The 288,358-nt window shown below is 33.9% G+C and overlaps 2 protein-coding genes across 2 annotated transcripts; both read left to right on the forward strand.

Moving 5' to 3' along the window:
* The first annotated feature begins 7,074 nt into the window (after positions 1-7,074).
* On the forward strand, positions 7,075-148,840 carry LOC129223984 (uncharacterized). The gene is made up of 7 exons (XM_054858376.1): positions 7,075-7,277; positions 64,155-64,226; positions 73,902-73,970; positions 116,932-117,033; positions 126,871-127,027; positions 134,044-134,198; positions 146,233-148,840. The coding sequence occupies exons 1-7, from the start codon at positions 7,176-7,178 to the stop codon at positions 148,570-148,572; spliced, it is 2,997 nt and encodes a 998-aa protein (XP_054714351.1). The 5' UTR covers positions 7,075-7,175; the 3' UTR covers positions 148,573-148,840.
* An 8,125-nt stretch (positions 148,841-156,965) lies between these two features.
* LOC129224350 (arginine/serine-rich protein PNISR-like) lies at positions 156,966-227,895 on the forward strand. Its single transcript, XM_054858793.1, has 12 exons — positions 156,966-157,144; positions 157,243-157,341; positions 162,648-162,896; positions 165,747-165,979; positions 172,168-172,248; positions 174,192-174,330; positions 182,593-182,786; positions 183,232-183,363; positions 184,320-184,422; positions 193,796-193,852; positions 201,067-201,264; positions 225,199-227,895. The coding sequence occupies exons 2-12, from the start codon at positions 157,269-157,271 to the stop codon at positions 226,074-226,076; spliced, it is 2,337 nt and encodes a 778-aa protein (XP_054714768.1). The 5' UTR covers positions 156,966-157,144; positions 157,243-157,268; the 3' UTR covers positions 226,077-227,895.
* The last annotated feature ends 60,463 nt before the right edge of the window (positions 227,896-288,358 follow it).

Raw genomic sequence — 288,358 nt, forward strand, 5'->3', positions numbered from 1 at the left:
TTAGGAAAAAAGAGAGGACAAAAATTTTCACAGTAAAGTTTTTTGGTCAAAAATGTCGTTGTTTTTCAACTTTAATAAGAATGTAACTACCTCCCCCCCACCCCCAAAGCTTGTTGATTCAAAAAAATAAAAAAGTTATGATTTTCTGCATTGTAAATTTTAGGAAACTATATCATTTTCATTGTGTCAGTTAGAGGGCCTCCGGATGAAGTTGCGCCTGGGGCCTCAAAATCGCATGATCCGCCACTGTGTATGTGTGTAAAGGCGCTCACGCGTTGGCGAGTGTGTATGAGCATGCGTGTGAAGGACATGGACGCCACCACCCAGCAGAAGTGGATTCCGGGGGACAGTGCTCAGGAACAGAGCAGCCCTGCCGCCGCCGCGCCGGTGGGCGGTGGTGCTGCTGGTCCAAGCTGAAAAATAATCCCAACGTCAAGGACTGTCAAATGAGAACAATAAGCAATCGTGATTGCTCAAAAAAAAAAAAAATAAATAAATAAATAATTTGAATTTTTGGCATCTTGAATTCAAATTATGTTTTTCGCAATCACGAGCGTGTGTGTTTGTGTAGGCGCATGTGTGTGGGTGCGTGGGTGCGTAAGTGTATGTATGCATGTGTGTGAGTGAGTGTTGTGTACGTGCGTGTGCGTGTAGGTGTTCGTGTGTGTGTGTGTAGGCGTTCGTGTGTGTGTAGGCGTTCGTGTGTGTGTGTGTAGGCGTTCGTGTGTGTGTGTAGGCGTTCGTGTGTGTGTAGGCGTTCGTGTGTGTGTGTAGGCGTTCGTGTGTGTGGGACATGGACGCCACCGCCCAGCAAAAGTGGATTTCGGGGGACAGTGCTCAGGATCAGCCGCGCCGCCGCCGGTGGACGGTGGTACTGCAGGCCTGGTCCAAGTTGAAAAAGGCACGGACGCCAAAAATGGTCAAGTGAGAACAATAAGCAATCGTGATTGCTCAAAAAAAAAAAAAAAAAAAAAAACTGTTTTTCCGTTACACATGAAATTGCTCTGAACTAAAAGGCATTATTTTCTCCATTGTAATTAAAATAGCAGGGCTGTGGACATTACCGAACGCTGTGGATCGCTGTGAAATAAAATCCCAACAAAACATAAATGTGAAGAGGAGCCAAGTTCGATCAAAATGAGACCCTGGTTAGACGGTATCACCGATAAAATAGTTCAGATCTGAACGGGTACCAAGTTTCATAGCTGTTCCCCAAGGAAGTCCCATGTTTTTCAATTCATTCAGAAAACATTTTTTTTATTATCTTTGATTCCGGATTTTAAACTTGCGGCAGGTTTTGGTCGTCAAATTTAAATCCGGGATCAAAGAAAGTAAAAAATAGTTTTCAAAATGAATTGAAGAACACGGGGCAGTCCAATTTCCATGAGGAACTGCTATGGAACTTGTTATCCGTTGAGATCAAAATATTGTCGGTGACACTGTCTACCGAGAACCTCATTTCGATCGAACTTGGCTACTTTTCACATTGATGTTTTGCTTGGATATCATTAAGTATTGAAAGTTAAATCATAGTAATGTTCTTCTTTAGAATTAAATGTAAAAGCACGTGCAAATACAACTTCCATCGCCCCTGCTTCTACGATGCACTGGTTTCTTTTCATTAGTAATTTCGAAGGTATTTAGATAACTGGGGGTTTGGCGCTATCGTCAATTATGGGCTATAATTGTTTGCTTCTGTCACTATCAGCAAGGCCATGGCCGAAGTATATTAGCCCTTGGTCTTTGGCGTCCACAAATTTGGCGACAATTGGGAAAATTGCTAAGACTCCTAGTTTTTAAACTCTTCCCGCAATTGCTACATTGTCTGTGGGAATTATCATAAAGTAGATCGTAAAATATGCAGAATTGGCGAAAACATTTCCCCATTGCTTATAATTCCTTGGCGTCAAGTTTGTGGACCTTTAAGAAATTAAAATGAAGCGAAGCTAAAAGACGTAACCATGGCAATGCGAAACAAAACATCAGTAATTTTAATGGAAATTTATTCGAACTTTATTTTTAACGGCTTGTAACTTTTGTTCCTTTGGAGATAGGTTATTTTTTCGACCATAGGTCGGGATATTTCTGCAGTAAAAAGTGTCGCTTTTTCCAACGGTGTCAAAAAGAAAACTGTGGGACAATTCCTTCACTTTTTATTGATAGATTCAATGAAGAAAGTAATGCCTAAATTTCAGCTAAGCCTAAAAAAGTTCGAGCTAAAAACGCAAATTACTCACGCCGTAATTTAGAGCATTGAAACAAATTGTTTAGAACGCGGAAAATTCTACCCTTTTCAACGATACATAACAGTAATATGTGCAAGTAATTTTTCACCCCTTTAATAGCCAATAATATGCAATTTACGTGAAATTTGGGCCTAAATTGGAATAAAAAAAGAACTATTTATCGGATTTTTTTCGAATTATAGCCTATGTTACTCAGTAAGAAAGCACCTTTCATATAGTGAAGGATTTTTTCAAATAGGTGCAGTGGTTCCAGAGATTACCTCGAATATATAAACACACAAAAATCCGTCCTCTCTCTTTATAATATCAGTATAGATTTTTTTTCTCCCGTACTTGATGGTTTGTTCCTTCAGCCATACTCAAAGGATAAAAAGCGTCCTCAGATATTTAGTGTAAAAAACTAACTACCCATCTAGAACAAATGTGAAATCCCGCTGCAACATCCCCCATATGGAAAAGAATAAAACAATCGAAAGGATATCATTTTAAAAAAAATGATAAAGGTAAAAACAGTTCTCTAAATAAGTGAAAATCACTCATCCTTCCCAACCCCTCCCGATGTAAAATAAACACATTTTTTTCAACTAAAATGATTAAACACTCTTTAAAAACGATTTAAAAAAATTATTTGCAATTTGAAATATTTCGCCAAATAAACAAAAAAATACAATAAATTACATTAACAGTAGCTTTAAAATGTAAACAAATGATCACGCAACTCTATTGTTTATAGCCAAAGTCGCCAAGCCACCATTTCTTATGATGCCATTGTTAAAATTAAAGCTATGGTACACACCTATTAACCAACTTTGGTTAAATGTTTCCTGAATTTATGATAACTTAGTACGTATCTCTATTCTCATACATTTTATTTCGCAATGACAAATATCACCATACATTTTCAAAGCTAATTTCGTCCTAATTAATGTCAGTGTAAAGAGTATTTGGTAATAAGAAGCGGATTTACAATGCTTTATTGAGAGAAACGTTATTTTCCCATGAGACTCATTTTGAAATTAAGAAAAAAAAAAGTGGAGTGTGACATGAGAAGATATTCTTTCAGGCAAGATTATTGTCCGGAAAAAGATATGATAAATTTTCATGGAACTAACAATATTTTAAGTGCTTGCAAAAGTACGCATCTCCTTTAGACATTTAATAAACCACTTTCTTAAAAGCAGGTAAAAATCTTGTTCTTGATATTCCACAAAAACACGAGTTTGAAATTTCATGCTAAGAATAAAAGATGAAAATATTTTTCGAGCGAATTTTCTTCTAGCCGAGCTGTTGCCATATCACTCTTGATTTCTGTCGATGCCGGTATTGAAGCCACAGCTGCGGTACATACCTACTTTGGCCAAATGCTCCCAGAACTTATGATTCCTTGGATGGTAAGTGTGTGGCATAGTATGCACACAAGGGGGCTTAGATCCATAGTCCGAACTGGTGGTTCGAAACATGGGATTCATTCTAAACAGAATGTCATTGGATCCGCCATCTGCAGACGTCTTTTGAACGTATTTCCGAATTACACCATCGCTAGCGGTGAAAACACAGTTTCCGTAATTCCATTTTGAAGGATAATCGAATCGAAACGGAAGATTCTTGGTCTTGTAAACGTCAGATGTTCTGGCTTCGTCGCCTCTTTCCGTTGCACCAAATCGCCTCTCGTAATCAGTGGTATTCTTAGTACAGCATTCCATGATGGTAGTCGACATCGAGTCAGCAGCAAGAACAAATCTTTTTACACTATACGCAAAAACAGCTCTTTCGGCTCTGCCAAAATTTAGTTGCTTTATTGCGAAATTGCAAAAGAAACGTCCAGTCGTGAAAAGATATCGTCTAAGTTTTTTTCCTCTATTATGAAAATGAGGCGCATTGCTGTTGCCAAGGGAACGATCTCATACATTTTTCCCGATAGTGCGTACAGCAGTATCGCGTGCGGAACTGGTGAAACGACATCCAATCGAGAAAAAAAAAGTGGATCATCATCAAATGAAAAGAGAAAAGGAACTTTTTTCAAATATGTGTTGCATGTTTTATTGTATAATTAATTCTCTTACCTAAAGAAAGATAGTTGAATATTTTATTGAAGTTTGATAACATTTAAAATACTTTGATTGGAGAACACGACCATTGATGTGTTCTAGCAAGGCTGAACTCGATAACCGTTTCTATCGAGAAGACGTCATCAATGTAAGCCTTGGTAATAATAACTGTATTTTAACAATGCCCCCTTAATTCGTATAAAGGGGGCGTTGGTTATAATGGGATTGTTTCCACCAGTCAAAAGTGCTACTTTTGGTTACTGAAGTTGATAGCATGAGCAAAAAAAGAATTAAAAAAAATTAGTTTGAATTTTGACCTCTTGAATTCAAATTATGTTTTTCGCAATCACAAGTGTGTGTGTATGTAGGCGTGTGTGTTTATGTGTGTGTGAGGGGGTATGTGTGTAAGCATATGTGTTTGTGTCTGTGCAGGCATGAGTGTGTGGGTAGTTGTGTGTAGGTATGTGTGTATGTGTAGGTGTATGTATGTGTGTGTATGTGTTTTTTGTCTGTGTTGGTGCGTGTATGTATGCGTGTAAGTGTAGGATATTGACGCAACCTGGAGATGGCTTTCGCTAGAGGAGCAGCATCGTGAGGCAGCCGGTCGACGGTGATGCAGCAGAGGGTGCTGGTGGGAAAATAAAATCATAGGACATCAAAACAGTCAAATAAAAGCAATGTGATTGCTCAAAAAATTAAATAATTCATTTGAATTTTGACCTCTTGAATTCAAATTATGTTTTTCGCAATCACGAGTGTGTGTGTGTGTGTGTGTGTGTAGGCGTGTGTGTGTGGGGAAGGTATGTGTGCTTGTGTGTAGGGGCGTATGTGTATGTGTGTGTAGGCATATGTGTTTATGTCTGTGTGCAGGTATGAGTATTTGGGTAGTTGTGTGTATGAGTGTGTGTGTGGGGGGGGGGGAATGTGTATGTGTGTGTAGGCATATGTGTTTGTGTCTGTGTGCAAGCATGAGTGTGTGGGTAGTTGTGTGTAGGTGTGTGTGTATGTGTAGGTGTCTGTATGTATGCGTGTGTATGTGTTTGAGTGTGTGTATCTGTTTGTGTGTATGTGTTTGTGTATGTGCGTAGGCGTACGTATGTGCGTGTATGTTTTTGTGTGTGTGTGTACGTGCGTGTATGTATGCTTGTAAGTGTAGGACATTGACGCAACCTATAGACGGTTTTCGCTAGAAGAGCAGCATCGTGAGGCGGTGGTGCTGCAGAGGGTGCTGGCGGGAAAATAAAATGATAGGACCTCAAAACTGTCAAGTGAGAACAATAAGCAATAGTAATTGCTCAAAAAAAAGTGAAGCATGGAAAATCTTTTATTTTCAAAATGTTTAATTTTTTTTAATTTAGTTTTTTTTTTAAATGTCTGATTTTTCAAATAAGGCGTGATCTTTATGACGTCCCAAGTGATGAATTTCGGCGCGCACTTTACTGGCACGCTGAATGTTTACATTTGCTGTCTACCACGTTTCCAGGTTATGATAATTTAAAAGCGAATTAAATATTGCGCTCTACCCTTGCAATCAACCATTTCGTTGCCAGTACATGTGAGTAAAGAAGCAAATTAAATATTGCGTTCAGTGAATGGCATTTCATCACTTGTGATGTCATGTGCAGAAGCGTAAAGAATGAGAATCTGCGCACCGATTAAAATATTTTTTCAAAGATATTAAACTTTGTCGAATTACTTTTTTAAAAAAATGGTCAAATTCTATGTTTTTAAGCATGCTCTTTCAGAAAAAAAAAAAAAAAAACTTAATTTGAATTTTGACATCTGGAATTCAAATTATGTTTTTCGCAATCACGAATGTGTGGGTAGTTGTGTGTTTGCGTGTGGGTGGGTGAGGGAGGTATGTGTATGTGTGTGTAGGCATGTGTGTTTGTGTCTGTGTGCAGGCATGAGTGTGTGGGTAGTGGTGTGTGTGTGCATGTGTTTGTTTGTGTGTATGTGCAGGTGTGTGTATGTATGTGCGAGTGTGTATGTGTGTATGTATGTGCGAGTGTGTATGTGTGTATGTAGGTGCTTGTGTGTGTAGGATATGGACGCAACCTGGAGATGTTTTCTCTGGAGGAGCAGCATCAGGAGAGGCCGGCCGACAGTGGTGCTGCAGAGGGAGACGGGGGGGGGGGGAATAAAATCATAGGAATTCAAAACCGTCAAGTGAGAACAATAAGCAATGTGATCGCTTAAAAAATACTTTCAAAAATTCGGAAACGACTCTTCGATGTACACGTAATATAAGGGTGATTTTCTCAGCACGTTAACTTTTGCCAGTGACAAGTATGAAAAACTCATCTCATGATTAGTCGGCAGTTATTAATTTTTATATAAAGATAAGACATTTAAGTACACAAATCAGTGATCGGCAACGAAAAAAAATCAAAACTAAAATTTAACGATAGTTTTAAATTTAAATTGCATAGAAAATGTCAACAGTGTTCCCGAACTTAAAAGCTGCGAAAACTCATGAAGATTTTTTTTACTTTTGTTTAATTAATAAATAATGAAAAAGAACACACAACATATCATTTGAAATATTGTTCCATAAAATGCACTTTTAAAAGTCTATCTTTGCTACAATATGAATTTCTTCTTAATCTCTGACATTAGACTCTTCTCTGCGAAAAAAAAGAGAACATCCTCTCTGATACTTTAAGTTCTTTTTTCCTGCTTCATCATCACCGTAAATATGCTTTTTTTTTTCTTTCTTTTTCTTTTTCCTCCATGCGGTTTGCTAACATTCACTTCCACTCCAACTTCACTGTGAAGCAGACGACTTTTATTCCACGGACGAATGATTCTTTGAAATAGCGGATTCTCGACGAGGTGAATGGTTCCAATACATTTCAGATTATTTACCTGATAAAGAGCAATGAAAGAAAGACCATTTGGACTTATTTGTATTGCATTAAACATTTTTTTCTGGAATTGTTTCTTAGCTCTCGGAGAAGAGCGAGATGAACGAGAAAGGCAGGTGAGTGAAAATGATACATTTTTGAAAGAAAAATCTTTTGGGGAGAAACAAAATTCAATGTTTTCTTTGCAAAGATATAACTTGTTCGCATTATATTTCATGTTAACCTACGATTGGGAATAATTGTATGGAACTTTAACATGTTTAGATGTTTTATTTAATTTTTGCAAAACAGTTTTATTTATTTCGAACTCGTAATATTTGCCATCTACAATACTGGTACTCTTTTTTTTTTTTTTTTTTTCACTTTCCTTTTATCGAATCTGTTTAGGGGCTTAAACCACGATGAAAAATTTGAAATGTCCCTTCAGAAAGGAAAATTTATTCTGTGCTTGGCCCTTAGAGCTCTTAATGTCTAAAATTATTATTTCAACCAAAATATTCTTTTTTTTTTTTAATGCTATGAAGAAAATTCTTTCGTTGTGAAATAAATCATATTTTTGTCTTTGCATTCCGTCCTTTACTAGTAAATTTGCCTTTTTTTTACGAATTAGATTCAATAATACAATTATCTCACATTTGAAAACATCGTCTCTTGGAAATGTTTGCCTGGAATTTTGTGGTTGAGGATAGGCCCGTCATTTCAAAATTTGGCGGGGGGAGGGGGGCGAAGGGTTTGTGTTCACTACATTTTATAGGGAAAAATGCAGTAAAATACGTTCAAAAATTCCCCATTTCATCATGTTTCTAAACCTCAGGGGTGAGGGCCACCCGATTTCCCAATGACAGGCCTGGTTGAGGAAAAGTTCGCCATTGTCAACATATCATGCAGCATGAAGCAAAGGGATGTACGTAGCAAAATTTTAAATTTTCAGGTAATCAGTATAAATGGTAGGTGTACCTCTCTCTGTCTTGGGGAAAGCAATACCAGTAGCCCTGGTAGTTGCCGTTATACAGCATGATATAGAAAAACTTTTTAATTAAAACCTACCTAGACCTTAACGCGTTTTACTCAAAATTTTAAAATGTTTACTTACATCCCTTTGCTTCTCACTACTTCGTATGATGTTTCTAAATTATCTATGTCAACTTTGCATTTTTTTTTTCACTTTTAAGTAGTATAATAGTAACTAAAACACTATAAAAATGTTAAAATTGTGCAACTAGCGACAAAAAGTTACAAGCTTTTGTCGGATGTCTTTCTATCCATAAAATTATTTTTTTTACATTGAAAAAGTTTTTTTTTTTTTTTTTTTTCAAGCAGAACAAATAACCGTTCTGCTATTAATTTTACGATATCTGCAATTTAAATTTTTTCTGAAGTCTTGTTACTTTTTGGTTAATTTGACGCTGTTATAACTTTTTTTCCTGTTTGTAATATTTTAATGTTGTCATGAAGTTTTTTATTTATAGCACTGAGGCGAACATTTTATGTGTAGATTAATAATTAACACTGTTTTGCACGAATAAAAATGCTCCCAGTAAATACAAATGTAGTTAGGAACTATTCGTAATTTGAAACGATACATACTACAGTAGAACCCCGCTAATCTGGACTAATAGGAATCGGCACCGAATAATAAAAAACTCGAATTACCCGAAATTCCGACAAGAAAAAGATGCATGATAAAACAAAATTAAGTTATAAGTTTTCAGTACTTTGAATCCATTGACTCAAAAGTAATAAAAAGAATGACAGCAGCACGGAACTCCTCAAGGACGATGTCCAGGCTAAAAATAACCATATCTGAAGACGAGGTAGCCGCCGAAGGCGGCTGGAATTACTTAATCATCGAGGATATCATCACATCTTCAAATAAACCGAACACATTTATTCTCCCTAAAATATCATTGAAATGTAAATTGAATTTAAAAAGAAGTGTTTTTGTAAAAATATTTTTGTTAAATGTGAATGTGGTCCTTGAACTATTACCTTAAATTTTCCTAAATGCATAAAATTATGCATGCTGCATAAGTTTTTTTTTAATTTTTTTTTTTTAATTCAAAATGTTTTAAGTAATCTGATTCAATATAATTTCAGGCAACAAAATCTGTTCGGAGCAGCAGGTATCTGATTAGCAGTGCTCTATAATTATTCATGTTATTTAACTTCAGTTATATTCTATGTGGTTACGTTATGCACTCTATATTATTCTAACTAGCTCTCTCTATATCCACACGGCTCTGCTCGTGCTATAAAGTTAAATAAAAAAGCTTTAAGAGCAATGTAAATTTACATTTCCACTCCGTAATAAAAAGAAAGATTCTGTTTCATTAATTAAAAATGAGCACATATGATTTTGTCTAAGCTCCAAACATATTCCATAAAGTAATTTGAAAAATCGTGATATAATGACAACATTTGTCCGTCAAAACTCGCTCTTCCAAAGAAATTAGCATCAAATTTAAATACGATTAGAATCATTCGAAATCACCATAGAAATGCGTCTAAAGTTAAATAATAAGATAATAACTTGTAACTTTCTCACACGAAAAAAACTGTAGTAAAAAAAGCAAAGAAATAAAAATATCACTGAACTTAAATTTTTCGTTTAAAACTATTAATGAAAAAAAAAAAAAAAAAAACTATCAATAAAAAAAAAAAAAATTAAGCACTCTATTTGTAAATGCAAAATAATAATAATAATAATAACAATAATAATAATAATTATTATTATTATTATAATTAATTCGATTGAATGATTTTTGGTCGTTTCCAAAATTTTAAAAGTATTTTTTTTCTGAAAGAGCATGCTTAAAAACATAGGATCTGACCATTTTTTAAACAATTTGTTTATGTTTAATATTTAAAAAAAAAATACTTAAGTCGGTCCGGTTTCATTGTTTACGCTTCTGCCGATGACATCACAAATGATGAAATGCCATTCATTCACTGTTGCCATTCACAGAGCAAAATATTTAATTCGCATCTTTACTCACATGTATTGGCAACGATATGGTTGATAGCAAGCGTAGAGCGCAAAACATTTAATTCGCTTCTTGATTATCATAAAGTGGAAACGCAGTAGAAAAATGCGCGAAAGTGAAATAACGTCACAAAGACCACGCCTTGTTTTTAAAAATCGGACGTTTTAAAAAATTAATTCAAAAATAGCTGTTGAGAAAATAAAAGTATTTTCTGGGTTTCATGTTATGTTTTTTGCTTATTCTATCGATTTCAGTGACTAAAAGTAGTACATTTGACTGAAGGAAACAACCCCATTTCATTGGATCATCAACCAATTGCAAAGGGAGTAAGTAGATTTTGAAATTGGCCAGCGGGATCACAATGAGCAATTTTGATTGCTGAATCAGAATGAAGTGAAAATTACCCTACCCAAAGAATATAGAATTTTATTGAAATACTAGCAAAAATACCCGGCGTTAACTGGGTCAGTAATAATTGAGAAACAATCGCTACTTTCATTCGTTTTCTGTTTTAACTAAAAGAACTCAAAACACGCCGTGTTGACGTGATTAATAATCAAGCTTCTTCCTTACTTATAAAAGTAAAATAGCAATTAAAGAAAAAAATAGTATTCATTTAGAAACGAAAGCACGACATTTAAGCATATCAAAATTTGATAAATTTCCAAAATATGAAATTTCACTTGTTTAAAAAGATTTATCAGTTAATATTTCTTTTCTTTTCTTTTCTTTTTCTTTTTTTTTTGAACATAGTCTAAAACTTTTTCTATATGGCTATTGAAATACAAACGATTTTTAAAAAATGTAGCCACCAGTAATCCGTTAATCAGGTCAGCGTAATCCCTAAAAAGGCAAACAGTATTTATTCACTTTTATCTAATAAGACATAATATGCTTCAGGGATGAATTCGTACATTTTGCCAGAAGTGACTGCCAATGAGAAATAGTTGAATCCTGAATGGGGCTGTTTCCTTCAGTCAAAAGTAAAGATGAAAACAGTCGGAAAAAAATCGGAAAATTTCCGAAAAAAACGGAAAAAAAAACCGTTTTTTTTCCAAAGGAGTAAATTTTCACTTCGGAAAAATTGAAAAAAAAAATGAATTTTTTCAACTTTTCAGAGTTTAAATTGAAATTTTCAGCAAAAAGTGATTAGAAATGTTTCCCACTTAAATTCTGATGCAATTTCCTCCCCCCCCCAGTTTCATGTTAAAAAACTGTCTAACCTTAATGCAAGTTTTTGTATGATAATATAATTTGCATATAGATCAAAAAACGTTTAATAATACTTTTTTTGCAAAAAAGCTTAAACCAATAATCTTAGTGAAGAATTTATTTTCCTTCTTTATGAAACAAACAAGCATAACATCAACCACAAAACTATGTTTCTACTGACTGTGCGAATCAAATGTACAGGGTGCGGCAAAAAAAAAAAAAAAAAAAAAGCCGGGCAAGCAATTTTCCATGAAACTTTATTAAAAATGAATAAATTAACAAAACACAAAAATAATAATATGAGTAGACCTTTAGCAATCAATAAATTTAATTGGTTTCAAACTAGCAGCCTTTTGCAGTAATACAGAGATGCAACTGCTTATTGAATTTTTCATTCAAGGGCCACAAGTCCTTTAATCAATCCTATTCCCTATAAAGCAATTGGTTTAGAGAATTCAAACTTACATGTAGTTTAGGGTAGACGTTCGACTCCTAAATAGGCCATACAGTGTAATAAATGGGTTTTAGGTCTGGCGAGTTGAGCGTCCACTCAAAAGATAATTTCATGTCAAAAAAAAAAAAAAATTGTGAGGTCATAAAGACCACGCCTTGTTTGAAGAATCGGACATTTTAAAAAGTTAATTAAAAAATAACTGTTGGGAAAATGAAAATATTTTCTGAGTCCATGTTATTTTTTTTTTTTTGCTTATTCTATCAATTTTAGTGACAAAAAGTACTACTTTTGACTGAAGGAAACAACCCCATTACGTGAAAGAAAGTAATATCACGTTGTCAGCATGTGAGCCGCAAAAAGCTTTATATGTGTTTGAGAACGAAGAGAATAGAGCATGTAGCATTATAATAGTATTTAGCATTGAAAATCACTAAGAGTTACCGAAAGTTTATGCGTCAAAATTAATTAAAACGAATTATAACTGAGATTCGGTTCGGACAAATTAGTTTTTGAATTCAAGTAGTGCAAATAGAAGATATAAATCCATGTCTCTAAAAGTTGTAATTTTGCATGCATTTCGGGCTATCCTTTAAGGTTTTTTATTCATACTAAAACTGAAATGAAAAACATCTGCAAAGGAATTCATTTAACTACATTTAGTATTCAGAACTCCAGCGCTCGAATACGCTACCTTGCGGTGATTTATAAAACTGCGAATGCAACTAAAACATTGCCACGTTGCGCTCCACGTGTATCTGTTGACGTAAACGCGGTCAGTTTGTTCTGAGTAACGCATTCAACATGTCTAAGAACGCCTCCAACAACAGAAATTAATTCGTCCCTTAGTAGTATTCTCGAGCTTCTCAAAATAATGTTAGTTTTCCTTATTTCTTTCAAAAAAGTATTAAATGGTGGAAGCGTAAACAAGAAAACTCTGGATTAACAAAATTGGATAACGTTATACCAGGTAAAATTTTTCATTGTTTTGTATGAATTTGTAAGAATATGAGTTTTTTTTAATCTTAAATTAATTTAACTAATCATATTTTACAGCAGCATTTAGTTGGAATGGACAGTATGCAAAATATTTTCTTGAATTTATTATCGTAGAACAAAATGAAAAATGTTTAACCGAGAAAGAATTTACTTTATTCCTTTTATTCTCAGCTGAAAGGTTTCGCCAAATTTGTTTAGGGTTATAGTTTTGGAATTGTGCGAGCAAAGTAGCCTTGGCGAGATTTCGCGTTTTTAGTTAAACCATTTTTAATTTTTATCATGAGTGGAATAAAATGATAGTAAGATTACAGAATTCGATAAGTAAAAAGAAATAATGGTCAATCAACTGAAAAGAAAACTACCACCATATATAAACTGTGAGTACACATTTTATTTATTTTGTTCTGAGTGAATTTGAATAAATATCAGTTTTTCAATTCGATGAAAAAAAAAACGAACTTAACAACATTGACTGGACACTTTTCCTTAACCTAATTCCACATAAATGATTTAAATGACCTTTGTTACTACAGTATCCTACTGAAATAGAAAGTATGCAAATAAATTTTCTTGAAAATATTTATCGCAGAACAGATTGAAAAATCCAGAAAGAACGTTAAGAATTTGAACAATAAAAAATAAAAGTTCGCCAAAAATCTGTTTATAGGGTTATGGTTTTAAAATTGTGTGAAAGAATAATGTATCTTGACAAGATTTCGCATATCAGGTAAATCATTTCCATGACGAATGAATTAAATGCATGATTTCATTGGATATCCAATCATATAGTCATAGAAATAAATTATCTAGTGTTAAACGTTACTCTTGACAGTCTGCCACGTACAGTGGCTCCCAAAAGTCTTCGTACACCTACGACTTTCAACGAAATAGGCCCCAAATCAGTGGTTAGAATTAATATTTCGGGATAGGTATTTATTTATAAGATCTATGATCAATTTTTAACAAAACTGCATGAAAAGTTTTTAAAAAATATTAAAACTTAATTTTTAAAAAATCTAAAACCGAAAGGAGCCGGAAATTTTATCTCACAAAAGTCTTCGTACACTTTATAAAATGTCTATATATTATTGAATAATCTAACTTTTGATTAAGTTAGTAATTAGTAGAATATCATACAGTATTCATAACACCTTTTAAACGTCTGGGAATAGATTTCATTCTTTTTCTTTCTTTTTTTAGCGTAATTTCTGAGTAAGTGTTCTACCAAACTTCGAGTATTACTATTTCTAGCTCTATTTTCGTTTTAAAGCCCTATTTTCGTAATCTAACCTCCAGATATCTCCAAATACGTTACATTAAGTTACAATCTGGAGATTGAGGGGGTATTTTCTAAACTTTAGGACAATTTTTGAGGCACTAGACGCAAACGTTGAAAACCGTGTGCTTCTTATCGTTATCTTGATAAAAAAAAACAAAGTTGTTTCCAATAACCAAATTTTTGGCTAAGAGTTCAAAATTGGTTTTTAAAATATTTAAAGGAACAGCATGATTCATTATTTCATCAAAAAACTACAAACTACCAAGTCCTGATGCTGATATGCACCCTCACACTAAAACACCTTCACCGTCCTGATTAACTGATCCAACTAAGTTCTTAAGATTAAGTTCCTAATTTTTTCTTCTACTTACAGTTATACAACAATTTAACCAAAAATGTTGAATTAATTTTTATCTGCAAGTAAGACATGATTCTAAACTGTTTTTAGCTTATTTATCATTGATTTTGGGACGAAAAGCTCAAGCTTTCTGTTTTTCGCACGACCAGGAAAATTTCTGCGGGAAGAGGTCCCATTTAATTCAGCTAATCAAAGAACTTGGTGAACAATTTTAGGTGAAAATTAAATGTAAAATGTTTCATTTAACTCTGCAGAAACTTTTAGAGTACTCAAATGTGTATTTTTCATAATTATTTTAACTTTAAATCTACGATCACGTTTTGTCAACTTTGCCGGTTGACCTTTTCTTACCTTATTTTCGATCCGATTCCTTTCTGTAAAGCATTTTATCAAGCACTTTACTATATAAACAAATAAATTAACTAATTTAGAGACATTTCAAACCAATTTACCACTACTGTGGGAAAAAAAATTCAAATTTTCCATGGCATTTGCGGTTTTTTACGAATACTAGCCATTTTTCAGTAATAAGCAATATATTAAGGAATAAATAAACAAAAAATTAAAGCCAAATGACTAATAAGGGTCTACACAATGCAAAAATATTAATAAAACGGCTTATGATAATTTTAATCATGAATTTATTCGAAAATATATGAGTGCACGATGACTTATGTGGCGTGTTATTTCTCTGTCTCTTCGTTTTCTGATCCATTTCAAAAAGAAGATCCGTCAATATTTTGAAAAAAATCAATGGGTTATATTTAGAATGACATAGGAATGATGTGAAAAAATATTGGACTTTATATTCGAATTCAGTTTGGAGTTATTTTGATTTTACTAAAAAATGTCAAAGTGTACGAACACTTTTGAGAGCCACTGTTTGTGCACTATGTGACAAAAATGTCAACAAATGCCGGAAATGTCACAAAACTGAACCTAATATGTACTAATGTATAGAAAAAACGGTACAAAATGAAAATGCCGTTCGAAGCGAACCAAAAATTTATGAATTCCGAATTCAACATCGTGAAAATGGCTGCTTCAGAACAACTTACTGTGTGTTCTGCATTAATTGTTTACTTTCGTAATACTTTTTGGTTTCTAATTTCTTTCTACATGGGTCAGAATAACCAAAAGACTTTGAAAAATCTTTTCAAATGAATAAAGCGAAAAAATCATACATAACAACAAAAATCACAACACTTTAAGCATTTTCTTCGTTACCACATGCGTTTGTTTTAGTTTTTAATTCCGCCATTAGACAGTGACTGCAGTGCCCCCTATAGTTCGTTGGAGTTGCGAATATTCGCAACTCCAACGGAGTTTCGAATTTTTAAAAGAATAGGCAAAATTTGTCAATGAAGAGGAAACTCAGCAAGGGGACTTTAGTTTGACACCGCCGCGGAGAATCAAAGAAAACTGTTCTATAAAAACAAGATTAGTCCATGAAAACCAGGAATGCAAATTAATATTTTTCGGCATAACCGTTGGAACTGGAAGACTTAATAAATTCAACACGAAAATATATCAACAGGCAGACTGGCTTTTGCGAAGTTTTTTTTTTACTTTGGAACTGCCGGGACTTTACTTAGTGGTTCAAAAACTGACTATACCACATTTAAACTACAGTAAAACCTGCTAAGTTGATCACCCTTGTAAGTTGACCACCTGTCTAAGTTGATTGCTTTTTTCAGGCACGGAATTAGCCCTTATCATATAAATCAACCTTTGTAAGTTGACCACCTGTTTAAGTTGACCACTAAAGTAGCGCACCGCAAGTGATCAACTTACACAAGTTTCACTGTACTTTGAATATCTCCTCCAGAAAGACTCCGTATGTTCCAGAAGAAAAAACTTGCAATTGGGAGAACTTCTTGAACAAAGTGTCTCATAATGAAAACTAACATTATTTTGAGGAGCTTGAAAATACCATGGGACAAAACACGTTCTGTTGCTGAAAGCAATCCAAAAACACATCGAATGCGTTAATAAATACTCATAACAAACTGCCTATGTTCGCGTCAACAGATACACGTGGAATGCAATGTGGCCATGTTTTAGTTTTTTCGGCAGTTTTGTAAATCACCGCAAGGTAGCGTATTCGAGCGCTGGAGTTGCGAATACCTCTCAGATTAGTATACAAAAGTAAAAGGAAATTTATTTTTAATTTTGAAGAACGTTAGTTTTATCGATTTTTTAAAGACCAAATTTCAAAAGTGTGAAATGAAAACATGCAAGTCTCATGGAACCCCTGAGGGAGCTCCGTGGAACCCTGGGGTTCCGCGGAACACAATTTAAGAAATGCTGATCTATATGATGATCCCCTTCACTCCTCAGGACTTCTCTTCATGCTTTTAAAATTAATGGCGATATCCCTATAATTTTATTGCACGACTTTAATTTGCCTAATCTAAGCAATAAGGGGAATTCGACCCCAATTAAAACCACTGAAGAAAATTATGATTTTGAGTATTGTTCTTACAACATCAGCAGTAAACCAGTTGGCTCATATTCATTGCATCCCTATGGTCCCTGCATATTTACTTTTCCAATTAAAGTGATTGAATTTCGAATAAAAATTTCTTCTGCCATCACCATCATCAAATCTAAAGTACTACTACGGTGCATACGGGAAGATTGTATTGTTCAGTGGTAGTTATATGCTGGTCTCTTGATCCACAAATGAGTTAAATCATTTCGTTTCAAATCTTACAAAAAACGAACAAAAAATGTTGCTGACTGTTAAATTTTAAATTAAAAAGTTGCAGCATAATATTTTTAAAAGATAGATTGCTTTTTTTTTTTTTACCCGAACAAGACGGACGGGCCGCTATAGTTAATATTTCGTCAAATATTCCTATGAGTATCTTATTATTTTGGAAACAAAAGTTCCTGCATAGCTTTAATATTTAAGGACATGCATTAAAAAAATCTCTAGTATATTTACTTAGTTGCGTCACTCGGCTTTGCACGGTCTGCCTCGAAAATAAAAGTTATGTCAAATGACCCGTGTTCAACAATCAGACTTGAACAAAAAAAAAAAAAAAAAAAAAAATCTGTGAAATTTCCCGACAGATCGCGGGAAAATGAACCAAAAAGGAATAATTTTAAATCCCCCGATTCAGGAAAAGCCTCAAAACAAAACAAGAACTTTAGTTGTTCACAGTCGAGAAAAAAGGGCAACAGATATCACTTCTCAATTATTTTATTCCCGCTAGTTAAAACTGCGCTCGTGGCAGACGATAAATTACCGATTTATCGTCTTCCACGAGCTCAAAAGATATTTGCTGATTATTGACGAGCTCAATGATGTTCCTTTACTTAAAAGGTGGTTTTGAAATCCAAAGGAAGTAAATCAACTTCAGGAGCATATTTCGTATGCTTTCGAATGAGACTGAAAGCAAGACAATGGCATAATTATTTCGGGTCGAAAGAGCCATTTAATGCCATTTTCGGGTCATAAAATTAAAATTCGAACAATTCAGTCCTTTCTTGGCGTTCGAAAACCTTCCTACTTTCCTTCTTGGGTGTTCAAGCACCTCCCTGCCAAATTTGGTCGAGATCGGACGTAAACTCTGGATTTGTATAAGGAACATACATACATACACACATATCAACATATATTTTCTTTGTTTTATTCATATAGATGGAATATTTAAAAACTCCCACATGTTTTAAAATTGCAATTTGCAATTGAAATGAAGTTTTCCTTGTCTTATAATTTCAGAGGTTTAGTCGGAATGAAAGTTTTATTTTTGTTAAATTAACCATCATACGAGTATTTATAAGCTCTCATCCGAACCGTTCAAATTCTTCAACAGTCTTGTTTTCTTAAAGCAAGACGCGCAAATCTCATTCATTAAATAATTCTGATAAACATTGCTTGCCCGTCTCATCTTACTAATAAAACAGAACGTCCCTCTTTTGCATTGAAATGTAAGCTTTGCGCTCGAAGAAAGTTCCTCAAAGGCACTTTACATCTTTTTCGGGCGCGTGAGTCGCTTAATAGCTTGTAAAGCGACCCTTCTTTTTCAAGTTCATTAATCGAGCCCTGATGTAATCCAATCTCTTTCTGTCTGATTATACGGAAGTCTCGCGGAAGATCTCCCGGACGAACCTGTTCGCAGATCTCCTCTGACGGTTGGCGAGCCATTATCGCATTTCTCGAGAAATTGTTTTGATGAAGTCAAAGTAATTAAGAATGGTTGCACTCCTTGCGGTTTAGATTGTCATTTCAATTAAAATTTCCAAAAATTGAATCTGCCCGCCGCTGTAATTGGAACATGGATGCAATGTGTCAAGCTAATTTGTTTCGCACGCCACATAGTTGGAATTTTTCTGCTTAACATCTTGCTTGCGCAGCGTCTGTTTCGTTTTTTTCCAACTGAATAACTATGAAGTTTACATGAAATGCTTTAATGTTCGATTTTTTTTCTTTTTTTGTTTTTTAAATTTAACTTTAAATGTATTCTATGCATATAAAATAAATTTAAATCACCAAAATGAGGGAAATATGGCAGAAAAACTATCTAATATGTTTCAGAAAGGGTATTTGTGGCTGCTTTAATCACAGGCGTTACAAATACGGTGAAGACTTAGATTTTGAAATATTATTTTCAATTTGCTACACTAGTTCTTTGTTAAGTAATGTGAAAAGTATTTTTTTTTTTTTTACATTTTTTTTAATGTTTAAAATGAACAATTCTATGTAATTTTGTCACAAAAAAGATTTTTTTTTTCCATAATAAACGATAAGTCTGCAAGTCTGCAAATTTAAAGATTCGCTTTCCTTGTTATCGATGTTATCTGGATTATTCACATTTCCTTTGGTCCCAGCTTGTCCGGAAAATGAGGTTGTATTGTTCCAAAAAACATTCTAAACAGAATTCAGTACTTTTCTATTTGCGAAAGGAGTCAATTTTCAGCATAGGGTTACATGTGGGGAAGAAAAATTCCCAAGCAGTATCTATATTCATTTTTAATTCTGTGCTTTCTACTTAATAAAGGAACTAAGCAAACAGTTAGCAATTTTCTCCTCTCAGCTTCTACTCAGATCGTTTCGTTCCGACTTCTCTTTTCGTAAAAACAAACTGCCAAAATCAAGAATAATCGCGCGTTCGTTAGCGTTCGTCGTCTCTCAGACTTCACCACTCCTACAAAACAAACAACGCGCCTATCAAGCGAATAGCAACCGACTCAAAATAAACATTTCACTATACTCCCAGCTCTGCTCTGATTCGGCGTCGGTTGGTAACCAAAAAATACATCATTCACAAAAAATCGTTTCGGACGAAAGCTGAACCATTAAAATGATTGTTTATTGGGTGTTTTTTCGACTTAACACATAATTATCTACATTTAATGAAGTTGGTGATTGGGGTTAAGTAAATTTTGTGAAATTGACACGTCACCAGGTCGTAAGTTTTCAAAGGAAAAAGAGGATAACTTCTTTTTTTTTTTTTATTATTATTATAATTGACGACACTCTTGCATTTTAAAAAATAAAATGTACTGCTGGAGCGTTTCCGAATTTTTTCCACCTTCGCAAACCAGTAAAGTTAGAGAAAACATTTTGCGGGAAGGTGATTTTTATACAAATAAATAAGTAAAATGCAATAAAAAATAACAAAATGTTAAAAAGCTACGGTGATTTTGACACAAAATAAGTAAAGAAATAAATAAAAAATATCAAAAAGCTACAAAAAAAAAAAAAAATAAATAAATAAATAAATAAATAAAAAAAAAAAAAAAAACAGTACCATTTCTATTATCATTTTTACAACTATATTTAAAAGAAAAGAAAAGCAATTTTTGTTTTGTTTTTTATAAGCAAGTGAAACTTTGAAAATTATGACAGAACAAAAATAGAAATCACAGAAAATCAAAATTCTCAAATCTGACATGAATAATGTCGAGACCCCATTTGGGGTCCCCGCCCCACTAGGAAACCCCTCCCCTAAATGAAGCGAACTATACTATTAGGTTCAGTGAAAGTAAAACCGATCTCCTTATCACTCTAAGAATTATTTTACTAGGAGATGTTTTTCAGAAATTTATGTATCAGCCACTAATAGGTTGTGAATGGGCCGAGATGGGGACACGAAATGGGAAAGAAGTGACATGATGGGCGGAAAGCTTTCTATCCTTTGAATAACGAGGATGCAATAAACATCACTTCATTTTACTTCTCTAAGAAGAGTATTTTGCAGCTCGTGGGTTGATTTGAGTGCTGAGAATCAATGGTTATAGGCGGCGCCGTGCTTCTGCAGCAAAGTTAAGCTGTTCGGGTGTTGGCGTGACGAGGCAATATGGAAATTGTCGTGACAAACATTTTTGAGCTAGTTTTCTTACCTTCAACCGTAATCAGATACTTTCTTTGATGGATGAGAAGTTGGCCTGAATTCATTGCTGTGTTTATGAAACTATTGGGCTAAAGTTAGATGATTTGCTGTGAAAAAAAGAACTTTTATGTATTAAGCCAGGGTTCCCAAACTGGGTGCCGCAACACTCTGGGGGGCCGTAGGAGGAGGTGAGGGATTCCACGCGGCGTCCTATCAGTTTATATGGGTCATTCTCCAGAAAACGTAACTTTTGAACGCAAATATTTTTCAATTTCGAAACCTTTTTCCTTCTTTTTTTTTTCTTCATTCTTACTTGAAAGTGTTATCTACTAGAAGTAACCATAAACAATAGCCCAGCTAAGTGCCAATTATCCAATTATTTTACCCATAAAAAAAAAAAATAATACCTCGTTCACGAAAATTTAAAAAAAAAAAAAAAAGGCAAAAATCTTTTAATATTTAAAAATCGAGGCCAATTTAATGTCAAAGTAGTAATTTTGTTAATTGTGCAAACAATCAGCTATTTTAATGATAAGTGGGAAGATAATATTAAGCTCTCTTAATTAAAGTACGGCTTGATTAGTAGTTTCAAATGTATGTTAAAAATAGTATTTAGTAAATTTGAAGAGATACTGGCAATTTATAATTTTGATAGACTGCCTATTATTGATGTATTTCCCCTCCATCATTTATTTTCCCCTCAGAAATAATGACATTGATAAGGTCTGTCACGGAGGTGAAATTCATGGAGGTGAGGAATTTTCCATTAATATAGACTTAATAGATACATTTTTCAGGGAATTTTTTTTTCTTCGTTGCTACAATCTGCACATGTTAAGCATATGAAAACATGTTCACTTCGTTTTTGCATTAATTTACATCTCTGAAATTCAAGTTCACGGAGGTGAGAAGTCAGAATAATCACATTAAGTTTTAAAGTAAAATCTATCTTCATGTCTTTCGAAAAAAAAAAAAAAAAACTTCAACTATGGTTGAAAATAAACAAGGGGGCTCCCTTGTATCATGGAAAATAAAATTTGATGTCATTACTGCCAAGTGTTAATGAGGGATGGCATTTTGTGTTTAGGTAACGGAGGTCAGAATTTATTGTGTAACATGACTCCTTGTCCTGCTAAAACGAACTAAAACACAATGTTAAAAAATAAATATTCTTAAGCAATTAGTATTTGAGACACTTGTGAAAGGAATAATAAATAAATAAGTATATACTTTTTATTAAACACGTTATTAAGCAACATAAACAGTCACACAAGGTGTGCGGCATGCCACTGAGATGAGAATTCATATGTTTTGAACCAAAAAAATACTAAAATAAAAATTATTATTAAAATTTTTTTGGCAGGTTTAAATAGATATGTATGTTTGATGAAATTAAAATCATTGTTAAATGAATTGTTCCTAAACGTTTTTACTGTAAAAGTCGTGTGAAAGAAAAGTTTTTTGAAGAATGAGAGAATGACACACACAGATGTGCTCACATATGGCACTCCTGGGGGCACAGACTGCGCCATTGAAATTTTTAGGAGGTGTTCTTTTGAGGGTATTTTTCTCTTTGGGGGGGAGGGGGGAGGGTAGTCTCTTGCTCAAAAGGAGGTCTTCGCGACATTTAAAGGGGGTGCGCCACGAACAGGAAAATTTTCAGAACCCCTGTATTAAGCAACGGAATTGTTGTGTGATTGAATAATAAGGTTTGAATAAATAAATGCAAAATATTTTCATGCATTTTTCATCATAATGTTGAGGTGCTTAACTGAAATGAAAATTAGTATTTAAAACTTGTACTTTTTCAAGATTATTTGCCCCAAGAAGTAATACATTTTGTTTCAACAATTCAAGGAATAAGTTACATTTAGATGGCCGAGGAAAAAAAATCAATTACTTCCACCTTTTCTACGTGCGTAAAAATTTGCAAAAGCGCTTTAAAGCAAAAGTAAGATCAAAAGATAACGCATCAACAGGAAAACTGGCATTCACTAGCAGAGAAAATACAAAAGCGAAAATTTAATAAACTAAACGCAAATATATTTTGTGTACACGACCATGATTATACGTAATGCCCTCTTCTTATTTGTATTGTTCTACGGGTTATTTACCATAATGAGATGATTTGAGCAAAGCCATTCCAATTTCGTTTAGTTCATATTCCAATCCAAATATTCTAATTTATCACTCAGATTTCGAAAAAAACTTATATCGTTATGTAGTTTTTTACAAGCTTTTACGCGTTATAAAATTTGGAAAAATGCATAAACTCGTTCGTCATGTAAAAGGTAACAAACACTCATACATTGTCTTTTATGAATGTGGATAAATTGAGAAAATTTTTTTAATCGTTATATTTTTTTATGATGTTAACTTATTTTATACCAGCTATTTTGCCCGACGTTGCACGGTCTACCTCAAAAATAAAAGTTGTGTCAAGTGACGCATTTTCAGCAAACAGGCAAAAAGAAAAAAAAAAAAAAAATCCCGTCAATGCGTAGAAAAAAGCAATGTCTGACTTAAAATTTAAATTTAGACCTCTTTGTGTTTAATGATTTATGTTCCGAAAGTTTCAGAAACTATTTAAATACTTAGACTAAATGTAATTCTAAAACTAACGTACATCAAATTAACAGAGTTTTGCCAAAGGTTTTGTGTTCCACAAAACCTTTTAAAACTGGCAGAAAGCGCAGTCGATGTTTGAAGAGAAAAATAAAAGCTCGATCCATTAGCGAAAAAAAAAAAAAAAAAAAAAACGGTTTTCACTCATTTTTCCCCAAATAACTATAATTATGAAACAGACGATATTTTATAACGAAAGATTTTTTAAGAAATCACGATTGCTAATTATTTTCAATTGACCGTCCTTGATTTTTCTTTCCTTTCTCAATCCCACCGTCCTCTGCAGGCAAGGCTCCTCCGGTCCTGAGCACTGTCCCCCGGAATCCGCTTCTCCTAGTCGGGGCGTCCATGTCCTACACACACGCACGCTTACACACATATGCACTCACACACATGCAGTCACACACACACATACACGTCAATGTGCATACACACAGGTCTACGCACACAAGAAGCCTACACATACACAACTATACACACGTAACCACCCAAGAGAGGGGCAGGCTTGGAAATACAGGAGCCGTTTCTAGAAACAATCATTCCAATGAGTAGGGTCCTGTCGCAACTCGTGATTGCGAAAAACATAATTTGAATGCAAAATTTCAGAGTCCAAATTAATTTTCTATTTTTTTTCCTTCTTTTATTTAAAAAATTTCTTCATGCTTGTTTTTTGTTACATTTCTTCACGAAAACATCGCCTGATACGTATCAGAAATTCAACTTCATTTAATTTCAATTCCGTGACCTGAAACCGAAGACGAACTTTAAAAATGAAGATAACCTTATTTAAGAATATGAAATCAACTTGAAAGAAAGAATTAGGGTGTGCTCTAGTTATCCCTCAAACTTCGGGTAAAGTTCATATTGTGTAGCTTTTTAAGGGCATTGACATGCTGCAAAAATCAAACAAATATAACTTTCTTTCGATGAAATACTCGCAAATGAATGATTTTCTATAAAATTGGAATAGAAATCTTTTTTTTTTTTTTTTGATGAAAGGTACCCAGTGTTCTAATCTGCACCCCTGACAACGTGTATATGAAAGTTCATGGTGATCGGTTGAGTAGTTAAGGCGTGAAAGAATTACAAACAAAGTCACTTTCGCATCAGAAAAAACATTTTTAAAAAGGGACACGTCGTGTTCAACTTATCGCCCGCCCCTTTAGTGAAAATTCGAAGTAAAAGTAAGCATTTCTCAAAAACCGTACATAGCTATCAACCAACTGGGTGCTGTATTTTTTTTCTTTAATAGTGACGCATTAAGTATTAGATTAACTTAATTAAAAAGCACTGTGTAAAGCGCAGGCGCCTAATTTCTTTCTGTTCATTCAGCTTCTTTTGCATTCCGACGCGAAGCGGAGGAGATACTGATTTTCTTTTCTTTAGCATTCATATAAAGATAACTCTTTGAGATAGGAGAAGGGTTATTCCCAATGACTAACCCACTAACCATTAAATGACGCGTTGGGGAAAATTTACTTACGTCATAATTAATGGTTGTGTATTACGTTTGCAATGCTGAACGACCAAACCGAAAAAGAAATTCCCGCAAATTCTCTTCCCTATCTATTTAATTTGAATATTTTTTCCTTACAGCAAGCAATTAATTCCTTTAAAAAAATAAAAAAGGGCTCCTAAACGTCTCAAAGTATTACATTGTTGCAGGGTTTTTTTTTTTTTTAATCGTGTATAGTTGGAGCTTCGAAATATAATCCTCCTTTAATTAGCGCTTATCGCTGATAGAAATGCGAACTCTTTTGACTCAACCGTTCGCTACTAAACTCACGTCGGCCAGTAGTTGGGGAGTGACAAAAAATTCGAATTGAATTTTGGCGGAACGCTGGAAATCATTTTAATCCATTCCGTATGGATCTGGAATGAACATGCTAAGTTTCCCCCTCTTGCTTAGCCGCAGCTTCAGCCGCTGCGTCCTAATTAGTGACAAGAAACATCTGTTTTTCATTAACATAACAATATCTCAAAAAACATTGCACACAATGACGCTACATTTAAAAAAAACTAAACTCGTAGAGCTTGAAATTCCAACCAAAGTGAGACTTACAATGTATATTGTTCTTAAATACTAAGTTAATAATTAAATTTCAAAGTTATGCTGAAATCACTAATCAAGCACGTGAAGTCAGAACGAACCTTTCCTACTCCCTGGCTCTCCCTGAGATCCCCGTGGAATAGAAAGCTGTGAAACTAAAAACAGCTACACAACTACACGGTCCCCAAATTCAAGTACTAGATGTTGTTGAAAACTATTTTTTTCATTATAATGTAACAAAACAAAAACAAGAAAAATAAAAAGAAAGAAAGAAAGAAAAGGGGGAATTTGATTTTGAGGGACATAATTTGAATTAGAAAATTATTATGTTCAATGTAAAAAAAAATTCTAGTTCATTTTTCTTGCAAAAAAATAAACTTTTTGATTAAACAAAAAAATGTTAGTTGTCCCAAGTTAGAGACTTTAATTAAAAAATTTCGTTCCGACAGAAAAACAATCTGCTGCACTCTTATGCGCAGTATTCTCCTTATAAGTACGTGAAATATGCCAGCTGATTAAGAATTATGTATTACACAAATATGGCCCCATTACTATCAAACTACAGTTAAGTCTGTTACCCTAAAAGATATGCAACTCAGAATGTAAACGTACGTAAGTAAATCCTGCATATTTGACATGGACTACGACTCCATGTGCTTAGATTAGGGTTATTATTGTTTTGATACACTCCTTCATACTGCCCAAAACATTGTAGAGATGATATTGATGATTTTATTATGAAATAATGAATCAATATAAAAACAAAAATATATTTTTCATTGAATGATTTTTTTCTTTATTTTCCTTTTCCCCACGTTTAGCGTTATGATATCTGAAATAAGATGCGTTACCGTTTCACATGCTTTCAAAGAAAAACTGATCCACAGTATCCTTAATGTAGATGAACAAAACGTTTTCTCGAGAAGTTCAGAAGCTGCTTTTATTGTGTTTATAGCTAACTGTATTTTATTAACGAGTAAGAAGCATTGTGATTGTAAATGGCTAAAATTTGCATTTTCTTCTGCAAATGAGGGCAGAAATAATTTTCCAACTGCAGTTAACTTAATTTTTGTATTGTTTCTTGTTAATTATTATTTCCATGTTCTTAAATAAATCACAATAAAATAAATCCAAATTCAGGTTTGCTTCTAACTCTTGATTCATTCATTACATCTGTTCTCATTTTATTATGTACTAGTGGCACCCGCACGGCTTCACCCGTAATAGAAAAATTAAAGGTCTTTTGGTTCGCTTGTATATTTACAAATAATGTATGGTGAATTTTCTCGCCAATTGGCTTGTACCGACGTTACAGTTCCACGTTAGGATAATTTCGTATCTCGCCAATTGGCTTGTGCCCATGTTACGGTTCCACGTTATGATAATTTCGTAATTTATGAATTTTTTTTTCTTAAAATTGGAATAAAAAAAGAACCACATCGAATTTTTGAAAAATCGCTTCGAGGTGCACACCCCCATGCTGCATACTAACTTTGTTCCAATTTTCATGAAAATCGGCCGGACGGTTTAGGCGCTATGCGCGTCACAGACATCCTACAAACATCCTTCAGACATCCAGACATCCTCCGGACAGAGAGACTTTCTGCTTTATTATTCGTAACTAGTGGAACCCGCACGGCTTTGCCCGTAATAGAAAAATAAAAAGGTCTTTTGGTTCGCCTGTATATTTACAAATAATGTATGGTGAATTTTCTCCCCAATTGGCTTGTACCCACGTTACAGTTCCACGTTATGATAATTTCGTATTTTATCATAGTTTTTTTCTTAAAATTGGAATAGAAAAAGAACCACATCGAATTTTCGAAAAATCGCTTCGAAGTGCACACCCCCATGCTACAAACTAACTTTGTGCCAAATTTCATGAAAATCGGCCCAACGGTCTAGGCGCTATGCGCGTCACAGACATCCTACAGACATCCTCCGGACAGAGAGACTTTCAGCTTTATTATTAGTAACTAGTGGCACCCGCACGGCTTCGCCCGTAATAGAAAAATTAAAGGTCTTTTGGTTCGCTTGTATATATTTACAAATAATGTATGGTGAATTTTCTCGACAATTGGCTTGTACCGACGTTACAGTTCCACGTTATGATAATTTCGTATCTCACCCATTGGCTTGCGCCCATGGTACGATTCCACGTTATGATAATTTCGTAATTTATGATAGTTTTTTTTTCTTAAAATTTGAATAAAAAAAAAACCACATCGAATTTTCGAAAAATCGCTTCGAGGTGCACATCCCCATGCTACATACTAACTTTGTGCCAAATTTCATGAAAATCGGCCGAACGGTTTAGGCGCTATGCGCGTCACAGACATCCTACAGATATCCTACAGACATCCTGCGGACAGAGAGACTTTCTGCTTTATTATTAGTAAAGAAGATTGAATGATTTTTTTCTTTATTTTCCTTTTCCCCACGTTTAGCGTTATGATATCTGAAATAAGATGCGTTACCGTTTCACATGCTTTCAAAGAAAAACTGATCCACAGTATCCTTAATGTAGATGAACAAAACGTTTTCTCGAGAAGTTCAGAAGCTGCTTTTATTGTGTTTATAGCTAACTGCATTTTATTAACGAGTAAGAAGCATTGTGATTGTAAATGGCTAAAATTTGCATTTTCTTCTGCAAATGAGGGCAGAAATAATTTTCAAACTGCAGTTTACTTAATTTTTGTACTGTTTCTTGTTAATTATTATTTCCATGTTCTTAAATAAATCACAATAAAATAAATCCAAATTCAGGTTTGCTTCTAACTCTTGATTCATTCATTACATCTGTTCTCATTTTATTATGTACTGGTGGCACCCGCACGGCTTCGCCCGTAATAGAAAAATTAAAGGTTTTTTGGTTCGCTTGTATATTTACAAATAATGTATGGTGAATTTTCTCGCCAATTGGCTTGTACCGACGTTACAGTTCCACGTTAGGATAATTTCGTATCTCGCCAATTGGCTTGTGCCCATGTAACGGTTCCACGTTATGATAATTTCGTAATTTACTCGTCGAACTTATGATAATTTTGTTCTTGGAATTGGAATAGAAAAAGAACAAAATTGAATTTTCGAAAAATCGCTTCGAGGTGCACACCCCCATGCTACAAACTAACTTTGTGCCAAATTTCATGAAAATCGGTCGAACGGTCTAGGCGCTATGCGCGTCACAGACATCCTGCAGATATCCAGACATCCTCCGGACAGAGAGACTTTCAGCTTTATTATTAGTAAAGATTACAGTTCTTTTGGTTCGCTTGTATATTTACAAATAATGTATGGTGAATTTTCTCGCCAATTGGCCTGTACCGACGTTACGGTTCCACGCTATGATAATTTCGTATCTCGCCAATTGGCTTGTGCCCATGTTACGGTTCCACGTTATGATGATTTCGTAATTTATGATAGTTTTTTTCTTAAAATTGGAATAAAAAAAGAACCACATCGAATTTTCGAAAAATCGCTTCGAGGTGCACACCCCCATGCTACATACTAACTTTGTGCCAAATTTCATGAAAATCGGCCGAACGGTTTAGGCGCTATGCGCGTCACAGACATCCTACAGATATCCTACAGACATCCTACACACATCCTCCGGACAGAGAGACTTTCTGCTTTATTATTAGTAACTAGTGGTACCCGCACGGCTTCGCCCGTAATACAAAAATTAAAGGTCTTTTGGTTCGCCTGTATATTTACAAATAATGTATGGTGAATCTTCTCGCCAATTGGCTTGTACCGACGTTACAGTTCCACGTTATGATAATTTCGTATCTCGCCCATTGGCTTGTGCCCATGTTACGGTTCCACGTTACGATAATTTCGTAATTTATGATAGTTTTTTTTTTCTTAAAATTGGAATAAAAAAAGAACCACATCGAATTTTCGAAAAATCGCTTCGAGGTGCACACCCCCATGCTACATACTAACTTTGTGCCAAATTTCATGAAAATCGGCCGAACGGTTTAGGCGCTATGTGCGTCACAGACATCCTACAGACATCCAGAGAGACATCCAGAGAGACATCCAGAGAGACATCCTACAGACATCCTCCGGACAGAGAGACTTTCTGCTTTATTATTAGTAAAGAAGAAGAAAACTAAGTTAGTGGATGCCTATAAATGTGATCTCACACCTCTATTTCGCCATATCCCCCCCCCCCCCCCGTCACAAAATACCACACTTCACCTTAACTCCTTCCCTTGTCACATGACACGCCACATTATATTAATATTTTGAAATAAAAATGTGTTGTTCCACTTCTTGTTACCCCCTCCTTCTCCCTTGTGACAAACTGTCACAATTTCATGAACCCTTCCTCAAAGCGTGACGTCATTTGTGGATGACCTCTTAGAGAAAAATACTAAACACCATAAAGTAAATTAGTAAATGAAAACATAAAAAAAATTACAACCAAATGAATATAAAAGTTATAAGTAGTGCTTTAAAGAAGCAAAAATATATATAACTTGAAAATAAAAAGAGTACAGATAAAGTTTTTTTTCTTACCTGTTTGAAGTCGTATAAAGTAACTGACTTTGATGGAGATCTATTGTTCATGTTTATCACATATTCAGTCTATAAGAAGTAAAAATAAGCTCAGAATTCTCAAATTAGCAAACATAAAAACTGTGATGAAGTATTTTTTACACTTTTTAGGTATGTATAATTTTTAATCTCAATTTCAAACGTCAGTTATATTTGTCATCCTTTCTTAATGGCAGCTGGAAAGCCGTCACATGTACAGTGTAGGTGTGTGGTGAATTAATGCATTTCATAAAATTAAGTTGATAGTAGTCGTTTGAATCACATTTTATTTTGAGGTAAGCAAAAAAAATTTAACACCTAAAACATTTTTCCCGATTATAGGTAATACGAAACGGTAAAATAACTTGATTACACGCTCTTACTCTTTGTGTACGTTCATATATTTATAAAAATAATTAGAAAAATGTTTCATGAAATATTTAAAACATTTCTTTTTATGAGTAAAAATACGAACAACGTGTGTACATGTACAAATAAAATCAATTAAAAGGAATTAAAAAGCTGCAAACAGTTGTTTTGAGGTTATAAAAACAAGCTCCTTAATCAGTGCACAAAAGAAAAAATGACTCACAAAGTCTAACGATGGACAAGTGCTAGTTGTCCGTCGTCGGACTTTGTGTGAAATTTTTTCCTTCATGCACTGATGAAGGGGTTTGTTTTTATAATCTCGAAATAGTTGTTTGCAGAGTTTTTTAACTCCTTTTTAATTGATTTTATTTATACATTAGGGTGGCTCAAAAAAACTTTTTTTCAGCTAGAGTCCCGGACACCCCCTATTTTTTTTAAACTTACTAATAGTATTATGTTGTAAAAGTTTTCGCTTTTTACTAAAATTTTAGGAGGGTGCTCAATGTCCCCTCAATTTAACATTATCCGTAGCATAGAAAATGTCACAAAATTAGAAACATTTCATTTCTCCAGCTGTTGTATTGTAAATAATTCCTTTATTGCAATGTATATGCATATTACTAGTGTATATTATAATATGTCGCATTATTTTTTCAGTTAAATGTATTTTTTAACCCCCCTCTCCATACTGATCTTGTTTGAAGGTTGGGGGGTGCGGGGAGCACCCTCTTTCAGTTGAAAAAGGAAGCTAAAATTCTTCCAGTATATTGCTATCCACAAGTCTAAAAATATTGAGGGGTGTCCTGATATCTAGGAGAAACTTTTTTTTACATGTATGTTTGAACCTCCTTATTGTACATGTACGTTGTTCGTATTTTTACTCATTTCATTGTACTAAGTTTTCGACTGCTTCTTTTATATTTCTTTTTATGTTACTACTAGTGATACCCGCACGGTTTTGCCCGTAATAGAAAAATTAAAAGATCTTTTGGTTCGCCTGTATGTTTACAAATAATGGATGATGAATTTCTCGCCAAGTTTATACATTCATTTGCTTGCTCATGTTACAGTTCCACGTTATGATAATTTCGTAATTTATTCGTCCACGTTGTGATAATTTGCTCGGTAAAATTTTCTTAAAATTGGAATATAAAAAGAACAAAATCGAATTTTGGAAAAATCGGTTAGATATGCACACCCCCATGCTACAAACTAATTTTGTACCAAATTTCATGAAAATCGGCCGAACGGTCTAGACGCTATGCACGTCAGAGATCCAGACAGAGAGAGAGATCCAGACAGAGAGACTTTCAGCTTTATTATTAGTAAAAACTCAATAAAAAATCATTAGATATAAATAATACTTTCATTAAAAAATCATTAAAAATAATACATTCATCAAAAAAAAAGAGAAAAAAAAATCATTAGATATAAATAATATAATACTTTGTAATCTTGTAAGCGTTCAAAGTTTCAGAGTGTATACTTGCCCCTGAAAATATTAAATGTCTCCCTAGCCATCCTAATTGTTTTGAATGTAATATTTCCACGTTTCTCTCTATATTTGGAAGCATAACAGCAATTATGAACCCAAATAATTCTTAATGCAGTTGATTTTTAGCTCTCCATGTTCCTCATTTTGCATATTTTCACATTCATTTTAATTCCTTCTTAATACGTAAAATTCCAAACAAATAAATTACTCTCATCTATACTTTGAGACTCATTTTCATTAGTACAACTAACATACAGTGACTCCCAAAAGTGTTCGTACACCTAGAAATTTTGTAATAAAACGGGAATAACGCGAAACTGAATTCGAATATGAAGTCTAATTTTTTTTTCACATCATTCCTATGCCATTTTAAATAAAACTCAATAGTTTTTTTTTTTAAACATTGCCTGATTTTATTTTTGAAATTTGTCAAAAAACGAAAAAACAGAGAAAAAATACGCCACAAAAGTCATCGTACACTGAAATATTTTCGAATAAATTCATGATTAATATTATCACATGTCGTTTTGGTATTAGTTTTGAAATGTGTTGACACTGTCATTTAGCTTCAATTTTTAGTTTGTTTATTCATAACTAGTGGTACCCGCACGGCTTTGCCCGTAATAGAAAAATTAAAAGGTCTTTTGGTTCGCCTGTATATTTACAAATAATGTGTGGTGAATTTTCTCGCCAATTGGCTTGTACCCATGTTACGGTTCCACGTTATTATAATTTCGTATCTCGCCAATGTGCTTGTGCCCATGTTACGGTTCCACGTTATGATAATTTCGTAATTTACTTGTCCATCTTTTGATACTTTTGTTCTTAAAATTGGAATAGGAAAAGAACCACATCGAATTTTTGAAAAATCGCTTTGAGGTGCACACTCCCATGCTACAAACTAACTTTGTGCCAAATTTCATGAAAATCGGCCGAACGGTCTAGGCGCTATGCGCGTCACAGAGATACTGACAGACAGAGAGACTTTCAGCTTTATTATTAGTAAAGATGTTCTTCTTATTATTTAAAAATCGCTGGTATGCGTAAAAAACAACAAACTTCAATTGAAATTTGATTCTTTTTCCTCACAGTAGCTGTAAATTGGTTTGAAATGTCTCTAAATTAGTTAATTTATACCATTCTATTGTGAAGTGCTTGATAAAATGCCTTAAAGCAGCGTTTCCAACCTTTTTTGTCTTGCGAATCCCTTCCAAAATCTGTACGAGTTTGGATCAGTGATAATTCTTTGAGTTTTAGCCCGCTTCGAATAAAATCTTAATGGAAGGGCTGTGAAACAAAAAATTTTAAAGTTTGGCTCAAATGTTATGTCTGACAATCTCAGTCTTCAGCATTTAATTTCCTTCTGCATTTATCTCTACATGCTGAAATTCATTTTTCCCATAGAAACTTCGTTCAAAACATGTAATAAAAATTTAAATGTAATTTTCTGTCACAAAAGTACATTTATTTGTAACAAAAAATCGGTCAATTAAAAAATGATCTTTAAATATCTTTTAGAGAAAGTATCTCATATTAATTAATTTATCTTTTTTTTCTTCAAGTAAAATCTAGTTGTTTGATAAGGATAAACTCTGAGCATTAAGCGTTTGAGTACTCAAATATTTTCTTTTCCTTATACTAAAATGCGGAATAAAGTCCGTAGTTATTTTTTATTACATTTTATTTTTGAAAAATAATAGAATCGTATGCAATCAACTCTAATTATTATTACATAAACGGCAAGTTTTCCCAACAAAAATATTTTTATGCTCACATATTACAAGAAAGTTTTTCTGAGCAAATTTCTTGAGTTCATTTTTCGTATAGAGCTCAAACTTTCATATTTTAATTCCGTAAATCTTTCTGAGACGTACCTCACTATAGCAACAAACAGCAGCGCCATTGCATTTTTTGTATCACTCGCATTTTCGGCGAAGCACAGGCAGGGACTGATGTACGGCAGGGCATTCGGGGCCCAGGCCCGGGGCACCAAAGGAAAGCGGGCACCAAATTTCTGTCACCATTTTTTTTTAATATTTTTTATGAAAGCATATTAGCCAATTGTTGTGGAGAACGATCATTTTCGCTATTGAAGAGAATTAAGTGTCCTTTGCGTACTCTCATTTCTGATGGTAAATTATCTTTATTATCTCTGTTGTCAATAGAAGGAAGTTCGACCTAAAACATGATTATGAGGACATTATAGATGAATTTACTACGAGAAAACAAAGGAGAAAATATATAAAAAATCATTGATGCGCAGAAAGCACATTATGATTTACCTTAACCATTTATATCATAGTTTTTCCATCTGCATGTGTAAAAGAATTTTTAACATGAAAACCGTAAATTTATTTTAGATTTATATTAAATGATTTCTTTGCAAAACATCTTAATTATTAATTTTTTTCGTATGAAATCGGTATTTTAAAGTTTCCTCTCTATCAAAATAATATCCAACACTTACCATCATATTTTTTGTGTGGGGGGCACCATATTTGTCAATGCACGGGGCACCCAGGTGTGTAAATTGGTCCCTGAGCACAGGAGAAGCACGATAGCTCTTCGTCGCACTCAAATTGTAAAGAAACTAATCATAAAAAACAAAGTAAACATGTTTCAAACACATTTTTCCCTCAAGTTCAATCGAATTTTCCAATCTAATAGAGAAAACTTAAGCATTCACATGATTTCATCTAAATACATTGCGATATAAAGTTGAATTTTTTCGGTAGGAGCTCAATTCTATCATGCTCAACGAAAACGGTGGAAACCCGTGCCTTGTAATGAATGATAGATTTAATTCTTTAAATTTATAAAGTAGAATGTCAGCAAGTTTCTAACATCCTTGTATCCAAATAGTATCGAATTAGCAAGAGTCAAATGTATGAATGTCAGAAAACGCTTAAACTTCAGACTTCATCTCAAACAAACTTGTTAAATTTCCGCCATTACCCTATTATTTTCGCGAACCACCTTTGAATCTCTCGCGAACCCCCGGGGGTAGTTTGGAATTTTTTGATGAAATAACGAATTACGCTGTTCATTTAAGTATTTCAACAAACAATTTTAAACTATTTGCCCAAAATTGGTTATCTTCAGCAATTTTGTTTTGTTTATCAAGATAACGATAAGAAGCACTCGGTTTTCAACGTTTGCGTCTGTTGCCTCAAAAATTGTCCTTAAGCTTAGAAATATCTCCTCAATCGCCAGATATGATATTAATTTAACATATTTAGAGATGTCTGGAGGCTAGATCAAGCAAATACGGCTTTGAAACGAAAAAAGAGCTAGAAACACTAAGACTCGAAGTGTGGTTGAACACTTACTCAAAAATTGCAAAAAAAAAAAAAAAAAAAAAAAAAAACATTGAAATCTGTTCGCAGACTTTCAAATGCTGTGGTGGATGTTGAATGATATTCTACTAAATAATAACTTAATAAAAAAATAGATTATTCAATAATATGTAGACATTTTTAAAGTACGAAGACTTTTGTGTGATAAAATTTCCGATACTTTTTGGTTTTTGACAGTGGCTAATCCGAGGGGGGGGGGGGGGGGCTATGAGGCTGCAGCCGCCCCCAGACTAGAACTGAATTCTTTTTCTATTAGCCTTTCTTTTATTGTGTATGTATCTTAATGTAAAATAATAAAATATATAATTTCCCATATCCATCCTATCTTTATCATTTTGTTCGTTTTCCCTCAGGTTTATACACGAATTTACTATAGTAATGGAGATACTTGTTTTCCGAAATTTCCTTTCGAATTTCTGGTTTTCTTACTTACATTTAGTGTACTTGCATTTTTGCCATGGACAATATTTTTCATAATCAACAAGAATTGTTATTTTTGCCTTCAAATTGTTTAGAAATAATGTCTAAAAATTTTATTTTTTTTAAATTTAATTTAATTTTATTTTATTTTATTTATTTTTATTTTTACTGACATTTAAATTTCAAAATTTTACCACTAAATACCAAATTTTAGGTAATTTCAACTGTGAATCAGAAAATTTCATTAGCCATTGACACCTCCTGAAAAATAATTTTTTTTTTCAAACGACTTCGTTTACACCAATGAACTTTTGGTGATGTCAAGGAGACATACATTTTTAATGATCTCAGCCGCCCCCAGAACTAAATCCTGAATTCGCCACTAGTTTTTGATTAAAAAAAAACTAAGTTTTAATATATTATTAAAATTTTTCATATAGTTTTGTTTAAAATAGATAATAGATCTTACAATTAAATACCTATTTCGAAATATTAATTTTAACCAATGGATGGGTAGTCTAGTAAACGAAAGCGAAAATAAGGGTGCTAAAAACAAAAAAACCGGTGGTGGGGGGGGGGAGCTTTCAGCGCCACCTAGAACTTTAGGTGTGTTTTTTCAGTTTTCGTCTTATATCTCAAAAACTATTTACTTGCAGACAAAATTGTTATTTAATGAATTAAAGAGCGTAAAATTATCTTTAAAATGTTTTTTTTTATTGTAGCTAAAATAGTTTTTGAGATATTAAATTTCAAAATTTGTGAATTTTTGAAAAACTCACCATTTTTTCGCATTTTTCTATTTTTGGAGCTTCCTCAGGAATTGATTTGGTGTGATTTCTTTCTCTTTTCAGTCTGAAGTAGTGAATGTCGTTATGGTGATTTGATTTCTTGAAACTGGAAAGCAGGTGAGGGTACTTTAAGTCTTCGGTGGTAGGGAAGGAGCTCGCACTAGCATTTTGAAATTAAAGTGCGTGTTTTCAATTTTTGTCTTATGTCTCAAAAACTATTTACTTGCAAACAAAATTGTTATTTGATGAATCAAAGAACTCAAAATTATCTTTAAACAGCTTTTTTTTTTTACTTTTATTGTATCTATAATAGTTGACGAGAAATTAAATTTCAAAGTTAGTGAATTTTCGGAAAACTGACCATTTTTTCGCTCATTTTTATTTTTGGAGCCCTTTGAGGATTTGGTTGATGCGTGATTCTTTCCTCTTTTCGGTCTAAAGTAGTGCGGGTTATTAGAAAGATTTTATTTTTTCAAATTAGAAGGCAGGTGGGGGAGGAAAGAGGCGAGTAATACAGAAAGACAAAAATGTATGCAGGTGGTTTTTTTTTTTTTTTTTTTTTTGTTTTTTTTTTTGTTTTTGTTTTTCCTTCCACCATAGCCCAGCAAACGAAGACTCAAAATGAGGGTAAAAAATAAACCATAAAGCTGACGCATCAAAGTTTAACTCACATAGCCTCAAAAGATAAATATGCATTTATTCTGTAACACCATTTGTTTCTTATTGGTGCAATACTGACAGGTAAGGTATACCAGTCCTCTAAACTGAATTCAGCAAAATTTTCGAAATTGGTGTATTGTTTCAAGTATGGGCACTTGACTAACGAATTTTGCATTTCTGAACTTATTTTCCCTTAAATTTTTAAAAGTTCTTCATTTTAGGCTTTATATGCCTGATTTTTTTCAAGCTTTTCTGCTATGGTTGGAAAATTGCTTCAAGTTTCTACTTTTATTAATTTTTCGTACTTTTCGATACTTGCTTTTTGTTCTAAATAAAATAGAAAAATAATTAATTTTTTGAAGTCTAGATCATTTACTTTTTCAGTTGATGTAATAATTTCTAACGAAACATTTTTTTTTAATTTTAAAACTAATTATTGTTTATTTAATTTATTTATATAATTATTTGTAATATGTGTATTTCTTCAAAACATTGATTGGGGCACTTTGCTCTCAGATTTCGTTAACCGCATCTCATATAATGCCATGTCTCAGATTATACATCAAGTATTTTATAAATTAGTTAAATTTAAAAGGTTATTTTCTTCAAGAAAAGCGAAACAGCAAACCTTGAACAGAAAAATCTTCTAATTCAATTTATGTCACTCAAAATCAATCATTTTCCCATAAGGCCATCTGGGCGTGATTCCCCGAAGTATGCAAACTTTTGAGTAACTCTATTTCCCAAAATCTGTTTTTTTTTGGGGGGAGGGGTGGGAGGAGGAGTAATTGCATTTGAGAAAAAATAATTTTCTTTCTGCTTGAATAAGTTCATCATGTATGTTGAGTTTCATTTTCAATCAGTTATATACAGTGGTGTTCCCATAGGGTATATACGGCGTATGCTTCACATGCCGTATACTCTCAAGTATTTTTTAGGCATAATAGCGTGTACCCTCAAGCAGGGCCGCGCCAAGCCTCATCGGCGCCGTCATGCAAATGTCTTTTGAGCGCCTTTATGCAGTGGCGTTCAAGTAAAATATAGTTATCTCCCGGCAACCCCCTCCACCTTTTTACAGTTTAGTTTTTTTTTTTTTTTTTTTACCACTTTATGACGCAAAACTAATAATTATATTTAAAAAAAAGAGCAGAAATGTCAAATTTTTCAGAACGTTATTATTATTTTTTTTTTACTTTGTATATCTGTTTATGAAACATTATTTAGCACAAGCAGTAACTTTTAGTTTATGTATTCATTGTTTAGGCATTAGTAAATCAATTGTTTTACTTAAACAAGTCATACTTGTTTAATGAAATTACTACCAAGTGTTTGTGACATCTCGAAATACTTTGGGGTAAATAATGTAAGTCTAATTAATGTCTAAGTGTTTCTTCGGAAAAAGTTATTGCGTACAACATTCATCAAAATTTTAATAAAAATGAGAGTTAAGTTGTTGGATTTACATTAATTACCACTGATCTGCTCTTTAAACCAGCCCTAGCAAAATTTTGTACCTCCCCCTCCCTCTTTTTTCCTCTCCTTTTTTTTATTTACTGCTATTTAAAAGTCCTATGGCTTCGGGTTGTCGTTCCCCCCCCCCCTTTTCAGTACCAATCGCCGCCTCTGTCTTTTGAGGTCGGGCTTTGTAGACAATTGTAATTAGAAAAAATACGTTTGGCATTTAATTTATTAAAAAGAAAAACAATCTGTAAATTTTCAATTTTGAAACATAGTTTACGTTTTTACTGTATATCTCGAAGTTATTTCGAGTATGGGCGGATGCAAGGGATTTGCGATTGAAATTGACTTTTAGAATCTGACTTTCTCTTGGAAACCTTGCATTGAGCTGCCGTTAAAAAAGAGATTGCCAGTTAAGGTTAATGAAAGCATTTTCCCCCAACTATAAAAAAAAAAAAAACCTTGGAATGTGATAGAAATAATTATTGCCGTTGCTAGTATGCAGCTTAAATTTCTAATGTTTAATATACTCCCTTGAAAGCAAGATGTCTATTTATGGACTTCATATTAATCAATATTTAGTTTGTTTCTGAAGAAAATGTTTCAAAACATAAAAAATTGTGAAAAACTCACTTTACCGAGATAGTGGGCTTTTTCAAGTGTGCCTGCCCGAAAAAACCGGGCGATTTTTTTCAGGCTGCACCCGGTGTGACAAACCCTGCCTCTGATAGGCTAATATGTTTTTGGAAAAAGAAAATATTTTAAATATCAAAGTTATATATAACCACGCTCTAAATATCTAATTGATGATAATTACTCAAAGTGTTATGTCTATCAAAACATGATAACAGAGAACTGAAAAAATTTCTAAATTTTATTTCCCCTTTAATCCTTAAAATCTGAAATCAAAATCATTTCCAGTAAAATCAAAACTTCTCAAATACGGAACCATTACAAAATTATTGAATTTAAGATCCAAAACAAATACATAATCTCTCCAAAGTTTTTCTTTTTCATTAAGTTACTGTACAAATAGTTAAGAGATAAAAGGGGGAAAGAGAATCGAATAATTATGGTCAACTCGTTACTTTCGGAACTAAAAAATTAAACTAAAACATTGTCCACAATATATAAATATTACGCATTTTATAGTAATATGCAAATGTGCTTACCGTATTTTTTTTTATGTATGATAATATGAAGCAGTGGAATTACAACGAATTAAAAATCACAAAAGGAATATGATTGCATAAATGATTATAATACAAGATATTCACCGCAAGAACCAAAATGGGGATAAGCAAATTTCTTGCTCCTCGTATGCTCAACCATGTGTAATATAGGCGTACTGAAATACCATTCACGACTCCACACTTAAAAGAAAAATGCTAACGTATGCACTAGTAAAATACAATTTTTTTCAGTCTAAAAGATAGCGCTTTTGAATAGCATTTTAGTCACAAAACAAGTCAAAAATTTTTCCTTTTAGATTATCTACGAAACGAATTAATTGTTTTAATGAGCAGTATAGTTTCACTGCCTCCATAAGATATAATGAAGAATTTCATTTCACTGTTTGCTTAAGAGTTTCTTTTCCCTTCATTTGAAGCATTTTTGATCGATTGAATTCGGCGCCTTTTTGGCTCTGGCGCTGCCGTGCTTTGCACGACTTTGCACATAGGGACGGCGCGACCCTGCCCTCAAGCTTCAAAAATTTTCATATAATGATATATTACGTATATGATCGCATACACATATTGTGCGTAATGGATTACTGGGAGTATATACCCTCAAAAAATAGATGGGAACATCCCTGGTTGCATATTTTTTAAAGAGTTTCTCGGAAATCCGGAGCACAGAAGTGCAGGGGTAAGTTTTGCTTACAGGAGCTGGCGGGCTGATACTCTTCCTGCTCAGCTTGCGTTTTATTTTGTGCTCTTAAAAGATTTTTCATTAAATTCTTCAATTTCTAGTTTCCTCTACTAGGTCAATGTCTGTGACATTTTTCACTGGAAACTACAACAGATATCAAAACATGCATCACCCAAGAACGGAGGGGTGCAAGGGAGAGAGAGAGAGAGAGAGATCGATGTGGTCGGCGGCCGCTAAATTTAACTCAGTTTGAAAGAAACTTCAATCAATGAATGCATCCCCGAGTGGAATTTCTCTCTCGCAAATGACATGAATCACTCTCTTCGTAAGAAGTCCATTATGCAATCATTTCTTTCCCAAAATTAGAAAGACGACGGGAACGAGGAGCGTTCTCGGCTCGTGGGTGAGTCACGCTCTTCGATGACCACACACGACGGCACCGGCGACCTCACGTCTGTCTGCTGGTCTCTTTCAAGTCACGGTCGATTATTAATAATTTAACCAGTTGGAGAACATAGTTCAGTAATACGCATATTGGCTTGATCCCTCATGATAATGCAAAGTTGGTGTCTTTCTTACATTATTTTATCAGTTTTGACGTAACTTAACAGGGGCGCAGCGAACTTAAATTTTTGGGAGGGCGGAAATTCTCAACTTGCCGAATGGAACTCCAAGTTTTGCCGAATGATGATAATTTTACCTACTAGAGTTCCAAATTTTGCCGAATCGTCAGACAGAAATTTGCCGAGTAAGGAAACGTTTGGGAGGATACAGTGACCCCACGCTGGGGCATTTTGAATATTCTACAACTGCCTATTGAAAAATTTTGAGTTCCTAACAGTTCCAACAAAAAAGACTAATCCCATCATTAAGTTTTTGTTAAGTTTTTTGTTTTTATTTTCGCTATTGTATTGAATTTATACATAAAATAAATCAATTTTTGTAACTTTAGCGGGGATGTCCATAATCCCCAAAGGCAATGGTGCGCCCCCCCCCCCTAATACCAAATACTACGATGATACCCCCAAAATGAGAGTCCTCAAAAGCAGAAAAATACACCTAAAAACCATGGAAGTAGGAATAGCCTATAGTACGTAGGAATAGTACTCCTACCTCAATGCTAAAAACAGGTACACTAAAACAATTTCATTGTCGTGTTCTGCCCCGTAGCTGAGGTTTCCATATATCCCGTTTTGAACGGGATAGTCACGTTTTTAGGTCGAAACACTAAATACCTAAACCAAAAGTTGTAGGTGCAGCTATTTCAGCAATTTCATACCAATAAAGTAAATAATGCATAATAATTCAATATACAGTAGAACCTCTCAATAAAGAACACTAAAGGGGATCAGGCAACTTGTCCCTTAAATAGAGGTTTCCTTTACTCGGTGGTAGATAAATTGATGCATGTTGTGTACTTAATTCACTATAATGTTATAATAAACGTAAGCTAATAGCATTTAAGATTAAAAACTGAAAATGTTTCATATGTGCTGAACTAAAATCTTCAAACTGGAAAAAAGGAAAATTTTATCAAACAAAGTTTTGTAACTGATTTTCATTAATTGCAATTTTGAATTAATGTGGTAGTTTTACATGGATTTGTTTGATGTCATGTAATTTACAATGCACAAACAGTGTGATCACAGTTCAAGTTTTCCATAGAAAGCTTGTCATGGCCGGCACACTATCTGTCGGGTCTGAGCCCATATAAAGAAATTACTGAAAGGGAAAAGCATGAATGTAGGTCTCAGCAAAAAATTTAGAATACTTATTTGCTTTATTTGCATGTTAATGTAAAGATAAACGTTTAGCAGTTAATTTTTTGACAAAAAGTAAACCTTGAATGCCAATAATTTCGACATTTCTTATCCATGTATGCATAATTTTTTTATAATTTTTCTCTGTGACTGTACCTTAAATAGATCGTCCCTTAATGAGAAGTACATACATGGAAGTCCATATTCAAAGGGATTGGGACCAGAAAAAGTGTCCCTTTAATATAACTGCCCCTTAAAGGAGGCACTACTGGATTTCATATTTGCTAGGGCGAAATGGAAAAGAATAAGAGGCTATAGAAAGGGTATTTTTGCGAAGTTACTAATTCGCTTTTTTTTTTTTTTTTTTTTTGACGTTTTTGATTTTACAAAATAAAAAATAATACTTGATAAATTTCGTTCATTTCTTCATTTCTAACTAGTGGCACCCGCACGGCTTCGCCCGTAATAGAAAAATTAAAGGTCTTTTGGTTCGCTTGTATATTTACAAATAATGTATGGTGAATTTTCTCGCCAATTGGCTTGTACCGACGTTACGGTTCCACGTTATGATAATTTCGTATCTCGCCAATTGGCTTGTGCCCATGTTACGGTTCCACGTTATGATGATTTCGTAATTTATGATAGTTTTTTTCTCAAAATTGGAATAAAAAAAGAAACACATCGAATTTTCGAAAAATTGCTTCGAGGTGCACACCCCCATGCTACATACTAACTTTGTGCCAAATTTCATGAAAATCGGCCGAACGGTTTAGGCGCTATGCGCGTCACAGACATCCTACAGATATCCTACAGACATCCAGACATCCTCCGGACAGAGAGACTTTCTGCTTTATTATTAGTAAGGATTTATTAGAATATTAAATACTCGTAAGTGACGTGAGTGAAGTTACTTCGTTATAGTGATAGGTTTTCCTTGTGAGACTTGTATCAATGTGAGATTTTATGCTTTTTTAAACAAATGTTAGTAGTTTATTATTTTCCTTTTGTGCGTTTAGCCACTGTTTTTCCATTTTTTTTTTAAATTTAATGAAGTTACCAAAATGATTCGCAGCACGTGAAATAAAGATCTTTTAAGAAGGATGAATATTTTACATGTGCACATTTTGGAAAATAAAAATAAAAATAACTAAATTAAAGGTACGAAATTTTAAACCACTGATTAATGAACAGGGCTGCAGTGTCGGAGGTAAAATAACCAACTCCGGCTATTATTCTAATTTTCATGAATTTTAGAGTCTTCGACTCCGACTCCGACTCCGATTCCTTTTCCCCAAAATCCGGCTGACTCCGTATCTCTGAAAGTTTAAAAACTTCGACTTTCGACTCTCTCCGCAGCCGCAGATTAAGAAACACTTCAACCAGTGGGAGAAGTTCGATAGTGGAAAAAGTTAGCAATCGAGGAATTACCGCCAGTTTTCAAAGTCAAAAATAGTAATTTTCTTACCAAAATACCAAAACTGGTTTTAAACAAATAATAAAAATCAGCTTAAAATTTTTATGTTTCTGATATTACTTTTCTAATGAAAGTACTGCTTTTGATTCTGGCAAATATTACTTTCAACAAGATGTTAATGTCTTAAATGAAAATTTTGATTTGAGATGCAAACTTTAACGCTCTGATACGATTACTTTGAGCTAGCATTGATTAAAATTTAAACTGAAATTTCTCATTGGCGCTGCTCCCCTCCAGCTTACATATAAACAAATAAATGAAAAAAATTTAAAAAGCAGGATCTTCGCTTTACATAAAAAATAATGATAAAAAAATGAGGGAAAGGAGGGAGAGAGAGGGAACTGTGAGGAAAAAATCGTTTAGGCTCAGAACTTCTAGTTGAAGAACAGCTATTACACGCTCCCATATAGAGATGTAGTTGGATGAATTATGGCTTTCTGAGACTCCATTAAAGGGCAATATTAATGGACGCTGCAGTCGATCAGTTACCTGCGGAGGATTAGATCTGATCAACACCACCAGCAGGGGTTATGATTCATTGGGTTCGTCTTCAGACAGGGTCAGACGTGAGATCTCGATTTTCTCCACCCCTCTTTCCTACCTCCAAGTTCTTGAATCGTCGCAACTGTTCGACGTTGCTTCTAATAGACACACGAACCGAGTCACGATTCATTCTTCGGGAACCGAAGTCAAACGAATGATCTGTCACTGGAGCTCAAGGTGCAAAATATTTATCAAACTGGAAAATCGCCCGTCGAGGTATGACGGGTGAAAATTGCTTCCACATTTGAACAAAGCAATTGACTGTTTGGTGATATTTTCGTAGTTGAAATTTTAACCAACTCCAGTGGATATAGATCATTGTTAACCGCTTTTTCGTTTCCTCAGTCTCCAAAAATGAGTCTTATCAGCAAAATAGTTACGTTACCGGATCCAGTTCAGCCTTGTCAAAATAAAGTATTCTCTGCATGTCAAACATTGCCAAAAATATTATTAAATTATAAAATCTTATTGAATTTTTGATGTTTCAACAATGAAATAATGCCATCACGCATGTTGTGGCGCGAGTTTCATTGCTGATAATGTCAGAACGTTACTCGATCAGTAATTTGGCTGCAAGCATGAGAATGCCTTGAAAATGTATTTCGTATTTTACGGTCTTGAGTGCATGGCCCACATACGGTTTGACCACTGGATAAATGGAAAGGCAAACTTCCGGTTTAGAGGCGGAAATGGACGCATCTATTAGTTTTCAGGGATGCCAGCTATTGCAAATGTATGTTAGCCTCTAAATTAAGCGGAGTTACATTCAAATGAGAAGAACACGTGCATCAAATTTTTTACTCATCCCCCCCCCCCCCCCATTCAACTAGACTTGTCTTAACTGAACGTTTGCCAATTCCATATAATCCGTGGTCAAATTGTATAAGGAAGTATTATTGGGTCAAAAATGAAAGCGTGTATTTCTGAGAAATTTTATGCACAGCGATCGCAAGAGAATCGTGTTACAACTTAAGGCTTTAAGGCTGGTGTTATTTCCTCTTTGGTAGCTTGTAAAGAAATTCCAGAAATAAATTCATTCACTAATCAACATCAAAACAGATATTGAGCGTAACTTTGAGATATGTAGGTTAACTTTGCGCCTCTGCGAATAACTATGTATATTTGACTTGGGGGAAAAAAAAGACTATAAGACCCAGTGCTGCATTCAAGTTATTAGCTCTTTATTTTGCAAAAAAATAAATAAATAAAGTTTGTAATGCTGTACACAGCTAATTGCATTTTTCAATTATTCTGAAGTTACTAATCGGAAACTGTTTTTGAAGTAGTTGAAAATACTCTTCTTACATTTCAATATTCAATATAATTTTATAATTGACTGAAATCTTGTGATGTCGTCAGTCAAAATTTGCCGAGCAAAAAAAAAAAAAAAAAAAGAGATCACACTGACCTCTCGTGACTTCCTCTCGGGACGCCCCTAGCTATTTTTGTCTATTCGCATCACTTGAATCAAGCATTCAGATTACAGATCAGTAAAAGAAAATGCATGCTAGAAAGTGAACGATGCTTCCTCGCGGTCGTAATATATAGATTGTCGTAAAGGTGACAAATCTTTCGCTTCTAAGAAGGTTTAAAAGTGTTTTCGTTTGGGAGAGAATGCAATGGGAAGCTATGATCCCCAAAGGAGGCGAGCCGGCGAGAGAACTTTGGGAACGAACCGCTGAAAACTTCACCCTGAATTCTGAATATTCCCCTGAATATTTCAGTAATAATTTTACTGTAAATTAAAATGAATAATAGAAATGCACGAAAGTTTCCAAGATAAAATACTAATGGAAGGGCTAAATAAGACAGCAAAATCGAACACATTATTTTAGAAAAAATATCTCTTGCATTGGAAGAGTAGAAAAGAGGCGAACAAAGTTAAGTGCTGTGCATGGATAAGGAAAGAGGAAATTGAAACTAAGGAATTTTAATGTTCTTTGAATTTCGACATAAACTCTAAATGAGTCATGTAAAAAAAAACCCCTCAATTCAAAATTACTCCAGATATATAATTTCAAAAACGAAAAAGCTACGCAGGAAGTATTTATATTGGAAGATAAAACGGTTTTATTTCTTTATGAGACGCTAAAAAAATGAATGAGCTTTTAACATTTCTTTGCTCTTACGAGCACTTTGTAAGCGAGCTAGTCTGACCGAAGCGCTGATGCAAGTACTGGACGCCTCCAAGATTCTCCAAGTGTTTCAAGATCTTGGCAAAAAAGTAATAAGCTATTGGTGTAATCCTTTAAATGATGGGATGGCACTGAAAAGAAGAAAATAAAGTGATATTTCTCATAAAAAATGTATTCTGTCGTAAAAAAAGCCAATTTGCTTTTTATGCGACGCATGTAACCTCCGCCATTAGGTTTGAGCTTATAGGATTGATAGGCAATCCCATAATGCAAGTGGATAAGAAGCTTTTGTGAATACGATATCCCGAAGATGAGACTCGCCTTCTTGAGGCTTGTTTTTTTGCAATTAGGATGGATGAAAAAGAAAAAAGTGTGTCAATTGTGTTACAAAAACGCATGGCAACAAAAATATATATATATATATATATATATATATATATATATATATATATATATATATATATATATATATATATATATATATATATATATATATATATATATATATATATATATATATATATATATATATATATATATATATATATACGAGGATGATCTATATCTATATCATACATTTTTGAGGCACATAGTTGGCCATTTTCTGGTTAACAGAGCTCAAATATGATTCATATTCTGAAAAAGATCATCAACTGAGAAAAGTTGCACTTTTTTCTTGAAACAAAATGTGTATAAACTCGTAATCCATCTGAAAGTTAACAAAAATTTTTGAGAAAAATCCCCTCCCCCTCCCTTAAAAAAAAGAAGAATTTTAAAACAAATCCAATATGAACAAAAATATACTCAAAACAGCACATTCAGCATCAGTACAATCAAATAGTAGGGGAAATGTATGGCAAAGTGAAATAGTTAAGATAATTTACCGTTTTAAAAATAAACAAATTGAAAAAAAAAAAACCTGTATTGGAACATTATTTTTTATTTTTGGTAGTAAATTGGTACCTTCAAAAGAAGTGAAAGATTTTCACTTTTTTCTTTATGCAGCAACAGGACAGTTAAAACTTTTTTTTAATAAAGTATCCTTTCTATTTTATTATCAAAAATATTTTTGTTCACATGAATAAGGAAATAAATGAATAAATAAGTAGATTCTGAGACAATGAACGAATAAATAAACGGTTCATTAAATCCAGGAAGCATGTAAACGAAATCAACTATTTCACTTTACAATATTCACTTTGCCGCATACACTTCACTGATTGTACAACACATGTTCAAACACATTAATAACTCCCAAACACTTCACCTACGAAATTTCGCGAACTTTTAAGGTAAGATCAATGTGAAGGTTTTTTTTCATTGCATGAAAAAAAAAATTAAAAACATGTTATAAACTTTTAAATAAGTGTATTGTGGTCAAGTATACATATGGTTCTTTATATTACATATTTTTAAAGTTGTCTAAGAATATTTTTTTATTTGTGATTTTTTGACTGAGTTTCTTATTACCCCTGTCTTTTATTACACCCGGCCTCCTCTACATTTTATTTCAACTGTACAATTTTCCTGTCATTAATTAAAAGACTTTGAACTTGGAGCCAATTTTACTGTGGGTAAATCAGTTTTTAACCCTGATTTGATGAAAAATTTCCTTTCATACTATGTCGCAATTCGCGATCTTATCCCAATCTAGATTTTCATTTGGAATAAGTACTTTTAGTTTAGTTGGTCACTTTACGCCAGAAAATGCTACATACAGCTGCTATCCATAAAAACTGATGATCCACAAGCCACTGTAACCAAATATAAAAAATATATATAAACTGTTTCTAGACACGTTTTCTTCGAAATAAAATTTAGATGCGTGATTTAAAAAAACATATAAAACTATTTGAAGTGTAAAAAAGAATATAAGTAAATAAAATAAAATAAGACGGTCAAGCAATAGTTTTGCTTAAAAAAAAAAAAAAAAAAGCCTTACTTCCACTTACATAGTGCTTTTGAATTTGTTTTTAGCCAAGTGTGATTGAAATGAGCCAAAGTGGCTAATATCAGCCAAGCCTGGCAACCCTAAGCAAGTTTACAATTTTAAAGCGAGAAGAGACAAATTTTCATTGTTATGGTTGCAAATCGTCTGCCTGATGTATCAATTCACAGTTTCTTTCAAGGCTTAATTAATTAGACTTTATATTAAAAAACTGTTTTTTGTAAAAAAAATCGCGTTTTTACAGAAAAAAAAACACTGACGTAGATGAACTTAGAATGCTAAACTACAATTAAATCCAAAATTTCATCCAAATCGTTAGAGCCGTTTTCGAGATACAAAATATAAATATATATATACCCACAAGAATTGCTCGTTTAAAGATATTAGATAGATAGTTATTTTAAGTTACTTTACAAATATATAAGCCCTGTAAAAAAAACTAGTATTCTCGGAAATTTCTGGGTGGAACACAAAGTGCAGCCACCTACTTAAGGTGGGTTCTGGATTGTTAATGCAATTAAATATACTTACATTTCAAGCAAAGAGCTGTATAAAGCACATTTATTGCAAAAAAATTTTTTTATCTGGGATCTAAAAGAAGAAATACTGCAATGTGCAAATTAAGCTATGAACATAGGTTTTTGGTTAATGTTACGTAACTCTGTGACTAATGCTCAAACTAAAAACTGTAAAGGAATGTAAATATTTTCAAAGACACATGAAAAAAGTATTAAGAGGAAGCATGTAAAACATTTTTGAATAAAAATTTTGACCATTTGGACTTTTATAAAAATATTTGAAAATGGATCATTTTTTACCTTTTTTTCAAATTTTGATGCCAATGCGCGATCTGAATACATAAATATTAATTTTTGAAATTATTTTTCTCATGTTTAGGACGGCAATGCACAACATTTTTTGATATTAGAAGTTGCTTCTAGAAAATATCCTTTTTTTCGGCCCACTCTACTGGATAGACCTTAACTGTGCCAAAGTAGAAATTTGTATTTCCTCCGAATTTCACGAAGATAAGTGTTTTCTAATAGCCTGATACGAATCTCATAATTTCTATGTGTTTGCAACTGTTAAAACGTGTTTGATATGCTTGATATCTGCCGCTGAAAGCACAGTCGGGCGGCAACGAGTTTACGCTTCTGAAAGATACAAGGCGCCGACCCAAGTTGCCAAATGTACCGCTTTGCCTTTTGACAGCAGTAGAGATAACGAATGCTTTCCAAGTGTATCCTGTCCATGAAAGGGAAAAAGCGTAGAAGGAACAGAATGTATTCCTCTCTCTTTCTCTCTTGTAACATCTTTGGACCCACTGCATTTTGTTGTGAATGCCGTGGTATATTAAAGTTTTAAACTGGAATAATTATCAAATGTCATAGGATTGAAATTTAAAAAATGTTGAATTAATAAACTACACAAAATAAAAACAGGATCTAATGGATGGCATTAATGGGGAAAATGGATGACAAAACAACTTAAAGTAAGGCCCCTATAGTGGAGGAGCTGACGCATCCCCATTTTGGAGCAAACTTGATCCAGTGCTTCGCATCGACAGCATTGCTGCTGATGTTTACATTTCTTTAGCATATGTTAAATTGAGTCAAATTGGTGTTCGTTCGACTGTTAATTGTGAAAACAGCTCCACAAAAAAGGATTTCAGCTCTTCAGATTTCCAGCAGATGCAGAAAGAAAAAAGAAATGGATAATTAATAGCCGACGAAGTGACTGGCAGCCTGGAAATGGAGCTCGCTTGTGTGAGGTTAATATCGATTTATTTCTCATGATTTTACTACCATTACGTTATAAACGCTCTGTAATCTTTTCTGACATGTTGCAGTGTTCTACGGAATGTCTTTTATTCTGTAGTTCCCTGTTGTGCGATAAGTACGCTTGCTCTTGTACGTCGGCCTCTCCAGTTATAGGGGTTCTACCTCACACTTCATACTACACTGTCCCCCATACCTACCACATTTGTGGTTTAACCGGTTGAATGGAACTCTTAAGACAGCTCTTAATTTTTTAACCAGACCCGATCAGAAGCTTTGGTCCAAAACGCCCAGAGGTTTTGGTTCACCTAAAGGAGTTTGTGACGACGAAGTATTTAACTTTTCCCGGTCATCATTAATGAACACGGAGGATCTTCGATCAGGTTGGGGTCGAACCCGAGACCCTTCGGATGCGAGTCTGACGCCCAACTGATCAGGCCACCACGGCCTCTGGATGACAAGACAAGTGGTGTACAAAAAAGCTCGTTATAAGTCAACGGACACGAGGTAGAGATATAGTTTGGCTCTAATGAGTTAGTTCGTGGCCTTGACAATACTTACCTCATTTTTGGGAGCTTCTATCAAAAGGGAAGAGTTATTAACGCGGAGCTGAGTGGGAATACTTTCTCAAAACTACTGCGAAAGCAATCCTTCTCAACTCAGCTCCAATCACTCTTCCTTATCACCTTAAAAAGAGGTAAACGTTGTCAAGATCACAAGCGACTATAGGAATGAATTGTTGGACACGGTTGGCAGGTATTCGTAAGAGACATGAAAATAACAAATTAGAAAACTAAAGCACAAGACCTTGTTTTGGAGTAAAAGTATTACGGATACCACAGTCCAGCATGGCTTGCAGTACCGGAAGTATAAAAAGACCAGAATGTATCCAAAAATAGGCTTGCTGCGTCTGATCTCCGAGTAGCGTTGGATCCTAATGCACTTATTCCAGTTCTGCAAAATTTATTTTAGAATACATTGGTAATTCCGTGGGACAATTAGGCACAAGGCGTTATTAATGGTAATGCAAAATGATGTACCTAAAAATTAAAATAAAACAACTAAAATGTTGCCTTTTGATTGCCACATGTTTGAAGCTTCGTCAAACTATGATTGAGCGAATTGCTTCCGCAAAGAGTAAAATACGTTTCGAATCCATCCGCAAGATAAAACGTCTTAAATTTTAATAATTTGAGATACATGATTCTGATAATGCTACATTTTCAAAAAAAAAAAAAAAAAAAAGAACACAATTTTCCCCTTAACCTTCTTAATTTATCAGAGACTACAAAACATTTGCTTGTCCATTTGAGACAATCAGTCTAGTACAATTCATGACTATACTGAACTTAAGCCCAGATCCTGAAACCGTGTTTTATTTATTTGTCTCTTTATTTAGTTTTCCACAAATATTAGTTAAAATTTGAAAGTAAGTACCAGTCGGTTAAACGTATAACAGCTTTTGTTTTTTATGAACTTCTGTTCAAAAAAAAAAGGAAATTTTATTAGTAAAATCTTGTACCCCTTCAGATTTAGTGACCAGTGCCATGGGCGAGGAGTTCTTGTGATATCAGCGTCTTGCTCTGCTCTGCATAAAAGTACAATACTTTGAACAATTCAACAAACTAGTTGCATTCTAAAATGTGCAATCGGAGCTCTGTTCTTTTCAAAAGATTCGGCTACATAATGCAATGCAGTCGTCATGCAGATAGCCTGTGACAGTTTCCAGACGGTGGAATAACGTTCGGGCTCAGACAATCTTGAAAACCATTTGTGCTGGATCTTTCTATCAGGGTATAACATATACGACGGTTTTTAACGCAACCTTGAATGAAAAAAAAAAGTTTATCAAAGAAAATAATTTTGATAACTCGAGGTTTAAAAGAAACTGCATCTCTTGGTCTAAGATAATCGTATGCATAAAGTAAATGATTTATGTTTTCTCGACTTGAGTGCTAGAGGGCTCGTCAACTTTGAACTATCGCTTTCCAACATTAGGAAATTTATTTTCATCTGTGCTGTTAAAAAATTAAAATATAAGATTAAGAAATAGTTTTATTTATTATGTGATTTATTGCATAAGCTTAGCTCGGTGAAAGGAGTATATGTTAAGTACTGGGGCTTCCAAACTGTGTACCGCGGCAATCTGGTCTGCCAGAGTAATAGGTGAGGGGTGCCTCAAGGTGTCTATGGTAACAATTTTATGCATTGTATGTAAGAGATCTAGACTAGGGTGCCGTAAAAAAATTCTAACTTTTCAAACAATGCCGCGATTCGGAAAACTTTGGAAATACTTGTGTTAGGAGATTCATCTTGATCAATCAAGGAATAAGAAAATATTAGTGCTTTAGAAACTAAATCTCTTCAAACGTTATCAGTATAACAAGCCATGTAAAATTAAAAATTAAAAAAAAAAAACCGACTGAGTCGCAATTGTAGAATCAAGAGGGAAAATCGACGATCCTTTTAAAAGCCTTATACTATTAAAAATCAATTTCAATTACTTTATTTGCTAACAAATATAAACTGGCAACCAGATAAAAATTTTCAATCACTGCGTTTAATTTCCTTGTCGGCCAACAATGAATTCGGTGATCAATCGCGTGAATAAAGGCCTAGCCGTTATTGAAATCTGCTTTAAAAAAAAAAACGTTGTAAGTCGAATTCTACGTAACATGCAAGTTCCAAACACATTCTATCAAACGAGGAAAAACATTCTTTTTATTTTGGTATTAAAATATAAATATTTTAAATATGTTTTCACTGCAAAAATAACGAAAGACCTTTTAGAGGTTTTTAATTAATATCTTCGTTAATTAATGTCGTCCAAAGACGCAACCGAGCTAAGAACACTCTCGATCAACTCTCCTTACGAACATTTTTTTTTTTTTTTTTTCGAAATTGGTCCACATCCGTTTAGACACTAGAGTGCCACAGACGCACAAACACACGGATACACAGACACATCTAACTTATAACCCCCTTCCTTTGTGAGTTGGGGGTTGAAAATGTAAACTGAAGATACTTTCATCACTATCAGAATACACATCAATTTACAAAGTCATTTTACTGTATAAACTCTAACGATTTTGTTCTTTTCAATTTTGTAGCGATGTTTTAAATTTTTTGTCTTACATATTTTTTATATTTCTTTTTAATGATTTTTTTAATAAGCTGTAAAGAGGCACATCTAAAAGCAAACTTTTTTTCTAGTAATTTTTCCATGATAAGAGAGTTTTAGAAATACTGTTTTATTTTCAACTGACTTCCAGGCTGGTCTTTCATCTCTCTCTCTTTTTATGCTTTTTCATTTGTACGCATATCCTTGGAGAATTTTTATAGAAGATTAAAATTCAAGTAAAAACATCTCAATTTTATAATTTCACACAGATGTTCTAAAATCCAAAGACAGCATCATTTTGAGTATGTATCATTCAAGGAATATAAATAAGGGAACAATATGAAAAGAGGTCATTCTTGCTTCGCTACAATTGTACACTACTCTAGTTCCATGCTAATGGACTTCCTAGGGGTTTCCGTTAAGTTACCTATGGATTTCTAACTACAAGTTGTAAATCTCTATCTGACAAATCTTAAAATTATAATTTTAAAATTAAAAACTCTACTCAGCTTTAGGTCGTAAGTCACCGTGCCACGGTGGTTAATTTAAGCGAATATTGCAGTTTAAACAACAATTAGTTTTTGTAAAATTTGTGCGTGATTGAAACTGTAGTATCAGCAACACTAAATGAATGAAAGCTTAAATTCTTCATTACTAGGAAAGAATTATAGGTCTATAATTTTATAATCTTAGGTGGTTTGATTTTGTTTTATGAAAGCCATATCTGTTTCCGACTTCTTATTTTAGTTGAGAAAGAACAATGCTTTTAGGGAGTAGGGATTAAGTTGTTTTTCCTTCAGAATTAAGAGATCCGCTCAAGTTTTGTTGGGAACTAACAGGCAATGGAGCGTTTTAGTGCCAGTAGTGAGGTGGTTTCATGGCTACGACTTTAAAAAAATTTCTCGCTAAAAAATCTTGTCCGTAACAATATTTTTTCCGCTTTTTAATTTTTGCAGACGAAGTAGTGTAGTTTAGTTTACTAAAAGCATCAGATGTTTATGCTTTTTCACTTCCAAGTGCAAAAGTATGTCCCATAATGTTAGTCCTACTTCACAGTACAACAATATTAAAAATTGTATTGTTTAAATACACTTCACTATTACTTACTAATTACAATTGTGCTCACATTTCCACATTTCACATTTCATTTTATCTCTTTTTTTTTTTTACGAAAAGTGCTAGAACTCTTTATTAAGAACTTATTTTTAACAAGAGATGGCCCTATAGTCTTCAGAACTTACTTCCGAACGTAAAAAATCTAAGTTCCGCCTAATATGGGAAATTCCACATAAAAAATAAGTATACTTGAGTTGAGCTCCCGTTAGCTCCCGTACAAAATAAAAATACCTATTTACTACCAACAACGCCTGTAGAAGTTCATGAGTAAGGAAAGGCGAAAATTGAGGACTCATACTTCAGAACGTGATTTCAAAAAACAAATCTGACTTCGCAAACTGTAAATCCATCTGTGGCCACAGAAAGGAATCAGGAAGAGATTTGACGGACACAATGTATTTAAGAACGGTGCTCGGCGAGGGAAAGAAACGCGTGGGCACCAGTAATCCATCACACGAAACGGAAACACTTCATCTGCGTAAACAAGCATTGCACAGATTGATTTGCAAAGCCCACTTCTCGCTGCTAATACCATGAAGAAAAAAAAAGAGGGAGACAGAACTCGAGAGCGAGTTTGTTTTTCTCTGACGACCAAACGGTACGACCTTAAGGCTCACGGATTCAGACGAATTTCTAGATATAGGTCCCTTCCCACTAAATGTGAGCCCAGGTAAAGCGGTTTGATTGCATAGGTCCTAGTTCGGCTGAAACGAGGGTCCAAAGTTTCTAGTTTGGTCCTAGAAACGCAATGCGTTTCCATTGGAAGTTCAACGGCATGACGCTCGTTCTCCCAACACATTTGACATCTTTTGTTAGTACGAGTGGAAGGGGGAAACGCCTATTTATTAATGGGCAGCATTTAAGTTACTTATAAAGTCGAAAAAATCTTGTATTTTCGTTTTTTTTTACGTGCCATGTCCAATAAATCAGAGCTTTTTCTCTTCTCCCATTTTTTGCTTATCATTGTTGAATATCTTTGATAACAGACGATAAATATCCAGCTAAAGTGTTTTTTTATTCGCAACTCCAACGAACACTGTAGCCACTTTCTAATGGCGGACGAAAAAGGTAAAACAAACGCACTTGGTAACGAAGAAAATGCTAATAAGTGTAGTAAATTTTGTTCGTATGCATGATTTTTTTTTTCGCTTTATTCTTTTTAAATTAATTTTCAAAGTCTTGTTGATATTCTGGCCCACGTAGAAAGAAATGAGAATTCAAGAAGCATTACTAAACGTCAAATATTATTGCAAACTACGTAGTTCGTAGTTCTAAGCAGCCATTTCCACGATGTTGAATTCGATATTTATTATTTCTTGATGAAACTAAATAATAATTGTGGCCTGACAAGAATAACAATTAATGCTAGAAAATTTAATATGACATTGCGAATAATTATCAAAAGAAAATGACACTTCTTTGCCTTGCTTGGCTAGCGCTTATTGTTTTGCATTTTTAGCTGAGTTATTTCTCTCGAATTCCCGAATCGGTTAATTTAAAATTTTTCTGTTTCGATGTTTCTAATTTCTGAGTTATGATTTAATTATGTCATGCTATGCAAATCATCAACGAAATTCTCAAGGATACATGGTGGTAGTTTTGTTTTCAGTTGATCTACCATTATTTCTTTTTACTTGTCGAATTCTGTTTATCTTTCTACCATTTTATTCCACTCATGATAAAAATTAAAAATGGTTTAACCAACATGCGGAATCTCGCCAACGCTACTTTGCTCGCACAATACTAAAACTATAACCCTAAACAAATTTGACGAAACCTTTCAGCTGAGAATAAAAGCAATAAAGTAAATTCTTTCTCGGTTAAAAATTTTTCATTTCGTTCTGCGATAATATATTCAAGAAAATATTTTGCATACTGTCCATTCCAACTAAATGCTGCTGTAAAATATGGTTAGTTAAATTAATTTAAGATTAGAAAAAACCATATTCTTACAAATTCACACAAAACAATAAAAATTTTTACCTGGTACAATGTTATCCAAGTTTGTTGATCCAGAGTTTTCGTGTGTTTAGACTTTCACCATTTCTCAATCAACTCACGTTTTAGAAGGAAATAAGGAAAACTAACATTATTTTGAGAAGCTCGAGAATACTGCTAAAAGCGACGAAACAATTTCTGCAGCTGAAAGCTATCTAAGACACATCGATTGCGTTAATAAATACTCAGAACAAACTGCCTGTGTTCACGTCAACAGACACACGTGGAACGCAATGTGGCAATGTTTTAGTTTTTTCGGCAGTTTTGTAAATCACCGCAAGGTAGCGTATTCGAGCGCTGGAGTTTCGAATTCGCAACTCCAACGAACTATAGGGGGCACTGCAGCCACTGTCTAATGGCGGACGAAAAAGGTAAAACAAACGCACGCCGTAGCGTAGAAAATTCTTTTAAGTCTAGTAAATTTTGTTTGTACGCACGATTTTTTCGCTTTATTCTTTTAAGATTAATTTTCAAAGTCTTGTGGATATTCTGGCCCACGTGAAAAGAAATGAGAATTCAAGAAGCAATACTAAGTGTCAAAAATTATTGCAAATTACGTAGTTCGTAGTTCTAAGCAGCCATTTCCTCGATATTGAATTGATATTTATCAAATCTTGATAAAACTAAATAATAATTGTAGCCTGACATGAATAACAATTAATGCTAGATAATTTGATTATATGACATTACGAATTATTATCAAAAGAAGATGATACTTCTTTGCCTTGCTTGGCTAGCGCTAATTGTTTTGCATTTGTAGCTGAGTTATTTTAGTCAAATTCCCGAATCAGTCAATTTAAAATTTTTCTGTTTCGAATGTTTCTAATTTCTGAGTTATGATTTATTTATGTCATGCTATGCAAATCATCAACAAAATTCTCACGGATATATGGTGGTAGTTTTCTTTTCAATTGATCTACCGTTATTTCTTTTTACTTATCGAATTCTGCAATCTTTCTACCATTTTATTCCACTCATGATAAAAAATAAAAATGGTTTAACTAGCATGCGGAATCTCGCCAAGGGAACTTAGCTCGCACAATACTAAAACTATAACCATAAACAAATTTGGCGAAACCTTTCAGCTGAGAATAAAAGCAATAAAATAAATTCTTTCTCGGTTAAACATTTTTCATTTCGTTCTACAATAATATGTTCAAGAAAATATTTTGTATACTGTCCATTCCAACTAAATGCTGCTGTAAAATATGGATAGTTAAATTAATTTAAGATTTAGGGGGGAAAAAACCATATTCATACAAATTCACACAAAACAATAAAAAATTTTAGCTAGTATAACGTTATCCAAGTTTGTTAATCCAGAGTTTTCTTGTGTTTACACTTTCACCATTTAACAATCAACTCGATTTTTAGAAGGAAATAATGAAAACTAAAATTATTTTGAGAAGCTCGAAAATACTATTAATTGGACGTAACAATTTCTGTAACTGAAAGCAATCTAAGACATGTCGAATGCGTTAATAAATACTCAGAACAAACTGTTTTTTCGGCAGTTTTGTAAATCACCGCAAGGTAGCGTATTCGAGCGCTAGAGTTGCGAATTAGCTAACGATAAATACTTTTTACTAGCAGACGATTAATATTAAAACGGAAATAATTACTTTCATTTGCAAACGATAGCTATTATCCTGTTACCATGTTATTTTGGCATTCAAGTTTTTTAAATTAAAAGTAGTGCCAATTTAAATTGGAGAACAATTTATTAAAAATTAGTATACAATATAATTATTTCAAAAGTAAGTGCATGCTAATGACTCATACTGCAATACAATAGCAGAAAAATAGGTAAAAACGGTAATTCTAAAGGAAACTTCATTGCATTTCTGGAACCAAATTATCAACTTTAGACCCCCGTTGCAGCCAATCTAGAGTCTATGCAGTCAAACCGCTTAACCTGGATTCATTCCTCGTAGGAATGGATCAATATATCTAGAATTATGTCCAAATCCATGATCCTCAAGGTCGAGCCGTTTGGTAGTAACATCATCGCAGCATTCATGTCTTTCTTCCCAGTTTGTGACACCATTGTTGCCCTTCCCCCCAAGTTCAATGACGCGAATTCCCCCCCCCCTTCTTCTTTTCCTCAACCCTCTTTCCCTTTTTTTATTTTTAGCTCTCCTTTTTTTAATTAATTAATTTCAAAAAAAAATTTATTTATTTATTTATTTTTAATTAATATTATTATTGTAATTATTTTATTAGAAAAGTTCTGTGCTACACCAATGACAGATATATACACACACAGGCACACAAATTAAATAAATAACTTAAATAAAATATAAATAGAATAAAATAAAACAGAAAAAAAGTTTTAATTAAAAATAAATCAGTAAAGATATTTAAAAAAATAAATGAAAAATTTCAAAACTCCTGTTTAAAAATGTAGATGGCGCAACTTACGCCATAATCCCCCCTGTGGGCACCCCTGTGTGACATATTTTTTTGGATAGCAAATACTGTGACTATTTTTTTTTTTTTTTAATGAAACTTTTTATGCGATTGCTTTGAAATTCTGATCGGTAAGCTTTTGTGCGACGGAAGTGACGTAGCTGTTTGTGCGATCAAAACTCGCACATGCGCTCTTCTCGCTTTCTTTCTTTCTCGTTGTCCGTTTGTTCAGGCGGCATGGCGATCACTGAGTATAGCTGTTGGTTATCAACGGAGCATCCCTTGAAACACGTAAGTATAACCAACGCATTTTAGCCTCCACGCAGCGTTGGTCTTTATAAAAACTGAAAAATGAGGCGTCAAAGCAACAGCTAGGTAACTTACCATTACAAAATGAACTTTTGGAGACAATTTAAAAGGTAGGAGAGGTTGGATATTTTTGATTGGTAGAGCTACTGAGATTCTTCTTGTAGTAGAAAGAATACAGAGAGTTTAGATGAAAGTGATGATTATGTGACAGAGAGAAAGAGAAATGAGTTGAAGAGCAATTAACGATTAAGCTTCACTGGATAAAGAAACCAGAAAAGATGAAGTAATTAAATATTTGGAAAATCAAGAAAGGAGATTTGGATCATGCATTCTGTAAAATGGGCAAAACAAAATATGTACTACAAGATAGGTGAAGTCAATCTGTAATAGAGAGTGCAATGTAATATATTCGAAAAGTTAAAAATAATGTTTCTGGGGCTACTTTTATCCATAGATGTATATAAAAGTAGAATGAATGAGAAAATTACACTGAAATAGTTGAATTCAAATTCTATGCATTCTCCCACAGTTGGCTGCGAGTCTAAGAAACTCAGCTCTATTTCTTTTTTACATTCACAAGTTTTAAGGCATATTGTCACGATTTTTCATTCCATATATTTTTTTTTGAATCTATTTCATGTAACTGCTTCTTTTTTTTCTTTTTAATTAATAAAGTGTCACATCTTTATATTAGGGTTTCAGCTACCTTCCTAATTTCATTAATTTTATCGTTTGAGTTATCTTAAAATCAAAATTATTAATAAAACTAATTGGTTTCAAGCAGAAAATATTCTCTGAAGCTCAGAGATACAGTGTTACATTCATGCCTAATTCAATACAAAGGTAAATACATAATGAAAATCAAGGGTCGCACTTGGCCACCAAGGGGGGAAGTACGACCCTTGGATACGGTAATAAAGACTTTTTGGCCTATATCCACCAGTACACTTACAAAGATTATTTACAGCGAAAAACGGAAAGTATTTTTATTTGTTATCAATCTTAAATGATGGAACTTTAGTCTAGAAATTTTGTATTTAGATGAAGTTTTGCTGCTTAAATTCATCTATGTGGGCGCTTTTTCCTGGGGGAAAAGAAAAAAAAAAAACGTAACCTTACACAAAAAACCCCTTTTTTAATGTTAAGTTTGCTTGAGTGAAGTCCTGAAAAAAAAATATGAATAAAGCTGACCACAGACGATTTGTAACTATGATAACGAAAGTTTTGCTCCCTAAATAGATATTAAAAACAACCGTTGTCATGGTGATCTGTAAAACCAGAGCAACATCATCATCAACTTTGGTCAAGTGAGGATATCAAGCAATTCGTAATTGCTCAAAAAAAGAGGACAAAAAAAAAAAAAAAAAAAAAAAAAAAAAAACTGGCATTTCATCTTTCTTTCGTCAAGGACGGATGCAAGAGAGGGGAGATGGGACGATCGCCCCCTCCTTGAGTCGAGATGCAAGAATTCTCCTTCGGTATACTTTTGGTATTGAAGTTCCAAAAACGTAATTTTAGACGATTTTCAATTATGTTACAAAAAAGAGGGCTCTCTTTGGAAAATTTTTCCGAATCGTTCTTAAAAACGAACTTGAGGCATATCTCTTAACACTTAAGTGATAGGGATCGAACTTTTGTGCAGGAAGTTTTCGAAATTCCAAAAGCTCAAATTTTAGACGATCTTATATAACATTAGATTGAGTTCGGGAGACTCTCCTCTGGAAAGTTTTTTTGATTTGAAGTCAAAAAAAAAAAAAAAAAAGCAACTATAGGACACCGATGACATTTAGGTAAAAGATGGGATTCACTCATCTGGAATTTTGCAGAAATAGCAATTAAAAAAAAAAAAACGTAGTTTGAGACGATCTTCCATGATGTTAGAAGGTGGACGTTTGGAAATTTGTAAAAGGGTAAGTATCTGAAATCAATTGCCTCATCCTTGAATATTTTCTGGATCCGTCCTTGTCTTTCGAGCATTCTTCATTTATTCAATCCATGTATGGATTTTCGACGTTATTATTCGACATTCGAAGGCATACCACAGTGCCGCCCGTGAATTATCGTACGAAGTCGAAACCAGTCATAATATTTTAGCAGCACTTTCCACGGAGCCATTCTTCCTTTTCCCTCACAGTTCCTTTATGTGACTTCTACTCTTCTCTGAATAAAAAATCTGTATTCTAAGGTTTTGAAATAGCTATATGAGGACGCACCTCGAATTTTTAACTCTGAAATCGCCTTCCTTTATTAGAATCACAAAAAATGCTTCGCCTTCGGCTTAATAAACCCACCGCTCATTGCCCTAAGATCACCGTTTGTCTTTCCCTTTTATTCAAACAATCCTCCCTCGCTAAACAAAGATTGACTTAACCTAAAATAATACATACAAGAAAAAGTGCCATAAACTCAAAAAAATGCGTTACGGAGCAATTTCGCTTTTAAGATTTATTGTTATTCTTTTTGTAACGTTCTCTGGTGTTTGAACCTTTTACGAAAAAGAACAAATGAGGCATTCAGGCAAGTATGTATAAATAGTGTTGAGCTTCACACCAATTAGACAAAACAAGCTCCTTTCTGTATAGTGGGTAACTGTTTTTCTGAGGTTCGGGATGCTCAATATTTTCTCTTAATTACCCAGCAATCAGCAATCACGTAAAGTACTGCATTTACGACACATTTTTATTAAAGTAGTGCATCTGATGCTTCATTTTTAACCCCCGACACACAAAGGAAGGGGGTTATAAGTTTGACGTGTCTGTGTATCTGTCTGTGGCACTCTAGCGCCTAAACGGATGGACCAATTTTGAAAAAAAAATGTTCGAAAGGAAAGTTGATGGAGAGTGTTCTTAGCTAGGTTGCATTTTTGGATGACATTGATTAACAAAGATATTAATTAAAAAAACTTCTAAAAGGTTTTTCGCGATTTTTGCAGTGAAAACACATTCAAAAATTTAAAAATTTAGTACCAAAATAAAGAGTTTTTTTTTCTGCGTCAGATAGAATGTATTTAGAACTTCCATGTTATATATAATTCGATTTACAACGTTTTTTAAAGCAGATTTTAATAACGGCTAAGCCTTTATTCAAGCGATTGTTAACCGAATTCATTGTTGGCCGAGAAGGAAATAAAACGCAATGATTTAAAATTTTATCTGTTGCCAGTTTCAATTTAATAACAAGTAAAATACTTGACATTGATATAAGGCTTTAAAAAGGATTTTCAATTTCCCCTCTTGATTCTACAGTTGCAATTCAGTCGGTTATTTTTTTTAAATTTTTAATTTTATTCGTCTTGTATTTCCTGGATCAATAACATCAAGATATCAAATCAGGCCCGTCATTTGAGGCATCAGCGTGATGCATCAACCCCCCCCCCCTTTTCCAGGATTCTGGAAACATAACATCATCGCGCATTTTCGTACGTGTTTTGTTATTTTTTTCTTATAAAATGAATTGAGTGTATGCCTTTTGCAGCTAGCCCCTGGGAGAACTTATAACTGATTGCCCTGTGTCACACGCAGGATGAGATTTTCATGCTGTTTAAGAATTATATTTTTAACCCCCGACACACAAAGGAAGGGGGTTATAAGTTTGACGTGTCTGTGTGTCTGTCTGTGGCACTCTAGCGCGTAAACGGATGGACCGATTTTGTAAAACTTTTTTTTTTTGTTCGAAAGGAGAGGTGATCGAGAGTGTTCTTAGCTAGGTTGCGACTTTGGATGACATTAATTAATGATGATATTAATTAAAAACCTCTAAAACGTTTTCCGCGATTTTTGCAGTGAAAACATGGTTAAAATTTTTTAAATTTTTTACCAAAATAAAGTGAATTTTTTCCGTGTCTGATAGAATGTGTTTGGAACTTCCATGTTTCATAGAATTCGCATTATAACGTTTTTTAAAGCAGACTTTAATAACGGCTAAGCCTTTATTCACGCGACTGATAACCGAATTCATTGTTGGCCGACAAGGATATTGAAAGCAACGATTTAAAATTTTTTATCTGTTCCCAGTTTCTAATTGTCAACAAATAAAATACTAGAAATTGATTTTTAATAGTACAAGGCTTTTAAAAGGATTTTCAATTTTCAATCTTGATTCTACAGATGCGACTCAGTCGGTGGATTTTAAAATTTTTAATTTTATCGCTGCTTGTCAATAAGTTATATTAGTTTTTAACCCCCGACACATAAAGGAAGGATGCTACAAGTTTGACGTGTCTGTGTATATGTGTGTCTGTCTGCGGCACTTTAGCGCCTAAACGGATGGATCGATTTAAAAAAAAAAAAAAAAAATTCGGAAGGAAAGTTGATTGAGAGTGTTCTTAGCTAGTTTGCATCTTTCGATGAAATTAATTAACGAAGATATTAATTAAAAACCTAAATTTTAATTTTACTCCTTATCCGAATGAATGTTAAGTTTTTTTTTCAGCACGACCGTGTGCATATGTACCTAAGAACAGATGGACAAAGAAAATATCGTTGGTATGAACGCCCGAAATATCCATTTCGACGATCTCCGAGTTAATACGAGTTTTTTCGTGACGTCTGTATACTGTGCGTACGTAACTCGCATAACTAAAAAATGGTATGTCGTAGAAACTTGAAATTTTGTATGTAGACTCTTTGTTGGGTGTAGTTGTTCACCTCCCCTTTCGGTTGCATTCGGATGTTCCAAACTGTGTCTTTTTCACCGTTTCAGGGGAAAATCAGTGTTAATTTCAATGCAAACTCAAGTGATGTTATAATTTGGCGAACATTTGGCGATATATCGCCAAGTTTTGTCGCCAATGTGGCGATTATTTATTTATTTTTTAATCTGATTTCAATTTCACGTTATTGGCGATATTTCGAGTGTTATCTATTGAATCACTTAAAAATTGTCGATGTTGGAAAAAATAATCTCTGTAAAACACTTTTTTTGCATCGGTTCGTGACAAGCTAGGGGTGAAAATATTAAAGTGTTACCTTGCTTACTCCAAGGCACTGTTATCATTGAATTGGCATAAAAGGAAGTCATGTGGGGCACACATCATCCCTTTTTAGTAGTATATTTTCTGTAGAAAACTATATATTACTCTCGCTCCTTACTGTCTCTTCTTATTTGAGATTTTGAAAATGTCATTTTATTCTTTTTATAGACGTTCGTCGTTCGCTACAAAAATGGAGATCAAACCATTCCGGTGACAGTAGTCCTTGATTATAAGAAACAGGTGAGTTGAATTTTTAATTTTAATCTATTTATTTCAGATAGCGCGGCTTCAGTTTGTAAACAGTTCATAACAAAGACGTGGAAAAACATTACCAGCAAATGTTTGGCATGCACGTAGCATGCTAATATTCGAACTGTATTTCTATAACATGAACTAAGGCTGTTTGTTAATTACGGTACAGACATCAAGGGTTGCACTTTGATAACAATTCATTTCTTTAGGTACTTTTCTACACTTAAGAAAAAAAAGATAATAGTAACATGTATTTCAAATGGTGTTGTCCTTACGTAAGCAAGATTTTTGTTTCTTACGTTATAGATCTTGTGTTCAAAATAACACGGAGCTAAATACTGTCTGACCATCGTTTTGATGGAAAGGCTAATATCCGGTTTATAGGCGGAAATGGACGTATCTATTAGTTTATAGAAATGTTAGTTGGTTTGTTTCAGATGTGCACTTTTGCCTCTCCATTATTTAGCCTTAGTTTTGTAAAAATGAAAATTTGCTCACAGCAACATTTTTAAAATCTAAAGTATATTCGATGTATATTCTCACGGCAAAAATTAATTGATTTATTTATTCACAACTAAGTTTTGAGCTTACCATTTTGCTTTTACGTTACTGAACGAAATGAAAACATTTTATTGTCTTTTTGTTGTTTCCATGGTAACTATTTTTGTTTCCTCTTATTTATTTTTGAGAATGAAATAAATGAGTAAGGCACTAGTGACATTATAAAACGCGTGCATCAAAATCTCATCGTTATTTTCCCTTCTCCCCTGCTAGATTCATTCAGATGGAATCGTCTTTACTTGGCAGATTGCCGAATTACATACAATCCGTGGTCAAACAGTATTTTCCTCTTTTCTTTTTCTTTTTTTTATTTTAAGAAGAGATGATTATATTTCTTGGATAAGTAGAAAACAATTTAGCAAAGCATCTGATCAATAACCTACACATACTTCATTATGGTGCGAAAACCGGAATAAATATTTAAAGTCAGCTTTGTGTTGATCGTTTATTTTTTATTTCCAAATGTCAAAGTTTTTTATTAGAATAAAGCGTAGTAATAAGGATGCAAATCTTAATTGTAAATGCAAAAGCAAGCTGATGCATTTACAGTTAAGAGTGCAATGAATGTATGAAATGATTGAAATGAAAGATTGTAAAATGATGTAAAACGTATCCCAACAAAACATAAATGTGAAATTGAAGCCAAGTTCGGTTGAAATGAGGTGCGGGAAAAACGATGTCACCGACAAAAAAGGTTCAGATCTAAACAGTTACCAAGTTCCATAGCAGTTCTTCATAGAAGTTGGATTTTCCCATGTTCTTCAATTTATTTAGAAAACAATTTTTTACTTGCTTTGAAAATGAATTTTAAACTTGCGGCAAGTTTTAGTCATCACTATTTTTTTCCCCCAAACTTGCCAAGTTTTAAATCCAATATCAAAAAAAGTAAAAAATTGTTTTCTAAATAAATTGAAGAACATGGGAAAATCCAACTTCTATGAGGAACTGCTATGGAACTTGGTAACTGTTTAGATCTGAACCTTTTTTGTCGGTGACACCGTCTTTCCCGCACCTCATTTTAACCGAACTTGGCTTCAATTTCACATTTATGTTTTGTTGGGATATCATTACTTTTTGAAAAGTTTAATCAAAGGTTGTGTTCTAATTTAGACCGTTATAAATGCAAAATCGTAATTACAAGTATATGATTTCCTTTTTTATCCCAGCTGTTACGGTGCACTGGTTCGCGGTTTCTTTTCATTAGAAGTTATGAAGATATTTTGATAACTGTTGATTTGGCGCGATCGCCAATTTTGGCAATAATGAACTGTTTTTCCATTTATCAGCAAGGCCAACGTACATTAGCTCCTGGTCTTTGACTTCCTCAAATTTATCGACAATTAGGAAAATTGCTAAGACTCATCTCAAAATCTGTCTAAAGTTTCTTTATTGTTCGGGGGCATTATCATAACGTAGATCGTAAAATATGCAGAATTTGCGAAAATATTTCTCAATTGTTGAAATTATTGCTGTCATTTTTGCTCTTCCTGTAAAAGTTTGCATTTAATTGAGATCTTAACTTTTTATAAAATTTTAAAGCCGGTTATTTTTGATTTTAAAGACTTAACTCTAGATTTGCAATTTTAATTATTTGATGGTTCATTTTTCATTTTAGCGGAACTTAAAGTATTGTTTCAAGCCCCATTTTGGTTAGAAATTTAATTGTTAATTTAAAACTTCAACAACCTTGTTTTGACAACATTTGACGAGCCCATTTGTTTTGATTTATTTGGCGAAATATTTTGCAATCGCGCGGTGAAGTGATTACGCCTTGATGCTCATAAAAAATATCGCAGTTTTTTGCTATTTTAATGTAGTTTTTTGACTTTTTAGATTTTTCCTTTTACATATGGGGGATATTTCGATAATTGGGAATCTGGCGATCTTTCTTTATTGGCGTCAATTTTTGGCTCCAGCATCTGCGCGAGAGGTATTTTTCTTTGCATATAAAAACAAAGATATCGGAAACATCTATTCACATAGGGTTACTATAAGTTAGCAGGGTTACCAAAATAAAATTATTTGCACCAAAAATGAGACGACCGCGCCAGATTCCCAATTATCGAAATATCCCCTACATATGCATGAATATCTATCTTTATGGCAAATTTCAAGTATGTGAGACACTTGGAAGTTCGTAAACATTTTGATGAGTGAGTGAGTGAGTCAGTGTAAAAAATGACACTTTTCGGATAGTAATAATTCCATAACTATAAGAGGTACATTAATGAAATTTAGGATTATAGGTCTGCTAGGCAGCTCTATTAGACATACAAAATTTCAAGCACGTAGATTTAATAGTTTTTGAGAAATGAGGGAGTCAAAAGTAGCTTGAAATGGTTTGTGTAAGATACACACTGGCAGATGTGTCGCCTGATTTCCGAACTTGGCTGACACATTGCCGTGTGTCTAAATTTGAAAGTTGTGTCTAAGTCGTGGCAAAGATTTTTAACACCGTAGGCAAAAGGTAACAGTGGTACTTTTCTTCTCTGCTCAATCGCTCGTCAAAGAAATTTATTATTTTTTAAATGATTCGTAGTGTATAACAAATTCTGAATTCGTACTACCTTTTCATGTGTAACAGGAGCCTTCTCAAGGAAATACTGAATTGACCATCTTCCGTTACATCTTTATCAGTCACCGACAGACTTGTACTGTTAAAGATTCAGATATACAGCCGAACTCGCTTACATTGAAAGCGAAGAGACCACGGTATTTGCTCGTTAAACCAAGTGCTCGTAAAAAGCAGGTTCGCAGACAAATCATAAATACGTATTCATACATGTACTTGCTTTTTCTGTTGTTTTTTTTAATTTTTTTTACGGAAAATTCCGGAAGAAGTCTGTTGATTTTCTTTGAAATGTCTTATTGTATCATTCTTGTATCATTGTTTTTCAAGAAATATACTCAAAGTCTGAAAAACATAGTCATTTCCACTAAGGCTTCGAAAAACGTTTGACTTTTTTCTGCAAGTAAAAAGTCACTGAATATGTTGAGAGTCGTTCAACTTCAAAGTCTTCACATTTCTTGTCACTTTCATTAGTTTTTTCATCTGCATTTCTTTGAATCTGAACTAGTGGTAACATTAATCATCACCAAATCCATACTTTTTAAATGCTTCTTTAGTCTCAAATTAAAAAAAAATCTTCTATCATCACTTGTTTACAGAATTTTTGATTCTTCACTAACTTCCTGCTGACTTTGCAGGAATTTTTTTAAGAAAGAATAAGTTGAACAAGAAATAAATGGAAATTAAAAAAAATAATAATAATAAATCTTCTATCATCACATGTTTACAGAATTTTTGATTCATCACTAACTTCCTGTTGATTTTGCAGGAATTTTTCCAAGAAAGAATAAGTTGAACAAGAAATTAATGGAAATTCTATGAATCACAAAAATATTGCTCCTTAAAAGCGAGTTATGCTCCATTGATTTATCACAGTATCAACCAAATGTTTCCGATTTCTTCGATAAATCCGAGTTCTTGTTAAATCATGGCTGGTTACAAGCGAGTTTGACTGTATTTTCAGTAACAATTTTTCTACAGAACTTGTGTAAACGTCTAAAGCTATGCATGTAAAAATAGGGAAGTATAGAAACTAGTATGTTGTGGCCATCACGAAACTTTCTTCTATATTTTTCGTTTTCTTTTTTTTTTCTGATCCCTCCCCATGCTTGACGGGGAAGCAATATTCCCAACAAACACAAAATGACACATGCAAAAACTTGACGACCATCCCAATGTCTGAATTATTGCAAAAGCAAAGCAAAGAGCGAAAATTGAAAGTTATTTTAAAAGCCTTGCTTGAATTAATTACAAATATTTTATTTGTTAGCAAACATAAGATGGCAACAGTTAAAAATTTTAAATCATTGAGATAATATTTCCGATCATTTCCATACAATTAAAATCACGAGAAATAAGCAGACGATAATCTATTACGATTTATCCTTCTTATTGTTGCATTAATAAAGCTATTTTTATTCGCTAAAAAATAATGATAATAAAAATAAATCAGCACCTCTTGGCGCGATTGGCGCCAAAATTGAACCAAAGCCTGTTTACATATGGATTCACATGTATTCCAAATTTCAACCAGAACGTAGCATTACTTCTTGAGATAGGGGACTCACAATGGAAAAAAAGAACGGGCGATTGCGCTACCCCCTTTTTAGCTGTTGACACCAAAATAAAATCAGCTTTTATACCCACTAAAAGCTACTTGCCGATAAATTTTTCTTTCATTCCGTTCATTATTTCTTGAGATACATCAGTCACAATTGACGACAAAAAACGCTCAACCCCCGGTTTGAGTTATTGACACCAAAATTGAATCAGCACCTGTTCCTGTTACTGGCAACATATGGACCAAATTTTGTTCGATTCCGCCAGTTACTTCCTGAGGAATAGCAATCACGCGTAACTCAAAAAACGTCCCATTGCTCCACCCCCCCCTTGGAGGAATTCGCGCCAAAAACCAATGGGCACAAGTTCACATAGGGGCACATATGCGTACCCAATTTCGTTCGATTTCATGCGGTAGTTTTTGCTGTAGAGCGGCCAGAAAAAACTGGTCACACACAGACGTGACACACACACACACACACACACACACACACACACACACACACATTTTCCAAAAATAGTCGAAATGGACTCAGCACACCTCAAAACGTTCGAATCCGTCAAAATTCGAAATTCGAAAATTTGCACGAATCCAATACTTTCTTCTATATATTAGATATAGAAGAAAGTAAAAATTGAACAACCAATGAAGGATTTTCTGTGCCTATAATTTTAGTGATTTTTCTCCCGAGTAGACAATGGATTTTATGATAATACTAGCTTTTGCCCGCGGCTTCGCTCACGTTGATGTAGTTTTTACTTTCTTCTATATCTAATATATAGAAGAAAGTATTGGATTCGTGCAAATTTTCGAATTTCGAATTTTGACGGATTCGAACGTTTTGAGGTGTACTGAGTCCATTTCGACTATTTTTGGAAAATGTCTGTCTGTCTGTGTGTGTGTCACGTCTGTGTGTGACCTGTTTTTTGTGGCCGCTCTACAGCAAAAACTACCGCATGAAATCGAACGAAATTTGGTACACATATGTGCCGCTATGTGAACTTGTGCCCATTGGTTTTTGGCGCGAATTCCTCCAAGGGGGGTGGAGCAATGGGACGCTTTTTGAGTTACGCGTGCTTGCTATTCCTCAGGAAGTAACTGGCGGAATCAAACAAAATTTGGTCCATATGTTGCTATTAACAGGAACAGGTGCTGATTCAATTTTGGTGTCAATAACTCAAACGGGGGTTGAGCTATAGAACGTTTTTTGTCGTCAATTGTGACTGCTGCATCTCAAGAAATAATTAACGGAATGAAAGAAAAATTTATTGGCAAGTAGCCCTTAGTGGGTATAAGAGCTGATTTTATTTTGGTGTCAACAGCTAAAAAGGGGGTAGCGCAATCACCCGTTCTTTTTTTTCCATTGTGAGTGACCTATCTCAAGAAGTAATGCTACGTTCTATTTGAAATTTGGAATATATGTGAATCCATATGTAAACAGGCTTCGGTTCAATTTTGACGCCAATCGCTCCAAGAGGTGTTGATTTTTATTTATTTATTTATTTATTTTTTTTTTTGCGAATAAAAATAGCTTTATTAATGCAACAATAAGAAAGATAAATCGTAATAGAGTGTCGTCTGCGTATTTCTCGTGATTTTAATTGTATGGAAATGATCGGAAATATTATCTCAATGATTTAAAATTTTTAACTGTTGCCATCTTATGTTTGTTAACAAATAAAATATTTGTAATTAATTCAATGAAGGCTTTTAAAATAACTTTCAATTTTCGCTGTTTGCTTTGCTTTTGCAATAATTCAGACATTGGGATGGTCGTCAAGTTTTTGCATGTGTAATTTTGTTTTTGTTGGGAATATTGCTTCCTCGTCAAGCATGGGGAGGGATCAGAAGAAAAAAAAAATATATATATAGAGAAGAAAGTTTCGTGATGGCCACAACATACTAGTTTTCAATTGATTTAAGTTAATAGTCATTACAGGCAGAGGTCAAATAGTTACCAAAAAATTGTTTGTCTCTAGTTTCGCCGACATTTTAAATTGTCTGCCACCTTAATTGTATCAAAAGGTATGATTAAAACTGAAAATTAGGGGAAGGGGAGTAAATGAAATGTCGGCAAAACTGAGAAGACACCCAAAAATCACAAAAAATAAATCACGAAAACGTTCAGGAGTTGTAAAGAAGTCAGTTTGGGTAATTCCCAAAAAATCCAATTCGAGTGAGGTCAACTATTCTTAAATAAAGTGAAACAGTTCCCTTATAATCCCGATCTCCATCAAATGCATAATATCCAGCGCTACACCAGCAATCTAAATTATTGTATAATGTATAACTTCTTACCGTAGAAATCGTCCCGAAATAGGGTCAACAATGATGCTACCCGAAATGTTTCCAATAAACAGTAAAAATTTGGCAATTGTTTGAAATTGTGTGCAAAGACAAAGTAATGGAAGTTTTTGCGCTGTTTATGAATTTGCGAATTAGTCGGCGAATTATTTTACGTGTTAACAAATTTAAAAAATGAAATATTAAAGAAATGGCGATATTTGGTTACATGATGAAAACCGAGAAACACAGTACTGCGTAGTCTTTAACTTCAAAAACAGCGACAGTTGAAAAAAATGCCAAATGCCTTAGCTATTGAAATGATTCCACAAAAAAAGTTTGGCTAGATTTCAGCTGATCGATTAAATACCCAGTCAATACAAATAAATAAATTAAAAAAAAAAAAAAAAGACATTAATTGCCTCAAAGTTGCATTAAAATGGAAAAATATCAGCCAAATCCATGTATTATTTGCCAATCTTGTGCAAAAATCTTACTTCAAGATTTGACTTGAGAAAAGCCTTGAACAGTCACGAAAAACAAAGATAGTCAACAGTACAATAGTCGCTATCGACAGTGAGTTGAGATGATACACTAAATATTGTATTGGAGTTAAGGAAAGCCTTCGAACATGGAACTAAAACGCTCATAACTCGTTTTTCATTCTACTTAGAAGTTTCGAACAGGTGCCATCTTCAGCAGAAAAATCAGAGCTTTCGATGGACATATAATGTTAATATGTGCAAGTATTTTTTCATCCCCATATTGGAGAATTTATACGAAAATTGTGTTTTATTGCCCCCCTAAGGGGGTTTTGCCCCCCTTAATGGGACGAAAACTACCCTATGTGTTATTCTGATGCATAAGCTATATTATTGTAAAGTTTCATCAAAATCCATTCAGTAGTTTTTGCGTGAAAGATATAACAAACATCCATACATCCATGCAGACAAACTTTCGCATATATAATAGTAGTAAGATTTTACTGTACGTAGTGCGCTTGCATGTTACTTTCTATGATGAAAATAAGTAAAGTTGTTTATGGGCAAAATTGTTCTTCTTTACTAATAATAAAGCTGAAAGTCTGTCCGGAGGATGTCTGTGACGAATATAGCGCCGATTTTCATGAAATTTGGCACAAAGTTAGTTTGTAGCATGAGGGTGTGTACCTCGAAGCGATTTTTCGAAAATTCGATGTGGTTCTTTTTCTATTCAAATTTCAAGAACAAAAATATCATAAGATGGACGAGTAAATTACGAAATTATCATAACGTGGAACCGTAACTTGGGCACAAGCCAATTGGCGAGATACGAAATTGTCATAACTTGGAACCGTAACATGAGTACTAGCCAATTAGCGAGAAAATTCACCATACATTATTTGTAAATATACAGTCGAACCAAAAGACCTTTTAATTATTCTATTACGTGCAAAGCCGTGCGGGTACCACTAGTAGTAACATAAAAAGAAATATAAAAGAAGCAGTCGAAAGCTTAGTACAATGAAATGAGTAAAAATACGAACAACGTACACGTGCAATAAGGTGGTTCACACATACATGTAAAAAAAAGTTTCTCCTAGATACCAGGACACCCCTCAATATTTTTAGACTTGTCGATAGCAATATACTGGAAGAATTTTAGCTTCCTTTTTCAACTGAAAGAGGGTGCTCACCCCCCCCCCCCGAACCTTCAAAAATCATCAGTATGGAGAGGGGGGGGGGTTAATAAATACATTTAGCTAAAAAAATAATGCTACACATTATATACACACTAATAATATGCATATACATTGCAATAAAGGAACTATTTACAATTCAACAGCTGGAGAAATAAAATGTTTCTAATTTTGTGGATAGTGTTAAATTGAGGAGTCATTGAGCACCCTCCTAAAATTTGAGTAAGAAGCTAAAACTTTTACAGCATAATACTATTAGTAAGTCTAAAAAAAATAGGGGGTGTCCTAGACTCTAGCTGAAAAAAAGTTTTTTGGAACCAACCTAATGTATAAATAAAATCAATTAAAAAAAAGTTAAAAAACTCTGCAAACAACTATTTCGAGATTATAAAAACAAACCCCTTCATCAGCCCATGAAGAAAAAAATTTCACACAAAGTTCGACGACGGACAAGTACTCCATCGTTAGACTTTGTGAGCCATTTTTTCTTTTATGCACTGATTAAGGAGCTTGTTTTTATAACCTCAAAACAACTGTTTGCAGCTTTTTAATTCTTTTTAATTGATTTTATTTGTACATGTACACACGTTGTTCGTATTTTTACTCATAAAAAGAAATGTTTTATATATTTCATGATACATTTTTCTAATTATTTTTATAAATATAAACGTACACAAACAGTAAGAGCGTGTAACCAAGTTATTTTACCGTTTCGTATTACCTATAATCGGAAAAAATGTATTAGGTGTTAAATTTTTTGGCTTACCTCAAAATAAAATGTGATTCAAACGACTACCATCAACTTAATTTTATGAAATGTATTAATTCACCTCACACCTACACTGTACATGTGACGGCTTTCCAGCTGCCATTAAGAAAGGATGACAAATATAACTAACGTTTGAAATTGAGATTAAAAATTATACATACCTAAAAAGTGTAAAAAATACTACATCACAGTTTTTATGTTTGCTAATTTGAAAATTCTGAGCTTATTTTTATTTCTTATAGACTGAATATGTGATAAACATGAACAATAGATCTCCAGCAAAGTCAGTCACTTTATATGACTTCAAACAGGTAAGAAAAAACTTTATCTGTACCTTTTTTATTTTCAAGTTATATACATTAATCAAGTAATAAAATATTGATCTTGCGTTTCTAATTCATTGGCCCATGAGTGTATTTGCTTAACTCTGCACTAAAGTCATCTCTTCGAAATTTATCAGATAATTAATGGGTTAGTCGTTATTAAATTGCTAAGTTTCCTATTTAAATTGTAATTCAAGACGAGATACTTTACTTTATTATTTGTTCAAGGCAATTGTTCATTGAAAAAAAAAAAAAAAAATTTCTTGTACTGATAATACATGTTATACACAGTGCATCCAATAGAAAAGGTGATTGATTTTAAATAAGGTACAAGACATAAATTTTTTCTAGTTTACAAGATGATTTATTCAAAACATACACCTTGAGAGTCAATACAATGCTGGAAGCGATCGTGAAATTTTTTGAAACTCTTCAAAACCCATCTTTTGGAATTGCCCCCAATGTCGCCGTCGTAGCTGCCTGAATATCTGAAACTGTGGCAAAATGTTTGCCTTTCATTGCTAATTTCAATTTGGGGAACAACCAGAAATCCGCTGGAGCCAAATCAGGGGAATAAGGAGGGTGATCAAGCACCACAATACTTTTTTTTGGCCAGGAAGTTACGTACCATCAAGCTTTTGTGTACTGGCGCATTGTCATGCAAAAAAAAAAAACATGTCCCTTGGTTTTGGTATTCAGGTCTAACTCGATGAATTCTCGCCCATAAACGCTTCAAAACACTAAAGTAGTAAGCAGCATTAACTGATTCACCTTCTCTCGTGAATTCCTTATGGATCCCTTCGAATCAAAGAAAACTGTGAGGAGAGTCTTGATTCGGCTTTTTTCCATGCGCACTTTTTTTGGTTTTGCGTCTTCTGGGCTCTTCCACTCCGCGCTCTGACGTTTTGTGAGTGGTTCATACTTGAAACACCAGGTTTCATCACCAGTTACAATGTTTGCCATGAAATTTGGATCCCTAGTGGCCGCTTGTTGCATGTCTCTGCAGTGTTCCACTCTGCATTGTTTTTGGTCGTCAATCAATGTGTGCGGTACAAATCGAGCACAGACTTTCCTTTTTCCTAAATTTTCAGTTAAAATGAGATGGACAGTGGATTTAGGTATGCCAGTAACCTCTTCGATGAGTCGAGTAGAGACACAACGATCATTTCGTAGGATTTCCGCCACTTTTTCAATGTTCTCATCATTTCGAACTGTTACTGAATGACCTGGTCTTGGATCATCTTCTAAGCTGTAGCTGTCTCTACCATCACGAAATCTTGAATACCACTTAAAAACATTCTTACGACTCAGTACTTCACTACCATAAACAGTTTTCACCAATTCAAATGTTTCTGTGGCACTTTTAACCAATTTAAAACAGAATTTAATGTTAACGCGCTGCTCCATTTTTTTTCTACCGAGGCCAAGCGACTTCTTCTAGAATTTGCGTTATCACGTTTCAAACGATGTTGCCAACGCTTTGAAATTAATCCAGATAATAATTGAAATGTACGTGCATTTAATGCAATCATTTTTTCATAGATAGCGCTAATAGTTCCGCAAATATTAAATCAGTCACCTTTTCTATTGGACACACTGTGTATCTTGCTCAGTTTATCTTTCAAACCGTCAGCTTTACACAGTGCTTTTCGAAGATATGTTTACATTTACATAAAAAAAATCTTCGTAGGTTTGTTTATGTTCATATAAATAACTAATATTAATAATTCTCTTAAAAATAGGTATTTTACAGGCATAAATCCTTAAGCGCGTACTATAACTTTACTTTATTTTGTTTTGTTATTTTTTTATATTTATTTATTTTATTTTGTATTATACAACTTATTTATTTATTATATTCTACTTTATTTATTTATTTTTAAATTTATTTATTCTACTTTATTTCATTTATTTACTTTTATTTGTTTGTGTATTTAATTTTTGCTCATTTAAAGATTGAATGCAAAAAGAGACTTTTTTTTGCTACTGATAATTTGTTATGAAGTGATACTTTACTTCATGCATATACACTAGAGCAATAGTCATTTTGTTTTAACGCAATGAATCAGCACGGATAATTACATTATTATTATGCAATTAAAGCAATTGTAAGGATTAAGAAAAACAACTTCCAACTTTTCATAATTACAGGCTGTCAAGTTCTTCAAGATCAAATGAAAGAAAACTGCATTTGTGTGTGTTATGGAAAGTGTCGTCTGCGGAACACTCGCGTGAATGAATCTTCACTTTATTTAGATACCAAGTTTGGCAGCGGCGGATGTCAGACGATAAGAAGAAAGAGAGAAAACACGGAAAGAAAAAAAAAAGAGGGTGGGACACATTCAAATTGAAAAAAGAAAAAGCGCAGCATAAATGAAGAGTATTCGAGATGAATCAGAGGTTAGCTCGTATCTTAATTTGCGTCCACAACCCTTGGAAGTTTTAGATCCGTTTCCTGTTTCCGTGTTCAATGTGAAGAACAGGAAAATACGCATCTTTTCTTCTTATGAAGACCTGTAGAGATCATAGTTAAAAAACTGGAAAAATTTAATTATTTTCAGTTACTGATAGTTTTAACCGCATCTTATCAGTAACTATTTGTCAAGAGTGTCGAAACCATGTACTGAGATATAAGTAAAACAAGCAATGGGACAAAGTAAATCGAAGTACAAATAAAAGTCATAAAAAGGGTTAAAAACTCAACAAACAATGGGGTTGTTTCCTTCAGTCATAAGTAGGGGAACGTGGGGCAAAGTGAAATGGTGAAATAGTTACACCGCTTTTAGCGCCACTTGCCTAGTAATATTTTAACTGTGTAGGCTATTCTAGTCAAGAAAAATTCAAATCTGAAAATCAAAACACGTAATAACACAAGCAATTTCCAAAAATGGATAATCAAATTGTAACATTTTGTTGTAAGTCAAAAATTATTGTGATATTATCAAAGAATAAAGTTCTTCTTGTTAACATTTTAAACATTGATTGGGACCTTCTAATATTTGGTGCAGTATTTATTTAACTAGTATTTAGCGTATTTGTATTTTTAATATTTTTCACAATTAGTCGAGTGCATGCGGGACATAGTGAAATAGTTTATTTCGTTTACATATTCAATCATTTACTAAATCACTTACGCATTCATTTATTAAATAATTTATGGCAATTTTTTAAACTTAATAATTCATGTATTAATTCATTCATTCGCTTATTTTCTTATACATTCAATATTTTATTTACTCATTAACTTTTTCTCGTGTATTATTAACTTATTTATTTATTAGTTAATTGGTTCATTCTCTGTTCATTTATTTACTTATCCTTTTATTTGTTCTTTAATTTCTTCAAAAATATTTTTTAATATTTCATTTGAAAAAAATTTTTTGAAGGCCCAATTTTATTGCGAAAAACAAAAAATAATGTTTCAATGCTAGTGTTATCTTGAAATACAATGTTCTTTCTTTATGTACTATAAATTTAAAAACAAATTTTCAATTTGTTCACTTTGAAAAAGCTAAGTCATCTTAAGCATTTCACTTTGCCCCACATTCTCCTACTACTTTTAGTCACTGAAATTGATAGAATAAGCAAATAATAATAATAATAATAATAATAATAATAATAACATAGAGCCAGAAAAAACATTTATTTTCATAGTAGCTATTTTTATTTAATTTTTTTAAATCCGATTTTGGGAAAATAAAGTCATTATCCAGTAATATTAATAGCAATCATAATGATAACTTTGATTGAAGACTTTTCTGAAGCATACATGAAATTCATTGGTATTATTGCACTATAATATTTTTATGTTCATCTAATGCGCTCTGCGTTGGTGGCATCAGTGAATGGCATTTCATTCCTGGTGAAGTCTTGCGCAGAAGCGTAAAAATGAAAATGAATCTGCTCACTGATTAAAATATTTTTTTTAAATGCTAAACTTCGTCAATTTAAAAAAAAATGGTTAAAACCTATGTTTTTAAGCATGCTCTTTCAGAAAAAACATACTTTTAAAATTTCGGAAACAACCCAATTCTTTCAGAGCTACCTGAATAAGACTCTTTCTCCATGCATAAAAGATAGGCTCACGAAAACCCAAGCAAAAACCAAGTGAACCACGCATTGATCACTTAGCCTGTGTTTGTGTTTTCTGCAAATCTCTTTTATGCATTGACGAAGAACCTTGTTTTGTTCGCCTTGGAATAGCTGTTTGCTGAACTTTTCCCGCTTTTATTTACCGTGTCTCCTTAATACTCATATCTCTAACTTAGCTTGGATATTTTTTAAACCAGAGTTAGTTCCCGACAATGTATACGAAAGAGCGATACTATGTTTTGTACTAATAATCAGCTGAAGTCATACAACAAATACAAAATGCGGCATACCAACCTGCCATACTTGTAGAGGGCGCTGTGTGAGTTGTGGTGGGTAGTAGAGGGAAGAGGGAAGTGTTGTGGAGGAGCATATTTGTAATGGTGGTCTTTTTTTAGTATTACTCAATCAAGAATACGCGTTTGGTTCCTTGGCCAACATGAATTTGCTCGGCTAAAAAAACTATTCACGTAATAAAAATCAATGTGCAGAATTTCCTTACATTTCTACAAGGAAATTGCTTGATAGGTGCATGTTTAAGTGCAAAACGCTTTGGACATTTTTGAATGAACGCTGTCACACGAGTCAGCTGGGATTAAAAATTCTGTGTGCCGTTGACATTCACGCCTCAATAGTGGCATATGAAAGACTGGATGTCACAAAGGGGGATTGCATTAAGTCTGAAAAAGACGATGATCTCGAAGGCTCCTAATAGGAAATAAGAAAAAGAAGTTTAATTTTTTTCGTGCAATAGTTTCTCTGTTAGGAGAAACACATTTCAGAATTTGTATGGGAGAGCAACAGACTTCTCGTCCCTTTTGGAATTCTTCGTAGTTCTTTCCTACTAGAGACATTGCCATTCCTCACGCACACCGTCTCTGAGGTGTTCTTGTGAGGTGTTAAGACAAATGAAAGGAGCAACAGATCCCGAGGTGAGGTGAAAAACGGTTATGAATGCTTCTGTGGGCCCACCCTCGAACCAAGAACCCCGCAGTGTTTCATAAATAACTCTGAAAGGTTTAGGAGAACCCAATCACTTCGCCTCATTGTGTGTGCACACCGTGGGTGGGTGACATCGAATTACGGTTTGCTTGCCTTGCCTACGTCTTCATTCTGTCTTCAGAATGTTAAAACCGATAGGTTTGTGAAATCCACACATTTCTTCCGATGCGGTGGTCTCCAAGTTCTTCTGCTCTAATATCAGTTTCGTAATTGTCTTCAGGACTCGAAATACACATCCGCAGTGTAGTTTGTAGGTTCAATTTCGAAATTACTTTTCCTGAAAGCTTTCGTTGATGTTCTCCTACACTTGTGTGAGAAGTTAGGGCAGTAGCGAACATAAACTCAGGTGCGCCCCTTCAAGATTTATGATTGCGCCCTGTCTCAAAATTACTTAAAAATTAATAATTTTAGGGGAAGTAAGGATGCAGTGAGACATGAAAGTTCAATTACATTTTTTTTAATTTAAAAACACAGAAATCAATTTCTTTTAAATTATACATTATTTGTCACAGTAAGAGGTATTATAAAGGAAGAACAAGAGGAACTACGAATTTACATCAGGGGAAAAAAGAAAATGAAGGGCAATTTTGTCTCACTGTTCCTTAAGTGGGATGAGTGAGACGCATATTTTTTGAATTGGCAAACTTAAAAAGTATCTAAACTTACCTTGAAAAATATAAATGATAGTAGCTGTTTGGTTTTGGTATGAATTATTGTCTTTGGCAGGGTAAATTTCATGTCGTCTTGACAAACAGTATTCGAGCAGGCACTTCGCCACGCCTCCTCGAACGCAGAATTTCATTTTACGCATGAGTGATTGTAAGCAATTCACGCGCTTCTAAAAGAGACAACCAGACAGCCTTAACTTGGGCGTGCATTTTAATGTGCAAAAAAGTCTTAGTGTTCTTTACATCACGTGCTTTACTTGTCTGTTGTCATTTTTGTTATACTTACAGTTTAAAAACTGCTGCTTGTACAGCAAAATGCTATGATCCGAATATACCTCCTGCCGAAAACAGCGAAATAGAATCATTGGATACCACGTGACGAGGGAGGAGTCAAGTGCCTTCTCGTGGAAAACGGACAATAACTGACATCTACTGAGCATTTGTTTGTGACTGAGATAGAATGAGTTGATGATTCTGCATTAACAAATTGGCTTAAAGTGTCATCTTATGATGTAGCGTTTGATAAAGATAGAATCGTTTTACTGCCTCTTCTATAATTAGTAAAACAGCTTTTTTCCTCTCTGTTTCAGAAAACATCCAAAATGACTTTTTTTTTTAGGTATGTTGAAATTTTTAAATGCGAATAAATGTTATTACAAATACCATATTGCTATGAAACAACAATAAAAAATAATTTAAATACAATAGAATTGGTACGAAATGGAAAGATTTCTGTGATATTATGTAACTATAAAGGTCATAATTCCATTCAAGCATCCTTATTTTGTTGGTGCAGGAATTCCGAAGTCATTTTACTATTACTTACCTCAACAAGCTAGTTGTAATTAAATTTAATTCAATGCATAATTTCTCCACTTTTAATCTAAAAGTGCCTCGGGAGCAGTGAGCGATGTATTAATGGTGTATCGCTGTTCCCTTATTGCAAAGTATAAACTCTACAGCTTTCGTTCTCAGAAAAAGAAAATTAACAACTTCATTCTACTACTATTAAAATGAACGTTAGTTAATAGGATAATGTAAGATTAATAACACCAGTCTGTAAAGTTTAACAGCTTAGAAACAGTGCAGCAATCATTGGAGATATTTTACTTCAATGGGTTCAAGCTATGATGACAAAATTATTTTTCTTACATGGTACTTGAAAGCAATTTTTTTTTTCTATAATATTGTTCACAGTATGTCGACTTGACTTTTCAAAAGTTTTACAAAGCTGAAAATATTCAAACAGAAAATAAATTGCTGCTGTCCCGCTGTTTCACTGTACCCACTCCTCCCCTATAATATGAAGACAAAATACTGTAGTAAAGAGCTATTCGAGTATTTATGATCATTAATTGTAGGTGTAACCGTTTTTCTAAGGTGAATATAACATTTTTTTATTTGCACAATTGAGCTAAATCTAAGTCAAAATCCTAAAACAGTTCTTTCAAAGTATTTGAACCAAGAAGAGAAAGTCAAGTTTTCAGAAAACTACGTATTATTTCTTATAAAAAAAGGAATATTACTGACGAGAATACAGAACATAAATGAACATCGACAGCAAGGGCGCCCCGGTGGGAGGTCACTGGTGATCACAAAGACCTTCTGAAAATTTCCTTATTCAACCGACAAATTTTGTCTGACGATTCGGCAAATTGTCATTATTCGGCAAAATTATCATCAATCGATGAAATTTGGAGTTCCATTCGGTAAAATTTAGAGTTCCAATAGGCGAAATTATGATGATTCGGCAAAATTTGGAGTTCCATTCGGCGAAATTTGGAGCTCCATTCGGCAAATTGAGAATTTGAGTTCAAATTTTTACTCTAAAATTTAAGTTCAGGGTGCCACTGATCTACAGCTAATTTCTCGTTTGATTTTGATTGACATGTTTAAACATATGGAAAGTGCAATTCAAAAAAGAAAGCAGTTCAATCAAAGAGCTTTCAAAGACTCTTTCTGTATAGATATAGGTATGATTGATACACGTAGACACGATACCGTTCGAACTAGAGGTGCGACATCGATGGCAAAACATCGATGTTTCAGAACATCGATGTTGGAAATTAAAACATCGATTGTATTGATACATCGACCAAAAAACATCGATGTTTCCGAACATTGATGTTTTAAAACATCGATCTTTTTGTCAATATTTAACATATATTTTTTAATATACTACACTACAAACTTAGATGATAATCTCTAACAAATGTTTCTTGATGGATCAGGGAATTATTTTGGCATTACGTCTAATTTAAGCAATACAAAAGAATACGAACTCCACGAATATATTGAAACTACTGAACCGCAAATCATGAATACAATTAAAAAGGAATATTTTCGCAATATCTTGGTACTATAATAAGACAAAAAATGATAATAAGACATGCAACAATTAATACAAACTAGTTAAATCTGCGGAAAAATATATCATACCACTTCCAGTCAGTTGTATGATGAGAAAGAGTTGTGCAAATTATATTAGAAGTACAAAATTAATTCTGACAATTATTATTAAGAGCAAGAAATATGTTTTGTATTGTTAGTGCTATGTAATTAAATACAAATTGTGAGTAATTGAGGGACGGCTTGTTGGGGGTAGACGCAGTGGCGGATACAAGTGAGGGGATCAAGGGGGTCCTAACACCCATACCCCCCCCCCCAACCCGCAATAGTATTTGAATGTTTGCTCGAAAAAAATAAAAAAACTTGATCGAAACCGTAAGAAGTGTATACAAGGAGAGGGGTGGGGGGGGGGCATGGGGATCATGACCCCTCCTCCCATCAAAATCTGCTACAATACTTTGTAATCTGATAAAGATAAATAAATACCTTTGTGCTGAACAGTAAAGTAAGACAAAACAACGTTAGAAGAAGCACAGATTTTTAAATTACAGCAGACACGTGTTTCGGCGTTACAGGGAACGCCTTTTTCAATGCAAAAAATAATGAGCTTATGGATGAAAAGACATCCGACAAAAGCCAAGAGCAGATAAGCATGCAGCTTAAAAGCTAAAAACAGCGGATTAGCCAAACACCAATGACAAAGTTATAAACCGATCAGGAACCAATAGGAATGCAAGCAAAGGCCAAGAGCTTTCTCTTAGGTACAAACCCAGAAAGAAAGAATTCAATTGGACAAAGATTAAGCCGAAGCTTAAACAAAAAGAAAAGAAATTGTCAGTAACCGTGAACCGCAAGAAAGGAAAAACTGAATGGAAAACCATGAAATAAAATAAACAGAAACAAAAAATATTCGAAAAAAGGAAAAATAAAGATAAATAGAAGAAAATTGGGGGGGGGGGGTGTCAATCAAGACAAAAAGGTAAAAATAAACAAAGGAAGATAACTTAGTTAACGATCTTAGTGCAGTTCCATATTTTTCTAACATTTGGCTCCCATATCTTTAATACTGTCCTTCCCCCCCCCCCTTTTTTTTCCCCATTCATTTTTATCGATCTTCCTTTGTTTATTTTTACCTTTTTGTCTTGATTGACCCCCCCCCCCAATTTTCTTCTATTTATCTTTATTTTTCCTTTTTTTCGAATATTTTTTGTTTCTGTTTATTTTATTTCATGGTTTTCCATTCAGCTTTTCCTTTCTTGCGGTTCACGGTTACTGTCAATTTCTTTTCTTTTTGTTTAAGCTTCGGCTTAATCTTTGTCCAATTGAATTCTTTCTTTCTGGGTTCGTACCTAAGAGAAAGCTCTTGGCCTTTGCTTGCATTCCTATTGGTTCCTGATCGATTTATAACTTTGTCATTGGTGTTTGGCTAATATCCGCTGTTTTTATCTTTTAAGCTGCATGCTTATCTGCTCTTGGCTTTTGTCGGATGTCTTTTCATCCATAAGCTCATTATTTTTTTGCATTGAAAAAGGCGTTCCCTGTAACGCCGAAACACGTGTCTGCTGTGATTTACAAATTTGTGCTTCTTCTAACGTTGTTTTGTCTTACTTTACTTTGTAATCTGTTTAAGGTTCATTGCATTTGAGTACTGAAAATGACTGCTCGAAAAAAGAAAAAAAAAAGCCGAACCGAAACCATAATAAGAAATAGTAAATAGTTCTCGAATTTTGTTTTGGAGGGGGAGGGGTATAAACTGTCACTTTCCTATTTATGGCATGTGTATTTAAAATATGTATGCAGTAAAAATAGCTTTTCTTGAGACAGTTAGTTTGCGGCGCTGGGTTCAGGAGCCAGTATAATGAAAAGTAACAAAGAAGTGTCTGACGCCCGTTTGCTTTTTATAAGCAACAAATTTTTGTTTCAGTTTTTGAAATATTTTTAAAAGTAAATACTTGAAATACTACTTTTTTTAATTGTTTATAAAATTTATTCGTTAGGTTTTTGTCCTATTAGGTGCCATATTCCTGACCGATGTGGTATTTTTTAAACACCTAAGCAGTTTCAGAAATTTTTCATACCAAAAAACGATAAGTTTATTCATAAAGGATGGTGGAGGGTCACTCTTTAGCATGAACACCCTAAAATGTTAGTCTGTATCCGCCCCTGGATAGACGATAAGTAACCCCCCAATATTTGGTGTTTAAGCACATTTCTCTTTTCTCTGACTATTCCACCAGGCAGAGAAAAAACTCTTTCCGATGAAACAAAAGTCTCCATCACTGTCAAATACTTCGACACAACTTTTAACAGTTCTGAATTTTTACAGTTATAATGTTCACCGTAGTAATATATAGGATTATCCTTTAGTTTAAGAATTGGAGCTTTAGAATCGACTGTAAATTCTGGCAACAGACTACCAGTGTCGAGTTCTTCCAATAGCTTTAATCTCTTCCTCACCCTCCAGTTATCTTTTATACCATCTTATAGTGATCTTCCCAAAAATCATCCTTTACACAGAAAAATCAATCTTTTTAAATGTGCGCAAATAAATGAATATTTTGGAGCAATTCCATAAGTAAACTTAATTACCTAGTGAGAAAATTGGAGTAAATTTTACTATAATTTTCAATTATAATACAAAAACATCAATATCGAAAAAACATCGAAACCAAAACATCGATGTTCCGAAAACATCGAAAGTAAAACATCGATGTTAAAAACATCGATGTTTCCAAAACATCGACATCGATGTCCAGTGTTGCCAGATTGGGGGAATTTTCCCATGGGCGGATTTATGGGGGGGCAGGGGGGGCAATGCCCCCCTAGTTTTGGGAAGACTATGAAAAAACAACACATCTTCCAAAAAATTTTTTAAAAAAATATTTTTTTCTTTTTTCAATAGTTCAGAAAGGCAGGGGTGGATTTATAGGGGGGCATAGGGGGTAGTGCTCCCCTAGTTTTGGGACGACTTTATGTAGTAACAACACATCTTCCAAAATCTTAAAATAAAAAAATCATGACTTTTTTGATTAGTTCAATGAAAATGAAGAGAAAAGCGAATGTCCTTTTCTGATGGAAGAAAAAAGGAAAAAAAAAAAAAAACGAACATTAAATACAAATTGTGCAGCTGTCCCTGGGGTGCTGAAAATGTGTCTAAATTCACTATTTTGGACTGAAAACCATTTGGGCAAGTATATGAATGAAAATATAGGCTAAGCGAGCTATACATTAAGCTGCAACACTTATAATAATTGACGATTATTTTAACAAATTATCACCTAAAGCAAAGGGGGAAAAACTCCCCCCCCCCCATTAGCGCTAACAGAACGATCTACTCGTTATGATTTGTGTCCACATTTAAAGTATATTTGTGCATAAGATTTATGTTCTTAGTAAATTAATTGGCCTTTTGAGAAATTCTATAAAACATAGTTTTTTTTCCTTCTCTCTCTCTCTCTCTCTTTAAAAAGGTAGAGAGAGAGAAAATAAATACTATCGCAAACTGAATAAATTTCAGTTATCTGAGTATTCTGGTTAAATGAATCTTTTTACTTAGAGGGAGAGTACAATTTTACTTACTTCATAAATACTGTTTAAAAAGAAATGTAAGTCATAATCATCTAAGTCTAAGTGAGTCAGTCCTTGTCATTATTGAAAACTAAATAATTGAGTCATCAAAAATTTTGGAAAAATTTACTGAAATTTTATTCAAGTCTATAAAAACCTAACAAAGATTTGTAAAATCGTAAAAATCCTTAAACCGTAAAAACTGACGAATTTTCGTAAAAATTACAAAAAATCAAGCAAAAATCTGCAGGTAAGAGTGAACTACAAACAGGGCCGAATTTGCCTATAAGATAAACAAACTATTGCTCAGGGCCCTTGCTTTGAAGTGGGTCCCTAACTCGCAAAAAAAATTCATGATTCGTTCCTTAAAAAATGGAAATTGCTTGAAAAAACTAATTTCATTTTAAACCTTGAAAACCTTAAATATTTGGAAACCTTAAATTTTCTAACAAATGGTAGAGGGGGAGAAATGCCAAAATATGTCAAATTCAGCTCCTTGCCACATCCTGTATTAAAAATGTAAAAATCATGGTTCTCCCGTTTGTAACATATTATTTGAAATAAATTTTTGTGATCACATGTTTCATATTTTGCTATTTATTTAATCCCGAACGCAGTATTTTGGAAATTTTTTTGTATTGATTGCTTTAATATTACTTCTTCTGTATATTGTCTATCTGTTTAGCATGGAAAAAAAATGCACACTCTTTCTATTTCTTTTCGTTCTCTGCCCCACTTGCAACTGAAGAAAAGTTGTTGTCATGAGAAATCTACGGTTTCTTTTTTCTTTTAAATTTAAAATAGCTATTTCTTACAAAGTTAGAACAGGACTGTAAAAATTTACAATCAAGTACAAAAATATCAGAGACTGGAAAGTACAAATGAAGTGCGTTAAATAATTTTATTTAGTCTAGAGTCCTTGAAAATAATTAGATAAGTCTTTGAAAATCCTAAGCAAAGTGGGCTCCAATTACTTCTACGCCACATTGTTAATCTTTTTAGCCAGGAAAAAAAAAATGATACACTACCTCTATTCCTTTTGGTTTTCTGCACTACTTATAAGTAAAAAATGATGTTGTAATGAGAAATCTATAGTGCACTTTTTCTTTCAAACTTAAAATGGCTGTTTCTTACCAAGTTTGAACAATACTGTACAACTGTATTATCTAGTTAACAATTTCTATGTCTGTCCAATTAACCTTTATAAGGCTTCAAAATGCAGAATTTTATATCCATTTTACAAAATTTCCTTCGAAGGAGAAACCCCCGACCCCCTAACATTAGAGATATTCTATTTCCCACATGAAAGGGAACCCTGCATCACTCTCGATACCAGCTCCCTCTCTTCAGGTCAATTCAAAAAGGACAGCATGAAAACACACATTAATGAAAACAACACACAAAAAAGTAAAGCATGGACTTATGCATCACAGGAAACAGACAAAAACATATGAGTGGGGGGCAATAAAGTGTTGCTCAAAAAAAAAAAAAAAATCCTGCCCCCTCCCCCCCCCCCCCAGAAACTCAGTCATAAATCCGCCTATGAATTTTCCCCATTTTTGGGAAATCTGGTTCTATCTGGGGAAATTTTGGGGAAATGAGTTTTGAGGGGAATTCTTTGAGGAAAAATTTTTCTCTTGGGGAAAACCTGGGGGGAAAAAAACCTCAGGAGAAAAAAAATTTACATTTAAATTCACGTCTTGACATCTGGTAGTTATATTGTTTGTATCAAACAGCGTTGGTTTAGCTTTGCTCAACTTTATGGAATTCGCATTTCGCATTATGTGGAATATTATGCTACGGAATTCGCATTAATAGTTCTGCGTAAGTAACTAGTTGATACGTGAAACAGGCAAAAATAAGTCTGATGAAGTCACTTGAATAAATGTATACAAAACTCATAGTTTAAATGTACATACAGAAGCAGAGTAGTAAATGCGAGTAGAAAAATTTGGCTATTTCTTATCTCTCGATCAGGCGCTTGTATTATGTGACTAGTGGCACCCGCACGGCATTGCCCATAGCAGAAAATTAAAAGGTATTTTGGTTCCCCTGTATATTTACAAATAATGCATGATGAATTTCTCGAAAATTGGCTTGCCATCTTTACGATTTCACATTATGATAACTTGGTAATTTAGTCGTCTATCTTATGATAATTTTGTTTGCGTGTTCTTAAAATTGGAACAGAAAAAGAACAAAATCAAATTTTTGAAAAATCGCTTGGAATTGCACACCCCCAAGCTACAAATTAACAATGCCAAATTTTATGAAAATTGGCTAAACGGTCTAGACGCTATGCGCGTCACAGACATCCAGACAGGCAGAGATCCAGATATCCAGACAGAGAGACTTTCAGCTTTATTATTAGTAAAGATAAAAAAAGATAAAGAAAAAAAAAGCGAAAATGGGAAGAAAAAAAAAGTTGGGGAATTTTATAAGAAAATTTGGCTATTTGGGGAAAAAAATTTTTTTAAAGAGACAAAAATATCAGAGGAAGTCCATTCATTTTATGAAAATATTAGTGGAAAAATAATTTTTGAATTTGGGGAATTTTGATAGAAAACATCGCCTTTTGGGGAAAAGTTGGAAGGGAATTGGGGAAAGGAAAATTTCTCGTTTTCAGAATGACAAGGGAAATGGACGAGGACAGATTTATGGAATGCACTTAGATGTACACTGAGTCGCATGACCCCAGACTCCGCCGTAAATCAAGTATCGAGGTGAAATAGGACAAGCCGGTAGCAAATCCGTCTGCAGAAAGAAAATGATTTTTTTCTTTTTTTAAAGCAATGCGCGGAAAACATCATCTTAATCGAAAAAGAGGGGACGGAGAAGATAACATTACGATACATCGATGCCCATTACTGCGGATTATAATGGATATCTTGTTATTCTAGCCCACTGTCATAACCAAACAGGAGTTAGCTATTTTTGATACGACTGAATGCAGTGAAACTAGGCCTCAGTATTATGTTAAGGATATTTGTGCTCAAGAAATGTTATCCCTCTTTCGGCCTTTTCATCATTGAATTTGCATCGTGTCGATGAACGAAACAATCATTGAAGGAGTCAACTCCAATTTAAAAGTTTAATGTTTTGATAGCGCATGTAACATAACTCTAATTTTTGTATATTTGACACTGAGACTGAATACCAGGAAAGCAGGTCTGTGTATTATACTTCCGTAGGCATATTATACTTCCGTAGGCAGGTAAACGGGAGTATCTGCAGAAATGAGTTTTCGAGATATTTGAAGAAACGCGTTTTAGATTCAATACTAATAATAGGGAAATGCTGGAATTAGCCGTTTTTCTTTGCGATTTTTTCCCATCGGAAACCAAATAAGCAACCTTGAATGAGGGGATTGCAATACCGGACCAAAAATTCAATACCGGTATTCGGTATTTTTAAAACGTGAAACCGAAATAACCGGTATTCGAAAGTTCTCAAAAAGTGCTTCAAAGCTTATTGTTTCGTTGCCGCATTTCATAATTTTGTGCAAAAATTGTATTATTTACGTAAACGTATTGGAAAAAAAATATAAAATGAAGGAAAAAATGTCATTATAAAAAATCAATAATAGTAAAAAACATAATGCATCTATTGAATTGTTTCTAATTCTGGATCATGCTTTTCCTCTATGCAAATTTTCAAGGCCCTACATAAATTCTAAATATTATCTTGCCAAGTATAAAACCAAATATCGAGACAGGACATCAAATCAATACTGGCGACAACAAATTACCGTTTCTTATCTACTAACAAGAAAAAGTTTTGTAAAAATTTTGTACAATTGAGATAAATATTTAAAATACATATATATATATATATATATATATATATATATATATATATATATATATATATATATATATATATATATATATATATATATATATATATATATATATATATATATATATATATAAATGTTACAAATCCTGTAAATAGTAATTATTGTAGTAACGTAACCTGTAAATAGTTTCCCGTAATGAATATACAACCCCTTTTCATATGGCTAAAGTATACGACCCCCCTATTTCCTTTTTGTTCATTGATAAAATTTGATAACGGTCTACTATTTTCCAGAAGCGTGTGGAATATTTGAGAGATTTCTTTTCGGTGTGTATATAAACCTTTACGCTGGATAAAGAGGAGAGTTTCGATTGAGATTTCGAACTGAGAGCGTATTTGCTCTGTTTATTGCGAGGCATTTCGCTGTGTTGTTTTCGTATTTGGAAGTAAATACGTGTGTAAACGTTGAGTTTACGGTGTTGTGTGATAATTGCTTAATCGCTGATGAATATATATATATATATATATATATATATATATATATATATATATATATATATATATATATATATATATATATATATATATATATATATCATAAAGTATTACTGCAACTGAGAGCCGTAATAAATTGTTCATAGGACAAATGCATTCAAAATTACACTTGAAATTAACTTTCACAAAAGGGAAAGTGAGTGATCAGGGAAATGAAAGAAATAAAAACATTTTGTACAGAAGCGCACGAAAAGGCGATTCAGCTCGCCATCTAGTAATGACAATATCATTTTGCAATCTTTCTTCCACAACTTTTGTTTAATGATATTCTATTAGTTCGTGCTTTTGATATACGCGTATTTTTTTTCAATGAATTTTCTAAATTTTATGTTTTAACTGAGGAAATTTTAGACATTGCGGTTTTATGAAGCAGTTAATGGAGTCAAAATTGGTATATTCAGTTGTTGCTCAGTTTGTGTTTTTTAACCGTTAAAAAAATATTTTTGAATCCAAGTCGGTTGTGCAAACTTGCAACAGACACGGGGCACGTTTACGCATATTTAATTTGACAACTAAAGTGGTTCTGTTAGTGTTTTGAACATAATGTCTTACCATCGTTAAAATAAAGCAAATTTATTACAGACTGAATAGTGCATAAAGTAAAGCTGAACGGGCATGAAGTAATATGCAAGTAATGGTAATAGTAATTGTAAGATATAAGATACGAATTTGTATTGTAACCCACTTAAAAATTAAATGATTATTTTCAAGACTAAACAGCCTGAAAATACAAAAAAAATTTAAGATAGTTCGGAGCGAAAAAAAAGCGTCCGGGCACGTTTAGAATTAAGACACAGTAAGAACGTGCGTAAAGATGCGCGTGAACTTGCCCCGCGGATTTATTTTTAACGTGCAAAAAATTTTAATAACATTTCAGTTCATACAAATACGATTCTCAAAAAAGAATAAAATTCTGCTAATTTTTATATATTTGCTCTTTTTTAACTAAGTATTATTTATTCACAATAAGCTTCAAAACGTTCAACTCGAAATTTACTCGATTTGGTAGAAAACGGATTATTCTTTCCGCAAGCTCGACTGATGCTCAAAAACTTGTGAGGATATTTGCTAGGGAGCAGCATTATTATAGTATGACTTTTGGCTCTCCAGTTATAATTCGTTTTGAAAAAAGGGCACTGCGTAAACGTGCCCCGGTCTACCCTACCGAATATACCGGTATTTTACCTCGGCAAATGCCGGTATTACGAATTTGCAAAATTGCTCGAAATACCAGTATTCGGTATACCGGTATTGCAATCACTACTTGTACGATAAAGCTAACGTAGTATAGATGACAAAAAAAAAAAAAAAAAAAAAGAAAAATTAATTTGAATTTTGACATCTTGAATTCAAATTATGTTTTTCGCAATCACGAGTGTGTGTATGTACGCATGTGTGTTTGTGCGTGGGGGGGCATGTGTGTTTGTGTATGTGTGCTGGCATAAGTGTGTGGGTATTTGTGTGTATGAATTTGTGTGGAGGGTATGTGTATGTGTGTGTAGGCATATGTGTTTGTGTGCAGGCATAAATGTGTTTGTAGTTGTGTGTGTGTATGTGTAGGTGTCTGTATGTATGCGTGTGTGTATGCGTTTGTGTTTATGTAGGTGTATGTGTGTGTAGGTGTATGTGTGAATGTGTATGTGTGTAGTTGTGTATGTATGCGCGTGTGTGTAGGACATGGATGCAACCTGGAGACGGCTTTCGCTATAGGAGCAACATCGTGAGGAGCCGGTAGACGGTGAGGATGCGGAGAGTGGCGGTGGGAAAATAAAATGATAGGACATCAAAACAGCCAAATGAGAGCAAAAGCAATCGTGATTGCTCAAAAAAAAGAAGGGAAATATATGCATGCAGACATTTCCCTTTACCTGTTCGCAGCATTTACTAACGATACTCTGAGCACAAGATATGCAATTATTAGAGATGAGTCCGGGCCCGAAGTGGTCTCAGGCTCAGGAACTTCAAATAGGTCTTGGGCTAATGGGAAGGTATTCATTCGTCAATCTCTGTACAAAGTAAATGACCTACTTTTTCTAATGGCCAGATTGCTATAGTTTTGAATGAGTTTGAGGAGAAATATATGTCTTTATCTCACACTCATCGCTCTCTGCTCTTAACCATCCTCTTCGGCTATTTCATCATTGAATTTGCACCATGTCAACGAAAGAAATAGCTTTATTGAAGGAATAAACTCAAATTTAGGAAGGTTTTTTTTAAATGTTTGTTTTAATGGTGCTGCGTTAGGCGCCTTTGCCTTTTGCAAACCTAGTGTGATCCCTTGATATGTCATCCAGTCTTGAAGTGACACCATCAGAAGTGCCCGTTCCCCCTCTAAATATCACAAAGCCATCCCCCAGAGCAAAAGCCCTTCCCCAAATGAAAATCTATCCCTCAAACCCCACTCCCCTCTAAAAATTTCAATCGCGTAGTTTGCGCCATGACAATGACCCCTGGTCAACATTAAGGAGCTGATATCAATGGCACATAATTTTGACGCTATTTTCCACCAGATGAAGGCACCTGGGCTCTCTTCCATTTGAAACTGCACTAGGGATTTAATTTTGCTGAGGGTATTCAAAACCAAAAGGATTCCGAAGGGATCTTATACATGCCGCATATTCAGACATTTATTTATTTAAATCCCACCTATCACCACCGTACCTACTAATCATGCGTGCTGACGATTTTCTGCATTTCGAAATTCTACCGACTGGCCACCGTGAGTCAGAATCCGAAACGAAATCATGGAAGGCCAACGGCTTACCCCCACGCCACCCAGCGGAAATACTTAAGAAGAAGAACTTTTGAATGTACACACACGATAATTTCGATTAGTGCGTGTATTTAATACTGAATACAGTGAAATCAGGATTGATCTTTGTGTTAATGATAGATATGTTGCCAATTCAATCCTGAAAACATACGTTTAGAATTTAAACACCATTTCACTTTCATTTTTACTTTCTTCTATATCTTATATATTGAAGAAAGTATTGGATTCGTGCAAATTTTCGAATTTCGAATTTTGACGGATTCGAACGTTTTGAGGTGTGCTGAGTTTATTTCGACTATTTTTGGAAAATGTCTGTCTATCTGTGTGTGTGTGTGTGTGTATGTGTGTGTGTGTGTGTACGTGTGTCACGTCTGTGTGTGACCAGTTTTTGTGGCCGCTCTACAGCAAAAATTACCGCATGAAATTGAACGAAATTTGGTACACATATGTGCCCCTATGTGAACTTGTGCCCATTGGTTTTTGGCGCGAATACCTCCAAGGGGGATGGAGCAATGGGACGTTTTTTTTTTGAGTTACGCGTTCTTGCTATTCCTCAGGAAGTAACTGGCGGAATCAAACAAAATTTGGTCCATATGTTGTCCCTAACAGGAGCAGGTGCTGATTCAATTTTGGTGTCAATAGCTCAAACGGGGGTTGAGTTATGAACGTTTTTTGTCGTCAATTGTGACTGCTGTATCTCAAGAAATAACGAACGGAATCAAACAAAAATTTTTTGACAAGTAGCCCTTAGTGTGTATAAGAGCTGATTTTATTTTGGTGTCAACAGCTAAAAAGGGGTTAGCGCAATCGTCCGTTCTTTTTTTCCATTGTGAGTGCCCTATCTCAAGAAGTAATGCTACGTTCTGGTTGAAATTTGGAATATATGTGAATCCATATGTAAACAGGCTTCGGTTCAATTTTGACGCCAATCGCTCCAAGAGGTGTTGATTTTTTTTTTTTTTTTTTTTTTTTTTTTTTGTTTTTGTTGGTTTTTTTTTTTTTTTTTTTTTTTTTTTTTTTGCGAATAAAAATAGTTTTATTAATGCAACAATAAGAAAGATAAATCGTAATAGATTCTCGTCTGCGTATTTCTCGTGATTTTAATTGTATGGAAATGATCGGAAATATTATCTCAATGATTTAAAATTTTTTACTGTTGCCATCTTATGTTTGTTAATAAATAAAATATTTGTAATTAATTCAAGTAAGGCTTTTAAAGTAACTTTCAATTTTCGCTCTTTGTTTTGTTTTTACAATTCGGAACTCCAGCGCTCGAATACGCTACCTTGCGGTGATTTACAAAATTGCAAATGAAACTAAAACATGGCCACGTTGCGTTCCACGTGTGTCTGTTGACGTAAACACAGGCAGTTTGTTCTGAGCATTTATTAACGCAATCGATGTGTCTTAGTTTGCTTTCAGCTACAGAAATTAATTCGTCCCTTAGTAGTATTCTCGAGCTTCTCAAAATAATGTTAGTTTTCATTATTTCCTTAATAATTGGTGAAAGCGAAAATTCTGGATTAACAAACTTAGATAACGTTATACAAGGTAAAAAAATTTATTGTTTTGTATGAATTTGTAAGAATATGGGTTTTTTTTTAATCTTAAATTAATTAAACTTACCATATTTTACAGCAGTATTTAGTTGGAATGGACGGTATGCAAAATATTTTCTTGAATATATTATCGTAGAACAAAATGAATAACCGAGAAAGAATTTACTTTATTCCTTTTATTCTCAGCTGAAAGGTTTCGCCAAATTTGTTTAGGGTTATAGTTTTAGTATAGTGCGAGCAAAGTAGCCTTGGCGAGATTTCGCGTTTTTAGTTAAACCATTTTTAATTTTTATCATGAGTGGAATAAAATGGTAGTAAGATTACAGAATTCCATAAGTGAAAAGAAATAATGATCAATCAACTGAAAAGAAAACTACCACCATATATCCGTGAGAATTTTGTTGATGATTTGCATAACATGACACAATTAAATCGTAACTCAGAAATTAGAAAAATCGAAACAGAAAAATTTTAAATTAACCGATTCGGGAATTCTGAGGTAGCTGAAGTTATAAGCTATAAGTTATAAGTATGAAGTCGGGTAGCTGAGTTATTTCGAGAGAAATAACTCAGCTACAAATGGAAAACAATATTCGCTAGCCAAGCAAGGCAAAAAGGTATCTTCTTTCGATAACAATTTGTAATGTCATATTGAATTTTCTAGCATTAATTGTTATTCTTGTCAGGCCACAATTATTATTTAGTTTAATCAAGAATTGATAAATATAGAATTCAACATCGTGGAAATAGCTGCTTTGAACTACGAACTACGTAGTTTGCATTAATCTTTGACGTTTAGTAATGCTTCTTGAATTCTCATTTCTTTCTACGTGGGCCAGAATATCCACAAGACTTTGAAAATTAATTTAAAAAGAATAAAGAGAAAAAATCATACGTTACGAACAAAAATCACAACACTTTTAGCATTTTCTTCGTTACCATGTGCGTTTGTTTTAGTTTTTAAGTCCGCCCCATTAGACAGTGACTTCAGTGCCCCCTATAGTTCGTTGGAGTTGCGAATAATTCAGACATTGGGATGGTCGTCAAGTTTTTGCATGTGTAATTTTGTTTTTGTTAGGAATATTGCTTCCTCGTCAAGCATGGGGAGGGATCAGAAAAAGGAAAAATATAGAAGAAAGTTTCGTGATAGCCACAACATACTAGTTTTTATCGGGATTGTGTGTTATCAAAGAAATGTTTGCCGTAGTTTTTGTCATGTGTATTGAAAAACAATAAAATAAATGCATAACAACAATCCGCTGTGTTCTGCTTATTGCGACACTTTTGCCAAACTGTCAAATTTTTTGCAGTATTTCGGTGTGAATTTTCACCCACACCCTTGGCGTAGACCAGCGGTTTCCAACCTTTTCCCCCTTGTGAACCCCTTCCAAACTCCGAAAGATGTTGGCGAACCCCTTGGATACTAGCTAATAAGTAACAAGCAAAAAAAATCGCACACACACATACACAAATAGACAATAAAATTTGGGAGATTTTTTTTTTTAGTTTGATGCTGCTCCATAGTTTATAAAAGGAACGAAAACATAATTGCAAAATATAGAATTACAAAAATTGCTACGAACTGAAATGATTGCTAAAAAATGAATGCAAAACAAATTCACCAAAAGGGATTATTCTGTGTTGAGCTTCAATCAGCTATATGAAAAGAAAATTGAGAATGGGATATTTGTGGAACAAAGAGGCTCAAAAAAAAAGTTTGACTGAAATTTTTCTGACACAAGGGTACACATTTATCTCTATTATCAATAAATCAGAAGTCAATTAAAGAATAATCTCTAAAATACCTTTCAGGGATCAGTCTCATGTTAACTAAATTAACTTTTGTCTTACAGTAAAATGAGAAAGATCTCTAGGTTTAAGTCTTCTTGAAAAGGACTACGAGCCTAGCTGTTTGATAAAGATATATTGCGTGCATTAATCGTTCGATTGCTGAAGAATTTTCTTGTAATTATGCTATAAGTGCGGAGTGAAATACGTATATTGAAAAATATACAGAAGTGTCTATTTTCAATAAACGCATTTACTCTAACTTTTACACAAAAGGTAATTTTTAACAAAACAAATATTTTTAAGCTCAATTACTACAGGATAAATTTTCTACACAAATTTTATAAATTCCTTATTTACGTATAGTGCAAATTAAGTTGCATGGTTACATTCCGTTGATTTTTTTTTAATTTTTACTGCGTAAACTTCACATTGCTAAACTTTTACCCGCGGAAATTTTCTATAGTAATTAATTTTTTATACTTCTTGTGGTATTTTTTAAGTTGCTAACCATTCTTCCCCTTCATTGACAATAAAGCTCCAAGTAAATGGTAATCTATGTAGTGTGAGAATTATAGCAACAAACAACAGTGTGATCTCACTTCTATGAATTTTTGACTCAACACAAGAGAAGAGCGATAGCTATTTGTCGAACTCAAATGGTCAAGAAAGTAAACATCAAAATATTTTAGACGTTCGCATATGCCCCATGTAATGTTTTCATCATTTTTATCAATCTTTCTGATCAAAAGCTTCTGAGGAAACAAACGCTTTCAAATTCTTCCATCTGAAGACATTGTTTTCAGAAGTAGAGCTTTTTCAGCATGGCTTCAGGGGTATCATTCCCAATGGAAACTCGAAAACCGGCACTTCGCAATGGCAGACTAAGTTATTTAAATGTAAAATATGTTAGGAAGTGTGCAAATATTTTCATGTTAAGAGTATCAAATGTGCGAGAGACGAATGAAAAAGGAGCAAAATTTGCTTGAAACCGCTTGAACATGAAACTTCATCAGAAACAGGTATGTTAAAACTCCGCCATTATAATATTTTTTTCGCGAACCCCCTGAAACCCTCTTGTGAACCCAGGCCTATATTTACGTACAAGCTAAGCAAGCTGTAGCTTAAGGCTCCCGCTTTGTTAGGAGCCCCCAACTCCCGGAAATTAGCATGATAAGTTCCAAAAAAAAAACTTGAAAAAATAAATTTTATTTTCTAGTGCGTGAAGACCTTGAAAATTTGGAAAAGTGTGGCTACAAACCACAAATGGGAGGGGGTAGGGAGAAGAAATGCCAATATATGTTAAATTCAGCTCCTTGATACATCCTGCACCAAAAATGTAAAAACCATGGTTCTCACGTTTCTGAAACATGTTACAAATTTTTGTGACTCACATGTTTCATATCCTGCTATTTATATGATTCCTAATGCATTTTGGAAATTCTTTTGTTATTGCTTGCTTTTAGCTTACTTCTGCATATTGTCAATCTGTTTAACACGGGGAGAAAAATACACTACAACTATTCCTTTTCGTTTCCTGCCCCACTTGAAACTGAAGAAAAGTTGTTGTCATGAGAAATCTATAGATTAATTTTCTTTTAAATTTAAAATAGCTGTTTCTTACAAAGTTAGAACAGGACTGTAAAAATTTACAATCAACTACTAAAATATCAGAGACAGGGAAGTACAAATGGAGTGCGTTAAATATTTTTAATTGTTCTTGAGTCCTTGAAAATAATTAGATAAGTCTTTGAAAATCCTAAGCAAAGTGGGCTTCAATTTTATTTCTTATCAAGTGTATAAACTATGAATTGTTCAAATGGGCAAATGTTACAATCTTGTTATCTATTTTCTAAAACTGAACACCATTTCTTTTAAAGCATTTTTTACTATTGATCATCTTTTATATAATTCATTGTTGTATTTATCAGTGGGTTTGAAGAGTGATTAAAAACTAATCGTACCGAAAGCCAATGTGAGCAAGTGACAATGCCGCGCAATGACCGTTTCACTTCCCGCGCTCTTTCTCTCTGTCAACTCTCAACTGCTGTCATTGGTTGTCGAATTAAAAACCAATTTTTATGTGTATTATCTTAATTTTTGAAAGAGTAGGGTCTGGTGGGGTAAAGTGGTCATAAAATCGTAGGTTTTCAACTTACGTGGATAATAAATACAATAAATTCTTTAAATACTTCAATTTTTTTTGTTATTATTTTACATTGCATTATTAAAGAACACGTACATTGAATTTCAGGAAAAAAAATATTGATTTAAGTAGTTTTATAACATTTTCATTTTCCTTTGTATTTATGACCACTTTACCCCATGGGGTGGGGGAAAGTGGTCATAGCATGGGGTAAAGTGGTCATAGTTAAAAACAGCTACAAAACTGTTACAAATAACCCTATTATTTGTATATTTTGGTTGTTTTTATAGTTACAAGTACATGTACGAGTATATGCGGGTATGCACGAGTATATACGTGTCGTTTAAACAAGAGTAAACATGTTCATATATGAATAAATACATGTATACATGAGATATAAGCATGCATGTGCCTACTGAAGTATATTCGCGTATACACGAGCGTATAAGCATGTATACGTGATTGCCTACAGGAGTGTATACGTGTCTACACGAGTATATACGAGTCACGTGTATATGCGAGTATATACGCCCAAAACGAACATCATTTGCGTGTTTGCACATGTATCTCGAGTATATATGTGCATACCTGAGTTTCTGAGTATATATGTGTATAGTCGACGCATATACGCATATATAAGTGTACATAGATACTCTACTGGCCATTAAAATTGCTACACCAAGAAGAAATTGCCAGAATGAAGCTAAATTTTACATACGTGATAATAAAATTGACATTAGAAAGTGATTACAAAATTAAAGCAAATTGATCATTTATGGTTGGAAAAATCTCGAATAAATGGAGGTTTAAGTACCCTGTAAAGCCACCTCTAGCTGTGAATGTACGATGTACTTGAAGCGAAACAATCGGGCATTGAGACATAACAGTCTCCTACGATATCCTGCGTCATCTCGTACCACAGTTGCTGTAAACGTGCCACTAATTCGATCAAACTCATACGTGTTAGCACTCACGACGGGGCTCCCAGGAAATATTTTTTAACATTACAATGCTCGGTCAAACACAGCAAGGGTGTAAAGGGATTTCCTCTTCCGCATTATCACTTTCTCTGGTCTGCGTGATGCTCTGGTCTGCGATTTGTGACTTGTCACAAATTGAGCATATCTGGGATCACTTGAGACGGTAAATTGGACAGCCTGTTTATTTGATCAAATTAGTGGCGCGTTTACAGCAACTGTGGTATGAGAAGACGTAAGACATCGTACGAAACTGCTGTACCTCAATGCTCGACCGTATCGGTTCTTAAATTCCAACTAGAGGTGGCGCAACAGGGTACTTAAACCTCCATTCATGTGAGATTTTTCCAGTAATAAATGATCATTTTGCTTTCATTTTGTAATCGTTTTCTAGTGTCAATGTTGCCATCACGTGTGCAAAATTTTATTTCATTCAGATTATTCCTTCTTGATGTAGCAATTTTAACGGCCAGTAGTGTACTTACAGATGGGGGACAAAATAATATGAACACCTGTGAAATAAGGAAAAATCTTTATTAATAGGGATTTGGACCACCCTTTGATCGAAGAACAGATTGAATGTGACGGGGGATAGATGCATAAAGGTCATGGACAACATTTAAAGGAATATTAAGCCATTCCTCCTGCAGAATGGTCTCTAATTCCGAAAGTCCGGATGGAGGTGGAAATCGGGAACAAAGTTTGGACTCTAAATATCCCCATAAATGTTCAATAATATTTAAGTCCGGAGACTGAGGGGGCCAGGCGAGATGTTCAACTTCACTGTCATGCTCTTCGAACCATTCTTGGACACATCTGGCAGTGTGTATGGGGGCGTTGTCGTCTTGAAAGAGCGGTCGCTCTCCAGGGAACACAGTCTGGACAAACGGATGGACATGATCCTCTAGAATGCTCAGATAGTGATTAGATTTGACACTCCCATGCAGAATAACAAGTGGCCCAAGACCACGCCAAGATATCGCACTCCATACCATAATTGAGTCACCCCCATGCTTCACAGTCGGCAAGAGGCATTCAGGATTAAAGGCTTCTGAGGGCGTTCGCCAGACATAAACGCGCCCGGTAGTCTGAAATAGGGTAAATAATGATTCATCTGACCATATTACCTGTTGCCACATCTGTGGGGACCAAACTTTGTGGTCTCTGCACCATTGGCGTCGCTTGAAAGCATTAGTTGCTGTCGCCAAGGGTTTTTGAATTGCCACTCTGCCATAAATGTTCGCAGCATGAAGTTCCCTTTTGACAGTTTTTGTTGAAACGGGGTCCTGGAGATGGCTGTTCATTTCAGATGTTATTTCGGATAAGGATTGCTTGCGCTCTCGGGCTACTATGCGCTTCAAAGCTCTTCTATCCCTATCAGCAAGCTTTGACTTTCGGCCACTGTGGTGCTTTGAAGACGTCGTCTTACCTTCTTTCGTGTATGCTGTCATAACCTCTGACACCGTACCTCTTGCACACCCCAAAAGCTTTGCTGTTTCCGTAACCGATGCTCCACTTAAACGCGTCCCAACAATCATTCCTCTTTGGAACTCTGTAAGGTCTGACATCTCAACTTATTACAGAAATTTAGAACCAAGCACGCAACATTTGTGACTACTGTTGAGACACTGATAGGTTCCTCCTCACGCTCACCAGGTGGCAGACTTCTGTTGCAGGTGGCGTGGCTGTACTATAGGTGTGAAATACGGCATACTTTTTCATAGGTGTTCATATTATTTTGTCCCCCATCTGTACATACATATACGGGTATACACGAGTTAATTCGTGGATATATCCAGTGCGTGTTTGGTACGTGCCTACTCACGCATATATATATATATATATATATATATATATATATATATATATATATATATATATATATATATATATATATATATATATATGTGTGGAAGCAAGAGTATATACGTATGCTTACGTGTAAACACGATTATATACTTGTTAGACGTATATACGTACATTTACGTGTAAACATCAGTACATGTATCCACGTATATCTACGAGTATATCCGCTAATATACATGTATGCTTACATAGTGAATCCAAGATCTTGGGCAAAATCTAAGTGATGTGAAAGGGGAGGATAAGAAGCAAAGAATCGTAAGGAACTTATGGTCGTTGACGCGCTACATGCACACAAAGCCAGAAATCGATGGAATGAAAACAGGTCACAAATTAGTTACACAAAGATGATTTTACCCGACATTTTAGTTCTTAAGAAATATTTAGACAGTTGTTAAAAAGTAAGGCCTGTAGCAGCTCTAATACACGCATTGCAACAAAGGCGCAGCGACTGATGAAAGTTTTTCAAGAGTCTCGTAATTGCAACAGAGTGATCACGACGCATGTATTACAGATGCCGGCCGCAAGTTTCATCAATGACTTAAAACTTTCATAAGTCGTTGTGTAAAATTGTCTTTTTTTTGTAATAAATTTGTGACCTGTTTTGCATTCATTAGTTTCTGGCTTTGCGTGCATGTAGCGCGTCAGCGTTTAGTTTGTGGCCATATGTTTCTTAAGATTCTTACTTCTTATCCTCCTCTCTAACACCTTTTAAAAATTTGCCCAAGAGTTTAAACTCACCCTGCATGCATGTATATCATATGCTAGTATGTAAGTGTCAGCTCGAGCATGTACGTGTATATACGTCGTGTCTACCTGAGTATATAAGTGTTCGTATATGTACGAGTATAAGCGGGTATATACGTGTATAGTCGAATGTATATCTGTATAGATAAAAAATACTAGGAGATACCCAAATACGTGTTTATTGGTGCATTTATGTGAATACGTATATATACGTGCCTACAGGAGTATATGTGTATGCATGTGCATATACTCATATATTTAACCTTGTTTACTGTAAAAACAATACATATTAAGTGAAATTAATATTTAATTGATACCTGCCTTATACTTAAAGATTAAGTGATTTTAAAAGAACAATATTCGTTAAACCTAATATTATGACCACTTTACCCCATCTTACTAAAATTGTTCTAAAAAATTATTCAAAAGAGATTCAGCTAACTGCTAATGAGTATGAGTTCTTGAGACATGTAGGAAGCTTCCTGTGCAGTCAATCTGTTCATAATTCAAACAAACAAAATTTCCCAAGGAAGTTAAAAAAGGTGTTTATATTTTTAAAAAATTCATAATCACTCAAAATATTTTTTTTTACCAAATAAAATTTTGTATTCAAAATGTAGTTTCTAACTGCACTACTCTAAAATAAAATTTTCACATTCATTCGAACATTTATTTTTAAGGTATAACCATTTATTTGAATTATGACCACTTTACCCCATTGACCACTTTCCCCCACCAGACCCTATATAACTTTAAAAAAGTTTTGTTTGTCTATTTCTGTCCTGATTTTTTCTAGTTCTAACTACATCTTATAAGGCTTCAATATGCAGAATTTTATATCTATTTTTCAAAACTTCCTCCGGGGAAACCTCCGGACCCCCTACAGTTGGGAATATTCTATACTCCACTGAAAGGGAAGTCCTATCTTAATACCATTCTCTCTCTTAAGGTCAATTCAAACAAGACATAAGGGAAAACACATTAAAACACGATAAACTATGTAAAATGTATAACTGTATGTATCAGAGGAAAGTGACAAACATAGTAAGGGGGGGGGACATAAAAAAATGCCTTTTACACCACTTAGAGAAACGTTGTTCAAACTACAAAAGGGACATCCAGAGTAAGTGTGAGTTAACTATTCACCGAAGTCACCGAGTCACCGAATCAGAAGGCGTATCTAAGTCCATCGTATCTAAGACTTCGCATATAGCTCGAGAAGTTACGGAAACATTATTTTCTTGGAACTGATATTAAGCTCCGTAAAATGTAAACCAAACCTGTTGCTTTCGTTTGCTCCAAATCCTTTAGCGGAGCTTATGGCACGAATTACCTGGTGCAGATTTTTCATTTTGTCAGATCACTCTATTATCCACTCTTGAAAGGTAATTTGACTTCTGAAACACGTAGGCTGCTTGAAATTACGTAGCCTTATGGGCTCGACCAAAAAAAGAAAAAAAAACTAAATTAGATAAAACCCAATAAAGATAAGCGAGAGCAGACAACTTTAATGGCGCCATCATCTCCTTCTAGCCGTGGGCAACGCTAAGTGCTTAATTTCTCTTCCACCAATAACCGCGCCATCTGTTTTGCATGAAACATTGATTTCTTTCTTCCACTTTTTCAGTTTCATAAAAAGAAAACTGAATGTTTAATCTTAATAGGGGAAATAAAAAGAATTTTTTTTTTAAATTTTGAAACGTATGAGGGTCATTGCAAAGCATTTCTCATTAATAGCATTACTTTTTTTACATATTTGATTTCTCTCGTCATTTCATGCATTTTTTTGTTGTCACTCCCTTTTAAAACCATCGTTTCTAGATTCTTCACTGCATTTCTGCTGACGCACAAAATGAGCCAAGTAACTCGATTCTTGTTAATGTTGGTTTTAATGTCAATTTACAAAATACTACTAAACAAAGTAATGAAGTTTCTGGTAATATATTAAGGAAAGACTACTTAGTAATGGAATGAAAGAGGAAGCAAGAAACTCCAGTGAGGCTGTCCGAGCTAAGAATAAATTTCTGAGAGCTAAGCGCAATTTTATTGTTAAATGGATAATTTTGGATAATGTGCCTGACGAAAGAATAGTCCCTCTGACATTTTGTCTTATCCGATGGTTCTTTCTCAACCGAAGGTACACGTACCCTAAGGAATACGCGAGAATCTATAAAGAATATACGCAATAAACTACCAAAACAAACTTATGAAAAATTATAATGGTAATGCCACAATTTAATTATGACAAAAGTTTGAGTAATATCGTCAGATCCAATATTTCAACAAGAGCGTTGTAGCAATTTGTTAATTAACTTCTTGGACTGGCAATGAAATACAACACAATTAAAATCTCAAAAAATCGAAGTACGTTCTGGTATTCACGACATAGAGTTTACTTATACGAAAAGAGTCATTTGGAGTCGGTTGTATGTATGCTTTGAAACTGATAACAGCTTCTGTACTTAGTTGAGGTACTCATCGTTCTGTACCCGTCACTACCCCTTTTGTTTTGATATGTTTCGATATTAGTTTGTTTTGGGACTTTGTTAATAAATTTATTTTTAATTTTTACCGCCTGACTTCATTGCCCACTTGAAGCCACTTTCGTTTTCAATATCTATTTCTCACGCTTTCGTTAGAAACCATCATAAATTGATTTGTACATTTAAAAACCGTTGCGAAATTTAAAGTCATGTTTTCAACTCCTTCATCATCAACAACACTGACATGTCAGCCCTTTGTGGGAACTGACCTTCTACAGAAGCCTTTTCCTTCCCGTTCTTCTGCCAGAATTTGACTTCTAGCTCTTTATTTTCAAAATGGCAAAATCTTCGTCTTGAGAGTCCCTCCATCCTTTCTTAAGTCTTACTCTCACTTTACCACAAACAGGGAGTTGCATTATAGATCTTCAGGGCTGTTATCTGTAAGAGGCGATCTGCCTATCTTATTCTACTTAGCTTTATAAATTTAATAACACCCTACTCTTTAGAAATTTTATAGAGTTCAAAGTTTTCCGTTTCCGCAAAACATTGTTTAACACTCCTTCACAAAAAAGAATTTACAATCAACAGAGCTCCGGAATTTTCAATGGGGTTGTTTCCTTTCAGTCAAAAGTAGTACTTTTTGCCACTGCAAAAAAAAAAAAAAAAAAAAAAAAAAAAAAAAAAACATGCACACAGAAAATACTTTTATTTTCCCAACAGTTACTTTTTAATTAATTTTTTAAAATGTCCGATTTTTCAAACAGGGCGTGATCTTGATGACGCCACAAATGATGCTCTTTTGGCGCATCTTTCTACCACGTTTCCACGTTATGATAATCAAGAAGCGAATTAAAATTGCTCTCTACGCTTGCTATCAACCATATCGTTGCCAATACATGTGAGTAAAGATGCGAATTAAATATTTTGGTCTGAGAATGGCAACACTGAATGGCGTTTCATCATTTGTGATGTCATCGGACAGAAACGTAAACTATGAAAGCGCACCGATTTAAGCATTTTTTAAAAATATTAAACTTAAACAAATTATTTAAAAAATGGTCAGATCCTATGTTTTTAAGTATGCTCTTTCAGAAAAAAATATTTTTAAAATTTTGGAAACGACCCCATTGTGGCAGTGAGAAGCAAAGGGATGTAAGAGGCAAAATTAAAAGTTTGAAGATAACGTGTGAAGATAGTAGGGTAACCTCTCCTCTGTCTTGAGGCAAGAGATAGTACTAGTAGCCCTATTAGGTGCTACTGTACTGTACAGCATGATTTAGAAAAAAATTCAATAAAAGCCTACCTAGGACGTTATCTTTATACACGATTTACTCAAAACTAGAAAAAGTCCGCTCTCTCATCCCTTTGCTTCTCACTGATTCAATCGATATAAATAAAACAAAGAAAATATTTATATGTGTGTATGTTCCCTATATAAATCGCCAGTTTTTGTCGAATCTCGACCAAATTTGGCAGGGAGATACTTGGGCACCCGAGAAGGAACTTAGGGGTGCTTTCAAACTCCAAAAAAGAACCGAACCGTTCGAATTTTAATTTTAAGGCCCGAAAATGGCATTAAATGACTCTTTCTATCCGAAATAATTATCCAATCCGTTCAAATTTAGCGTCATTCGAAAGCCCGCGAAAAATACCATAGAGTCCATTCACTTTCTTCCAATGCCAAAGGGGAAAAAAGGCTGTAAAATCACAGGGGAAAATTTAAAAAGCACTTTTAAGCCTAATGGAACTTTATTTTCATATCGGAAAACTATCGTTTATGCGATCTCATTTTAAATTAGCGTTGAGAAGGTTGCCACTTTTTTTTTTTTTTCTCGGCTAGGACTAAATAAAATTTTGTTTTTGTTTTGAGGCAAAAATTTCCCCTTGTGATTATTATTTTGAGATTTATCTTCTTTCCTTTCTTTTAAAGTTAAGATTTTAGTTGTATTTATGGAGGGTTGCGTTTAATTTATTCGTGAAATTTTGATTTACAGTTTTCTTTCTTTAAGAATGATTATTTTGACAGGAAATTTTACAGTATTTTTTTGTCTCTGATTGAAGCCCGATTGTTGAACATGTGTCACTTGACATAACTTTTATTTTCGATTTAAACTGTGCAAAGCCAGGCTAGTTCACTACAAAAAGTCAAAATGCTCGATATATTAACAGCCATTCGAAAGCAACGCGCTATTTCGGTGGTCTCGACGAGTTCGAATTAACGAGACTCCACTACTCACTTGACATGGGATGCAGCGGAAGATCTTCCTCTACCTACCGCAATTTCTTCCGCTTTAGGTGGGAGGGCGGGTCACCTAACGAATAAATGCAAAGGGCAGGAAAAGGTACGTAATTTGTATAGCGGCGTATGATTGGAATTTCGAGCCTCGTATAAGAACATTCGCTTGGGCGCGCCGGGATGGTTGATTCAAAAGAATGCGGCAGTCATCTGTTGATGGCCCCGGTTTTTTCTTTTCATTTCTTTCTTTTACCCACTCAATTTATCATTGCTGCAAGCGAGGAAAAAGAGGAATATTGCACCACAATAGTTGTTGAAAAAAAGTCAATTTAAGTCACAAAAATGAGTATAACTTGAAGCTGTATCCAGGAGAGAAGAATGGTTTACAAATTATTTAGTTTAATAAAACTACAACTAAAATTATAAATAAATTTTATCTTCACGAAGGATTTCATGAGCTCAAAAAGTTCAGTGTTTCTTTTACCAACTAGAAACTCACACGTCAAGGTATAACGGGTTAAAATTGCTTCTCCATTTGAACGAAGCAATTGCCTGTTTGGTGATAGTTTGTTAGTTGAAATTTAACCCATGCTCCAGTGGATTAATAATAAGCTCCAGCAGATAGCGTTAATTGTTGACCACTTTTTCGTTTCTTCATTCTCCCAAAATGACAGTCTTACCAGTAAAGCAGTTAAGTTACCGGATCCAGTTCAGCCTTGTCAAAATAAAGCATTTCCTTGCCTGTCAAACATTGCCAAAAAATATTATCAAATTATAAATAACTTACTGAATTTTTGGTGTCTTTCAATTTATCTTCGACAATGAAACAATGCCGTCACGTATGCTATGCCGCGAGTTTCACTGTTGTTGACGTCAGAGCGTTACTCGATCGGTGACCTTGGCTATTATATATATGAGGATAAATAACTTACTGAGTTTTTGTTGCTTCAACAATGATATAATGCCGTCACGTATGCTATGGCACGAGTTTCATTGTTGATGGCATTAGAGCGTTACTCTATCAGTGATTTTGGCAATTATATATATGAAGATGCTGCCTCAACTATTACTACTTCCACTAATAATATTTTTTTCTGATGATGTTGAAGAGGATGATGGGGACAACGATGATGGCTATAACCAATAAAATCGAGCCCGGTTATTGGAATATTGGTTAAAGAATTTCCCGCTTTATATAATAAATTCACATTGTACCAAATCACCTGTAATTTGTTACTTTGATCCCGGATAATGCAATATCCCGCTTATTAGAACATTTTCTTTTTCGTGGCAAATTGTGTAGTCCGTTAAGCAGGCTGTATTGTACCAATAAATTTTCATAATCCTGGCTCACAGCAGAAACTGAAACAGATTTAACCTTTTGCATTTGACTTTCCACGATATTCTTTAGATTTCATGATTCTCGTTGCATTCCGACTTTCAGCAGAGTAGTGTCAAAAGGAATTGACATCTTTAGCACCAATTCAATGTAGGATTTTAAGTATTCCATTTGACTGTAAAAAGTTTAGTTTCATTTCTGAGCAGAAAACCTCCCATGCAGAGACGCCCCAAAGAGAGGTAACCGTAACTTTCCAAAAATTGCCTTGTTCGGAAATACTGTCTAACCATTCGGAAAATTAAATATTTCTGCCTTCCAAAAATTTAAGTTCGGGACGTCCCTGTTTCCATGAACTTAGGTTGCCACTTATAGTAGCTTCTTTTAATAAACTTATTAACGGTTGAGTGTTCATAATTGATTAACTAATTGACATGAACCTTATCATGAAGCCCCTTTGATGCGTCATACCAATGGGGTTTTTTTTATTAATGTTTATGAAGAGGAAACTTCTTAGGCACATTGGGCATCAGAATGGCTAAAGCGCTGGACTGCGGACTCGGAAATAGCGAGTTCGAACCTCATATTCGAATATTCATTTATTCCTCTTTTCAACCGACTTCAGAAAAGGAGGTTATGATTTCGTCTAGCGACTTTTTATGTATGTTTTCGTATTACTATAAGAATACTTGACAGAATTGAAAAATTCTTTTTTTGTTTGGATGAGTATACTTTGCAGATGGTCCCGTGTTAATTTTGTCTGGATCTGATGAGGGGTTCCGGAGAAATCTAAGAAACTTTAAATTTCATACGTTGTGGCTACGTAGACCAGCTTTCGTCGGCTGGGCGAAACGTCACAGGTCACGTGGTTTTGGCTTGAACGGGGCATTTTATCAACGGAGGAATATTGTCATGAACAATATTTAATTCTCACACATCGGGATATTTGGTTTTCACGGCCCCGTCTGTTAATTTTAATCATAGCCTTTCTAATGTATTCACTCATGTAGTAAACCAGTATATTAAATGGATTTTGCTTCAAAAATAGTTGAATTAATTAATTTATTATAAAAAAAAAATTTCTAATAAATAACTTCATTAGTCATTAAAGTTTTTTTTTTTTTAATATTTCCGTTTTTAGTGTTCAATTCAAGGGGAATTGAAGACAAAAATCTCCCCCCCCCCCCACCGACCACTTCCGACGATTAAATTTATACTCCTTAATAAATATATCGTAACTGGTGTCCGATTTTTTGAAGTTTGACAAGTATTCTAGATTTAATGTTTCAAGAAGCCGTTAGTTTAATTTACAGTTATGGCAATGCTACTAAACAGACTTCGTTAGAATTTTTTTATGTACTATGCTACCCGATTCCTAGAAGACGACTGTACCGATTAGGAAAATTCTTTTTCTGTTTGAAACGGTACATTTCTCCCGGTCGTCTAATGATCTTCAAGTCCGGGTATAAGATGATCCTAGAGAAATCGAGGTGCCATTTGAAATTTCATCCTCGCGCTTTGTTTATAAATTCATAGCGTTTCACTTAGTGAACAGATTTTTATGTTTTTTCGTTTAATGGATAGGAGTGATCTAACTTAGGTCCCAAACCTTTGCTTCACCACCTTTGTTCTTTAGAAAAAAGTAATGGACAAAAAACAGTAAACTTCATTTAATTTCAATATTAAACGATTAAATATAAAATCCATTGTTAAAGAAAGTGACTCCCATAAAACAAAGGTGCTTTCTTTATTCAGTTTAAAAGAAAGTACCATAAATTAATAATATTAATCAGAGGTGCCCCTTAAGGGTGAGGGGAGGTGTTTTGAAGGGTATTCTTCCATTTTAGGGGGCCTCTTGCTTTGGAGGCGTACCCCCCCCCCTAAATATCTCCCCTGTATTAATCATTAGTAGTCATATCGCAAATTTTGAATGAAGACTCCTCTGCAGCAAACCTGGAAATTCATTTAGTATCATTGCTCTAGTAGTATTTTCATCTTCATATATACAAAATCACAGTAGATACTCTGTTTCTAGTGTTGATCTATAACGGGGCCAAGTAAAGAGAAATGTGACTTTTTTCACGAGTTACGTGACATGTATTATTGTGAAACATAAAATAGTTAGGAAAGTCATTGATATTTAAATGGTTCTAATTAAATTAGTGCACAAATAAATCCTGGAGAGGAACAAAGATCAGTTTTTAGTGCCAATCGTATAAAATGTTATGCGCATTCAGATTTTTTTCTTTTCTAAACCGACTTCAAAAAAGACGTTTTCAATTTGTCGGAATCTTTTTATGTATGTCCCTCGTAAACTCAAACACGCATTGACCAATTCGAAAAATTAGTTTTTTTTTTTCGTTTGAAAAGTTATATTCTTCCCAGGTGATCCCATGGCCATCAGGTCAGTATCTGCAAATGGGATCCTTGAAAAATCAAGAAAACTCTTCAAATCCTTTGGGCAAATTTAAAGCGATTTCTGTTGTTTTTTAGTGACTCGTGATTTTTTTTTTCGGAAAGCATACTTTGATAAAGTCAAACTGATGATGAAGACAGTTTTCTTTGTAAATAATGGCGCATTTGAAAAAAACCTTTCTTCACACAGTCTTCGGAAGTTTCCGAGACGCTGTGCTTTATTTCTTTCTCTATTTTACTCATCTTAGCTGTTTACAGACTCCTGTGCTCGACGGTTTCTCACTCGAGATGTACGTAAGGAATGTACCACATACTCTATCCTACGTACTTATTTTATATTTACACCACTAAAAAGCGAAAAATAAATTATTTTCAAATAAAAAAAAGAACCGACTTCAAAAAATACCTAGGAACTAAAAAGGAAAAAATAACTGATTACACTTACGTAGGATTTCGTACTCAAACGTATAAATCAAATTTATTTTACAATTCCAATACAAAAATCAACTAAACATCCAATTATAAAATAAACACTGATTTTTGAGCAATCACGATTGCTTATTGTTCTCACTTGACAGTCCTTGATGTTCCGGTTCCTTTTTCAACTTGGACCAGGGCTGCAGCACCACCGTCCACCGGCGGCGGCGCGGCTGGTCCTGAGCACTGTCCCCCGGAATCCATTTTTGCTGGGCGGTGGCGTCCATGTCCTACACACGCATGCTCATACACAGTCTCCTACGCGCGCACGCCTTTACACACATACACACGCCTACGTGCACACACGTAAGCCTACACACACACGCACACAACTATATACACGTAAGCACCCAGGAGGAGGGACATGCTTGGGCGGGGGAGCCATTTCTAGAAACAATAACTCTAACCAGTAGAGTCTTGTCGCAACTCGTGATTGCGAAAAACATAATTTGAATTCAAAGTTTCGGAATTCAAATTAGAGTTTTTTTTTAATTACTATACGATGAATTATTTTAATACCTAACTAATTATGTACGATCTCTTAATTTTTAACAAATAACCATTTGATAATAACCATTTGAAGTCAGAGCGTCAGAGCCTTCCATGAACGGGGCGGCATTTCAGCATTTCGTTTGGGGGGTCGAGTTTTTTGCATTGAGAAGGAATAGATGAAGAGAGTGCAACCCTACTATCCCGATACAGCAAGCAACAGTACCATGTGACATGGGGAGCAATTTCGAGTTGACCGTAACCGCTAAAGAAGTTTTCTTTAGCTGAAGCCATGCATGATAACAACCTTTAGCTGTAGAAGGGAAAAATTAGATTTATAGTAATAGTGCAGTATTCTAGCACTGTAAACTGAGGAAAAGCTACACCAGGAGGTCCAGTAACTTTTCTTTAGCATGTACGAATGTTTTTTACTTCTAAATAAAGAAAACATAACATTTATATGCATTCAACGAGTACATATTCCACAGTTGTCTGTAATTTTTAAATTTTTGTACTTATTTTATCTATAAAAGTTATAAAACATTGTATATCTTGAGTGTAAATAACATTTTAGTTCCATAAAAACTTTTTACTTAACTAGTAATTATTTTAACGGCTCTTAAGCATTCTGTGTACATTTGCTTTGTTGGCGAGTATCTTCTCGCCAAGCTCCTGTGAACAGCAGATGCGCAAGAATAAAGATCTGCTATTTTTATGCTTCAATTTAAATACTAGTATGCCTGCGTATGAAATCATTTCATCATATGAATCCATTAATTTTCAGTCAATAACAGAACACTTTAAACTATTTGTACATGCCCGTCATTTCAGGGAATAAACATCAAAATACATGAAACATTATATTTTAAAATCCGGAAAGAAGTGTGGAGAAGGTGTTTGAATGATAGGCCTGTATTTGTATCAGTTATTTATTTATTTATTTATTATTATGCAGTAAAGGAGTTGGAGCCAGAGTTGCTCTGATTTGTAGTCCCGACTTCATAATAAGCGCCGTCGCGTCGTCTGAAAAAAATTTAATGCCAAAAGAGCGATTGCGTGCCAAAACGCGACAACTTCCCAGCCAAACAAGTCACCTGACCTGGGAAACATTGGGTCCCAAGCTTATTTCACTGAGACATTTGCTATGGCTCCCTCCATTAGTATTCCTTCTCAATGGTTTTTTGAGTATGAATTTCCTCAGTACGGTATAAAATACATATTGGTTAACAGGAAGTGATAATAAAATGGTTTTAATGTTAAGAACAATAAAGCAATATTGAAGTTGAGACACAAATGTTATCTACTATAAAATGACTGACCTGATTGAAATAGTCAAAAAAGAATGGAATCAAGAAAGTTAGATTAAAAAACACATTTCCTTCAAATTCCGCTCTTTAAAGTAACAAAGAAAACTTTTTAAATTGGGCTAGTATTTATTTAGCGTCATTAAAAAGTATAATCGCAATTCACAAAACAATTCCTCTTCTCTCATGCTATAAATTTTACTTATAAGTGTAATATTTTCTTTTTCGCTTTCTATAACAGATCTACATAATATTGAACACACCAATGATAAATATATCTCATCAAATCCTGTCTCAATTTCTTGAGAAACTGAACTGATCATTTTATTCAAAATAGTGATTTAATATTTTGACTAAAACTTCGTGTGGTTTTGTCACCTCTTCTTCGTTGGCATGCAGTAAAAACTGTTATGGAAAGTTCTGTCAAAGTTTTACACTTTGTTCAAAGGCTCAAGCATGCATTAGTGCGAAAATTACTAAGAGTTTCAAATGTCAATCCAAGAATTAAGGTTAGAGGATTGAAATTTTTGTGATAGAGTGTAGCATTGTTCAAAAAACGCTCCGCAGTATAAATAAAGTTTAAAATGACATCAGATTTCCTATCACTGAAAAGGTCGCTTTCCAGTCATTCTTCCAGGGGGCTTTTATAGATTTAACTCTTGAATACCATCGTGTGTCACTCAGACATTGTCGAGTAAAGAGCCTCAAGATATATTTGTTGATGTATTTTGTGACGTGGGATGTTTTTCGTAAAGAGCAAATCTTTACGAAGAGTTTCTAAGAAAGCATATAATGCATCGAGTTGCTAAAATGCTTCTAGTACAAGGAATCAATGAACACCTATTAGCTAAACATTAAGTTATAATATGAGCATAAAAATTTATGTAAAATGACATGGAGTTTACTCGTAAAAATTGCGCAGTCTAAACACTACGGACATCTCATAGAAGATGCACTATCATAACATAGAGTACACAATTTTGAAATATTTAACCCATATGAAGAGATTACTTCTTAAGTTAAGGCTAGCAATTATTCTCCATATGTTTTTTCTGTTCTTAAAATGCAAGCAAATAATTTTCTAAGTTATCTAAATTGAATTTAGCCTTTTTTTTATTATTCTTAGTGAAAAATTTGGGGGTGCAACTGCCCCCTCTCGCTCCCCCTATTTGCCGCCCCTGTACCTAACATAATTGACAACCCACCAAATCCTGAGTTAAACACTAATTTAATTAAACGCGAAAGTCTTTAAAACTAAACATACTCAGGTACGTTAGGTAGTAGTTTATAGGAGGCCCGACTTCAAATGGTTATTAAAAATTAAGAGATCGTATATAATTAGTTAGGTTTTAAAATAATTCATCGTATAGTAATTAAAATCAGTGTTTATTTAATAATTGGGTATTTAGTTGATTTTTGTACTGGAATCGTAAAATGAATTTGTTTTATACGTTTGGGTAGGAAATCGTACGTAAAAGTGTAATCAGTTATTTTTTGCTTTTTAGTTCGTAGGTATTTTTTGAAGTCTGTTCTTTTTTAATCTGAAAAAAATACTTTCTCAGGTTCTTCTCAAAGTTTGTGGGAAATTTCGAGATATGTAATTGCCATTTACATTTCACCGGTTGAGTCTTTTAGCGCAATAGAAGAATTAATTGTATGAAAACTTATTTATTAATTCGAAAGACGCTTCTCCAACTTCAAGATAAAATTGGGAAGGGATTTGATGATTTGCGAATGATTTTGGGGGAGGATTTCAACAGTAATTTTGCAGGTGATAAAAAGCTACCATTAAAATTAAATTTTAAATAGAGAATTTGATTTAACGATGCTCAATGATCGCAATCTTGTCACAACGAGACACAAAACTACAATTGATGCGTTCTTTACAAGATATTTAAATAGATTCGAATCCAAATTTTTTACTTCCTATTTTAGTAACCATAAACTTATAATACCGTAAACCGAGGTTACTTTAGACTGACGGGGTAACTTTATAAAAACCTGTTTTTTATTTTTGAACCGTTCTGGCGGGATTAATTTTACAATTGGCGACCCCCTGGTGGTCTCAGGGTTTTAAGAATCACTTTTCAGAGTGCGCTGACATCGCCAATTGACTGAAACAGTAAAATGGTTTTGGCATCACTGATTTATGTGTTATCCGTGATATCAGCTGTTTTCAGTTTGTTGTCCTAACCTCTTCTGGTGCCACCAACTGAGCAACCTTTTGAATTCGGGTGAGTTATTTTCTGATTACACAACTATTTAAGATGATTTTGTCTTTTTTTTATTTCTATAATTCAATTCTACGATTTACTATGAATTAAAACATAAAACAACACAAGTTGAAGGGGTAACTTTGATACATGGGGAATTCTGAACATGGCCGCATCTGCTGCAGGATTCGAATCCCAAGGATAATACCTGGAGAAGAATGCACTGTTTTCAGTTGACTTGAAGCCATAGATCAAAGACTGCTGTGAGTGCACCTTGGATAATGTTCACGATATGAGAAAGATCTCATGTGCCTCATATATTTTAAAAAGTTTGTGATTTCTGTGCCTTATTCTTAATTTCTTTTCGAGCGTTTATAATTTTTGAATCTATTCTTTTCAAGTTCTAGTTCAAGTTCTATTTCATTCTAATCAAGTGAAATTACCTTGATATATATATTTTTTTTTTTTTTTTGTCGAAATAAAGAAAAACATTACGATGGCTGTGGTTTTACATATAAAAAACACGCTTGATGTGATTTCAAGCTTTTTCCAACTGATGTTTTATATTAAAAGAAGTTTCCTATGAATTTATCTCTTTTTAGTTGATTCAAACTTGATTCCTGCTAGATGAGCATGCTTAGAGTGGTAGGAACCACTCTACGTGACTTAAGAACCATTTTTCAGTTTAAACCAGGTTTTTAAACAAAAAAAAAATGGAAAAATTGAATTTTGTTATTAAAAAAAACTCAGGCTATCTTTTGGATGGGGTAACTTTATTACAAACCACCGAAACAGTCGTTTTAGATGGAGAAAACACGTTGTTACAAAGTAACCCCGGATGATGGGGTAACATTAATTTTTAAAAAAATGATCCCCCTCCCTCCCTATTCAAAGTAACGGCAATTTAAAGCTGAGATGTTAAGGTATCGTTTGGTTCAAGAATTGTTGAAATATCCTGAAAAATGAGGGTGCTACAATACAAAATATGCGAAACCTGTATCAAAGTAACCCCGGTTTACGGTATCAGTTTAGGAATAAAATGATAATAATGATGAGGATAATGATGGTGATGGAAGAATTGTGAATGAAAATTCTTAAGTTTCATCGGTATTGATTTCAAGGAATACCAATTAATCAAATTTCATGTATTTGTAAATTTACGTTTTAAGCAATAGATTGCAATTTTGGCATGTAGTATGCATTATTTTTCATGTACAAGAGCACATTACATGAAAATCTAAAACTAATAAAAGTTGATTGTATGTGACTATCTATGTCATCGCGACTCCTAATGAACGATAGAAAACTGAGCATCGAATCAGGTATGGATAAATTCGTAATTTCCCTGGCTACATGTTTAGCTAGGTGTTATAATTGTGCGACTTTAATTAGCGGAGATATCAATTAAAAAAATTATTTTTCTACCTCAGTCATTCCTCCGGAGCTGCTGGCAGTAGGCCAAAGCGGAAGTGACTCGCGGACAGGAAACACGCAGGGAAAGAGAAAGTTAATCGAGTGGCGTCGTAAGAGAAGTGCGTTTTTCGATGCACAAGAAAAACTATGTTTCGAATGGTTTAAAGCGCGTTTTTTTGATGTCATGATTTTTCTTCTCTTCTTTTAAAGGAATGTAATTTACGTCCCAAAAACATCAATTTAAATTCTCTCACTAGCTTAAGCAGTCTCAGAGGGCAAATACGGGAAGAAATCCCAAAAGTATCCATGCGGTTCTTCGAGAAAATTAGGTGCCGCAAAAACCAGCAGCAGGCGGTTCGAGCAAGGTCTATGCTGGGCATCAGGCAGCGGCAAGAAGGCGGCGAAGCCCCCCGAAGTACACACCGAAGGTGGTGTACATCAACCCGCCGCCGGCGGTTTGCACGAACAGCCGCAGGCGGCTAATTTAGCCACCCTGGCGGCTAGTTATAAAATAATTTTTGTACCAGTAATTTATAATAATGAATAAAAAAAGCACTCCATCTGAAAGCATTTCCTGCACACTAAAATATTTGCTGACGATTAAAAAAATACACACGTAGCTGTTCAAGTTTTCACTTCTGTTGGCCCTCAGAAGTGCTTTTTACTTTTTTCCCCCTTGATTAACAAGCTCTTTACTTTCAGAGGACCATAGCTTACAAAGATTTGACGAACAGAGAATGTTTTCTTGGCAGCTTGACGCACGAAACATTAAACGAAGAGAGTGAAGCTCTGCAGTACATTAAGGTGAGTGTTACATGAGAAGTTGTTTTCATTTGCTGCGTCATTTCCGAACTGCAATTTGATTTAACAAAAATTTCATGCAAACTTTGATGACTCTTTTACTAAGCTAAAAATACTTTTACAAATTAGAACACACTCAATACAAGCAAGATTCAACAAGATAGCATTATAAACTTTTTTCTCCCTTTTCTCTCCCTCTTCTTTTAAAAAAAAGAATTACGTTTAAAGAATTATTTAGGTAGATATCACATGAATTGGAAGCAGAAGCGGATCACTTCATTTTGTAAAAAAAAAAAAAAAAAAAAATACTCGCGGGATCGCGTAAGTAGTAAAACCATTAGAGTAACGGCACCAGTAACAGACCTGCTTAAGACATCACTCTCATGTTAACTCAATTTTCTGAACCCCTTAATGCATTTAAAATCTTTAAACTGTGTTTCTCTCATGCAACTACATCTCAGCTAAAGTTTGGATGTTTCTGGATCCTCCGAATTAGTTAATCTTTTTTTTTCTTTTTTTTTTTTTTTTTTTGCTCAATTTCGAAAAAAAGCCCGTCCTCTAGTAACAGACACCGAAAAATCTGATGATACTCAGTAACAGATAGGACGAGGAAAGAATGAGTATTCGACAAAATTCCTTTTCTCTGTTCAAAATGTGCATAAGTTCTTTTTTTTTAGAACTAAAGCCTTATTTAGTTCAAATGAACATGAAACAATAGCTGACCTCGTGGTAGCTGTTCACAACATTCCACCACTGTCTTGTAAATACCAACTGGCTCATAAAATTCATGCTGATAAACACTAGATAGTTGCACCGTATTCATGGGCCGCAACAACATCAGTTTTACCTGCCTAAAATTCTTATAATTTAAAATCAAACTTATGACTATCTGTTACTGGTCTGTTACTGGTGCTTTACCCTACTGCTTGCGAGTTCTCTGCAAGTGCAGTCTCTCTGATCCAACCTATTATAAAATGCAGTGGTTTGTTTCCGATTTAAGTTCATCCGCCATCTTTCCGTGGTTAAGCTATGCCACACTCAGTAGCGGATACAAGGAGGGGTGTCATGGGGGTCATGACCCCCCCCCCCTCCCCAACCCGCAACAATATTGGAATGTTGGCTCGAAAAAAATAAAAAACTTGATCGAAACAGTAAGAAGTGGATGTAAGGAGGGGAGGATCATGGGGGTCATGACCCCCCCCCCCTCAAAATCTGCGACAATACTTTCTAATCTGTTTTAAGGTTCATTGCATTTGAGTAGTGAAAATGACTGCTTGAAAAAAAGAGAAAGAAAAGCCGAAACAAAACCATAATGAGAAACAGTAAATAGTTCTCGTTTTTTTTTTTTTTTTTGAGGGGGGGGGATTAACTATGACTTTTCTATTTATAGTATATGTATTTTTAAATTTTAATAAAGTTTTTCTTTTTTTGGCAACGTTTGACAAGCAAATAAGCGTTTGTTTGGACTAATTTGGCGAATAGTTATGATAGTAATTTCCCCAAATAGAGATAGCAAAAGTTAAAAGAAAGACTATTTTTGTGAGAGGGTTTTATTATTTCATGAATGAGCTGCATAAAAGATATTAGTTAAGAAATCTAAAGAAGTGATTTTGCGAAAAATTGATTGTTTTCTTGGCTTTGAATTTAAAAGACAATGGTTACTATCTCAAGTTACCACAAGTGCAGGCAGTTTCTATTTTCATGTACTGCTTTTCCTTTGCGAATGAAAGTAGTTATGACTCCAGTCTTGATAATACTCGAAGAGCATTTCGAACAACTTGTGCAGGGTCTTCTTTCGTCTCTTCTTAGAAAGAAGTTCCATGTGAACGTACCGAGAATAAATTTCCATCAACTCGACGGTGTCATAGTCGGTGATTTCTTTGGGCCAATTGACCAATGCTGGCTTGCAAAACTTCACTTTCCTTTTTTTCTTGGGGATCTTTTTCGAGGTGGCCGAAAGTGTCGAAACGACGGATTCCAACTTTTGAAGAGATATCGTATTATGCAAGTTTGTCCATGTTGGGATGGAGAGAAGATTGTTTAAGGGCATACTTGTCTGATTTTAAGAAAAAAATTTAAATGAATAAAAACCAAGCTTCATTAGGATTATTTGCGGTGAATTTTGTAAGAAAAAAGCATTCGATTGAAGAAATCTGTCACATGTCGATATACTTCAAGATGAAGCTTAAAGATTTAATTTTGACGTACTCAAATAACTTTAAAAGTAATTTGAATGCATTTCCTACATCGTTCAATTCATGGTTGACGGTTAAAATGTAAACAATTCGTTTCAAACAATTAAACCGTAAATTTCAATTAAATTCTAGGATTAGCCTGATTTTATAACATTTTATTTATAGGCTTAAAACAGCTATTAACTAAGAATTCGATTAAATACATTGACCCGAAATCACACTAGATACTTTAAATGCGCGAGTACGTTTCCACTGCTAAAATGAGAAAGTTGCTCATTTTCAAAGTTGCTTAACTTCAAATGCAGAATTTGTATATATTACTCAATTTACTTGCGCGGCGAAACAAAATGTAAACAAAATGATTTACCTCATTTCCTAATCAAGAGATAGCAACATGTGATTTCCCATAATTAAGGCAATGCTTCCGTTGTAATGTTGTACTGAGTAAAGTTGTACGTTTGACGTTCAGATTTGTTGGTGATGATGGCAAAAGAAAATAATTAAGAAACTGATTTGTTGAAATTTAAAGTTAGCAAATCAATTTCAAAGCATACAAAATCCCCTCTCTCTCTCTCTATTTATATACTGGTATAGATACTGGTAACTATTTTAACATTGTGTTTATTTTTTAAAAAAAACTCCTGTTGTGAAACATGTGTTTAATGAAAAAAAAATAATCAATGTTAAACATTCCTCTCTCATCTATATATATAAAAATGGAGTTTGGTAAATTTGTTCCCTAAGATCTCAGAAACTACCCGGCAGATTTGGCTGAAACTTTCACCGTTTGTTCAGTTTGGTACTGGGAAGGTTTATAGACCAGTTCGAAAAAAATCCGATTGATAGTTCCCTTTTTATTCCAATTTTAGTCCCAGTTTTCGCATAAATGCCCCAATATGGAGGTGGAAAAAACGTGCACATATTAACATTTTATGTCCATCGAAAGGGCCAATTTTTCTGCTGAAGATAGCATCTGTTCGAAGTTTCTAAGTTGTATAAAAAACGAGTTATGAGCTTTTTTGTTCCCTGTTCGAAGGCTTTCATCAACCCAAGTTATTATTTAGTGTGTCATCTCAACTCCTAATTGTTGTATTGTTGAATATTTTTGCGTTTCGACTGACTTTTTGAAGCTTTTCTCAAGTCAAATCTTAAAGTAACATTTTCCCACAAGATTGGCTAAAAATAAATGGATTTGGCTGATCATTTTACTTTTAAACGGAACTTATGTAATTAATGGTTTATTATTATTATTTATGCTGATTGGACACTTGCTCACTATATCCAACCAACCAGCAGAAATATCGCCAGAATTTTTTCAGACAGATTTCAGTAGCTGATGCATTTGGCAGTTTTTTCCACTGTCGCTGTTTTTGAGCCCAAAGACTACGTAATAATGTTTCTCAACTTTCACCATATAAACAAAATATCGCCAATCAAAGATACTTAAAAAAAAATTTAAAAAAATACTGTGTAAAATAATTCAACAACTAAATTAGGCAAATCCATAAACCGCACAAAAACTTCCATTAATTTTTCTTTTTGTACGATTTCAAACAATCGCCAAATTTTACTACTTATTTTGGAAACATTTCGGATGAAACCGTTTAGCGCCATTTTATTTTGACCAAAAGTATCTCAGCATCTGGCAACAATTTTCTATACTAAAAATTATTAGGGGGTATTATAATTATTTGGGAGTATTATCCCAAAATGATTCTCGCAAATTTGGTAAGATTTTAAACCGCACCAAGTGCACACAAAAATTGAAATTTCCCAAAATAACTAAAGCAAGTGCAAGGGGAACACGGGCGGCTACATTTTTTAAAACAGTTCGTACATCAATAGCCATACAGAGAAGGTTTTAGATTAAAAAAAAAAGTACTAACAGATAAATCTTTTTAAGCATGTAAGGTTTAATTTCATATTTCGGAAATTCTTATAATTTGTATATGCTTGAATGTCGTGCTTTCGTTTCTAATTGAATACTATTTTGTTCTTTATACTTATTGCTATTTTAGTTTAATGAGTAAGGAAGAAGCTCGATTTTTAATCACGTCAAAAAGGTTTGTTTTAAATTCTTTCGCTTAAAACAGAAAACAAGGGCAAGTAACGATTGTTTCTCATAATTATTACTGACCCAGGCAACGCCGGGTATTTTTGCTAGTATACTTATATTTTTGAACATGGCAAAATTTTAAGAGAAATCTTTATAAAGAAGCAACTCGCAATTATGATACCGTGTTAAATGATATTCTAGTTCTTTAATATGAGGGCAAAATACACTCGCGTATAATAACAATACATTAGGGGCCTTCGTCCTCTGCTCGCTTCGCTTTCCATCACTGTACTTCGCCTGCGTTGGTTCAGTTCAACCTAAAACCGCTATATGAATAGACCGACGCATCAGCCTTAGTTTAGCCATTTTGAATTGGACTTTTCATTGTTGCGGAGCTAGGGTTACAACAGCAAAGTTTCGTGTTTCGCCAAATTTGCCGTAAATAAAATTTTATTTAATAAACAATTCACGTGTGTCTGCAGCGAATAATCGCTCGAGGTAAATGATCTCCAAACGCGATAATTCGCCAGAAAAGACAACCACTCAAACACGCGCTCCGATCCAAAATGGTTGATCTTCAGCTGATGCGCCTGGGTTAACTTAGCTTGCGGCTAGGTTCGTGTAGATTAGAATACTACTTTGCTACATTTCTACATCACAACCGATCACGTTAACGAATATCTGGATCTCGCAAGCTGACGAGCTTGGAATTACCGCCCTGCTCTTCGCCCACTCCGCGAACTCTTAAGTTAGTGAAAGCAAGGCTTCACTTGATACGCGTCTTATCAGGCTCAGTCATTTCAATAAAAGTTGTAGTATAATAATCAATCAATCAAACAAAAAAACCCGGTCAGACTCCAGCGACATCTGTAAGATTTTGTATCAACTTTTAACGTATAAACATCAGATAAGTTTATTTTTTAAACAGAATAGGTATTCAAAATTGAGTTCAACAGATTTGAGTTAATTTAAAAACGGATTTTTTCTTCCTGAAGAAAAGTGTTTGAAAAGATATTTTAGGTTAAAAGTGAAAAAATATGAAACTTTGTTTTTAAGAAAAATTAATTTTTGAAACAAAATCACATGAATAGAAACTGAGAAGGACGTTCATCTAGTTAAATCAATGTAAATACCGTGTATGAAAAAATTTTATGATAAATTATTCCACCTTTTCTAAATGAAGCATTTTCAAAATTATTTGAGTAATGTAACTGCAAACCTTCAATAAATATAAATAAGAGTTGGCATTTATTGCAATTTATACATTAAATAACAATTTCAAACGAGCTTAAGAAGAAGTCTTTTGTTTGAAACGTATGTGAATAAAATGTTTTGAAAAAACTTTTTTTTTGGGGGGGGGGAGGATTTCTGCTTTCAATTAATAAAAAACAAATATTGGAAATTTGGTTCTGAATGAAATTATGCGTTGTATTATAAAATTAAACATTGCATCTTATGGACGAAACTATACTGTCTATTAAACATATGAACTGTGCTCAATAATTTGTATCAAGGAAAAAAAAAATTTAGTTTTATTATGCAAAAGTTAATTACATATGCTTCATCAAGCACAACTCATAAATATATTTATCCGTTAAAACAGAAAACAAATGAAAGTAGCGATTTTTTCTCTTAATTATTACTGACCCAGGCAGCGCCAGATATTTTATTTAGTTGATAAATGTATTTATGGAAACATTCAAAAAGCTTTTAGTAATTTTTTTTTCTTACTTTAAAGTTTAATTCAAAATTAGTTATTTTTTAAGACATATTCTGAAAATGGTGAATAGCTCAATTTGATATCTTTATTTTTTTTTCACAATAAGAACTAATAAAATGCACAAAAAATGCATAAAGATACAATTATTTTAAAGAAAATTATGTAGAAAACAGTATCAAATAAAAATTTTGCCATGAAACTGATGGTTAGTATCGATCATTATACATTACAATTTATATCACTAATGAGTACGTTGTATGTTAAGGAACAAGAAATTTAAATCATTTAAAAGTACATTGAAACAATAATGAATTAGTTCGCCAGGAAAAACATGCCAATAAAAATTTCAAAAAAGGAAAAGATGGCAGCTTTTCATTTTAAGATTTTTGCAAACCTTCATTCCAGACTTAAAACAAAATAATAAAAAAAATTCATTCTAGTTTCTTTTAGAACAAAACTTTTGCTTGTTGAAAAAATAAATAAAAAAGAAAATTAATTTGAATTCTGAAATTTTGAATTCAAATTATGTTTTTCGCAATCACGAACGGCGACAGAACCCTACTCATTGGAGTTATTGTTTCTAGAAACGGCTCCTGTCCCCCCCCTCCCCCAAGCCTGCCTCTCCTCCTGGGCGGTTACGTGTGCATAGTTGTGTGTGTAAGTGTGTAGGCTTGTGTGTGTGCGTAGACCTGTGTGTATGCACGTAGGCGTGTGTGAGTGTATGTGTGTAAAATCATGTGTGTGTATGTGTGTGAGTGTGCGTGTGTGTAGGACATGGACGCCTCCGACCAAGAGAAGCGGATAGCTCATGACCGGAACAGTCGCGCCGCCTGCAGAGGACGGTGAGAGGTGGTGCTGCAGATGCGCCTGGTTCAAGCTGGAAAAGGAACCAGACGCCAAAGACGGTCAAGTGAGGACAATAAGCAATCGTGATTGTTCAATAAAAATAATAATAACAGTTAAAAAATAAAAACAAACCTGTTGAAAAGGTAAACGGTATTTAAATTTTTACGCATTGTGAGGAAATTTAAAGGGGAGAAACTTCGCCACATAAATTAATTATGCCACAAAAAAACATGGAAAGTTCCACAAACTTTTAAATTTTTGTTAAAGATCAATTTAAAAAAAAAGCCATTAAGTAGCATAAAAAATGTTATTAAACTGAAAAAAAAATTATTGAAAATTAAACTAAGATATTTTGTAATCCGCCAAATCAAAACTAAACATTACTAGGAAGCAACAACATTTCTGTCCAGACAAAGATCAATTAAAGTGCAAAATGATTCGCCAAATAAATGTATAAATTAATTTAAAAAAAGTAAAAGTTCCATCAAAGTATCAGAAGAACAAACATTGGCGGCAGCAATTTTGGCAATAGAAAAAGTTTTCGCGAGTTTCACATGTTCCGCGAGGAGATAATTACCCCATGATTTTAAAGTGAATATTAAATGGTAAGAAATATAATGCTGTCAAATTTTGTGACGCCAAAGGATTACATATGTATATGTGCATCACGACGCATTTCAAATCTTGGCGATTATTTTTCATTTTATTTGTTGCCCCCTTATTTGTTTTCTTGGTTTCAATAAAAAAAAGTTTTTCTTATTGTCAAACATAGTTTGTTTAGCGGATTGTTCTACATTTTACTGAAATGTCGTTACTTTTAATGTCGTTTCGTGTCTCGTTTCATTTAATGGGAGGATTATGTAATAAAACTTTGAATGCTTTCCGATGATCTAATTTATTTATTTGTCGAAACAATATGCTATTTTGTCTTTTTCTTTCAATTTTTAATCAAAACGAAGTAAAATAATTCGCCAAAGAAAAAACGAGCTTTTAAAATAGCATCAGAAATCTCGTTAAAATATTTCGCCAAATCAATTTAAGTTCTTCGTCATTATGTGACATAACCAGCTGAATAAGTTAACCGAGTCATAAATCGAAATTGAAAGTGTGTAAATTTTTAAAATTAGAAAAAGGAACAATCATAGCATGGGAATGACGATGCAAGCTTTACTTTTTAATTTTCGCCGACGATGATGTAAGTGTAATCTTTTTCATTTTTCGCCAAGGTAGAGAGAAAACTCACCAAGTCAAGTGACATGCCTATAACGAAATAATATCCAAAGAGAAAATATGTATTGCACTCATACCGATATTGTGAAATAAAATGATTATTGTCAAAATTGTGCCATTAAATACCTCTTTTAAATATGCAGTAAAAGACAACATAATTTATAAACAGCAAGGATTCCTTTCTAGAAGAGTAATGTTTAAACCGTTCCCAATATTAACTCACATTAAATGTCTTAAAAATGTTAGACGTAATCCCAGGGACCGACTAATTAAACGTGAGGCCCTAGTATCACAATGCTTTGAAGACGCCCTTGTATTCATCACTTTCAGTCAAAGCGAAACAATGTTAAAATAATGTTTAACATTTATCCAAAAGAGGAATTTGATTATTTTCACAAAAAATACAAGATTTTTCATTGCGATGCATAAGTTTTTAAAACATTTGGGCCCCTAAGGAAGAGGGGGCTCCAGGCCCAGCCTAGGATGCCTGTGCGGTAATCAGGCCCTGCGTAATCCCAAAAAATGCAAGTAGTATTTATTTAATTTAATTTAAAATAAGATATAAGTTTCAGGGATGAATCCGTATATTTTGCCAGAAGCGAAAGCCAATGAGAAATAGTTGAATATTGAGTTGGGATCAGCTTCACCTGAAAAGAAAAAGAAAATTTCCCTGAAAAACAGAACTGATATGCCATTCCGGCATCAATTCGCTCTGTACTACTCATCGGTTAACCATATCAATGAAATTTTACGTTAAGGATAGAAAAAGCGTCCCTTTTAACAGCAGAAATAATACGTTAACCAATGTAAACAAAGGATCGCCCGGTTATACTACAGCGCACTCTTGCGGGCAAGTCGGCGCCTTTGATCTTTTGAGAAATGACTGAGCCTGATAAGACGCGCATTGAGTGAAGCCTTGGTAAAAGAATGCTAATGGGGTCGTTTCCAAAATTTTAAAAGCATTTTTTTTCTGAAAGAGCATGCTTAAAAACATAGGATCTGACCATTTTTTAAATAATTTGTTTCAGTTAAATATTTTTAAAAAATTACTTAAATCGGTGCGCTTTCATTGTTTACGTTTCTGTCGATGACATCACAAATGATGAAATGCCATTCAGTGTCGCCATTTTCACAGAGCAAAATATTTAATTCGCATCTTTACTCACGTGTATTGACAATGATATGGTTGATAGCAAGCGTAGCGCGCAATTTTAATTCGCTTCTTGATTATCATAACGTGGAAACGCGGAAGAAAGATGCGCCAAAGAGCATCATTTGTGACGTCATCAAGACCACGCCTTGTTTGAAAAATTGGACATTTTAAAAAATTAATTAAAAAAATAACTGTAGGGAAAATGAAAGTATTTTCTGGGTCCATGTTTTCCTTTCTTTTTCTTTTTTTTACTTATTCTATCAATTTCAGTGACTAAAAGTGCTACTTTTAACCGAAAGAAACAACCCCATTGACGCTGTAAATACATCTGATAGTTAACGTCGTACAATGATGATATCGGGTTAAATTACTTCGTCGTGAAATTTAAAATTAATGGGTTCCTAGTTCTACTCTCAATATCTAGTGGTTTTCGATGAGATGAAGCGTCAGACAGATAGACGTCAACAATAAGATAAGATTTCTTTCTTTCTTTCTTTTTTTTTTTTTTTTTTTGAGATTTCCATTGCAATGCGAAAAAAAATTGTTTTTAGATAACCCGAATTATTTGCTAACTAAATGTAGATATAACTTTAATTATGAACAGTGGTCAGCAATACTTTTTTTTCTTTGTTCCTTCCAGAATCCTGTAGACGCACAACCGATGAAAGTGCTTTCCTTAGATCCAGGCAGGCTGGCCATGACGCCAACAGAAATCCGTAATGTTGCAGGGCAAAAGACGGCCGTCTTTTGCCGAAAGATGACGACGTGGATGCTCAAGCCAAACAACCAAATGCACAGTAGGAAACTTGCTTCATTATATATATTTAAGGGGCCGTGGTAGCCTGATCGGTAGAGTGTCGGATTCGGGGCCTTAGGGGGCCTTAGGGTCCTGGGTTCGAACCTCGATGGTCGAAGACCCACCGTCGTCATTAAAGGGGACTGGGCGACGTTAAATATGCTCGTGGTCTCAATGTTCTCCAAGTGAAACGATACCTCTGGGGGTGCTAGCACCAGGTAGCTATTAACTCCTGGACTAGTTCTAAATTCTCATTAACTGTTCGATCCGGTGATGGTGCTGCCAGCTATCGGTATGTAAAATAATGGAGACAAGGCACTTAGTATGCAGTCCTCGACATAAATACAGTTGTAGTCAGTTGTGACTCTGAATAGGAATAGGAATATATATTTAAAAAAAAAAGTCAATAATGTAAACCTTATCCAAAATGTCTATTATTTTATCACTAGAACATCGCCCATCAAGGTGTGATTGGTGAAAATTGCTTCTACATTTGAATGAAGCAATTACTTGTTTGGTGATATTTTGATAGTTGAAATTTTAACCCTCAGCCTTGTCAAAATAAAGCATTTCAAACATTACCAAAAAATATTATAAAATTATCATGCTATAGCGCGAGTTTCATTGTTGATTCCGTCAGAGCGTTACTCGATCAGTGAATTCGCTATTATATATATGAGGATTACAATGACCATAGAAAGGACTGTTTTACTTTTTATAACGAACATTTAAAAATTGAAAAAATATCCAAAGTAATAAATAAAATTTCAGCGTTAGAATCAGGAAATAGCAATAAAAACTGCATACACGTGGTTCAGGGATGATTCTCGGGGCTGGTAATATTATGCAAAGGTAAAGGTTATACAGATGATCCCATCTTTAGTGTAGAAAAAGGGCTTCCTTGCAATAACAAGATCAGAATATGCTATTTTTATAGCTATTCTGTGCTTCTAACGCTTATTTTTTATTTCAGCTCAAAAGTACTAGCCTTTTAATTTTTTATCTGAAGTTATTAAGCTTTGTTTTTGACAAATCTTTCTTTTTTTTTTTACCCTGATCAAATACAAAACCAAATCAATGTGTGTTACAAACAATTAAAACTTCTTACTCAAAAGCAGACAGTCTTTCGAACTTGCACAATGTTATTTTCGAACTTCCAGATTTTTTTTTATTTTTAGTACTCACTAAAATCGTCTGCTTAGGCTTAATTTTAAGACTTAAATGGATGGTCTTATGCCAGAGTGAAGCTTGAACCATCAACATCAACCATAATGCTTTTCTTTTCAATGAAAAGATTCAAAGTTAGATTAATACATAAAACATATTTGTATTTTATAAGCGAGGAAGGCAATTCTACCATGTAATACCTGACATTTTTTTAAAAAATTAGACAGAAAGCAACATTTTCAGCATATTTACATGTTAAGTCGGACTTTAAAAAACTCACATGCTCAGTTCACTCTGATCACCGGAATATTCTGAAATTTAAAAAGAAAGGATCTTTCAATATCTGACTAATACGATAATAATGTTTTGTTTTTTGTTTTTTTCCCTCGGATTAAAGGACAAATATGTTGTTACATATGTCTTTATTCAGGAAGATATTAATCCATGTAAAAGGTAGCCAAGAACAGAAAAAGCAACTACAGTAAACAATTGAACATACAACAAAAACAACAATTTAAAATCAAAAAGAAATCTGTAAAGAGGAGGATTTCACAATTGTACCAGAGGCAAAGAGAAAGTCATTTCAGGGAGTCCATGACAGATCGCGCAGACCAATAAAGCTTTACAAGCAATTTTAGTTTCTGATCAGTTGGGTCAAATTTCGAGAAGAAGAGGAGATGAGCAGCATTCATGTTTCCAGAACCGCAAATTAGACAGGTACTAGATGTTAAGATACCTATCTTGTGGAGGTGCTCAGCCAGGCAATCAGCCTAAAAAGGGCCACAGCTTCCGCTCGAGGTTTCTTACAGTAAGTCCTCCACATCTCTTGAATTTCGGTCCAAGGTCTGTTGTTTGAATTGGCTTTTATTTATGGCCGTAAGTTGATCTTGAATTTGGTTTTTGCAGTAACGAGTAAGTGACTCTCTAAGAATAGGACAATTCATTTGGCGGTCTAGAGAATCTTGCTTGGCCAGGGAGTCAGCCCTTTCGTTTCTATGGATGCCCACGTGTGAGGGAACCCACTGGAAGATAATGATCTTATTTGCAGATCTTAGAAGAATCACGTTCTTTATAATTTCTGAGATGATATTTGATTCGATGATTTGTATCTTTGTAACTGCATAAATAGCTGCTCTGGAATCAGTCAAGATTACAGCTTTGGAGAAGTCGTTTAGTCTAGATTGAAGATTATGAAGCGTAATGAAAATGGCGTAGATCTCTCCATCAAAGTTTGTTGGGTGAGAACCATCAGGTTCTCGGACGGAAAAAAGATTACTATTAAATACACCAGCACCAGCTTTGTTCTATCAAAGTGAGCCGCTAATGAAAACTCTCAGCTATTTATTTTCAGGATATTGCTCGTGGAGCATACACAGTGCGTTTGCTCTTAGAATGGTGTCCGAGATGTCCTTTCTATTTTGATTGTTGACATGTAAATGACTCTTGATGTCTGTAAAGTAGAGGGGGTTAACCAAGTTATCGCTCTCTATAAGATAATCTGAATACATGTCTACAGGCATCCATTGGAGACACCAGAGTTTTTAGTGTTACAGGAAAAGTGTAGTTAGTCCAGTACGCTCTATTTGAAGAGATTAGTTTGATATACGAACATATTGCTTGTTTCTTTAATTCTGAGGCAATGGGAGCGTTACCGGTATAGATTTGCATGGTTAGGATAGTTGTCGTTTTGACAGCACCAGAGATCATTCGTAGTGCCTCGTTTTGGAAATTTTCTAAAGAGTTAATCTTGACTTTTGCGGCTGTAATCATAGCTTCACTCCCGTATTTAATGACCGATTTAATATAGTTGTTACAAGTCCTATTAAGTGTCAACTGGGAGTATCCCCATTTCACACCCGCTAAGCGTCTCATCATTGGGAGCCTCTTTTCTACTCTTCCTTTAACGTAGGTCACATGGGCGTTAAAACTTAATTTATTGTCCAAAACCACTCCTTAGTATGTGGTATCAGTCAATTTCTGCAACGTATCATCGCCTATTCAAAGACTAAAGTCTGCATTTTCGTGTCTAAGTGAAAAAAACTGATATACAGTTTTTGAGTTGCTTATAATCATATTATTTTCCGAGGACCATGAATGGAAGGCCTTCAGGGCTTTGTTCATAGCGCCTTCGAGGAGATCGCTCTGGGCTTGGAAGTTCTCTCTGCTCTTTGCCTTGGTCCAGATGAAAAGATCGTCTGCAAACATAGATATATTAATGCCCTCAGTATGCTTCAGTTTGGTGATTAGGTCATTTATGTAGCTATATTGAACAGGATGCGGCTAGTTACTGCTCCCCGGGGGTTAAAGGACAAAATCTTTACATTTGCAATCGCAAATTGTCACAGCATTAATTTTTTGTAAAATTGGTAAAAAAAATTACCGCTGAGCGTAAATTTACGAGTGGCGAGTGATGATTTCCAGGTCTACAGACCAGTATAGAGAGATTAATGACTAGGTTGCCATGAGAAAATTCTAACTCTTAGAAGGCTGCCACGAATTGGAAAAGTTTGAAAACCTCTAAGCAGTGGCGTAGCTACAGTGTTTGCCGCCCGGGGCGGTCCCTCAATTTGCCGCCCTTTCGTTGTGAAATAGCTTATACACAAAACTCTCAAACGTGTTTAAATTAAAACTAGCAATTTAATTGAAGAAAAAATAAGACCTTATTATTCTCTATATACTTTCAAAAGAAAAAAGCGGCGAAGGGGGGGGATAAGGGCCCACACTTGGAGAAATTGCTAAATTTCAGTCAAAAACCGCAATTTTAGTAAAGTTATTAGAAAAGGCGCGTTGTGTGTGTATGGGTTTGCTCCAGATTTTTTTTTTTTTTCAAAATTAGTCTATTTTTAGTGCTTCTTTGTTGACGTTAGGGGATCTAGGCAAAGAAAGGAAATTTCACGAAATTTTAAAATGCAGCTTAGCCTACTTCGAAGAAGTCAAGGAAATCGGGAGTGGTCGGATATTCAATGCGAAAATTTTAAACGCAATTGCACGCGTATTCTAACGCAGTTGTAGGAGTTAAGGGAGAGAAGGGCACTGAGGTTTCTTACTGAAATGTTTTTTTAAACTGAAATCAATTTTAAGGGCATCTTTGGTGGTTTGGTTGAAAGGGGAAGGTTTGGGTTCTTTCTTTGGAAAATTTTCAGCACCGAAGTCTCAAAAACGCAATTCCAGGCTGTCTTTGGTGACGTTGAGAAGTTCCCTAATGGCTTAAAAAATGTTGTGAAGCCCCAAGCGTTTCTCTCCTGAAAAATTTCCGTAATTAACGTCCGACTTTGGGCTTTGTTTAATAATGTTAGGAGGAAGAGGGATCAGAGAGAGGTTTCCCTCTAAAAATCATTCTTAAAGCTGAATGTCATTTTAGACTATCAGTTAGAAGGAAGGGTTAGCGAACTCTCCTACTCACGCAAATTTCTAAGAAAGAAAATTTTGGGCTATCTTTGGGGACGTAAGGAAAAGGGGTGAAGAGAAACTTTTCGAAATTGATGTTTTAAAAAATATAATCTTAGGAGACAATTATAATCTTAGGAGACATCAGTTGAGAGGTGGAGGGCGACTAAGATATCTATCTCGGAAAAATTCCAAAATTGAGCTCCTAAAAACGTATTTTAGGCTACAATTGATCACTTTAGGAGATCAAGGAAATCAGGACTCAAATGCTGTTTTCACAAATTGATATTGAAGTATCGAAGCTTTAAAAACGTAATTTTAAGCTAGATGTTGAGACTTTAGAAGAGAGGGTGGGAGTTTTCTCCAGGAAAGTGTTCAGAATTGAAAGCCTAAATATATGCTTTTTAACTGTATTTGCTACGTTAGAGGGGAGGTAGGGCTAGGGGCTTGGCCCAGAAAGTTTCCAACATTAAGGTCTAAAAATGTATTTCTAAACGTATTTGGTGATATCAGGAAAAGGGATAAGATATTAAAGCGCTCTCCCGCCTAAAAACATTTTCGCACTTTTCGACTACAGATTGGAGGTGGGAGAGGTTCCCAACCGGAATTATTTGAAACTAAATACTTTAAAATGCATTATAGACTATGTTTGGATAAGTTGAGGGTCCAACCCAAATGTTGAAAAATGAAATTCGCTTACCTTTTATAAGGAATAGATTAACATGTGATCTAAAATTGTCGGATAGATTATCTACTCGCAAAAGCGAGAAAACGGAAATCTCTAATGCTTCGTTTGAAGAACAGAACTCTTGCAAAAATTGGGAAATCAAAGCAAACTCTGAAACATATATAAAGTGTTACGAGCAATAAATTGTTTCGAGTAACATTTAACACTCCCCCCCCCCCCCCCCCCCCCCCCCCCCCCACCATTTCTTCCTCTTGTTACCATTTTCCTGAAGTAAAAAAAGGGGAGATTTTTGTTTCTCACGAGCAAGCTTTCAAGAAACTTTAAACTTAAAATCTTGTATTAGCTTTTTCTTATAACAAAAATTGGAAAAATTCATTGTTTTCGTCTTCCTGAAGTTAACCTCTACAGTCTAAATAACAGATTTAAAAAAAAAAAAACTGTGCATTTTTCAAAATACACTCAAAAAGACAACATAACTTTTCTGGGTCAGAATGGAATATTTAACAGGGGTGATTGTGGGTTCATCAAAAAATACCTGAAAGTTTCAAAGCGAGAACGGGGGGGGGGGGAGGGTAATCTTTGGCCCCTATTACTTAAGTGCACCTATGCCATAGTATTTAATAGTTCAATAGTCGGTGTCAAAATAGTGTGTGTACATTTGATTAAAATTTTAATGGGTTACAAAGTTACTTTTGAGCTGGTGTTATACAAAATTATCTTGACATTTATCCATCTTAAGGGATAGGTGTCCATCTTAAGGCTCTTGCAGGTATATTTGATGAGTATTATATAATTTTTAAAAAATTGCGGAGGTAGGGAGAAAAAAGCATAATAAAAAAAAACATAATTCCGGTATTTTTCGACATAAAAATACCGGAAATACGTCCGTAAATGCCGGAAATTCGGTAAAATACCGGAACACAATCACCCCTGATTTAAGTAATATTCCTTTACTTTTCAATTATTCCAATAAAATGACACCGCAAACGAAGAAAAGAGCGGCTCAAGTCACGTAGAGAATTTCTTATTATTGATCTTTCGATCATAAATTTGAGTGTTGAAACAGACATATTTGTCTGGGAAAGTTTGGTTTAAAATGACTTGAGCCGCACTTTTCTTTGTTTGTGGTGTCACTTTCTTGGAATAATTGAAAACTACAAGAATAATTAAACTGTCCGTTATGTCCCAGAAAAGTTATTTTGTCCTTTTGAGTGCTTTAAGAAGAAAATTTCTTGCTTGCAGAAATGGATAAAAACCATAATCTCCTTATTTGGAAAATACATTTAATTCTTACACATCAAAAGAGCCAATTTGCCGCCCCTAGAAAAGTGCCGCCCGGGGCGGACCGCCCCCTCTGCCCCCCCCCCCCCCAGATACGCCACTGCCTCTAAGCTATTTGGTATTTGCTTATACAGTGGGGGCAAACCTAACCTGGCAGTATTGTGACGATGCGCAGATCCTAATCACAGCATTACGACGTTGCGAGGTTAGGTGTGCCCCAACTATAGTTTTACAAGTGTTGAAGCTGATGATAGAGAACTAGATAATTTTAGCAAATCTTCAAGCATGGAATCATTTTGTGCTAATTCCTTAAATAGAGGAAGATACATTATTTTAAAATTAAGTAATCCTTGCTTGTGATACTAATCAAAAACTAATTCAAACATTTTATTACGATATCATTTTCGGATTGTATTTTAAGCACAAATTTCTTGTTGAATACATTCGCGCATATTTCCAGTGAACGTCATATTTTCCTTTTCTCCTTTATTTAGACAAACACAAACGTGAAGTGGGAGGAGAGGAAGAGGTGGAAGCACGTACTTATGGTCATCATGGATTCCATACCGTCCGGTTTTCTCATTACGGCCATGAAACCAGGAGAAGATACCACAAACGCACTGAAGGAGCATCGAACCAAGAAACACGGGTAAAATTATGGATGCGTTTTACTAGGGTCGATCCAAAAGTATGGTTCCCATCAATTCTACAAATATACAGCAGTCTTTTCTCATTGAAATTTACATCGCTGGAAAGAAAAAACCTTTCTCTATTTTTATACATAATCGCCATCTTTTTCTGTGCATTGTTGTCGACGGTGCCTTAACTTTTGTATCGAGTGTCACAGAATTCCACCGTCTGAGTGGGACATGACAGTCAACAAACCATTCCGTTCTTAATTGCAGTCCGGAGCTCGAGTCTAGTGATTACCACTTGCTTCCTAAGTTTAAAGAACACTTTACTTTTTGCAAGAGCCTCTATTTCCCAGAAAGCCACCAAAGGAAACAAAGATTAATTTGAACCTCCTACAGCCATGCTCGAAAAAAGAAGACCCACAAACACTCAGACAAAAAGGCCTTGAGACGATTGAAAAGTTCTCCCAGGGTAACTTTGTGACTGTCTATACGGACGGCTCATCTGACACATCCCTCAACAAAGGAGGTGCTGGCATTCTCTTCCTCCTTCCAAATGGAGATAAATATACACATAAAATCAACACAGGCATAATTGCTTCTAACTTCACCAGCGAACTTCTTGCGATTAAGGAGGCACTCACCTTTTACATGACCAATCAAGAGATCTCAGTCCCAACTGATGGATTGGCAATCTTCTCTGACTCAAAAGCGGCCTTAGAAGCAATCAAAAACGGAGCAACCAACATCACCTCTGCCATAAATGCCCTACTCGAAGACTTGCTCGGCAATGGAAAATCCTGCGTGCTGCAATGGATACCGGCACACGTGAATATTGAAGGGAATGAGTGTGCGGATTCCCTAGCAAAAGAAGGCAGAAACATTGGCAAACCTTGCACCACCATCACGCTAGCAGACTCAAATGCTGTCGCAAAACATAGACTTCTGCCACATACCTTTAAGAAGCCCCTCATCACCGACTTTGATTGCCCCAGAATCCTAACATCTACAATTGCAAGATTAAGAACAAACCACTATAAAGGGATGAAAATTCTTCCCGACAAAACGAGAACTTATATCCCCTGCAAGAACTGCACCGATGCCCAACTGACTCCGGATCACATTCTTGAGTGCCCGGCCCTTATCCCACATGTTCTGCAGCTGGGTATGGTGCCACTGGCTTCAGAACTTCGAGAGGTCCTCTACAGCATAGATGCGTTACAGCTAGCGGGCGCGGTCTTGAAGACACACGGAGCCATTTAATTGTCCATGGACACGACAAAAAAAAAAAGAACACTTTAATGGCCTACGTTTCCGGAGCAACGACAAAGTCAGAAAAGGGGTGAAACGCTTCCTCAACGAGTTGACGGTGGAATTCTGTGACACTCGATACAGAAGTTAGGGCACCGTCGACAATAATGCACAGAAAAAGATTGCGATTATGTATAAAAATGGAGAAACGTTTTTTCTTCCCAACAATATAAATTTCAATGAGAATAGACAGTAATATTGTAGACAGATTTGTAAAATTGATGGGAACCTTACTTTTGGATCAATCCACGCATTTAATAATTATGATGTCCGGCTCATGTATTAGAACAAATGTTATGGCACACAATCATCGCAATAAACATGAAACATGTTTTGTGATTTAATTTTCATTTCATCACTAACTCCTGTATTTGCCAGACGATTCAAGAATCGGCCTTACAGCCAATCAGGTCGAAGCCGTCTTCAACCAATAATAAGAAGGCTTTAATCTGTATTTTAGGTTCCTGGTGGTACAACTAAATATAAGTGTGACGATTTCTTTAGTACCACTTGTTGTTCTTTTTGACTCCTAACTTAAGTAAAAAAAAATAGTTTCACACTGATAGTTTTGCTGCTAGTCGTCAGTTTTTCCCAGATTTGTAATGCAAAAAACTAGCTTAAAATATAAACTAAAATGAAAATTAAATCTTCGCTTGCAAATTTACTTTGCTGCTTAAAACTTTGCTTAAATTGCTTTGGCCGTATACCGAAAAGTTGTGGCCAAATTTTTTTTTTTGCCAGCACTGTATACTTCGTTAGAAAACTATTGATTTTTTTGTTTGTTTGTGGGTCATTCCATACAGATTCAACGGATGAGTTCGCTCGACCATTTTTAATTTTTTTGAAACTCATATCCCAAAATGATGCATATGAATGATGTTTAAAACCACTTTTATTTTTTCTCTAACCTTAACCCTTGATTTTTTAGGGGTCATCAAAAGTGATTTTTGAAGTCAAAAATGGGACTTTTAGACCTTTGCATTTTGGCCAAAATCCATTTGAATTACATTTATGGCAGTTAATTTTACGCTTTGATGTTAAAGTGCATAAGATGATAGTCTCACATGCTGAGTTACGTGGGTGTAACTTAATAATTAAAATAATGGCAACAGGTTAAAGTTCAAGGTCAAATGTAAAATTTTTGCTCATTTCAAACGTCATAATTCGCTTAGGGGACGAAAACACAAAATGAAATATGGCAAAAACTAATCACTGGAGTCACACTAATGAGAAAATATAGCTGTAATTGTGTGTTTGTTTACCCTTTACAAATTACAGCCCCCCAAAGATCAGAAAATTGAGAAAAATGACATTTTTAGACCCCTGTAAACCAAAAGGGGATGGAATTAAAAATTAAATTTCTTGGCCAATTGAATATTCCATTCAAGTACTATACTTATTATACATATATTGTTTTGTGTATTTGGTTTGTAAAAAAGATACAGGTCTTTGAAATTGAGCAATTTCGATAGTTAATTTCCGCACTAAAACAGAAATAAAAAGTGTGAAAACTTTATTGCACTTTCTTAAATGGCCTATATAATATATTATAATGAAAAAACATATTTTAAGTATAAGAAAAACTATTTAAATTTGATAACTTAGAAATATTTGAACATGAATGAGTAGTTCATACTTGATTGACAGCTTAAGTGGTTAATTTATAGACTATCTACACACACAAATTTTCAATACACACAATTATATGCTCTGTACATTAACATATCTAAATTGCCTTAAACATATGCAAACTTGTTTGAGTGTAGGTTTGAAAAAATGAACTCACTTAGTAGTCCTATAGTTGTAATGGTGACTCAAGTATATAGCGTTTTAAAATGCTTTACCAAGGCACATTCATAATTTGATACTTCGAAAATGTACTAGGAGCAAGACAATGACAGGGGTTCTAAATTTAGTGATCAACACAAGCTATGTAATAACTTTTTTGACAATAATGGGCATTTTCCTTTGATAGTCCTTTTAGTAACACACTATTCTTCATACCTATTGCTAGGGGACAATAATTTTACAGTGATAATATTTAAATGCGGTGGCATAAAGCAGTGATTAAATGTTGCATTGGGAATTTTATTTGCAGAGTCAAACCTTTCTTGCAGCATTTTTTCAGCTAGTTTAATATACTGAATGCTCACAAGGGTACATGAAATGGTTAGTAGCAAAAATGCAGAAGGTATACCTACATTTCTGTAGGAATTAAAATGTGACTTCTAGTAGTTCTTTGCAAGCTAGTCTTAGTAGAATCAATTCTTTTTACGGTTCTTCTGATTCTGTTACAATGTCCACTACCGTGTGATATTGCACAGAAATGCCATTCAGCTCTCAAGTTGACAACCGTTTCGTTATTACATAAATTGAGAAAGTTCTTTCTATTTTTGTTGTGTATTTGAGTAAAGTATTTCAGTACACCACATGCTGTGTCACCACCTGAACTATAGTACTACTGTGTGAGTCAGTGGCGTAGCTAGACCCGACTTTCGGGGGGGGGGGTTACTTCTTATATATATATATATATATATATATATATATATATATATATATATATATATATATATATATATATATATATATATACTAGATATCGTTTAGAATTAATCGTATCGTAAGAAGAGGGGGAAAAGATTAGTATACTTCTGAAAATATATTCTCCAATATTTTTTTTTTCAGTTGTATCTAACTTCAGTTATTTATGAACCTCTATTTAAGATTTTTCAAGGTCATCACAATCACAATGAAAATTGTGAAGATAACTATTTGCATTGTTTCTTTTTAATCTTCAGAGCTTATCAGGTAGTCACTTTTTGGCGCCTTAATCTTAATCAGATTTTCATTAATATAGAGCATTTCAATATGTAACATTTTATTGCGTTATTTTTAACAGAAGAAACACTGAACTGATTACATCTCTTCTCTACATAGTATATATAAAATGAAGTCTCCAAAAAGCGTCTGTTTGTTTGAACGCGCAAAACTCGAGAACTACCCGGTCGACTTTGCTGAAATTTTCACAGTATCAGTTTTTTATTCCAATTTAGGCCCAATTTTACATAAATTCCCGAATATGGGGGTGAAAAATCACTTGCACACATTCATATTATATATTGTTGGAAAGGGTATTTTCCAAGTTCTACGTAATTTGTTTCAACGCTCTTACGTAATTACGGCGGGAGTTATTTGCGTTTTTAGATCGAATTGTTTTAGGCTTAGTTGAAATTTAGGCACTAATATCTTCATTAAATCCATCAATGAAAAGTGAAGGAACTGTGATACAGTTTTCTTTTTGACACCATTAGAAAGAGCTGCTTTTTTTACTCCACATCTAACTCGACCGAAAGTCGAAACTTTAACCCTCTATCTCAATTAGAAAAAAAGTTACAAGCGAATTAATTAAAGTTCAGAAATCTGTTCTCTATTCAAGTTTTTAACCATTTTATTTTGCGTTTCCACGGTAATGCTTTTTGAATCCATTGTTTATTTCCATTTTTCTCATTTTCAATTCTTAAACTTATCTTAATTTGTGTTTCCATGATTACGCTTTTTAAATCCATCTTTCTCATTTATTTCAATTTCTTAAAAGTATTTTAATATCTGTCGTCATTGTTTGGAGGGGACATTTTGCATGATGTTATTTTTTTTCTTTATTTAAGCCTGGTTATTGAATATACGTCACTTGACACAAAGATTATTTTCAAGGTAGAACGTGCAAAGCCGGGCAACTTTGCATTTCAATTCATGTTTTAATGCAATTTCAAAAACGTGCTTCATAAACTTGCAACGATATCTAAGTTTAAATTAACAACCAATTGATATTCAGTATTGGAGTGTTTTGAATCAAGAAGCTAAGGATCTTGGGATACAGCGGTTTAACTTCCGGCTTCAATTTCTTAGCATAGCGGGGCCTCTCTATATAATTTCTTTACTCTATGAATAATACCGTATTACCCCGCATTATCCGGCAAGCCGGGAAATTCAAATTTTCCGGCATGTCGGATAATTCGAGGTTTCTTTTGCAACAAAACAAAAGTAAATGTACCCATTCAGTCCCAATCAGAAAGCAAACCACTTCAAGGGAAAAAAATAATAAATCCCGAAAGTAACCTTTCAAAAAAAAAAGTATTTCGTATAATATGTTCTTGTTATTTATGGTAGGTAATTATTGATGGATTTAATTATATGCCGATCAAGTAATCAATTCAGAAGCAATCAGAATTTTTTTTAAATAAATTATTTTAGGTTTCTTTTAGAGAGGTAAGTTTAATTTTTATGTATCGAATAGCCCTCTTGCAGAGGCTATGCTTGCTCTTTTTAGGGGAAGGGTTCAGGTTCATGAGCTCTCCTCGAATGTTGATATTGAAGTTTTAAAAACACTATTTTGGCCTTCAAGTTGAGAAGTGAGGGGGGCGCGTTCTCTCCGGGAGATGTTTCGGTATTGAAGAACAAAAAAATGGACTTCTAGGTTGTTCTTGATTACGTTAGGGGAAAACAGACGTCTGCTGCCAGAGCTCTGACCGGAATTTTTTCGACGATGAAACTCTAAAAACGCGATTTTAAGGGAAGGGGTGGGAGGTTTAGGAGCTCTTCCGCCTAAAAAACTTTTTTCAAAGCTATCTTTGATGACGTTAGAGAGAGAGGGTTCCGATTAGAACTTATTTGAAACTGAAATCTCAAAAAAAAAAAAAAAAAAAAAAAAAAAAAAAAAAAAAAAAAAAAAAAAAAAAAAAAAAAAACGGCATTTCAGGCTATTTTTGTACGGCCAAGTTAAAGAAGACACGGTGGCTCTCCTCCTCCCGGAAAATTGTAAAAAATAAAGTCTTTGACATGCTCTAATTGGTGACATTATAGAAAGAGGGTGGAGATCGTGTGTTCAGCCTAGTTGAGATTAGTGTTAGAATAGAAGCAGTGTATCTAAAAGATACGCGAGGCAGATTAATAGTTTTTATTAGAGTACGCTGGAGCACCGTTTAAACGTAATTCTAAGTACAGCTTCAAAGAAAGACAAGAGATTGTGCACAAGAAACAGTCCACAAGAAAAAAAAGTCTTGTGGGAGAGTGAATTTAATATCATAAAACCCCCGAATACTTCGAAGACTTTTCTTTTGCCTCCAATAACAGATCAAATAGCATAATTTCCTCATTGGAAAAATATGCTTTTTTTTTACATGAACGCTAACAAAGTGCCGCCCCGTGAAAAATGCCACCCGGGGCGGAGCGCCCCTTCCGCCCCAACCTAGGTACGCCACTGCAGTACATCGCAGCGTCGCGCTGTTTCTGATACCAGTAACGTTTTATTTTTAAAATGTAAACATGAAGTAAAAAAGACTTTTAGAAACGACTCCTTTTATACTTTCTTCTATATGTGCACTCCTGTTTGCGAAAATTGCAACACCATGAAGGAAAAATCATAGTTGAATGAAATTTAATACACAGTTGAGTGGTAATAGTACAAATAAATGATTACATTTTCAAACAAAAACAAACAATAACTAGTATGTTGTGGCCATCACGAAACTTTCTTCTATATCTTTCTTATAATTCTGATCCCTCCCCATGCTTAACGAGGAAGCAATATTCCCAACAAAAACAAAATTACACATGCAAAAACTTGACGACCATCCCAATGTCTGAATTATTACAAAAGCAAAGCAAAGAGCGAAAATTGAAAGTTATTTTAAAAGCCCTGCTTGAATTAATTGCAAATATTTTATTTGTTAACAAACATAAGATGGCAACAGTTAAAAATTTTAAATCATTGAGATAATATTTCCGGTCATTTCCATACAATTAAAATCACGAGAAATACGCAGACGACAATCTATTACGATTTATCTTTCTTACTAGCAAAAATACCCGGCGTTGCCTGGGTCAGTAATAATTATTAGAAAAAATCGTTACTTGCTTTTGTTTTCTGGCTTTAAGTGAAAGAATTTAAAACACATCTTTTTGACGTGATTAAAAATCGAGTTTCTTCCTTACCCATAAAACTAAAATAGCAATAAGTATAAAGAACAAAGTAGTATAGATTTAGAAACGAAAGCACTATATTTAAGCATATACAAATTTAAAAAACATGAAATTAATCTTCTCATGTTTAAAAAGATTAATCTGTTGATACTTTTTTTTTAACATGGAGTCTAAAACCTTCTCTGTATGGCTAATGAAGTACGAAGTGATTAAAAAAAAGTAGCTGCGCTCGTAATCCCCTTATACTTGCTTTAAGTTATTGCGGGAAATTTCAATCATTGTGGCTCTTTTGGTGCGATTTTACCGAATTTCCGAAAGTCGTTTCGGGGTACCTTCGATGATGCTCCCCCATTCTTTCCTTACTTTGTAAAACGATATGATATTAATTTTCGTTACAGAGATATCGTAGCCAGATGCTGAGATATTTTTGGTCACCATAAAATGGCGCTAAACAGTTTCATCCGAAATGTTACCAAAATAAGTAATAAAATTTGGTGATTGTTTGAAATTGTGCAAAAAGGAAAATTAATGGAAGTTTTTGTGCTGTTTATGGATTTGCCTAATTTAGTTGCTGGATTATTTAACACAGTAAAAAAAGTCTTTTGAAAATTCTTTGATTGGCGATATTTTGTTTACATGGTGAAAGCTGAGAAACATTATGACGTAGTCTTCGGCTTCAAAAGTAGCAACGTTGAAAAAACTGCCAAATACATCAGCTACGGAAATCTTACTGTAAAAATTTTGGCGATCTGCTGGTTGTTTGGATAATGAGTAAGTGTTCAATCAGCATAAATAATAATAAAAACCATTAATTACATTAAAGTTCCGTTTAAATGGAAAATCACCAGCCAAATCATGTATTATTTGCCAATTTTGTGCAAAAATCTTACTTCAAGATTTGACTTGAGAAAAGCCTTGAACAATCACGAAAAGCAAAGAAAGTCAACAATACAACAATTGTCGCTATCGACAGGGAGTTGAGATGATACACTAAATACTGTATTGAGTTGAGGAAAGCCTTCGAACATGGATCTAAAAAGCTCATAACTCGTTTTTTATTCTACTTAGAAATTTCGAACAGGTGCCATCTTCAGCAGAAAAATCAGAGCTTTCGATGGACATATAATGTAAATATGTGCAAGTATTTTTTCATCCCAATATTAGAGAATTTATACAAAAATTGTGTTTTATTGCCCCCCTAAGGGGGTTTTGCCCCCCATAACGGGACGAAAACTACCCTATGTGTTATTCTGATGCATAAGCTATATTATTGTAAAGTTTCATCAAAATCCGTTCAGTAGTTTTTGCGTGAAAGAGTAACAAACATCCATCCATACATCCATACATCCATACAGACAAACTTTCGCATATATAATATTAGTAAGATATATATATATGTGTGTGTGTGTGTGTGTATAATTGCTTGGAATTTTTTCCTTTTCTTCTTTTTTTTTCTTTCTCTTCTCTCTTCTTTTTCTCTTTTTTTTTTTGAGACTAACTTTTCGGGGGGGGGGGGGGGGTTGTCCCCAACCCCCCCCCTTAGCTACGCCCCTGGTGAAAGTTCATTTTCTTAAAACTACACTGAAGCAAGAAATGAAAAACTCACCTTTTTTTTTTCCTTTCAACTACATAGATAATACTTTTGCACGTGTTTAGGCAAGTTACATAAGTTAATGTACAGAGCTTATGTTTGTAAGTATTGAAAATTTGTGTGTGTAGATAGTCTATAAATTAAATACTTAAGCTGTCAATCATGTATGAACTACTCATTTATGTCCAAATATTTCTAAGTTATCAAATTAAAATAGTTTTCTTTATACTTAAAATATGTTTTTTCAGTATAATATATTATATAGGCCATTTAAGAAAAAGCAATGAAGTTTTCACACTTTTTATTTATGTTTTAGTGCGTAAATTAACTATCGAAATTACTCAATTTCAAAGACCTGTATCTCAGTGGTTGGAAAAACTACATTTCTTTTGTAGCGAACTACAACTACAACTACTTTGTTACAAATGTAGTTAACTACAGCTACAACTACTTTTTTCAAAATGTAGTAACTACAAACTACTTTTGAAAGGTAGTCGCTACTTCGCTACTTTCCAAAAAAATAAGCAAATAAAAAGCATACACAATAGGCTGTCCCTCAAAAAATGAAAGTCAATTTTTCAAGTCGCAGACACTCTTGTATTTTTCCTCTTGCGTCAAAACAAACGTGAAAAAAAGTTTCATACAATTTGCACAAGGGCAACCCGTGCCGACTTGCACCTGAAAATGTAAAACAGTACTTGTATGCTAGGCCAAATCGCAAAAAAAAAAAAAAATAAATAAATAAATAAAAAAATAAAAAAATAAAATAAAATAAAATAAAATAAAAAGTTTTTTAGAAACTCAAAATTTCTGTTGGGAAACGTTGCCCCTGTACCCAACACCCCACATGTACCATAAGAATATTTATTCAAATTAAAAAACATTTAAATGTGCCACACTTGACCTAAAATTTATAATTTTATTTCAAAAATTGATTTTTTTTTTTCAGTTATCTTTTAAAAAATTACATATAAATTTAAATAGAATATCAAGTTCAAAAATTAATAACGAACACATTTACAGATCAACGATTACAAACGAATAATAAAAAAATAATATATTTCAAATGAAAAATTTAACTCAACCTGGAAAAAAACCAGATCTTTGAGTACTATGCGGGAGACTTAAAAATTGCAGGAAAACAAACATTTCTATTTAACGCTAATTACCTACTTTTCTACTTTACTGTTTATATTTTTCAGCTTCATAATTTCGTAAAATCTTACATTTCTGAAAATATGTATCAAAAACATAATTTTTTGAAGAAAATTATAAATGTTAGGCACGTGTGGGATATCTAAATGATTTTTAATTTGAATAAATGATTTTGTGGTGCATATGTGGGTATAGGAGGAACGTTTTATCAACAGAAATTTTGAGTTTCTAAAAAAACATTTTATTTCAATTTGGCCTAGCATTACACAAATGCTTATTCACACTTTCAGACATAATCGCCACTTGCTGCCGTTGTTCAAATTATATGATTTTTTTTGGATGTAAAAGGATAAAATATAAGAGAGTGTGCGACTTGAAAAATCAACTTTCGATTTTTTTTTTGGGGGGGGGGGGATCCTGATACACACACACACACCGTAAGTGAATTGAACAAAAAGATTGATAAATTAGCTCATCAGAAGACATTAAGAAAAATGTCCGTTATCATACTCTCACACACTGTAATGCTCGTATTTATTGTAAGTCATCCAGAACAGTTCGATTTCATCCTTTTCTATAACATTTTAAGTAGCTTCTTCGGTCAGTTCATATAAAATTCACCAAATTTTCAATTCGCGAAATCACCGATATCTTTATTTTCGCGAAAATAAGTGTTTTTTGCAATATGAACATTGGTGAAATATGAAAATTACAACGGCAAAAAAACTAATGACGTCAAACAGATAGAACGTATGGCGTCAAAATGAAATGCCTGAGGTCAGCTCGTATTTTTATGAGTCTTATTTCTCATAGCATCCGCTGATGTACTTGTGTAAAATTTGAGCCAATCAAATTCGTTTGAACCTTTTTTTTTCGTTTTCAGTTTATTTAAAAGTAGTTTCCAGAAATCGCTACAAACTACTATTTTTTTGTAGTTAACTACTCACTACACTACTTTTTTAAAAAAGTAGTGCGCTACACTACAAACTACTCAAAAATGTAGCTACTACAGTAGCGTCGCTACTTGTAGCGCGCTACTTCCAACCACTGCTGTATCTTTTTTACAAACCAAATACACAAAACAATATATATAAAATGTATAGTACTTGAATGGAATATTCAATCGGCCAAGAAATTTCATTTTTAATTCCATCCCCTTTTGGTTTACAGGGGTTTAAAAATGTCATTTTTCTCAATTTTCTGATCTTTGAGGGGCTGTAATTTGTAAATGATAAACAATTACACAATTACAGCTATATTTTCTCATTAGTGTGACTCCAGTGATTAGTTTCTGCCATATTTCATTTTGCGTTTCCGTCCCCTAAGCGAGTTCTGACCCTTTGAAATGAGTAAAAATTTTACATTTGACCTTGAACTTTAACCTGTTGCCATTATTTTAATTTTTAAGTTACAGCACGTAACTCAGCATGTGAGACTATCATCTTATGCACTTTAATATCAAAGCGTAAAATTAACTGCCATAAATGTAATTTAAATAGATTTTGGCCAAAACGCAAAGGTCTAAAAGTCCCATTTTTGACTGCAAAAATTACTTTTGATGACCCCTAAAAAATCAAGGGTTAAGGTTAGAGAAAAAATAAAAGTGGTTTTAAACATCATTCATATGCATCTTTTTGGGGTATGAGTTTCAAAAAAATTAAAAATGGTCGAGCGAACTCATCCGTTGAATCTGTATGGAATGACCCTTCTTTGTTTGTTTGTTTTATAAATTTGGCTTTATTTATATTTTTCCACGAGTAAACGTTATTCTCTTACTTTCCTCTGCACCCGCATATGCATACCAAACACTCTGTTTCATTTATATATATAAAAATGGAAGAGGATTCGAATCTTTCTAAAAGATTTTGTTTTAACTTAAATAGTTTAAATATGCTATGTATTTCGAACGGTGCATTTATGTTTTAAATTAAAAAAAAGTATTATTTTTTTTATTATTTATTGATGCATTATATTTAACTAAAAACATCTATATTTTTTTCTCTCCATTTGTAAAGAATGGACATCGAAAAACGTCTTCAGTTCGTCCGACACACAATAGAACCTTAACTTCCTGGAAGTACCCAATTCACCATGGACTCAACTTACCGGACAACCATTTAGATAATTCTGGATCATATCCTACCTCAAATTTCGAAACATGGGGCAAAAGTCAAGAAAGCCGTTACCCACTTTCTACTCATAATGCTATTCCATTCGTTCATCACCCTGAATCGAATGAAAATGTGAATAACAACAGGGAAAATGGTCACTTTGGTGACGTTCCATTTCATACTACTATTTCAGATGATTCTGGTCCTGTATCTAGAACGGAGCGAGAAACTACACCAATGGAGATTCTGCCTCATTATTTCCCCCCAAATGCAAATTACACTCTTGATGCAAAATTATTACATCTTTACAGGCCAAATGAGGCCGGTATTAAGTATGATTCTTCGGATTTTCATGGAGAAATTGAGAGTAATGTGTTGCCACTAGACTACAGTCAGAATTATTACCCGTATCACAATAATAGACCTATTTCAGATCTAGAATCATATTCTTCGTCTGCTAATGATAAAGACTTTCTTGGGAAAGGGTTACGAAATAATGATAATTTTTATACTACTGATAATCCAGTTTTCTCAAATAGTGTTTTAGAAGTTCCAAGCACTACTGAAAAACTTGAGAACCTGCACCAGCAAGAACCTTTTGAATTTACGTCTCACGGAAATCAAAGCCCCAGTGTAAATTTTTACAGAAACGAAATTGCAAATCCGGTTTCAAGTAGATCCAGGTTGTTAAATACTGATCTAACTCAAAAAGAGGATCAATTTCAAGTTTCAAAGAATTACTTTTTGAAATCTACTGAACAGTCGAATGAGAAAAATCAATTCTTAAATAAAGATGATTCCATTATATTTTCGAAAAATCATGACAGTTTTATTATTCCAGCTACTACCGAAAGTGCTTATGAAGAATATACAGTAGAAAATTTCGAGCTAATAAATAACAGAAAGCCCAATGAAAGCGAATATAAACTGAGCGCAAAGAATTTAGGTAGTTATGAATCACAAGAAAGTTTATCAACCCAGAAGCCATGGCAGAATACTGTCCCATTCAGAAATTCTCTAAATCCACATAGAATTGATTTAGCGTTTGCTGAGAAAGAAAGATTGCGTCTCCAAAATGAACATATCGCTGCAAGCCGGACCTCTACCCCCACAGACAGTTTTAATATTCTTCCTACCACTGAGCAACCCCCACAGACATTGACAACGTCCGATGACATTGCTTCACATCATCAGGCAAAATTCCGTAATGTTTTGAAATTACTTAAGCCAGAAGAAATAATCATCGATGTTGAAAGGATTCCAACCCAGTCTCTATTAGAGATCCGGGAAAGATTCAATCATAAAAGAACGTCTCCTGGTACTATGAATAGACATTCAGCTGTCAAAGTTTCGGAATTGCCATTCAGAGGAGCTCCAGCGGAAACTACTCAACCTCCTAAATCAGCACACCTGTTCCCTGAAATAGTTCCATCTACTCTATCCCCATTTGGGCAACTGAACCACAACACACGAAGAACTCAGGATCGCGGTGAACAATCTTCAGGACCGATTCGGCGCACCAGCTATGAACGAGATACAGTGATTTTGGGTGGAGCAAGCAACCATCAGAAGCGAAAGCACAAAGAAGCAGGGGTGTTACAGTCTGCGTCGAGTAAATTCTCGCATGGGCGTCGTAATTCTTCTTTTCAATATGCTCAATCTCATGGACTCACACCGGGAAGGATATATCCTCATCCGAACAGATTAGCAAGTCAGCCACGTAGGTCCTTCCCCTACCATTCACGTTTGCAACAAGGTCAAGTACTGCCACCGGGTGTGTCAATGCATCCACGACATCCTCAAGCACCGTATGCTGACATGGTTCCTTCAAACGTACTGCACTCATCGCCAGATGAACAAAGATATCGCCATGTCAGACCTCATCGTCAAAGGCACCACAGAAGGAAAGATCGAGTTTTAAACCCTTGCTGCAAGAAGGCGGAAAAGTCACCAAATTCACTTTCCTGCTGCCGGGGTAGAGGTTCTGCTTGCTGCTCAACTTCTCGAAGTAGAACTCATGAAGGCATATCCTGTTGCTCATCATCAAAGAGTTTCAACAACAAACAAGCAATCACTGCAAATCCAAATCGAATACCAGCTAGAAGCAGTGGCGTTCTTGGTGATTCTCCCAGAAACCACGTGGACAATAGAGACCGTTGCCAAAAAGAAAAAATGTGTAGAACTCTTTATCAAAGCACACAGCAAGTTATAGTATGCAGGAACGCTGAAGTAAACGGTTGCTAAAAATATTTCTATTTTGTGATTTCTTCTGAGTTTGGAGTATTGTACTTTTATTGTATTTGTTACTGTACTTTTATACTCATTTTAATTTCACTTTTTATAAAACAGTATAACTCAAAACAAACTATACAAACAAAATAATGCCATTAATTTCAACAACCATTTTAGGAAATATACAATTATTTGTTTTTTTGTTATATCTGATGAATCTAACGCATTGCATATTTTATACTTTGCATTATCATGTACAATAAATTTAACACTTATTTGCTGTGACCTTTATTTGTGTTTTAGTTATTTTTAGCGCTTCATTTCATTGTTATCGCAACACACAGATCAGTAAATAAAAAAAGTATGTAATCTTTGGCTAGTAGAAAAGTCATGACACTGTTTTGGAAGTGCGCTTGGGTTCTCGATAACATGAATTTGCAGCTCGCAGCAAGGGTAATTGACCTCCTGAAAGCAGTGGCTTAGATTCGAGTTATTTTGAAATATTTTTGCCTAACGGTTTCCCAGACAGTGATAACTAAAATTTCTGGTAATTTACTAAACCGTCTTTCACTTTCGTAGAGTGTGATTAAGTTGTGCCATCAACTACACAACCGTCTGAGGAAAAATCCTCAAAATCACTTAGATACTTAGGTTTTCGGAAGGAGAACGTACCCCAGTTCCACCCGGTGGATCAGCACATGAAATCCAGTACAGTTGAAAGAAATACTCAAAACATACCAACAAAAATATAGCTTCAAATGCTGTTCGGAAAAATTACGCATACCACAAATACATTTCGCAAGGAGGCTTGGGCCCCTCTCAAAATTAGGAGAAAAAAAATAATGAAACGTAATTATTCGTTTGGTGTTTGTTCACAAATAATTTCCAGGCTTTCACCTTCAAAAAACTCCTAGACAGGGGGGAGGGGGGAGACGGGCAGGCCGAGCTGTAGGAGGCCCTCTTCCTTTTTTTTATATGTCTCCACCAGTGACTAAAAATACAGTCGGACCTCCATATATCGAAGTAGCATTTTGCCGGAAAAAAATTCGATATATAGAAATTTCGATATATAGAAACAATCTGTTTTTATCACAAAAATCTCCTAAAACATTAAAATTAAAGCTAATTTTCTTGCATGAAACCCTATTTATAATTTATACGAGCATCGGATTAAACGAAAGTTAAGAATTAAAAAATTAACTGAAATTACATTTTTGCGCTTTCATACATCTTCATTCTTCGGCAATTCAACTTGATGCGCAACATAAGAGGGATTTTCGTTTTGACAATGTAATCCAGAGAAAAGTAAAATATCATTTTACCTAACTTGAATGATTTTTACTGAAGCTAAAAAGACTAGGAATGATAATCAACAGAGAAAAGGGATAACTTGAAACTCATTTTACAGTGCTACTGATTAAAACTAAGATTTGAAATAAACTTGAGGTAATTTAAGAACTCCAAAACGAAACAACGACCTAGCTACACACCCCTCAACCCCAGATTCCTTGTGAACATAATTTTCTCCCATAACCTTCATTTTTCATGAGACAAACAGTCTAAAGTGGGAAAAAAATCTACTAATGTCTCGAGAAAAATTTCGATATATAGAGATTTTTTCGATATATAGAAACAAATTTTCTATGTAATGAACATGGAAATGTGCTGGGATTTCGATATATAGAAAATTTCGATATGTGGAAGTTCGATATATGGAGGTCCGACTGTAGATGCTTTTCAGAGACGGATTTAAAGGGAATATCCGGGTTTGTGTTTCGGGAGGCAATTTCAGGGAGCAACAAGTTTAAGTGCGGCTCCAAGACCGAATTCAAAAGGGGATCATGACCACCTTGACGACTCCAAACAGATCCTAAAATTCCGTTTTTAGATCTTTAGTTACGGAAAAGTTCAGAAGAGAGCACCATGCATCCGGTATAATTAGCTACACGTAAATAATTATACCGGACAGGTCAGTGGCTGCTGCTACTACGTAGCAGCAGCCACTGACCTGAATATTGAAATAAACGGGCAAAGGCGTGGAATGCAGCAACCACTTATATCCAGTGGATGCAACGCTGATTGTGATTATACGCCCTCGAAAAAAGTTGTTTGCGCGCATGCTCTTTTAGGATGCTAGCCCATCTATTCAGTTGTCTATGAACTGGTTTCTCGTTGTTTATCTAGTTAATAATACATCTATGAAGAGCACTTGATATCTTCGCCCCTCCTCTATGTTACCAAAGAGAACTAAAAACTGCATTTTAAGACTTGAATTTCCGAAAATTAAATTAGGAGAGCTTCTTACCCGACTCTTCTCAAATAACTTGGTCAAACATTGCCTAAAATGACGTTTTACGAATTTAAAATTCCAATAATTTACGGAAGGTGATTTCCTCCCCCGGCACTTGTCTAACGTTTTTAAAGATAGTTTCAAAGTATGTTTTAGCAAGGAGAGCTCTCGAACTCCCCACCCTGTCGCCTAACATCACAAAGAAAAAAATAAATAATTTGTGTTTTAAAGCTTCAATGGCAAAAAATATCCGCCAGAGCTCTCAAACATTTTTCTTCCGTGACCAAACATAACGTGTAAGTGCATTTTTGGAGCATTAAATTTCGAAAAGTTTCCGAGAGAAAGCATCCTTTCCTTTTTCCTTTCAGGTTGCATCTTAAAATATCAAAACACAGTTTTCAAAATATCTTTATCACAAATTTTCTGGGGGAAGCTCCCGAACTCTGAGACTTCGCCTAACGTAATCAAAGACAGTCTGAAATGTGTTTATAGAATATCTGTTTCGAAACATTTCTGAGGAAGGTTCCCCGATCCACCACCCTTTCCCTAACTTGTTATCACCAAAGATAGTCTGCCTTTAAGATTTCAATTTTGGAAAATTTTGGAGGGAGATTCCTAACCTAACCCTTTCACTTGACGTCACCGAAGGTAGCCTGAAATTGCGTTTTTAAAAACTAAGTTTCGAAAATCTCTCCGGCGAGGTTCCCCGCATCCTTCCTTCTCAAAAATAGCCTAAAATTGACTTCAGTTTCGAGAAACGTTTTAGAGGGAATCCCCTCTCACTTTTTTCTATCATTACCAAATGACCTAAAATTGCTCTGCAGTGTCGAAAAATTTATCTTAATCATTTCCTTAATGTCGTTAAAGACGGCCTAAAACTGCACATACTATTTAAAACTTCAGTTTCAGAAAGTTTCCGAGAGGCGACCTGATCCCCCAACTGTCATCAAAGATAGCTTAACTCCTATTTTGAAAATAGTTCGTGGGGGGGGGGAAGGCAAACCTCTCCTCTTCTCATCTTTACAAAAACAATTTTTTACTTCAATTTTGAAAAATTCTTCAATTTATTTCCCACTTCCTTCCCTCCCCCTCAACTTATACCATGGAAGATCGACTAATAGAGTTATTTAAAAATTCACTTTCGAAAATCTTCTGGAGACATAGACGGATGTCACCACCTCTGACGTAACCTAATGATATCTTAAAATTTCTCGTAACTGTTAATATAGCTTTCCTTCAAAGCAATAAATTTTACATAAAGAACTTCCCAGTACCCCTTTTCTGCCTTTTTTTTTGAGCAATCACGATTGCTTATTGTCCTCACTAGACCGTCTTTGATGTTCGGTTCCTTTTTTGGCTTGTGCCAGGGGCCTCTGCAGCCACGGTTACTCCGGTCCTGAGTTATCCGCTTCTCCTGATCGGAGGCGTCCATGTCCTACACACACGGACGCTCACACATTCAACACACATACACACTCACGACTTCATACACATACACTCACACACGCCTACGTGCATATACACAGGTCTACGCACACACACACAACTATGAACACGTGACCGCCCTGGAGGAGGGAGAGGAGCCGTTTCTAGAACAATAACTCCATTGAATAGGGTTCTGTCGCAGTTCGTGATTGCGAAAAACATAATTTGAATTCAAAATTTCAGAATTCCAATTAATTCTCCTTTTTTTTTCGATTCGAATCCGAGTCACAACTGACTACAACTGTATTTTTGTCGAGGACTGCATACTAAGTGCCTTGCCTCCATTATTTTTTTATACCGATAGATGGCAGCACCATCACCGGATCGAACAGTTAATGAGAATTTAGAACTAGACCATGAGCTAATAGCTACCTGGTGCTAGCACCCCCAGAGGTATCGTTTCACTTGGAGGACATTGAGACCACGAGCATATTTAACGTCGCCCAGTCCCCTTTAATGACGACGGTGGGTCTTCGACCATCGAGGTTCGAACCCAGGACCCTAAGGCCCCAAATCCGACACTCTACCGATCGGGTTACCACGACCCCCCCCCCCCCTTTTTTAAATAATAAAACTTGATATGGAAATTTGAAGAAAGATGAATATGGCAGCATTTTCAAATTTGCTCCATCTTCGAAAAATTGTAGATCTGTCATTTGTGCTCCTCCTCCAATAACTTCTGTTTTCAAAAAAAGAGTGAGGGAGGGCTGAGTTTGGTCGTATTTGCCGCCTCCGAAATTAAACCACTGGATAAGAGACCGCCGAAAGTTGCAACTTATGGTATCTCTTCCATCCTTACTAATATTATACAGGATGAGTTCGATCAAATCTGCCATACGAAAGGGGGTGATAGAAGAGCCCAAGCGAGGCTTAGAACCACCCATTATCGCTTACATTCCTTAACCGTAAGTAACGGAGTTATGGTAGGTATGAGGAAAATGAGTAAAAACACAAAATTCTGAGAAAACGACAGATTTCTGAGATTCCTGTAGGTTTTACACGCAAAATAAGTTCATATTTGAAAAGAGCAGACTAAATCCTACAAAATGACTTTTCCCATCAAGATAGTCACATTTTACAGCGAGCTACATAGTGGGGTGAAGTAGCTGAAAGTTACGTCAAATTTTTTCAACAGCTGGCTACCAGTATTCCCCTTTGGATTCAGATCGTACAAGGGTAGACGCGTTCGAAAAGCCCAGGACACAAATTTTTCTTCTAGCTCCCTTCACCTAATATTACTGAATATCTCTTTGAAACTTCTTTTTTTAGGACTTAAATTTTAAAATAGTTTTTGGGGAGCCCCAGAATTACACTGTCTGTAACATCATTGAATTGCGCTCTTTTTTTTTTTTCTTTTGAAGAAAGGCCTTCGGATGCAACTTCAAAAAGTCCCATTCCTTTCTTTAAACTAACGTCAACAAATATAATTCATAATGGCGATTTTAAGATTTCAATTTCTAAAAATTTCCGCAAAAGGCTTTCCGAATTTTTCTTCTCCGTAGCATCACCAGAGACCGCCTAGAAATGCGTTTTTAGGACCCCCCTCCCTTTCCACCCACTAGAAGCGAGAATTTTTTGATGCCCTCCTTCTATTTTTTGGTTGCGCCACTGGGTAACAGTATGAAGTCCTTGTCCCACTTCAAAAAAAAATGAGAAGATCAATGCACTGTTTCTCCGCCGCCCTCTCAAAAAAAATTGAAATTAAAAAAAAAAGGGTGTGTGTGAAGGGGGGGAACTAATCTTGGTTATATGGGCCCCCTCCAAAATAAAAACATATATACGCAACTGCTTCATCTCGCACAAAACATGTTAACTTCCCACCAGCACAATATTATTTTCGCGAACCCCTTTTGTACCTCTCAAGAATCACAGGGATTCGCGAACCACCGGTTGGGAAACGATGATATAGGGTAAGGCCCTTATATATACGACTGGACACATCGCTTAAGATCAGCCATTTCGGATCGGAGCGCGTGTTTGCGTGGTTGTCTTTTGTGGCGAGTTATTCGCAACTCCAACAAACTATAGGGGTGGGTCACTGCAGCCACCGTCTAATGGTGGATGAAAAAGGTAAAATAAACGCACGCCGTAGCGTAGAGAATGCTAATAAGCCTAGTAATTTTTGTTTGTATGCATAACATTTTTTTTTCTTTATTTCTTTTAAAATTAATTTTTAAAGTCTTGTGGATAATCTGGCCCACGTAGAAAGAAATGAGAATTTAAGAAGCATTACTAAACGTTAGACAGTAATGCAAATTTCGTAGTTCGTAGTTGTAAGCAGCCATTTCCACGTTGATGAATTCGATATTTATCAATTCTTGATGGAACTACATTTTCTTTGTGGCCATAAGAACACTATAAATATTTCATGTAAGAAAATCTTTGTTTATCAGTGTTATCAAAAGAGGAAGATGATGCTTCTTTGTCTTGTTTGGCTAGCGCTAATTGTTCTAATTTGTAGCTGAGTTATTTCTCAGACTGCCGAATCGGTTAGTTTTAATTTTTTCTGTTTCGTATGTTTCTAATTTCTGAATTATGATTCAATTCTGTCATGCATCATCAATAAAATTCTCACGGATAAATGGTGATAATTTCTTTTTTATTGATCTTCCATTATTTCTTTAAACTTATTGAATTCTATAATCTTTCTATCATTTTAATCCACACATGATAAAAAGTAAAAATGGTTTATAATTTACATGCGAAATCTCGCCAAGGGCTCTTTTAGCTCGCACAATACTAAAACTATAACCCGAAACAAATTTTTTGGTGAACCTCTTCAGCTGATAATGTAAGCAATAAAGTAAAGTTGGCGCATTATTTTGGCAATGAAAATTCTCAGAGTTAAGCATTTTTCATCTCATTCTACGATCAGACAATATTTTACATACTGTCCTGTCCATTCCAACTATATGCTGCAGTAAAATAAAGTAAGTTAAATTAATTATTTTTAAACTAGGCGGAGATGAAAGCCGTAATTCTTCTGCTAATGTTATCAAATCCTTCTTTCGAGCTAAAGATTAAAAAAAACCCCATATTCTTACAAATTCACACGAAAAATGAAAAAAAAAAAAAAAAAAAAAAACCTGATATAACGTTATAAACTTTCAAAAAAAAAAAAAAAAAACATCGAACAGACGAGCATCTTTGTTGATAATTTCAAGCAAATGCGAAGTTTGTTAATCCAGAGTTTTCATATGTTTACGCTTTCGCCATTTACGACAACAAACTCACTTTTTAGAGGGAAATAATGAAAACTAACATTATTTTGAGAAGCTCGAGAATACCATTAAAGGACGAAACAATACCTGTTGCTGAAAGCAATCTAAGATACATCAAATGCGTTAATAAAATACTCATAACAAACTGCCTATGTTTACCAACAGACACACGTAGAAAGCAATGTTTTATCTTTTTCTTTTATTTTGCAAATCATCGCAAGGTAGCGTATTCGAGCGCTGAAGTTGCGAACACTGGTTGCGAATCGCGTTTGGTGATTGCTCACTGCGAGCGATTAGAAATCGGTCACTCCACTCGAACATACCCTCTATAAAAGTTTAGAAAAATAGGTATAAATGTGGGCAAATTTCTTAAAATTCAGTCCCCACTCCCTATATTTTAAAACGTGGAGACACAATTGTTAAAAAGGGGGACGTTTCATCTACTTGGTTTACGTTCGACGACTCTAGCGTGCTCCAATCAACCAATCAACTTCTTAAAATGGTACGCTGAGGTTACATAGACTAATAATAAGAGTAGACCGAGCTATGGCAACCCTTTTGCTGCTCATAAACCAAACCATGTGACTGGTGGATATCCTAGCAACAGCGGGCGTTAATCGTAGCAGACGATCAACGCCAGCGCGAAATAAAATAAATAGAATTTATGGAACACGGAAGAATGATCTTTTATGGAGTCCGATTTGTAAATTTGTTATTCTAAGTTGTAAATATTTTGTTAATATAGTGAGTTTTTCGTTTAGATAGTATTGTGCATTTTCTTTAATCAATTTCAATAACTCTCTAAGCAATAAAAGAGGCAAGCGACCAAGAAGAATCAGCAAACGGTAAGATTTTTACCTACAGTTTCAATTTAAGATACCGATTAGTACATTTTTGCGTTAACGCAAAACGTTAACGCCATTTCGTTCACGCCAACGCTGACAGCTCCAAATGAAATAAAAGTTACCGAAAACTGATCAAAAACTATTACTAATGTCAAAATAATGCATAACTAAAAGAAAAACAGTTCAATCTCTGCACCTGGAAGTTTTTTTTTAATGAAAACACATTGTCGTAAAATACATGTCGAGTGCCAAACTGTAGATAATGCTGCCATCTAGCAACCATGCTGCCAAAGTCTTCGCCAAGCCCTTCCACTAGTCACATGATACATCTATGAACCAATTTTCTTCATCAGCAAGAATGAGAAAGCTCGGTCTACTCTTATTATTAGTCTATGTGAGGTTAGTATCGGTTACATACCGGTAGACAGGTGAGTTTTGTCGAACGCAAGGTTGGTAAGCGTTTTCCTAAAATGATTTTTGCTTCAATAACCACGGTTGTTGCAAATTTAACGGCCATCATCTTCAACACATAATCGTAATCGTTTTTTTTTAAAGAAATTTGTTTGCGGTGTATGATGAATAGAAAACTAAAAAGTCTCAAATTATGTCAAAATAAATGATTTGGGAACTTTGTTTACATTTTATCCTCACCAGCTTGAACTGCATAAAAGAGTGAAATCGTTCCCCTGCTCCTGATTTTCTTGCATAGCTAAGTTTTAACGTTTTTTTATCTTTTCTGAAAGGTACTGTGAAGACTAACATTATGAACATCCGCGGAAATTTACATTTCTTCTTAGATTTTGAAAGGAATCATATCAGTTTTGTATCTCTTTTATTCCAGCTTCATTGCTCATTCTTCCATTCATAATGTGGGGTACTCAAGGTTGGAATCAATGGGCATTGCAACCTGCAATGTTTAACGATGTGCCACACGAACAAAGTAAGAATTCCGTTATCTAACATTGTATGTATTGACAATAATGTTTTATCACACATTGTCGTCAGTGTTATTAGTTTTTTTTATTCTCATGCTCTTCATTTAATTGCTAATTTGTGAAATCGTTACCGATTGTCATTATCATTTTTTGAATATTGAGACCTAATGTCTTGTTTACAAAATTGTTTTAGTTTTCGGGGAGGATTTTTTTTTTTTTGAGAATTTTTTTCGTTTTTGGCAATTTCCGGGGATATTTCGATAATTGGGAATCTGCCACGGTCATCTCATTTTTCGCGTAAATAATTTTATTTTGGTAACCCTGCTGATTTATAGTAACCTTATGCGAATAGATTATTCGGTTCTCTTTGTTTAGATTTGCAACGAAAATTATCTCTTGCCCAATCACTGGAGCCAAAAATTGACACCAGTGTAGAGCGCATTCACTGGAACCAAAAATTGGCGCCAATGAAGAAAGATCGCCAGATTCCCAATAGGGAAGTTGCAACCTATTAAATGTTCCTATTTTGGCTATTGGATATTGTTAATTGACCCTCAAAACTAAAAAATTCAACATCGCCGAATTTTAAAACACCGTTGATGATTTTTAATGAATTTTTAAAAATCCACGCGCAAAAGTGCGCTCTTCTGAAACGTCATGAGCCTATGTCACAGGGCGCGAATGAGCAGCCTTCCGCCGAAGATCCCTTGTTTTCGCTAGGGACATTTTGAGCGCGCTGATATTTTTATTTTTTAGAAATTCAATAATCCTTTTAAACACGCTATGGAGGTCGGATTCGTTAAAGCACAATCTAAATAATCTTCCTCAAGTAATATCAATGATGATATTCGAATATTTACGAGAGGATGAGAGGTTTAATGTTCCAGAAATGCGAGGAGTTAAATGCGAGGAGATAAGCCTTTTACGTTTCGTCTTCCAAGTCGAAAGCACGTTTTTCGGTTTCTCCTATGACATGGGAACCGGTTCGCTAGCGTTTCTCTCCTATCGGAAAGCGCATGACGTCACTTCCTATGCCATTTGACGTCACAAGGGCTTGAACTTTAAAAATTAATTTAAAAAAAACTACTTATTGTATCGCAAAAATTTTTTCACCTATGATGTTCATACATGTTACTCTATCATATAAAAATAAAATTGAAAAATCGAAAACTTCCCTATTATTGAAATATTCCCCAATTCTCAATTAAGAGTTACCATTACTGAATCGTTCCCTTCCACCCTAACCCCATAAATTAATTAGTATATCAGTCTTATGCAGTCTTGCATAGTATAGACGAACGGCGTGTGCAGAAAATTTTTGACTCTGCAGAAATTTTTTCAAACAGCTGACATTAATTTAAAAAACATTTTTTTTAAATTACAAATCCCTGTAAATTTCTGTTGAAACCATTTTTCGAAAACCTTTTAAAGATGTTTGAAAAAAATTAATGGTTTTGGCAGTTTTCTTCTGTTGGTGAAAAATAAAGCATAAACAATATGTTATTGTAAAAAAAAAAAAAAATAATAAATGATTTAAAGCACTTTTTTTTGTCTTTTTCATGTTTGAATATAAATTTAATTCTTTATTCAAGGGTGGATTAGGCAAAATACTTATTTGCAGAAATTTTTCCAGTTAGGATTTGTGTTCTCAGAAAGCTTTTCATTTTATCTAAGTCTGGTCTTATGAACCGAATATGACTAGAATAACTGAAAATCAGTGCATATCACTGATGAAAAGGGGAGGCAGGGTTGAGTTTTTACCGGGAAACGCTGGTTTTTACCAGGACATGGGAAAAACTAGGTTTTTACCGGTAAAAAGCGTGGTAAAAACCTATATAGGAAATTCTATTTGCCCTTGCTAATTTTCTGACAGTCAGTGATTGATTATTGTTACCAATAAGCTTCTACATATATTATAGTTTATAATCATCTATTATTTTCAGGGGTCAATCCAGGTTTTATTTTTTGGCTCCCCATTTTGTGAAAAGGCAAAATATTTTTGTGAAATTTCGTTATTTTTGTGAAAAAGCAAAATATTTTTGTGAATTTTCTTTATTTTTGGTAAAAAAGACCTTCTCGTGATTTTTTTCTTGGAAAAGATTATATTAAAGCATTTTTAGCTGTCGTATCGTTATAGAAAAGCCCTAGACAGGTTTCAGGGGTGATTGCAAGTTCTCGAAGAATACCTGAAAGCTGTCAAGAGAAAATGCGCTGGGGGAGGGGGGAAGTAAGACCCTTAACATTTTATTCGTAATTTGACACATACATTACATTTATTGCTTTTTACAAATATACATATGCAAGGCACACTTTCTTAAGGTGAAAGTCTCACAACAGATTTCCTGTTTGCCCCTCTCAAATACTTTAAGAGCAATGAAAATTGCACATGCTGCTGAACGTAATGATAACTCCTAATAAATACAATATGAACAGACTCAAAGATATCACATATTTCTTAACACAGAAGTGAAATACTCATTAAAGATTCCATGTATGTGTTTGAAAAACTTAAAAGTAATTAAAACCCAAAATAATACTGCACCAGCATTCAGCGTTTAATTTTTTGACTTTTGACGTTCTTACAGAGTAGGTATTTCGTTTAAAACTTTGCAATTTAATGATGTTAATAAATATATAAGAAATTTTATTTGTTTGCCTCTTAACAAGGTACAGTAAACATCAAAAATGCAAAAAATTCGTTTACCATGGCCGATGTAAGGAAATCAAGATCTTCAAAACAAATAAAAATATAAAAACAGCATTTAAAATAATTTTATTTTAAGTAAAGTTATTTTAGAATTGAATTTTGAAACTCAACACAAATTAATACTAAATATATATTGCGTAATCAAAGTAAAATTTAGGATTTTCCTGAAAACAAGCTACCAATCACAAGTGTGCCTCTCCCGTCCCCCCTCTGACGCTCTCAAGCAAAAACACCTCACGCAGCAAGCAAAAAGATAAGATGGGGGAAGGTGGAAGAGGCTCCCGCGTAGATGCGTACACATTTACGGTTAAAAAATATTGTGAAAAGGCTGCCTTTTTATAAATTTTTGTGAAGGGGCTACTTTTACGACGCAGAATTTTGTGAATGGGGCCGCTTTTGCGATGGGGAATTTTGTGAATGGGCCCGCTTCTGCGGCGCGGAATTTTGTGAATGGGGCCGTTTTTGCCATGTGGAATTTTGTGAAGGGGCCGCAAAGTGGCCCCAATTTGGCGCTGGATCGACCCCTGATTTTGTATAAATATATTTATTGCATACTAGAAAATAACCATTGGGTCATTGGGCAAGTAATAAGATGACGGCTTTCTCATGAATTTCAGATGTAGATTTTTTTTCCTTTTAAAAATTATTTGGGAAGGGCATGGGGGATAAATTTTGTTCTATTAAAAACTTAAATTGATAGTTCCATTAAGTTTTCAATGTTTGTCAGTAAGTAAATATTAATTTAAGATAAACTAATTCATTTGTGCTCTATGTGTATTATATCAATATAGATCACAATCTTATTGTAACTCACTGTACAGGCAGACATAAAACGTATTTTGCTACAGATTTAAAGGGACACAAAGATTTAGATAAGTAAATCCATCTCTTGTTTTTTGTTTGATTAGAATTAGTTCCTTTTGTTTTAAAAATTTACATTAGAAGTAAAAAAGAAATTTCATGAATGAGCTTAAAGAGTATATTTTTTGAAAATTAAATATCTGAATAAAATTACAGAAAAAAATAGTACTTTTTAACACAAAAATTTTTACAACAACGTATTTATTATGCATTATTATAATATTTATCAAAAAATATATGTATATTATCAAGTCATAATAACATTTTTTTTCCCCAAAAGTTGGCAAACATTTTCATTTATTCTTCATTATACATTATTTTGAAAAATATCGATACAAATTGTTTTAAAACCAGTTTTTTTTCTTTTTTTTTCTCATGAAATTATCAAATCGTTTGCATGCAAAAACTCGCTACAACAGTTTAAAATTTACATTTCATCATCACCAAGTAAAAAGCTGCTGCTTTTTTTTATTTATAACCCGCTCCCCCCACCCCAAGTCCAAAACTCATTTTAGAGGGTGGAGGGAGTAAAGTGCTGTTGTAAATTAATAACTTGAAATGAGTGATCACTTCACTAAAAATTGATTTTAATTTAATTAAAAATGGGAACTGCCCATACTTACAACCTTAAACATGAACAGTTTTAACCATAATATACGTTTAAAGACAAAAACATGTGCACGGAAATGACAGAAACAATAAAACATACCATGAATATATTTTTTCTCTTCAAAATGATAAAAACCATGGAAAAAGCAGGTTTTTCTGAGGGCGGTAAAAACCGGTAAATACCACAGGTGGTAAAAACCATGCAAACCCTGGGGGGAGGGGGAAGGAATTGTTTCAACTGAAATCATAGCATGTTTTTAAAACTTGAATGAGAGCATACCTAGCAAAAGAGAAGTAATTCAGATGTACCTAATAAGGAACTTAGTTGAAAAGTAATTTTAATATGGCATCAGTAGCAGCTAAGCTTGCAGACCATTTATACTGTCAAAGGTGTCAATCATATTTAATATTGAAAACAATTTTACATTTAGCAAATTTTTATTATCTCCCAAAAATTTAATAATTTTTTAAATTAGTATGAAAAGATTGTCTTGGCTAAAAGAAGATATCGAGTTAAAAATGAATGCTTACAAAAGTTGAAATATCTAATTCCTATTTTCGGCATTTGTTGTAACTTGAACAAAAAAGCTGTAGAGGAAAATGGGGCATTTTCCTCTACAGCAGAACATTTACTCAGCGGGACTGTGGGAAAAAAGCGAAACATTTCCTCCAAAATCGGGACGTCTGGTCACTTTATACTAACTGAATAGGCAGCTGGGCTCTCTTTAATTATAAATACAATTGTGATGACCAGCAACAGGCCCTGGGCCCAGCTAGGCTGGTCTTAGACAAGTCCCCAATGAAGATAATTTCTTCTTAAAGCTATCTACCCCCTTACTCATTACAGCCTTTTCCGATAAGCTGTTCCAAGTGCCCACAATCCTACTAAAATAATAATTTTTAGCATAACATTCATTTCTAAAATTCACCTGTTATATTTGCATGAGCCCTGACTTATGTATGTGGTCAAATTGATGTCCATTTTTTCACTAATATGGGTTTCAAGTTACAACTTCACTATTGAACCATACGTTTCACAAAATACTTGAACCTATTCATTTAACTGTTTTCTGAAAACAATATGATTTTTCATGTATGGTACTTCTTTAAAATAACATTTTTTTCTTTAATTAGTTGATTGGGCTGCTTTAGCCAAACAATGGATCCAGATGCAGCAATCTCCGACGGACGGGCCATCGACTGCCCCTCCACCTGTTACAATGAATGCTCCCATTCCTACACCTGCTCCTGTCATGTTACCTTCAGGGCATATTCCAATGTTACCCCCAGAAGAAAATAATATCCCTTTGCTCAAAACTCCTGTACCTTCTGGAGGGCTGCAGGAACCTTTTCCCCCAGAAAGGCACTTTGAAGGTGAACCAGGTATGTTGCACAAATTGTTGTCATGGTATTGAGACACTACAGGGATATGAGTAAAGGGCAAAATTAGCTCTCTCCACCAGCCGTAAGGTGATAAAATGCAAAAGATGACACTTAAAAAAATCATATGCCCATTTCCACCCCATTGCCATCACTCAGGGTCACACACGTAGCAGAATATTTTAAAATTTTACTCACAGCATATGAGTTTTAGAAAAAAATATTGTATGAAATATTTACTTAATCCCTTAACGATCAGATAATTTTCAAGAAAACAGTCATAAAAGTGTCTATTTTTTTATTTAGGAAAATGATATAAAAATAAGTGTATGAACAACATGTGCATTCAATTTTGCATTTTCAATATTTTTTAGATTGAAATTTTTAAAAAATTTAAAATTTTATGAAAAGTCAACAAGCAAGCAGCGAAAATTTAAGAAATACGTCTTTTAAACATTAAAAAATAATTTTATCAATCTTTTGTGAAAAAAAAAGTTAAGATAAGTAAATTTTTCTTCTGTGGTAAATTTCAAAGTTTGAGATACAGAGGCCAAAGTCACAATCTCGTAAGTTAGTACCAAATTTCCTTTCTTCATCTCTATTACATTTAAAATCTGCAATTACATTTAAAATGAACTGGTGCTGCCATCTAGTGTATAAAGAGAAATAAAGTGTACTCCGGGCAAATTAAATGAATTGGTTTTAAGAGTTTTGTCGCGTTAATATTGCACACCCCAGTACAGCAGTATCACAGGAGCGAGAAATGGAGGTCAAAACCCCAGCATAGCACTTTTACGGGAGCGAGCGGAAAGGGGTTAATATACTGTCTCTTAAGAGCAACAGTAAGACATCTAATCCCAGAAATAGCAGTAAGATCTCCTACTGTTTTTCTGAGGCAACGATATATAGACACATGTAAAAAACTAGCATGGTTCATTTATCTTCCACAAATAAAGTGGAGCTTAGTTACAGATTTTCTGAGGCACACTCGTAACACTTCATTAAATTTTTTTTTTGAAATGTTTAGAATTATCCTACAATGAAATTTTTGCCATTAAAACAATCCTAGATATTCTGTTATCATTCTAAAGGGGAAAAAGAAATTTAATAACTTCATCTAAATTTTCATTGTTTGCATTGAACCAGCATCAGAAATCATGTACGTAACAGTAGAATCACCCCAAAGGTTCTTAACTTTTGTTAAAATTTAGTCCTTAAATTTTATTTGACTCAGAGAAATTAAATTCTATTTTTTTGGACTTTCAACTCTAAATAAAAGGGTTAAGTTGTAATGTCTATTTGTTATTTGTATGAATTAAGCTCCTATTGTTTGAGACTTTAAATTCATGAATGACATCAAAGTTACAAATGCTAAATTAAATAATTTAATTGCTATAAATGTTAATTACTATATTAACAAAGCCCAAAATGTTGAAGAAATTGCAGATGCATGGTTTGATGGGGGAAGAGACACCTTTTTAAATAAAAGTTAAAGCTGTTTTTTTTTCTCAGGACTTGTTTCATATGCATTTATTAAGAGGTTCCATGTAACCCTAAAACACTTGTCTGCAATTTTTTTGAAAAATTTGTGCTTCACTAACTTTGTGTTTACCATTATATTTTCTGCAAAGAGATTTGTCTCAATTTAGTGTCTATTTTGTTTAATGATGTTATTTCTTCCATTTTATGTATGTTTTAAGTAAAAAATTTATAAAGATGGTCAAATCATTTGTTATGCTAATCTTGCATTTTAATAATTCTAATCTTTCATTAAATCCTATCTTGCCAAGACCTTCTTTTATCACTTTGTCCCACTCTCGGGAAGAGGTTGCCAACATCTGTTGTTTAGAAATGCTACATTTGAAACTGTGAGAAGCAAAGGGATGTAAGTACAAAAATTAAAGATTTGGAAATCACCAGTACAAATTGGTAAGGGAACCTCTTCTCCATGTTGAGGCAAGAGATGGTACTACATACTTGCCAACTCTACTGTTTTTGACTTCCATTTTTTGCTCCCATATCCCGATTTTTCATTTTTTACTTCTTTCTCCCTTTTTTGCAATCAATCATCAAAAAGTTTCATTTTCTTCTCAATAAATGGCGCCATTTTCTAGTCACCTTTCCTAGTAAGGGAAAAATAATTTTTCCAATTTAATAACTCATTTTGTAAAAATTTATTTTCAGAAGCTTTCCATGTTGCATGTTCAACGAAACACATGCTTTGCTGAAAGTTGCAGCAAATTTCAATCCCTTTACATCTTGAAAATGTTTCCATAATTTTGAAAATTTGAAGTTTTTTTAATATGTGCTACCCAATACATACTTATTTTATATTTTATTTTCATAAAATATTGATTTCTTTTGGGGACTTTTTTGGTATAGACTGAAATGTACAAAACTTTGAGCAAATTCACTCATTATTTGGTTTCTCCTTTTCAGTATTTTTTATTTTTCTTTCTGTACCAATAAGCTTACATCTGAGAAAAAGCCCCATTTCACTTCAAATTTAGTATTTATGTTATTTAAAAGCATAATTTAATAGTTTTGTTGTGAATAACTGGTGAATCATCTATATACCTCTAGTGGAGAATCTAATGTTTTTTTTTTCTTCAAAGGTTGGCAAGTATGGTACTAGTAGCCCTGGTTGGTTCTGCTATATAGCATGATTTAGAAAAACTTTTCAATGAAAACTTGCCTAGGACCGAAACTTTAAACGCCTTCAGTTCAACTTGAAAATGTCCACTTAAAATCTCTCTGCTTCTCACTGCCTCAATAGTGTGTGGGTTTCTTAATTCTTGTTGGTATTTTATCTTTATAAAACTTAAAACATGTTAAATTAAAAAATATTTTTAGGTCCATTTTTGCCTAAAACAGTTGATAATACTTTTTGGAATAAACCTCAGTGGGAGTCTAATACAGTTGGTGATGTTGATGACAGAGTTTGGCCAGCACCAGCCGTTGAACCTGCAGCACCTCTATTAGCTGGGAAAGAGACTTTTGATTATGGTCATATGCATGATAATCCACCCTTAGCAATGCAATCTATTGATTATAATCACATGTCCGATTTCCCTCCGTATAATCAGGTTAGTACTGAGTAGTGATGTAAAATACCCGGGTATTTATTTTTAGGGGTAAATACCCAGGGTATATACCCGGGTAAATACCCAAAATGGGTAAATACCCGGGTATTTATTTCAAAAATTTATATTCATCTAAAATACTTTTCTGTATGTATTCCATTATGTATATATACAACCAACCATATACAAAACAATAAATTTTTGCCCAAAAATTGTATTTTGATCACATATTTAAAGAATTATTGTGTGAAACAGCTTAGCAATCTAATATATTCACATTAAATGTGTTGGATATGCCTAATCAATGTTGATAGCCAAATTTCAGATATAAAAAGCCATTCTACAAAAAGAAAAAAGCTTAACTGGTTACAAAAAAAAAGCAAACATCAATTTTTTAAGGGCCTAGTCTTTTACAACCCAGTAATATGTCCCTGCATGACATCAAAATGTAACGAAATGTCGCTCAATTTATTACAATTTATTCACGTATATCTTATGCAGAAATTTCCTCCAAACTTAGTTCAATTGTTCAGGTGTATTCTGTATCACACACACACACATATACACACACACATAATATACATAAACATTTAAAATTCATTTAAAATTTTTAATCTTTTATTTTAGGGTTTATGTTTAAAAAAGATAATAGTCACCTTTTAATACTACCTAAAAATTTTTTGCAAAATGCGCAATTACTAAGGGATTTACCTTGCCTTCGGATAAATACCAAAAAAAATATTTACCTTCCCACCCTACAGGGGAGCAAATGCAAATGAGCAAGGCAACAAAAGAAAATTTTGCTTTTTTTTGTTTATTAATGTGAAAACTGTTTCTATACTTTCCATGATATCACTTAAATATCAATAAAATAAATAACACCATAGTTTCTTAATAACTTCTCAGTTTATTCTTCCAAACATCCCTCATGCTTCCTTTTTTTTTCATTTTGGATATGACTAACCTAGATTGTGATTTTGAAATCCTGAAGTTCATAATGAATTGCTTATACTTCTACAATTATGACATTGAAAAGAAAGGTTCTTTGGTTCACGATACGTTTCTTTCATTATTTCATAAAGTCTTCCAATAAAAAATATTATAAACTGTGTAATACATATGTATATATCAGTTTTACCAATTATTTCATATTTAGATTTAAAAAAAAAATTCTCATTCACTTTTTTGCATTTTTTATTAAATACCCAGTTTTTGGGTATTTACCCAGGCCTTGGGTAAATACCCGGGTAAATACCCAAAAAATATTTACCTACCCGCTGGGTATTTACCCGATCCACATCACTAGTATTGAGTTAAGCAATTGGTTATTTCTGCATTTAGTAAAGCTTTATTGTGGTAAAATTTTTAGTATCTTATATTGATTGTCAAAGTAAGCAAGTATGGAAACTAAAGGGAAAGTTATTTGCCAGACATTTTATCTGCCAGCTAGAGCAAGATGAAAAGCTAAACTATATTTGATATTGTGAAATGGTTTATTTCAGTTATTAAATAATCCTTCTAAATGTATTTAAGATTAATTTTAGCATATCACAAAATTCATTCAATTTCTGTGTTACATAAAGTTATTTCTTTTACTTCTATATAGAAAATTTGTTTTCTGTTGCTGATATAATTTGGTTGTATTTTGGTTTCTAAAAGGCTTTTCGTGAATAGTTTTTAGACTTTTTTCTGAATGCAGCTTTTAGGTAATGCTACAAATTAGAATATTTGTCTAAAAAGTTCAACTATTAAACCACCATATAAGATCCAATATTTTTATGTCTAAGAAATTTTGTTTTAAAAATACTTTTAGGCTTATAGATTAGAAATTCCATCTTATTTTTTAACAAAAATTTTTTCATGAGATTGAAGTCCCTTAAATTTCTTTTTCATGGCAAGTTATTTGCTTGCAAAAACATAAAAAATTTTGTTGAAACCTTTAGAAAACATAACTCTGTTGATAGTTTGAAATTAAACAAATACTAATGGGCCGACCAGCAACAGGCTCTTCTGGTACAACAACAGGATCCAGCTAGGCTAATCCTAGTCAATTTATTAGTCCCCAAAAAAGATCAGTGGCTCTCTTAAAGCTATCTTCCCCCTTGTTCATTACAACCTCTTTCGTTAAGCTGTTCCAAGTGCCTGCATCGCTACTAAAGTAATTAGTAATTTTTCTCAATTTTCATTTAGGCCTGTAATTTGATTAGTTTTAAGACAATGGCCCCCTTGTCCTGCTTTTCATGCAAAAATGGCAGGTATGCATGTTTTTGTGAGCTCGTCATCCCTTTTGTACATCATTATCAAGGAAAAGCTTCAGATGCCGAAACAAATCAATCTCTAAGAAGGAGGTCAAGGTTATATGGAGAATGTTCAAAAACGTACGAGCCAAATGACTCCTCTAAAAACCCAGTTGAGAGGTTTTGCTGTAACGTTTCTGAATATCCTCTATGTGACCCTGACCTCATTCTTTGCAACTTTCATTTTGTTCACTCATTCTTCAACATCTAGAAGTCTTTCCTTGATGCTTAACGGTACAACAACGATGATGAGCTGAAAGAACTTGTTACCTTAATGTTGACTAAACAGGTGCCACCAACAAAGAGAGTGTGTAAAGACTTATAGCAAGCTATGACAAATAACTTCAAAATCGCAGTAGCTATGTCAAAAAATAGTGTAAGGCTGGTAGATACTTGGGTAATATTGTACTTGCTCTTGTGTTGTACTTGCTCTTTTTTTATTTCGAAACTGAACTAAATTTTCCAATGTCCCTCATAGAAGAGTAATAAAGAGACTAAAAACATTTTCTCTCTTCGTTAAAATTTGAAAAATATATAGCTACTTACTCCTGAGGAAGGTAACTATAAACATTACCCATCCCGTAAAACAACTACTGCTAACACTGCTCTTATGTGGTAGGGGAAGCTGCTGTACCCACAGATAAAATTTACTTTTTAATTTTTGCTGGTCTCTGAGAATGGATAATCGATCGAAAAATTTTCTGGAAGAATCTACAATTTATCATATTATTTGGCAATTTTTGTCAGGTGAAAATCTCAAAACTTTCAACTTCAAAAAAAATTTCTTAAAAAATATCTTTTTTGTCCGTGGGTACAGCACCCCATTCACCCCGCGGACAGGTGCCTTTGTACCCATGGACACACAAAAAAATAATGTGTAAATAATCTGAGGAACTCAATTATACAATCAATACATTTTCATAAGCCATTTTATATTGAAATACTTCAGACATCCATTGAAAATAACATTAAATAAAATATCCAACAGAAATTAAACTTCGAAAATTAATCGAAGGTGTTTTCCTTTTTTTTTTTAATTTTCCTTAGTTTTTAACATCAGCGAACTCTTCAAAAAAGTTATTACTCTTAAGAGAGTTAATAATGTTATGAATAATTAATATGTTTTTAAGCAAAAAAAAAAAAAACTAGATTCATGATATTATGGCTCTCTATATACCTACATAATAACCTCCATTTATATGCTATTGAAACCTTTAACCAAAATTAACCCATTACAAAAAAAAACTCAGTTTAGATTGAACCAACAAAAATCTATAAAAGTCGACTTCAAACGAAAACAGCTGGGATTGCCGATCCTACAACAAGTGGGGGTTACTTCAACACTATATCTCTAAGCCCTACTTCAAATTCATCATCATTGTTGAAAGCAAGTTTTGGATGTTGATGACAAGGCACTATTTTGAGGTACTTCACATTGTAAGAAGACTCACGTGTGACCCACAGTAAAAATTGCCGTCCATGGGTACATATGGTTATGTCTCCATAACCAAATAGAGGTACGCCATTTTGGTTTTTCATGCTAGTCACATCGCCAGGACCAGTTTTACAACATTAAAAATCAGAAACAAAACCTTCAGAATATAGGGAATCATGATACCTACAACAAAAATGAAGAATACAATCCATGACAGACAAAAAAAAAAAAATTGCTCATGTTTTTTTTTTTTACTTAGATCCTACTAAAATCGAAAACGTGTGATAGAATCTTAAATGTTCGTTTGATGGCATTGAAACTTCCTGGGGTACTGGACAGGGCTGCGGAGTCGGAAGCAAAATGGCCAACTCCGATTCCAGGATTTTGAAGCGTCCGACTCCGGCATTTTTTAAAATTAAAAAAAAAAAAATCAAATAACCTTTCCCCCCTCATAGGAAGGGGGAAAACCCCTAAACATAGATTGAAATATTAATTCCTTTTTATGAAATTTTCGCATTTTTTTAAATTGTAACTTAAGATGCATACAACATTAGAAATTAAATTTGAAAATCAAATTTTGATAATAGCCGATGATTGTGTAACCCGTGTGTTTCAACAAGGAAACTTGTGCAACAGCATGAGAATTTGATAATGTGCTTGGTAATGTTTAACATGCAGGGAAAGGCTCTATTGTAACAAGGCTGAACTCAATCCGATAACTTAACTGCTTTACTGGTAAGACTGTGTTATTTCAAGGGAATGAAGAAAAGAAAAAACCGTCAACTATGAACGCTATCTATTGGAGTTTAATGTTAATCCACTGGAGTTATGGTTTAAAATGTCAACCATCAAAATATCACTGAACAGGCAATGGCTTCGTTTAAATGTTGAAGCAATTTTTACCCGTCATACCATGACTCGCGACTTTCTAGCTATCCAATAGTTGCGATTTCTAAAGTAATATTACTTAAAAATCCCATTTTTGAAAAAATTAAAAAGGATTAGTTTACTCTCCTTTAATGTTTAACAAGTGGATGTTGATCAAATCCTGTGCTTTCAATTTTTGAAAGCGCATAAAAGAGTGAGAGAGTTTGAGAAAGGAAAAAAAAACTTTTTGCTAAGTCAAAATACTTTTCTTTTTCGAGGGGGAGGGGTTGGTCCCCATATGTTGGGTGACCCCCACCTCAACTAAATTTCAGAGTTTATAAAAATTGAAATATTTTAATTCTGAAAAATTTCTCCAATAATAAATCTTAAATTTCATCTTAAAAATTTCAACAAGAATATTGCACTATACTGCAAAGAGAGGTTGGCTGCATGCACGTCTGGAGCAAATTTTCCTCAAAATGCGATGGTATACAGCTTTTTACAAATAGCTTTTACTACGTATACCTACATTTCTTGGCTCAATTTTTAATTTTATATTTATTGGCAGCTTCAGAACTAACATTAATATGAAGATTTTAGGATTAACTACAATTATTGAGTATTGTAACCAATAAATCATGTACTAATTTTTTTTTTTTTGTACTTTTCAGTGATAACCAAAATTTCTTAGATAAAGTTTTTAGATTTGATAAAACATTTATATTTTATCGGATCTTTTGCATTTGCGCTTTCGTACCAACACTTATTTGAATTAACCATGCACCCTTAGGAGTTTCTCGTTTTGCTCAAGCGATACATACATTCCTTTTACTATTTTATAACTGAGACCGAGGTAAAAATATATCATTATTTTTATTTGAAAGCGATTTTTTAGAAAATGACATTTGCTATCAGTTAAATAAAGTTAGAAAATAAGCAAACTAGGAAACGGCGTAGGTAGCTGTTACAGAAAGTTTGATAAACAATCAAGCCAGCTGGATGCAACATTGACAGTAAATATCTTATTAGTATGCGTTTATACATGTAATTTAATTAATTCATAATCAGTTTTTTAAAAAATGCCAGGAGAGTCAGTGAAAATTAAAGAAACAAAGGTACCCAGAGTCGGAGTCGGGGCATGTTTTCAAACAATTCCGACTCCGACTCCTTTACCCCAAAATCAGTCTAACTCCGACTCCACAGCCCGGGTACTGGAGAGGACTGTGACACAAACGTTGAACCCCAATTAGGATCTCTCTCGACGATACCCGGAATTTTCCGACCGACGTCCGTAGGTACAACCGTCCATGGGTACAACAGCTTCCCCTACCAAGTTTTAATCATTGACATCAAGTATGTGAAACTGTCTTAGCCTTAGCATACAAAATTTTATTTAAAATCTAATCTCTATATTTTTATGTGTTTCATTATACTTTATTTTCAATATTATTTTACTTGTTTTCCCTTTCATTTATGATTTTTATATGGATAATGTATTGTTAAAAAATATATTACGGAATTAATGAGATTTGCATTATATTTACCCAGCATGAATGGTTAGATTTTAGAAAATGTTCTTTTTCTTTTTTCAGTGTTTAATAGATTTTAGGTATCCCAAAAAAGAAAGAAAAAAAGAAAAAATATTGAATATAAAGAAGATGAAAGGAATACAAGTATGATGTAACACTTCCATTTCATGTGAAGAATTTTATCTAAAAAATATGATTATTTATATTTAAGATAGCTATTTACATTACTGAAGAGAAAATGAAAATTATATATATATATACCAAATAAAATACTGCATTTTATTAGTAATCTTTTAATTGAATCATTTATTTTAAAAAGGTAACATTTCTCTTTTTGTTCTTTCAAAAATGAAAAAAATCATGTCATGGCCTCCTTCAATACTTGTATGTATATTTCGAAGGAAAAACATCTTTCAACTTTCATCAGTAACAAAAAAAATCATGTTGAGTTTGAAAAAGTTTTTCGATGAGTTCTTTCTTTTTGGACTAAAAAACAATATTAGGGGCTTTGCTCAGATAAACCTTGACAATCTTGTTTGCTTCAATTATTGCAACCGCGCTGGAACAGTCAATTGATCTAATACAAAATTTACTTCTTACTGAGCTCCGCAAAAATATTTTATTTTGTATACAGTTCTGGATATTGTACCTAGAACTTGAAAACAGGCACGGCAATGTTTTGTTAGCATCACGAAGTTGGAGTATACAAAGGATTCAATGAAATCTACTTTCTTCATTATATTGAGAAGCTATGGAAGAGGCTAAAGATGCAATTATTTTCTAATAGCTGTCTAAGTCGAAACTGGAATAATCATATTATTCAATTTTCTCCGACACTTAGTACAATTAAATCTTTTAATAAGAATGACTTTCCCTTATGAGAACATTCAATCAATGACTGATTGTGATTTTTGTGAAAATAAAAATCAAATGTGAAGATAGACTTTATGATCCTAAACAGATTACAGAATTAATAACAGAATTCTATTCAACCACTAAGTTTCATGTGCATCATATTAATTTTAGTAAATAAGGGCCCCGCCAACATTGCTAAGACTTCTGTCAAAGAGGGAAAAAAAATGATTAAGATATTCTGAAAGATCTAAAAGAATTGTTTGCAAATGGCAATTGCAATCATTTTATGATGCCAACTCTCTTGAAGTTGTAAATCCTTCATTATGTCGATAATGATTTATTTAAGCAGGAGTTCAATTTGATGAAACTATGTTTACATGTGACAGATTTGCCAAAGCAAGCAGATTACCCAGCTTTTACAATGAAGCTACCTGTTAATATCAAGAAAAATGGATATTAAAAAGTTGATTCGATACATTCAAGCTGGTTGCTGTTTTATGAAAATACAAATTTGTAGCCACAACGTCCAATGAAATTGATAGCATATAACATGTTTTTTATTTACTTTTGCACTATAGTAATTTTTTGCCTAATTTTTGAAATTGCACGGCAATAATGATATAAGTTAACTACGTACAAGTTTTCTCTAAAAATTTGTTTTATTTTTTTATTTATTTATTTCTTAAATCTATATAAATACATATTTTTTTATTTCCCTGATAAAAAAATTTGCCAAAGGACTCATGATTTATTTTGAAACGGGAACAACTCTCAAGTTTTAATTAATTTTATGCTCTAATTAACCAATACTAGTTGTAATTAAATGCACTAATACTTCTGTAGCCTACCAAAATAAAATAGTAAAGGGTCAGACATGTGGACATTCCAGATTCTTTTAAATTGTAGTTTTTATACTAGTGAAAAATTGTTTTTTAAGAGTTGTTACCTTTTTGAAATAAACCATTCAGTTGTGTTGTGTAAATAGTGTCTACATCAATAGCCTGATGGAACAAATAATTATATCAGAAAAATGTTTTTCTAATCGCTGACACTGCATATGTTTGTGTTCTAAGCATTTTGATTTTCATTTTTGTAGTTTTGCATTATTTTAGAAAAATTCTCTTTTAATTTTTATTGTGTGCTTTAAATAGAGTAATGATAATTTTCTTTATTTATGTGGATGAAGCACTCATAGTAAATGTTTCTGAAAATATTCAATTTTGTCTTTTAAGGTGCCTGGCTATCCTCCTGAGAACCAATATGATCAGTATTGGTCTCAGGTTAATGCTGCTCCTACTATTTCGCCTATATTTTTGAAAAAAGAACGTAGCAATGCTAATCTTCCCGTTGAAGAAGATACATCTCAAATAGGTTTGTTATATAAATGGTAATTTTTTTTTTTGCATGTTTGTTGTTTTTGTTTTATTTGTTGTTTTAGTTCATAAACTTGGATGTTCAGTTTATTTATAGTTGAAAGCAATTATGTTGTTACATTTCAAATATTTGCCATTTATTTTTCGACAGAGTTCCCATTCTCTTTAATAGGTCGTCGAACAAACCTTACTTCTTTTTTAATGGCTTTAAAAATAGCTGAAATCTTTGACTTTTTTTATATGCTCAATGGTGCCACTTCAAAAAAGTAATGCTTTCTGAAATTTTCAATGCTTAAGGTTTTTTTCTTTGAATATTTTAGAATCATACTTACTTGATTTTATGCAGAGTTGTATTTTTAATTTATTTATTTATTATATTTTTTCCCCTTAGCTTGGGGGCATTAGCTTGTATAATTTTAGCATATGTTATCATGGTAGAGCTTCAGTTTTTTTGGGTCTGATTTTGGTTTGTCATTCCCCCCCCCCCCCCCCCCCCTGAGCAGTGAACAAACATGCACTCAAAGAACCTCTCTCTCTCTCTCTCTCTCTCTCTTTTTCTTTCCTCCTCCTTTTTTTTTTCACTTTTATTTTAAAAATATTTTTTAAATAAAGGGGACATGGAAGGCATAGGCATTTGAATGTAATCAATTTGTTACTTCATCTGAATAAAATATTCTACCTAAAATTGTATGTTAGACTTCATATCACATGATCGTTTATTTTTTATTATGAATGCTTAACCCTCTGCACCTTCCCCCCCCCTCCCCTCCCCCAACTTTTCTTTTCACTTGCCATATTTTTTGTTTGTATCCTAACAGGTATTTGTAAGATTAAAGCCTCAACAGGGTGGCGACAGATCAGGGAGATCAGGGAAAAGTCAGGGAACTTAATTAATCAGGGAAAAATCAGGGGAATATCAGGGAATTTTGAAAAAAATAACAAACAATCAGGGAAAATTGATTTTATGAAGAAAAAAAAATTTTTTTTTGCTTTGCAAAATTAAGTCTCCTAATTCTCTACGCAATTTCCGGCAATTATCTGTTCAAAAAAAAAAAAAGTTAAAATTAATGAGGTGCGATTATACACTGCCGCATATTTGTGCATCTTTTTTCCTCGACGTCAAAGTATTGCATCTTACTTATTAACCACAGGATGCAAGATTGCTTCTGTGTCTGTAAAGTTGTTCATTTTACCTAGGTTGAAGTTTGCTTTCACGCTTTCAATACTACGTAAAATAAACAACCCTACAGGCAAAGAGGAAACCGTCATTAATGCCTTAAGCGTATTGTAATCAAGATTTCAAGAAGAACTCTTTGTTTTTTGAATTAATACTGATAAAAGCTTAAAAGTTATTACTTCTTCGCGTTTTTAATGTAATTACTAAAACTGAACATTGAATCAAAAAAACTTTGTTTTTTTGCCGTTATACTATTTGCTGTCACCACAGATTAGAAATAGAAAGGTTTTCTTTTTCAGGCTTAAATGATTCTTTTATTTTAAAACCATTCTTTTATATATTTTGAAATTAACCAATTGTTTTTCCCCCTTACATTTTAAAGCTGTTTGTTACAAAAGCAACCTAAATTTTTTTTCGATACAAACTGAAATCATTTGAAATAACTTGTGCACTTAAGTAAATATCTTTATTTTTTTTATTGTTAAAATGCTGTAACCATTCATTAAAATCTATGTTCTTGATTAGAGAAAAGCTCCCTATGAATGGATGTCAAAAGGTTTCATCTCTTTTGCCTAAATATGTCAATTAGTTATATAAGAATAACTACATTACTTCTATTCTTTCACTATTACTTGTTATTCTTGCAACAATTATTATACTATGTAAGAGTGAAGGCTTTCACGGCCGGTGTCAATATTATGAAAAGATTCCGGGCTGTTGTGCCGTGATCTGAGTGTATATTCTCCAAACGTTTCGGCTGCATCTGCGGCAGCCATCCTCAGTGGTTCCGAGTTCGTAACTTCCAGGGAAGAGACTTCTTGGCAACTGATGCAAGTGTCGAAGTGCTGTCAACATTTATAGGGCATGGGTCCTCTTGCTTCTGGACTGGGATTGGCTGGTGAACGTCTGTCTTCATCGCTTCCTGATTGGAGCTTAGGCTCTCCTTTTTCTGCTCGGGGATTGGCTGCTGGGGATTCAGCTGAAGGTCCGTCCTTGTTTCTGATTGGCTGGAGGTTCTTGTTGTTTTGATCCTTTTCAGTATGGGATGCCAGAGCTTGTTTATCTTTATTCCTTCTTCTTTTTTGTTGAAATTATTTGGATGTTTGAATATCTCGATGGCTTCTCTGTTCAATCTCGCATAATAATGGCAAGTCCTTGAAAGTATTTTTGTCTCTTTGAATTTGATGTCATGGTTCCCCTCACTAAAAGTGTGTTCTGCGACTGCTGACTTCTGAGTGTGGCCTAGTCGGCAATTTCTTTGATGTTCTTTGATTCTAGTGTTGACGCTTCTCTTAGTAGTTCCAATATAGGTAGATCCGCAGGAACAGGGAAATCTTCTCTCCCTGTTCCTGCGGATCTACCTATATTGGAACTACTAAGAGAAGCGTCAACACTAGAATCAAAGAACATCAAAGAAATTGCCGACTAGGCCACACTCAGAAGTCAGCAGTCGCAGAACACACTTTTAGTGAGGGGAACCATGACATCAAATTCAAAGAGACAAAAATACTTTCAAGGACTTGCCATTATTATGCGAGATTGAACAGAGAAGCCATCGAGATATTCAAACATCCAAATAATTTCAACAAAAAAGAAGAAGGAATAAAGATAAACAAGCTCTGCATCCCATACTGAAAAGGATCAAAACAACAAGAACCTCCAGCCAATCAGAAGCAAGGACGGACCTTCAGCTGAATCCCCAGCAGCCAATCCCCGAGCAGAAAAAGGAGAGCCTAAGCTCCAATCAGGAAGCGATGAAGACAGACGTTCACCAGCCAATCCCAGTCCAGAAGCAAGAGGACCCATGCCCTATAAATGTTGACAGCACTTCGACACTTGCATCAGTTGCCAAGAAGTCTCTTCTCTGGAAGTTACGAACTCGGAACCACTGAGGATGGCTGCCGCAGATGCAGCCGAAACGTTTGGAGAATATACACTCAGACCACGGCACAACAGTCCGGAATCCTTTCATAATATAATTATTATACTGTTTGAAAACTTAGTTCAAAATAATTTCAATTACTTTATAGTTCTATCATAAATACACATGTTTTTAAGAGTGATTTTAATAGTTTCTAAAAATTTACTGGAAGTAAAGTATTTTTTTTTAAATTTTATATAAATTTCCATATAAAAAAATTTATTATACTGTTTTGTAAGGTTTTTTCCAAACAAATTGACTTGATATGTTTTTTTTAAACATTTTATTAAAAAAACAGCATTTTTTTAAAATTATATCTTTAGTTCAACAACTTTACACAACTTAAAAACGTTTAAAATACTGCGTTTTGTACAAACATACAATGAATTTCAAGTAGAGCAAAGAAAGGAAACCATTATCATTGGTAACGTAAATCAGGGAAATTTGATGAACCTAATCAGGGAAAAGTCAGGGAACTTTTTTTCACAGTTCCTGTCGCCACCCTGCTCAAAAGCGCAGTGTAATGTATTGTATATAGATCAAGGGGTCTCCAACCTTTTTTGCTCAAGGGCCACATTGTAAATTTTCAGGGACGAGGGGAGCCAACAATCCAGCAATATTTCACTTCAGATGGTTTAGTTAGCTCAAGACCCCCCACCCCCTTCCCCTCCCCTACAGCCACGACTCTTTTTTTTCCTCTTGAATAAGGGCTCAGTAGTCAGAAGCGTGGGGGAGGGGGCAAGCCAGGCACAACAAGATGGTGGTTTTAAGCTGCCCCCCCCCCCTCCCCAGTGCCATATCTTTGTTACTTTCTTGTATATCTATATATATATATATATATATATAAATGGATGTTGGTAAATGTATGGATGTGTGTGTTCCCTAAGATCTCGGAAATTACCCGGCAGATTTGACTGAAACTTTCACCATTTGTTTTTTTTTGGTACTGGGAAGGTTTGTAGACCAGTTCGAAATAAATCCGATTGATAGTTCCTTTTTTATTCCAATTTAAGTCCCGATTTTTGCATAAATGACCCAATATGGGGGTGAAAAAATACTTGCACGTGTTAACATTATGTGTCCATAGAAAGCACTGATTTTTCTGCTGAAAATGGCATAGGTTAAAAAGTTCTAATTTGTATAAAAAACGAATTATAAGCTTTTTAGTTCCATGTTCGAAGGCTTTCATTAACCCAATTCATTATTTAGTGTATCATCTCGACTCCCAGTTGATAGCTAGAATTGTTGTATTCTTGAATAGCTTGAATTAGCGTTTCGTCTGACTGTTCGAGGCTTTTCTCAAATCGAATCTTAAAGTAACATTTTCCGACTAGATTGGCAAATAATAACTGGATTTGGCTGATTATTTTCCATTTAAATGGAACTTTAATATAATTAATGGTTTTTTTTAAATAAATTATTTGTGCTGATTGGACACTCAATCATTATCCAATCTAACAGCAGAAACCTCGCCAATATTTATGCAGAAAGATTTCAGTAGCGGATGCATTTAGCAGTTTTTTCAACTGTCTGTGAAAGACAGTGAAGCCGAAGACTTCGTAGTAATGTATCTTAGCTTTCCCCATGTAAACAAAATATTGCCATTAAAATAATCTTTAAAACTTTTTAAATATGTAAAATAATCCATCAACTAAATTAGGCAAATCCATAAACAGCACAAAACTTCCATTAATTTTTCTTTTTGCACAATTTCAAACCATCGCCAAATTTTACTACTTATTTTGGAAACATTTCGAATGAAACTGTTAAACGCCATTTTATGGTGACCAAAAGTACCTCCGCATCTGGCGACAATATCTCTATAATAAAAGTTAATAACATATCGTTTTACTAAAGTTAAGGGTAAAAAATAAGGAGGGGGAGCATTATCCAAGGTATCCCAAAATGATCCCCGCAAATTCGATAACATTTTAAATCGCACCAAGAACCAACCCACAATAATTAAAATTTCCCAAAATCATTAAAGCAAGTATAAGGGGATTACAGGTGGCTACATTTTTTAAAACAGTTAGTACTTCAATAGACATACAGAGAAGGTAAGACTTCATGTAAAAAAAAAAATAAGTATTAACTGATAAATCTTTTTAAATATGTGAAGTTTAATTTCATATTTCGGAAATTCTTCAAATTTGTATATGCTTAAACTTTGTGTTTTCATTTCTAAATGAATACTGTTTCGCTCTTTATACTTATTGTTATTTTAGTTTTATGAGTGAGGAAGAAGCTAGATTTTAAATTACATCAAAAAGGTGTATTTTAAATTCATTCACTTAAAACAGAGAACAAATGCAAGTAACGATTGTTTCTCATAATTATTGCTAACCCAGGCAACATCGGGTATTTTTGCTAGTCTAATATATAGAAGAAAGTATTGGATTCGTGTTTTTTTTATGCAACGCTCCGCCTTTATCTGATTTTAATATACCAGGGGTCTGTCCAGGATTTTTCACAGGGTCCGTTTTTTGTGAAAAATAAAATAATTTTGTGAAAAATAAATTATTTTTGTGAAAAATCAAATAATTAAATTTTTTTTCCTTGTAAAAACGAAAGTTTAGACTCTTGAGATGATGGAAACTGCATCATTGACACTTAAAGTTGAATGTTTTCTCTCTTTTCTGTTGAGAATATCATTCTTGAGTGTTTTTCTAGTATTTGAAGAGAGGGGGAGGCATCGCTCCCTGGGAGATGGGCACCCCTCAAGTATCAATATTTATCTACCATTCTACAACATGTTAAATTATACTAGAAATGTTTTTTGTATAGTATTTAAAATAACTGTAAGAAAAAAAATTAGGCAGGGGTTCAGCATTTAACTTTTTAACCCAAGACACTGTTTAAGAGCACAGAGTTTCGTTCAAACCTTATAAACTCCGTGATTTTCACAAAAATAAAAAAATATTTTATGTGTTTACCTCTTAACTAAGCGTACTAAACATCGAAAATTCGAAAAATCAGATTTCCACAGCGGATGCAAAGAGATTGCAATCCTCAAAGTGAAGGAATCAAAAGTATATAAAAACATTTTTGATAAAATTACTTTTGAATTGCATTTTAGAGTCCTATGATAAACATATCATTAATATCTGGACACAGTTGAAGCAAAAATAAATAAATAAATAAATAAAATAAAAAATAAACCATCGATTCAGCATTTGAATTATTGACTCATAAAAGAAAATGGAATTCCCCTTTAAAAACTTGAAATAAGCTTTGTTACAAAAATAAAGAGACTTTTCATTTATTTGCATCCTAATAAAGCGAAGTTAACTTGAAAAAAAGAATAAAATATGATTCTCATATCGGATGTAAAAAGATTGCGTTTTTCAAAATGTAGACATCTATAGAAAAAAATAACGGTAAATAAAAGTTTATTTACAGTTAATTATCCTTTTTAGTATCGAAAAACCAAACCCATATAACTTTCTCCCAAAATAACAGTTTAACATCACACCACCAGACACTAATTGGCGATAAGTTTAAATTTTGTAACCCTATCTGAAGCGATCACATCCGCCCCACCCATACTAACCTTTGCAGTTCTAAATTCATTTTGGTTGTATATTATTGATGATTAAATCATGAGTGGAGAGAAAAGTGCTTTCTACGCCTATTTAGAGAATGTTGACGCTTTTCCAAAGAAGTTTACAACAACACCACTGCATAAAAAAAAAAGTAAAATTATAAACCAAACTGACTTTCAGCTGTTAATTCCTTTCAAAGAAATCAACAACAGGCATTATATTTATTTGGCGGTAGTAATTATTTATGGCTTATAGGAGCATCACAAGAGTGCCGTTTTTTTTTTTTTTTCTTTTGCAAAATTAGCTGATTTTGTATAAGTTGATTCCTCTAATTCAACTTTAAATATGCTGTATTATTTTAATTTGAGATTTGCTCTTTCAATAAACAATTTGTGAAAGATCCGTTTTTGTTTACCAGAATTTTGTGAAGGGTCCGTTTTGGTTGATCGGATTTTTGTGAAAGGTCCGTTAACGGACCCAAATTTGCTCTGGCCAGACCCCTGTATACTGTGCTAAAATTTAATTTATGTGAAAAAAGTGAATTTATAAAATGTAAGGCACTGATAGATTCTTTATGTGCAATTTATTGCTTTGAGGAAAATATAGATAACAAAACATATAAGTCTTTAAAAGTTTTAGATTTTCTTTGAATAAGAAAAAGGGCGGAGGTGAGGAAATTCAGTGATATGCTTTAGAAAAATTTCCAAATTGAAGTTTTAAAATTGCAGCTTTTGTAAGTTTTGGTGGTGTTAGAGATGTTGGGAGACAAGTTTCAGAGTACACCTCCGCAGAAATTTACAAAATTCACATCAAAATTCGCATTTTTAGGAAATGTTAAAGAAGGGTTGGAATTCTTTCTCCCAAATTATTTTTCAAGAATGGAGACAATTTCAGATTATTGTTGGTGATGCCAAAGGCTTTTCTCTTTACAAACTACAGTTTTAAAAACGCACATTTATCTTTGGGGATTTGTGATGTTAAGGAAAGAAGCGAGTTTTTGGTGATCTCTTCGGAAATTTTTTGGGAATGAAATCCTAAAAACACCTTTTAGAATATCATCAATGATGCAAGAAAAATAGTCAGAACTCAGGAGCTATTCCAGAAACTTCTCAGTATTGAAGTTTCAAAAATATGATTCATATATGTTAAGACTTCTGTTTGGGGACTAGTACAATAAACCTCTGGTCGCAGTGCTTGGTTCGATTGAGCCCCCTTTCATTCATTTCATTTCAAGCTATATATCGTCGCCTCAGAGCAACACTAAAATATCCCAGGAATAACACTAAAATATCCTACAGTTGCTCTTTTGAGACATCGATATGTTGAGACGTTTGGGAAGGGGATGGTGGCTCTTCAAACGTTTGAAATTAAAAATCTTCAAAATACCACTGAAGGCTATTTTTGATCATACTAGAGGAAAAGTGCTGTTAAGCAACTTTTCTCCAGAATTTTTTTAAAATTCAAGTCTCAATGTAATTTTGAACCTTTTTTTTTTTTTTTTTGGCTTTAGGTAGGTAAGTGACTTTTCTCCAGGGAGGGACAGTTATTGATATGCACTCTACTAAGCTTCATATACTATTCTGTCATTGATGAACTTAATATAGAAGTTTTACTTCCTAGATGCTGCAAAAAGGAAACAGTTACCTGCATGGATTAGAGACGGCTTAGAGAAAATGGAGCAAGAGCGTTTAAAGCGTTTAGAAAAAGAAAGAGCTGCCAAAGAAAAAGCTGAAACATTGGCTAAAAAAGAATCCCTCAAAAAAGAATTGAACCCTGATGATTCATCTATGTTAATTCCTTCTAAATCAAAGTTTGTGAGTAAAATGTTATTTGTTAACTTATGAAAATTTCATAGTTTACAAATACATAAACATAAATGTTATTTAATTTTGACCCCAAATAAAAATTGTTTTTGCAAAAGTTCAGTCATAACATTTTATAGAATGTTTTAACTAACAGTTAAACAGCATAAAGAATAAAATTAATAAATAATACTTTGACAGCACATGATCTGACGATATCCATATTATATAAGTTATAAAAGTGGAAAATTTATGAGCTTGTCAACTGTAGAATTGTCTTACAATGAGAATTGCAACAAGATCTCAACAAACATTATTTTCTGGAAATCTTTGCTTTGGTTTTAAAATGTTGAACCTTTTTTTTAAAATAACAGAAACTAATGATAAACTTTCTTGTTTTTTGTGCGTGTGTTTGTATGTTACTAACATGTAGAAAAATGAAATTTCTCTTCCATAGGAAAGTGATAGTGATGTAGAAGCAGATGAAGAAACCGATACCTACACAGATGTCAAACCATTGCCAGTACCGAAACGTGTTCCATCCCCCGTTGAAGATACCAGAACTGAAGAAGAGAAAAAACAAGACATGGTAAAACATGATAGCTTTTAAGCTTGTTCCCATTCTTTTGCAATTCTGAAAGAAAAGGCGCTGTAACATATATATATTGGGCTTGATCCACAAAGCCACCTGTATCATAGCTTCCAACTTTTACGCATGTACAAATTATAATTTTTTTTCTTTCCCCCCCCCCCTCAAGCTGGCATTTTGTACTATTTTAAACATTTGTTTTGCCAGGACCCAATAGAGGCAGGTCTTGTTACTGTTTAGCTGTTCCTTTACATGAATAAAAACTGGTCACCTTCAAAAAGAAAGGTTAAAAATCTGAAAAATCTTCTTTTTTTTCTAATTTACCGTTTTTACTACGACTTTTGCTGCCTATTTCTCTTCTTAAAATAAGAGGTTTGTCCAAAGCAAATTAACTATCATTTATGAGTATCTTCACAAATTTAGCTTTGCTTCAATAAGGTAATTTCACAATATGAGTTTTCTTTAAAACGACTTCTCCGTTGCTGTCAGTTTTTAAAGACATCTATTATTTTAGTGAAATAGCAGCTAGAGTGAAGAAAAATGGACTGATAAATGCAAATTTTATTCTGTCAGGGAAAATTTTATTCTGAAGATCACAGTTTTTGTCGAAGGTTTGTAGTCACAATTGATTTTTCTCAATTGTTGCTTTTTTCTGAATTATTAGCGATAAAATTTTGTTTTTTTATTTCATGTAGACTAATTTCTTTTTTTTTTTTTTTTTTTTGTTTTAATGAATGCTAATTTCCTTGCAATCAGCCATATAGAAACTTTCCAAATCCGTTATTTCCGGCACCTTCTCTGCAATTGTTGCTACTGTTATTGACTAAATTGCATTTTCACTTTAATTAGTTTACTGTTTTGCTGTTGTATTGATTTATATGTAAATGCTTCTTTTTAATATGAAATTTTTTATGCTGATCCCTCTTTCTTACTACATTTTTTCTTAAAATTTTTAGATGCTAAAAGTACGTCGGATGTTGACAGAAATACTGCTTTCTGTTACAAATGCAGAAATACGTGCTATCGCTCAAGAGGTTTACAGAAAAGCAGTATCTAAAGGTATCTTTGAACTTTGTCTTTATATTGAACCTTGTTCTGTCCAACTCTGATGAATAAAAATGGCATATGGAATAGTTCCATCTTGCAGCATTAATGTAAAATATATAAGAAAACATTTTGTTCTGTTGGAAGTGTTTTGACCATTATGTTCAAATTTTTATACTAGATTTTGTTCATTAATATTTCATTTACAAGATATGTAATTGATGAAATTTTCCTTACACATAATGTAAGAAATATTTGTTCCAGTTTATCACAATTTTTCTTAAACTCATCAATAGAGTGTTTTACTTTCTGAAGGAATTAACTCCGTTATCACTAAGTTCTACAATCAGTTTACCTCATTATTAATAAGAAAGAGGAAATAGACCCCAAAGTTTTTGCAAATTTTAATAATTAGGTATTAATGTAAAATTAACAAATATGAGTGTTAACTGTGCTAAAATAGCGAACTAGAGTAAAATACTCTTAAAAATTGTCTGATACATGGGTTGGTAATTTTTAAAAATATCTAATGATAATTTCAAAATAAGTACAAGCAAAAATCAAAGATATTTACTGCAATCTATTTAATATACCCTAATATTTTAGTTTTTTTTTTCATTTACTAGAACAATTAATTAGGCCTTTTAAAATTGTTTTAATGATTTTTACTGATGAAAATTTTGAAGGCTAAAACTGCTTCTCTCAACTTAAAAAAAAAACTATTTGTAGTGTTGCTTCCAAATAGATATCCCAAAACATTTTTTCAAATAACTGTCCGCTACAAGTTGTTAGGAAGTTTTAACTCTAATAATGAAAAAAAAAAAAAAAAAAAACCCTAGTTTTTTAAAATTAAATTTTATTATTGTGGCTCCTGAGTTTGATATTATAATTCTCTAGCAATAAAATAGCAAGTTCTTCTCAACTTTTTAGAAAGCATTCTATAATTAAGTCCCAATTAATTGGAAATTAATTCATTTTTTTCAAACCTGAAATTTGAGCTAAATTCTTGTATGGAACAAATCTTGTTCGCATAAATAAATATAAATTATCTTCAAACTGAAGTAGGGGATGAAAGTTTACTAATCAATTTACAGTTTAGGTTTTTTCAATTTCTGGATTTAATTATACCAAATGTACAGAATAATTCATTATTTCTTCAGAATTCCAAAAAACTCTGATGAAAAAACTAAAATACAGTGAAAAAAGAACGTTGCACTAAGTACAGAAGGTATTCAAGTTTTCTTTATAGGAAATTTCGTCCCCTTCACCATGTAAGAGCTTTCCTAACAGAACACATGTGCTGTTGGTAAATTTTATAGTGCAGTTTTAGTGTATGGCATGAAAGGGATACATTAATGATGTGTGTGAGTCAGGTTACATAGAATGCCTGTAAGGTCTGAAAAACAAATTGTTTCTGTTGTTACTAAAAAGTTCTTTGCTGTATTCAACTTAGTTGTTTTCTGTAGCAGTCTGAGGGCAATTTATGAAGCACTTGGTATTAACCTCTTACAAGTTTTTCATCAGTGTTATCTCAAGTTTTTATAAATTTGGTTTGGGGGGCAGAGGGAGAAGCTTAACTTGTTGTGTCACTTTGTTCATAATAATAGCAAGATTTCTTTTAAGTTATGAATATTTTTAAAACAGAGCTAATATTCTGTACATGGAAAGAGTTTGAAGCTATATCATGATCAGGGTGGGGAATCAATACTGCCCCCGAGATAAAGCTCAAAACTCGCGGTCGCCAGTCGCCAAATGCGACCAATTTTCAAATTTTGGCGACCATTATTTTCATTTCAGTCGCCAATGTGGCTACCATTCGCCAATGCAACCTTCTCTGACCTATAGTCTTGACATATGACCTTTCCCCAAATTCTTTTGTCCACTAAAAGTTCGGCTATCGGATCGCCAGGGATGAAGGAGGGAGGGGGGGGGAGTATTGTCCAATTGTGGCTAATTGTGCTATGTGTTCTTGTTTTGAATAGAAAACAAAAATCGCAATCACGACGGCAAATTCGTTACAAAACTTCTATTTCGAAAACTCGGCTTTCTTTACACGCGATCGTAAAAATAGACAAATTTCATACACCAATTTAGTAAATTATGCTTTTTTGATCTTAAATTCATTTTTCAACTTTATTTCTCCTTAACAAATGGCTATTTCTTCGTTTTGCGGTATTTTTAAACTACGCGTTTTCAAAATGACGTCGCGTTGTTATTGTTCATTTTTACCAGTTAAGACGAAAATGTCCTTTCCAAAATAAAAAGAATTAATCTTGTACATTTGGTTTACATATGAATAAACAAAAATGGCGCCTTTGAGTCAAAATGCACCGAGACAAGGTAAAAACGATATCGCTATAAAACAATTTTTTTTGCAAGATTTTTGATTTTTTGTTTTAATCATATTGTTTGTTTTTCCTTTTTTTTTCTTTTTAAAATATAAAACCTACTGGAGGAGGGGATATATCCGTTTATTTACTTTATTTCTCCTTAAAAAGTTGTTATTTTTAAGTTTCGCGGTAAATTTTCAAAATGGCGTCCCGCGTTTTCAAAATGGCGCCGCGTTGTAGATTGTCCATTTTCATCAGTTAGAAGAGGAAAATGTGTGTTCCAAAATAAATAAAGAGAAGTACAAATGTATTTATAAAACACATAAATAATTTTAAAAAAATGGCACCCTTGCGTCTAGAGAAGGTGGAAAGAATACGGCTGAAACCCTTTTATTCTTCTGCTGGATCTTTTATTTCATTTTTTGTTTTTTTTTCGTTTTGTTTTATATTGTTTACCTTTCTTGTATTCATTCATTTTTTGACACTCAGGCATCGATTTTTATAAAATTCTGCATGCATTTGTAGAAACAAAAAAATATTTTTGTAGAAACGCAAATGGTTTAGGTTTTACATTCTGTTCAAGTTTTTGGTATTTTGTTGTTTTCTTTATACTCGTGGAACTAACTCGTGTTTTGGTTGAAAGCTGTGATGTTTCTAGAAGTTTTGAAAGCTGAAAAAAATTAATAATAATAATAATCTTTTTTATTTATTTATTTTTTTATCGTGATGTCTTTTGTTTAAAGATAAATTAATGCAGATTAGAGTTTGCAAAAGATGTGTTAAATAATATCTGGGTAGGGGTGCCCGTTCCCCCCAAGTTCAATTCCCTCCCCCCCTCCAAAAATTTTCCTCAACCCTCTTTTTCTTTTTTATTTTTAGCTCACTTTTTATTTTATTTATTTTTTTTTAATATTTTTTATTTACTTATTTATTTTTAATTATTATTTTATAAGAAACGTTCTTTGCTACGCCAATGACATATACACTCATACTAAATAAATAAATGGAATAAAATAAATTAAATAATTTAAATTAAAATAAAGTTCGGCTATCATTTTTTGAGATTTGGCTACCATTTTGTGAGGATCTGGTAGCCATTGGCTACCAATTCAAAATTTGAGTTTTGAGGTATACCCCGAGAAGGTAAAGGGCGGTATCTGCAGAAATGAGTTTTTGATATTTTTGAAGAAATTTGTTTTGATTCCTTACCTTAAAAAAAAAGGTTGGGAGTTAACTTTTTTTTTTTTTTTTTTTTTTTTTTTTTTTTTGGTGCTTTATTTTCAGCGGGAACAAAATTAACCATCTTGTACTAAAAATGTAAACAAAAATTCAAAAAAATTAAAAATTGGCTGATATTTCGTTTAAAAAAAAGGACGTAAATGTAAGATGAATTGAAAGTTCCTACTGTCATATTTTGTAAATCATGTAGAATGAATTCCTTTTTAGCTTTTCATGCATGATAAAAATACCAGATCTTGATCACCTAAAAATTTGTACAAATGTCTATAGCGTTGAATGAGCTTTGAAATTAAAAAAAAGCTTATAATTTAATAAAAATTTAAACATTATTTCTTTCCAAACTTTATATGGTTCTATTGAAATATGAACACATTCTTTTAAAAAGAAAGTAAAAGCATTCCAATTACTTTATAAAAAGCAAAAATATTTTTAAAAAATTACCTTAAAACATACCAAATGCCTAAAATGCAACAAAAAAGATAAATGACAAAAACATTTGTTCTAACATGTTTTTTAAAATAACTCTGAAGTGAAAAAAACTCCTCTACTTAAGTATCAAAATCTGCTCTAAAAATGAAAAAGTATCACTTAGATCAAATATTATCTAAATATGTTACATATTTTGCAAAGTACTTTCTAGTATCTCCTTTTATATATTTAGCGCCGTCTTCAAAATACCATTTACAGGGCCGCTGCTACCAGCAATGGGGCCTGGTTCCAATTTTAATTTCGGGACCCCATGACCCCCCCCCCCCCCCCACACCATTGCATTTATTACACAGTCGCTTCATTTACTTTTACTCACACACTTCAAAATAAATGATTTAAAATTGCATTCACATGTAATGTTGCAGATTCTAGTTGATTTTTTTTTTAACTTTTAATGTAAATTTAAAAACTTAATTCTGAAGTTTGTATAAAAATGTATTTTCAAATACAGTATCTTTACAAGGGCGCCCATATAGGGGGCAAGGGGGGGGGCTCAAGCCCCCCCCCCCTTTGAAATTAGAACTTCCTTGCTTTTGGTAATTTTTTTCTTTGCAAAAATGTAAAAACATTTATTCTCCAGCTATTAATGAATAAGTTATTAAAAATGAAATATTTTAATGACTCTAATCTGTCCTGAAATCTGTTTCCATGGAGAAAATACTCTCCTAACCCATGGGGAAAATATCTGAACCCCCCCCCCCTTACAATTTTTCATATGGGCGCCCTTGTATCTTTATAGAGAGAGAGAGTAAAAATTGGATAATTTGTCCTGTCTGAGATAAGTAAGGTAACATGACATACTATGAATTTTCAGTAAGGTGAAGTCGGGTGACTAAGAAAAAAATTCCGAATTTCGAAATTAAAAGTTACGTATGCGAAAATTGAAGCAGTTCAGGAGGAATTATTGAGTTTGTAAAGATTAATTTATTTATGTTTCCATTACTCCAATGAATACAGGTATACCTGCTGTCTGGAATACAAATTGGGCATTTAGTTCTTTTGTCTCTGACATTCACGGACGTATTTTCACCAAACATACTTTCTTTGTCGTACACTTATGACTGAGTTAAAAGCCGCTCGTGCTGCGAGTTGTTGCTCAATGCCAAGAATAGCTAGAGAATTTAAGTCTGCCTCGTCAATTTGCTGATCTAGATCTTCACTGGATGTACACAAACGATCAAGTGCTTTTAATAATCCAGGACGGTGCAAGGAGATTGGTCGAATTATTGGCAAAACAGTTTCATGAATTAACGGGACTCCAAAGCTCCGGGCCCCGGTACTATACTGCCGTGCTAGGCACAGATGTGGTATCTGCAGCAGAGCTCAAAATGAGAAATTGATGATTAAAGTTTTACAACTTGTTTCTTTGATTTATGACTTAATTAAATGCCCAACTTGCGGTAGTTGTTTCGTAAATAACTTATCTAAAAACGGTAAGAGAGTATTTTTGTAAAAATCTTAATTTAAAATTAATAAATGTAGTTACGACGAATTTTCTTTTCAAAACCTTTTCATTTACTAAACTATTTTCACCGTAAGTGACATTTACTAGGCATTTTTAGGGGTATCTGCACAGATACGACAAAAATAGCTTAGTCAAACGTGCTCAATGTATCATTAAATAATACTGAAAACATCTGCTTTCTTTGGACTTAGCTGTTTCGCTTTATTATGTTAATACAAATCTAACAGAATTTACCTTCTGAAAGATACCATTTTCAAAACTCCGGACAGTTAAAACTAATCCATAACAATTTTCTGTTTTTTTATATTGAAAGAATGTGTTTTTCATAATGTTTTATTTTCTAGATTCATTTTTACCGAGCATGAAGATAATTTCGACAGCAGACGATACTTAAATAAAAATATTACTGGCCGTAGAATGAAATGCGTTTTTTTTTTTTTGCATGAAAGAATTAGATATAAATATTTTACATGCATTTCACTTTTAGAATTTGCATTTTAAACAAACATTTAAATAGAAAAAGCTGAATATTTACTTTAACAATTATGCAAAGCTGTATTAGCTTTTATTATCAACCTGTATCAATTATTCAATGGTAAACTAATTTTAATATTTTGTGTTACAATAAGCTGCTACATTATTAAATATGCTGCTTTACTAAGGTATAAAAGTCGTATCTACAAATTACTAAGGAAAAAGTGGTAACTGCGCAGATACCACTTTAAAGGCTTAGTATTTGTCATTTACATTCAAATTGTCTTAGCAAACTAAGCAAATTTGCAGTTACGATTTTTCTTAAAGCTTTTTTTAATATTTCGCGTTCACAAATCGCCAAAAAACTTGAGATTTAGGTAAATTAAATTACTAACGACCACCTGGTGACAATAACTCAATTTTGATAAAATGTGCAGATACCACATCTGTGCTTAGCACGGCAGTATAGGTCTGGTATCCCCAACATCAAGGGACATCACTGAATCAAACGAGCGTTTAAGGTTTCAAATTAAAGGTTTTGAATGTTAGTTTTAGTTCTGTTGATATGCAGTATGTTTGTGCAGCTTTTTTCTTTCTTACTTTCTTTTTGAGCAATCACGATTGCTTATTGCTTTCATTTGACTGTTTTTGGCGTGCTATCATTTTTCCCACCGACGCGGCGCTACCCTCTGGCAGCACCACCCGTCTCGTCGGCCAGCCTCACAATGCTGCTCCTCTAGCGAAAACCGTTTTCAGGTTGCGTCCATATCCTACGCACACACGCATACATACAAGCACCAACACACACGCACACACAAACACCACCATACACCCACATACCCCTACACACAAACACATACACACACGCATGCTTACAGACACAAACACATATGCTTACACACACATACACATACCCCCCCCCCCACACACACACATACAAACACACACTTGTGATTGCGAAAAACATAATTTGATTTCAAGATGACAAAATTCAAATTACTTTTTTTTTTTTTGCTAGCAAATGTAGTGGTTGTGATTTGTGTGCCATTGACAAAGTAAAAAAAAAAATTAAACTAACATAAACTACAGTTACCACATCAGAAAATGTTTCACTGATGGCAAGTAAATTATGCAATTCCGCACCCCTGATCATGAAGATACTGTTACTTTAGTTTATATTAGCATAGAAAAAATGTACAAAATAATGTTTGCAGTGTTAATTATTTTTTTCCTACGGGTGAGTTCTATTTCAGAGAAGAACTGTATGCATTTGATTTTCTTTCCCTGTCTAAATGTTCTATTTTGTGCCTTTCTTACAGGGTCTGTTGTACAGTGTTTTTCTTCAAAATCAGCATCTATTGTAATAAAAATATTTTTCTGTGCTTTAGTCTCATAATTTGAAATGTGAAAAACACTGAAAGTCAAAATAAGCAACAGTTCCCACTAAAAATAGGACTATTTAATTATATCTATTTCACCTTTTTGTTATTGTTTTTCTAACTTCTGCTTTATGGAATTTTTAATGTTCTGACATTTTCAAGAAACTCTCGATTCGATTTGAACTGTTAGTTATGGTCAGATTTTGTTGCAGCAGTTTTGAGAAACTACTTTTTTTTATAAAAATGGCTTGAGCTGTCTCAATGGTTTGCAAATGAAACATGTAATGCATTATAAAAAGATGTTAAATCTAAACTCAACTGCATGTATGTCACTTGAAGAGTGCCACAGAACAAAGGCAGATTTACTTGACAAACCTCTTTCGGTCAAGCTGAAGTTTTTAGAAAATGTTAATCTGTTGAGTCAATTGAATTGATGTTTCTACTCAGATTAATTAATCTGCTTTAGAAAATACCTGAAGAGCTATGAAAATTCTGAAATTAAATAAGTTCTCACATCTTGCAGAGTCTTTATAAATATTTTAACTTAAGTATATAAATGCTAAAACTGATATTGAAATATATTTTATTGAGTAATGACTTATAAACAATTCAGTTTTTAATCAGATATTTACAGTGATGATATACATGCAAAAATATAATGCATTATAATTTACAGCAACCAGAGTACAATATGACTATGATAAGTGAATTTTTTGAACCTGTCAATGGAAAATGAAAATAGTTGTTTAAAAGCTGAAAATGAAACTAAAATACGTTTTTAGTTTTATTCATTCTAAATATTTTCCTCAGCATAATTATTTTTAATAAATTCAATGTTGTAAGCAATTGAGTTAATATTACAGAAAAATGAGATGTCGTTTTCAACCTCATATGCGACCACTCATGTCGCAAGTACATGCATGAACGTCTTGTGGGTTAAAGTCACCATCCACCTTATTACCAAGTAGAATTTTAAAATATTAATGCTGTAAAACTTATTTGGCAATTAATTTATTTTTAAACAAATGTTGTGCATGAAACAAATTTATTTAAAATTTGCATTTTTCCATACTTTTGTTACATAAGCAGAGCAGTGCATAGGGGGAGGTTTAGTAGATACTTTTTTTTTCTGACTCAGTGCTTGAAGTTGCCTCAAATGTAAGAAAACTGGTTATATGGACCAGCCAATAAATAACAGAAGAGCCATGAAAATTTATTGACTCTAAAATTTGTGCGCAACGCTGACTATACTTGGTTTTTTTGTCTTAATGCAACATTTTGGCATGAGCACATGTACTTTATTTTATTTATTTATTTATTAGTTTTATTTTATTTATTTATTTATTTATTTATCTTTGTTTTAATAAATAAAGTAAGGTATGCTTTATGTAAAGCAGAAATGTTGCTGTTGGTCCCTTGTGCTATAAAATATCTGTGTAGCTGTTTCCTTAAAAAGGGAAAATTGATAAGGGTGAAAATTACTTTTGAACTCTAGCTATGAGTTTTGCACAGATTCAATTAAGGAGTTTTAGTTTCTTTTATAAGCAATTCTGTCAATTAGAAATTGCATTAAAAAAATAATATACCTAACTTTAACTGTTTATTATATTGAACAAAACAATGTCCCCCCCCCCCCCCCCCACTAAAAATAGTAACTGCTGATATTCAGGATATTTTTGTGATTTGGGGGAGAAGGGGATTCAAAACATTGGTGTACTTATAATGTTGCTTACATTGTATTCCTAAAGTTTCCACAACTTTTTTTTTTTTTTTCTAGTGCATGGAAAAAGTAAGTTATATAATGAACTGTTTTTCTTTCAAATGAATTGTTTTTATTTCCAGAATCTGACTGCTGTTTTTTCTTTCACATTGAGAAGATTTTTCATTGTTCCTATTCTCTCTATATAATGTAATGTTTTACTTGAGTGTTATTTTAGGTTGAACAAACTGCTGTGCTATTAGAATTATGATATGTTCTTTGTCACTAAACTTTTATATATGTTACATAAAAGCTCCAGCTCGTCAGCTGGCCTCATCGGCGTCACTGACTTCTGTAGCAACTGGATTACGTAAGTATCCATTATTTTTATGTCCTCCAGGCACTGCTCACATTAATCATTGTATCAAAAAGAAAAAAAAAAACATAGGTCTGTACAGCATTTGAGTAAAAAGTTTTATTGGATTGCTATTTATTTTTCCTAAATTTATAATTTGCATCAACTATGCAAACTATGTACTATATTTTTTTCTTTGCTAGGTTGAAGGTTTCATCTTGATAATGAACTCAAAAATTTTCTCATTCTATTTAAAGTTTTTTGTTGTGACTTTTGCAACATACGAACACATTCTGTTTGTTCTTCCAATTTTTTATGAGCTAAAAATTAGGAACATTTGGCTCAATACTAGGGATGCACCGGATATCCGGTAACTATCCGGTATCCGGCTGATTTTTTAACTCTCCGGAACTATGGGGTATCCGATCCGACAAGCCACTCCGGATCCAGATATCCGACAGTTTTTTGCAGGATATCCGGGCACTTATCCGGTAAAAATGTCAGAGATATCCAGGGTTGATGTGGGGTTATCCGGTACGAAATGAGGGTTTAATTTTGAATTTACTTTTGCAAAAATTCCAGTTAAAGCTTTCACTGTTTCATAAACTTTTCGATGATGCTTTCTCTTTTAATTGCTGCTTCAAAAACGACCATTCCTCTTCAAACCTAGCTTCTGGCATTCCCCAGCGTCGTCGTCCCCTCTCCTTCGCGAATCTGCTGATGGTATGTTGCCAATAATTTCTCCCTCCCTCTCTCACTCTCTCTGCTTTAACACGCTGAAGTGAAAAGTCGACCTTGAAATGGTTCATATCAAAGCGCTTGAAGTTGGAGGAGCGGCCATGTTGAAAATTAAAACAGTCAAGTTGCGACTACTCCACTACTCCTCTCGTGTAAGTTCAAATTTAGCGTAGTAGAAAAATGTATGAATTCGGATTTTAGAAACACACTGAAAAATTTTAGGCATTTGTAGACACCTCTCACACTATTTTGAACCATTTCTTAATTATATATTACCGTTTCTTGCATAAAAGAAGCTGTATTATTCAACATAAAACTCTGTTACGATAAGTGATGTAAAATACCCGGGTATTTATTTTTAGGGGTAAATACCCAGGGTATATACCCGGGTAAATACCCAAAATGGGTAAATACCCGGGTATTTATTTCAAAAATTTATATTCAACTAAAATACTTTTCTGTATGTATTCCATTATGTATATATACAACCAATCATATACAAAACAATAAATTTTTGCCCAAAAATTGTATTTTGATCACATATTTAAAGAATTATTGTGTGAAACAGCTTAGCAATCTAATATGATATTCACATTAAATGTGTTGGATATGCCTAATCAACGTTGATAACCAAATTTCAGATATAAAAAGCCATTCTACAAAAAGAAAAAAAGTTTAACTGGTAACAAAAAAAAAGCAAACATCAATTTTTTAAGGTCCTAGTCTTTTATAACCCAGTAATATATCCCTGCATGACATCAAAATGTAACGAAATGTCGCTCAATTTATTATTACTATTTATTTACCTATATCTTATGCAGAAATTTCCTCCAAACTTAGTTCAATTGTTCTGGTGTATTCTGTATCATGCACATATATATATATATATATATATATATATATATATATATATATATATATATATATATATATATATATATATATATATATATATATACATAAACATTTAAAATTCATTTAAAATTTTTAATCTTTTATTTTAGGGTTTATGTTTAAAAAAGAAAATAGTCACCTTTTAATACTACCTAAAAAATTTTTGCAAAATGCGCAATTACTAGGGGATTTACCCTGCCTTCGGATAAATAGCCAAAAAAAATATTTACCTTCCCACCCTACAGGGGAACAAATGCAAATGAGCAAGGCAACAGAAAAAAAAATTTGCTTTTTTTTTGCTTATTAATGTGAAAACTGTTTCTATATTTTCCATGTTATCACTTAAATATCAATAAAAAAAATAACACCATAGTGTCTTAATAACTTCTCAGTTTATTCTTCCAAACATCCCTCATGCTTCCTTTTTTTTCATTTTGGATATGACTAACCTAGATTGTAATTTTGAAATCCTGAAGTTCATAATGAATTGCTTACACTTCTCCAATTATGACATTAAAAAGAAAGATTCCTTGGTTCACGATATGTTTCTTTCATGATTTCATCAAGTCTTTCAATAAAAAATATTATAAACTGTGTAATACATATGTATATATCAGTTTTACCAATTATTTCATATTTAGATTTTTAAAAAAAATTCTCATTCACTTATTTGCATTTTTTATAAAATACCCAGTTTTTGGGTATTTACCCAGGCCTTGGGTAAATACCCGTCTAAATACCCAAAAAATATTTACCTACCCGCTGGGTATTTACCCGATCCACATCACTAGTTACGATGTACAAAATTAATGGTCAATGGGAGAGAGACATGTAAATAAAACAATAATATAGTTACAGTGTATTAATAATTTAATAATGCACGTTTTGGTGCCATTATATCTCATGAACATTGAAACAAAGAATGAAAGAAACTAATGAAAAATGCGGAATAGTTGCACTGAAACAAAGCAATGTTTAGAGTAGTACAGTGTGGAAACTTCCGTTTTCAGTGATACTAAAAGGATGAAGAACCATCAAGAAACTAATATGTAGTGACCAATGACGTAGTCGACGCTTGCACCCAGCACGGGCAGTTGTGCAAACAAACTATTTTCGAAATTATATTTGCTTGTATATTTCTACACTTGCTAAAATCCTTTCGTTGCATTCATTTATATCCAAAATTTTGTGTTGAGTTTGTATTTTTTCCATTTTTAGTTATCCGTAAAAGTTTTCTCCCCCTTTTTTAAACTATACCACTTCCGTAAAAATGAGTTGAAATCTACCTGGGGAAAAAAAATCTCAGAACAAACGTACAATTCATTTTATTGAAAGCATGACACATTTTAGAGGAAGGAGAAGGGAGGGTGGCAGATGGGGCAAGTGAAATTCGAATTCTCAGGTTTCAAATAATCTCTGTATGAACTAAAAATATAAATAAAGAAAAAACGGAGAGAGCTTTTTCTTTTTTTTTTTCTTTTCAGTTTTAATTTCTAGTCTTGTCATTTTTTCTATTACTTTTGCTTTGCATTTAGACTTAGCAAAACACAGACCAATTAAGTTTTGGTTTAGATCTAAACTAAAACTGATGACATCATAGTTTTGCTTTCTATTTGGGGGGGTATTTATACTTTTTAGGGGTGGGCCTTGCTCTTAGGGGGGCACCCCGTATTTAAGATGCTAATTTGCATCTTTAGAGAAAATGTTCCTTTATTTCTGGAATTAAAGTAAAATTCTAAGTTGATTATTTAAGTTTATTTATTTATTTTTGAATCAAACTGGCCCTGTTTTAATATTTTCTTTTTTAACTTGTATGTTAGAAAAATTTTACACGTGTATTATCTGTAATAAAAATGATTTCAAAGCGAAGTTTTATTTTTTGTTATTTCTAAATTGGAAACAAGAAAATGTATTACTTTATGATGAAGTTTAAAAAATTTCTACATGTCATGCAAATCTAATAACAAATACGACTCATTATACGACCTTTAAGATTTCAACTGTGAATAATTAAAAGTTTAAACCATGTGTACATTACATACAGAATTAATTTTTGCCGAAAGTTTGTCTCTTTCGAAAAAATCTGTCGAAATAAAACAATATTTTAATGTTTCATTTTATATGTAGCACAAATTCCTAAATTAAAATATAGAGGCTCTAAAAAAGTACATTTGAATGTACTTAACATGTTTTTAAGAAATGATATGTGGACCAAGTTTGATTTATTGTTTTGAAACGGTGTTGTAGAAAAATATGCGAACATGTAATGCAATCGAAATGCCGGATATCCGAATCCGGCAGGTAAAGGGGCATCGGATATCCGGTATCCGTCAAAATCACTATCCGGTGCATCCCTACTCAATACGAAATAGTTTATTGCCTAAATGTTCAGTTAGTAAGTCTTGCTTTATTTGTTTGCCGATTTCCTCAGAACCAAGTATGTTACTGAGTGCCATCTCTCCCAACAGGTTGCAAGCCATTTTCAGTTGTTTTAAAAGAAGCTAAAATACACCTGTAAGACAGATTTTTAAACCTTGAATTGAAAAAATATATTGAATGCTCATTTTAAAATTTAAAATAGACCTTTTTTTTTGAAAGCAACTTTAATATTTACTCTTTCATAACATAAGATGTACCTCAGTTCTCTAAGTTTAATTACTGGTTATGTTGTCGAATGTAAACAATTTAGAGAAAACAAACTGATGTGTGCACCATGTGACTTCCTTTTACTCCAATTTTATGTCATTTCCACATTATTGGCAATTTTAATGTGATTCAATTGTTTACTCTCTAAATATCACTAACAGTGGCCAAATTAAAACCAACTGGTGATATATCGCCAAGTGTCCGACAAATTATAACACCACTTGAGTTTACATCGAAATTAACAATGATTTCCCCCTAAAAAGGGGGAAAAGACCCCCTTAGAAACATCCAAATGCAACCAAAAGAGAAGGTGCACAACTAGACCCCACTAGGAGTCTACATACGAAATTTCAATTTTCTAGGACATACCGTTTTTGAGTTATGCGATATACATACGCACATACATATGTACATACGGATGTCACGAGAAAATTTGTTATAATTAACTCGGGGGTCGTCAAAATGGATATTTCGGGTGTCTGTACGTTTCTAGGCATATATCCATATGTGGTTGGGTTGAAAAAAAAACTCAACATTTATTTGGGGGTGAGGAAAATGGAAGTTGAGGCCGATTTTTTTTGAGTGAAATTTTTTTCACGAATACAATACTTCCTTTTTTGTAAAAGGAAGTAAAAATTAAATGAAAAGCTCTTTAAGTCAATATCTTGATTTTTATGAAGTGCTACTGCATGTGTTAATTTCTAAAAATGAGCTTGCATATATGTATAAATATTGCTCATAAATTTGAGTGTTATCATTTTAGGTGAGAGCTTTCAACAAAAAATTTCTGTTTTATTATGTATCTGAATTTTAGTGTCAGAAAATTTTCAAAGTCCTTTTTTGATTGATCAGTATGATTTTTGTGAGCAATGCCCTGAAATTTAGCTCAATGTGTATAGAATTATTTTAAGTGTATTTATTGTTCGTTGCTTTGCTGTTAGTCTTATAGATTCCAATCTGGGGAAAATATAGGTAAAATCAATTGCTGTTTTTCTTCACAAATACTTAGTAGTATAGCAGTTAATAATTAATTATTATTCGTATATAAGGTTCAAATTTCAATGAAACTATGATTTTTTAAGTCATGTTTAAAATATTAGGTTTTTTCTGATTCTCACTTTAAAAATATACTGTTGCAAAAATATAGAAAAAAAAACTAGTATGTTGTGGCCATCACCAAACTTTCTTCTATATCTTTCTTATGATTCTGATCCCTCCCCATGCTTGACAAGGAAGCAATACTCCCAACAAAAACAAAATTACACACTCCAAAACTTGACAACCATCCAAATTCCCAATTTATCTCAAAAGCAAAGCAAATAATGAAAGTTTAAAATTATTTTTAAAGCCTTGCTTAAAATAATTACAAACATTTATTTGTTAACAAACACAAGATGGCAACAGTTAAAAAGTTTAAATCATCCAATTTTCTGGTCATTTTCCAACAATTAAAATCACAAACAGCCCCCACGGAGCAATTGGCGCCAAAATTGAACCGACGCCTGTTTACATATGGATTCACATTTACTCCAAATTACATCCAGAACGTAGCGTTACTTCTTGAGATATGGCACTCACAGTGGAAAAAAAAAGAACGTTCAATTGTGCCACCCTCTTTTCAGCTGTTGACGCCAAAATAAAATCAGCTCTTTTTCTTTCTAAGAGCTACTTGTCAATAAATTTTTGTTTGATTCCATTCATTATTTCTTGAGATATAGCAGTCACAATTGACGACAAAAAATGTTCTATAGCTCAATCCCCATTTGAGCTATTGACACCAAAATTGAATCAGCACCTGTACCTGTTAGGGACAACATTTGGACCAGATTTTGTTTCATACCTCTAGTTACTTCCTGGAAAAAAGCAGTCACATATAACTCAAGAAACGTCCCCTTGCTCCACCCCCCTTGGAGGAATTCGTGCCAAAAACCAATGGGCCCAAGTTCACATAGGGTCACATGTGTACCAAATTTCGTTCGATTTCATGCAGTAGTTTTTGCTGTAGAGCAGCCACGAAAAATTGGTCACACACAGACAGACATTTTCCAAAAATGGTTGAAATGGACTCAGCACAACTCAAAAAGAAATTCGATTTTCGAAATTCGAAAATTTGTTCGAATCCAATACTTTCTTCTATATATAGGTATAGAAGAAAGTAAAAAACATGCACCCAGATAAACTTATGCCTTTGGTACAAAACTAGGCCTGCTGATGTGTGTTGATGAATTGCGTAAATGACAAACATTTTGGTATTAATGACCTGTGTGGGTAGTGCAATGAGTATGAACATCGTACTACATTTAAATGATTCGATGCTCAAATTCACTGCTAATTAGAACTAGTATGTTTGATAAACAGGATTTAGAGGGGGGGGGATGCATGTAAGATGTACTGAACTGCACTATGAGTAATCCATGGCTTGGGCAAACCTAACCTGGCAGTGCTGCAGTATCGATCTGTGTAGCCTTCATTATGCTAATAAGTTAGATTTGCCCTAACTATTGCTTAATAGTCTTTTTTTTTTTCTGTCTGCATACACTTTTTTGCAACAATAGTTCATGTACAGTTATTTGTGTCAAAAAAATCAATTTATTTCCTACTTTATCTTTGACCACAAATGTTAATGATCAGTAAAGTAGTTTTCACCTACTAAATATTGCAGCTTAATATTATATTATAAATTTAGTTTCCATCTATAATTTCTCTTCATTTGATAAACATAATCACAAAGACATCTATTCGAAAAAATACTTTAAACAGCGTCCCCTCATTTAATTATGATTGTAGGATTTTTCAGTGATTTAAATTTATGAGAAATTAGATATGTAATGATGATCTTGACAGTTATACTTGCCATGCATTGAATAATTGAGTAAGTAATAATCTTACTTTAATCATTGTCCGTAAACTAAATTTAAAAACTCATACGAGAGTAATTTCCAAACATATAGATGGTCTTGCCAGCTATGGGACTGAAAGTGAGGCCAGTGAAGATGAAGAGGAGATTGAAGCATCAGATTCTGATGGAGAACTGTACCGAAAGATGAAGGAAAAGAAGAAGCTTTTTGCTCTCAAAGAGAAAAAGATTATTGCCGAGTTGGAACGGCAAGAACTAGATGAACATACTGAACAAGGGAAAATAAGAAATGGTATCTATGTTTAGTTTTTTTCATTATAGATTTGTTTTAAATTTAATATGCTGCACAGATATTACTACCACTAACTACTTGATAAAATCTAATCATTTCTTTCTTTGGTGTACCCAAAACTTACGATATACAACTCGTCAACCTTCTCATAAGAACTCCTTTCTCATTTTGTTGTGATTTATTAAAAGAAATCAATTATGTTTTGAGTTTTTTTTCGGAATTTTTTATTTAGATATCAAGTTTTACCGTGTATAGCGTGATATCAGGAATGAAATTTTTCTGTGTTTTGCATGAATTCCAACTTTTTCTGTTGGTGTTTAAAACCTCCCCCCCCCCCCTTTTTTTTGCCTATTTTGGGTTTTATAACAAATCTATCTTTCTTAAAAATCTGAAATTATTTCAATTTTTCCTAATTTTTAGTCCCCATTTTCTTATTCTCACTCAAAACTTCATCTTCTACGATATCTGCCAAAAACGTATGTTTGGGAAACACACCAACGAAGTCAAACATGTGCTTCGCCGAAAATTGCGTGCCTTGTTGGAAATTTCAATATTTTTACATCCTGCTGATATTTCAATCATTTTTAATGTGTGAAGATTTTTTATTCTATACTATCTTATGTCTAATTATTTTATTCATTATTTTAATAATATTTTTATTTCTTAAGTTTATTTAATAAAAATTCGATCAAAAACTAGTGGTCCAACTCTTATGGTCTCAGATTTTAATGAATTTTTTTTTTAAATGTATTTAAGAAAGCGTGCAAAATATTTATGGTGAATCTCAAATGCTAGTCACTTTAGATAGATGTTAAAATTTTTGGAATTTCATGAGGCAACCGCAAGTTGTTCCTAAAGAGTTAGTACTTTGCTTGCAAATGATATGTGCCATGTATTAATTACTGCCCAATTATTTCATGCATAATTAATACAGAAAAATGTTCTCGTTAGCTTTGAAAGTGTAAAATTAGCCATTTTTTGTTGAATTTTTGAATATCATGGCTTCCAGGGGCTATTTTGGTGCAGTTTTTAACAACATCCCTTTGCAATTTGTTTTTTGGATTTCCTCCTTTTTTGTCCTCTAACCACTCTTCCCTGTAATATGCACATTCAAAGATATAGCTAAGATTTTTTGTTTTTCGAAGCATCATATGTGTGTGCGTGAAATTTATCAGTCATAAACAATCACTTTTTCAGTAGTGACATTCAAAAAATGAGTTCAAAAGTTTATAAAATATATATATACTTTAATTTTGGAAAAAATCTGCAATATATTTTGAAATCTATTTGATGAAGTGTTTATCTCATAGTAAGGGAGAAAGCGACAGTTTTTAATACATTATTTATATAAAGCCAGAATTTTTTTAAATATTAGATTAGTTTACTTAAAAGAAGAAAACGTAAGTCTACCAAAAAGTTATCATTGCAATAATTAATAAAAAATTTTGCAATTTGTTGCAAAAACTTGTGAAATTGTCTTATATATATAAGGCTGGAACTCGGTAATATTATTGATTACGTATAAACATAACGAAAAATACATGTCTACCGCGCCCGAAGTGTTGCCGTGCTGTGTCTACCACCCACGCAAGGTGCGAAAAAATCAGTCAATTTTGACTTAAATATATAAGCCTAAAATTTTTTTTTAGTAATTGTTTATAATGTATAAAATATAAAAACAAAAGTCTACCAGTTGTGTTATGTTGCAAAGGCATGATAGACGCCACGGAATGTCGACCTCGTACCTCTATGTACCGTTTATCGGGCTGCTAGCACTCGCTCAAAAAAGTTTGCTTATCGTTCCGAAATTTAAATAAATAAAGCTGATTTTTTTTAATAAATAATTTAAATCCTATTTTCACTAAAATTTTTAGTCTACCGTGACTAAGAGGTTGCATAGTCTTTGGTAGACGTTGCTTAAAATATAAGTTACCTATATAAAGAATAAATACCTTTGTGCTGAAAAATTAAAAAGTCAGTAATCCAACGTTATTAAGCACAAAACTTGCAAATGATTGCAGACACGTGTTTCGGTGTTACAAGGAACACCTTTTTCAATGCAAAGAAGTGTGAGCTTATGGATGAAAAGTCATCCGAGAAATGACTTTTCATCCATAAGCTCACACTTCTTTGCATTGAAAAAGGTATTCCTTGTAACACCGAAACACGTGTCTGATGACTTTTCATCCATAAGCTCACACTTCTTTGCATTGAAAAAGGTGTTCCTTGTAACACCGAAACACGTGTCTGCAATCATTTGCAAGTTTTGTGCTTAATAACGTTGGATTACTGACTTTTTAATAAGTTACCTAGTTGGAAAAGTATGATTATTTTATCTTTTCATTCTTTATAGATGGAAATTTTTCAATTATTATTATTTTTTTATGATTACAATTTTCAATCATATTTAAATTGATATTCATACTTTTGTTGCATTATTCATATATATATATATATATATATATATATTTAACTTCAAAAAATATTTTGAATCACCACCTTTTCAAATACATTTCGTAAATGGGGAAGTAAAGCTGTTTATTCATCTACTGCGAAGAAAGAAGAGGGGAGAGGGGAAGGACACGCCTATAAATAACCTTGGGTCTGGGCCTGAGTAAGGCCCCTATAGTGGAGGAGCCGACGCATCCGCCATTTTGGAGCAAACTCGATCCAGTGCTTCGCGGTGATGCATTGCTGCTAGAGACGTACCGAGTACTCGGTAACTACTCGGTACTCGGCCTACTCTGCCAATTTGCCGAGTACTCGGTACTCGGCCAAATTCTGATCAGAAACTCGGCCAATACCGAGTAGTTGCAAAAAATTGAATATTGTCCAAGACAGATACTAAAATGTCTAAAAAAAAAGAGCAAGCATTATATTCTGCAATCATTTACAATTAAAATTTGTAAGTCAAATTTAAATTTTGAGAGTAATGAAGTTTGTAATGCTTCAATAGAATAAATCTTGATTTTAATGTCCCCAAAGTAAATAAAACTTTTTATTAGAAATTATGCAAAAAAGGTAAGTATAGAAAATATGGAATTTTTATATTAAAAATGGATTTTTGCTACAAAAAAAATTAGTTATAAAAAATATAAAAATTCCTTTGCTTAAAAAATAAAATGAAACAAAACGTTAAAAGCACAGTGCATGAACACTGCAGACATGTGTTTTGGCGTTACAAGGAATTCCTTTTTCAATGCACAAAATGGGAGCTCGTGGATTTAAAGGCATCCGACAAAAGTCAGATTTTTTTTGTCAAATGTCTTCACATTCTTTAACTCACATGTTATGCACTGAAAAAGACGTTCCTTGTAACGGGAGGGGGGCAGAAACACGTGTCCACAGTGTTTCTGCACATTTGTTTTATCTGCTTTTAAGAATTATTTATGTTTGGCGGACTAGAACTATGATTGGTATACAGTGAAACCCCTCCTAACAGACACCCTTCAAAGGCGGACACCACTCTTATGCGGACAATTTTTAATTCCCCAGTTCCAATGAAAATAACATTATTAAACCCCTGTCCTGCGGACACCTCTCTATTGCGGACAAAAAAAAAAGTCCTGTTAGTGTCCGCATTAGAGGGATTTTATTGTTATTTGTTTTAATTCCAACTTGATTAATCATACCTTTTATTTATTTATTTTTAATTTTAAAAATAATTTTTTTGTAAAATTTTTGACACAAACAAAATTGTTTATGTAATGCGTAGTTAAATTTCAGCAGGAATTTAGTTTTAAAAACTATTATATGGACCAGGAGGTCTATACTACTATTCCAATAAGTTCAAAATTCATCACATGTGTGTCGGTGGTTCTAAAAACATAATTGGTACTTGGTAACTCGGCCGAGTGGTGAAAGGCCGAGTACTCGGTAACTCGGTACTCGGCCGAGTAGTGAAAAGCCGAGTACTCGGTACTCGGCTACTCGGCCAAAGTGCTACTCGGTACGTCTCTAATTGCTGCTGATGTTTATATTTCTTTAGCATATGTTAAATTGGATCAACAGATAATAGCCATCTGCAGAACTAAAAAATCTGCCTTACTTCATTTACTGGAAAATAACAGATTTTTTAAAAAATAATAAGCACTTTTCATGATGCACTCAAAAGGACAAAATAACTTTTCTGGGTCAGAAAGGACAATTTAAGAATTCCTGTAGTTTTCAAAATTTTCCAAGAAAATGACACCACAAACGAAGAAAAGTGCGGTTCTAGTCATGTAGAGAATTTTTTACCATTATCTAGCTTTCAATCATAAATTTGAGTGTTGAAACACGCATTTTTTTTTTTTTTTTCTTAATGGGAAAGTTTGGTTTAAAATGATTTGAACGCACTTTTCTTCGTTTGTGAAATCTTTTTCTTCAAAGAATTAAAAACTACATGAATACTTAAATTCTCCTTTCTGACCCAGAAAAGTTATTTTGTCCTTTTGAGTGCATTATGAAAAGTGCTTATTATTTTTTTAAAAAAAATCTGTTATTTTAAAGTTTTTCGTTTTCAAACAAAATTTTACTTTAGAATTTGATTTTTTAGCGCTCAGTTGTACTTTAAGGTTAAACAAATCATTTAATGAAATTCTGAAGTCTGTAAGTGGTCTAGTTGCTGAGTATACGCAAAAGAATGGTTCACAACATATAAGTAACTTGGGATAAAGATCCTAATGCGTCTTTTTACTTAGCCCCGTTATGATTATTGGCATAGATGCATAGATGAGGATAAAAACCCTAAGAAAGCAACAACTGTGAATAAATTTTATTCTTGCTCCAGAGAGGACTTGATTCAAAATTTTCATTATGATTACTATTAACATTACATTTGCAAGGCAAGAAAATTTGTAACAATGGATTTTATATTTAAACATTTAATGGGGAAATTACATCAAATTTGCTATTTTCCATCCTAACCGAAATAATGATGTTACTTCAGAATTTTAAATTTTCAGCCTTAAATTGTACCTTAAGATTAAGCAAATCATTTAGTAAAATCCAGAAGTCTCTTAGTAATCTAGTTGCAGAAATATAAGCAAAAGCACGCCTCAGATTACTTCATGACAATCAGGCCAAGTGTAATAAAAGTGCTTGAAAAAAACATCAATTCTGAACCACCAAAATTTCTCATCTATGCTGGATTCTTTTTATTATATCTAATGAAAGAATTTCCATCATCTTATGCTATGATGTTGAGAAAATTATTAAGTATGTTCACTGTTCAGCAGTATTCGTAGTAATTGTTTTCGACATCGTCTCCTTCCATAAAAGATAACAAACGTATCGTCGCCTCAGAGCAACAGTAAGATATCTACTCCCAGAAATAACACTAAGATATCTTACTGTTGTTCTGAGGTGACGATATATTAAGCGGAACTCACAGAGGTCAAAATATTCAGATAGGAGACTGCAATACGTCCCTCTGACTTTTTGAATCAATTAAAAAATATTACTTTTAAAGAAGATTTGCCAGAATATTTACTAAAAATCTGGGAACGAGATAACAAAGCAATTTATTTTGAAGATAAATTTGTGTATATTAACTACAAATAGTGTTATAGATTTGAAACCATCAACAGAAAAGTTGTAAAAATAGTAGATCATATTCAATCATGCCCCAGACTGCGAAGAATCCGACACAAAAATGTTTTACCATCTTTGTAATTTTTGAAGAGCTGCAGCCTCCATATAACGTCCACCTATGATGTTCAGATACTGATGTATTAGTTATAATATTGGCTAACATGAAGTTTTTGAATTCTTTACTAATAATAAAGCTGAAAGTCTCTCTGCGAGGCCTTCGAGATAAAAAGGCCATCCAACTAGCAAATGACGTCATCGTTTGTCGATCCACAATGATATTGGGAAGGGAGCACTTCGATTAATATTTTGGTTAAATATAACTATTTGGTTTATTTATTATTGTCTTCTGTTATTCAAGTAGCATTACAAGTTCTACTTTTTCATTTGAAAACATAAAAAGGAACCGATAATCATACATTAAAAAATACACTGAGCTTAATTCATAGTCTTACAAAGTATTCAAATAACTAAACACGATTTTATTTTACAATCATGTTAAAACAAAGTGATAAATAAACACAGTTTTATTTTTCATTAGAAATTGTTTTTTAACTAATCGCATTTTAAGTACTCGTATATTGTATTGAAACATTAAGTCTTAAGAAGTATTCAAATAAATAAATGAACTTTCATTTTACAATTACATCAAAACAAAAAATAATATTACTATTGTATTTGAATAAGAATTAAATGAAATTTCAAAAAATAAATAAATATTTTTACTTAAGTAAACGGGAAACAGGACTGCAATATGTTTCAAAGACATAACATCAAATTAAAGTACATAATACCAGATTATTAATGTTAACTTAGCTGAGCAAATTTATGCTTTTAAAAAGACGTGAATGCTTGGGTGCCATCCCCAAAGTAGACGGTGCCCTACCCCCTTCAATTATGAAACCTTCAAAAAAAAAAACCAAAACATCTCCATCTCCCTTAAAATTTCAAGGGCACAGTTATTTATAACTATAGCCGTTGAAAAGCTATCATTACTATGAGACTATGATTCCGACCCCCCCCCCCTTCGGTGGGCACTCTCGAAAAATTACACAGGAATTCAACTTGAAAAACGTTAATTAAAGAATGAATGATACATCATGAATACTGTATGTTGTATATCAAAAAATGTATTCAATATCTAAACAGCCTTTTTTTTTTGGAATTCGGCTACTTTCCCATTTTTAGCTTTTTCTGCTGCTAATGATTCTTGTGTGTGTGTGGGGGGGGGCTTTAATTGTTCATCATTTTAGGCTTTTGAAAAATTATTTTAAAAAGCATTAATTGATGACAAAGTAATATTTTTCAAAAAACTTGCATAGAATGACCATTTTAGCAACTTTCTTTAATACTTAAAACCTCATATATGTTAAATTTAGATCAACATTTTGCTAGGTATGCTCTTTTAGGAAATCAATGTGACAGTTTTGTGACAGGGGGAAGGGAGGGGATAACAAGAAGTGTGACATCACGCGTTGTTTATAACAATATGCTCATGTTGAACAGCGTTACATGTAACAAGGAGGAGGGGGGGATTTGTTCAAAAGTTTGTAACATACTTTATAGACAGCCCTTTAATTCAATTTATGTTACAGTTTCAGAGTTCCTGAAAGCTTATTAACAGAAAACCCAAGGAGTTCAAAAAATATGTAGTTCAAGACATTTTGCCCTTTTTAAGCATAAACAAACAAGCATAGAGCATTTGGCAAAAACACGTTGTGTATCCACTGCTCAAAATTAATCTTTCGCAAGCCCAGAAATTATGAATACCGTTAACTTAACCACAATGTGTGCATAAATATCATAAAACCTAAAGACAACAGTGAAAAAAAAACCATATATATATTTTTTAATTTACGCACAGAACCAGCTTGTTTGAATAACATTGCAGGGGCGTAGTTGGGGGGAAATGTTTAAGTATCGAACCCACGACCTCCGGCGTTCAAATCTAATCTTTTATCTCAGAACTACGGAAACCCATCAAGGAATGTTTTTTGATCAAAATAACACATGCTAGCGTAAAGAACAATTTAATCGAAACCGAAAATATAAGATTAGTTCAGTTAAAAGCCTGTTTCAATAAACTTGTTTACATTTTTACTGAATATCAACACCAAGTTACGCTTCTGATAGCAACAAGTATATTCGCAGAAAATTTTGACATATGTATATTGTTAGTTTGGAAAATCCATTTCGAATAAATGCGTGTTCAAAGTTGAAAAAATAAAGAAATAAAAAGTTGCAAGTTAACCGTTTCAAATATTAAAGCAGTATGCTGAAATTACAAATTACAGACAAAGATATCGGAAAGGAAACTGACAATTGTTTGTGTAATGGAGGAAAACTTAAGAAATCTTAATTGCATAAAATGTAAATTTGTTTATCTGAGAAAAGAGTACTTACCTCCGAACTTTAAAATTTATTCCATGAGGCGTCCAGCTTTTTGCTTTACATGCAGGTTGTTCGGCAGCGGAACTCGCTGACTCACTTTTCACTCAGCAGATACTTAAGACTTATATTATACATATATTTTTTAATTGCCTCTACATTCCGGTACGTGGGAAGGAAGAGATAAATCCAACAGAATTGTATTCAAAAATATGCATCCGAAGTTACATATTTCCTATTTCATCTATATCAACCAGAGCAAGCAACACTACTGGTAAACTGCACTGTTTTTAAGTTTCGCGCCAAGTTCAAAGATCGACTACTGGTGGCGTAACGAAGCGGGGGGGAGGGGAGTTGTCTGGCCTGTTATCACGTGGGTCTCGCTCTCTGTCCAGAGGATGTCTGTGACGTGCATAGCGCCTAGACCGTTCGGCTGATTTTCATGAAATTTGGCACAAAGTTAGTTTGTAGCATGAAGGGGTGCACCTCGAAGTGATTTTTTGAAAATTCGATTTTGTTGTTTTTCTATTCCAATTTTAAGCCCATTTTTCACAGAAATTTAATAAAATGGGAAATAATCTTTATCTTTGTCTTCTTTACTAATAATAAAGCTGAAAGTCTGTCTGTCCGGAGGATGTCTGGATCTCTGTGACGTGCATAGCGCCTAGACCATTCGGTCGATTTTCATGAAATTCGGAACAAAGTTAGTTTGTAGCATGGGGGTGTGCACCTCAAAGCGATTTTTCGAAAATTCGATTTTGTTCTTTTTCTATTCCAATTTTAAGAACAAAAATATAAGATGGACGGGTAAATTGCGAAATTATCATAACGTGGAACCGTAACATGGGCACAAGCCAATTGGCGAGATACGAAATTATCATAACGTGGAACCGTAACATAGGTACAAGCCAATTGGTGAGAAGATTCACCATACATTATTTGTAAATATACAGGCGAACCAAAAGACCTTTTAATTTTTCTATTACGGGCAAAGCCGTGTGGGTACCACTAGTCTTAAATAAAGGTCTGGATGGAAGTTGGCGTTGGAAAATCATTAAGATGTATCAATGTCTGAACTTTACAAGAATTTAGAAGAAAACGTTTGTTCCGCCTTGGTTGCTTTACACGCAATGACTGGTTGCGATTAAAATCTGGCTTTTTTCCGAAAAGGAAAGGTCCAGCTTTACGCTCTATTTACAAAGTCGGAAGAATACGCTGGAGCGTTAACAAATTTGAGTAAGTATCAGCCATCGCACAATGTGAAATGCATGTCGCAAATTCAAATACAACTCGAAATTTCGGAAAAGTTTTTGCGCCGAATGTACAGACAAAATAAAATGAAAAAAATTAATGATGCAAGAACCATTACGTTTTTAAAAGTTTATAAAAATTTTGAAAAAAGATAAAGTAATTCTCGAAAACGTGAAGAGTTTTGATCCGTCATCCTTAACCCTATGTTAGTCTGAACTTCGTGAACATTTTCTCAGAACAGCTTGCATTTCACAAATTTGGACAAATTCTCATTTAAAAAATCTGACAAGCTTATCACCTCTTGATTGTGGGTGGAAAATTGAGGACAACTGAAAAGTTTTTAAATGGTTTACTGAAAACAATTACCGCAAGCAATAAAAGATGTTATATTCGAAGCACAGCCTTCTGCCTCAGATAATCATTTTTTTTCAACCAGATTTGGCTTTTAATAAAATTCTTTCTTTTTTTTTATCAATGGTTTTCTATTACAGATATTGATGATTTTACCGAGACAGCTAATAATAGTACCGACATTCACAGTGATGATGATTATTGAACTGACAATGATGCTAAGTTGAGCATAAGACATTTTGAATATGAATTCAGCAACGAAAGCGAAAACGAAAATTATTTGGGCGAGTCAGACGTGAGCGGCGATGCACCTGATGAATAATTCGTTTAAATAAATTATGTTCCTTGCTACAGTTTTAAAGGTTACTAGTGGTAACCGCTAGTAACCTAATACCTAGCTAACCCTTGTAAGCTGGCACGGCTTTGCCCGTAATAGAAAAATTAAAAGGTCTTTTGGTTCGCCTGTATATTTACAAAGAATGTATGGTGAATTTTCTCGCCAATTGGCTTGTACCCATGTTACAGTTCCACGTTATGATAATTTCGTATCTCGCCAATTGGCTTGTGCCCATGTTACGGTTCCACGTTATGATAATTTCGTGATTTACTCGTCCATCTTATGATAATTTTGTTCTTAAAATTGGAATAGAAAAAGAATCACATTGAATTTTCGAAAAATCGCTTCAAGGTGCACATCCCCATGCTACAAACTAACTTTGTGCCAAATTTCATGACAATCGGCCGAACGGTCTAGGCACTATACCCTCCACAGAGATTCAGATATCCTCCGGACATCCAGACAGAGAGACTTTCAGCTTCATTATTAGTAAAGATTAATTAATATGTAAAGTACTGTTTATTTGATTATTTTTAATTATTTATTGTTATGTAAGAGCAATGCAAAAAATTTTATTTCATAAGTACTTCACCATAAAAAATAAATAAATAAAAGAGGAATAATTTAAAAGGTCAAGACATTATTAATGAAAAATAAATTTCACTATAATTTTGTACATATTTTAATTTTAATAAAATATTTTTTAATTTTGTTTAAATGTTAAAATTATTTTTTAATATGCTTAAATCATTCGTACTTTTCCAACTACTTTATAATTTAAGCAACGTCTACCAAAGACTATGCAACCTCTTAGTCACGGTAGACTAAAAATTTTAGTGAAAATAGGATTTAAACTATTTATTTAAAAAAAATCAGCTTTATTTATTTAAATTTCGGAACGATAAACAAACTTTTTTGAGCGAGTGCTAGCAGCTCGATAAACGGTACATAGAGATACGAGGTCAACATTCCGTGGCGTCTATCATGCCTTTGCAACATAACACAACTGGTAGACTTTTGTTTTTATTTTTTATACATTATAAACAATTACTAAAAAAAATTTTAGGCTTATATATTGAAGTCAAAATTGACTGATTTTTTCGCACCTTGCGTGGGTGGTAGACACGGCACGGCAATGCTTCGGTCGCGGTAGACATATATTTTTCGTTATGTTTATACGTAATCAATAATATTACCGAGTTCCAGCCTTATATATATAAGACAATTTCACAAGTTTTTGCAACAAATTGCAAAATTTTTTATTAATTATTGCAACGATAACTTTTTGGTATACTCGCATTTTCTTCTTTTAAGTAAACTAATCTAATGTTTAAAAAAATTCTGGCCTTATATTTACTGTCGTAAATTTTCGGTCGCTATCTCCCCTACTATCACATCTACTCAAAAACTGCTTTTCTGTTTTTTTTTTTTCTTTTGTTAAGTTTATTATTGATTCAGTCGAAAAATGCTTTACTTTCAATAAAGACAATGTATGGAGAGAGGATTTTTGTAACTACTATATAAATTTTGAAGTGTTTACATATCAATATTTATACTGGTATGAATGTGTGGTGAACAATTTTTCTTTTGTTTGAGAGGATGTGAAATAGAAATTTGGAAAATAAAAAAAATATTTTTTTTATAAAATGATTCAGACATAAACAGTTTATAAAACTTATTCTGAGACATTTGTAAGTAAATACAGTAAAACCCGTCCTAAAGGACACCCCTCTTATGTGGATAATTTTTATTTCCCCGATTCCAAGGCAAGTAACATTATTAAACCCCTGTCCTGCGGACGCTCTCTATTGCGGAGAAAAAAATTTGCCCCGTTAGTGTCTGTGTTAGAGGGGTTTAACTTCTCATTTTTTGAAAGATAAGAGTTTTTCGACCTGTAAATAATTTGAAAATATCAATGGCTTGTGGGGGGTGAGCAAAGCCCTATGCAAGAGATTGGTACCAGGGCTGTGGAGTCGGAGTCGAAGAGTCGGAGTCGGACTGATTTTGGGGTAAAGGAGTTGGAGTCGGAGTCGTTAGAAAACATGCCGACTCCGACTCCGACTCCGGGCTTCTTTTTTTCTTTCCTTTTCACTGACTCTCCTTACATTTTTTAAAAACTGACTACCAATTGGTTCGATTACATGTATAAAAAGATACCAATGAGAAAATAACTGCCATTATGGCAATCAGCCAGCTTGAGTGCTTACCGAACTTTCTGTAGCCGTCCCCTATTTTGCTTGCTTTTTAACGGAACTAATAGCAATTGTCAGCAAACGGTTTTGTTGCCTAACATTTTCAAGTAATCACTTTCAAATAAAAATAGAAATACAGTGTTTTGTTCGATCTCAGTTATAAAATAGCAAAAGAAACGTAACAAATTAGTAAGTCGAGGCCCGTAGCTAAGATTGAAACGTTTAAGGGTGATCGACAAATTCAAAGAAGTTCTAGTGCAAAAGCACGAATCCAAAAGATTCGATGAAATATTCTAATGTTTTTTTCTTTATTAAGACTTTCTATAAGCTTGGTTCTCACTAAAAAGTATGGAACAAAATAAGTGTAAATGATTTCTTGATTACAACACTCAATAATTGCAGTTAATCTTAAAATCTTCATATTAAGGTTAATTCTAATGCAGCCAATAAAGTTTAAATTAAAAATTTAGCGAAGTGGAAATATAGGTATAGTAAAAGCTATTCGTACAAATTTGTATACCGCCGCATTTCGTGTAAAATTAGCTCCTGACGTATATGTGCCCTATTTTCGTTGAAATTTTATTGATAAAATATAATTTAAAATATATTCACGAAAATTTTCAGAATTAAAATGCTTATATTTTTTATAAACTCTGAACATAACTTTGGGTGTCATCTACCAGATGGGTGTCACCCGGGGCAAACCACCCCCTCTCAAGAACTTGGATTTAGAAAAAAAACTTTTTTTCTCTCAAACTACAGTTTTCAAAAATTGAAAGCACACGATTTGATCAATATCTATTTGTTAAACATTAAAGGGGGGCAAATTACAGATAATTCTTTTCAAATTTTTTAAAGGGATTTTTAAGTCATCTCACTTTTTAACTCGTAACTATTGGAAAATGTGATTTTTAAATTGAAATTCTAACGTAGTATGCGTCTTGGGTTCACAATAAAAAACAAAAAAAATTTATAAAAAGGAATTAATATTTCAATCTTTGCTTAGAGGTTTTCCCCCTTCCCCTGAAGGGAGAGGGAGTTGAAAAAATACAATTAAATTTTTTTTTAAAAAATCCGGAGTCGGAGTTGGAGTCGGAGTCGGGCGTTTAAAAATCCAGGTGTCGGAGTCGGGGTCAGAGTCGGAAATTTTCCTTCCGACTCCGCAGCCCTGATTGGTACTGTTAAATTTTAGTAAATATTAATGGTAAACATAGAAAAATAATTTTGAATGATGTTTTGTACAATCCAAATATTCATAGAAATGTATTGTCATTATCAAAGCTGGAGGAAGAAGGTAATAAATTTTTTGGTAATAATAGTATGCTTAAAGTTTTTGATAATAGTTAGAATTTACTTTTTATGCAAAAAGGTAGGCATGATGTGAATTTGTATTTTTTCAAACCCAGTACATATTTAATTAAGAAAAGTAATGAAATGTGTAATGTTTCTGAACAAGTTAGTAAAATATCATCAGAAGATTTATGGCATAAGAGATACTGTCATATCAATTATTAATATATTCAAAAGACCAGGGCCAGCCTTAGAACATGCGGGGCCCGATTGGAGAAATCTGGCAGGGCCCTTTACAGAATGGTTGTACAAATTCAAGAAGTGCCAGCCGATATTTCTGATTCAGGCAAGGCTTCGAAACTGCCGCAGTAATCCGTCGTCCTTCAAATTTCTACATCACGTTTGATTTTTACATCTTTCTCTCTTAAGGAATGAATGAATGAATGACCACAAAAATAAGAGTAAATTTTAAGAACAGAAGAAAAGTAGCTCTGAGAATCTTTATTCACAATCACATGCAATTGGTGCATGAGAAAACTGGAGGGTCAAAAGAAGTGTGGGGGTTAGGGGACGGCGCTCTTGATGCTGATTTTTTCTTCCTTTTTTGTAAAATTGGATGATATTATGGGACTTTAACATGACTGATTAAATGAGCTCCAAAAAATGTTCAATTTGGCCTCCTAAACCGGGACGGATGGCCACCATAGACTTCCCTCTTACGATTCAAAGTTCGATTATCGTGAAATAACATGAAAAAAATCCATTTTGTTGGAATTTTTAGTTTTTTTTTTTTTTTTTTCGTGGAATAAATCAATCCACCCAGCAAAAAATCATTTTTCTATCGATTATTATAATGCAACTTTGAGAAGTGAGGGGGAAAGCCCCTTCACTGTTGGAAGTGGCGGGAGGTTGCACCTCCCACCCCGCTATTCGAACCGCCTATATGCGCAATCTATAGCAAAGGCAAAAAGCACTAAAATTATAATGTTGATGTAAGGGTAAAGTTTGAGTAACCTCCTCCTGAATTTTTTGAAATTGAAGTCTTAAAAACGCATTTTTAGTCACGTTAGGAGATATGTCAGGATTTGATGGCTGCCCAAAGAAATTTTTTGACCTTGAAGATTTAAAAAACAAATTCCTGGTTGGATGTATAAACTTTAGAAGATGAATGGCAATTTGCTTTCTTTAGAATGGTTATGGAGATGTTTTACGCATATTAAGCACTCAGTATTTTAAGTTTATCATTTATTTATTTATTTTTCAGAATTGCACTTACATTAGTGTTAATTGTGCATTAAAGAAATTTTCATTGCTGCTGAGTTTTAAGATTTTTTATCAACACAAATAAAGAAAGTAAAAAAAATAATAAAAGTAACTATATAAATGAAATAAATTAAGATAGCTTTGGAAATTCCTGAAATTTCGGAGTCTCTGGTAAATTTCCGCATTGTCCATGTGTAAGTAAGATCCTGGGATAGGTGCCCTTGACCCTTACGTCATTGTGGACCGTATTCATTGCTGATAATCATTAAAAATTTGTACTTTGGTTCAACACTACCTAGTTCCTTTCTTTTGACCGGAAGTTATAGGATATAGCGAGTACTTCCTTAGATATGGATTTTAAAATGTTCAACTGGACATAAGTTTCATTTTTTTTCTTCTGGAAATTTAATGGAGACTAGTAGTTTTGGACATATATTTGCTAACTTTAATAGGGATGCTGAAATATATATGTAGCTCTGAAAGTAGCTCCATACCCCCAGATTAAATATCAGTTAAGTTCATTTGAACTTTTTATTTCCTTTATTTTCTTTTTTGTGAGGAAAAAAAAATTTTTTGTTTTAGAGCGGGGCCCCTACTGACGTGCAGCCCCATTGGGTTCTTTTGCTCTAATTGGCTTAAGACTGGCTCTGAAAAGACAAGTAAAAATAATAGTGTTAGGGGGGTGCCTGAATCACACAAAAATATAGACTGTTGTAATATTTAAATTTTCTAAAGCAAGATGTATTTCTTTTAAACCGATTGGGGCCGTAAGATCTTCTAAACCACTTGAACTCCTACATATGGATGTCGGAGAAGTTCCTACTTTATCTAATACAAGTAATAAATATTTTTTGAGTGTGATAGATGACTACTTTATACATGTAATTGTATATCCTTTAAAGAGAAAGTCTGGTGTCTTTAATGCTTTTCTGAGATTTTTTACTCTTAATGAAAACTTTTAGGTTTGAAAATTAAAGCAATTCAAACAGATGAAGGAGGTGAATTTCGTAATGAACATTTTGACAACCTTTTAAGTAAACATGGTATATGGCACAAGAAAACTAATCCATATTCTCCAGAAATGAATGGGCTGAGTGAGAGGTATATGCAAACATTAATGGGGGGAGTATGTGCACTTCTTAAGGAAAGTAATTTGCCGGGAAAATTCTGGGGGGAAGCTGCGGTTTGTTTCACATATGCTTGGAGTAGATCATGTCATGGGAATGATTGTACCCTATTTGAACTTTGTTTTGGGAAAAAACCCTCTGTTAAACATTTTTGCATTTTTGGCTCTCTAGCTTTTGTTGGTGTTCCAGCTCAGAAAAGAAAAAAATTAAACGATAAGTCGAAATCAGGAATTCTTGTTTGGTATGCTCAGACTACCAGGGGTTATCGTATCTGGCTGGAGGATGAAAATAGAATTATTGAAACTTCTAATGTCAGTTTCGATAAGGAAACTAAAGGGGAGATTGTACTGGGCCCCGGGTTAAGTTGTCCACAAACTATGAAGTATTTACCTGACAATTTTGATGATTATGATGACTATCTTGCCAAGTAAGGTCAGAGGGTGGATGAACATTCTAGTAGGGAACCTAGTAGTGGATTAACGCCATGTTCTGAGATTGTTTGGACTCGGGAAGCTGTTTCTAGACCGTCAGGAGTTTGAAATGATATTTATTACTGGGTAGAGGGGTCAAAAATTCGTTTGAGTTCTATAAATGACCTAATTAAATTTTGTAACGAAAACAATATTGAAGTTGATGAATCTTATTATGATTTTTTGGGTAAAAATTCAAAAGAGGGTAAAGTATCTGATCTATTGGAGGGAAATCTTGCTGAAATTAAACTTCCTCAAAATTTTAAAGAAGCAGTTAATTCAAATGAATCTTCACAGTGGATAAATGCAATGGATCAGGAAATTCAGATGATGCACAATCGCGGGGTCTGGGTGTTGGTAGATCCACCTGATAATGTTAAAATTTTGGGAAATTGGTGGGTATACACTGTTAAAAAGATCACCTAGGAAATATAGTTAAATGTAGAGCACAGTTACGTGCTCAAGGTTTTCTCTAAGAATGTGCACAGTCGTTTGAAGATGTTTTTAGCTCTGTCATTGATTTTTCTATTATCAGATTGTTTTTCTGCATTTTTGTGTATTTTTTCAAATGGTGTCATCTACTATGTGGACATTAATAATGCTTATTTGTATGCAAAATTGGATACTGATGTCCGTATGAAACAACCTAGTGGTTACTTACAAGAGCCTGAAAAAGTTTGCTTATTAAAGAAGCTCTGTATGGTTTGCACCAGAGTGGTAGAATGTGGTATTTTGAACTCCATGAAACTTTACTGAAAATGAATTTTTCTAGTATAGGTTATAGGTGTAATTGTTGTTATATTTATGAAAATAAGGTTATTCTTCTGTTTTATGTTGATGACATCATACTTTTTAGTAGGTTGAAATCTGATTTAGATGAGTATAAGTGTTTTGAGAAATTATTTTGAATTGAAAATTTTGGAGGAGATAAGAAAATTTTTGGGGGTTAAATTTGAAAATAGTAATGGGAATTAGTACATTCATCAAACATTGTATATTGATAAAATTGTTCAGGTGTATTCTAATTTTAATATTCCTATTAGCAACCTTCCTATTACAAATGATGTAATTTATTATTTCTAAAATTGATTCTCCTAATAGTGTGTCAAAGCAGGAAGAATGTAAATCTTTACCACATAGAAATTTAATTGGTTGTTAGTCCTATTTGGCAAATAGATCTCGCCCTGACATAACATATGCATTAAACATTTTCTCACAATTTCAATCTAATCCTGGAATGAAACATTGGCATGGTTTGCTCAGTATTCTTGGATGTGTTCTGTATACTAAGCATTTCAAATTGAATTTATCAAATGCAGGCATCGCAGTGTTCCTATATTCTTATATTTCTGAAAAAGTTCCTATTTTCCTATAATTCCTGTATTTTCAGTTTCCGCTTCCTTTTTTTTTAAAACTTTTCCCCCGACTTTCTCTATTGTCTTTTCCGCGAGCAACGCGCAGACGCCATTTTATCTTTGCAGGGCTCCCAAATGGTCCGCTTTTCCCGCCAAAGTTCGTTTTTAATGGTTAAGACCGCTTTTTAACATTTTGGTCTGATTAGTCCGCTTTTATATTGTTTTTACTTAAATATCAGATTTTAAGTTTTTTATTTCGTTAAAAGTTACTGTACACCCAAACACTCCGCCGCAGCGCGTGTTAAACCAAGTTCGTACGCCCATGAAAAACTTTGAAAAGTTCTTGGAAAAAAAATCTTTTTTTTTTCAAGTGCTTGAAAACCTTGAAAATGCATAAAAAGTTTCTTTATTGCTTGAATTCTTTCAAAAATCATTGGATTGTGCTTGTAATTCTTTTAAAAATATTTCATTAGTGCAATTTTCTGAACATATATATTCGATATGATTTATCGCGAAAAATTGCTTTCGTGTTTGAGGTTTCAATCCTTTTGCATCTTGTAATAAAGCTCAAAACTCGCGGTCGCCAGTCGCCAAATGCGACCAATTTTCAAATTTTGGCGACCATTATTTTCATTTCAGTCGCCAATGTGGCTACCATTCGCCAATGCAACCTTCTCTGACCTATAGTCTTGACATATGACCTTTCCCCAAATTCTTTTGTCCACTAAAAGTTCGGCTATCGGATCGCCAGGGATGAAGGAGGGAGGGGGGGGGGGAGTATTGTCCAATTGTGGCTAATTGTGCTATGTGTTCTTGTTTTGAATAGAAAACAAAAATCGCAATCACGACGGCAAATTCGTTACAAAACTTCTATTTCGAAAACTCGGCTTTCTTTACACGCGATCGTAAAAATAGACAAATTTCATACACCAATTTAGTAAATTATGCTTTTTTGATCTTAAATTCATTTTTCAACTTTATTTCTCCTTAACAAATGGCTATTTCTTCGTTTTGCGGTATTTTTAAACTACGCGTTTTCAAAATGACGTCGCGTTGTTATTGTTCATTTTTACCAGTTAAGACGAAAATGTCCTTTCCAAAATAAAAAGAATTAATCTTGTACATTTGGTTTACATATGAATAAACAAAAATGGCGCCTTTGAGTCAAAATGCACCGAGACAAGGTAAAAACGATATCGCTATAAAACAATTTTTTTTGCAAGATTTTTGATTTTTTGTTTTAATCATATTGTTTGTTTTTCCTTTTTTTTTCTTTTTAAAATATAAAACCTACTGGAGGAGGGGATATATCCGTTTATTTACTTTATTTCTCCTTAAAAAGTTGTTATTTTTAAGTTTCGCGGTAAATTTTCAAAATGGCGTCCCGCGTTTTCAAAATGGCGCCGCGTTGTAGATTGTCCATTTTCATCAGTTAGAAGAGGAAAATGTGTGTTCCAAAATAAATAAAGAGAAGTACAAACGTATTTATAAAACACATAAATAATTTTAAAAAAATGGCACCCTTGCGTCTAGAGAAGGTGGAAAGAATACGGCTGAAACCCTTTTATTCTTCTGCTGGATCTTTTATTTCATTTTTTGTTTTTTTTTCGTTTTGTTTTATATTGTTTACCTTTCTTGTATTCATTCATTTTTTGACACTCAGGCATCGATTTTTATAAAATTCTGCATGCATTTGTAGAAACAAAAAAATATTTTTGTAGAAACGCAAATGGTTTAGGTTTTACATTCTGTTCAAGTTTTTGGTATTTTGTTGTTTTCTTTATACTCGTGGAACTAACTCGTGTTTTGGTTGAAAGCTGTGATGTTTCTAGAAGTTTTGAAAGCTGAAAAAAATTAATAATAATAATAATCTTTTTTATTTATTTATTTTTTTATCGTGATGTCTTTTGTTTAAAGATAAATTAATGCAGATTAGAGTTTGCAAAAGATGTGTTAAATAATATCTGGGTAGGGGTGCCCGTTCCCCCCAAGTTCAATTCCCTCCCCCCCCTCCAAAAATTTTCCTCAACCCTCTTTTTCTTTTTTATTTTTAGCTCACTTTTTATTTTATTTATTTTTTTTAATATTTTTTATTTACTTATTTATTTTTAATTATTATTTTATAAGAAACGTTCTTTGCTACGCCAATGACATATACACTCATACTAAATAAATAAATGGAATAAAATAAATTAAATAATTTAAATTAAAATAAAGTTCGGCTATCATTTTTTGAGATTTGGCTACCATTTTGTGAGGATCTGGTAGCCATTGGCTACCAATTCAAAATTTGAGTTTTGAGGTATATCTTGTAAATATTTTGATGTGTTCCACAATTGGAAGTTATTTTGACATATTCTACTTTAGTTTAGCTTATTGTTCGTTTAATTTCTATAACTAACGAAGGAAATATTTTGAAAACCATAACAACATTGAGCTTATTCGAACTTCGTGGAAAATTGCTTCTCGCGTTTGAAATTTGAATCTTTTTGCATCTTGTTAACAATTTGATGTGTTCCACAATTTGAAGTTATTTTGACATAGGCTACTTTAGATTAGCTTATTTTTCATTTAATTTCAATAATTAACGAAGGAATCATTTTGGAAACCATGGGAACATTGAACTTACTCGGATTTCGCGGAAAAATGCTTTTCGCGTTTGAAATTTCAATCCTTTTGCATCTTGTAAATATATTGATGTTTTCCACAATTGGAAGTTATTTTAACAAATGCTACCTTAGTTTAGCTCATTTTTCGTTTAATTTCAATAATTGCCGAAGGAAATATTTTGTAAAACAGGGCAACATTGAACTTACTCGGACTTCGCGGAAAAATGCTTCTCGCGTTTGAAGTTTCAATCGTTTTGTATCTTGTAAATATTTTGATGTTTTCCACAACTGAAAGTTATTTTGACATATTCTACTATAGATTAGCTTATTTTTCGTTTAATTTAAATAATTAACGAAGGAATTATTTCGGAAGCCATGGCAACATTGAACTTACTCGGACTTCGTGGAAAAATGCTTCTCGCGTTTGAAATTTCAATCCTTTTGCATCTTGTAAATATTTATGTGTTCCACAATTGTAAGTTATTTTGACATATACTACCTTAGTTCAGCTTTATTTTTCGTTTAATTTCAATAATTAACGAAGGAAAATTTTTGGAAACCATAGCAACATTGAGCCTATTCGGACTTCGCGGAAAATTGTATCTCGCGTTTGAAATTTCAATCCTTTTGCATCTTATAAACATTTTGATGTTTTTGACAATTGGAAGTTATTTTGACATATGCTACTTTAGATTAGCTTATTTTTCATTTAATTTCAATAATTAACAAAGAAATTATTTTGGAAACCAAGGTAATGTTGAACTTGCTCGAACTTCGCGGGAAATTGCTTTTTGTGTTTGAAATTTCAATTTTTTTGAATCATGTAAATATTAAAATATTTTGCCCAATCGAATGTTATTTTCCCATATGCCACCTTAGATAAGCATGTTTTATGTTTAATTTAATAGAGAATAAATATATTTTATGGGAAACATGCCAACATTGAACTTGGTTCGTGAAAATTTGCTTCTCTGAGCTTTCAATCGTTTTGAATCTTATAAATATTTTTATATTTATGGCAATTAGAAGTTTTTTTGACATGCTACGTCAGATTAACTCTATTTAATTTTTATTTAAATAACTAAAAAATTAATAATTTTTGTGTTGTTTAATTCAAGTTTATTTAATTTTCCTGACTTAATTTTGATTATTAATTGCTTATTTTCGTTTATTACTGTTTTTTTTGTGGGGGGGGGGATATTAAATTTAAACAACTGAGCACATAACATTTTAAAGTAGCATTTGTATATGAAACGAACTTGAATTATGTAATTTTATGAAGTTGAATTTGTGTACATATTTCATTGTCATGATGCCTGTTGTTGTTGTTGTCGTGTGCCAGCTAGACTGGCAATTTGGATTGCGCTGCTTCATTTTTCCAACCGCATCGTCATTTGGTGTGACGTCCGACTTCCACAGTACACACATATCACAAGGACCCGTTTATAGGGTAGGCAACCATTCACAGCATAACAACACATTCACACAAAGAAAGGACAAGAGAGAGAAAGTACGTCCATGCCCCAGCCGGGTTTCGAACCCGGACCTTCCTGTCGCAGTCAGACTTCTCTGACCACTAGATAAGGCAGGCGGCATGATGCCTGCTAAGGGAGGATTTGTTCCCCCCCCCTCCCCCCCATAAAAGTTCAAAGCACTCATGGTCTGCAATCATGGAGTAATTTTTTAATGTAAGCTTTATGATTCTTGAAAATATACTTTGAATATGAAAATTGCAAAACTAAGCCTCATGTGATCTGCTTCCCTTTGTGATTGAGCATTTCAGACATGTTTAGGGAAACTTTGAATACACTAGATCTGTTTGGTGTGTGATAGATTCATATCGGTTGTGAAGGGATATAATGCTATTAAGAAGCATTACAAGAAAGAAAAACACAAAAATAATTTCAAACTAAAGAAAGATGAAGCACAGCTTCATCTATCCTTCTGTGGGACTACCAGCATCCCTGGTTCAATTCAAAATGTATCATTATTCCTATTTAATTCTAAGGAGGCTGCCTTAAGTGCTGAGCTAAGTGCCCCACCCCCCTCCCATCCAAATGTTTGTGTAAATAATATTATTATTCAATGGATAAAAAGATCAGTTGTGCAGAAGGTGATAAAGGAATTGTATCATTAAAAATCTCAGTATTATGGTTAATTAACAAATTATCTTCACGAATTTAGCAGCAGCCAGCTAGTTGCCTTTTGGTGCTTCCTTGGGTTTAAATGAATGGTCCTCCCAAGGTCCTCTTTTTAATCCTAACTGGTCCTCTTTAGTCCTCTTTTTAATTGAAAAGGGTCCTCTTTTACCCTTTCTTAAAGCTAAAATGTGTTGGGAGCCCTTACCGTGTTTCTTCCTGAGTGGAGCAGCGTTCGACTTTAGCTCATCTGCGCAGCTCAATTCTGTGCCCATGAAGCTCCTGCGCAAGTCCTCAAAACTTCACTTTTCGAACTCGGCGTCAATGAACCTGGGCGATCATGATGGGCACATGCGCTGTGTAGGTTTTGAGAAAGTTATTCTAGGAAGGGCTCCCCAGCTAACTACCGTTTCAGGTCTCCCCACATGCGATTTTGTTTTCGTAACTTTGTGTTTGGCTACGGCTGCAATTACTGCTGCTTGTGGGATAGCTCATCTCAACTTCGATTGTTTTGATTTTGATTGTGCGGAATGTAGGTGCTGCACTCGCGTATCAACTAAACGTTCATTTTAATAATAATGCCTCCGAAGAGGCCGCACAGCCAAGTTTTCAAAAAAGAATACGCAAAGCTGTTCCCGATTTTAAAGGAATCGAGGAAGTCAAAAAGACAAGCACACTTTGGAGCCGTTCCAGACCTGGATTGCGTCCGCTTTGCGGCCCCTTCACAAATTTACGCATCGTAAAAGTGGCCCCATTCACAAATTCCACATCTCCAAAGCAGCTCATTCACAAAATAAGTATACGAACAACATAATAGGGTAAATCTGGAACGATATTTTTTTTTTCCAACCGGAAAGCTACCGAACCAGCAGCTATGTGTGAAACATAGTCGCCATATTTGGTCATTCACGGGATGGAATCAGGCAAGATGCTTAAGTGCTTAAGATTATAAGAACAAAGCAGAATTGTATTTTTAGACTTATTTATGCGTATGTATTGAACTTATGTCAGGTAGTGTTATTACATGTTTTTAATCGAATAGTAGTATTGCATTTTGAAAAAAAATGTCATACTGGCCAGCCTTGTTATAAAAATTCCTGTATATCCTTTTTTTTCTCAAAATGTTCCTATATTTTCCATCGAATTCCTATATTTTTTCAGAAAATTCCTATATTTTCCTATATTTTTGTTGGCAAATGTCACTTCTATCCCTGCAAATGTTATCACGCAGAAATCAACTGTGCATGGCTAGACAGTGGCTTTTGCGCACATCATCATGAGCAGATTTCCACCTTGAATGGCTCTGTTTCAAAAGTACAAACATAGTTGTCATGTTACGACTTGTGAAAACCGTTTTTTATTCTGAAAGTAGCGATAAGTAAAAAATATTGAAACTGACACGGAGAAAAACATTTCTTTGTAACGAATTTTTGAAAAATTTTTTGTTAAAATGAGAAATTTTATGCACTATCTTAATGGGTTTTAAAACCGGGCCAAACATTTTATTTGTTGTAACGGATATTTCGCTATATAATTATTCGTTGTAACAGGATTTCATTGTAATACCTAATTTTTAGATTTCTTCATTTCAGAAAAACCTGAGCCAAACTCTACAGATGTAGAAAAAAATTCAAAGCAAATTCCTGATCCTGAAGCCTTGCCCGAAACAAAGTTTGACACTAAAACTGATGTCATTCCTTTTTTGGAAGCCTCGACAGAGCTTGCTTCAGATGAAATCCCATTTATAAAAAATGACTCCAGTGAGGTAAGAAATGATGCAAAAAAATCCAAGGAATCAGATGGCAAAGCACCTGTTAAATCAAAAAAAAGTGAAGCTGCGGACTCGCATACTTCAGATTCTTCATCCAGCTCTTCAGAGACTGGAACCGGATCCGATGAATCTGTAAAAAAGAAGCGACGACGTTCACGGGAAAGCAGGTCCCGGAAGTCTAAAAAACGAAGTAAAAGCCCGTCAAAACAAAGCAGCAGACACAGGCGGGGCAGGAGCAGAGACAGTGACAGCCCTGATAGATCCAAAAAAAGTGGTCATGATGAGAAATCTAAAAGTAGCTCTAAAAAGAAAAAGAAATACAAAAGGAGTGACAGTAGTAGTAGCTCAAGTAGCGCAACTAGGAAACACAAGCATCGCTCTAAATATGATTCTAATCACAGTCATAGGGAGAGAAGAAGTCGTAGTTATGATGATCGTGATAGGAAAAGCAGACGTAGTGGTAGTTCTTCCAGGACTTATCATAAAAGTGACTCTTATTCATCTAAATCATCTAAGTATGGTGATGGGGATAAATATGACAGGAGACATAAAGATGAGAGAAAGTATAGAGATCACAGAAGAACTCCTTCACCTCATCACCGATCATCAAAATTACCCAAAAAATATCGTTCAAGTAGATCTCCCAGTTCTGAAAGTGAATACTATAGTAAAAAGTCAAAAAAATCACGAAATCGTTGATGTACAAATAATAGTCTTTGCTGAATGTAAAATATTCATTCATAATTCTACTTGATACTTAGGATATCAATCTTTGTAAAGTCAAAACTTGTTTGTCTTGTTTGTTTTCCCTATATTTGTTCTACAACACATATATTTTTAGTTGAACGTTTTAAGTAGAATGCGTAGGTTTTTCTTCTGATGACGCCCTAAAAGCCAAAGAAAATCTTTTGCTTTTGAAACATCCAATGTTCTCAGAAAATTATGGAAAAATGAAATCTTTGTGCAAAATAAACTTGAAATATTGTTTTTAAATCTGGAAAGAGGACAATTTTTTAGGCCTACTTTAAATTATTTGGTGATTTTATGGTCTAAGTTTGCATGGTTTTAGTGTTTCTAATGCTATTTGTTTTAGTTATACTTAATCTTTGTATCCCTTTTTCCCTACCACTCAGTATAATTTCTTTTTCAACAAACCTTTTTTTCTTTTTTCTTAATAACAATATAGAATGAAATCTGTTCTGCATATAAATTTCTTTTTTTTATTTACTTCACTTTAAAAAAAAAATTTAATTTTTATTAGTAATGCATTATTTAAAAAACTAATAACTTTCATCGTAATTTTTTATAGTAATTTATTTGATTTTGTGTTTCAACATTATGTCATTACTAATTGCTTATAGTCGAAAAATTTATTTTCTCCCCCCCCCCCTTTGGGAGTGGGTGTTGGTAGTATGTATTTAGACTAACTTTCTATAAATTTAATGTTTATTTATTAACTTGAGAAAAAAAGAACTAATTAATGTCTTATGAATCATCTAGGAAAACAAGTCAAATTCATTATTTTTTCCTTCTGAAAATATTTCATTCTTTCAATATTCGGTATAATGGTTCTACTTTCTCTGTTGTTTCATTTGGCCTTTTGATTTTTCTTCCTCCCCCCCCCCCCCCCCCAATAATCATTCAAGATTCTTTTAAAATGAAAAAAATATCCTGTGCCCCATATTCTTAAAAACTTGCCTATACCCATATATAGATATAGATTTATAGGCTATTCTATACCAGTACTCACAAGTTCACCAACTGCTTAAGTAAATTCAGATTTTTTTTTTTTTTTTACACCTTCTATGTGTGTATTCAACATGAAAACTGCAATAATCAGTATGTTGCCTCAGGGAAAATTTGCAAAATATTTGAAGCCAATTTTTTTAAGAATAAAATATCAATTGGCAAGCAAATATTTTCAGAGCATAATAACAAGAGTATTTATTAATAATCTTGTGTTTTCATGTGAAAATTATCAACTGTATTTTTTTACATCAGTGATGTGTTAAGTGCATCCTTATTATTCAAATTATAAGTGGCTTTAGACAATTTGAAATATATACTTTTCAAATACTGTTGCATATATTCTTAATTCCAGTCTAAATATTTACTGAATTCTGCAAAGTGAAAGGTAAGAAAAATCATTGAATCCTTTGTTATAAATTTTAGAGTTATTTTCAAAATATCCTGTATTTTGTGCAATATAAGTACCAAGTAATAATTTAGATATCAAGAATGAGGGGCTTTCACTAATGGATAATTCTGATTTTTTTTTAAAGATAGCCGAGTTCTGTGTGGCATTTTACCATGCTATTACAAGCCAAGTCCTTAGTTTACATACTGTTTAGTATTAAAACTATAGACATGGCTTACTAAGCAGTGAACGCTTTGCTGGATCTTCTGCATTAACTGTCCGTTAGGGAGATGCAAGCATAGAAGCAACAAGATACTGATTTTTAGCTGCCCCCCTCCCCCCAACCAATGCTAAACTTCCAGAAATGTTTTTTTAAATTACTCCCCCCCCCCCCCCCAAAAAAAAAAAAAAAAAAAGAAAACATTTGCCGTCCATGGTCAGATAAGAGGGAAAATGCAGTAAAACCGCTCGTTACCAGAATTTTTTTGAAGTTGAAGTCAAGGGCGGATACAAGGGAGGGGCGATGGGGGCGATCGCCCCCTCCTTGAGCCGAGAAACTAGTACTTTCTTCAAATATATTTTCAATATTAAAGTTCCAAAAACGCAATTTTACATAATCTTCATTGGTGTTAGAAGAAAAGGAGCTAGCTATTCCCCGGAATTCTTCCAGAATCGAAGTTTTGAAAACGCAATCGTAGCCCATCTCTTATTACTCTGGGGATAGGGACTAGAACTTTCAATGAGATTTTTTTTTTTGAAATTGAAGTTTTAAAATCTCATTTTTAGACGATCTTAGATGATAATTAGGGATAGGTTTAAAGGCTCACCCTGAATGTGTTTTAAAAGAAACACAATTATAGGACACCTTTCTTTACATAAGGGTAAGCGATGAGGTTCAGTACACTCCTTTGAAAGTTTTAAGAGATTGAAGTTCCAAAGAGTGAACAGTAAAAAACAATCGCCCCCTCCTTGAACATTTTCTGGATCCGCCCTTGGTTGAAGTCCTAAAAATGTAATTTTAAATGACCTTTTGTGACATTAGGGGGAGGAATAACAGGCTTGGGGATAAGAGACTCTCCTCCTGCCCCCCTCTGGCTGTCTAATATGATTGTGTGCCTCTCATGTTTAAATATCATCCCCCCCACACACACATAGACATGAATATGACCAAAGAACCTTAAAAAATTATTAAAGGAGAGTCCCAGAACCCCTATTGGTGTCAAAGTACATTAATAATCTCCCTCCCCCTTCCAATTTGTGTTCAATAATGATCCCCACCAAAAACCAGAAGATGGATCAGTCTTTGGATGAAAATGGATTGTATTTCTACTTTATTTAAAACTAACACAATATTTATTACTTTTGTTTACAGAATCCCGATTAAGAGCCCTTGATAAATTACGTTTTTCATGTAACTTCAACACAAACTTCAGTTGTAATTGAGTTTAGCATTTCATTAGCATATATCTTACATATTTACAGATATATCACTCACTGGTGATCAAAGCAGCACAATTCCAAAAGAAGACACAAAAAGTTTATATGTTTTGCCGTTTTTTTTTATATAACAGCCCATTGTTTTGCTGCGGATCCCTTAAACGACCAAATGTAGCCTAAATCAGCGCTTTTGTTGTTATTTTTCGGAATATTTGAGCCAAACCCACTATTTTTGCCCACAAATTGCACTTTGACTCCCCCCCCCCCCCCCCCCGATGATGATCCCCTCCTAAACAAGAAGCTAGATCCGCCTTTGTTTAAATTAATAATGTACAGTTGAAGTTTGAAAAATGTTCTTCTAAATTGTAGTAATTCAAACAATTTACTACTATAATCTACACACATAATTTATGCATCATGCCCCAATGCACAAATTATGTAAACTTTCATCTTACTAGTAATATGACTGAAAAGAGGATTAAATTCAGATTTAAATTAAAAGTTATGGTGCTTACAATATATTTGAGATGTGTCACTGTTGTCCCCAGTAAGCAATGTATTAGTAATTATACTGCCATGTGCAGGTAAAGGGCAGTACCTGGATTTTTTTTTTTATTTTTTTTTTATTTCTTTTTGTCTCCTATTGTACATTAGCTTTATTATACAAGCTTGCTCATTCAGTTTCTGCTGGAAAAAAAGCCAGGAAAAAACATCAAATTCTAACAGTTCCCTATTGTTAGTATTGAATCCAAAATGCTTTTCTTCACATCTCAAAAGCTCATTTCTGCAGATACTGCCATTTACCTGAACACAGCAGAATAATTCTATAGATCTTTTTTTATTTATAAAAAAACTGAATAATTCATAATATTGATAGTTTTTATCCCCATGTAAAATTGGGTATCACACATGTTGAAAATGAATTTGGTATGAAGTATTTTGTGAGTTTCATTTGTTAGTGTTAATGAACTTTAATTTTTATTAAAACTGTTACTTTGCTTAAGTTTATTTTTTCCTTTACCATTTATGATGTTTTAAATGTATGTTTTTCACAAATGTATTAAGCTGCTGCGAACTTAGTTGTGACATTTATGGTTGGATATTTCAAATGAAAAATAAAGATTTTGAACTTATGTCCGTGGGTCTTATATTCAAGCTTTTCAGCTGTGGACAGTATAGCTATACATGTCATTCTTTTCTGATCAATCAGGTTGTTTGTTGTTGTTGTTTTTTTGGGGGGAAGGGGCATAGCTATTCAGTACTCACCAGCTTTATTTAGTCTTTTCCAACTTGTTGGATCATTTTCACTTACACTTAGTACAAAAACTGTGAAGTCCCTTTTCAAAGAATCTGTTTTAAGTCAAATGGAAATGAAAGCAAGAAAGGGATTATTTTATAATAAAAATAAATTTTCATGAATTTGTCATTACAATTATAATTATGAACCAATCATAAAGATTTTAAATACATTAGTTGGCTGCAAATGGAATTGAAAAACTGAAGCAGAAATCAGCATAAATATTGAATTCATTTTAAATTATTCTTAATGAGGTTACCTCTGTTGAATAGTTACCAATAATAATAAGCCAAGTTTAAAGACAAAATGAGCAAAAACAATTCCATGGTTGACATAATTGCTATATAGATTCAATAATAGATTCGCCTGAAAGTAAAAAGAATTTTTAATAAATTTGAATTGGTTTCGTGAAACATTGATTCACTGCCCCAAAACTATAGACCGTAGAAAATTATTACAAAATATACTTATGATTTATTCATTATGATTTTTAAAATTGAGCGACATCTAAAGTATATTAACCTGCCACATTTAACATCAAAACAGTTATCTTTTGCTTTCTTGTATTTTATTCTGGTAGTTAATAAGTTAGCCTACCCTAGCTGTAGCATATGAAATGAAAAAAATGTGTGCAGTTGCTTCTCTACGTCATCACATTTTGGCCACTCAATATGACTGATCAAGTATTTCTTTCAAGACTGCCCTGTTCAACCTTTTCGTCTTTAATCTACCTCTCATCATGCACATTATTGTGGATCACAAAAAACTTCATAGACGTTTTCTTTACTAACAGTCACTTCCCATAGTTCTGCATCCCCCAGGAGTTTATGTTTACTTGGATCACAGGGCAGCAGTGATTTTGGTGCTGGGGTTTTTGGAACTGATTTCGTATGAATTTGGTACCCTGAGTTCAAATATGACATCAGTTTTTGCCCAGAAGCTCAAGTTTCTAAGATATAACATTTAAATATACATAAAACAGGTTGAAGTTACATCTATAGATCAAATAAAACACAAAACAGGGATTTTTTTTGTTATAATTGTATTGTACAAATAATAAGAGATTGATTACCAAACATTCCAATTAAGCTCTTGGACATGGGTTCCTAATTTTTAAGAGCCTTAAAATTACTAAAATCGTTGTAGTCTTGCTTAAGAAATCTTTACCTTAATTTTCTTTCATTTTCTTAAGTTTTCTCCTTTATTTATTTAAATTTTTTACATGTACTTAATTGTGGGATACTCTGCCTTCCAACAAATATTTTGAACGAGTGGTAAAACACCTCAACACCCCTGAAATGATGGTTCCCCATTAATGTTTGTGTTTATAAGGTTTGACTTCAGAGGACCCCACAAAAAATGTTGATTTCGGGTAACCCGCTATATTAATCAGGCCCTGAAAAATACTGTTTACAAAGATCCAGCTCATCACACATCGCAAGAAGCTAATATATGCGAGCCAAGAACTTACAAATTGACAACTTGTTGAAGCGTTGTTACTAAACTTGTCAAACTTTTACTGCATCTGGATAGTATAGCGTAAATATGCCAGAAGCAATCCTTATTTAAGAAGTCTACACTTGCTTTAGAAGTGAGCAAAATGGAGTTAAAACTGCAAATTTTGGGTAAAACAGCAGCATTTATTTAAAAAAGTAAAGCTGCTAGAGAAAAACTAATTTCATATTTCGATTCAGAGCCAAAAGCATATCTAAAATCAGTTCACAAATTTTGGCACCAAAGAAAAAAAAAATTTTGTTGGCCTGTGCTTCAAGTAGGGTAGATCTACCAGTAAATGAACACTTAAACGCAATTGTATTTTCAAAAATTCACTGCATCGTTAAAATTATGGCATTTAGCACATCACGGTAAAAACATTTTTGATGTAGAATTTTTTTTTTTTTTTTAATGTTGAGGGAACTTTTACCGTTTTGCATCAGGGTTTTTTTTTTTGGAAGGGGGGGGGGGTTGAAATGAAAAATAAAGTGCCCGTCCTTATGAATGAACCCCCAACCAACGGACAGACACGGTAGCTTCTAGTTTTCCTTTTAGAAATGTTTAATTCTTCTAAGAAAAATGTTTTAAAACCTTATTTTTTTCAAAAAATTAGTTCATTCACTGGTTGGTCTACCTAATAAATATTTTTATTTATTGTTTAATGGCTGCCAATGAGTTTTCGCGTAAAATCTTGGGCTTTTCAATACAGATCTTGTGTGTTTAGGAATTTGTATGAAATTTATTCATGAAAAGATCATATTTCGTTTCAATGATAAAACATAGTATTTTCACTTAGTATTTGTTTGGTTAAGCAATTTAGAATGAAGGTTTCTTTTATGCACATGCTCTTACTATATATTGCGTCGGGAAGAAACGGGGGAAAAAAAACTTCCACTTTAACCTTTAATTGATGTAGTTTGGGACTGTAAGTAGACTTTTGTTTCGGGAACAGTTATACCAAACACATTTTAGTAGATGGGCTATGGTAGAAAGTATAGCCGAAAACTGCATTTTGTGATAAAATCATGAAACTTGGCATGCATGTAGACAATGTCCTTACAAACATTTTTAGAATGGGAGACATTTCAAACCCCCTGGTGGCAATTTTTGTTAAAAAATCCAAAACTACTTTTACTTTTTATTTTTAGAAAAACACCCACTGTATCTTCTTTTGTGAGTTCTATTATGCTTACTAAAGGGTAAAAAGCCATCAAAATATCTCTTAACCTCCTAATTTTCAAAATACTTTAAATATTTTGATTTTTTTAAACGAAACTTTAACTAACTAAAGTCTTTACCATTTCTGGAGGGGTTTTTTGAGCAATGATTTTTATGTATTTTAAAGCACTATGTTAAAGAAAATCAGTTAATTTATTGAAAAACCCAATAATCCGAACCCCAGAAATCCGAAACATTAGAAAATCCGAACGTATGTTTTAAAATGTACTAATAAAAACTGATTACAAAACTAAAAATAAAATTAGAAATAAAAAATCATAAACAAACCTAGTAATTTTTTCAAAACTTGAAACAAACATTTGAATTGTTATTTCTGTACTCAGAGCCAGAACGACGTAAGTCACATCATGATAATTTTATAGTAGAGATGAAAAACTTTTTCTTGGCCCATGCCAAGAATGAGAAGCGCTCTCTTTAAACCCTGGTAAAAAAATTGAATAGGATTTTTTTAGGGGGGGGGGGGGATTTGGTTGATCTGCCTCGATGCGAAATAGGCTTCTACTTACAATGCACTAATAAACAGAAAAACGCAACTTTTGGATTTATGTCACTCTGGCTCTGAGGTACAGATTTAAGAATGAATAAAATACCTTGATTAAACTTCAAACACTTTTTTCGCAATTTTTGGGAAGTTTCACTCACATTCTGCAGTTTTAAAAGTCATATTTGCTCTAGCAAAATGAGGAGAGGGGGAGACACGGATATTTTGTTCATAGAACTCCAAAATTTATTAAAATGCTTTGACACAAATGCTTTGAAACAAATTTTAAGTTTTTTCTCATTAGGCGATTTGAGGCGTTTGTTCTATGTTTTAGAACAATGTAAGAGGAATAAATCATTAATTACTGCAATAAGAAGTTTAGTGCTAGGTTAATAAAGCTAACAATATTGTTATAATTATTAAAATTGTTATTTATTGAAATATAACTCTCTATTTAAAAAAAACTACAACTAAAGCAATAACAAATCTGAGTAAGTGATACGTCCAATGATTGTGCAGAAGGTAATTTAAAACGTTTGAATTTACAAGTAATTTACACAGATACATAGCATTTCCATTGCACTATTTACATATCGATGTGCAGATAAGTTCATTTTTGGAGTACCCACAAGTTATTTGAAAGCAATTGTTTTTTCCAATTCGCTTTAAGCACTTGAAACTGCGGGCAAACTCAAACAAACAAGAACGTGCTTCTCATCAATTACTGTAAACCCCATCATGAATTTAAGTTCAGGTTAAATTTTTAGGCATACTGCTTCATTGATATCTACCTAGATAAGCACTAAATAAGTTGCCTAAAAGAGTTTCAACTTAGGGTGATAAGTTAATCATTCATCTTCGTTTCCTGCTGGAGAAACATTTTCTAGCTGTTTTTACGGACGGAAGTTACATGAAGACGAGTAGCAAAGATTCGATAAGATATTTGAAGAATTTAATCAGGTATGCTTTTTTTGGTTAGTTTTTCCATCTTTTCCATATCGTCATTTTTCCCCGACCTGCAAAAAAGTGGTCATGTCACATCCTGAGAATGAGTGGAACCCTCTTTGAGCTACTGCTTTTTGCTGACCGAATTTATGAGCAAAATCTCGGACTAGTATAAGTCGAAAGTATTTTCCAGCTACAAATTAAAGCCCCATCTTTTTTCTCCCTCTTTTGTACAGCTCATGAAAATATAATATGCCTAAAATGACAGCGGGGGCCAACAGTTCTTACTCATATGCTTCTGTATCCTCTTTCTGCAGCATCCAAAACATGTACGAAGATCCTACAAACAGCTTCCTCTTGATTTGATGGAACTAGAGCTGTTATATTCAATGAAAATCACCGTCGAATCATTAAGAGCAAAACAAGATGGTATTGGCAGTACAATTATGAAAAACAATTTAGTCTTCTTATCTGCATTCCGGAGGAAACTGATCCAGTTCTCAGGAAGAAAACCATTTTCTCCAAAATGATATCTCTCTAGTCTTTCTCTTATATGTCTTGCATCTGTATCCTGAATAGACTTCCGATACTCCAACAAAAAAAATTCGATCCTAGGTCGTTTTATGTGGACGTAGAAAGGACCATCTTAGACAATAGCATCACAATGTATGTATCTCTGCACTTATTCTAAAATTGGCATTCATCATTTTCATCTTTAGCAACCCTTCTCAACTCTTTTTCGTCTTTTCTCGAGTAATCTTCATCAGTAGGAATACTATTATTTAATTCATTGAGCAGGAATGTTAATGACTAGATTTGTTTCTCGTTCAAAGAGCTCCATTTATTGAAATCGATGGAAGGTGAGATTGATTTTCATAGAGGAGAAATTCATCCAAGTTTAAATGTACGATATTGCAAATAATGAAAAGCTTTGAAAATGAATCTGCATCGAATTTTAATCTTTTCATTAAACAGATTTAATGGTTTTTCTGTAAAAATGAAAGACTAAAAAGTTTTTTTTTCCTACCCGTGAATATGAAGTGACTTATGAGTCACAATTCTTTTCTCGATGAATTTATTGAAACTTTTTTTTTCTCAACTTGCCCAATCTTCATGAGTTGCTCCACATATTCTTCGCATACTGCTATATTCGTCTCTAATGAAAACAATTCTTTCGATGTTTCTAAAAATGTATTTCCATGTTCAGCTATTTTTCCAAGGCCTGACTCTTCAAGACCTTTCTTAAAAACAGGCTTTGGAAACTTGAAATTTTTTCATTGCGCATATACAGCGTTTCTTTAAATGAATCGAGGTAACTTTTTCAAATTGTGTAAGTAACTAAATCAATAACTTCAATTCCAACCAACATCCATCTTTTTAACGCAGTTGAATCTGTGATAAACCAATTATACCCCCGATTCTTTTCACCGCCTTGTAAGCATGGTTCAATCCAATTACAGAAGACACGTTCATTGTCTTTTTTACAACAAACATTCCTTCTTCCAAGGTTTTGTGTACGTCTGGAAGGTTTGTGGATTAAAGAAGATCTTTTCTGAAAATTGGTAACCATCGAGCATAGTTACTAAAAAGTTTATGTACATAGTTTAGTATAGCGATAAAATGGGAAAAAAAACACAGAATCAATTCCTTCAAAGTTTCAGTAAAGATATTAAATTTCGTTGAAAGCTGTGATCTAATAAACATTAACATTAAAAGCCCCAACTTTAATACGGTGCTCCAAAATTTGAACATTGAGGTGGTGCTTTCTTTTTCAGATTTTCAAGTTATAAAAACCTCTCTGTCAAAAGGGGTCTTCATTGCATCGATGTGAATCTTTTTGTAAGAAGTAGTTAGATGCATTTTATTATACACTTGAGGTATTTTTTTTTCTCATAAAATGAGTAAAAGCTTGGCAGCGATCAATCGGGTAACGGAGAATTAACAACAGCAACTATAGTAATAATAGTAATAAGAAGAAGAAATTTAAAATTCAAACTTTAAATTTCTTTCTGTTAGAATTATGCTGTCTTGACATTAATTTCTTCCGTATGCCTTCAAGTCCTTATTCTGTTATACCCTTTGGAAATACTTTCAATTATGCATGCTCAGTCATAAAAAACGAGATGCATCATGGCCGGATAATTGGACAGTTAGGGCAATTAGAATTCGGATAACTGGAACCCTACTTTGATATAACCCTAATCAAATGTATCCTTAAATTCAGAAACTAGTAATTATGTTATGAGGGGGGGGGGGAATTCACGTTAGAGAACTTACAATTTGAAAATATCGATTTTTTTTAAATCACTTTTTGTGAAGTTATTTCTCAAATTAGACGTTTGATGGAGCTTTAAACGGTAAAAATATAATTAACATGTACGGAGGGATACAACCAATGATTTAAAAAAGTATAATATTCTTTTTTTTTTTTTAAATCGCCATTTTTGGCTACTAATATTTTTGTTTTAAAATTAATTTTATTGTTAATTGTGAATATTTTGTCTTCCAACGATGAATAAAAAACGGAAGATAGATAGTTGGAATCGAGTGTTCCACGATCGCTGAGAAACCCAATATTTCATCACGAATAGAGAGGGCATACTCCAGTGCTTGATTTGTATGCAAGCTGTGGCTGTGTGCAAAGAATATAATTCAACTGTTAATTGTTATTGTATAAGAGGTAAAAGGTTATTGTTCAACCTCTTTCAAGCTGCGGCCCGCCAAGTGATCACTGACCGGAATTCTGGCCCCTGGGTTCTTTGCAGTTGGGCAGTCCTGATCTAGATGATTCGTAAATAAGGTTTTAGGGATGGACCCGGACCCATGGCGGCAACTTCCAGGGGGCGGTAAGTTGTTTCAATTTAAAATCTGCTAAAATAACAAATTTTCAGAACTAATTTCAGCTCTATCTTTGAAAAATATTTATGCCATTCTTTATTGAATTGCGGAAAAAACAAATGCAATCTCGAAATTTTACATTTAGGAATGTCATCAAAAACCGAGACCTTAAGTTCACACGGTGGTCAGTGGTAAGTTTGTTTCTGTTCTAAGCTCCCTGGAGGGTGCAAGGGCAGCTGCATTTTGAACTGTGGGCTCTAGACCTGTCTAGAGTGCATTTCTGATTCATTGGAAATGACCGGCTCTGTACGTACGATCAACTTGTGAAACGGCTATTTTCTCTTGAAACTATATTCATGCCACTGTTTGGGAATTCAGCTCTTTTAGCGAGAAAATAGTCTCATCTTGTATACTGTTGTGATCCTCAACAATTTTCTGGATGAGCTAAGAGATATCTTCTATATATTTTATTACGGATTTTCAGAAGAAAATTATATCTGAAATTGGGGATGGTAAGTGTCCTGTAGACATAAAACGACAAAAAAAAAAAAAAAGAAGACGAAAAAAAAAAATTCTTTGATTGAACTAGATTCATCTGAATTTGAAGAAGATGAGATATGGGAGGGGGGGGAAACGGCTGTTTCCTGCAACTAATCATTGATAACCTTTCTTTGAATTTGAACAAAAGGAATTCTGTGTACATAGCTTCTAAACAGATTTTCATTTTGAAATCTACTCAACTCTGATGGCGAAGAAATAACGGCAGCAACAACCTCATTGCAAAGATTCTACATAGCTCGGGTAGGTAGGCTCGGCTACAAGGTTCTTCGTTTGTGATTGAGGGTATACATCTAAAGGGACTCTTGTCTCGAGAAAAGTCAGATAGTGGTGAAGAAATATCCCTATCAAAACAATATATCAATTTATTATAGCAAAAGATATTCAGAACTTCTATCCAAACATAGCAAATCTGTTAATAGTAAGTAATTCCTGAGTTTGTTACTCTCATCCGTAGTACGTTTCTGTAACTTGGTGCATGGTGTTTTTAGTAATACTTAATATCTTTTTGTCATGAGAAATTAGGCTATGACTTTATTTAAGTTATTTTCAGTATAGTGTCAGTCTCACTTCTCAAAACAAGTGGGTTTTCACACCAACGACGTGTGTTTCCTTTGCCAGTTTAGCCAAAAAAAAAAAAAAAAAATTCTTTTTAGTACAGTGGATAGAAGTTCGATTTTGCACAGAAACGCAATTGCAAGTTAAATTTACTGTCAACTAGAAAGTTCTATAACTATATACTGTTTACGTAGCCAGTTACATGAGAGGTTTTGGGGTTAACCTCCCCCTCCCCCCCGAACTCCAACACAATTTTTCCCCATATATAAAAGGAAAGTAGTATTTAAATGTTTCCTTAAAAAATTTTAAAAAATAAAATAAAAAAGGGTTTAACAAATTAGCTTATTGCTTACCGAACGGAAAGCAATCCCAAATTAATTTCCATATCTTAAACATACAAGTTGTTATTTCGTGATAGCATCCTTAATTTTGTAAGAGGGCTAGAATGATCTAATAAGATCATAATCACTCAGCATTTCCAGCGCGGTAGAAATCTTTCTGAGTCAAGGACGTAGCAAGGATTTTGTTTCCGGGGGGGGGGGGGGGGAGAGTCATAATGAAGAAATTTGATCGCGAAAGATACTAATAACATACGGAACTTTAATTGAGCCTCAAGTTGGGCATGAAATAGTAAAGTGTACCATTAATCACTTTTCATTGAGTTCTGACCTCTGAGGGCCAGGATCGACCACATGCTAGTTTGTAGCGAAGCAGCAGACCTAGGAGTATTTTAAAGATTTTGAAATACATCGCCAAATTGCCACTGAATTCGGTATCACATTTTTAGACACAATGTCAAAAGACATTTTTTAATACGCAATTTCCAGCTATATTTGGTGGAGGGGAGGGGACAAAAAGGGAAAAGTTTGGTTTGCAGACGTTCTCCCGGAAATTTTCAAAGCCCTAAAAACGCATTTGAGACTGTCACCGGAAAAATTTTGCCACTGAAGTTTTAATGACGCAATTATTGGGATAAATGTCGACATGATAGGGGAGGATGTGAGGATGTGGTTGCTCTAACTCGACAATGTTTTGAATTTATAAGGCCTACTCTTGATGACTCTGGGGGGAAAAGACAGGGCTCGAATAGAGTGTTGAATTCCGAAGAACGAAGTTTTAGACGGCTTTCTTATAGCATGTTAAACTTTGAAAATTCCGGGAGGGGGGAGGAGCTTCCTTTTCCTTCCCAACTCTGACCGAAAGATCGCAACCATTATTAGCTGGCATTTAACAAAGTAACCCTACTTTTATCTTGATTTTGACCTACATGTATTTTGCAAGAGTTTTTAATAACTATTTAAATAAGAAAAATGCTTATCCTCTAAAGTTTATGACATTCTTCCTATGGATTTAAAATTTTTATAAAGCGGTTTCAGAAGAACAATTAAATGACATTACAGACATAAATACTGATATATATATATATATATATATATATATATATATATATATATATATATATATATATATATATATATATATATATATATGTAAGATTAAAATATAGAAAATATATGCTTTCCCTTCTTTTCTGCGTTTTTAAGTCTTTGTGATATCAATAAAAAATATTAATTATTTCAAGCAACTGATTTAAATGAGTAACTACTGAGTCATAGAAAATGTTTCGTTCAACGTATTGAAAAATACAGACATTTATGGAAAAGAAAGCAACAATTCTCGATTTTGAAATCCCCGTCCAGAAAAATTTTTGGTTGGGCCCCTTGAGAAAAGGTTGTTCTGTATTACAGTCAAAAAAAAAAACTCGATTGTTGCTTATACTATAACATCAATAGCATGTATCAAATTCCCAACAAAGTGATAAAATTGAAAAACTTTACATTTGAACAAAATTACATTTTATTTTAGATTATTTTTTTATTTAACACTGTATCGTAGGGGGGACTGCGACAATATGCGGGCCCATCGGCGTGAGATATATAAAACCGGCTTTGTCATACGTGCATGAAATTGAGTAGATGATTTAAAAAAAAAAAAAAAAGAGAAGAGAGTAACTTCAATTTTCAGAAAAGGTATTGACTATGACAGGGGTGCTCACAGAGGGGGGTATTTGGCGCAAGTTGCGCCATCTAAATTTTTTGGGGGATTTTCAAAATTTATTTATTTAAATAAATTTATTGATTTATTTTTAAATTAAACTAGTCGACCCGTGCGGAACTCCGCACTGTGCTTCGAATCGTTTCATAAGGCATTTCGCTCTTTAAAAATTTCAAAAGAAGAACATTATGAAGAAGAACCGAAAAAAAGTAAGTGCAGAAGAGAAGGCATGTAATTTAAAGACATGAGTAAGAAAACCTCGATAAATACAACGTTGTGATAATTTGATCATCGCTCACCTTTTGGTCGTACATATTTTCAATGCAAACATAAATATCATTAAAAGTGGCTGAGTAGTGACTCGTGAAAAAGCAATAATTGTGCATGTGAAAAAACAGGTTGTGGCAAATACAGTCCTGCCCATGTGAGCATCTGACAGGAAAAAAAAAGAAACATTAAAGAGATATTTATTGGCACGGATTCGAATTGGTGCCATTCTGATTAACAGCCTGACACCTCAACAAACCTAGCAATTGTGCCTTCCTTTTCGAAAGCTATTCATTGAAGGAATGCGTAGTAAAAAACAGCAAAACAGCTTTTTGCCAAAAAAAAAATAATAATAATAATAAGATCATGCTTCTATATTTTGTCATTAACCAGCATGATACTATTTAAAATTATTCGTAAAGCATGGAATTTGATTAAAGAATAACGAAGATCTCACGTAGCGATTGAAATAAGCATTCTAGAAAAGTAATAATTTAGATTGAAAATAAGTGTTTTTATCTTTGAATATTGAACTATTTCACATAGAAGATTGCTTTAACCGTTACGGCTTAAATGCCCACACACGTTTCTCTTTTAATCGAACACTTAAAATTCAAAACCAAAACTGAGTTCGTTTTTTAAGTGTAATTTTTCGAACGTAGACAAAATGTTTTTATTTTTTTTTTTCAGCAGAAAGCAGAGGAGTAAAAAATGATTTCTTGCTAATGAAGTTTATAATAATTTTAATGCTTTATATCGTATTTGCGCGAATAAAAAATTAAAGGTTTACTGGGTGAAACTCGTAGTTTTAATTTGGCGTAGTATTTTTTCATTTGTACAAAAGGTTGAACACTGCTATTAGAAACATCTACATTTCAGCATACAATGAAAATGTTTTTCTGCACAAAAAGGATTTCCTTTAGGTAAAACTAATACTTTTTTATGCTTATATTATGCTGAGTGATCTGGATGTAGTCAGAGCTTAAAAAAAAGGAGGAACACCCTTCGATTAACAGTCAACTTATCTGAATGATAACTGTAGCCTGCATAAAGGAGTCGAAACACCAAGTAGCATTCCCACTGTATTTATTTTATTACGTGTGTATGTCATGAGTACATGTAATGCGTAATACTAATATAAATTTGATATTATGTCCCAAAGCTTGCCCGAAGTTCAGACAGTTTATAGCCGAACGCTCTACCGAAAAAAACTTATCATTTTAACCAAACAACTAATTCCATTGCTTTTAAGCTTGTTTAAAATATGAACAAACACACACACAGGCTTTTTTTTTTTTTTTTTTTGCCGAAAGCGACGTAAAATATTGTAAAACTGCATTAGAACTTTGCAAAAAAAAAAAAAAATGCATAAGAACTACAGGCTGCATCAAGGTTTTCAAACAGCAAAGGGCGTTTTCGAAAACTTGATTTTTCGACCGTAAGTCTATTTTTCTTCATTAGCCAGCCTGATAAGTTTTAAAATGAGAAGGGAATAATATATAAGATAAGATATTGAAGAGAAATGTTTTTATTTTTTTGAAAATTTTTACAATTCGTTACCGCAGGCTACTTGAACCGTTATGACTTAGATGGCAGCACGTGTTCATCATTTAATAGCACGGTTAAAATACAAAATAAATTGAACTATGCTCTATTTTAAGCGTAGCTTTTCGAATGTAGTAAACATGTGATAAGCTTTTTTTTTGCAAAAAGAAGAAAAAATATATATTTTACCCTTCAAATTGAGGTAGTAAATTTTTTATTTGTACAAAGAGTCAAAAACTCATTAGAAGAATATATATTTCAATATACGATTTATTATTCTTTTCTGAACAAAAAACAATTCTATTGTAATCTGAAATCTTAAACCTGTTACTTATATTTTCGCTTACATTATGCTTTAATTTTCTTACCAGAGCCAAAGCTTTAAAAAAGAAAAAAAACGTACAATTCAGAAGTAATTTAGCACAAAGTCACATCAAGTTCTCATAACAGCAAGGAGCGTTACCTTCTCATTTATTCTGTTCCCTCACATTTGTTATTCACTTAATTAAGTGTTTATGCAAAGCGCGATATTTCTCTAACTTTTTGATGCAGATTGTCCGGACGTGGACCCGAACACTCATTCTCCTGGTTGCGAGGAGAACGCTCTGCCGATCAAGCTATTCAGCTCTGTCGGTCATAGTGCAAGTTAAAGTTATAAATTTAACCGAAAACCTCATTCTGGTTCTTTAAAAACAGGTTTTTTTTTTTGGCTGAAAAAAACAATTTTTAGACCGTGGGTCTATTTTTCGTCAGTAGCCAGCACGATAAGCTTTAAAATAAGGTGTAAATCAAAGAAATCGATCAAGAATTGAGGAAAATCTGGCGTAGAAACCAAAAACAGGCTACAGAAACAATATATAAGGATTATTTCTTTTCTTTTATTTTATTTTAGTCTGTTTAGATTTTATTTCATTTATTAATTTAGTTTGTGTGTGTGCGTGTGTGTATGTCATTTGCGTGGCACATAACTTTTCTAATAAAATAATAATAATAAAGAAATTAAAAATAAATAAAAAATATTTAAAAAAAATAATAATAATAAAAAAAGAGAGCTAAAAAAAGAAAAGAAAGAGGGTTGAGAAAAGTTTTTTATTGGGGGGGGGGAGAGGAATTTGCGCCATTAAACTTGGGAGTGGGGAGGGCATTCCGACGGGATCGCATTTACACGCCGTTTCAGCGATTCTCTCTCCTCCGTGACAACCCCGCGCCATTTCTCGAAATCGTCTGCTCTCCGCCGAGAACATTACCCGGCGATCCCGCCGAGTGTTCGGATGTGTGTTCGCGTCTTCTCCAGTTCGATCCGCACTGTCGCACGCGCCCGTTTGGATTTTCTTTGTTTTGGTTTCGTGGAGGATCCCTCGTTCGGAAGGAGGGCATGGTGGGGTGGCTGCTGATTTCCGCGGCTGTGACTTGGATGTCGTCAGCTGGCCAGACTATTTTCCCCAGAGACAGATCCTCTTTGGATTTGGAAAGAGGTGAGAATTTTCTCTGATAAAATATTTTTTTTAAAAATTTAATCCGAATTGAATCCCCCCCCCTCGCTCATCATGCCCAGAGATTAACACAACCTAAATTTCTGAAAAAGAGAATTTCTCGATTTTTCGATTGAAATTCGTAGTTTTATCGAACGATAAAGTATAGACATAAATGCCCATCCCCCCCAAGAGCAAGGATGCGTCACCCTAAATAACACAAAGATGCCATGACCCCCTCTCTTGTAGGCACCCTTTAAAGAATTAAATACGTGTATGATGCACGAATAATTTCACATCATTTTTTGAGAAAAGAACCTGTTAAAAAAGGATTAAAATTCATTGAAATACTGTCTCACCAAATTTTTTGAATCGTTAGTCAAAATTTGCCGAATAACACAATTTTTGGGATCACAGTGATCACTCATCGGGGCATCCAGCTCATGCCCCCCCCCCCCTTAGTGGTGATATAGTCGAGGGGGACGCAGGACGAGGACGCTCTTATTCTTTTAATTTCACACCAGCACCAGGGTCGACGAAAAGTCATGTCAGCCTAGTCTGAAACTAGGGGGTAGGGAGGCCCAGCGCCCTGATTCTAGGCAGCCCTAACCAGCACGACATATTATAATCCCCACCTTTGAAAATTTTAATACAAGACCCCCTCCCCCTCACTTTTTCAATTCATTGTCTTATGCTCCAGGGTCCACCTTATATTTCAGGCCTACACCACTACTCAAGATTCAAGAAGGGGGGAAGGCGTAACTTAGCAATAGGGATCGAACGGAGAAAGGGCCCTAAATGGGAAAATGTTATTACACTTTTTTTTTGTTGATGAAAAGGGACAGTGTTCGTGGCACGATTTGGCAAAGTAAGTGCAGTATAAATGCCCTAATAAGTGCAGTAATAAAAATTTTAAGTGCTCTCATATTAAGTTTGATTAGGATAAAATTTAGTATCGGAGCTATCATTTCAGAATTTTCCGGTGTGTACATGTGTGGGGTAAGAGGGTATATATGCGTACATAAATTCATTATATTTTTGAAACTAAACTATAACTATACTTCTGAAACTAAAGTCAGGGCTTAGTCAGGGGGAGGTCAGGGGGTACAATTGCATAGATGCCAGGGCTCCCGAGGACGCGGAAAAATTTAATAACAAAATAGATTTCATGATATTTAAGCAAAATAAAAAGTAGAGCAAAGTAATAGTTTAAATTAATTTTAAAAAAAAAACCTCTTTTGTAGCAATATGAACTGAAAAGTAAAAAATAATTGTTCAGCAAGGAGAGGATGTCATATAACTAAGCATAACTTAATTTCTGAATTAGCTTAAAATAATAGGAATGAAACAACTGACCAAACAATTTGTAAATTAATGTAACAAAACAGAGGAGGATGCTCTGGATTCTGACAATTTTGCAAGGTTTCTGCATCGACGAATAGCTAGCGATGAGAAATTTAAGACAGCTGACATCAGTTTCCCGCACGCTTTTTTTTTTTTTTTTTTTGCGTTGAAGTTAACTGCTTGGTCAATTATTTCATTCCTATTTTTTTAAGATTAAGTTAGGGGAGAGTGTGGTTGCTTGATCCCTCAGGAGACTTGTTCCCCTCTCGAATTTCGGAATTACCAAAATACAATTTTAACACTGGTACTCATAACATTACCGAACTCACATGGTAGGTTTATATGGCTGCCAAATGTCAGAGAACCCGTTTTGCGTATGTTTTTGAAGGTATGTGTCAGCTTTTGGCAAAGACATTTTTCTTTCTTTTTTTTTTTGTGTGTGTGTGTGTGGGGAGGGGGGGGGGATTGCAGATTGAAAATGTTTTAGAGTTTTTTTTAGAGAAAACAAGCGGTAATTGCATTGTTTCAATGATAAGATGGAAGATTCGAAATGCGTAGAAATGTGGCAAAGAAAAATGTGTGGCTTTTTTTGCCATATTTCTGAAATATATTTGAAAATTATATTGGGGATACTTGATCCTTTCGACTCAGGGAAACTTAATTCGAGTTAAAGCAGGGTGCCTACTCCCCCCCCCCCCAGCAGGATCGATGGTGCACAGCACACAGCCTCAAATGTGACTAATTACCTCCTTCAAAAACAGAGGAAAATATACCTGATAACACCACTCCCCCTAAAAATTTAAATGGCGCAGTCTCCCCCCCCTCCCGTTTAGGTTACCCCTGGCGCAAGTGCCCTTTAATATAATTACACGCATAAGTATATGTTGTTTATTCTATTGAATGTTGTATAGTATAGAAAAGCCGAGGGTTATTCAAAAAAGTTCGCAGCTAAAATGAAACTCTTCTTAATTTCGAAAGCTTAAACAAAATATCGAGGGAGAATTTCCGTTAACAAATTATAGCGAGCTGATGTGTGTATCACATGACTTCCTTTTACACCAATTTAATGTTATTTCCCCATTATTGCAATTTTATGTGAGTCAATAGTTAACTCTCTAAATATCACCATCAATGGCCAAATTGAAACCAGATTTTTAAAAAATGCCAAATTTCTCACCAAGTTAGCGGAAAAACTTGGCGACCAAAAGACTGGCGATATATCGCCAAGTGTCCGCCAGATTATAACATCATTGAGTTTGCATCGAAATTAACAATGATTTCCCCCTCAAAAGGGGCAAAAGACCCTTTTAGAAACACCCAAATGCAACCAAAAGGGGAGGTGCACATTTAGACCTCACTAGGAGTCTACGTACCAAATTTCAACTTTCTACGACGTACCGTTCTTGAATTATGCGACATACATACTAGTGATGTTCCGGATATCCGTATCCGCTACTTTTTTGACGGATCTTAAACGGATCTTTTCTATTCTAAAAATTCTTAGATATTTGAATAAAAGACTCTTAAATTCCGTTTAAATTAGGTTTTATTCCCTATTTAAATTATAATGTATCATTTCAGAAGCTAATTTGTATCCCCCCCCGTTCCAAAAAAAAACGGGTAATAAGTTTTAAAAGTGTATCTGTGTGTCTATTTGTGGCATCGTAGCTCCTAAACAGATGGACCGATTTTGATAGTTCTGTTTTCGTTCAAAAGGTGACTTGATCGAAAGTCTTCTTAGCTTGGTCTCGTTTTTGCAGAACTTGAATTACCGGAAATATCAATAAAAACCGACTGAACGTATTTCAGAATTATGGTAGTAAAAACTTACCCGTACGTTAAAAATATTGGCCTCAAATTGAAAGAACTATGTTTTCTGCTTTTGATATTTGTTTGGAACTTCCAAGTTATACAGTAAAAGCTATAATCGTATTAAGGAAATTTTACATGCAATTGAAAACCTTTATACGCGTGATCGGTAGCTATTTCATAGTCGGATAAGGACAAAATCTCAATGATTAAAAATTTCTATCCGCTGTCAGCTCATATTTGTTAACAATGTGTGTTCTAACCCGCGAAATCCATCTCAATATCAGGTCCATGTTTTTTTTTTTTTTTTTAATTTTTAGTTTAATATTAGTTTCTGTTATTGATTTGGGGTTTCTGTTATTCTTCATTTTGATTTTTCTCGGCATTCTTCAAAAAAAAGTGAGACTAAATTCTCTACTTACTGTTTGTAAAGGTGTTCCCGGCTCTGTTATTCTGTCGGTCGGAGTAAGTTGGGTGGAATGGATTAGCGCTGCATTTATGCTGAAATAAAATGCGAAAACTATTTCTAGCCTGTTCAGTTGCAGCTTTGCACCCTTGCTCCTGTATCCTACATCTACCGAGCAAGCTAGAAATAATTTTTCACATTCTATTTAAGCATTAATGCAGCGTTGACCCGTTCCTTCCAACTCTCCCTCAATTTTAACGGAGATTTCTTTGAAGAGTAAATCATAGTCTTGATTATATTTTCGCCGTAGATGACATTTTGTGAAGAAGCAGTGTTATTATTCTGACAGAAATATCTTCCGTAACAAATTAAACACTTGGATAGTTGAATTAGGTTTAAAAAAAAAAGAGATCCGTATCCGTATCCGCGGATCTTGACACTAATTATCCGTATCCGTATCCGCGGATCTACTTTTTTGACGATCCGGCACATCACTAATACATACGCACATAAGCACGATATTTTTTTTTTAATTCGTTCAATCGTATCAACATCAAGAATATGGTCCGCTGATTGTTGATTTCTATTTATTAATTTTTATTTTTAACCAGCATGGTTTTCGCTCTGATCTAGGGGTCATGTGCCGATCCCTTCAACAATGAGGATCGTTACGGTTGCAATCAAAGAGCCTCCTCCTTTCTAAAGAAGGCTTTAATGGATCTCCCGTCTTTTCCCATTGTGTCTTGATGGCGGATTCATTCTCGTCCGCAATGCATTCTCTGATTAAATGGCACTTCTGTCAGCTTCCCCGAAAGTTCTTCTCAAAGTGGGAGAAGTAGATCTGGACATAAATTAAGCGAACTGCATCATTAGGTTACTTAAGAGAATTCCATCTGGAATTTCTTTCATTGTTACTCCGGTACACAATGGGATAAAAGTATTTATTGTGCTTCTAATCTGGGTGAGATTTCGGGGGGATAGTCAAAAAGAGTGAGATGAAATTGGGTAATTTTTTGAGATACATATGAGGCAGTGAGAAGCAAAGGAATGTAAGTGGCAAAATTAAAAATTTAGAGATAACGAGCACAAATGGTAGGTGAACCTCTCCTCTGTCTTGGTGCAAGAGATGGTACTATTAGCCTAGTAGGTGCTGCTGTGCAGCATGATTTAGGAAAAAAAATCAAGGAAAGCCTACCTAGAACGTTATCTTTATAGTCGTTTTACTCGAAACTTGAATATGTCCACTTACATCCCTTTGCCTCATATATATTATTACCATATATATGCCTCATAAAACACTAAAAATTTTCTGAATCATTGAAATTTATTTTAACGATATCTTTCAAGCAGCAGAATTTCTGAAAACCTCTCCGAACTTACCCCCTTAAAAAAATATTATTGAAAGTATCAGGGGGGAAATTTGCATTAAAAACTGCATACACGTGTTTCTGAGCTATGAGGCGTATTATCTTCAGCGCAATGTGACATTGTATCTCTTTTTGTTTCATTTTCCTTCATTAAAGAAAAGGATGTTTTATAACTTCAAAATACGTATATTAAAATTTTCATTGCGAATTTCAAAACCTAAAACGTGCCCATTAGTTGTACGTTGTGTGTACATTAGAACTGGCGATTCGTTATAAAATAATAGTTGAAATTAAACTCACACACACACACACAACTGCTCATCCGTAGAAAATGAACAGTACCTTTTCGTTAAAACAGGAGATTTGTAGCAGAATCCATTTTCTTAACCAATTATCTAATATGTACTGCCGTGGGAAGGTAAAGGGCAATATCTGCAGAAATAAATTTTTGAGACGTTTGAAGAAAAGGCGCTTTGTATCCCATTTTAACAATAGGGGAATGTTGGGATTAGACGCTTCTTTCGTGCTTCATTTTCAGCGGAAACCAAAATACCAAGATTGTACAATAAAGCTGAACAACAATAGATGACAAAAATGCTAATTAGGTTTGGCGCAGTATAGCCTATCAAGACTTTTGCGCCAAAAAGCCCAATTGCGCCAACCGACCAAAGATGCAAAAAAATTAAAAAATTGTAGAAATTGCCTCTTATATACCTTCCTACGACAGAGTGGGTCATTGTACATTTTTTTTTTTTTTATTTTAACGAAACCTTTACTGTATTCAATGTTTCAAAACTTTTACGACATTATTTATTCATTTCTGATATTCATCACTAAGCGAGGATGACCACCTCTCCTAATTTCCGATTTCCAAAGGAAGAATAGGTGGTCATTTTATATATATATATATATATATATATATATATATATATATATATATATATATATATATATATATATATATATATATATATATATATATATATATATATATATATATATATATACTGTCAGCCCCGCTTAATCGGGTAACGGATAAACGAATACCCCGCTTATACGAATGAAATCTCCGGAACCGAATATTTCCCCATAGACGCAATGCTAAAGATCCCCGTTTAATCGAATAATTTCCCCGGATAATCGAATAATATTAATCAGCTTTCGCAAATATTTTTGTTGCGAAAAAATTTGAACGAATTACGAAGAAATTAGGTCAGAATTATTATTGACGGTAAAATGTAAAGTAATATTTATCGCTGACAACGGGCGAGAAATACAACATTCATATTCCATCAAAACGTTCCCATTCGTCTATGAAATTTATTTTGTTTTTGTCATTACAAAAAAAAAAAAAAAAATAGTGCAGTCGATAATTAAAATTAAATAACACAAATAAATATCCATATTTTAGACAGTCACAAATTGATAAATATTAACAGTAAGATACGGTAGACGAGGAGGGGAAAAGGGAGTCAGAAAAGTGTTCCCAAATGAGCTGATGAACATCACATAACTTCCTTTTACACCAATTTAATGTTATTTCCCCATTATTGGAAGATTCAATGTGATTCAATAGTTAAATATCACCAACAGTGGACAATTTGAAACCAGATTTTTAAAAAGAAGAAAAAGAAAAAAAAAATCGCCAAATTTGTCGCCAAGTTAGCGACAAAACTTAGCGACCAAAAGACTGGCGATATATATCGCCAAGTGTCCGCCATATTGTAACACCACTTGAGTTTGCATCGAAATTAACAATGATTTCCCCCCAAAAAGGTGTGAAACACCCTTTTTAGAACATCCGAATGCACCAAAAAGGGAGGTGCATAACTAGACCCCACTAGGAGTCTACGTACCAAATTTCAACTTTCTAGGACGTACCGTTCTTGAGTTATGCGACATACATACGTACATACGGACATCACCAGAAAAGTCGTTGTAATTAACTCGGGGAATGTCAGAATGGATATCGGTGGTGAGCAAAATGGAAATTAAGGCCGAATTTTGAGTAAAAATTTTTCCGCGAATACAATACTTCCTTTTTTGTAAAAGGAAGTAAAAACATTGAGTAAGCAATCCCCGATTATAAAATTTTTCAAAAAATAACGTACTGAAAAAAGGTGCCAAAACAAGGATTTCATAACTCAAGTTGAAAGTTACTTTTTATAATTTTCATACGTACTTGTAATACGTGTATGGATCCAAGGGAATCTTGTGTGTTGACCTCTTCTTAAAGCGACCAAGTCTGCATTTTTTGGATTTCAGATGATAAATTTCCAGTTTAGAGTCCCAGAACTATCCATGCCTGAATATTACGCTCTTATTACGCTTGCAAACCCCCTTCTGGTTTCTTTGTTCATGTATTATAATATTACCCCCTCCACAGGGGTGCCCACTCCAATGAACAAGGGCACACCCCCTAAATATTGCGAAGACCTGCCCCCCCCCCCCAAAACAAGGGCCCCCCCAATGAGAAAAATACCCCTCAAAACAACTCCTAAAAGTTTCAGTGGCGCAGTTTGCGCCATGACCCCCCCCCCCTGGTGGGCACCCCTGCCCCTCCAAAAGCAAAAGCTGGAAACGAACTTGTATGCCTTTGTCTTCTAAAACAATTCCCAGCCTGTGTTCCGCGGACCATTTGTGGTCTGCGAGCAATTTTCATATGATCCGCGAACAGCTTGTGAAAACTAGTCGACATCACTTTTAGAATTCTAATTAAATGTGTATGAAAGAAAACTTTTAGATTTGTCTCCTTTCACCTAATAAAAAATTGCTGTGAATTTTTATTTATTTTTTTTTAAATATTGTATGTGGATTTGTATTGCTTAAGATTCTGAAAGGTACCAAGCGCTCCTCAACAGGGGCACCCCGAACTCAACCTTTTGGGAGAGAGCAAAAACTCACTTTGCATAATGGAACCCCAAATTTTCCGAATAATGATAAATTTTCCGAAACGATCTCCAAATTTCGCCGAACAATGATGGAACTCCAAATTTTTCGAATGATGATAATTTTGCCGAATCGTCAGACAAAATTTGCGGAATAAGGAAATTTTTGGAAGGTCACGGTGACCTCCCATTGGGGCGCCATTGGTCCTCAGTAGCGAAACGGTTGAGAACCACTGTTCTAAAACAAATGCTAAACGTTCGTTTGTAATGCGACGTATTTAAAAAAAATACTGAATATTTTAATTTGTCACAAGCAAATGGGTTCCCTTCATGTGGGCATTTTTGTTGCGCCTATGCTTGGTCTTTCAGGAATGAGCATCCATGTTGTTGGATGCTCATAATAAAAGACACCCTTCTCTCATCACGTCGTAGCGCGTTCTTTTGAATGACGATCTTGACCTTAGAGCGGGAATTAAAATGGAGTGAGCAAGTCCAATCATTGGCTTAGTAAAAGCTGACCCTAAGACCTCAAGTCACGTGACTCAACAACGACGAATGGTTCCCACATTTTGCTTGAAACAAACGAAATAAACCCAATTTCTTCCAATGCTTTGCTTTGAAATCGTCACGTGACTTGGGGTCTTGGCTTCACGAAGGAAAGCCTTCAGTCCCTCCATTTTATCGCTTCTCAATGATCTTAACTAGGGCTTATTCTAGGAGTAGAGCTTATATCAATTAAAAGTACCCGGAAAAATGATGCTAGGATTATTTAATTAATTTATTGTCGATTATATCGTATTTTCGGGTTAACACGATAGGGGTGCGATATGATGACCAACGTGAGATTGGTTTTGCTCAAGATTATGCTCTAAGTTTGAAACTACTAACTTAGCTTTTGCGCAGAGGCAGTGTCGTAGCCTAGCCAAACAGGTTATACCGAGGCGTGAAACTACTAGCTGCGTTATTTTGATTTTGTCCTATTCAATGCTTCAGTTAATAGGTTACTTTTCTGTCTCATCCTCTGAAAGCGAAGGGAAAGGAACCGAATGAAAAATTCGTTAGAACTGTAACTAACTTTTTTAATAAAGGAAAATAATTTTAGTTGTTTGTTTTTAAATGTTTCTTTCCATACTGAATTGATCCTTCACAATGTTTTCCAACAAAATTAAATATATATGTGTATATATATATATATATATATATATATATATATATATATATATATATATATATATATATATATATATATATATATATATATATATATATATATATATATATATATATAATTGTTACAGAGGCGCCTTCTGGCGTCATATTGAGAACTAAATGCGATAGATCATTCCACGTAATTTATTTTCTTCAATACCTAATCAATATAAATGCATATTTTCTAATGTCTAACTAGCTATATTAATGTTAATTAAAATGTATGTACTTAAATGTTACTGACTGCAAGGCTTTATTTCTTCAGTATAAACTGCTAAGAAATAAACTTTGCCTTTGTGTCATTTAATAAAAAAGAAGTTCCGTTAGAAGCACTAATTAGCAATAAAAATTACAATTTTATGTATGCATATATTTCAGAAGTGCCCCCCCCCCCCCCCCTCCCCGCCTTCGAGCAAGGGCGCACTCCCTTAAAATCGCGAAGTCCTCCCTCCCCCCAAAAAAGCAAGAACCCCAGGAAAAGAAATATACCCCTAAAAACAACCCCCTAAAAAATTCAATGACGCAGTCTGCGCTATGACCCCCCTTTGGTGGGCACCCCTGAAAATTTCGGAGTACAATAATCGACTTTATCAATGCAAAATGTGTAAACTAATTCCGAAAGAAAGTTTTGACTTTTTCTATTTATTCTTTGAAAAAGGAATTCCGTGTCACCTCGAAACACATGCTTACAACTTTTGTTAATTTTCGACATTTCTTGATGCCAGTTGTGAAGTAATTTTTTTATGCCTTTCACAATCATGCTAAGTTTGATCAGGATTTGGTCGCCAAAGATGGCATGAATCTGTGGTAGGGTTGCCAGACCGGCTGTTTCCAACTCGCTTGCTCCTTTTGCAGCGGGAGCGTTAAACCGAGCAGGGTAGACGGTAAATTGTTCGAGCGGAAGGTCGTTTCGAATGAGGGAACGAAAAATTCCCTCTCCGTACCCCCAAGGATACTTTTGAAGAAAGAAAGAAAAAACTTTTTTTTTCCTCTCGATGTCTTTTGAAAAGAAGAAGAAGAAAAAAGTGCGTCGCTTACAACTTGGACCACATTTTATCGATTCCACTATGAAGACTTAAATTTTCTCGACGATGGTGGCATGGAATGCTGTTTTGCATGCGTTTAAATCTGAACACTGTTTTTCCGTATTACATTACTTATCTACATTGTTTTGTTTTTTTAAATTGTTGCACTGATTTCCTTGCAAAAATTAATAACGAAACGTTACAGAAAAGCATTAAAAGTAAGGTAAAATTCCTGGGAAAGTGCCGTCAGATACCAAGCAATAAAATGAATAAATAAATTAATTAAAATCTAATTTAAAATGAAAATTTACAAGCGTCTTATTGAAATTCGCAACTCCAACAAACTATAGGGGGTACTGCAACCACCGTCTAATGGCGGATGAACAAAGTAAAACAAACGCACGCTGTAGCGTAGGAAATGCTTAGTAATTTTTGTTTGTATGCATGACTTTTTTGTTTTATTTCTTTAAATTAATTTTAAAAGTCTTGTGGATATTCTGGTCCACGTAGAAAGAAATGAGAATTCAAGAAACATTACTAAAAGTTAGAAATTAATGCAAAACATGTAGTTTGTTGTTCTAAAGCAGCCATTTTCACGATGTTGAATTCGATATTTATCAATTCTTGATGAAACTACATTCTTATTGTGGCCAAAAGAACATAATTATATCACATAAATATTTCATGTAACAAAACCTTCGTTTACCAGTGTTATCAAAAGAGGAAGATGATACTTCTTTGTCTTATTTGTCTAGCGCTAATTATTTTACATTTGTAGCTGACTTATTTCTCAAATTGCCGAATCGGTTAAATTTAATTTTTTCTGTTTCGTATGTTTCTAATTTCTGAATTATGATTTAATTCTGTCATGCATAATCAATAAAATTCTCACGGATACATATGGTGGTAGTTTTCTCTCTAATTGATCTTCCATTACTTCTTTAAACTTATCGAATTCTGTAATACTTCTACCATTTTATTCCACAGATGATAAAAAATAAAAATGGTTTACAACTGACATGCGAAATCTCGCCAAGGGTTCTCTCCTCGCACAATACTAAAACTATAACCCTAAACTATAGTCCCACTATTTTGGCGATGAAAATTCTCAGCGTTAAACATTTTTCTCATTTCGTTCTACGATAAGATGTTCAAGAAAATATTTTGCAAACTGTTCATTCCAACTAAATGCTGCAACAAAATTAGGTTAGTTAAATTAATTATTTTTAATCTAGGCGGAGATGAAAGACCTAATTCTTTTGCTAATGTTATCAAATCCTTCTTTTGAGCTTAAGATTAAAAAAACCACATATTCTTACAAATTCACACAAAACAATAAAAACAAATTTACCTGATATAACGTTATCCTCTTTCAAAAAAAAAAAAAAAAAGCGAAGTTTGTTAATTCAGAGTTTTTTTAAGTTTACTCTTTCGCAATTTACGACAATCATCTCACTTTTTTGGGAGAAATAACGTAAACTAACGTTATTTTGAGAAGCTCGAGAATACCATTAAGGGACGAAACAATTTCTGTTGCTGAAAGCAATCTAAAACACGTCGAATGCGTTAATAAATACTCATAACAAGCTGCCTATGTTTACAACAGACGCAAGTGGAACGCAATGTTTTACATTTTTTTTTTTGTAAGCAGTGTGGTTTAAAGCAACATTCTTAATTTTTTTTTGTTTTTGCAGTCAAAGTAAAAATAATTTTTTAGTATCAAAAAATTCAAAACGCAATTTCAAAAATTAACAAAAAAAAAAAAAGAGAGAGAAAAGAAAAAAAAATCTGAAAATAATTTTGAAAACAAAATTTTGTAAACACGAACAAAATTTCAAAGTTTAAAATTTAAGTTTCAGTTTTGAAAATTCATTATTTAATAGATTTTTTTAAGTTTTCTCAAAAGAAAGGAAAATAAAGAATGAGAGTTTCGTGGAACCCTTGATTGATCTCCATGGAACCCCTGAGTTCAGCGGAACACAATGGGGTTGTTTCCTTCAGTCAAAAGTAGTACTTTTAGTCACTGAAATTGATAGAATAAGAAGAAAAAAAAACATGGACCCAGAAAATTCTTTCATTTTCCCAACCCATATTTTTTAATTAATTTTTTAAACTGTCTGGTTTTTCAAACAAGACGTGGTCTTGATGATGTAACAAATGATGCTCTTTGGCGCATCTTTGTACCGCGTTTCCACGTTATGATAATCAAGAAGCAAATTAAAATGGGGGGTGGTTTCCTTCAGTCAAAAGTACTACTTTTAGTCATTGAAATGGATAGAATGAGCAAAAAAAAAAAAAAAAAAAAAATAACATGGACCCAGAAAATACTTTCATTTTCCCAACAGCTTTTTTGAGCAACCACGATTGCTTATTGTTCTCACTTGACTAGGTTGGCAAGGTTTTGAACACTACGGTAAAAACCGAGAATTTTACCTTCCTGTCTAAAACCCATGTGTCCAAAACTGTCCAAAACTATGTTTTTAGAAAAATTGTATTTTGTGAAAAACCATTAAAAACAGAATAAAATGTATTAAATTAATGCTTTAGATTGAACATTTATTCAATAAGAATATTCAACTTATTTGTGCAGCTGATTGTAATCTAGTTACTTAGAAGCTGAATTCTTGATTACAATTTCAATTTGTATGCATGAGTCTATTTTATTTATTATTTTTTTGATAATAGTAACCAAATTTCCCTATGTTTATGCATGTGTGCAAATGAAAGCAGGATTGGCAAGGTTTTTACCATCCTGTTCAAAACCCTTGTGTCCGAAAGTGTCCAAAACTATTTTTTAAGAAGCTATATTTTGTGAGAAAATATCAAAAACAGAACAAAATGTGTCAAAACTATTTTTTAGACTGTTTAATACATTTATTGAATGTGGATATTCAAGTATAAATATATTACTTATTTATGCAGCTGATTATAAGCTAGTTATGTAGAAATTAAATTCTTCATTAAAAATTTCAATTCGTATGCAGGGGTTTTTATTTTTTCATTAACCAAATTTTTTGACATTTATGCATGTGTGCAAAAGAATGTGTTCGAAATATAGTTCAATAATAAAAATAATTAATTCTTAAATGCAATAAATTACAAATTTTTGTAGTTACAGAATGTATTATATTAAAAATAAGAACAAAAAAGAAAAAAAAAAAAAGAATAGCACTAGAGTTTTATAATTAAGTGTTTAATCATCAATTTCTTGTTCTTTAATCTGTGATTACAAAAGTAATTTTCATTAAAACATTATGTAAAAATTATTTACGGGAACCATTAAAAAAATTAAGCTTTTTTTTTCACCTCAATATTTATTGCACATTTAATAATATTCCTTTGAGTTATAAATGGAACTGAAATTAGTTGTCTTTTCAGTGTTATTTATTTATTTTCATAGCTCTTTCAACTGTTAATACGGAAGTTTTTATGTACTAGTTACTGGCATTTTTTTAAGTAAAATATTTTTTAAATGAACATTTGGAGAAAAATATTATCAAATACTCATATATACACACACATACATACATACACACACATATATATATATATATATATATATATATATATATATATATATATATATATATATATATATATATATATATATATATATATATATATATATATATATATATATAATTAAACCTCATTATTATCTGTATTTATTTATTACGAATATTGCATTAAAACAAATTGATTAGATTACACCCCTTTAGCTTTAGCATAGTTTTGGACAGTTTAAAACAGTTTTAGACAGTTTTGGACAGTAAAAACCACCTGTCCTGTCCTAAACCAGTTTTGAACAGTCCAAAACCCAACCCTGCACTTGACTGTTTTGAATTCCTATCATTTTATTTTCCCACCGCCATCCTCCGCACCATCACCGTCGACCGGCTCCTCACGATGCTGCTCCTATAGCAAAAGCCGTCTCCAGGTTGCGTCAATATCCTACACACACACGGATACATACACAACTACACACACACACGTACGCACACACACATACACACAACTACCCACACATTCATGCCTGCACACAGACACAAACACACATGCCTACACACATACACATACCCTCTACACACAAACACATACCCTCCACACACAAACACATACGCCTACATACACACTCTCGTGATTGCGAAAAACATAATTAGAATTCAAAATGAGAAAATTTAAATTAATTTTCTTTTTTTTTTCAATTAATTTTTTTAACTGCCCGATTTTTCAAACAAGGTGTGGTCTTGATGACGTCACAAATGATGCACTTTACCGCATTTTTCTACTACGTTTCCACGTTATGATAATCAAGCAGCGAATTAAAATTGTTCTCTACGCTTGCTACCAACCATATCGTTGCCAATACACGTGAGTAAAGATACGAATTAAATACTTTGCACTGTGAATGGCAACACAATGGCATTTCATCATTTGTGATGTCATCGGCAAGAAATGTAAATAATGAAAGCGCACCGATTTAAGTAATTTTTTAAAAATATTAAACTTTCACAAATTATTTAAAGAATAGTTAGATCCTACCTATGTTTTTAAGCATGTTCTTTCAGAAAAAAAAATACTTTTAAAATTTTTGGAAACGACCCCATTTAAGAAACGCTGCTCTCTAATGTATAATACGGATGGAATTTTTTTGATCGAAAGATGATCACTTTCACTTTCATTTCACGTTTCTTCCTTTAAAAAAAAAAAATCTAAACGTATTTTGATTTGAATGTTTACTAAAAGTAATGAAATTGAGTTCGACAGGAGCCAAACATATACATGAAAAATTTGAACAATAATTCTTTATGAGTCCGGTTGAGGAAGATCGAGCAAAATTTCTCTGAAATAATTTCCTGCGTAGAACACAAGTGGGTACGAACTATTTTTTTTTATTGCTTCAGAATTGTTTAGTACAGTCGAACTCGCATAAAACGAGCGCTAGATGACTGCAATATTTGCTCATTATAACCAATATCATGTAAAAAACCAAATTCATGAAAATTTGCATACCTACTTGCCTTGTTTGGTGTTTAATTTTGTAGAGAACCAAATAAGTCGGTTGATTTTCTTCAAACTGTCTTTTTCTTGTTTTTGTTCACAAGGAATGTGTGGGCCGAAAAACGTCGTCATTTGCGCCATTGATTTCGAAAGAAGTTTGAAGTTTTTCTGTACATTAGAAGTTATTGAGTATGTCGAGGGTTGCTTGGCTTCAAATTCTTCACGTCTGTTGTAACTGTATTCTCGTTGATTATATTTTTCATCTGCATTAGCTTGAATTTGAGCTACAATAAACTCGGAAATGATAACATTCGCCTCGATAAATACAGTCGAACTCGCTTATAACGAACACGAAGGAACCGCGAAATATGCTCTTTATAACCGAGTGCTCGTAAAAAACGGGTTTGCGAAAAAAACTCATGAAAACTCACACTTATTTCCTTTGTTTGCTTAAATAAGTTAGTTAATTTATTTTGAGCTGCCTTGTTTTCTCTTTCTTCCGTTATTGCTTTTCGAGGAACACTCATGGCCCAAGAAACATCGTCATTTGCACCTATGGCTTCGTAAAAGTTATAAGTTTCTTTGCACATCAAAAGCCATCAAGTTCATAGAGGGTAGTTCTGCTTTAAATTCTTAACATTCGTTACCATCGACACTTTCTTACGAGGTTTTTGTGAGCAATCACGATTGCTAATTGTTTTCATTTGACCGTCTTTGAGGTCCGGTTCCTTTCTCAACCCCACAGTCCTCTGCAGGCGCGGCTCCTTCGGTCCTGAGTACTGTCCCCCAGAATCCGCTTCTCCTGGTCGGTAGCGTCCATGTCCTACACATACACAGGCTCATACACATACACACTCCCCCCCCCCATACACAAGCTCCTACACGCGCGCGCCTTTACACACATACACTACACACATGCCAACGTGCATACACACAGGTCTGCGAACACACACAAGCCTGCACTTACACAACTATACACACGTAACCGCTCAGGAGGAGTTGCAGGCTTGGGGGGAGGACAGGTGCCGTTTCTACAAACAATAGCTCCAATGAATAGGGTCCTGTCGCAGCTCGTGATTGCGAAAATTTCAGAATTCAAATTAATTTTTTTTTCCATCTGCATTTTGAAAAATGAGCTGTCATCACTTGTTCTCAGGATTTATGACTCATCTATAATTTTAGGTTGACTTCGAAACGTAAAAAGAGTTTTTCCAAAAAAGGATAAGCTGAGCAAATCAATTATATGGAAATCAATAGAAAATTTATGAATCACAAAAATATTTCTCGCTTTACGCGGGGTCTGCTGGTTAAAAGCGAGCTTTGCTCCCACAGATTTAACATTGTACCAGCCAAATGGTTCAGACTTCCTGTTTAAATCCAAGTTCTCGTTAAATCAGGATTCGTTATAAGTGAGTTCTAATGAAAAAATTTTCAACCTTTTCTCTACTCCAAAAGTTAAAAAAAAAAGGGCCGTCATCACTTGTCATGGTTTATGTCTTAACATTAACTTTCTGATGACTTCAGAATGTTAAGGCATTTTTTCCAAAAAGGATAAGCTGAGTAAGAAGTCACAAGAAAAAAACATGAATAATTAAAATATTATTCGCATCAAGCTGGGCTTTCTAGTTAAAAACGAGTTATGCTCCCATAGACTTGCCATTGTACTAACCAAATCTTTTTCATTTTCTCACTATAAATTCGAGCTCTCGTTAAATCATAGGTTTTGACTGTATTATTATTATACAATCGAAACTTAAACCTGGTGGAACCTTTTTGGAATTCTGCTTAGTTCCATTTTCCGTGAAGAAAGAAAGAAGAAAAGTCCATTTCTTTAATGTGTGGAAAAACAATAAGCTTCTGGAATTTTCAGCAGTTGAAGAAAATTTCAACAGAAAATTTTCATTTTCATTCAGTTATTTTCATCTGTATTTTTTTTTTAATAATTTGAACTGTTACTTTTAAGACCGAGTAGCCTAGTACATAAGGCAGTGGACTCAGAGTTCGGAGCCCCACGCAGCCTAATGCCCATCCAATACATGCGAAATATGTGCTCGTTAAATACATAGACTTGAAAGTTCTGTTGTTGGTCGTTTGCAGTTACCATGAGTGCTTAGTTGCTGGAGACTCCCCCCCCCCCTCAGAACTATGCTGAAATTATGGAAGTGGTGCTGCCCTCCATCGAGGTCAAGGTCGCACTCCTCCCTGTTTGGTATTCCTCATTTTTTTTTTCGGAACCCCTTCATGCTTTAATTTCATAACCGCTAAGCGAATGAGGCTTTAGTTCACCAAGTGGCATTAATAACCACAACAACATGTCATCGTTATTAATAGCATTATTAACACTATGTTTTGACATTAGTCAGAATTCACAAGCATATTATGTGAAATTAATTATTTTGATCGACTATGTTTAGGCTTTGTATAAGGATAACTGTATTGATGAATAGAGCAGCAGATTAGAAAATTAAGTGTAACCGAAATCTTATGCGAAAGATCGACGAACTTTTTGTTCGTTTCAGTTTTGCTTGTAGTCAGGGAGTCGTTGAAATAAAATGTTAGCATGAGAAAAGTAGAAGTACTCCGAATTCACATTCAGTGTAAGGCAGATGTGCCAAATAAGGCCATGTTAACGAGAGCAATAAGGCTTCTCCTCTTTTTTGTAGTACATAGATATAGTATTAGTTAGATGTAGATATAGTATTACAAAAATTCTTTAGATTGTGTCTTCATCGTCGTCAGAAAGCCTAACTATTGATAAGCCCGATTTGACCTTATCAGGGACTCAAGTTCCTAATGAGGCAAAATCACTTTTGTTTGTGAAAAGTGCTAACAAACATAATTGAAACTTAAATTTTCACAAGAGATTATTGTTTTCTCATTTTTTATGAGTCATCTGTTGAATGTGCAAAAGTTGGAGCCAATTGAACTATAAATGATGGATATATTAGGACATGAACCTTAGAATGGTCTTATTTAGCTCATTTACCTTATTGAAAGAAAATGTGTATGCTCCCACCCACTAGAGTGGCCAGAAATACCTTCTGGAGGGAATTTTTTGATGAAAAAACCTTCTGAAGGGTTTTTTCTTTTTTATCAAAACAGCCCTTCCATATGCATAAACTAATGTATTAGAATTTGCATTCATGTTAAAACCTATGGCTCGGGGGGGGGGGTTTCACCCTCTACCCCCCCCCCCCTTAACTGCTCCACTGCTCCCACTAGGTAGCAGAAACAGCGCGACGCCCGTCACACATTCTTGAAGATGTCAGCAGTTTGCTTTTGTGTTGGACAGGGTTTTTTTTTACGATTTTTGCAGGATTATGTCGAATTTAAAGTTAAAAAATACAGTTCAGAATGAATCAGGAGAAAAAAAGTAAAAAAAAACAAAAAAAGGTGCTGAAATCTCTGTGCAGGAGTGACCAAGAAGTCAAAAGCACTTGTTCCGGAAGGTACCTACACAAGCCTCAGTTAGCTAATTTATTTTCTTACATTAAATTTTACTCTTTTTTTTTCCTGTTTCAAGCATTCCTTAGTGGTTTATAAAATAAGTACTGCATTAGCCTATTGCTGGTTAACCGATTATCTTGCAGACTAGACTATTCTTGTTCTTTTTTTTTTTAAATTTGTGTCGCAGACTGCCGAAAAAAAATCTGTTACCGTTAAAAAATTCATCTCTCAAAAAAAAACTCGCTCTACAAAAGTTCGTTAAAGAAAAGTTTCACCTTTTACCTTTTTTTCCCCAGCAATCGGGGAAATTTTCTTGAGAGGAACTGAAAGGCTTCGGGAAAATCATCTTTCCGAGCACCAGTTTTGTCAATTGTGGAATAAATGACAATGTCGAACTCTAAATCTCGCGATGAGTTGAGGGCCCAATCCGGTATCACCATTGATTGCGAAGGAATCTCCCAGCTCATCCCATCCCAGTTCACCGACGTTATTTCCGTAAATCCTTCCCACTTTTTCCCCATGGGTATAAATTCCCTCCTCTTTTCCCTCTCGCAGCTAAACGCTATTGATCTCGATATTTCCTTTTTCCCGGATAGAGTGGGGTAAGTGAGAAATGCTATACGTGACTGATTCGCTGGTCATGGAGGTCCATTCGCTTCATTTTTCTTTCCTATCGCTCTCCGCATCAGTCTGGTGGTAAAATATCGATTGCGTTCGAATCCGTTCTTTCAGTCCTCGATCCATCACGTGGTGATCCACTTCAAGTCCGTGATCATTTCCTGTCTGTTCCGATTTTGCTTCCACCTCTCTATCAGCGGCGCGAAATCGATACTTTGAGAAGCCAAAAGTTTTGCAAACTAACCTTTTCAGGAAACAGAATTAAATGTGTCAGAAATGTGGATTCAAGGGAGAAGCGATCGGTTGAGGGAATTTTCACCGGTAATTTTTCGATATTGAAGTTAAAAAACGCAATTTAAGACTATCCTTTATAATGTTAGGGCTTAGGGGAAAGCAGAACTAAGGCCCTTCCCGGAAATATTTCGAAAGTGAAAACCGAAACTTTTGTGATCAACATTTGTATATCAGGACACGTACGAGGGCTGTTCAAAAAGTATCGGATCTTCTGTCCTCCCACGTGAACGATTAAAGTACTGACGGCCAAGCTTAGTGGGGATGTAGAGGAAACTGTCATGCGCGTGCATGCACTGTTTCGTGTCATGACAAAGCTTCAGTCGCAGGTAGTCAGCCAAGTAGTGTATACCTCTCTGTTGTGCTCGGCGGTTTTTATCAAGTTATACAGAAAAATTTAAGCAGCGTTACTACATAAAATGTTTCCAAAAGCTTGGCGAATCGCAAGTGGAAACAATCCGCAAGATTCAACAGGCTTTTGGGGAGTCTGCTGACAATGCAACTGCCCACGCTGCACATCTAATTTAGACTTTTCTCGCTAAACACAACAATCCTCTGGTTCAACCTTAGACCATTGAGAGATCGACGAAGCCTGCCATTCATTCAATATTGTATGCGCTGAAGCAGGAGTAAGGGCGACAAGCCTTATCTCCGGGGATAACATCAAATAATTTTGCAGGCGTGCACCACATGACTACGACCTTAAGGATTTTGGCGTTTTCTCCATGCGTCTCCATGCGATCAGTAAACCATATTTATTGCCTAGCATGGTTTTGTAAACTTTGAGAAATGTTGACCTAAATCGCATTTTTGAAAACCTAGAAAGCTATGGTTGGAATACGAAGCGGAAGAAAATCATGTCTATAAATTGACTAAATTAATTGCCGACAAATATTTAAATATTCGAATGCATCACTTTGTGAAAACTATCAATGAATCCAAAAGTACGCAGCAAATGCACAAAATTAATTTTTTTTTAAAAATCAACAAAAAAATGTTTTTTTTTTCTCGAATCTTGTGTTACAATTAATTTTATTAGCAAAACATTTTTTCTCTAAATAATTGCAAACGTTGAAGATAGCATATTTGGATAATGTTATTTGAAAGTTGAAAGACTTATACTAGAAAGTGAGAATCAATTTAGATATAGAATAACGTCTAACTTAGCAAAAAACAAATATATATATATATATATATATATATATATATATATATATATATATATATATATATATATATATATCTATATCTATATATCTATATCTATATATCTATATATCTATATATATATATATATATATATATATATATATATATATATATATATATATATATATATATATATATATATATATATATATATAAAGGATTTTGGATATTATTCCCGATACAGGTGTTTCATATTCAATCACTTTCCCCGTAGTGATACCACTGCATTTGAGGAATGAAATATAATTTCAAATACATTTTGGGTGTAACTCCCCCCAAAAGGGTGTCAACGGGGGGGGGGGGGGAGGTTTGATAAAATAATCGTTAGTATTTGATAAAATATAAAACAATTATTTTATCAAAACCTTTTTTTTTCTTTGTCCAAAAAACAATATTAACACTTTTTTTCATTTCACCAACCACTTTTACACCCAATAAAATCATGTGCGCAACGAAAGCACTTCTCTAAAATCAGCCAACCTCTAACTTGTGAAGTCTATGGAAAATTGCATTTCGGATTTCACAAAGCAGTTCGTCTTTTGAATGTTTTTTTTTTTCATCATCAAATTTATTTATTTTTGAAAATTTTCTTTGTGTTTTTTTTGGGGGGGGGGGTTGTTTTTGCAGTAGATAAAACTTTTATTCATTTCATTAATTTTCTTAAAGAAAAAAAAAATATTTTACAGGAAAGATAGGCGAAAAAAAAGGTTTGAAATACATTACCATTAAAACTTTTAACATCATTTTCACAAATTTAATATTTTATTAATTTCCATTAGGCATGATATACGAGGGCGAATCAAAAAGTCTTTGCGCCTATTTTTTTAAGCCAAAATATATCTGGGAATACAAAGCGAACATGTACATTCCCAGCAATGAACATTCCTTGTACTGTACCAGTCGTACAGTACAAGGAATGTACTATAACTTATAATACTTGCACTATAAAAGAAAAGAGAAAAAGAAGAAAGAAATTTCCATTCATCGTAAAGAACTCTACTTTGCTGCTATTTACTTTGTTTCGAAAACGTGTGTGAAATACTAACTCTATTTATCAATGAGCGCAACTTCTAGGGCCATTTTTAAATCAGCATAACTCAAAAACTTACTGTAGAAATCGAAAAAAAAAAAAAAATATCCATGAAACAGTAAAGTATGCGCTTGCGGGTGACAGAAAAAAAAATGTGCCAAAACATTTAAGGCAGATGGTAAAAAATTAAAATTGACGACTATTCAAATCTCTGCGAGAATTAGTGTAGATCTGGCGAAACGTCTTCCGTGAAAGGTCGCAGTCACGTGATCTCCCCTCACTTTCCCCCGCGAAGATTCCTGCCTCAACAACCTACTTGCTTCATCTATGTCTCAATGATCTAAGGGTTCAACATGCTCCGCACTCCTCCGACATGGCTCCCTGCGACTTCTGGCTATTTCCTAAGCTGCAAATGCCCCTGAAAGGAACTCGATTTCAAGAAAGAGAAGACATTAAACAGAATACGACGTCCGGGGGGGGGGGGGGGACTTAACAGCATTCCAAAAGATGCCTTCAGAAGCGCTGGGAGACGTGTGTGCATCACCAAGGAGACTACTTTGAAGGTGATTTAAGGCTTGTAGCTCTAGTTCAATAAATGCACTTTTAATTAACAAAAGTCTGATCCTTTTTAAACAGCCCTCGTAGCAATGGGTGCAACTAATAAAACTCAATCACCTCTCCCTTAAACATTTTCTGGAGCCGCCCTTGTATTTCTTTCGACATTCATCTAAATGTTTCCTCCCAACAGAAAAAACGTGTAACTATGTGGAAATTGTAAAAATTTCAATTTACAGTGTACCTATGGGGAAATTGTAAATTGAAATTAATGGTTGTTAAAATAAAATTATTAATGATGTTATAATAACAATTCGAGATTCTGTTGAACTTCAAGAAAAGTATAATAACTCCCAGTTATATCGTGCTTCTCGGTAGACAACAAAAAAGCGCGATACAGCAGAGGTCATGAAAAGTAGCGATTCAATTAACGCACAATTTAGCGACATGTACAGTGCACCTCAAAAAGATTAGTTTTATATCCTACTAGGATATTTTTCTCTATCAAAACAAAAGAAATTTAGCGTACTAATTGTTCTTTAGTTACATTTAAAAAAAAAAAAAATATTTGTTTGGTTCAAAAATTATTGTTATCATTACTGCAAGTTTATTCAAAAGCTTTTAGGATGTTTCCGCCTATTTTTTAGAAACTAATTTCTGACTAATTGGCCATAGAATTGCTATTTCCGAATGAAGTGAATCGGTTCTTTTAGAAAGTTATAATTTTCGGTTCGCAACATTTAGCGTAAAAACGGCCCACATTGATCACTTTTGCGGGCCTTTTATGACTCACGGGCCGTAGGTTGGACATCACTGTTTTGAAACATCACTGTTGCATAAAGAAGGAAAGGAAAATATTTTATTGATGTATTAAAAACATAGAAAGCTGAAATCAATCCTCTGTATTTTTGCGACTTCTTTTTCGAAAAATAACTTTTATAATCGATAATTGAACCTCTCTCGTGCGCCAGGATACTTAGTGCTCTACTCGAATTTTCATTACAAAGAAAAGGAAATACCTGAAGGGCCTAATTAATGAAATCGGAGGTTTCTTTTTCAAATCCTCGGCTTTGTTTCATCGGGGAATGGTGTTAATTACTTCGAGGTTTGTCAAATATCTTTGGAACTCCACGTAGGGGCTCTAATTACGGTTTGCCGAATTCGAGAAATGAATGCGTCGGTATTCAGTTCCTTGTGTGAAAAGAATTTTTAATTGACCGGAATGGAATGCTCCATGCTTTTTTGCTTAGTAAAATAGAGAGTATATTTTTTGGGGGAAAAAAAAATCTCCCGCTCGATAGTGCATTGTTTCATAATAACATATATTGTCGTCGATTCTCTTTCCATCGGGTTTTATGTAAATAGGGTAGACCACAGTGATTCTCAATTTGTGGTCTTCGAGCAATTTTCATGTTATCCGCAAACAGCAAGTAAAAGTTAATCTATATCATTTTCATAGTTGTAATTTACTTTATCAATGGAAACAGTTGGATTCATCACATTATCCTAACGTAATTTGTTAGAAAATCACATACGGTTCTAAGGTCATGAAACTTCGAAATCTTCTTCGCATAAGCACAGTAACACCACTGCCTTTTCACATGCTCATTATTCAGCTTACCCAGAAGAGGGGTGCCCCCGCCCTCCAAGAACAAGGCATCACCCTCCCTAAATATTGCAAAGACCCTTCCAAGCAAGAGCCCTCCTCCCACAAAGTGAAAAATACCTCACAAAACACCACCCCCCTAAAAATTTCAATAGCGCAGTCTGCTCCCTGACGCCCACCCCCCTAGATAGGCACCTCTGACTTACCAAAGCAACACTGTATGTTCCATATACATCCGCGTTCACGTCTGATCTTTGCTAAATTTGGCACATAGGTCCTTAGGTTTTCAAGAATTCACATGGGGGGCGGGGGAGTCTCAAGAAAATACATTAAATGGAATGTTTTACGCCTATCCTATTAGTAACAATGACTGAATTTTTGGAATCAAAAAAAAATCCAAAGGGCTAAATTAAATTTTGAGTCAGAAAATTGCTCTTTTCTACACGTTGGCGGGAAATTTTATACTATTTTTTTTTCTTTTATTTAACTCTGATTGTAGAACATATGTCACTTGACACTGCTTTTATTTTCGAAGTAGATCTTGCAACGCCGGGCAACGCAGCTAGTACCCCATAAATAGTCCTGGATCTGACAGCACTTCTGTAGGAAAGTTTGAGTAGGGAGATTTTTTTTTCAAAAATGCTTAGTAGGTGTCCTAGAAAGTATTTTGGACTCGGGTGGACATCCGCCACCTGGTCACTTCTCCTGCTATGGCGTCATCAAAGATGGCGGCATCTCGATCGCATAAATGCTCATATTAATTTTAATACTTGACTTTTTTGAGTAATTCTTGCACATTTTTTTACTAATTTATATTCACTAGTTTACTTTTCAGTTACAGTGTTAAAGTTTTCCCGAAAACGTAGTTAAAAAAAATTTAGTTTATTGTTTTTTATTTACTTCCCTTTTTTTAAATTCATTCTTAAATTATTTTTTCAACTGTCAATCGTTGAATAACCGTATAAAATTATACTCAAAAACTATTTACGTAAAAAAATGTTTTTTTTTTTTTTTGCCATCTTCACCTGGTGTGACTAATCAATCAGAATGTTTATTAGTCGCTCCACTTAAGCGCGCCACTATAGGCGGCGCAGAGATACTACTTCGAAGAATAACAACGCGCTCGAATGTTAAGTTGGCAGCCATTGAATTATATGATGTGTTATGAGTGCGACAGAGGGTGGTTTTTGAGATGATGAAACGCTGTTAATCTAAATGATTCTTTTGTTCGAGATTTATCGAAATAAAATTAAGATATGGATGTTATTAAATTGTCGAGAGTGTCAAAAGACAGCATAAGAGACGTTAAACCAGTTGAAAAGACTTGAATTATATGTAATAAAAGAGACAATAGTGTGATAAGTACAGAAAATGGTCGTGAAAAAATAAGGGCCACTGCAAAATTGCGAAATGACATAGTTACTAAGCGTTTGAAAGCGTTAAGTAAGGAAGAGTTGTTGTACTACCATATGAATAATGCATGCTATAATCAATACTGTCATAAGAAACCTCTTTTACAGCTTCAAAATGAGAAGGAAAAATCAAAAGGTGAAGATGGCAAGTTACTGGTAAATTATTTACCAGTAACCTGTGACAAAGGTGTATACGCTATTGCACGCGAAGTGCAACTTAGCAATCCAGATAAATTTTCAAACATTGTACTGGTGTTGGGTGCATTCCATATGGCTAAAATTGTGCTATGTTGGTTGTAAATATCTTCGAGGAAGTGGAACATCCGATGTGTTTATTGAATGTTCAGTCGTTGGAGTAAATGTGCTACAATCGGTTTTACATGGAAAAAATTATGTGAGAGGTGTCAAGGGGATGTTCATGTTGGGAGAAACATGCTCAGATTGCAGGCGAAATCTTTTTTGAAGAATGTTCTATTGAGTCCTACGCTACAGAGTTTGAAAACTTACAGCAGAATATTTCTTTGGCTTGGGGAAAAAAATCAGATCATATAGATGTAGATGGTAATGTGGAAAAACTCTTCTCGGACTTTGAGGTTTGTCAGCCGAGGAAGGAAAATGTCAAAGCAATTTTTATACAGGGACAATTTTTTGAAACTCGTCCAACTTCTCAGAAATTTGATTCTTACAGATAGACAAGGTCTTTGGGAATTACATTTAAATACAGTGCAGAAACTTCAACCAGTATTTGCCGTATTTGACTGTGTCAACTATCAGCGATGGTTTTCTCTGTATTTAGAAGAAATGAGGAGACTAACCAAGACGTCCTCAGAGGTGCATGAAATGTTCATGAAGGGGAACAAAGGTAATCCGTTTTATATGCATATGCTTCCTAGCTTCCTAATCCATTGCACAATCTGTTAACAAAAGCACTGGTGTCCCAAGATACAAAGGAAAAAATATTAAGATTATTTAAGACCGGCGAAGAGATGTATTGTACATTGCAGAAAACACGATACGAGGACAAAACAGTAAGAATATCAAGCACCATCCATAAAGCCATGTTGCCACCATTTCATTGCACCAAAGCGCAAAATATAGGTGCTTACAAGGCAAGTTACTAAAAAGATATCGAACAAGTCATCTCGCCGAATGATACAAATAGCTCAGGCTCGTTCGTAAGACATGCAAGAGCTATTTCGTTATGAGCTATCTGAAAACTGTTCATTGTTCTATGACAAATGGGCTAATGGTAAAACAACCAAAAAGTGCATTGTTAAGAGCTGGAAACATCTTATGGTAGCACCAGTGATGAAACCTGGTTCAAGTCTGACAATAAAACCTGTTTTATAGTTGACGTCATGAACTCTGTACGAAAGGTTATGATAAATGAAAATAAAACTTTTGGCGGAGCTGTTTCAGCTTTTTCGTCATACATCGGGAGCATCACCAAGAACTGTGGAAGAGTACATTACATTTTTGACAGTTATCGCAAATTTTCTCATAAAGTCTGAAAGGGTGCAAAGACAAGGTAGCAGCATCGTTATAGATGTGGTCAAAATCTCAGAAGATATATTCCATTGTCTGTCCGACTCATCAGCTTTTGGGGATCTTCAAGAAACAAACTGATGATGCAAAAGTTCATTGCTGATACAGTGACAGCTTCTTTGACTCAATAACAACCACACTTTTAGTGCCTTTCATGGTGATGAAGAGGATGATGTAATATTTAACTGTAGATCTGTGCAAAGTGGAAAACAGATAAATAACCCAGAATTAAACTGTCTGACAGTAGAGGAAGATGACTTCAGAATGTTGATTCCTTCAAAACATGCATCCCTGTGTGTTGTCCACTAAAATCATTATTGCTAGCGCCAACACTGATATAATGGTGTTAGCTTTGTTTCACTATCTTACTCTTCAACGATTTGGTGTTCAGGAACTTTGGGTGCGTACTGGAGTTGGTGATTTTACATGATTCTTATCTGTTAATGATATTCACTGAAAAAAGGTGCAAACTTATTTTCGTTGCTTCCTGCCATCCACGCACTATCTGGATCAGATTATGCAAGTAAATTTCGTACCAAAAAATCTGCTCTTCATTGTGCATCTGTAGAGTATTTGGGGAGTTTTGGCGTATCATCTGACTGGATTTATATAGAGCAAAGCCTTAAATCTGCAGAAGAATACTTAGTGAAAGTACTGCGGAAAGGGTCATTCTGTAAATCTTTAGACGAACTTAGGTTATGGCTGTATCATCATGCGAAAAATATTGACACTTATAACTTGCCGCCTACTAGCAGAAGTGCTAAGAGCCACTTATTAAAATCATTTTTACACATACCTACAACGACATTGTACTGACGATGTTGCTGTTGACTTAGATCCTTGTGAATTTGGTTTTGCAGTGGTAGTTGATGTATTGATGCCAGAAAAGAACTTACAGAGATTTCCAACCGATTTTATTGGAACATGTAATTGCTTGAAATGTGCCAAATCTTCCTGTACTTGTAGAGCAAATGAAGTAACCTGTTGCTCTTTCTGTAAGTGTAATAGTACGGGTTTGCAACAAGGGCGCCCATGTAGGGGGGAAAGGGGGGTTTGCCCCCCTTTAAAATTAGAACTTCTTTGCTTTTGGCAATTTTTTCTTTGCAAAAATGTAAAAACATTTATTCTCCAGCCATTAATGAATAAGTTATTAAAAATGAAATATTTTAATGACTCTAATCTGTCCTAAAATCGGTTTCAATGGAGAAAATACCCTCCTAACCCATGGGGGAAGTATTTGAGCCCAGCCCCCCCCCCCTACTATTTTGTATATAGGCGCCCTTGGTTTGCAACCAACTTGTAACAACCCCTTTTAAATATAATTTTATTAAGTGCAACAAAAAATATAAAAAATAGTTATTAATAGCAGCAGTAAAAATACATTGCTATTCGCCTTAAAAACACTAATTGTAACTTACTGGCCAAATTTTCATTTTTGTTGGTTAAGTATTGACATAAATTTGGGCTTATATGGGGACGAAAGCGCGGACCCGCCATCTTTGATGACATCATAGCTAAAATATGTACGAAATGGCAGATGTCCACATAAGCTCTAAATACCTTTTAGGACACCTACTAAACATTTTTGAAGAAAAATTCTCCTTACTCAATCTTCCCATCGAAGTACTAAGCATTTATGAGAGCGAGCGGCCGCCATCTTTGATGACGTCATAGCAGGAGAAGTGACCAGGTGGCGGATGTCCACCCGAGTCCAAAATACTTTCTAGGACAACTACTAAACATTTTTGAAAAGAAACTCTCCCTACTCGAACTTTCCTACAGAAGTGCTGCCAGATCCTGGACTAAAAGGTCTTTCCCCTTGCATAAGCGGTTAGTTTTTGCTCACGCGCTCTCAGAAACGGAAGTGAACTTAGGTATTCAAACTTAATCTTTGTTGATAAGCTCGTTGATTATTGTGTTTGCCGACAAGTCCAGTCGCCTGAGTCAGGTTCGAACACAACCCTTTGATCATTTAAAAGTTAAACCCTGGATCTCGTAAAGCTTTGAATGAGAATTAATAGACTGAACGCCAAATTTAGCAAGATAATGACAAATTAAACACATTAAGACATAAAAATAGCAACCATTTTCAAAATTTGTTGCACTATCATACAACAATTAGTTAAACTTTGCCATAACTCCAATTTACCCCATCTCATAATAAATGTGATTAAATACTTCGTTTTTCTTGTTTATGTAGAGCTGATCTTTAGATGTTCTACTGCAAGCCTATGCTAAAATTATGGGCTTTTGCAGATGAATAATGATTTTTAAAAAAAGATCATCAACAGCTTACTCTTAAATACCACATGCAATGAGCATAAACCAATAATTTGTAAACATCTAACTTGGTTACAGTTTTCTTAAACAAAATATTTGCTGTATTCTCAATATATGTTTCAAAAAAAAAAAAGGTATCTTAATTGGAATGGAGGGGGGGGGGAATAAAGCCGCACTTTTCTCCCACCTACCCTAATATTGAGACAGAAGGCTCGCTGAAAAATAAAATTGTTGTGTAAAATAAATTAATTAAAACAAATAAAGGAACAACACGGTTCGCAAAAAAATTAAAGCATAAATATTTAGGGAAAACTTTTTGGATGAAATAATTATCCAGGATTAATCTTTATGCCCCCCCCCCTCTCTCTCTCTCTCGCTCTTTTTCTCGGGAATGGTGGGAAAACCCACCGTTCCCGAGAACCTTTAAAAAGTGAATTTTCTTTTACAATTTCACTCTTCTAAATGTAGTTTCGAATGAAAAGCCTGACGAAAAAAAAAAGAAAAAAAGGTTTATCACTGTTGACATTATTTCTTAAATAATAGGTACAAATATATGTATATTTTTGTGTATTTGTACCGTTAAATGTAACCAAAATACATTTATTTCTCTGTATTCTTATTGCAAAACAATATTTGCGCATTTTTGTTGAAACATACCCTAATTTTCTGAAATAACCCCATTTTACCTCACCATGGGGAAAAATGGAGCTATGAAAACATGATTTTTAAATGTGGCACTGAGGGAAAACAATCAAACAAAATTAAATGTTTCTTCTTCATGCGTAATATCTACACGAACTCAACGTATGCAAAATGTATCAAAAGTTTCATCAAAATAAATTTAATAGTCTGAGTTTAGAGCCCTTTATTTAAAAAATAAAAAACTTGATTTTTAACCCACTTTGCAGTTTCTCCCACCAGACCTTTTTCTTTTCTTTTCTTTTTTTTGTCGTCTGTTTTATTGCCATTAACCTCTGGGGACATATCGTCAATTTAAGAATTTACTTCGATTCTAGAAACCATAGTACAGTTCGAAATGAAATATTCATAACAGTGCGATATGTTATAACAAACAATTGCTCATTCTAAGAACCATTCCCATTTGAAACTCTTCACTGGTAACCAGTAAACACTTTTTGCGTCACTACAGTTTTTTTCTTTTTGGACATGAGAATTAACTTAAATTCTAGAAATGATACTACAGTTTGAAATATCTGCAACAATGAGATATTTTTACTTTTTGTGTCACAGCAGTTTTACATTTTTGGAACATTTTGTAAGTAATACTACTGCACTTTTTATGTTCTTTTTTTTTTTTTTCGTCGACTGTATTACCCCCCGCCCCCAGGTCATTAATCTTTGGAGACATATCTTCAGTTTTGTGTAGTGAGAAATGTTTTCCGTGACTGATTCGCTGGTCATAAAAGTCTATTCAATTCGTTCCATCCCCATCCCACTCTTTTTTTTTTTTGGCATCACCTCACTCTCTGCACCGCTTCTTGTACTTCCTCGCAAAAATATTGATTACGGAACAATTTCCGGATCCTTTTATTCTCTACATGATAAATCATGCCTTGATTCCTTGTAAATCCGTGGGCGTTGTAATTTTTATTCTTTTTCGGTCTTCGCATTCCTGCTCAAAATCGGAAAAATCCAGGGGAAAAAAAAGCAGAAGAATAAAGAGTGACGGGAACTTCCAATAATTTGTGAGCTCAGTATGGAGGGAGAAAAAAACCTCCTACCTACTACGTTTAATCTATATTAAAATTCTTATGTTACTTCTTTTTTGAGGAAGACTACTTAAAACAAAATCGCTGTCATAATTTTTCGGATGAAGAAGTCTATTTATTTAAAACTCTATGACAGCAATAAACCTTCAATTTGAATGCTTCATTTTTTTCTTTCTTTATTTTTTCTTGTCTTTTCTTTCTTTCCTCTCATTATTTCTTGTTTTTCAGTAATTAATGGTGTTGTATTTGGGTAAATTGAACGTAGTAAAATGTTACATCTCTTTCTATTATTCTGCTTGTCAATTGCGTCTATGATTGGTGTTAATGAATAATAAAAAAAAAAAAAATAAAAAGGAAAAATGAATTTGAATTCTGAAATTTTGAATTCAATTTATGTTTTTCGTAATCACGAGTTGCGACAGGACCTGGTTATAACCCTACTCACTTGTTTCTAGACACGGGTCCTGTCCCTCCAAGTCTACCTCTCCTCTTGAACGGAGACGTGGGTATTAGTTGTGTATGTGTAGGCTTTTGTGTGTGCGTAGACCTGTGTGTATGCACGTTGATGTGTGTGTATGTGTGTAAAAGCGCCGTGTGTATGTGTGTGAGTGCATATGTGTATGAGCGTGTATGTGTTTAGGACACCACCGACTAGGAGCGGCTACCGGGGGACGGGGTCGCACCTGCAGGTGAGGGTGAGGGCTGAAAAAGGCACGGACACCAAAGACGGTCAAATGAGAACAATAAGCAATCGTGATTGCTCAATAACGCAGCAAAAAGTAGTCTTTCTGACAACTCTTCATTGACGGTGTGCTTGTATCGTTAAAATTGAATGTCATCCAAAACCAGATGTTGAAATCAGTTAATTTATGTTTTATTTCCTTATTTTTCGACAAATAATGCCGCCTAATTGTTTTATTTGGTACCAGTTATAGTTTAGGGTAGACTACGGAATATAGTGAGTGGTTACGTTATAGAATCAATTTTATGAACTTGGCAGGCGATCAAAGAATAAGTTGCCTATAGTATACCATAGGCTGAAGTCCACCCAACAGGACGGTATGCTTCCTAATAACTTCAATTTATTATTTTTATGCATGCATCCTATTAACTAGTTGTCTAAGATTTGTTGCTTTGTGTACTGACCAGAAATAATCGACTGACCTGAACTGCATTTATGAAGGTTTGTAGGTGGTTGCTTGTTTCACAGTCCCGAAATTTTTTTACTGTGCTATAGTAATTAGCAGGACCTACGAGAGGCCATGTCTAGGCAAAATAAACTTGGTTTCTTTTACATGTGTCGGCTTTTATTTTGTGGGAACCACAGTTAAATAAACATTATTTTTAAAAGTACTTTAATTTTTTGATTGAAAATAAAAAATTGTGTTTTTAATGATTGCCTCTGAATGGCCCGCCGATATTTTTTTTAAACAGATGTTTTAACACGCTGCGCAAAAAATTTATTATATTACCTGCGCAAAAAATTTGATTAAAATCGAATGGGGCTCCATGGTGAGTAAATTTCTGTCAAAGTTACTCCGTTTTCGAGTCAAAAAATTAACAGTAAACACTCGCAGGAAAAAATATAAAAGAATTATAAAAAGAAAATTAATTTGAATTTTGACATCTTGAATTCAAATTATGTTTTTCGCAATCACGAGTGTGTGTATGTAGGCGTGTGTGTTTTTGTGTGGGGGTATGTGTTTGTGTGTACGGGTTATGTGTATGTGTGTGTAGGCATGTGTGTTTGTGTCTGTGTGCTGGCATAAGTGTGTGGGTAGTTGTGTGTATGAATGGGTGTGTGGGTAGTTGTGTGCATGAATGTGTGTGTGGGGTGGGTATGTGTATGTGTGTGTAGGCATATGTGTTTGTGTCTGTGTGCAGGCATGAATGTGTGGGTAGTTGTGTGTATGTGTGTGTGCATGTTTTTGTGTGTGTATGTGTGGGTGTCTGTATGTATGCATGTGTGTATGTGTTTGTGTATGTGTTTGTGCGTGTGTGCGTGCGTGTGTGTATGTGTTTGTGTGTGTGTTTGTATGTGTATGTGTTTGTGCGTGTGTGCGTTTGTGTGTGTATGTGTTTGTGCGTGTGTGCGTGCGTTTGTAGTTGTGTATGTATGCGCGTGTGTGTAGGACATGGATGCAACCTGGAGACGGCTTTCGCTATAGGAGCAGCACCGTGAGGAGCCCGTCGACGATGATGGTGCGGAGGGTGGCGGTGGGAAAAATCAAAAGACGCCCAAAACAGTCAAATGAGAACAATAAGCAATCGTGATTGCTCAAAAAAAAAAAAAAAAAAAAAAATCACAATAGAATTTCAAGTGAGAACAATAAGCAATCGTGTTTGCTCAACAAGTTAAACCCAATTTAAATTCAAGCTTTCATCATACTGAACAAAATATTTTTTTTTAAAGCTCTGTGACAATTTGTGAATCAGTTAGTCATTTATACGCGTCTTTGTGTTATTTAAAATGGCGGCAGAAAAATAAATCTTGGCATATATATAAAGGCTCGTAACTTTTCAACCCGTTCATCAATCCAGATATAATTTATATTTTTATAATCAGCACCAAAAAGTCTACAAGTGCACGAAATTTGAATAAAAACGGTGATGGTGGGTGGCGTTTTCGGAAAATCTTGGGCGATTTAACACGGAATGACCCACTGGTAGTTATGAAACTTGTAGCAATTCAGAAAAAATTTCTCCGAAAAAAAACTTGTTTTTCACGAGGAAATTGGTGGGAACCCTTGAAATCCCAAAATGTTGCGCGGAATCTGTGACGTTTGAGAATTTTCTTACTTTCTCTCTCTCTTCGTCTTACTGTTTTCTGAGAACGGGGTCGGGGGGGGGGGGGGTAGTATATTGTTTATGCCAACTTTGTACCATTTATTCGTGAAAATTAAGAGAAGCTATGCATTCTTTTTATCTCATTTCATTTTGCAGTTCCTCGTCTCATTCCCTCCTGTGAGCTCTCCAGTTTTAATATCTCAAAAACACATTCCCCTGCGCTTTTCTGGTTCTATTCTGTAATTATTTAAAGTATCTGCGCGGTTGCTAATTCCTGTAATCACCATCTTGGTGAAATTTTGTTAATACTTACTGAAAGGAAATTCAGAATGTTCTGCACATTAATGCATTATTCCGAAACTGTCATTCTCCAAAGCTCTTTGGAGACGCATCTCCTGTGCTTGGTTTCAAATCGCCAACGCTTCCCCAAGTGAAAATAAAATCCTCGGATCATTTGTTCTAATGTTTGAACATTATTCTACTATTAAACGAAATCGTTTTGCAGCTTGCGCCGCACATAATGTAAAACTGGTAAGAATTCCATGGATTTTAATACGAATGTGGCGTATTAGCATTCTATTCTTAGCACGAAATTCGCGCTATTGCCTTAGGAATTCCAAAATTTGAAACAATCTGTCCAATTTACGTGTAGAAATTATTTATACTAAACGAGCGATGGTCATTCCTTTTATTTCGATTAAAAATCTTTGATTTTTACCAAAGCTGCAGCTAAAAGATTTATTAATTTTTTTTTTTTTTTTTTTGCAGCAGAGGAGGTAACTACAGATGGTGATAATTAATTTTGCTTTGCGTGTCTTCAACTTCTTTAACTCAGCTGTAGATGCTTTTACGAATCAGGAATTGTTTTTAGTATCGTTTTGCCGAAGTTTATGAACGGGGTCGTTTCCAAAATTTTAAAAGTATTTTTTTCTGAAAGAGCATGCTTAAAAACAAAGGATCTGACATTTTTTAAAAATAATTTGTTTAATATTTTTGAAAAATAACTTAAATCGACGAGTTTTCATTGTTTATGCTTCTGTCCGCTGACATCACAAATGATGAAATGCCATTCAGTGTTGCCGTTCACAGTGCAAATTATTTAATTCGCATATTTACTCACGTGTATTCGCAACGATATGCTTGATAGCAAGCGTTGAGCGCAATTTTAATTTGCTTTATGATTATCATAACGTGGAAATGCGGAACAAAGATGCGCCAAAATGCATCATTTGTGACGTCATCAAGACCACGCCTTGTTTGAAAAATCGGACATTTAAAAAATTAATTAAAAAATAACTGTTGGGAAAATGAAAGTATTTTCTGGGTCCATGTTATTTATTTATTTATTTATTTATTTTGCTTATTCTATCAATTTCAGTGACAAAAATAACTACTTTTGACTGAAGGAAACAAACCCATTACCACTTAGAGACTTATAAGGATAAAAAGAAACACGTATGAGCAACATTGATTTTTGCAGAACTGAATGTATTAATTCTTCGTCATTAAATATTTCGCTCCTAACTGTGTGAAACGTAAAAATGACTGATAACCAGCTATTTATTTTCACACGAATAAAAGAAATACGAATAACATTTATGTATTTGAAACTGATCTGTGATTCGAAAGTTTCCTTTTTCGTCATGTAATTGAACTTTGTTAAGAATGAACGCATAGATGGTGAAAAAAACTGCTCAAAACTAATTAGTGGGCAATTACAATAAAAGTTTGGGTTGAAATTTGAATGGGAAAATTTTTGTGAATACAGAACTTCCTTTATTTTGCTCAAAGATGTAATGAAATAAAATACATATATTGCTACAAATATCTTCTGAATTTTAAACAGAAAACAAAATTCGATATTATCAGTTGTTTTCAGAATTGATTCAATGAAAATTTGCATAATAAATACATCTTTATGCAAAACGTTATGAAATCTTCGGTACATTTTAAATTTCATGAATAAAAGTTTCATTTACTATTTGAAACTCATAAACAATAAATGACAGGTCGCTGTAAAAGATTTAGTTTGACGTCTGTTGAGGGTTCTACGAATGTTACGTTCTCAACTAAAGGGGTCAGCGATAGGTTTGGGCTAATGTGGTATTTGTAAGATTCGGAGATGATCATATATCTAGTGCATTTCAAGGGAAGTGCAAATGATGCTCTACGTCATCATCATCAAATTATAACCAACGTTACAAAACCTCATCTTTCAATCACTCTTTCAATTAGCACTTAACCCACTTGGATTATGCGGATATAGAAAGTAAATAAGAAGAAAGAGCTAGAGACAAAGCTTACAGCAAGAGAGTAACTTCCCCAAACAATGTTTCTCCTCTGGTTCCTTCTTCGGGAGCAGAGCAACCCCCCCCCCCCCCCAGTTGCTCTGCTCCGTCCCGCGGGGTCGCAAAATAAACTGTTGCACTCTAACTGGGGATTCTCGATATTGTTTACTTATCTTCTTTGCAAGAATAAGTTAACCTCTGTCTCAGTTGTGCTACAACAGTGTAATTGAAATCGAGAATTGTCAGTTAATCATGTTTTCTTACAAAAGTTGTTCAAACAACAGACACTTCTTAAATCGGGAACCGAGTCTTAATTAAATTTAATGATAACTTTCTGATCAATTTAAATATCATTTTGAAAAAGGTAAAAAGAAACGAGCTGATGTGTGCCTCACATGACTTCCTTTTACTCCAATGTAATATCATTTTCCCATTATTGGTAATTTTAATCTGATTCAATAGTTTACTCTCGAAATATCACCAACAGTGGCCAAATTGAAACCAGATTAAAAAAAAAAAAAATCGCCGAATTTGTCGCCAAGTTCGCGACAAAACTTGGCGACCAAAAGACTGGCGATATAGCGCCAAGTGTCCGCCAAGTTGTAACACCACTTGAGTTTACGTCGAAATTAACAATGATTTCCTCCCAAAAAGGGGCAAAAGACCCCCTTAGAAACACCCAAATGCAACCAAAGAGGAGGTGCACAACTACACCCCACTAGGAGTCTACGTACCAAATTTCAACTTTCTAGGACATACCGTTCTTGAGTTATGCGACATACTACGCACAGCCGCACATACATACGACAGACATCACGAGTAAACTCTTTGTAATTCGGGAATCGTCAAACTGGATATTTCGCGTAAAATGGAAATTAAGGTCGATTTTGAGTGAAACTTTTTTCGCGAATACAATACTTCCTTTTTTGTAAAAGGAAGTAAAAAGAAAGATAAAATCCTGGTCACTTAATAAATCATCTAATTGACGACCTTATTATCAGTGTGTAAATTATTTAGTTTTCGGGTTAACCTGGTGTTACAAAATCAGCTGATTATCCTGTTTCTGGTGATTTTCCATACGTCTTTTTTTTTTTTTTAAATTATTGAAGTACATTCTGTTATCTTTGCAACACTTCAAATTTGTTTAGTGTCTTTGAGTTTAAGAAAAAACTAGAAAGCCCAGTGCTGTGGTACATTCTCCTGACAGAATTATAGAATTACTTTCCTACTCTTTATTTTACCAGTTTTTTTAACGGATGTGTTTACATCCAAAAATCACTACTTTGCCTTTAGAAAGGGGTTTCTTGAAACCCTGAAACACGTGCCCGTTGAAATCTGTAATCTTGTGCATCAAAACGTTGATTATTTCATTTTAGTATATAAATTGTTTTGTAAAAATAAAATGAACTTAAAATCCTTCAATTGTTTTTCAGACTATTTTTGTTTGAAAATGTTAAGTGTTTGTTTTTCAAAAATAAGAATCAAACTCTGTAACTTGGTTACATTGCTTGTTTGAATTGCAGCGAATTCAGTGCATAAAAATATATATGTTTTTTGTACAGAGGGGGGAGAAAAAGGTTTCCCCCTTTTTTCTGAGAAATAATATTTTTGCTACTTCAGTTTCCTCAAATTTTAAGGAGAAATATTTTGTATCTAAAATTCATCAGGGGACAAAGGCAAACCCGTTGCACACAAATGAAAAAGATAATGTGAAGTTACCGCTATTCGTGCATTGCCGTTTGCATTTAGAATGAGAAATTATAATCTTCGGAAGAACTACGCAATGTGATTTGTGATGCCCCTATTCTTCAAATTTGAGATCGTGACCGGGCTGTGGAGTTGGAGTTGGACTTATTTTAGAGTAAAGGAGTCGTACTCGGGAGTCGAAGGCTTTAAAGTTCTAAAGAGTCTACCTCGAAGCCGGTCATTTTTCCTTTGAGTCCGTAACTATGGCTGGGCTACGGAGTCAAAGTCGGAGTCGAACTGATATTGGAGAAAAGGAACTCAAATCGGAATAGGTAATTTTTAACTCCGACTCCGCAACCCTGTTCGCTTGGGGAGAGGGGGGATGTTTTAGAGAGACCCTTTTCCCTTTCAAAGAAGTGTTCATTTCCTTAGTCAAATTTTGCAACTACGACTACTACCATAGTGAACATAAGTATTTTTTAAAATAATCTACGATTGACAAGGCCATTTTTCAATTATCCATGTTTTACGATTTTCCGTGTAAATGCGTTCATTAACTATCACAGATAACAGGTAACTCAGTGTTATTGGTTCCTAAGTTAACCTTCTACTTCATTGCGTATACGAATTTTCAATTGTCTTTCTTCTGTGGTACAGCTGACATAATACTTGAAGAATCTTTGTTTACACTTTCCCGTTAGGTGTGAACTAATGCAGAAAAGACAGTTTTAGGGAGTGACACTAGTAGAAGTAGCGGCAATCTTGACGTTGGATTGTGTGAGAATCTTACCGAATACGTATCCCCAATTTCTTATTTTGGCTTTACATTTTTGGTTTCAAATTTGTCGCATGGCATTTTTAGGTAAATGGTCGCCAATTTATGACGTCACTTCAGTTAACCTTGCGGTTCATTGCTCTCGTTATGTTATAAAATTACCTGTTTCGAGAAAAAATAATGTATTTTTAGAAATCTATATATATAAAAATGGAGTTTGGTAAATTTGTTCCCTAAGATCTCAGAAACTACCCGGCAGAATTGGCTGAAACTTTCACCGTTTGTTCCTTTTGGTACTGGGAAGGTTTATAGACCAGTTCGAAAAAAATCCGATTGATAGTTCCTTTTTTATTCCAATTTTAGCCCCAATTCTCGCACAAATGCCCCAATATGGAGGTAGAAAAAAAACGTGCACAAATTAACATTATGTGTCTATCGAAAGCGCTAATTTTTCTGCTGAAGATAGCATCTGTTCGAAGTTTCTAAGTTGTATGAAAAACGAGTTATGAGCTTTTTTTGTTCCCTGTTCGAAGGTTTTCATCAATTCAATTCATTATTTAGTGTATCATCTCAACTCCCAGTCGATAGCTAGAATTGTTGTACGTTTAATATTTTTGCGTTTCGTCTGACTTTTTGAGGCTTTTCTCAAGTCAAATCGCAAAGTAACGTTTTTCCACAAGATTGGCTAAATATAAATGGATTTGACTGATCATTTTCTATTTAAACGGAACTTAAATGTAATTAACGATTTTCTTATTATTTATGCGGATTGGACACTTAATCACTATCCAATCAACCAGCAGAAATATCGCCAAAATTTTTGCAGAAAGATTTCAGTATCTGATACATTTGGTAGTTTTTTCAACTGTCGCTGTTTTTGAAGCCAAAGGCTACGTAATAATGTTTCTCAGCTTACACCATGTAAACAAAATATCGCCCATCAAAGAATCTTGAAAAAAAAAAAAAACTTTTTTACTGTGTAAAATAATCCAGCAACTAAATTAGGCAAATCCATAAAGAGCAAAAAGACTTTCATAAATTTTTAGTTTTGCACAATTTCAAACAATCGCCAAATTTTACTACTTATTTTGGAAACATTTCGGATGAAACCGTTTAGCGCCATTTTATTTTGACCAAAAGTATCTCAGCATCTGGCGACAATATTTCTATAATAAAAATTAGTAAGAAGGGGGAGTATTATCGAAATTGTTCCAAAATGATTCTCGCAAATTTGGTAACATTTTAAACCGCACCAAGTGCCCACAATAATTGAAATTTCCCAAAATAACTAAAGCAAGTGTAAGGGGAACACGGGCGGCTACATTTTTTAAAACAGTTCGTACATCTATAGCCATACAGAGAAGATTTTAGATGTTAAAAAAAAAAAGTACTAACTGATAAATCTTTTTAAACATGTCAAGTTTAATTTCATGTTTCGGAAATTCTTCAAATTTGTGTATGCTTAAATGTCGTGCTTTCGTTTCTAAATGAATACTATTTTGTTCTTTATACTCATTGCTATTTTAGTTTTATGAGCAAGGAAGAAGCTCGATTTTTAATCACGTCAAAAAGTTTTGTTTTGAATTCTTTTGCTTAAAAGAGAAAGCAAGGGCAAGTAACGATTGTTTCTCATAACTATTACTGACCCAGGCAACGCCGGGTATTTTTGCTATTGATCTATAAAATCTCAAGACATAATCTTTCGCAGTTATGATGTTTATTAAAAGATTAAAGTAAGAAAAAAAAAATGAAATCTAGCTTTTCTCTAACTTTTTTCTTTTGACTTTAGGACTGCGTAAACATTCCGCAGACCGTGACAGCGTCCCCCCTCCCCCATTTCTTCTTGTTTACCAAAGAAAACAAAAACTTGATGTTATTGAAGAACTGTTACGTTAGCTGTATTTTTTTTTTTTTATTTACACCAAATTAAAATGCAAAAATGAGTAATTATTGCATAAGCCAATTAACACTAAACCGCTGATGAAAAGTATACATCCTCATATATATAATAGCCAATGATCGAGTAACGAGCGTGTTTCAACAATGAAACTCGTGCCACGGCATGATAATTTGATAATGTGTTTTGGTAATGTTTAACATGCTGGGAAAGGCTTTATTGTGACAAGGCTGAACTCAATCGGAAACTTAACTGTTTTACTGGTAAGACTGTCATTTCATGGGAATGAAGAAATGAAAAAGCGATCAAATTATATGAACGCTACCTACTGGAGTTAAGGGTTCATCCATTGGAGTTCTGGTTAAAATTTCAACCATCAAAATATCATTAAACAGGTAATTGCTTCGTTAAAATGTAGAAGAAGAGAAGCAATTTTCAGCCGTCATACCTTGAAGGGCGACTTTCTAGTAAAAAATTGAAAAGCAATCTCAAAATTAGAGCAGAAAATATCATACAAAATGCTATTATAATTAATACTTTTTGAATGAGGATATTTTTTATACTCAGATAATCTTCTCCACTAATTATAAAGCTGAAAGTCTCTCTGTCTGGATGTCTGGATCTCTGTGACGCGCATAGTGCCTAGACCGTTCGGCCGATTTTCATGAAATTTGGCTCAAAGTTAGAAGCTCCTCGAAGCTCCTTTTGGCTCCTCGAAGCGATTTTTCAAAAATTCAATGTGGTTCTTTTTCTATTCCAATTTTAAGAACAAAATTATCATAAGATGGACGAGTAAATTACGAAATTATTATAACGTGAAACCGTAACATGGGCACAAGCCAATTGGCGAGATACGAAATTATCATAACGTGGAACCGTAACATGGGTACAAGCCAATTGGCGAGAAAATTCACCATACATTATTTGTTAATATACAGGCGAACCAAAAGACCTTTTAATTTTTCTATTACGAGCAAAGCCGTGCAGGTACACTAGTTACTAATAATAAAGCTCAAAGTGACGCGCATAGCGCCTAGACCGTTCTGCTGATTTTCATGAAATGTGGCACAAAGTTAGTTTATAGCATGGGGGTGTGCACCTCGAAGCGATTTTCGAAAATTCGATGTGGCTCTTTTTTCTATTTCAATTTTTAGAACACTTACCGGAGCAAAATTATCATAAGATGGACGAGTAAATTACGAAATTATCATGACGTGGAATGCGAGAGCGAATGAACATAGCCAATTGGCGAGAAAGTCGTCATCCATTATTTGTAAATATACAGGCGAACCGAATGAACTTTTAATTTTTAATTACGGGCAAAGCCGTGCGGGTACCACTAGTTAAAAATATATCCAAGAACCGGTCAAAACTTTTCATGGACAAGTGCCAATCCGCTGTACAAACAGCTAAGAATCTCTAATATAATTTTAATAGCCTGAATTGTTACTAATTAAGAAACTGAAGAAATAAGTTTCTTAAAAAATATTTTTTCTTTTGACATGCGATCTCTACCTTCACGAAGTGTGCTTGGAGAAACTATTCAAAGTAATTAGTTATAACATTTTTTCTTTCCAAAAGGGCAGTCTCGCAAAATACTTCACTTAAACTCGGCTTCTTAAGTTATGCAGAATGTTTATTTTGCTGTTATTTCCATTATTCATTCATTCGCTCGCTTCGAAGATGGATGTACACGCACTCCGTACAAGTAGATTTCATTAGTTACCCTCTTCCTACATTAGTTATCTTGATTCATTAGGCGTCTTTTCATCCGCTGATGTTTACACGCACATTTCTCTAGGAAACAAAAAGTAAATACATTTTTTATGCGTATAAATATGAAGACAGATCGGATTTAGTGAAATAAACGACTTCAAGAAAAATGCTTTTTATTTGACGACGCGCTTTTTTTTTCCTCCTTGATTTTGTTGCAAGTAGAATGATCATTAGTTTTCCTGTAAGAGTGCGGAACGAATTTTCCGAGAACCTAAGCTTTTATAAAATTAAGTAAAGAGAAGAACACATAACATTTAAATGATTTAAATGCATTGAATCAAAAGTAGGTTTGTTTAATATTAATATTTAGGGTGAAATGTGTGTGTGTATATATATATATATATATATATATATATATATATATATATATATATATATATATATATATATAGTCATTTATTTATTTATTTAAATTCACTAAGCGATCAGTATTCGTACAGAGTTTTCTCATTTTCTTTCATCATATTAATCTTGTGCATTGAAAATATTTGATGGAACGTTATTAAAAGAGATTGTGCCTGTATTGATTTTACAAACTAGTTCTTTAAATATTTACCGAGCTCTACCGCTACTTGTTTTAAAATTAGAGATGGTTAGCTGAAAATTATAGCTTAAGATTGTACTCCCTCCGTCCCGAACTAGTCATTACATTAGGTATAAAGTTTTGCCCCAAATTAGTTGTTGCATTTGGATAGTTTTAAATATTTAATTTTTTACTAAATATTGAAACAGATGACTGTATGGTTTTAGAGATTTTAGGTTGCTAGGCTATTAATCAACGACGTTTACTCACCAGGCCTTCTCACCTGCCGTCCTTAATTCAGTACCAAATCAGTTTCAAAAATCCAGGGTTAGCGAGGCTCTCTTAAGCCATGCCCTCTTTAGTGAGGACTTTAAATGAATTCACTATTCATTGACTGGAAAATTGTTTTATGCAATTACTGGTGGAGGGGTCCTTACAAAATGGGGCATGTCTCAAGAACAGGGCCACCCAGAGTCAAAGAGAGCATCTCGTCAATCATGTCACCGGGCTCGACCCCCCATAAAACTTATAAAACAAAAGCGACTAAAAGTTCCAAGTCTGGTTCTCTAAGCGCCAGCCCTTTGTTTCTGACCAGCCTCCCATGGTCTCTCGTCGGCCCGGCTTAAGAATGTGCCAATCACGTTTTTTTTTTTTTTTCTTGTGAACTAATTTAGTACGGATTTAAGTTGGGCAAGGTGGGAAGACTTGTTAAGCAAATGTTGTTGATTGATAGTATAGCATCCTGAAATCTCTGAAAAAAGTTTAAGCGAAACCAAAAAATCATCAGTGTCAATAATCAGTTCAAAGTATTCAAATAAAGCAACTAACTTGGGACAGAAAATATCGAAATAGCAGGGTGTATTAATTTTCGATCGTAAAAGATCGGTGATAGAACGAAATCCTGTCTTAACGAAGTTCAAGGGAACGCAAATTTTGTTCGTTGTGGAGGAAATTTCGTTGTAATGGAATTCAAGCAATGTAATGGTAATTAAATCGGAACTGAAAATTTATTTCGCTGTAACAGTATTTCACTGTATTTTGCACTCTTGATTTAACAATGCCCATGGAAGATTCTTGATGCCTGCTTTGGAAGTCCGGAAAGGAAGCTGACTTATCTTCACTTTCCATCTCGTCTGGTGCCCAGTCTTCGTCACCTGGTTCCCTGATTCCATATCTGAAGCACTTCTGTTGCATGCTCTGATCCGATCCTCACCCCCACCCCCACTACGGAGTGCCTGGAACTTGTTAAATCGCGACTCCTTATCTATGCTTCCCTCCCTGAAAAATCTTTTCATTTTGGAACTGGGCACAGCCTCTGACCTTTGCAAGAGGGTGCGAGGGAAAACGAAAATAAATAAACAGACGCGAATATTCTTTTCTTCCCTCTTCCTTGGAATGGTCTCTTGTTAACCCCGCAGCTGCCCTTTCGCATGCAGGGGTAGCTGTCACGTTCCATCCATTCTACACTGCGTGGAATGTCTCTACGTGCTGTGGGAGGTCGAGAACACCGCCAGAGATGTTCCTCGACATAGAATTCGACAGATTGTGCCAAGTGATGATTGAGTGTTCTATTGAACAAGAAAGGAAAAACGAACTTCTTTAGTTCCTCTTTCTTAAGTTGAGCCCTTTAAAGTATTCGGTTTCTGAATTTATTGATCAACTGGAGATATTCGATCTATTTGTTGATATACTATCTGATTTTTCCCATGATTCTCCTTTATTCCCAGGGAAGGAATTAATACTTTTTAGCACTAAACATACTAAACGATCGTAAAATGTTACCATTTTCAGCCTGCTTTATCCTACAAATGAAATACATATAAAAAAAGAAGAAAAAAATAATAGAATACGTATCTGGGCGATTCTCAAAAAAATGTCCCCTGCGTAACGCTTTTATTTTTTCTAGCTAACCAAAGCCTTCAAAAAATAATGCTGTTGGGGAATAATACAGTCGGACCTCGATATAAAGTAACTCCACGGGACTTCACAAGACTGACCTTATGAGCGGGTGACCTTATAACCGATTCATATATATATTTATTGATAAATAAGGATGTATTTACAAGGATGTATACATTAATTCTTTTCAAAATTTAATACGTCCAAAAACATCAGTTAATTAAATTATAATAGTTGGATTGATTTGAACCAATT

The sequence above is a fragment of the Uloborus diversus genome, chromosome 6 (assembly GCF_026930045.1).
Source record: "Uloborus diversus isolate 005 chromosome 6, Udiv.v.3.1, whole genome shotgun sequence".
NCBI classification, from domain to species: Eukaryota; Metazoa; Arthropoda; class Arachnida; order Araneae; family Uloboridae; genus Uloborus; species Uloborus diversus.

Bases quoted from the DNA above. Each gene is read 5' to 3' on its own strand.
- LOC129224350 (XM_054858793.1), top strand. From the start codon at position 157,269: ATGTGGGGTACTCAAGGTTGGAATCAATGGGCATTGCAACCTGCAATG. The intron at 172,249-174,191 runs GTATGATGTAAC...TTGTCTTTTAAG, and splicing joins AGAAGATGAAAGGAATACAA to GTGCCTGGCTATCCTCCTGA. The intron at 182,787-183,231 runs GTGAGTAAAATG...TCTCTTCCATAG, and splicing joins TTCCTTCTAAATCAAAGTTT to GAAAGTGATAGTGATGTAGA.
- LOC129223984 (XM_054858376.1), top strand. From the start codon at position 7,176: ATGAAAGAAAGACCATTTGGACTTATTTGTATTGCATTAAACATTTTT. The intron at 127,028-134,043 runs GTAGGAAACTTG...TCCTTTATTTAG, and splicing joins GCCAAACAACCAAATGCACA to ACAAACACAAACGTGAAGTG. The intron at 134,199-146,232 runs GTAAAATTATGG...CCATTTGTAAAG, and splicing joins CATCGAACCAAGAAACACGG to AATGGACATCGAAAAACGTC.